General features: G+C 45.0%; 3 protein-coding genes across 3 annotated transcripts; all 3 read right to left on the reverse strand.

Annotated features, from left to right (window-relative positions):
- Positions 1-5,680: 5,680 nt before the first annotated feature.
- SNAPC1 (small nuclear RNA activating complex polypeptide 1) lies at positions 5,681-17,807 on the reverse strand. Its single transcript, XM_074149463.1, has 10 exons — positions 17,646-17,807; positions 16,739-16,898; positions 15,397-15,537; positions 14,829-14,933; positions 13,580-13,738; positions 11,990-12,064; positions 11,271-11,333; positions 10,159-10,300; positions 8,087-8,170; positions 5,681-6,184 (listed from the first exon to the last, which is right to left on the reverse strand). The coding sequence occupies exons 1-10, from the start codon at positions 17,771-17,773 to the stop codon at positions 6,150-6,152; spliced, it is 1,092 nt and encodes a 363-aa protein (XP_074005564.1). The 5' UTR covers positions 17,774-17,807; the 3' UTR covers positions 5,681-6,149.
- A 7,202-nt stretch (positions 17,808-25,009) lies between these two features.
- On the reverse strand, positions 25,010-56,439 carry HIF1A (hypoxia inducible factor 1 subunit alpha). The gene is made up of 15 exons (XM_074148790.1): positions 56,360-56,439; positions 41,281-41,471; positions 40,171-40,316; positions 39,976-40,060; positions 37,064-37,176; positions 35,760-35,962; positions 34,236-34,342; positions 33,904-34,051; positions 32,752-32,972; positions 32,284-32,564; positions 31,646-31,768; positions 31,025-31,419; positions 30,054-30,162; positions 26,581-26,707; positions 25,010-26,407 (listed from the first exon to the last, which is right to left on the reverse strand). The coding sequence occupies exons 1-15, from the start codon at positions 56,437-56,439 to the stop codon at positions 26,256-26,258; spliced, it is 2,481 nt and encodes an 826-aa protein (XP_074004891.1). The 3' UTR covers positions 25,010-26,255.
- Positions 56,440-105,014: 48,575 nt separating this feature from the next.
- Positions 105,015-229,162, reverse strand: PRKCH (protein kinase C eta). Its single transcript, XM_074149992.1, has 14 exons — positions 228,809-229,162; positions 199,378-199,441; positions 177,300-177,450; positions 176,436-176,470; positions 174,836-174,924; positions 173,056-173,185; positions 171,978-172,105; positions 169,867-170,010; positions 168,967-169,140; positions 152,948-153,102; positions 124,304-124,442; positions 123,196-123,384; positions 107,426-107,569; positions 105,015-106,012 (listed from the first exon to the last, which is right to left on the reverse strand). Exons 1-14 carry the CDS (start codon positions 229,154-229,156, stop codon positions 105,866-105,868), a joined length of 2,037 nt encoding a protein of 678 aa, XP_074006093.1. The 5' UTR covers positions 229,157-229,162; the 3' UTR covers positions 105,015-105,865.
- Between the last annotated feature and the right edge of the window lie 59,196 nt (positions 229,163-288,358).

The raw sequence follows: 288,358 nt of genomic DNA on the forward strand, positions 1-288,358 counted from the left end.
ACTTCTGCTGGTCACGCTATTTCTAATACAAGCCAGGATGCCGCTGGCTTTCTTGGCCACCTGGGCACACTGCTGGCTCATATTCAGCTGCTTGTCAATTAGAACCCCCGGGTCCTTTTCTTCCAGGCAGCTCCAGCCACACTTCCCCAAGCCTGTAGCGCTGCGTGGGGTTATTGTGGCCCAAGTGCAGAACCTGGCACTTGCCCTTGTTGAAACTCATGCCATTGATTTTGGCCCAATGATCCAATCTATCTAGGTCTCTCTGTAGAGCCTCCCTATCCTCCTGGGAATACTTCCTCCATTTCATACTTGTGCAGCAGGAACAGAAGTGAGACACCAACCCGCAATATTTTTATTAATTTGTAAAATGCTATAAAACATAAAGTAACGATAATTCAATTATGTACTGAGCACTGTCAGTGCCTTTGGATCTCTGTTTTGAGTATCTACCTAATAAAAGGACAGAATCCGCAACATAAAGGCATGCCCTTACTCTGAACAAACCAAGGCAGTTCCCTATTCTCCTACAGCCACCTAAAGCACTGGACGATGCCACATCAGCCTGGGCCTTTCCCGAGATGACCCTTCCTTAGGGACAGCACCTCCAAAGAAAGCAAGGAATAGCAAACACGAGCGAACACCACGAAACGACAAAAGGAAGAGAGAAATTAGACTCCCTGCTAAATCCAACCTTTTTGAAAAGCTCAAGACTAGGATTTTGTTCCTGAGAGTTTTTAAACTGGTACGTGCCATACTGACACCTCTTAAAGGCCCCCATAATTATTTTCCCCCAACCTGAAAAAACAGACAGCAAAACCAACCTAGCAATCTTCAGTAAGCTCTGATGTTGGTGTTTCTACAGTGATCAGGAGGAGATCACCAGGACTGTGGCTAACGGTAGCAATTCAGGTTTTAACTTGCCAGTGCTGGGATCTGAAATATTAAGAGAAACATCTGCCCTCCACGGCCAAGGCGGTCGGTGTCATCGGGCAACAACCTAATCAATCCAAAACCAGAAGGCAACCATCCCTGAAATCATTGTAACATGGCATGGTCAGAAAACCCAACAACTCCGAGTCTCCGCAAGTGAAGAACCGCACGGATAATGCCAAGCCTCCCGTAATTACAAGAGCACCTGTTCATTAGCAGCTGTAAAGCAGGCTCTCCTATCTCTTTATACTCCCTAAAATTGGTGTCCACCTGCAGATGCCCACCTGCTTGTCGCTTCCCGTGTGGAGGGCACGGGCAGCACACACCAGCACCACCATGACCACCACCACCATCATCAGCACCACCATCACCACCACGAGCACCACCATCACCACCACCACCCCCTGGTGAGACCCCGGCGGCGGGAAGAGGGAGCACCGCCCGCAGCCGGCCCGGGCGGCGCCGCCAGGCCTCATTAGGGAGGAGGAGGAGGAGGAGGACACCCCACACACCCCTTTTCCCGCCCAGCCAGGCCCGGCGGCCCCGGCTCAGGCTGCGGAGGGTCCCCTCAGGAGCAGCTCCGCCGGAGCGGGGCCCGGTTTCACCCCGCCGTGCCCGTCCCCCGCCGCTCCTCCTCAGCGCCGCGCTCCCCTCAGCCCGGGCCGGCAGAGGGAAAGCCCCTCATCCTCAGCGCCGGGCAGGGAAGGGCGCGGCCGCCGCCTTCAGCCCCCTTCCCGGGGAAGCCGCCCCCGCCCCGGGCGCCGCCCGCACTCACCCTCCGTCGCCATGGCCGCGGCGGCGGCTGCCCGGCCTCCCGCCCCTCGCTACCCGATGGCGGCGGAGCCCGGCGGGGAGGCGGCCCGGGCCGCCGCCAGCGAGGAGGGGGGCGCGCTGACCCGCCCGGCGCCTCCCCGCCTCGGAGTGGGGAGGGTCGGGGGGGAGCCGGGGCTGCGGGGAGGAGCGGCGCTGCCGTCTGCCCGCGGCGGGGCAGCGCCGGGAGCTGGGGAGGGAGCGCTGCCCGGGGGTTGGGGGCTCCTGCTGGAGAGCAGCTCCGAGGAGAAAGACCTGGGAGTCCTGGTGGACAACAGGATGACCATGAGCCAGCAATGTGCCCTTGTGGCCAAGGCGGCCAATGGCATCCTGGGGTGCATCAAGAAGAGTGTGACCAGCAGGTCGAGAGAGGTCATCCTCCCCCTCTGATCTGCCCTGGGGAGGCCCCATCTGGAGCACTGGGTCCAGTTCTGGGCTCCCCAGTTCAAGAAGGACAGGGAACTGCTGGAGAGGGTACAGCAGAGGGCTACAAAGATGATGAGGGGCCTGGAGCATCTCTCTTATGAGGAGAGGCTGAGGGACTTGGGGCTTTTAGTCTGGAGAAGAGAAGGCTGAGGGGGGATCTGATCAACACCTATAAATACTTAAAGGGAGGGCGTCAGGAGGATGGGGCCGGTCTTTTTTCAGAGGTGCCCAGTGACAGGACAAGAGGAAATGGGCACAAACTTGAATCTAAGAAGTTCCATCTAAACATGAGAAGGAATTTCTTTCCTGTGAGGGTGGCAGAGCCCTGGAAGAGGCTGCCCAGGGAGGTGGTGGAGTCTCCTTCTCTGGAGACATTCCAAACCCACCTGGACACGTTCCTGTGCAACCTGCTCTGGGTGGACCTGCTTTGGCAGGGGGTTGGACTAGATGATCTCCAGAGGTCCCTTCCAACCCCATATCATTCTGTGATTCTGTAAGGCATGAAAGGCAGCTGCACCCGCGGGCCCAGGGGAGGTTGTGCACGGCCCGGGTGGGAGCCCGAAATTTCGTGGAAAAATCCAACTCGGGGGATTAAGTGGCTTCATGCCACCTTCCAGTATGTTGTGCCGTCTCTTCTCCCAAGTCCTCAGGGCTGTTCTGAAATACTACCACTGCATACAGTCGGCAGTTCTAAGTCTATACTTAACTATTACTTCCATTTTACATCTACATAATTTATAAACAAATTAACACTTGTTTTCATAATATGGGAGGCATCACACTCACAGGCTCTCGTACTGTTGGAGAACTTCAACCACCCCCACATCTGCTGGAAAAGTAGCATGACGAGGTGTAGGCAATCCAGGAGATTCCTGGAGTGCATCAAAGATAACTTCTTAAGCCAGGTGCTAGACAGCCCCACCAGCGGGGACCTGATACTGGACCTGATGGTCACCAACGCATGACTGGAGGCAGCCTGGGCTGCAGTGATCACACACTGGCGGAGTTTACAGTCCTGAGAGATACGGTCAGGCAAAGAGTAAAGCCATGCTGATGTGCAAATCATTTTCAGAAGCGTGTTCAGGAAGACTCAGGTCACTGAATATCAAAAATCCTGAAAAGTTCTCCTACTTGGGTCTTGGGATAGTTCAAAGACACAAGGAGAGGCAAACAAGATGGTCATGTTATGAAAAGTGTCACTGCAGGGAACAGTATTAAAAGTATTCCTTAAACATATTAAAATAAACTCATTCCATATATATTGAATAATTATTTAGCTGAAAATAGCCTGTTAAGAAAATGAAAAATAAGTTTTTGCAGCTGTGTTTAATCTTTAGTTTCCTCAAGAAAGACACCTGCAAGTTGGAGGGGAATAGAAAAAAAGAAATAATTTTCAAGTTTCCTCTTCAAGGGAAGAGCCCAACACCATGCAGCTGGAAGACCTCGCTTAACCTCACTGCTTAGAAACAGAGGTGCTGTGAAGTTCATCGTTAAGCAACTTCCCAAGTGAAGAAACTCTTACTGTGTCTACAGCTTCACATTCTTCACGTATCTCCTACAAAGCACTCTCCCTCTTCATCTATTACCTTTCTTAGCCATCCAGGGGTTTACCAAGAAGAGAGTCAAGTAGTCCACTGCACCTTATCTCCAAATTTAGCCAAATTGCTCCCCTATTGCACCTACACTGCTGTCCATCCCCTCCAATGTGATGACACCAGAAAGCTGCTTTGTCAGCTGCGTGCCAACACCAGCAGCTGGCAGCGACCAACCTGACAGATGCAGCATTAGCAACAGGATCCTAACTGCATTGAGATGAGCAGACAATTTTTACCAAAAAAAGTCTGGTTTTCTTCAAGAGGTCTCTTTGTCTCTTGCATCTGCTCATCAAAAATTAGGAGTAGGAAGGCATAGAGTTTGTGCTGGTAACAGAATATTCAATTGTTCGGTTTACTACACAGTAAGGTTTTGGCTTTATTACAGGGTTTCCTCTTTTTCCATTACCAAGGTTCTGAGCACAATACTGGGACTTCCTAGTTTTTCCAGTGTCCAACCTGTTTATCATTCAGGCCCATTCCTTCTTACCATTCAGGTCCATTTTATATTCAGATCAGTTATCAGTTATCCATCAGTTAAATGGAATCACTATTCCATTTAGTGTTTCTTCTTCTAGATAAAGGCATTTCAATTCCTTTGGCCTTTGAGAGTCATTCTACCAAACAAATTCTCTCAGTTTAAGCCCCTTTTATAATCAAAATCTTTCCAATTTCTATTTTATATTTCTTCTTGTAAGAGAGGACACATCCTTTGGCCTTTCTTGATAGCACAGCTATGATCAACTGGAGAAAATACCAAGGAGAATAACTACCCACATTCTTCTTGAACTGTCGTGCTCAGAAGGGGGTATTTAAGGCTCTACCCTTGCAGGGCTGAATGGTGACACCAATTCTAGTGCTTGTTATTGTTTAGAGAAAATACCCCAGCTTAGGATTCTCAGTCTGTTGGCTTTTTCTGCCGTACTGTTGACTAGCAGTAATTTTCCCACTCCACACCTGTACTCAGTAATAAGCTTCACGTTTATTTCCACACCCACCTCTTCCACATCCCCTCTCCAATTTATAATCATAGAATCATAGAATGGTTGGGGTTGGAAGGGACCTTAAAGATCATCGAGTTCCAACCCCCTGCACTGGGCAGGGACACCTCCCACCAGGCCAGGTTGCTCAAAGCCCCATCCAGCCTGGTCTTGAACACTTCCAGTATTCCTGATTTTCCTCCCTGACATCCCCAGCACACTCAGATCCTGACTGAACACCAACACTCTTCACTCAGTTCCCACGAGGGCCTCAGTTTTGCCTTAAAATACACCACCACTCTGACACGAAGCGTCCCGCGAGCAGGCTGGGTGTTGCCGCTGGATGATCCCAGGCCCTTTTCTACTCCTGATTTATCAGGACACTTTAATAGGAAAACTTCCCAAGAGAGATTTGGTTAATCCTAGCCAGTTCTGCACATTAATTTCTCCGCGTGTTAATAGCTGCAGAACTTGTACCAAAAATAGTAAGCTCTGCACTGATAATTTTACAATAAAAGGGGGAAGAAAGAGCATTCAGAATTTAGCAATCCTCACAGCAGAGTTCAACACTAACACACCAACGCTAGGGATAACACCACTTTTCACACCCTGCTTTCAGCCTTCTACCTCCACTCTATTTTCTAAAGCATTTAGAAAGGAGATTTACTGAGACTAATAATAATTTACTGAGACTAATAATAATGAGACTAATAATGATCACTTTGAATTCTAGTCCTGTCCTTGTACAGCTTAGGGTCATCCGGTGAATTAATAAGTACACTTGATGCTTCTTCATTTGAATATCCACTGATACCAGATCTGCTGGAGACAGAGTACAGCACAAGTACTGTAAAAGGCTTATCGCCAAGTTCATTTCCCACACCTGTGGGATCAAACCATGATAAACATTGCTGAAATTGCACACTAGAAAACAGAGCAAGTAAACTGTGAGAAATAATTTATTGTACCCATTTTAAAGTCAGTAACCTTAATTTTATGTTCAAAGATAATTGATTCCAAACATGTCTCATACAGGCAAATATTTTGTGAGCTGCTCTTTCAACAGTCTCAGCTAAAAACATCGTTGCAGATCAACATGAGTTCCAAGTGATAACTCACATTGTACAAACTAAACACAACAAGCAAACATCATCTCTTTCTATCTCAAACAGGGCACAGCAACTTTGTCTCCCACAAGAAGCTTTCACTAGGTGAATAAAGGCATCAAGTGCTGTACCGTAAGACAGCTATGGTATACCAGTCACTACCAGTATTCCAGCATCACCTGTAGTTCTGGTCCCAGACACTTCTTCTTGTAGGTTCAAAGGCATCCAAAACAAGCACTTTGTGTTACCTCTGACATTTACATTTTGTCATTAAATTCATATTAGTGCTTCTCCGACTGAACCCTCTAACATCTTCTTTTCCTCTTGGGGAGAGATACTTCTGAAAGGAAATAAAGAGATTTTTCTGCCAAGCTTTTCAATCTATCTTCCCTTATGGGAATGATTAACGTAGAATTAATTCTGCCCAGCAAAAGAAATGAATTAGATGAGCTCATGAGATGCCCTCCCAATCCCTCTCCCCGTGGTTTTAAATATGAAAGAAAAAAAATAAAAAAATAAAATCTTTCCACACTCTATAGCACACTAGCATTCAATACCAACTAAAATTCTATTGATGAGCAAAATACTGTACTGCAAAACTTATTCAGTCTTGAGAGCTTTCTACTCCTCATGAACACCTTTAAGATTTCATTATGAATTTGAAAAATGGAATACTCAAAAAATTAAGCGCAGAATACCTGAAGAGATTGCTTATGGGTATTTTCAATGCTTCAGAATTTGCTGAACAATTCTGAGAAATGAAGAATGTTCCTGATTTAGAAAGAAACTTTTTGTCCACAACAACTCGAAGGGAAAATAAGTAAATAAAGTACAATATTAAATGCACCATTGGGCTTCCAATCTGATGATCTAAAAATTGAATGAATTCACATTGTCTACAACAAAGGTTATCAGAGAATGTAATCTCATTTCAGTACAAGATGCTCTTTTGCTTTTAAAAAGAGCAAATATGTGCTACCTCACTATAAATGTATTTTAATAGTTATTATGCTCCCTTGTATGAAATATCCTTCCATTACATACAGTTTTGAATAGTAAATTAACTCCAAAAGATATACTCCTCACACTCATCTATGTCATTAAAGCTTTCCAGAAGTTGTACTTAACCCCTTGCTATCCCTTTAAGCAATCTAATTACATCCTACTCTTTCAGGTTAAGAACCAGCACCTCTGGTCTATCAAGTCTGCCTTTTGCTACGTAAGCAAGGCCCATCAATCTTAGACCAGCTGGAACTGCCAGTGGAAATCACGCCTTTAGCTGGCCAATTCCTCTCCTGGGAACACTACCCCATGTTTGAGGGATGGCAGCAAAGCAGCACGCTGGACTCTTCCTAGAGTGCAGCTAAATAAGGTACCTCCACAGGATGCAATTTTCTTTGTACAGTGTCTGTTCCATGGTGCGTATGTTCTCCTCAAAGGATACAGAAAATAGACCCTAAAGCTTCTGAGTTGCAGAGCAGTTCAAAATCATCTAATATCTCAATTTGTACTATATGCATTTGATGCTTCTGTAGAGCAACTCCACCAATCAGCTTTGAGAAACCTGCTTTACCATTGCTTCCACCTAAAAATTACATTACTTCCAGTAACATGAGCGATAGCAAAGTCATCCACTCTTCTGCCGCGGTTCCCAGAATCCCACCCCAGCTATGTCAGACAACTTCTAATATAGCAGAGGATGCTGTTACTGGACCCCGATACTGGAACTTAATCCTTGATGCATTGCCCAGCTGAAACGAAGGCTAGGCGGAAAAATTCTATGTCCCTTCACTTCCACAAAGTTGAAGGCAGCAAGGGATATTCTAACCTCAAGCGCAAATTACTAAGTTCCCAGAGCTACTAGAACAGGTATCTTCTGTATGTGGGAGAATGACTGAAAAATCACTTTTCCCTACACGCTGGAACTCTTCAAGCCAGATTTGTGTTACAGAAGAGTGAGTCTCCTTTGAACTGGACCAATTTTAACTCTGAACACACTATAATGAAATCTACATAGAAAAACCACGACTCTCAGGATTTTGTCACACAGGAGTGTGCTCGTAACGAAGTCTCAGAGCAAAGCTTCAATTTTCATGTAACCATTTACAGGCTAAAAACTAACCTAGCTTCTGCAAGGCAGCAACACATGGTCCAAAACATCAGCTTTAGTTTCAAAAAAATACAGCATAGTAGAGAGCTATTAAAAAAATAAGTCACCAGTTTGTTAGAATTTCAATTCTACCTTCTTCATCTGGGTTCTCTTCTTCTGTGATTACAGGCATCCCAATATGCCGAGTAACAGTTTCCTTTTCCAGTTGCATTTCACCTGCAGATACATTTTTAGGAAAAACTGTCAGCTTTTGTAAGCTTACGTAAGCCTTTGCAACTTTGAAATTAAATCATTGCTTTCAAAGTAAAGTTTATTCAAAACTATTTTTCTGTTCAATTTCATTTAACCTTTAAATGAACTTAAATGGCAGAGCAATTTCTATCAGTTTAAAAGCTAGATATCAGAAAGATGATTTCCTTCAGGAAAGTTATTCCCCATGTTTTTAGAACTGGGATATAAAAAGATCTAAAGAGTGTCTTGGATGACAAAAAAAAAAAAGATGCATAAATAGGGATGTACAAATACCTGGAAAGTACGTGCAAAAAATTGCACCAATCCAGGTGACATAAATGCTATGAAAGTGAAACAACTAACTAACTAAATCACTGGTCAGTTCAGATACGCCAAAGATCAGTAACACCAGATAGGATCTCTCCAACAGAGACCTAAGATAGATAGCTGATCTGCCTTTCCCTCCTCACCTCCTCTTTTGATCTAACAAAGAACCCTCACACCAGGTCTTACATTAAACTCATGTCGAAACTAGTCAGACCTCAAGTTCTGAGACTTGATCCCTTTCAGAAGAGATATGGAAAAGATATTCATTTAGGAGCTTTGGATCAGGTAAGTAATTTTTTTTCCAAAACTCCTCCTCTGAGGCAGAAAGGAGCTCCCAGTCCAGTTTTCTTTTAAAAATGTTCACCGTATCCTCACTTGTTCATTCCTTCTTAAAAGCATTTTCATCCACATTCACCCAGTCATTCTTGTCACTCACAAAATTCTATTCCTCCCACAGGATTCAACGGGAGATTACAGGCACACGCATTTAATGTTCCATAATATTTCTTGTTAGAAGTTTGAAGTCTTTTTATGACTCCATTAAGCAAGGGCCTTCACTGAGTGCATACAGGGGCACCCCAATGCTTCTTATATCTTTATAAATAACCCAGAACTGTATGAAATACAAGCAGTAAAAACTATTTCCTTCCAGGGTGCATTTTCCAGTTAAGAAAAAAGATCCCAGAGACTGGACTTAAGAACTCTGTACCTGCTTTCAAAAAAAAAAAAAAAAAGGTTTGCTCCTTAAAATTGTTTTTATTCCTAGCTGAAATGTCCATTATCAGGAAAAATAAAATAGAATTACAGAACAGAACCAGAAAAAACAAGTCACAGGAGTAAAAAAAAAAATCTTGTCAAGAAAGTAAAAGTTAAGTCTAGCTATAAGCTAAACAAATCTTACCCTATCAGAATATAATAATTGCAATAGTGGGATTAAGAAAACAATTTGAAAAGAGGTCTGAAACTGCATCAGCTGTTGACAAAGTATTTGAATTCACATGAAAATAATAAAAATGTCAGTAATAAAAGAACGAAATAAGTAACAAGTATCAGATGGAGGAGAATGACTGATGGAGGTACCAGCCTTACAAAGCATTGTCATTAAGACATTGATAACATTTTCTTTTCAGAAATATTAGAGGATATTTCTTCAAGAGCCCAGGAATAGAACAGAAACAGGCAAGGTTTACTTTGGATTTCATGGAGATAGCTTCTATTTTTGAAGCTAACTTTTTGGTGGAAATCAGCCTATCTTGTAATTTTGATAGTTAATGCTATCTGACAAAAGACGAAAAAGTTAGACACACATCTTAATCTCTGGTATGTCTGTTATATGGCAATAGGAAAACCTAAGACACTGCCACACAGAACATGCTTTTCCAAGGGCATGATTTTCCAGAGTAAAATTCGCAGGACTGCGTATAAGACTTCAGATTAGCTATAAACTGCATGCTCTCATGTTGCCTTTTTACCTGACCAGACTGTGGAAAACAGAAAGGTTCAATTACGATACTGGTATTACAAAACATCTCTTTATTCTTTTACCTCCGCTAATCAAAACTGAGATTTAACCCAGCTGCCTCAGCTAGCAGAGCAAGGGATAAACTTTTGCAGTCTCCAGATTCACAAATACAATAGAGAAATACCTTTGATTTCCACAGCATCTCTTGTCCTTGCTGGCTGTGGTCTCCTACTGTTTTTTTTACTCTGGCTTGGGGATTTCCCGTAATTTGATCCTGATTCAGAAGATTCTAATTTTACTTGACGATGTCTTCTGGATTTGGAAGCCTAGACCCAAAACATACACAGGAATGATGCAAGAAAGCTAAAATGCTACAGCCACATATTACTGTACGTCACCCAGTACGTCACAAGTCAGCAAGGACCAGAGGCATCAACTTCCTCATACGTCAGGGTGGAGAAAGCAGGGAGAGAGAGAAGGAAGATTCCCACTAGCTACTTACTGTTCTTCAGTTTAACAGGACAATGCCCTTCTATGATTTAATGGATGTGTCGCTTAAAAACCAGGTAATGGAACATTCCTTTATTCTCAAACCACCCTCTGTTGGCATCAACCTGCCCCGCTGTGTGCGAGCAAAAGAACACTTTGAAAACCTGCGGCATCACAAAGCTTCTTTACTATCATATTTTGTTTAGATGCCCAGAAAACATTATCACTGCATACTGACAAGTCTGGAGTCTTGTACATTACAGAACTCTGTTTTATTTAATAATGCATTTTCCAATAAGATATTTTAATAAACAAGGAAAGACGTAACATTTATCATAGGCCTGCTATAAAAAAGAAAAACGAAAAATACTTTTAAGGTAGAAGTTAAGGAAATAATGTTTCCAAGAACTCCCATCTGACTCCCAAGCTCTACTTTTGCAAGCACCTTCAGAGATTCCAATATTTAAGCTTCAAGGAATTTGAGCAATTAAACTCACAAGTATTTTTATTCCATCTGTTTAAAATTCCATCTACTTAAAAAAAAAAAAAAAAGAGTGTAGACATTAAAAGATACCTTGTACATTGAACTCCCCAAGCATAGACCATATCTGCATTGTTCCCATAAATCTAACAAGAATAAGAACTTCAGGTTTCCCTAGTGTTAGGGAAACCAGAACATTGAAAGGCTGAATTGCAGAGTGCAATTTTAACCCATTCCTTCTGGAGCCATCGTTTACATTAAACTGGTATTTATTTTTAAATAAATATCCCTAACTAAATATCCCTATCAGCAAATCTTATACCTACCTCAACAACTGCAGAGTAAGACCTGTATTTGATTCTAGCCAACGCACTTGCTCTTTCAGAACCCTGCAAAGAACCAGAAGATCAGTAAGAAAATGTTTCCATGTTCTATTATAGCAATATTGAAATGTGAAATCAGACAATTACTTCAGCAATATCTCACTACAGCAGTAATTATATAATTAGAGCTATATTAGAATACTGCCAAACTGATACTTTAAAAAAAAAAAAAAAAAAAAGAAGTTTAATTACATTAAAAAGACAGAGCATAATTTTGGTTGCCTTCACTAAGCCCAGGACAAGAAAAATCAAATTTGAACTTTCACATCTTACTCAAATTTGAAATTGAAATGAGCAGGTAAATAAAACATGAGAGAATTTTGTAGCATTAAAAAAAAAAAATCACTATTGCATTTAGTTGAAACTCCAGGAGGAACCGTAAGGGAGTTTGGCCAAGAAAATACAGCTATTTCCCCTCCTTATGTGAAAGAGACCATGGCTTTTTATTGCAAACATCCAAGAGCTATCACGGCTTAACCAAAACCAATGCAATTTAAAACAAAAAAAAAATTCCTCAACCAACCCAACCCAACCAGCTATTCCAGGAACTTACTTTGACACTATTATCACGTTTTGACATACACTGTTTAGCCTGTAATCTGAAGTCAAAAAACTAACAGATTTTGCCTGCATAATGTAGCAAACTTGTTCGTTTTTCTTACCTCTGATTCTAGTAAAGCCTGTTCTTCCTTTTTGCTTGATACTTCATCAGTTTCTTTAGCATTTTGGAATAATTTCTGAAAAAAGACCCACAAAATATTTTTTAAGTGTCTGTCACACACAAGGCAGCTAAAATCCAAGAATTGTGAAAAACAAAACAAGTATTCACACATGTGCCCATTTTGTTTATCAGTCTTACACTATGGCCTTTCCTTGATCCAAGGATAAGCGTTACAGAGGTATTTCCTATGATCGTTCTAATACATAGAACCATAGAATAGTTTGGGTTGGAAGAGAGCTTTAAAGGCCATCTAGTCCAAACCCCCCTGCAGTGAGCAGGGACATCTTCAACTAGATCACGTTGCTCAGAGCCCTGTCCAGCCTGGCCTTGAATGCTTCCAAGTATGGGGCATCTACCACCTCTCTGGGCAACCTCTTCCAGTGTTTCACCACACACAGCGTAAAAAAATCCTTCCTTATATTTGGTCTGAATCTACCCTCCTTTAGTTTAAAACTATGACTCCTTGCTATCACAATGGGCCCTGCTAAAAAGTTTGCCCCCATCTTTCTTATAAGCCCCCTTTATGTACTGGATGGCTGCTATAAGGCATCCTTGAAGCCTTCTCTTCTCCAAGCTGAACAACCCCAACTCTCTCAGCCTGTTCTCATAGGAGAGGTGCTCCAGCCCTCTGAGCATTGTTGTGGCCTCCTCTGGACCTGCTCCAACAGGTCCATGTCTTTGCTGTGCTGAGGACTCCAGAGCTGGACACAGGACTCCAGGTGGGGTATCACCAGAGCAGAGTAGAGGGGCAGAATCACCTCCCTTGCCCTGCTGGCCATGCTTTTATTGATGCAGCCCAGGATGCGGTTGGCCTTCTGTGCTGTAAGCGCACATTGTTGGCTCATGTCCAGCTTTTCACCCACCAAGGAGGGTGGAAGACCCTCAAGTCCTTCTCCTCAAGGCTGCTCTCAATCCCTTCATCCCCCAGCCTGTATTGATACCAGGGGCTGCCCTGCCCCAGGTGCCAGACCCTGCACTTGGCCTTGTTGAACCTCATGAGGTTCACAAGTGCCCATTTCTTGAGCCTGTCCAGGTCCCTCTGAATGGCATCCTGTCCCTCAGGCATGTCAACCGCACCACTCAGCTTGGTGTCATCGGCAAACTTGCTGAGGGTGCACTCGATCCCACTGTCTATGTTACTGATGAAGACACTGAACAGTACTGGACCCAATACGGACTGCTGAGGGACACCACTCATCACTGATCTCCACCTGGACATTGAGCCGTTGACCACTACCCTCCATCTGGATATGCCCATGTGGATACTGCCCATAAATTACACCTTCCAGGGCTTACCTCCCAGCAATCACTTATGCTATCACAGAGGCAGTAAAACATACAAGTCCATGTCCTTCTGCCCATATCATATCTCTGCCTAGGGTTTTACTCATCCCATGTCTTCAGCGTTACAGTTCCTTCTACTTACGCCTGAGATTCATGAAGTATGCACAGAGGTAACTACACTAAGACAGTTCTTACACATTCACACAATCTGCTAAATTGCCACAGTGTAATGGCTGGTATTACCTACCATTCTATTCTGTTGCCATTCCTGATGTTCCAAAGTTATGTCTTTAAGAGTAATTACAAATTCATCTTTTATCAAGCTCAGGGCCTTGTCTGGCTGGGATTTGTCAGCTGAAATGACACACTTCATTTTCTGATAGTGATCATGAATATTCATCAGTTCCTAAAATAACAAAACAGACTCTTTTCAGCGAAAAAAAAGATTCCAGCCGTAAAGCAATATTAGTGCTCAGTGAGCAAAACCAGGGTTATACAAACCATTCCGAGGAGATCATTGAACTAGCAGGAGTGTTAGAAACAGATTCTGTTTGTTTCAGAACAGTTTTAGGGATCCTAGCAATACTGCTACCTAGCATTGTGCAACCAGTCCACCAAAAAGCAAAAGAAAAAAAAAAAAAGAAGAAAAAAAAAAAAAAAAGAAAAGAAAAAGCAAAAGAAGAAACAGTATCATTCATTCTTTAAACTGAGAAGGAAGTCCCAGTGATAATCAGGATCAGTGTTGAGGTTTCATTCTGATATGGTGGCCTATTTTCATCTCTTTGGAGGAAGAATTGTAATTCCTCCTTTAGGGGAAGGTCTTCTCACCCTGTCATTTCACAGATTGCTGATTTTTGTACCTTTGTAGACAACCTTACTGATGATGCATATTTGCTAGCAGCAACTAGAAAAACCTGTAAACAAAGATCTATTACTGAGTCATAATGAACAATGAAAGAACCTATACCTGGCTTCAATGATTCCAGTATTTTATAAAATGTATTACATATTAAACAAAACCAAGCTTTAGAAGGAGAAATAAGGGTTAGAGAAGGCTATAAACCTGCAGGTCAAGTCATATTACCACAAGTGCCAAGCCTCCAGCTGCAACCTGCAGACACATCAAAACTAACATGCTTCCCCCAACCTGCCATTTTCCATTTTTCTCTGCCTAAGTGACAATTAACCATTTATACCCTTCCCTTTTTACATCTTACTGAGGCAGAACCACAAAACATTAGAGCATATTTCAGTACTGAGAAAAGTACCACAATTCTTCCAAAATAAATGTTGTGTTTCAGAGTGTTCAATTAACTTGCTGGCACAGACTATTACCCTATTCTGGATCCCAGAAGAAGACTTACAAAGGACAAGACTGTGCTAATTAGAGAAGTTATAGCTCTTGGACAACAGAATAAGAAAAAAACCAACCAAACACCACAAAAAACCACAAAGCAAATCCCAGTAATTACTCTGTAGTTTAAAAGTTACTGTACCTCCAGTACATCATTAGTGATGAGGGTGTTTACTCTGTTACTTGGGTCCTTAAATTCTTCTTTAAATTCGTTTTCCTGAACCTTCTTCTTAGTTCTGTAGTTTAGCTAAAGCAAGAGACAATGTTTTGTAATCTAAAAGCAAACTTAAAATGGCACCTCCTCTTCAGAATTCTTACTGCATATCCAACAATCAAGAGATGCTGAAAGGCATAAAACCATCTCATCAACAAAAGCATGCAGCTTCACTGTCAAGTGCTTGGTCAGGATTTTTCAAAAATTATTCCCTAGTCAAAAATTTAATGCAGCACCCAGAGTCATTTCCACAAATGGTAAGACATCTCAAAGCTAATAAGAACATTAGATACCGAAAAAATATTTTCAGGTGATAAGCACACTACATTCAAACATCCTCTAAGCTTTACGTCACACACCTAGCTACATAAAGCAAGACACGTTGTATTTCAACACAGCCTCAAGGCTAAACTAAACATGAGTGCTTTTGAACTGTCAGCCACTGAAACCTGAAGAATATTTATTAAAAATGGTAGGTCACAATGTAGTAACTCACTAGCTTTGGCATTGCTGTGAAATGGAACGCTCTCGCAAGCCGCAGTGCCCTAAAGATGTACGCTGCGTCATAATGCTGGGAGTCTATCAAATCCTGTTGAAATTTCATGATTTCAGGCCAATCCTTGAGTGCGATTCTGATCTGCAACAAAACAGTTGTATATTGTCATATGGACCTGCGCTTCTCAGCAAATAAAAAATGGATTCAGCTGACTACTGTGATCATGTTATAGTACGTGCAGTACTCAAATGTCTAGGGTGTAACGTCACACAATCACAGAACTATAGAAAGGATCCTACTAAAACATTTGTCACTACTATCAAAATTTTATGCAGATAAGCTTATTATATTGTTGTGTTAAATATTCTCACTGCAGTTACTTTCTTTGACAGTGACATGGAACACAAACCCTCTTTGACATTTGAAAAAATTAAGCCTTCACATTCCAGGATGCCTGAAACAACACACACCTAGGAGACTTCCACTGACTAGATGATGACAAAATAATACTCATACCATGATTGGCTGGCAGTGAAATGTTAATGAAAGTACCCCTAACTTCATGCTTTCCTTCCTCTCCCATGTACTCTGCCCACTTCGTTTTCTCTCTACCTAAGTTAGCTGCTTTGATAATTCCTCCCTAACAGTTGCTATGCAGCAGGGGTTTTAAAATTCCTTAAATTCAGCTCCATAAAAGGTATTGACTCCTTTGAAGTTAAGATACGAGATGCAACATCATGGCTGCAGAATACTTGAAACTCACATTTCTTATTTAAAGAATTTGGACTCAACATACATCACATAGTTTCCAAGTAAACCACTTCTACTTGCACTGAGTTTCCAAGTCTTTTGTGCACTGGTCTCCCATCCTAAATGCAGCAAGGAGACTTGTCATTCACACATTCATCCTTTCAACATACTTTCAAATTCCACTTCTTCTGATTAACAGGAACTGGGAATAATTCAGCCAGTCTTCACTCTGTTGAAACCTAAGGACTAATTGGGGCTGTAATGGCATTCACCCTACAGCTGATGAGCACATTCTCTGTTCCCATTTTGAAAGCTAGGCATCTTCATTTTTGACAAGAGAAAAACTTCCTATCTGGCAAACAAGACTTCTGAGACCACAGCTACAATTTAGGAGGCATAAGCAATATTTTAGGCACTGCCATGTAAGTTCTCAAACCCTCAGGTGTTTGAAAGGCTGCCTTTCCCAAAGGGACCATCTGGTTCTAAGTATGTTTAAGAAAGCCCTACCCATTTATAATGGCAAAGTAGACAGAGGTACACCATGTATCTTACATCTAGTATCTCCTGAGAATAAAACCACAAAAACAATTACCTTTTGTTTTGGCTGGCAAAGCTGTGTACTGTAGAGCCCGTACAAAAGGTACAGAGCACCGACTCGAATCTGGAAAGCGTACGGGGGCAAGAAGTACTGCTGTGCCAGTTCTAAAGTCTTCTTTGTGAGCTTATTCCTCTCCAAAGCTCTTATTCTACCACTGAAGTAAACAAAAAGGAAGCACGTTGAAGCAAGTAAATATAAAAGTGCAGGCTTCAGAAAATCCACAATGCAGAAACAAGCTTTAGGTATTTTAAAACATATTATCATAGGGTTCAAGTTCTGCGAAGTCTTCCAAGACAGACAGACCTTAAGCTCTCACACAGTACTGCGTGAAAATCTATTTTAAATTAGACCCAAAGTGAAAAATGCAGTGTCCTACAATCATATTTTTTAATCTCATGAGAATTGCATCAAGCTCCTTGCTATGTCAGTGTTCAAATCACATGCCTTACTAATGCACAAAACGAACTAATAACTGCTTTTCAGTATTACACGGGGACCGATGCTTCACTGCCATTTAGAATCATAGAATCGTCCAGGTTGGTAGGGACCTTTAAGATCATCTAGTCCAACCATCAACCTAACTCTGATAACCATCAACCGAACTCTGAAAACTCTAACTCTGATAACCTAACTCTAGGTTTACCTACAGACCGGCCAGGCAAACCCTCCCCAAAAGCCAGCCTGAAGGGAAACACGGCTCACCGGCACCCCCCTTTTAAGGTCCCCTGTATAACCACGGGGCGGGCTCAGCAGCGGCTTCGGGAGGGGGAAGACGGGCTCCCCGAGGCTGGGCACGGCCAAAGGGGCGCGAACGGGTGGCCGAACTCCCTGCCTTTCCAGCGGGCCAGGCCCCTGAGGAGCCGCCCGGCGGCGGGCGGGCCGGCCAGGACCCCTCACTCACTAGTAGATGGTGTGGAACCGGCGCTCCCGCCACAGCTCAGCGAAGCGCTCGAAGCGGACAGTGTCGGCCTCCTGGAAGGCACCGAGCAGCTCCTCACAGTCCGCCTGCAGCCCCGCCACCGAGCTCATCCCGCCGCCGCCACACCGCGCGCATGCGCAGCCGCTCCACAGCGCCCCCGCGGCGCCTGCGCAGACCCCCGCGCATGCGCAGCCTCCCTTGCCCCGGAGACCCAGCTTGGGCTTCTGCCTGAGGGAGCGGGGTCGTCTCGGTCGTCATCGGCCCGTCGCTGACAGGAGTTCCCTCCGTCCGGCCCGGGGGCGGCTGTTCGCCCTGTTACCTTGGTGTCCCCTCGCCCTGGAGGGCCAGCTGGGTCTTTGGCCGGCCCCGGGTGGCCGTCGGGGAGCAGCCCGAGGGAGGAAAGGGTTTGGGCGGGGAAGAGCGGCCGGCGGGCTCCGCTGGGCAGCCGCCGCCGTACGGCAGCCCCAGGGAGGCTGGAGATGCCGGTGGGGCGTGGGGCTTCGGCGTTCCCCGCCCCTGTTCCCGCAGATGCACACACACACACGCCCCTCCGCTCCCCCCTCTCGGCCGAGCCATCTGGCAGGAGCGGGAGCGGCGGGGTCCGCTGAGAGAAGAGCGGGGCTCGGCAGCGCCGCGCTGCGCCCCCCACCGCGCTCCCCGCGGACGTGAGGCGCCGCCACTGTCCCGTCCACACGGGCCGGGCGAAGGGGGACGCTTGCAGGAGGCGGGGAGCGGGCCTCGCCGGCTGCGGGGAGTCCCGCTTCCGCCTGAGCGAGAGCGACGGGCAGGGGCTCATCCGGCGGCCGCGTCGTCCGTCCCCCCCCCTCTGAACTGCGGAGCGGCGCGCCGCCCGCTCCCCGCATGCAGGGCCACACGTAGGCGGCGGCCGGGGCGAAGCGGGCGGGCGGGCGGGCGGGGAGGGGGCCGCGGCTGCGGAGCCGCACGTAGGGAGGGTGGGCGCGGCCTCGCCGGCGGCGGGGGCTCTTCCCCCTCCCCCCCCCCCCGCGCGCACGTAGGGGCCCGGCGGCGAGCGAGGCGGCTGGGGAGAGAGGAGCGCCGGCGTCCGGGAGCCCCCGCGCCCCGAGTGAGTACGGACACTGCGGCGGCGGGGTCGGGGCTTGCTCGGTGGCAAGGTGTTTTCTCGGGGAGTCGTTTGTTGGGTTTTTTTTGTTTGTTTGTTTGTTTGTTTTGTTTTGTTTTTTTTCCGGCGCTGTCTTCCCCGGGAAGTGCCGCAGCCCCTGCGGTAAGTTCCCGGGAGGGTTTAGGGACGAGGGCCGGCTGATGGTTTCGGGGCGTCGTTGCTGTGATGGGCGGCCGCCGGCGGGATGGCCCCCGCGGCCGGGGCTTGGCCGGAGAGCGGCTGCGGGGCCGGGCGGCGGCAGCTGCGCTGGGGAGCGTGTCCCCAGGCTGGGCAGGAGAGCGCCCGAACGCTGCTGCTGCTGCTGCTGCTGCATCCCTGGGGGTGGAGGAGCGGGGGCTGTGACCGCAGGTTGTGCGTGAGCAGAGCCCGTGAGCCGCGCTGGGGGGGCCGGGGGGCGAGCCGCGGCAGTAGCCCTGGGACGGTGCGTGGCGTGCCGCCTTCAGGGTATTTTAAACCTGCAGGTGTTTTCGCGCCGTCCCCAGGTTAAAAATTCACTTTTCGCTTTCTCAAATAATCCATCGCTTCAAAATTTTAAATTCCGCTGGCTCCGGTGCTGCGATGCCCTCCAGTTCACCGTTAGTACCGACTGATTGATCCAAGGGTCGCTCCTTAAAAGCTAGGCACTTCAAACTGTCAGCTCCTACAATGACAGTAGCTTCCACAACCCATCAGGCACAAAAGCATCTTTTCCGTGTTTTATTATATTTCCCCAAAAGGTAGCTGGAATCCAACCTTTAGCAGCTTGTGTAGGTGAGTGGGAAATGAATGGCCAGCAGCTAAAGAGGTGCTGTCTGAAAGCACCACTGATTTCCACGGTCATTGATTGTAGGAGCAGAAGCAGCACGAGCTGCTAGCTATGAGCTGAGCAGGTTTTAGCAGCCACAGGGGGAGAGCTGCACCTGCTGGGGTTTGGGTTGGCTTTTTTTTTTTTATTATTTCACACACACACACACACGCAAAAGACATTTTCATCTCTCGTTTGAATTTTTTAATTTTCATCTCGTTCGAAGCTGGTGAAGGGCCTGGAAAACAAATCATATGAAGAGCGGTTGAAGGAGCTGGGACTGTTCAGTTTGAGGAAGAGGAGGCTGAGGGGAGACCTCATCACTCTCTACAACTACTTGAAAGGACACTGTAGAGAGGTTGGTGCTGGTCTCTTCACACAGGTAATTAATGACAGAACGAGAGGGAATGGCTTCAAGCTCCAACAGGGTAGGTTTAGACTGGACATTAGGAAAGAATTTTTCACAGAAAGAGTGGTTGGGCATTGGAATAGGCTGCCCAGGGAGGTGGCTGAGTCACCATCCCTGGATGTGTTTAAGAGCCGTTTAGATGTGGTGTTGGGGGATATGATATAGGGAAGAACTTTGTAGTGTAGGGTAGATGGTTGGACTCGATGATCCCAAGGGTCTCTTCCAACCTGGATGATTCTATGATTCTATGAATTGATGTTTAGAGCCATAGGGCAGCGAGCCCATTCACCCAGTATGCGACCCCGTCATCAACAGAGCGTACCGATTTTGAAACAGAATGCCAGCGCTGTTGGGAAAAGAGTTATAACATGCTCCCCCCGCAATGGACTTAAGGATGCAAAGCACAAGGAAGTTAATAATTGATCCGTCGTGGAGTGTATCAGTAGTCTGTATCTGTAGTTCCAGGTCAAGCCAAGCCCTGCTTAGTTACAGGAGTGATCCCATAATCTAAACAGAGCAGAGGAGCTTGGCTCTGGAGTGACGCCGAATTTGTGAAGCTTGAGTGTGTTTTCTGATTTCTGTATTTCGTTTGTATTTTTGAGTGTTGTGATTTCTGAGAGGTGGTGTTTCAAGAAACGCTAGATGGAAATTTCTGGGTTTTGGTGGATTTTTTTTTTCCTAAGACAAATGGGGCAGCACGTCATGACACTTTGTGTAATAGTGTAGCGTGCATTGTGTAAAATGTAATGAGGATGAGGATGATGTGCCCACACGTTAACATGTGCTAAGTCTTTCCTCGCAGAAAGTTTGACTGCAGTGTAAGGAATGAAAATGCAGAGAAATAATTTAAAAAAAAAAAAGCAGCAGGGTGTCTTTGTAGAATTTGCCTTCTGTGATGTATACGATGAAATACAGTGTCAATTTTTTAGGCTAATTAAGACTTCTTGATCAATTGTGGTTTTGTCTAGTGCTCCTTCAGATTTTTCATTAGTACATTTTAATTCTTAATAGGCTGCCTTCCAACCTAAAATAAAACAAAAATAAAAATTAGATGATATAAGGAAGAGTGTGCTGGTTGCTGTATCTTCTTCGTATTCTTATTTAACTCCAAAACAAATGGATTAAGTCCTGTTTGCCCTGTTAATTCCTAGCTTATATGTTGCAAGTTAAAAAGCCATTTATCCTGCATAGATATAAATAACGGGGGTTCTCCCATTGCACATGGCACAAGACAACTCCTTTTTTAAGAAAAAAAACCCACCCTTGTATTAGAACACATTTTCAAATTGAAAACATGGAAATCATGTTTTAATGGATTTTAATGAAAGTAAATCATGGCTGTATTTTATTAAGTAGTTATTATATTTATTATTAAATTTTTATTTACTATTTATTTATTACATTGTTATTATATTTTATTAAATAGTGTATTCATACTTGCGTATGTACAAACCCATCACTAATACCAAATAACAGGATCATACTCTGCTGTGACAGCACTTGCGTGTGCCTTCTGCTGTCAGACCTTCCAACCCAGCAAAAACGTTGCAGGTGTTTTTAATCTGTGCCGCAGGAAGCAGTACTGATTTAACAGAATGGCAAGAGTCAGAAGTTCTTGAGAAGTTATTTGCATGTACTGAGAGCACCTGAATTCACCTGAAGACGTCGCCTTGGATTCAAACTAGTTTGTTTTGTTCCAAAGGGCATTCTTGATGTGATTACTGGGAGGTTTCGTTTCCTGTCCCTGGTTAAATTGTACGCTTAACCTCTTTTGTTCGTGCGCGTAGCCTGCTTAATTCAGGCGGGATAACCGTTATGTCTAAGGTGAACGGGATCCAGCTGTAAGGGCACGAGAGAATTTATAAAGGCTTTTGGAAAACAGACCCTGTGTCTGCTTAGTGTCAAAGTTTCTGACTGCAGTGGTAGGTAAGTCAGACCTCAGACAAGGAAGGAGTTTTAGTTACGCTGCGTTAGTGGTTATTTCATTGACTTTAGAAAGCGGTTTTGCCATCTGCCACCTCCATCTTTTACAACAGGGATAACAGATGAACAGAAAGATCACAGATGTCGCAAATTAGAAACAAACCCTCTCTTTTATTGAATTTTATACCGTTAACACAATCAAAAAGAAAAATACAGTCACAAGTATGTCAAAAATGTTTCAAGAGAAATATCAATTGCAATACGTTGTACTTGGTTCCGAAAAAGAATTCCATTAAAATATACCACTTTTTCATGAGAGAATACTGCTATTATTCACAAAATACACCATACTGTGTAAGTCCAGTTGCAAACTCTCTAACTTTTTGGTAACGTGGCAAGCCTTGCTCAAGGTAAACAGGGAAGCAGAAGAACAATGACAACCTTTCTAGAATTTGGATCAAAAAATCACAGTTCTCCAGAATGGAGCTTTCCAGGGAATCAAGTACCTAAATTGCTAATGGTATTTTTAATGAAAGCCGGATACCCAAGTTCCATGACTTCCTATGAAATGGTGTTCCTACAAAGTATTCCTGGCCTGTGAAATGTTTATTTTCATGCTGGACAATTACAGTTTGAATAACACGCATAAGCACAGCGACATCTGAGTGAGATGTTGCATTGACCTCGGGCACATCCCAGCGGTCGGGTACTCGGCACCCTTTGAAGGAAACAGGTTCATTTGCAGTCTTGAAATTGCCAGCAGTACTAGGTGTAAAGTTTTTATCGTCCTTGCTGGCCTTAATTTGTGATTCTGCAATGCATAATTACTTGGAGAGAGTTTAATAGCAAATTGGTTCCGTTTCAGCCCAAGATTTTTCAAAGCTGAACATACAGCCCAAGCCTGTCTCACTGCACAGGAGGAAGGTATGTTAGAAAGGTGTATTTGGATTCCAGGCTACCTTAATTCACTCAGCACGTTACACCTAAGCTCAAATTACTGGACAGTAGACTTAAGTGATTTCTTGGGAGCTACAGCTCCCAAATTAACTACTTTCAGGTAAAGGAACGAATGATGTCATCATAAATACTGGTTTAATGCCTTTTACTTTTTAACAAAATCATCAGCGTTGTTGATAGAAACATCTATTAGAATCCATATGTAAAAATAATAATTGTTCTATGGCACGAAAAAGGCATGGCTTGACTACTGCTGGAGTCACACTAACCTTCTGGAAGCAAACTGTTATTCTCGGTTTATCATTTCTACATAATTGAACGTATTTCATAAAAAAACCTGTAGGTAAATATAATGTTTCCTTCTGTTTCTTTACTTCTGGGAAAGAATAAGTGCTCTGATGTGGTGCCTCGACATTTTAAAAAGTAGCAAGTCAGCTAAGAAATTATCCAGAATCACTAAAAAAAAAAAAAAAAAATTTAGAAAGTAATGTGTGCTAGAAGCTTGTCCATCAAAGTAGGTTTACAATCAGGCTGATTTAGAATCGGGCTGTGTGTTCCTAGAATCTAAGGAAAAAAACCAAACAGCAGCTAAAAAGTGTACTATGTTTTGTGAACTGTCATCTGCGTTTAGCAAAGCTCTTACAAGGCCGGAGCAATCAACTACTGTTACTTTTCCACGCTTTCTTGAGTGGCTCTAGGAGGTTAATTTGGTTTTGTTCTTGGTGGTTCCCCCCCCCCCCCTTTGTTTTTTTCCCACAGTAAACCAATAGGGCTGCTCCAGTTCATTCCAGTAATTGCTTGTTTCAGTCACTTTTACCAAGAGAATAACAAGGCATGGCATCTTGTTTACTACGTATAATAAAAAGTGTGAGGGTTGGGAATATTCTTAGATGAAACGGCTCATTTTAATAAACAGCTTCCATCCTTAAGACCAGAGATGATTCCAGGAGGCTCATAACCATAAATCCCGTGGGACACTTAAGTCTTCCTCCTCTTTTTAACACGGATTGTTCTCTATGAAAACGTACAGCCCTTTTAAGGTAGACTGAAGAGGAACTGACAGATCCAGACAGGCTCCTCCAAAATAAGGTCAAGAGAGTAGCAGAACAACATCAGGCAGGAAGGTATGAAGTTTCTCTTGGGAGAGAAAGACCCATAACTCACCAGGCCAGCTCAGAGCTCGCCAGGGCAGTAAGAAAAGCAGAACACGCTTTACTTAAAGGGTTCAACGGTGAAGTTGCTAAAGGCTTAACTGCTGACAAGAGAAAGAGATGCCAGGGGAAGAATGCCATCCCAGAGCCCTCACACAGCAGGCAGGTAGCAGCTCTGCTGCTTTTATCCGGAGAACTTTATAAGCTTCGTACACTTAAACGCTGCATTAAAAAAAAAATCTCTAATATTCTGAAGCAGCTGTAAATATTCAAAAGGGTCCCTGCATAAAGCTTCAGTTCTAACTTAGCGCACCTATGTGCTTTCTCCTCTCTTTGTGAAACTTCTACTCCAACTTTAAGTATGCAGCGGTATTCCGCTACCGGTGCCCCATCTTTCGTGAGTTGGCAGCTATAGTCTCCAGTTCGCGTAATACAGGTGTGCCAGTTTGAAAAGTGCAAACGACAGCAAAATAAGAAAAGTCACCTAGTTAAAGTCACTACATCAACAGCACAAGAACATAGAACAAGCTTTGTCACAAGTACGATCTTAATTTTTCAATCGTGCAGTTTTGTGATAAAAAGCCATGTTTTAATTGATCGCTCTTGCGAATTTTACTTTCTCCTGCTTTCCAGTGTTACCTTGAGAAAGCTTCCAGAGACAAGCCTTTAAGCTGTTCACAAGGAAGAATCTTTCCACCCTGAAGTAACACAAACGCGCTGTCTCCTCGCTTTCACGTTTGCCAACTGGCGTGAGAACAGATTTAAAGGTTTAACATCTTTGGCGAGCAGTAGTACAACGCTGTCGAGGAGATTTCAGTACTGAATAAGCTCAAATAATTAACGCGGAGATGTTACAATCAAAATAAGGGAGCGGCGAGTTCCAATCAACTCTAAGTTAAAAAGGGAGCACGGATGAACAAATAACCACTAACAAAAATATAAATTATCTCGTTTCTCTCAGATAACACACTCCCCAAGGGGGCCTGGTCCACATATAGTTTATTGATGTAAGAAAACAATACAGTTAGTGTTAGATCCAACCACATAGAGCAAAAGAATGAGTGAATGAAGGTTTTGTACAGTACATATAGGAAAATAAGATGTTTGTGACAACTATATATTTCTAAATAAAAAGGCTTCTAAATATACTCAAGTTACTGAAATCTACATGAAAATATACGGATGTTAATAGCAACAAGGTGCATAAAACCAAAACATCAAAATATTGAGCAACTCGATGTACTAGATAAAACTTTGCTAATAATGCAAGATGTTTTACAATCTGCTTGAAATATCACCTATACCACACAGGGTAAGCTGAACATTTAGATTTAAGATTCATACACAGTATTAGCATTAACTTCAACAACTACAGGCAGGGAATTTTATTTTATTTTTTTTTTTTTTAAGCTGGCAAAGTGACTACTTTAAGAACATCAAACTCTCTCTAAATTGAGAACGTATCCAAATAAAATGCTGCTAGCCCTTTCCAGATAAAGCCTTTCCTTTGCCTAACCACACTCATTGAAGTCAAAAGCATAAGACAGCATTTAAGAACAATTTATGTTACAACGTGACTAAAATAATGACATAATCCAGGTTTAAACATGATTTCATAGGCAAACAAAAGAAGATTCGTTTTAAAAACTAGTTTTTATAAATGCAGAATATATTGCATGAGGAACTGCTGGTATTTCTTAAGAAAATATATTGTGCGATTGTGGCTACAATGCACTGCTGCAAAGCATTGTTTCTTATAAAAATTATTAAAATAAAAAAAAACCACACTTATCTGAACATAAAGAGTAAGAGAGCACAAGTCTTCCAACTACCTATGAAGAGCAGGGTGGAAGTATTGCCAGTTTTTCTTGTGTTGACATTTTACTAATGATAAGTTTTGGTGACCGACTCCCCAGCCCAAAAAATAAATATTTTTTTTAAAGTCAGGTGCATATTTCAAAGCTGCTATTGCGAGTGTATTTTAAATGTAAGGACTTAAAAGTGTATGTACCAAAGAATTATAAAAATGCACTATAGTTTGAGTTATTGTTACATAAAGAACATAGTAAAAAGACTGTCAAAATAAGTAGAAAGGGGATCAAAACTGAACTAACTGAATTAGTGCAGTACTGTAGCCAGGCTTCTAAAATCAGATATAGAAAATATAAATAGACTGCTTTAGGTGATGATTCACCAGTGTCCAAAAAAGAACAAGTATTGGGAAAGCTCAGTTAACTTGATCCAGAGCTCTGAGCAGTTCTTCACCCTGTAGCAGGTTTCTGTTGCCTTGTATGGGAGCGTTTACTTCGCAGTCGTAACTGGTGAGCTGGGGAAGTCCACTTTCATCCATCGACTGCCCTAGGAGTTTACTGGCTATGTCTAAAGAGGGAGGGGAAGGAAAAAAAAAAAAAGCGCACTTTATTCATCATGCATAACCTTTCCCCTGAAATTGCTCGCAGAGGAGGTACGTTTGGATGGGTTTGTCACTCGGTTCTCTGTCACACGGTCCCTCTCCACACCCCACTGCGTGTTTCACAAAAGCCAGTACTAACCAGTTGATAGTAGAATGATTGTCTTTTGCTCCACTCCACTACGACCATTTGTTTTGCATCCCTTCACACGTTTCCAAGCAAGCGATGCGGTTCCTCCACGGTCACCTGGCTGCTGGAATAAAGACCCCTATAAAGAAATAAAACAAATCTTTATCAAATACTCTATCTTTCCAGCCCTCCACATCCCTCTTCCAAACTAACAGCTCCCGTCACCGATTACTAATGTAATTAGTAATGTAGACATTGCTAAAGTGGACTTTATTCGGAACTTGGGGAAAACATGTTTCCAAGTACACTGGCCTTGGAATTTAAAAGAAAACTCAATCAGATTTCAAGACCTTACCTCCCTTACAGAAAACAATCTCTAAAGCCTGGTTATCATCATTACCATGCTCGTGTACACACACACCCCCAGTTAATACCACTGCTCGGCTGTGAGTAAGCATCAGGTTTTCACTCAAGTCTCTTAATGGCTTTCTGCACTGGAATTAATAGCCTAGAGAGGAGATTCAGGAACCTCAGGAGGTCGACTCTATCGAAATTTAAGATGTAAATTCTGCTTGCGCTCCAGTTATTGTCACCAATCCATCTGATCTTACTGTGTCCAGTTCTGGGCTCCCCAGTTCCAGAAGGACAGGGAACTGCTGGAGAGGGTACAGCAGAGGGCTACAAAGATGATGAGGGGCCTGGAGCATCTCTCTTATAAGGAGAGGCTGAGGGACTTGGGTCTTTTTAGTCTGGAGAAGAGAAGGCTGAGGGGGGATCTGATCAACATCTATAAATACTTAAAGGGAGGGCATCAGGAGGACAGGGCCAGTCTTTTTTCAGAGGTGCCCAGTGACAGGACAAGAGGAAATGGGCACAAACTTGAATATGAGAAGTTCCACCTAAACATGAGGAGGAACTTCTTTCCTGTGAGGGTGGCAGAGCCCTGGAAGAGGCTGCCCAGGGAGGTGGTGGAGTCTCCTTCTCTGGAGACATTCCAAACCCACCTGGACACGTTCCTGTGCAGCCTGCTCTGGGTGGACCTGCTCTGGCAGGGGGGTTGGACTAGATGATCTCCAGAGGTCCCTTCCAACCCCATATCATTCTGTGATCCAAGTCTTGTGAGGAATGTAGTCCTAAGCCATTCTACTGCAGATACAGCTCCTTACCATATTTTTTTTGACATAGAAGCAGCATAGAAGATAAGGAGATTACAAAGGTTTTAAGGGCTCTGTATAATTAGGATAAGTAAGAAGCGGCTGCCACTGAAATAGATGTGATGGAAGGAATAAAGTGCCATCTTAGTATCAAGTTTGCTAGCAAAAGCAGTCAAATCTGCAAAGTTTTGTCTTGTTAGTAGTACCGACTGCTGCAAAAAGAGGAGGAAAAGGTATTTGAGAATGCTGCCATGATCCCGAACGCTTGGAATAGTAAAGAACCTATGCTTTCGGGCTATAAAACATCCCTGCAAGTCGAAAGGACAGTTGTATATTAGGAGCTATAGTTCAGCAACTTGGACGCTGCATTTCACAGTAACGTCAATCACCTACATTGGTGCTGGTTTGGTTGGGGTGTTTTTGTTTGTTTGTTTTGGGTGTTTTTTATTTGTTTTGGGGTTTTTTAAACTGTGAATGCAATACAGCCCTTCATATTAAAACAGGCCTAGCTCATCTTTTTCAATTTAATGGTTTGCATCACTGTTTCATAGCCTTACGATAACACATCTTGCCCTTGTCTAATACTCCTGCTTTCTAGAAAACTAAGGTAGTATTTTCTTTTTGTCTTCGCTTATTTTCACTCTTTGCAAAGTCCTGCTTTCTTACAGCTAAGAAGTTGTAGCAAGTTTTTTGCACAAATCTCAGAATATGATGTATTATCAGTCTGGATTTAACATGGTTTTTCTTCTGCGCCTGCGCAAGGTCTAGTTCATCCACTCAGAAATCTGTTGCGGCTAAAGAAGCCAAACAAAAGTTGCTTGAAGTAACATCAGTAAGGTCCAGCTACATGGAAGATTCAGCTTCTGACTGCGCAGAAGCCATCACAATCTCTATAACACTTTTGTCAGATACAGAAAAAAGAAAAAGGTTTAGCAAAGGATGAAGTTTGAACCTATAAGCATTGAAAAGGCACTAAGCAGAGAAGCCTGAAGATTATAGCAGCTAATACAGATCTGATTGTGTTCTGTGCATTTAATGACATCCATTCTTTAATTTAGATTAAATTAAATAATAGATTAAAATATTTTTAATATTTTATCCGCAGCACTGTGCCAGCTGCAGCACCATCACATGAGAAAGAGGCAATGAAAAGCAATAAAATCTCTGGCAGAGCTGTGAATTCTCACAGAGCTACTGGAAGCAACAGAACACCACACAAGGAAGCGTAAAGCATTTAGCAAATGAAAACAATAGCATAAGTATGCTTATTATTTTTTTTAAAAAATGAAGTCTGCTTGTCTCATAGTAAAAAGTGGAACATAAGAGCTTTCTCAGCTCTTCTAGAGGAGAGCAATGATAAAGATGGTGTACAGTGATTTGTGTCATGCCCAAACCAGAATCCTAATACAGGAATATTTCATAGTTCAGCACAAAAATAATCCTGCACTGTAAGACCTGACAGTTGACTACACCTAGGAGATGGACCACTAGAAAAAAAAACAATCTCAAAGGCTACATTGTACTAAGAATTAACTCTGCAAAAACCAAAGAGAAGTGGGAATTTACAACGAAGGCAAGAAGAGAGGTAACAGTATGTAATGGCAAAGCTCAAGATTTCAAAATATTAAGAACTGACAGTAAGAGACAAAGATTATGGAGACAAAAATACCCTTGCAGAAAATAACAAGCTGGATAGAGCCAATTAAGTGACACAAATCTAAGAGTATCTAAAAAGTTTATTTTGAATAGCTAGGACAGGTGATTAACAGCTACTTCAAGCCCACACACTAATACGGGAGAGAATGTGCATGAAGTGAAAGTGAAAGTGAAAGAACATACATTTGCTAGGTTATATGAATTCTATTCCCTTATGGTTCAGATGGTCTTGTTATCTGATCGAATAAAGCAGTCTCAGACTCGATGGAAAAATGAGAGCATAGAAAGAAGCATAAGAATACTATTTCCAGTATTGACAAACATGACAATTGCATTTGAATTTGGAAGTGAAATAAATATGGCAATTATAAATTTAAATGTGAAGTCTTATATTGGTGCACATCCTACTGAAGGACACGTATGTTCAACAAAAGAGTATCTTCTGCCTATTTAAGAAAGGTGCTTGGGTAAAGGGCACTTTTGAAACAGCTGACAGTAAGAGAACGAAAATCAGAGTATCTGCATAGGTGTAGGAATTTCATTATCGAACAATTCTCTCTGATCCCAAGATTTCACTGCTTACCAACAGCTAAACTCAGGAGTCTGCACCGATGCCTCATTTCAGAAATTGCAAGGTTAAGAGTGAATATTTTAAAACAGTAAAACAAAACTCACAATTCCAACTGCCTGAAAAAGTGAACCATCATGTTCCATTTTTCGTTTTCTCTGAGCATTATGCAAAGCTAGCATCTTTGGATTTAGTTCTTCATCCACTGCAGTAGATCTAAGAAAAATTGATTCAGGCTGTTAAGACGTTTCTACTATCCTCGAGCCATTCTTCTTTTGTGAACACTTATACACAATATCACAGAACTGAATTTATGAATTATACTACTTCTCTTATTATAATTGACTCAACAATTATTATCTATAAGCATAGCAAACGTTAGCTTTTAATCTTGCTGTGAAGCACAGAATGAGTTATAACAAACTTTTTTTTTTTTAAGTCTTGGCAGAAAAAACCCAAAACCTAAAGCATAAAAGTTCAGCAATTCACTTTCAACAGAAAGGAGGGAGGGAAGGGTGAGGAAAAGTCTGTTCTTAATATTTCCCTGTACAGATAAAGCTGCTATTTATCAAAGGTCTGATGTCTGACTTTGTAGACTTTTCTGTCATGATAAACATCTACTACAAATACCAGAGTCCATCATTAGGGAAATGCGGCTCGCTTTAAAAGCGATGCGTGTAGTGCACAGGCTGTAGCTGCCTCTTACCTCATAACAAAGCGGCCAAGAAAAGCACCAGAAATATTGTGTGGGTGTAAGTACTTGTGAATTGCCTACTGCATTCTTTTAAAAAAGGCTGCACATCAGATACAAGAGCAGAACAAAATCATAAACACAGTTTGCATACAGTAGCTGCCTATTACAGAAGATGTTTATGTAAAAGCTACTGCAAAATTAACTTTAGGGAAGCTTATTATCCAAAAACCCAAAAATTGTTTGAAATGTCCGAATTTAAATGTATGAATTTCTACTTGGAAGTAGAATGCCAAAGGCAACATAAAGCAGACAGTAGTCTTTTAAAATGTATTATATCTAATTCCTTGAACAGATACTAGGGTTTAAGCTTTGCTTTTAAAATACCTTTTATTCAGAGTGACTGTTAGCAAGCTAGGCACTCCTGGACAAGGTTTTTCCGTCTGATCCAACGTTCCTTTTCCTGCTCTGACTGGAGACGCAGTTCGACTCCTGTTCCCACTGTAAGGTGATGCTGGGGCACTACTCGTTTCATTGATTATGTGGACAGGAGATGAAGGAACAATTAGTGTCTTCACATCATCCACACGTTCTGTCACTGGTTTCATTTCATCAGCAGTACTTGATGGTGTCTGAGTCTGCTGAAATATGGTAACGGTGGCTGCATTTTGAGAGCCGGAAGAACTGCTTTCCAGCGGAGATAGCTGATCAAATGATCGCAGCTGGAAGTCATCATCCATTGGGATGTAAGGAGCCAACATCTCCAAATCTAAATCAGTTTCCTGGAAAAGACAAGAGGTAGAAACTATAAATATGTAAGAACATCCCAGCTATAACTACATTAAGGCTATTCCTTTTACCAAATCCTTACAATATTTTTTGCAAAATATTTTAATAAAAATGTTACATAAAAGGGGAAGGAGGTTCCTGAAGAGATTCTAAGAGAAAGAGAAGCACCGTGAGAATAAATACTAAGATGATACAGAATTTTAAGTTTATGTACGTTACCTGAGTAGAGAATGGATTTTTTGCTTCTGTATCTATCGCAAAGAGTTTCTCCACTAATTCCAGTTTGAATTCATTAGCCATATCATTATCCACATCAAAGCAGTAGTCATTGGGACTACTGGGCTGTGAAAACATTTTGAGCACAGTTTAAAGTTTCTGTCATTACAGCATTTTGTGTTGTATCTACAGATTCTTGGAAAAAAATGTTCTAATTCCAAGCTATAGTTGCACAAAATTAAAGCAGGAAAGGAAAACACGTTTATCGGTATGCGTTCACATTTACCCCACTTGGGGAGCACACATTAGTTGGCGCCTCTACAGTAACTGCAGGACAATTGTAACTCATTTGCTGTTTAGACAAGTTGTCTCTGAACTCTTCTAGAAAGACCAATCCAGGCCCTTCTTATTTCTATCAGGTGGTACTGCATGGATTTGCAAGACTCACTTTAATGAAAAGAAAATGCTCAGTAAGAAAATTTTGTCTTTTTTTCCCTCAGATCATGGCACGAGCTTAACTAAGTCCCAACTTAGAAATAATTTTCGATTCCCATCTTGGCTGCATCCTTAACCAGATTCGCTCCACCAGGCCCGACAGCACATACATTTTAATGACAGTGTATGCAAATTGCGCAACTAACCTCAGGTGAACTTTGGCTGGTACTTGCGTCAGAAGGACTGGTTGGTTGCTCTTGCACCTGAGGCATGGTAAAAGAAAGTTCGAGTGGCTCCGGGTTTGGCTCCAGCTTTGATACAACTTCTCTATTGAGTGCAGGATCAGCATTGCTACGAAGTGGCTTTGTAGTTTCAGAGGCAGGTAGTGGGGACATTGCCATATTTATATTCTGCAATTTCTCACTGGATGAGGGGAGCATTACATCGTTATACAAAGGAACTTCATCACATTGTTGTTCATCAGACTCTATAAAAATTAAAAGAAACCATCAACCTAAGTAACAATACCGTTCATGTCTACGGACCTCATTAAATTTAAACAGCGGCTGAAATACCTCCCTAGGTAAGTGATACTGGGAGGTTATTTTTCAAAATTTACTGTAAAATACTAACTTTACTAATTAGCATGCTCTCCAATTTAAACACACACCCACCATTACTGCTGAAATCCAGAGAGATAATTGTGTCTCCAGCTGCTGGGGCCAGCACAGTTAAAGCATCTGGTTCCTGTTTAAGTTTTTCAAATAGGCTGTTGGTATCATCCAGGTCATCTTTGCTGAATATTTTGGTCATTTTCATATCAGGAGACTCCACTGGTTTCAGCATACACTCGGTTTGTCCAAGGGAAAAAATCAAGTCCTTCTGAACAATTCCACTGTGAGACAGAGAGGAAGATGACTGTTAAAGAACAGCTTAAAAGGAATAAATTCCTTTTGCAAGTTGAAAAAAAAAAAAAACAAACCAAACAAACCCCAAACAAAACAAAAACAAAACCAAACCAACCACTACCACCTCCAAAAAAAACCCCTCAAACACCACACCACAAAATTACCAGGATAGGAACTTTAAAAATTCTTTTTTTCTTACTCATTCTTTCCTCAAATGTAATAGACAAAGCAAGTACTAATTATGCCATCCAAAAAAGTAACAAAAATAAACATGCTTTTCTGAGAGCATTGAGAAAGCAAGGAAAAAAGAAAAAAGTCAGATATTTCTTAAAACACTTTGTTTTAAATGACTGTGCAATATGTTGATAGGTTGACACTGGTACATTCACTAGAGTTTTGAAAAACTAATTTAGGGCTATTAACAATTGCAGAAAAACAGTCAACAAGTCTGCCTCCTGTTGAAGCTTTCAATTAAGAGAGGAATTCTAAGGAAGAAAAACATAAATGGGATTAAGAAAGACACCATTACTGATGCTCTGACTCCATGACGAAAAGTTATTAGTGAAATTAACTGCTCCAGACTGCAGACAAAGATTAGAGAGTTGTCTAGAACGCACACAAATTCTCAAATGCTTCCACTGCAGTAAGAGACTGACCCAAACTACACTCATTTGCCTGCAGAGATCTTCCCACTGACATCACTAGATCAAAAAATTGATTTGTTCTCAAATACAATTCCTAACCCAAGCACCAGCAGTATTCTAAGCAAAATTTAATCACTAGGAAATAATAACATCATAACATAGTCAACAGAGGGTCACATTCTCAGTGAGATGAAAAAAAAAACCCCGAGTGCTATCTGATGAATTGTCTTCAATAAAAATAATAAAAAAGAATAGCGGTGTCCACTCGACTTACCTCAACACATAGTTTACGCACACGATGCACTGGGGCTGAGAATTCTTAGTGTTGTATATAACAGTTGCTTGAGTTTCAACCCAGACATAGCCACCCTGTTTAGCAAGCATTCTGTACTGCCCTGTCGTCACCTGCCCTTTTGTGAACACTAAAAGCAGAAAGGAGACCAGCTTTAATTACAGATAGAAAAACCCCAAACCATTTAAAATAAGTATTCACTGCAGATCCGTATCTGCAATTAAAAGAAAGCCCCCCGTTCTGTTGCTGCTTTCCCCCGGTGCTGTATCTCATCTCTTGTAGCTGGAGGGCTTTAAATACATCTTTTCACTTACTGTCGTGGTGGGTTTTGGTCAAATGGTCAGAATCCAGCGCGTGATAGTACTCATAGATTGAGCGCCCCAGGAGCTCCTCTGGCTCGTACCCCATCAACTCTGTAATTCTTGAAAACAAGAGGGAAAACTGCTAAATAAAAGCAGGCATGGACTAGCACAACTACCAGAGCATTTGGATGCTTGCACATCTACAAAAATCCTAAGAGTCACTTCCATACACATTAGCTACAATTTCGGTTTACTGGCAGTTTTCATTTTGAAATAAATTGCTATTTTTTTTTTATGCTTATGAGAGCGTTTTATGCTTTATGGGAAATTTCAGCAGGCACAGGATTTTCCTTCTCATTGAATATTTATAAATCATATCCTGTGGTGGACAGGATTAAGTAAATCCCTGCTTTGTAGAGTTGAGGGGTTTTGGGTTTTTTTTGCTTAAAGGTAGACCAGCTACTTATGGACTAGAATATCCAGCTTACACAAATACGAGAATTTAATAAAATAAAAAGACATATTTCAACGGCTTTAAATCTGCAGCTAAAAGAAATTAGGAATCAGATTTATTCTGCATTCTTAAAGAAAATAGTTTCTTCAGCCCCTAGAGGGCAGTGCTAACCAGGGGAACGCTTTTACTTTGCCCCATTCTCTGTGCAGAATGACCAGGTAAGTACCTTCTATGTGACACCATCAGTCCTAGAAAGGTAAAGTTACTGCAGAGGACAGAAAGTTAACCTGCACTAACATCTCCGTGCATCTAACTGCAGCAACTAATTAGAAGTTCGTTTTTGTTGTAAAGAAAAGGAAACAGGCAGTAAGAAGTAACACCTAATTAAAAACACAAACAAAAAAACCCAAACAAAAAAAACCCTCCAAACAAAAAAGCCTCCGGCCAATTATTTCCTTCACTTCTGCCTTTCAGATTTGTCAAGCTAAGTTTCCAGAGGACCGTAAGAGCAGTCTTACGTATTTGACTACATCCATGATTCGTAGCAGAACACAAAAATCTCGTTTTCAACAGCAGATGTATTGCATTAAAAGTACAGCTGAATGTTCTGGGGGGTTTTTGGACTAGAGAAAGCAGACACTATCTCCTGAAGAAGGGAGAGGGGGGAAGTGGTAGCAATAAAACGCATCTGACAAGCATTACACCAAATTGCATCACCGTCTTTGACAAACCTAAAATCCTTCCTGTTTTTTCAGTCTCCAGAAGAATCTTCTCATTTCAATTTAATTGCTACCACTACACTAAAGACCAGTTTGAACTGGCAGTTAACTGCAGGCAAATGATTTATTCCAAAATAATAACTCTGCACCCTCCTTAGATCGAAAAAATCTGGCTTTTAAATAAGACATCCTGATCAGTTAGTAAAAGCCAAAGCATCCCAGTGACAATTCCATTGCGCAGACAACTCAAGCTAACAAGTAAGACTATGTAAATGTACAAGGCCAACATTAGCCAATATGTACCAACCATGCAAATCCTTCAAATGAATTCTTTTTTAAGTACTATATATATATATGTATTACCTTTCGTCACAATAGGAAAATTTCATATCAAGACTGTGACGGCTGAGGAACGTTTTACTGTCCAAGGGGACCTCGATGTTTGAGGGATGAGGAATAGGTTCACAGATCAACACCAGACACGTCATGGGGGGCTTTTTGTAGCCACAGTGAGTTTGGTTCCCGCACGTGTCGTATACACGAATGTGTCCAGTGCAGTGGAGTACCTATGGGAAAGTCGCATTTTAAAAAGAGAGCAAGTTCTCGTCTGTCAGCCGACACAACTACTATTTCCATTAGCACACCCAGAGCCAAGTCCTTCCTCTCCCCACCCCTCACCGCAAGGGCAACACCAGGAAGGCGGTGGCGCTTGCAGATGGCTGGCTGAAGGAGAGCAGCGGTTCTCACGCTGCAGGGGCTGCCACGAGCACACAGGCTGCCAGCGCTCTCCTGGCGGGTGCTGGCTGACACAAGGCTAGGCATTTCTGCATTTCCGTCAGCTGCTCTTTGAAAGTTACATCAGTGACAACACGGATAAGCAATTGCCTCAGCAAAAGGTATCTCGCTATTTAAATTTGAAAGTTACGGTAACACTATCAACCTCCGTTTTAGATCTTCTGCAGAAGGGATGTTACAGCTCAATATACAGTCTTCCAGAAACAAGAAGTTTTGCATTTTGTGTCTCTTTTTTTAACCCTTCTGAAGTAGAAATTGTTCAGACAACAGCAAAGAAGAAAGAAGTTGTTTGATCAAGAATAACTAAATTTAAGTTAGAAAGGAGAATTGTGAGCCATAATACCACTCAATACAGTAAAAAGTTACTTTTTGTCCAGGGGAGAAAGTGCATTCACTGCAGAAAGTTATGAGGCAGTGCTCTTTTTGTTCCAACTGTTACAAAAGTGATAGCCAGCAGCTTCAGAATGAATGGTACTGAAGTCCTTCAGAGATCTCAACTGTCACATTTACAGTGTCAAATCAAAAGAAAACAAGTATCAGCATAAGTGGTGTCAAGTTGGTGTTGTTTTTTTTTTCCAAAGGCGAAGGCTTTATGCAAACATTCAGCAATTACAATTTCTAATAAGTAAACAACCTCTAATTTTAAATGGAGACTTCATTAAGAGTTTTGAAAAACTAGTTTTCAAACATTGTTTGTTACCCTGTGATGCATTCAGCATTACAATTCAGCATATTGAAGCACAATCATTAAATTAGTTAAGTATTTAGTGAAACTCAAGTTCATTACATGAAGCAAAAACGTTGAAATACAGCGTTACGACATCTGAAGAGGAAGCTGCCAAACTATGTAAATATTCCTTTGCATTAGTTACCTTCCACGTAGCAGACTTTATATTCACTGTTCTTCCCCTGCTAGTCAACGTGCACTTCATTCTGAGAAAAAAGCTGCGCTCTGTGTTCTGCTCTTTACCTTTTTTCACAGGACCTAGCAAAAGCAAATAGTAAAACCAGTTCTTAAGCTCTTGGATCATCTTCCAAAGGCATTAAAAAAAAAAGTCCAAAACCCAAAAATGTTATAGAACTCTAACACTAGGGGAAGACCCCAAAAAAATAATTTTAAAAGATTGATAAACCTAACAGCACTTTTGATAGTAACTTTTTTCGGAATGAGTTTTACTGCGAGGTAAGCAAAAAACTGAAGCTTCACTTTTTTAAGATCAGTATTGTATTTGTACACTCCCAGATTTTGGGAGAAGGGGTGGGAAAAGGGAGAGAGACTGACTGAAAATTTAACAGATTTTAAAATTGTGACAGAGGGCAGGAAAAGCACGTGCAGAATGAGAAGTACTACTGAGTTGGTTTCCATTGAAATGCATCAGTAACTCACTGCATGGAGGTGCAAATCAAATACATTTTGGGGCCATAGCTTTTCAGGACTGCAGTATTTTAAGTTTTTAAATTCAGAATTCACAATTCTGCTGTTTATATGCATCCTAATATTTCCACAGTGATTTACACTCTGAGTTAACAGGGACCAAGTTTTTAAACACATTATTAGCATTCTTGGGGAAAAAAAAAAAAAACAACAAAGAAGTCAAGAAATTCTAATACAAATTAACATTAGCAGCACTAATTTTTTAGCCTTACTTGCCAACAGCAGGCTTTAAGACAACAGCAGGGAGAACCTTTCAGAGTCAATAACTAACTAGGCTATTCTGGGCAGAGAAAATGCAAACTGATCCTATCAAGAGAGCTGCGAGCAACTCCTTGTGTGTGGAAGGACGAAATAAAGCACCTAGGAATATAGAGCAGTGGAAGAGCGAGTTTGCCGAGGCATGCTAAGAAGTGAGGACCAAATCATAGCACGGGCTGGAAGTTTTGAACACGCGAGCTTACTTCTGATACAAGTTTATACAATAGCTCGCTCTCATCCTCCACAGACAATAGTAGCTTCACTGCACTGCAGCTACTAGTTTGACAAAATTAATTAGAAAAATATTAAAGCCCCTACACTACATTGTCTATTACTTCTAGCAGAGGCAAAGACTAACAGGGACAAGCCTACTTTATGCCACATCAAAATATCCTCAATAAATCAGAGGCAGGGGGTGGGGGGAGAACCCACAAAAAACAGAGTTCAGAGAAGCAGCCAGAATTCAGTATTTAAATTTAATTCAGTATGTTTTCAAAAGAATCAAAGCAATCTAGAAAATCATAGTTGAAGATCACACAACATTATTTTTACCAACTCCTGATGCTTAAGCCTCTGTTTTGAGAAGCAACTTTAAAAGATGGAACAGCTAGTCGCCAGCTTTGAAAGTTTAAAAAGCAACTTCATAAAATCAGAATGCAGTTCAGCTTCTGCCAGTCACATTTGTATTCGTTTGCACCTGTACAATCCCAAAGGGGAGTCTTTAATACTCAATTCAAAACCAAAATAATTCCACTGACGTAAGAACTGCAGCAGCAGAAAGCAACCTGGGAATACTAATAAATATAAAAATGTACCATTATTACTGTAATTTAGACTTTTGTCTGCCAACTTCATTTGCGAAACAGATTTTGTAATAATGCTTTCCAGACATCTTATTCCAGTCCAGTCAATTTAGACAGTTGGCTTGCATGAAACTCAGTAATACGACATCTTGAAGAATAAGCTTTTGCAACAATACCAGGACCAGCTTTTACACTGCCTTAGTGAAGTTGTTTCGCCACCTCTCCCGTGTGCATGACTGTATTCCAAAGGCGGAGTGGGCGGGGGGGAGTCTAACACAGCCTTAGATACGTACTTCAATATTAAGGGCAGACAAGTTTAGAAAAATGCTTACAAAATGAAAGTTGGGGCACTTTATGCTATGGTATCTTATCAGGTTTCCTTCCACTGAATTAAACTGAATAACAACATAAAAGACTTCTGATTTACAGTGCTCGACAAAAGCAGAGGTCAGGCTTGGTAATTTATCACTATCTAGATTCAGAGTCCATATAACCCTTATTTGATGAAACAGGAATTATTAGACATCTAACAACTGAGTAAAGCAGATTTGTTTGGAGGCATGCAGGCTGCCAAGTCTTTATAGTCATTAACAAACCTTTAGAAGACATAAAAGCAATAATTCATGGGCATTTGTTAAATTCAAAAGCATACAGAGTATGTGAACACAGTGTTCTTCCTCAGACGGAGAAAAGAAGAGTCAGAAATCTGTGAAAAGATACCAATTTCATGCACCAATTAAAAGGTGCAGAGAAGCATCAATCCCAAAGCCCTTTTGGGGGCTGTCCAAGTATTCTCCGATTAGTTTTTCGGTGTCCAAAATATAGTACCTTTGTTTTGTATCTTAGGTATACCACCACAGATTTCTAGAAGAAAGCATTTGCTTAAGTTAAGTTGTCCTGAAAAGACAAGCCCAGACCAAGACAAATGCACTGATATAACTTCTCCATATCCTTCTCTAGCAATCACTTAAAATAATTCTCAATCAATCTACCTCTAGTTTTATTCCTGTAGGCACGCTAATTCTTTTCACCCTCAATAACACCATTTTAATCATTAGTTTTGTTTTAGATTAGAGAGTACTAAGTCTCATCTTTCCTACAGTTAGGATATTGCCAAAACATTCCGGTTATTTCTGTTGTTAGTATCTCTGAACAAGGTTTATATTGAGATTTAAGCAGCAAAATATACTAGTTTGTTCTCTCAACACCTTTTTCTGGTGGATATCCAACTGTACTAAAGCCAACAGGAATTTTCCGTAAGTAAATGAAATAAATTTTGTCTTCTCACCATTTCTGTGTGTAAGCATTTCTCTCAGCTCTTCATGGTCGCACGGATGAGTGAAATCAAATACACTGTGCCCCGTCAATTCAAACTGGGGAGAAAAAAAAAAAAAAGAGGTATATGGGTGTCTAACTTTACATACACAAAACTGCAACAACTTTCACAGATTTGAAACAGTCTTAGGAAATGTCAGTATTTCACCTGAGTGAGTCCCATACACTTGTTCACATTTTCAGACATGTAAATCATGTCTCCATCTTCGGACAGAACCATGACAAATCCATCAAGAGCTTTCAAGTAGAAACAGTTCAGTTCCTTCTCCATTTTGGCTTCTGTCTCCAGCTCACCTACAAGCAGCCATACATTTTTGTTTAAGTAAATATCAGCCATTCTTCACTTGCCATCAGGAATGACTTCTGGCACCAGTCTGCAAGGAGTCAATCCTGCAGGACTGTTAAAAACCAGTATATTAATTAGATAAGTGATCTATTAAATTCTTCAAGCTCTAGTAATTGTATCACAAACCACAGAAAAGCAGAGGTTGAACGTCTGTGTTTTTACACATAAACCAATAAACTTCCACCTTAAGCAAAGTCTGTGTGGGAGAAATATTACCATTTATCCCAAAAAGGCATTACAGACTTTTCTCAGGGGCTTCCTAGGAGACATTTCAGAGTACAGCTACCAAAGTTACTCCTCCATACAGTATAGGTAGGCATGCACGAGAACAAATAACCAGTACAGCATCTCTGGCCTACTGTACAGATACTGGCTCATAAACTAGCTCAGATACTCCTGTAGTTGTGTGGGGAGGTGCACCTGCAGGCACAGAGACTCAGCTAACTTCACCTTCAGTGGAGAACAATTACCAAAAAAAAAAAAAATATATATATTCTTGCAGTTTATATTGACAAGAAACACCTACAGTTCGATAAACCAGCCTGGCACAAACCTACAGTTTGGTAAAGCACAGTCGGAGCCACCAGCTCTAGGGGGAGAAGGAGGATGAAATGAAAGAAATTAACTTTGGGACGAGGGTCAAATAACTGAGGCTGAAAGTGGCACTATGGCTGCGATGAGCCAATTGGGATCACCAGAACAGAAAGGGAAAAACAAAAGTCTCGTGAACAGTGGCCATTTTTCCTGTGCCATCACCAATAGCCTATTTCTACTGTAAGACCTTCCACCTTTCTGTAGAAAGGATGCAATTATAATTAATTAAATTTTTAACTGCTGATAGGATTTAGAAATAACTTCTTCCTCAATATACCTCCAGCCCCTTTTCCAGATTTTGTCGTGTTATTCCCTTACCAGCATCTAGGAGCTTTCTCATGCGCAAGTAGCTGATGGTCAGTCTCATAATGGATGCCTTGTCCAGGTGTGCGCTCACGGTATGGGGCAGAGGCAGCTGATGAGCAAGCTCGTAGAATACTTCCGACTCCTTGCTCCTTCGGCACCGGGCTGCATCTCTTGACTTCTCTTTTCTGCGTTCCGAGCTAATCCTATTTAAACAAAATTTGGGGTTAATGTAGGAAACAGAGTTCTCTGTGAAAGCTGAATTTGAAACTAAGCTGCCCAGTAACCAGTTAACCAGTTATCAAAGTTGAATAATTTAAAACTTCAATTTAAAAGTGTAAATTCTGTGTATAAAGTTCTGCTGGGGTTGGGCTCTGCCAGAACTAAATTCAAACACATAGAAACTTCCAACAAGATCAGTTCTTCAAACAGACTTCTACATACTCAGGACCACTCCTGAAATGCTTATCTCATACCTTGACTGCTGCCCCTCTAGCCTCCAATTCCTGTTTTCTTCTTCTTTCCTCACCCCGTAAGACCATTCAAAATACTAAAGCATAAGTTATTTCCAGCTTGATGCTCCAGTGCTAATGTGTACACTCTCCAAATTCTTCCCTTTCCACCATCCTTACAAAGCCCACCGAACAGGTCAGATAAGCAAGGATACACATGAAGCATCCTGCTTTTCAAGTGATCCAAAAAGTCCCTTTCCCAGCTCTCTTTCTCCAGTACAGTCCCTTCCATAGACTCCCCTATAGTGGAAAACAGCTGTAAAGAAAAAGCCACGTTCTCCTTCCATTGCCTCCCTTAGGCTCACCTCCCCCAGGGCACATGAAATAAAGCACAGCTCACAAAAAGCAAGCACCAAAGCAACCAGAACTCTGTCAGTTGGTACCGTGGATGATTCTCCTTTTGCCCAGTACCCACACTGGTTCATGTTTGTCTCACTCATCTGTCACAGAGTTTGGAACTAAGCATTTTGAGAGGGGCTCTCCCAATTTTTTCTTATATTTGAACAAGAACTCAATGCTGCTGTGGTCCCCGAGGAAGTTATGCCACTGCAGTTAAATGTTCTTTTATTTTTAAAGGGATGATACAGAAGTATACAGTACTATTGTCCACTTTTTTTTATATACATTTTTGCCTTCTGAGGGCACCCTATCTTCATTTTGCATATACCTGAGAAACAAAAGGCAGTTGCACTAATCTGTAAGATCACCTTTTTCCATTGACTTTCATGGAAGTTGTAAGACAAACATATGCCTACAAACATTGCTTTTGTAATTCGAAGTTGCATGCCTTTTAATGTTATCATAAAGAGATTAAGCATCATTACTTGCAAAAGACAGAAAATAAACCACTGCATTATTTACTACTACCAGTTTAGGAATTACTTTTTTCAAACTTTACCAGACTTAAAAGTGACATACTACCACTGCCAAATTCATGTTGCTAAGTCTGCAGATCTGTGCTAAAGCACTTTTTAATTAGCATCCATCTTGTGGGAGGTGCCACAGATGATAGAGGAAAGTGCTTCACAAGCTGATATTCCCTGAGAAATAATGAACCAGGTTTAATGTAAGCAGTCAAATACATACCCGTTTTCAGAGACGTTCAAAGAACACGTTCTCAGTCCTTTACTTGATGTGCTACCCACAATAGCCAAAATCCTGCTCAGTTTGTGCAGAAACATGCAAGTGACACTCTTAAGGCTGACACTGGAAGCATGAATGCTTTGAAACACCAAAGAAGTTTAATAAGCTCCGATAAAGACAGAGTAAGCCCTCAGAATTTCTTCTGTGATGCCCTTCGTTTTTTCCAACTTCATAAAGCTATACAATGTCTCCATCCCCCCCCAACCCCACCATCCTCTCCTCCTACCCCCTGCCACTGCCAGCAGAAAGAAGCGCTAGGACTTTGATTTTCAGAATCATAAGTTTTAAAGGCTCCTAAGAGCTAAGAATAGGATTATGTTTTCTCCTTTGGTGGCAAAATCAGGCTACTAGATCACAGAAATACTTATTTCTATGTAATGAGAAACATTAATAAATCAACATAATAGTAATGGAGATATTTGGAAAACTAACTTACTGGTCTTATAGCAGTAAAAAATTCTGGACATACAATAGCTCTGTCTGATTCTGTGAATATAAGCTTGAGTTCCTCAGAAAGGTAGCCTAAAATATCTGATTATGTTTCCCATCTTGCAGATTTCTTCACATTCAGTTTCCCTGTGACAACAGATGTTCCTGCTCCAGCCATGGATACTGTGGTCTGAGAAGCTTGAGGCTCCTGAGGTACACGTATATCTGGAAACAGCCATGACAAGAAGTCTGACTTTTAACAATACTGGACAAATATTTTAGCTATATAACCCGATTGATTAAACATCTCCTACTGAAGACAGGCCTCAAGTACCTCTTCTCTTGATGGAAAACCAAGTGCATAGGTAAAAGAAAAAAAAAAATTCCGTGTTCTTTTTGTCCTTTTGAGGACCACAGATTGCACTGACAAAGGTAAAACAAGTAATTACGCTGTCCTGGACAGATTCACCTTTATACCTCTGATTTTTCTTTGTTGGCTACTCATTCAAGATTCCTTCACCTGCGGAAAGTTCCTCCTACACTTTTAAATTTAAAAAAAAAAAAAAAAAACACACAACAAAAAAACAAAACCAAAAAAAACCCCCATGCTTTGGCAATAATGCTGTGCACTTCAAGTCTACGAGATTGTCAGGCCTGCGTGAATCACAAAGGACACGTAGAGAAAGACAACACAAGTGATGAAAATATATCCTAACCTCACAAGTTGTCATTTCAGCCCTTTCCCTTGTTTTTTCTTTCCGAAAGCCTAATGTTCTTGAAAATATTTTTGTCTAGTTTCCAGATTTTTGCCCGGTTTCAGCACACTTAGCAGCAGACTTCAACATAAACAGTCAAAACTTGAATTATTAATTATGAATTATTATTAAAACCACTGAATTATTCATTACCAACTGAAACACTCCTCAAATCAAGCTCGCGATGTTACAATTTAATCCCAGAGTAAGGGAATCAAGCGCTGCTTGACTTTACAATGGGCAAAACTCAAGTGCAACGTTGGTACCAACCGGTGCCGTCCGAGCAGCACAGGCTCCTCTCCCTCTTACTAAGTATTTCCTTTCTAGAAAGGCTCCTACTATAGATAGATATTTAAACTGTACAGCACAAGCGCTTCCTATTTTTAGCTGCTGTTTAAAACTAAGCTGTAACCAATCTGAGTAAAACCCAGCAATTTAAATAGGGAGATTAATTCCCAGCTTCAAAGAGTGTTTCTTTAATGGATCAAATTAATGGGGAAAAGGTCACAAATGAGGTTTAATTACCAAGTCAAGTCAGAGTTGCCTCAACATGGGATGCCATCAAATAATAATAATGAAAAAAAAAAAAGCCAAAAAGAAATCCTTTACTGTTGCAACTACTGTAAGCTTTGTTCCTTCCAGTTGCACAAAGTAGATGAAAAAGCACGCAGTCATTGTGTGGACCTGCCCACAAATTTCTTCATAGTCAAATAAAGGATACTGAATTCCTGTAAAGAAAATGTATTTCTTAAGTGAACTCTCTCTCAACGAGAGAAAAAAAAAAAAAAAAGAGGAGCTCAAGGAAAAGGACTTTTAACAAGTCATGTAATTTAAGAGAGATTTTTCAGAAATGCCTGTGTGTAACACTCATGGTCTTCACAACAGAAATACTGTTCTGTAGGAACAACAGGAACCCACACTCCATTTAAAACAAACCCCAAACTTAAGAGCAGTATTGCAACCTTCTGCCACCAGTCTTGCACAGAAGAAAAATACCTAAAGACTGAGAAGAAAATCTCAGCTGAAGAGTGGATTATACGTGCAATGAAAATATCAGAAATTCCAGTGCTAGACAGGAAATTGCACGCATTTTCAGGTCTGATGTTTCCTGCACAATTTCAGGGACAGACATTCTTTTCCATTATGTATTTCTGCCACCAGAACACAGCAGCGGAGAGCAATGCAAAGCAGATTATGTGCCACAGCTCACAGAAAGTGGTGTTTCAGTGACAGTTTTAAACCCACTACGAGGCCCTTTTTATATGTAAGAGATGTTTACATGCAATAGCTGAATAAACACCTGAGTTCCCAAAGATATCCAAGCTAGCAACCCACAGCAAAAAGGTATTTCACCACCAGGAATTCACTGCAGCTGAACCAAGCATTCAGCTAAAAGGTATTACCCAGGCTCCCACTCACTGCCTCAAATCAAAAAGGCTTTAAAATACAGCAAGGTGAATATAAACAAAGTTTTACGGCAGGCTTTTGCAGCAAGCCAGAATTGGCCCAACAGCTTCAGGCCAGCAGCAGTCCCATGTGGAACATTCACAGATGTTAACACAGCCTCTGCACTCGAACGTGCAATTCCTGTCATTACGGTCATATGAACCGTTTGGGCCACAGCATCTCAAACGATATACCGGTCTCCATACTATCCCAAAGACCCCTCCGCCCACCACTACATATTTCTCCAATGATTCCCCCATTGTCTAAACACAGCCCACAGTTCATCTCCTCAAATGTAAAACTAATCAATAGCCACATTTACACCTAACTTGTTCCAGCTTATTTACCACCAGTAACCAGGTCCAAAAAGAACCCTGGAAAATGCCATCAGTAACTGATAAATTTCAATTTAAAATTACTAACTAGATTAAAAATGGTCAATGGACAGATCTTAAAACATGCAGCAAGTCCACTTTGTCTCCTTCTAAATCATCATTCAGTGTCAAGGGAAATTTTACATTGTCTACACTATTATATTAATACAATTAATCAGCTGGAGGTTTTTTCCCCATGTATGTTGCTTTACTGCTGTGTTCTATTTTCTATCCTTTCTCTCCTTCTAACTTACTGTTTCTCTAATCAGGTAGATTTTTCTCTAGGTTTCAGTTCCTATGTGAAACAGCTATTGTGCATGTATTAATTAATCCAGACTCATCTTCCTTGATTCAGGTTTTGAGCACATTCTAAAAAAAAAAAAAAAAATTATAAGCATCCTGTTAGCAATTCACATTTTTCTCTTTGTAATTGTTTCCTACAATCGATTGGCTTTGTATTTATCATGGGATCTATTCTTAAACAGAAGTATACCATAATACACTTCAAATTCAGTAACGGTTCTGACATTAATTCCCAACATTTGCCAGCACGAGATCGCGTACACGATACTTCCATATTAGATACAACATCTCCTCAGACTGTAAAACTAGTACTAGAAATATCTGGCTCGGGAATGTAGTCACAAAGACCGTATCCACTGTAACGCTGCTTCAGTTTTTATTCATTACGCAAAAAAAAAAGATACAGGATGTAGCTATTGCCATACTATAATACATTAACAGTAGATGTCATCCTTGATGGTACTGAACTTAGAAAGCAGACCTGTAAGGGGCCTGGTATTTAGCTTTTAAGGTTGAATTCATTCCTGCAGTTGGTACAAAACTTGGTTTTCTTTTCCTGCCTAGCCTAAACCAGGTGCCTCTGCCAGCACAGCCGTATGGGACAGAGATGCGATTCCATAGCCCGTTAGAACACCCTGACACGGGTACCATTACACTAGTGTAACACGCGGACCATCTGAAGAGCTTAACCCTGGGCATGTCCACCTCAAACAATCGCCTACAGCACAACAGTACACCTCAGCCAACAGAATACCAACTGGATACAAACTCACTTAAAAGATGCGGATGCCAAAGAGGGTATTGCAACAGAGCTCCACTCTTTAGACTGCGCTGAACATGCAGTCATTGGTTTTCTCCACTGGTTGTTAGACCTTTATTTTGTACAGAGCTGCCAGCCACAATATTTACCAAATTCTTCTTCCACGGAAAGAAGCCCCATGCAAGCTCAGCACTTACCACAGAGAAACTAAAACAGTGTAAATCAAATTCCCTAAAGACAATTTCATACCAAAAATGGGTTTATAATGTAAGATAACTCCAAATCCAGTTATTTAAATATACGGTCAGCTAATGATGAAGGGATTCTTCCAAAGAAAAAGAAAACCAAAACAACCCACGCAAAACTCCCCAAAGAACCCCAACCAATACGCAGAAGCCCCTCATCTTCCACCTGGCATAGATGGAAAACATGCCAGTTAGCCCCCTTATCCCTTTAACAATACTTTTAAATTGACATTGATCAACTTTGGTTAGGGGCAACAGAGCTGCAGTGTTAACACCATCAAGTCCCGAGACAGACCCTCCCAAAACATGGCTCGGAGTCACACGCAGCTGAGACATGGCACCCCCCACCCAAGATGCAGCAGCAGGGACTGCTCCTCACTTAGCAGGCAGAGAAGAAAACAGGTTATGAGTAAGGGCAACTGGGTCCACTACAGTTAGTCTTGTGAAGGAGCCCCAATTTTTCCTATTTAAACCTGAGAAAATGCAGGGTGGGGAGGAAAGGGGCCAGAAGACCAGCTTCGCCGCATGTGCCAGCTTCCAGGGCTACTCGTTTCTATCCAACCGCTCCTCCCAACGGCTGGGGAAAAGACATTTCAGACTGTGCTCCCAAACACTTACTGCAAAGTCTGAATTTTCAGTTGGATAGGCAGGCTTTCTGGGAACTGTAATGTATTTGCAAATTCTCCATAAATTTTACTTTTTTTTTTTTTTGGGGGGGGGGGGGGTTAGGAGGTGTGCTCCTCCCTTCTCTAGCTGCCTTGCAGAATTAGTGCAATCTCTCAGCACCAGTTCATGATGAACTCCAGGTTACAGCTTTGCCTCTTCCTGCTCTCACGTCACATTCTTTTTAAGCATTATTGCTTTCGCCCTTACAGCCAATTTTATTTACCAATTCTCATTATTCTGTAGTCTGTGTAGAGAGTTCTTGTGAGGGAAATACCAAACAACAAAAAAAAACCCCACCACACCCGAATCTCACGTATAATCACAAGCATGTGATTTTCTAAAAGAAAGTCTTGCTCATTATGAATTAATGAGCATTACAGCCCAGTAATCCAACTCAGGAAAAGAAATCAGAAATTCCTTACGTATATTAAGAAAGACTTATTTAACTGCAGAAACGAGCATAATATCCCAGCAGAGACAACACCTCTGTATGTAAACTCTTAAAATTCATTGCTTTGTACGTTACCTTCTCACAAAGCAGTTTATTTTCTTTACATGAGGGTAGTTACAGGCATTTACCATAACTTGACTACCACAAAAAAAAAAAACCAACCAACCCTAACTGAAAAAAACACTAATGAATTAAGAGAGCAAGCAGGCAGTTCAGGCTGAATTAGCTACAACAGCACAAACTTTCCGAGCTAACACCAAAACCCACTGCCGTTTGCAAAATGATAGTGGGGAGAGGCAGCGAGAAGAGACTCCACTGAGCCACGCGTTAACTTACAAAATCTTTACTATCAAGACCACGAAATCTGTATAAACAGCCCTTATCCAGCCTGGTAAATTATGACATGTAAGAGCCAGCAGCAGAGCCTGAAACTCCTGAAGCCAGCACAGGACCACACTGCCAAGATTATCCATCACCTGGATTTGGCCTTGAACTGACCTGAAACCCCAACTATCACCCTGCTTAGAAAGTGTGAGTAAGAAGGTAAAAGCTTCCAAAATTAATATTTCTAATTCAGAATGTGAAGTGATACTGCTGTGTCCTACTACAGAATGTAACCCGCTCATATTTTACCTTTGCATAGTAATTTACTGTTTTAAAATAACCATATGGCATAGAGTGGTTGTACGAAAATTCTTAATTTTTTTTTCAAGTAGGCTACTTGGCTTTTTCCTAGAATACAGCATTATTTTTTTTTAATTAGCTGTGCTCTGCCCTTCGGGATGAAAGATACACGGTAATTAAATTGTATTTATTATTACAGAAAAGCCACAGCAATTCAAAAGAGCTATCTGGATACGGGCTTGACAGAACTAGCCACGAAGTGCTCCCCTTCCTTCAGCCCTTCTGCTTTTGCTTCTACCAGGCTCACAAAAAAGATGCAAAACATATCCACAAGACATCTGTCAGGCTACTGGTTAACAACCTTTTAGGTACAAACTGGTCTATCTTCAGACAGATGCAGACTCTTGATAAAGTGACTAATTGTAGTTTATATCATGGCTTTAACGTGTATCATTTATGTCACTGTATTCAGGTTTTCCAGACTGGAGGCTGGACATTTCCCCCTCACTGCTTCCATCTAAGATTCATCCCTTCACCTCGTGTTCCTCAACTGCTTTCAGTTAACAAGGTATTTCATGATCAAAGGTTTTAAGAACTAAAAAAACAATTAAAAATAAAACCCAAACCAACAAACCAGAAGAGAAGTAGGAGATATAAAATTTTATTCTTCTGTATGAATAAAGAACAAATCAATCCACGAAGCAGTCAAGAGTACCAGAGTAGAGCTTCTCATTTCTTTAGCTTGGCTAGTAGAGGCTGCAGCTTTTATATTTGATGTGGATTAGTTCAAGTCTTTTGTTCTTTGAAGCATATTCCCATGTGAGCAGGAGGCACACGTAAGGAGGTAGCTCTCTTTCTAGCGTAACAATCTATTTCCTATTCTCACTTGCGAGCAGCATGAAATAGTTTCCCAGAAAACGGGAGTCCTGGCCTCAAATTCTTCTTGAAATGCAAGAATTTTCATAAAGTAACACCAATCTGATTTTAGTTTAGGACTGACAGTGAAACAACTCATTCTGATAAATTAAATGGGTCATCTTTTTCAGGAAACACTTCCAGGATTATTACAAATTAAGCCAAAAACGTAATTTAATAAGTTACTTGGTAAAACCTCCCACTGTTGTAAATATAACAGCACGGTCAGTGCTGCTGATTCAGTTTCCCCAATCCTTCACCTGAAGTTCAGACTCCATTTAAATGAAGCGAGTTATAAGATATGTTGTAACATTTTTCCTCAAAATGCTTAACAAGCATTCACTGACACCACACCAAATTAAACAGAAGCTGCAGTGTCTCTCCTAACACACACAAAGTTTATTATGGATTAGATATCTTCAAGGAACTACTAATGGATCTTCTCAAAGCACCAGTTCTTCAGTGCCAGCAGAGCCATTTCAAATGTCTTAGTACTGAAATATCTCAACATTTTAAAAGGCTAGATTTTTGTACAAGCCCCAGTATTATCAGGCTTCAACAGAAAGAAATGACAGATTATGCTTACGATGAAACTCCTCTTTATCAATGCACTTACTCTGAGATCTTGGACCAAACCCCGAGGCTGGTATGAACAGGCGTAGCTTCAATGAACCTGTGCTAATTTACATCCACTGAGGCTATTATGGCTCCACATCAAAGAACCCTGAAGTGTTCATCACCTACATAAACTGTATTTAAAAAAATATACATATGCTGGCATGTATTCACTTGATTTCACGTTTGTGCTTCTAATAATTCCAGAACTTAATTTTCAGAGAAACTTTTACTCTAAGCTAAATAGCAGAAATCTCAGTAGAAGAAAACTTTAATAGCCTTCATATCCAAAGGTAATTTGGAAACCTGTATCTCTCCTGAAATTTCAGTCATTAGTTAAAGTAAAAAGGCTCACCTTCTCTCCTGGGACATTTTTGTAGTTCCTAATGCCATAAAAACCCCAACCATCTACCATTTCAGATCAGTACTCAGTGGAAACTCAGATTCTCCTGCACACTCTTCTGCCTGCTCTAATACAAAGGAGGTTTGCCAAGAAAGGCTCAAAATGCTCAAACTTTCTCAAATTCAAAAGAGAAAGGGCTGTTGTAACATGAAAAGATGATTAAGGTCCAAGTTCTTTTCATGCATTACCAAAGTGGTTTTTTTGAGGCATGTAAACACCTGCCTATATAACTGTATGTGAAGATAAAAGGAGCTGATGACTTGTAATCTGGAACATTCCTTCCTTTTGGACATCAGCGAGCTAGAAACAGGTTACTACATCTTCTTGCTAAGGTTCTTGTGAGATTTGTTTTTGTTTTGAAGCTGTTTGTTTTTTAAAGAACACATATTGTAATCGGATCAATATTTGCATCTCCTTGAAAGAGCAGTATCATCAGGAAAATCTAGATGCTCTTGTGTACCACCACTGAACGTCCCCTGGGGTTTACTTAACAGTGCACGCTCTACAATCATGTAGGAATTATTTTGTTGGCATATCATAACACCAAGCTCTTCAAGAATAAATTGAGATAATGCTGCCAAATTCTTTTCTGCAGTACAAAAAAAAACCCCACAAACCCAAAACCTCAAAAATCAGTAGTTTCTGTCATTCAATATCCCCTTTAATACCAAGAATTTCACACAAGGCAACTTGAAATCCAGCCTTTTAACATAAGTTGGTGCAATGTTACTATTGAACAACATGAACACATCCAAGAATTTAATCCACTGTGTTACATAGGCAAGACTCTTCAAGCCTTTTGGGTCAGAAGCACACCAAAGTGAACATGCACACTCTTAAGAACCTCAGAACGGTTTGGGCTTACACCACAACACTGCTGACATTTGCTAGTGTTATTAATATTTATTGACCTTTTTCCCCCCCAACACTTCACATCAGCAGAGTCCTGGAAAAAGCCTTACAAACACCACACGTTACAGTTCAAGGATAGAGAGGAACAAAGGTCTACACTGCTTTTATAACATGCGGAGCAGGAAGCAAGCAACCACAAGTAAATGCTGTTACAGCGCTGACTGAAGTCTTACACATGAGAGCAGGACGGTCTTCTCCAGCCTCTCCTCTGCTGGCAGTAGAAACAGTGCATGCAACTGTGCTTCTCAGCTTCTAGAGGCTTACAGAGGACATACTTTAACGTGATCTTTGCCTAACCTAAATAAGCCCTTGATGGACGTTTCTGAGAAGAGGGAAACCAACAAGAAAACGGGGATGGCAATTAAGTAAGGGAATAAAATGGATTATCCACTTCACGCTTCCAATTTTAAACCAATAGTTGACTTATTGCCAAACTTAAGTTGCTGATAGCAGTATGCAGCCACATTTGTTCCTCACCCTCCCAAAAATGTTCCAGGATGTGCCTTCAGAGACAGTAGAAAGGAAGAGCATTTATACAGAAGGCAGAGCTGCTAAAAAAGCTTGAAAGTACTTGAAATAAAAACCTTTTACCATCCCATCACACTGTTACAGACCGCCTGACAACCTGGACCACCTGATCACATCTACGCTAGACCCATCTGCTAAGTGTAGACCAGTTGGTGGTATTTCAGGCATGCTAACAAAGAGACCCTGACCGGGAACCGAAGACACTATGTTTTAAAAGGGCAAAGCAAGCATGACTGTAAACGAAAACCAGAAAACCCTCCCGCTGCTTTCATCAACACACTGCCAAATACTCGGACCTTCACTGATAAAAGGCAATCAACACACCAACAGTGCAAAATCATGGAAAAGACCTGTAGTAGGCAAATCCTCCACAGCTATTCTTCCCTGATTTTCAGTGCCTTGATAACAAGGAAGAAGGGGGTAGCAGTATGCTGTTGCCTTCATCTCTAGTAGGCACCGGTAAGTAATTTCTGATCACTTTTATTGAAGGAATTCAAAACTGTTTCATGATTGAGCAAATGGCAAAGAACTGACAATACAGGCAGTATTACCACCAGGTAAGCCGTATGGCAAGGCAAACAATCCAGAAAGCAGTAAAAACACTGTTCTGTAGGCCAGAAAACACCCTGCCCTCCCCGTCCCTATGGAGGGTGTCTACAGGAGATTTACTGAAAGATTTTTCTGAAAGATTTTTCCTCTTCTTTAAATGTGTAGAGAGGTACAGTTAGGGTATATACAAAAGGGTTTTGTATTCACTTTTGACTCTAGCAATGGTGGCTCAGTTCCACCAGTGTTGAAAGAAATTAAGAGATAAAAAGCAATGGCCCATACAATCCTAAAGACCTCACACAGGTTTAAGGCAAACCAGCAGTAGCCACTGCCCCTCACAGCCAGCAGGACAGGACCCAGGGATCTCAAGCACGTCTTGGAGGTGGACCTCAGGGGCAGAGATCTGGCAGCAAAATCCTAGTCTTTCAAATCATGCCCTTAAGACACTAGATGTTGAATTTCAAGCCCTAACTCCGAGAAACCGAAAAGCTGAAGTTTTTCTGCAAGACACTCAAGTTAGTATAAAACAGTGGAATTTAACATCCTATCTTAAGACTCAGACTGAGCACTCAAGAAATGACTTTTTTAAACCCTTCCGCTTCTCCTTTTTATTTAGCACTCATACCATTAAAAATACGTATTTTATACTACAAGTGAGGACTTCAAACAACCCAAGATTCATTTTTCTGGTTTATCAGTCAGCTGAAAGCCACTACCAAAGTATCCAGTAACCCTAAATGGCTCATTTACTTTAAACAGTGCAAGAATTACTCTGCTAATAGTGAGGTGTCACACCATAGACCTGGGGAAAAACTTTTCATAGCATCAGCCATCTGCACACTAGAGTTTGTTCAAAGAATATGAAGAAAAATCAGCATATGTCTCAACAAAAGCCTTAAATTTGAATCAAATTGAAGTCGATAAGCCAAGCTCCCAACAATGCCATTTTACTCACTCCATGCCCTGAAATAAACTCACGCCTAGTAGCACATGGGGGGGGAACCCAGAAGCACACCAAAGTCATGCAATTACTGATCAACAGCTAGACCCCAAATAACTCAACACCTAATCATGTTGCCAATACTTTGTTACTTATGGAATCCTGAGCCCTGTATGTATGTAAGTTTAGGACTACATCAAAGAATGGATTCAACAAATCAGTAACTGAATCCATACTTCCAGTTACTATTATGACTAAATTTCCATTATGCAAGACTGAGACACACACTTGGTCAAATTCCATAATTTCTGCATATCACAGCACATAATTAAGCAAACAACAAGCTTCACTTTAACTATCAAGAGTTAAACACTACTCAAATACAGGCACAGGGAGGGACAAAGAATAAAAGGATCTTAACACATGCCAAATTGAGGTGCACTATATATACAGTCAGCTTGAGTTTTATCATCGAAGAACACGACTAGAAGACCTTCTCCCTTAAAGGTATTCTGAACACGGACACTGTCAAACCTAAACCCTTCTAAAACAATGCAGGTTATTGAAAATATCAAGCGTTTCTCAAGAAGTTCTCTGGTGAGCTCACATCCTTCCTTTTTTGCTTAGCCATCTTTGCTCAACTGCACATTCACAGCCCACAGAATGAGCATACCACAGATACAGTTCTATGTTTTCTGTTAAAACGGACCCGACAACAGAAGTAATCCGAATATTTCTTACTGTTTTATAAGAAACATTCCCGACTTTGAATTCAGTGTACAGGAAACAGAAAACAAATTCTTAAGCCCTGCCTTTAGGAAGGAAGGATAAGCTTTGCATACCAATTCTTACATTCTGAAGAAAGCAGATTATATCCAGGATAAGGAAATTGCAAAAAAAAAAAGTACCCAAGTACCCAGAATGGTAAGTAAAAAATAACAAATGCTCAAGAGCAAAAAAAAAAACCAAAAAAAACCCCACACACCACAAAAAACCACAAACACCAAAACAAAAACCAGCAACAGAAAACAACTCAAGTCCAAGTCTCAAACCCCCTTTCTAGACCTGCCACTAAATTAGGGCAGCAGAGCAAAGCTTAGAATAATCATTTCTATTGCAATGTTTTCTCCCAGGCTTCTCAATAGCTATTAGCTTCGAGGAGAAAAAACAAAGGTTACAGAACTGGTGCCACCCCCAGGTACCTCACCGTACGGATTTCATCAGACTAAATAAAATCTGCTTCTCCCCACCACCACCGCTAACAACTCCAAATTATCGCCGAGATGATACTGTCCGGGGGGGAGAAGCTCTCCCAGTTCACAAGCCCAGCACCCTGCACTCCCAGCTCAGCACAAAGCTCACCATCCATTTTAAACGCCAGCCAGTGGCCCTTCCCAACACGACTTAGACGCTTTAATACTTATTGCGTTTAACCTACTTAGATAACCGTTTGAGAGGCGAGCAGGGGGAAAAAAAAAAATTTAAAAAAAAAAAGGTATCGATATTAACATAAACAAACCGTGTCTTCTGCAGATGGCGATTATGGCAATTAATCCCTTCACAAAGCAGGCAGTGGAGCACCAGGGCAGAAATCTGGTCACCCAAATACTCAAACTCCCTAACTTCACCGTCTAACAAAGGCTTTTAAAGCTTTTATTTCCCCCTCCTAATTTGAGCTAGCAATCCTCGGTGAATTATTCATACTCCTCAATTCACATTGCCCAGCCGCCATCCCTTCCCCCCCCCCCCCCATCCCCCGCGCCGGTTTTGGTGGGGATTTTTTTTAAGCTTAATATTTCCAGATTCCAAAACGGCTCTTTTCCGCACAAAACCTGAACATCACAGGCTCGCTGGCCGCCTGCAATAGAGCACAGTCAATTCCTACCCTCTCATTTTCAGAAGGGAAGGCGGCCCGCGGGTCGCACCCCGGCCGAAGCCCCCCCTCCCCCCACACACACACACACTTCCCCCCGCCCGGCTCCCCTCACTGCCGCCGCCGACACCCCTCGGCCCCTCCACCGGGCCCGCTTCTCCCGCTTTCGGCCCGCAGGCCAGGCCGCCCGGGCGCGACGGGCTGAGGGCGCGGGGCCCACGCAAGGCCCCACGGGGGGGAGAAAACACGACAGGTTCTCCCACCCGCCGACCCGAGCGCCACAGCGGGCCGGGCCGGGGCGGCGGGACAGCTCCCGCCGCGGGAGAGGCGTCGCACCACACGGAACTACCCCCCCCACACACACGCTTCCCCCGGCGTCGGGGCCCCGGCCCGCTCCCCCCGCCGACAAAATGGCGACGTGGACAGCGGGGAGGCGGAATGAAAGAGCGAAGCGCTCGGCGGGCTGAAGGAGCGCAGGGAGGGCACGGGGGGACGGAGAACGGGAAAGGGGCGGCGGTAACAAAGCGGAAGGTGCCCGGGGGACGGCGCCGGCAGCCCCCGGGAGCGGAGGGGGGGGGAAGGAGGGAGCAGGCCCCCCCGGCCGGGCGGCGAGCAGGGATCGAGCTGCCGGCACCGGCCGAGCCCCGGTACCGCGGGCGGACGATCTCGGGAAGCCGCGGTGTCGGCCAGCGGTACCTCTTCTTGTCGGTGACGCCGCCGGGGCTCTCCATGGCGGCGGGCTGGCTTCTCTCGGCTGCGAGGCGGGCGGCTCCCAACGGCCGCCACGGGGCGCGGGGGGGAGATGGCGGCGCGGCCGGGAAAGGGGCCGGGTCTGGGGCCGCGCGGGCTCAGAGCATCGGGGCAGGCTGCGGGGAGGTGCGGGCGGCGAAGGGCGCAGCGGCGGCGGCGGCGGTGGGCTGGGCGCGGAGGAGGAGGAGGCGGCGGGGGCGGGCCCGGCCGGGCCCAGTCCCCGCGCTGCGCCAGTGAGGAGCGGCGGCGCGGCCCGGCCCCTGGGCCGGCGGGGTCAGCTGAGCGCTCAGCTGGGCGGGGGCCGGCGCCTCACGTGCGGCGCTGTGTGCGGGGCGGGCCGGGCCGCACTGCCGACTCCCGGCCCCCGCGTCCCGGGAAGCGGGTAGCAGCGGGGAGGGGGGGACAGAATTCCCCCTCCCCCCCCAAGGCGTGGTCTCTGGTTTTCACGCCCAGCACCGCCGCCGGTGCGGATCGTGAAAGAAATCGCCCCCAAAAATGAGCCCGCCACCGGCGAGAGCGCGGCCGCACGTGTATGGGCGTATCGCCGGTTTTTATTATTTTATATTCTTTTTGAGGAACTCTTCTCATGGCTCCTCTCTCTTTCTCCAAAAGGCTTCGTAGTCCTAAAACCCGGATATTTCCAGTTAAAGAGTTCAAAACCCCGATTAAAGGGAATAGGCGGCTGCATGGCCGGGCGGGCCAGAGGGATAACACACAGATAATTTAGCGCCTTTCGAGCAAGTTTTACAACGGGGGCTGCGCGGAGCCCCTCGCTCCCGCTGCCTTCCCTCCCACCCCGGCAGGCCCCTGCCTCGCCGCCCCAGCAGCCGTTCGGGCTCTCCGCCCGCAGCACCGCAGTCCCTACCCAGGAGCCGGGGGGGGGGGGGGGGGAACGTCCCAGTCCCTGTCCCTTGCCGGTCCCCCGGGGAAGGAGGGCGGGCGGGCGGCGCTAGGACCGGCGCTGCCCCGCGGCGGCGTTGCCCCGCGCTGCCCCCGCGCCAGAGGCGGCCGCCAGGGGGTGGCAGAGAGCGGCCGCCCGGCGGGCCGGGTGGGCTGGGGCGGCGGGACCGCTCCCCTCACGGCGCGGCAGGGCCGCGGGCGACAGCCCCGAACAACCCCCTGCGAGGGCGGCGTGGGGCACCGCTCGCCCGAGGGCTCTGGGGTCTCCTGCAAAGCTTGGCCGGCGCTGGAGACTCGTCACCGGCGGCTGTGCAGGGGGCAGGAGAGGGTCTGTGCCGCCCCAGGCCTAAGCAGCAGGCCTGGCGTAGGCACGGCCGGTGCGAATGGCTCGGGAGTGGCCCTTCGGAGCAGGAGCCAGGCCGCAGCCGTGGGGGCCAGAGGGAGGAAAATTGCGGGCAGAGCCAACAGGTTTAAAATGAAAACCTCCATAATGGCCTTAGCTATGAACCCTGAGTGACACGTGTCCGGGGAGGCAGGAGAGGGCCAGCTCCAGGGGGAGGGACTCCACAGAGCTCAGAGTTTCCTTTACATCTTGTCGGCTTCCTCCAGCGAGGAGCTTAAGTGATCATACGAAGCTGAATCTTACCAGACTACTCCATGCGCAGCTCAGAGGTAACGATACCTTTAAAAAAAGCAGCTTTGACAGGCATAAGTAACATCCTTGTGCCTCTGTGTGCGCGTGTGATGTTGTAAGAAACACCTGCAGGGCAAAGTGATGTTGGTTCGGTACTGCACCTTCCTAACACTTCTGCGGTGGGTTCCCAACTTCCAGGTTTTTGCATACGACCATGGGTGTTTTGTGGGTTTGGTTTTTTTTAAATTTCTTTTGAAGAAAAAGCAATGACCGTGACATTTAGAAATCACAAGTAGTTTCTGTATGAAATGAATTGCTTCTGGCCACAGCAGCAGTCTGATAGAAGAGGTACGGGTGCTATAGACTCCTTTTATTCCTTTAAGGTTTCTCATCCAAATGCTGACAAAGGCCAGCTTTACTTAGCTTATGAGATGTGACAACACAATAGCCCATGGCAGTGTGGCTGTGGACTAATGGTATTTCTGTGGTTCTGCGCTCTCTGGAGCCTCAAGAAGAGAACCAAAGCAAGACTTAAGCTTAGGTCTCTCACATAAGTACCAAGAAGCCCTACATAAGAGCTCATGGACAACTTCATCTTTCAAGCTGAGGTACAGGCAGTTAAAACATAGGGACAAATCCACTCGTGCGTGGCAACCACACACTATTTTAGTCCAATCAGAGAGTCACCATAACAGCCCCTCAGGAATTTCCCTGGTGAAATGGGGGGGATCTCCTGGCAGGTGCAGAAATAACATACCCAGCTCAGTGCCACCTTCCCTATCAGAGTCCCTGCCACGGAGAACGCATCGGGGGAGTTTCGGAAGCGGTGCTACTAGAGGTACTTCCCATGCCTTGGAGGAAGCTGGTACAACCCGGAGCAACAGTCGCAGCTTCTGTAATTTGAGTGTGAAGTGGTTCCTGGTTGGCCAGCCAGACTCGGAAGTGAAAGCCTCTTTTGCACTTCGACTGCAATCTCAGTGCTGACACTCCCTTCAGAGAACAAGTAGCACTGATGCAAGCCAGACCGGGGACTGCCTCGCTGCAATGCTGCAGAACCCAGCTTATCCTATCCAGCAGGCTCTTATTTTCAATCCTACAGATGTCACTCCTTTGAATGACGATTTTGGTGCCCATAAGCATTGACGACTTAGGATCCACTTGTGCACCTTTATTACCATCATCCAAATTCAAATACTGTGCAATACATCCAAAGGGTTCCTTGTTGAGTATTTTCACGCTAGGTTCTGATCCTTTGAAATCATTCAGGCACAGAGGCTTCAGATGTGTTAGCAATCCCTGAGTGAAAAAAAAAAGACACTGCAGAAAAATCTCAGTATATAAATTACTAACACTGCTTAAGTTAATTGTTCAAAGATGTTAGACCTCTCAGCGTGAACTGGCTGAGGAGCTGTGAGTAAGTGTTGTGGGTTCCTTACTAGACACATTTCTTTCATGCCAAGCATGCTTACCCTAAGCTCATAATAAAGAATACTGCTTCAAAACCCAGCTGTGTTTCAGGAGGACGTTAGTGGAAACTTTTCTGCAATTAGGCAGTAGAGCAGCTCCAAAGAGATGTTAGGCAAACACTCTCTCACACATGCATCCCCCCCCCTCTTATTAAACCTTTCATAGAATCATAGAGACACTTGGGTTTGAAGGGACCTGAAAGATGATCTAGTTTTGCTTCACTCCACTAAAATTCTCTATGTAATTTATCTTTGCGAGTGGCTGATAACAGAAACTTATTACAGGATATAATGCCTTAGTCACTTTTCTTGACCTTTATTGCTGTGCTAAGTTCATACTCCAATTTACGTTAAGAGAACATAGTGTTTGTGTATGACTAATTAGGGCAAATGCACAAGCTGATGAGTCAGCAAAGAGCTTGGTGAGGACAGTGGCAGGGATTCAGCAACAGAACAAACCAGCATGAAGATGTGAGATATGCTCCTGCCTGTGGCTTCATATCTATCTGCTGATGGGTCAAATCTCACCATGGTGGGCTCTGTATTCATTAACTCTCAGCACCCAAACACATCCCCATCAGTAACAACTGGGAAAACTACTGACCTCAGTGGGAATAATATCAGGGGCTTAATTTTCTCAGGTATCTTCCCTTCAAAGAACACTTACGATTTCTGAGCATGGACCTCCAGGTGGAGAGTGCTAAAGAGAAGTAAGGAACTCCCTCCGTTTATCTCACTTGAGTGGGCAACTCACATCACATGGGATGTCACTGTAACAACCCATCCGCAGCACTGGCTTTCCTGAGCTTTTGCTTTGTAGTACGGCTCCTTACATTTAGGGAATTAATATTTGTTTATTTAATAAATAAGCATGGCACTGTAATGAAGGGCACATACTAGCTTATTGATATTTGACCACAAAACTTGGTCAAAAACCCCTGTGGAGGCATTTACTTGGAAGAGAAGTGCCACAGGGTCTCTAACGCTGTGCAGAGCTGTGGCTCTGCTCCACAGGCTGCCAGCGATCTAACGCTTGTTACTACGACTAGCTATGCTTGGCAATGCAAGAAGCTGAGATCTCTGGTATTCAATTCATTTCACAATAGAAAGGTGACTTGAAATTTGAATCAAGTTCAAATCAAAACGTCAGTAGTGAAAGCCTAATGCTGCCGTTTCTCAAATATGAAATATTGTTGGAAACAGGGTACGTGATGGGAGACACAATCTCTCTTTGGCAACTGTTCTTTTCTCTGGTCTTTTCTAACCTTAGCACTTCTCCTCTTCTTCTTGTGTCAGAATCTTACTTAATTTTCTTTCTTTGCGTTTGCACAATCCACATTTTTTAAACTATGACCATCTCTTAAAGCCTGCTTGACTCAGTGCACGTTTAGACATTTGGAAATACTCTCTTGACTGCGTTTTCTGCACAGAGGCGTACACCAATGTGGGTGACAAATTCTGCAGTGTAATAAAAGCACTCTGTCCGATTCATTTTAATTAGATTGGGGGGAAGGATTTTTCTACTCATGAAAGGAATTTACGGGATGAAAGCATAATGCAAGCAGGCACTCAGCAGGCTATGCCATACAGTTTCACCAGGAGGCTGTATCCTGCCAACCTCAGGCCGCTCCTGAGCAGATATTGCCAATTGTACGGTGGTTTTCCTCATGTGGACAAAAAGCAGGATGGAATTTTAAAATTGTCCTTACAGAAAAGATGGGTTTGTGGTTGAAGCCCTGAACGGGGACTAAGGCAGCTGAGGTTTGGTTCCAAGCTTCCTGTGGGACGTTACACAAATCACATAGAGGAAGGCTTTCGGATTTCAGTGCTGCAATCCTTTGCCACAGCACCGAGCAGTTGTTTGCTGCGTGTCGGGTGTGGAGTCCGGTTCCCCATGCGTTGCACCGGGAGATCTGGGACTTGAGCAGGAGCCTCAGAAACCAGCTGAGAAGAAAGTGACTGAGACAACCACGATGGGAACGTTGAAAAAAAAGGAACGCTGCTTGGACCCACCGCCAAGGGGAACCTGGAACCTGCCAAGGCCAGGTTCAGTTTTTGGCCTTCAAGATACTTCTCTATGCTCGGGATCCTCAGCTAGCAGCTCTGCCCTGCAGCTAGGCACAGCAACGGGACTTGGAAAGAGGAGCCAATGTCTGGGGGGTAAAGTACTCTCTTGGAGGTCAGAGATGCTTGTTCAATCTCTGAAGTGTCCAGCTCAGACCGGGGTTCGGTACACACATGGGCGAAGCCTTGCTTCTTCTCTCCTCTGGGAGCTCTTTCACTTTAGCTCCTAAACTACTGTTTACAGAGAGGCTCTTGGGGACATGGGGGAGCTGGGTCCTCCCTCCAAATCAGGCAAAACTGAGATTTGGCCACAAGTTTGCCTACTCGGCATTTGGAGGGTGCAGGGTAGCTTAAAAAGCAGGTTTGGTGCTCCTCAGCTGGGTCCTGAGTACCAAGTGCTGGTTTTGTGGCCATCGGTCTTACTGTCCGAGACAGAGACACAAACACTTCCTTTGCCCTCCCCTTGCCTCTGCTCACACACTCCAAGCACGACTTTCTCGTGAGGCTGCGGTGACCAGTGCAGCACGGTCTGTCGTCACACCAGTAACCAGGCCACTGGCTGGTTTTGCTGGTGACCAACAAAGTGTTTTTAACCTACATCTCTGGAGCCAGCAAGACACTCCCAGTATGCCAGTCAGCCCGTAACACCTCATACCTACCAGGCTCGTTTTACTTTCTTCTTTGCCCGGCTTCCCTTTTGAAGGTACTGTAAACAGAAGTGAAATGCTTTGAGGACAGGTAAGGGAAACCAGACGAGCAGTCGGCAGACGCAGTGTGAACTGCGCAACCGTCTTTGCATAACTTATAACCTAAAGCAGAGGGAAAATACGTTTCCCAGAAGGAGACGTGGTTTCAATTTCATGCAGATTTGTGACTCCTACAGCTAAGTATGATCCGCAGGAACGGTCTGAAAGAGGTTGCTTTTTCCTTTTTTTCATCCTTTTGGTCCCTCCTACCAAGCCCTTTGTTATTTTACAGCCCGGACCGCAAGTTTGTCTCATGGAGAAAGACAAAGTCTGTAATAAATCGAAAGATGAAATTAAATGGGCTTCACTTGTAACTAAAATGTAAAGGGGACCAAACTATTTCACCTGGCCCAAAATTGAGAACTGTTTAAAATTCTGTGGTTTTTTTGTTGTTGTGGCATTAAAACACACAGTCTCTCCAATGATACAATTTCTTAAGTGTTTCTACTTAACATTTTCCCAACTTGGATCTAACTAAAACACAAAGGGCTTGAGGTTTTATATATTTGTTTGTTTGTTTGTTTTCCCACAACACATTAGAAGATGCAGTGCAAGCTTTAATGACTATGTCTGTTTTAACATGCCTTTTGGAGGACTGTAGGCATTTATGGGGGAATGAGGTAATTAATATATTACTTAGGCGTGTGAAAACAAGTTAGAAACAGCTGTTTGTTTTCTCTTGATATGGCAACAAAGTCATTAAAACAATGGGTTCTTACATCTTTTTTTCCTCTCTATGTTCACAGACTGCTCAAGTTGCTTGTTTAAGTCAAAGTTTTAAGAGCTCACCTTGTATTCAGGACCGGTAATTTCGCTCTCAAACACATTATGCTCTCTTACTTATACGAAGTAGCCAAATAAAAATCAATATCGCAATCCCTTTAAGGAAATGTTGGTCTTCAAGTAAACTCAAGAGCTCCCCTGTTCTAATTTCAGCCTCTAAAAAATTATTTTTCTAGTACCTCCATTTCTCTTCCAGACTCAGTTTTTCCGCTTCTTAAGCTAGAACCACAGACTTCACAGCTGTGGTGACAAGATGTGAGTTTAGCTGATCCAGCCAGCTGTAAGAGGTGCCAGGTACCCTGGAGTCTGGGATCTACAAGCGGATGAAGGAAGGATCAGGTCACGTTGCTTCCTGCCTTGCAGAAAGCCAGGTGGGTAGGTGAGGGGGGATGCCTAACCCAGTGTTTCTAAATTGCAGGGTCAAGGAACTGATCATTGCTCTAGGCAGAAATAAGCACTTTGCCAGCTTGATAACAACGGAGCTGAGACACAGATTACAGTTCCTTTAATTTTCTTCCAGTTAATTAAATGATCAATTGCAGTATTGGCTCTCAGCCATGGCAATGCCAACCGAAATGAGCTCTCCAGTTTATGAGAGGCTAATCAACAGGCATCATTTGCCGCAGTGATATGGGTTTTTATTTTAAAGCCAAATATAAAAATGCAGAGACAAAGTACTGCTGTTATTCACAGCAAACTGAGATCTTCTCCTGCCCCCGAAAAATCCCAGTGAAGGGAAAAACGACACGAATAGTTACAGCTTTAGCTTGGGTTGTGTTTTCACGTCTCTGCTTACCGTAGACTTCCTGCATGACCACAGACAAAACACTTGGGGCCAGATATGCAAAAGTATTCAGGCAACTGAAATAAAAATCAGTTGGACCTAGATACATAAAAAGTTTGTGGATCTGGTCCTTTGGAAGGGAGACTGGATGCTCTATCTAGAATGGGTGCTTCCTAGCAGAACTGCAACAACTCCTGTCACGGAAGACAAAGGCCAAGTAAGAGGCGAGGAAAGACAACAACTGAACACCTCCAGGGCATTTGACCTCAAAGCAGCATCTGAACACTCTGCCCAGAGTCTTCTTAGTGCTACTCACCTTGGTCAGCAGTAACAGAGACCAATGTACCCTTTGATCACTTTCAGCTGTTTTTTGGTTTAAACTCTCAATTCCCAAGGATGTCAGCTAGAGAAACTGTGGAGTGCAGGAAGGGTGAAGTGTGGGGCAGTGAAGCAAGGACAACCAGCGCTGGGTTGTCAGGGCACTTTGGCACATGGGAAAAATAAAGAACTAGTTAAGGTATATAATGGATTGGGGCCATTCCTATGTTGTTGATGAAGAATTTGGCGATCTTGGCAGGTTATGGTAGCAGTTAATAAGCAGTGCACTCCAGAGACTGAGAAAACCCTGGGTTCGTATGTCAAAAGATGTCAACACATGATGGAAGGAGTTTGCCAAGGAACTGAGTAAGCAAAATTCAGAACCATAATGACAAAGTTGGTGCATCAAACCTCTCTTTGCTATCTGAGATCACATGCTAAGTAATGAAACTGTTTATCAATAAGAGGCAACTCGTGAGCGTGGGAAACAAAGATGTCGTAGGAACTGGATCTAGATAAGAATGACCACAGACCTCATCATTTTCAGAACCAAATGAAAATTTGTTTATGCTGCCAGCTTTTTGCTCACTGCAAGCTTTTAGTACATTCACACACCCAACAGAGAGAGACACACACAAGCTAACAAAGTTTTCTTTTTCCTATTGTATTGGAAAGGAGAAAAAAGTTAGTTCATGGATATGATTTCCATTTTTAGACAGCTGGGAAGCCCTCAGTTCTTCATGAAGAAAATAGATCCCCAGAAAAATAGACAGCAAGGACAGAAAACCAGTTAAATTTCATCACTGTTTCATGGCTGCTACCTTTATCAAAAAAAAATAATGCAAGAGGAGTATAGCAAGAGCATCTCTACTACTCATTTATACTACTAGAACGGTTGCACAAAACAGAGAAGATGGTACTGCCCGCAATCTCCCCAGGTAAAAGCAAGCGTAGGCCTGAGTACAGCAACTCATGGATTATTGATAGGACTAGCAGCTGAACATTAAGCCATCTTCTCCCAAAGAAGCAGCGAAAGAAATCTAATTGGCAGAGTAGAACATGGTTTCTGGAGAAGGAAGAATTCATTCTGGTGTAACAGGGACACTTTTGCAGGGTCTAAATTGATTTAAGCTTGGAAACAAAGAAACAAAAATCAACCCCTTAGGTACCAAGATTCATAGGAGACATCATCAGGGTGAACTGGGCCAGGAATTCACAAGCCAAAGAGTCTCAGTAGTTATTAGAGGCATATGTATCACTATAACTGATTTACTGGGCAGGAACGCATGCCCAGCTCACCTGGTACCCTCAGTCTGACATGTCCAGAGCACTGCACCCTCACCCATCTGCCAAGCATCCCTGAGGCTCAGGCAGAGAGAAAAAGGTCTGAAAATAGTAGATTTAGAGGGAAAGAAACACCCCATGATATCTCAGGCTCCTCTATAGCCAGCCTTGCTGTCTGAGCAATGCCTCTCACGTTGCATCTTGGCATCCTCTTCAATATATTCATCAATGACCTGGTTGAAGGGATGGAATGTACCCTCAGCAAGTTTGCTGATGATACAAAACTTGGAGGGGTGGCTGACACACCAGAAGGCTGTGCCGCCATCCAGGAAGACCTGGACAGGCTGGAGAGCTGGGGAGAGAGGAACCTGATGAACTTCAACAAAGGCAAGAGTAAGGTGCTGCACCTGGGGAGAAATAACCCCCTGCACCAGGACAGGTTGGGGGCTGACCTGCTGGAGAGCAGCTCTGAGGAGAAAGACCTGGGAGTCCTGGTGGACAACAGGATGACCATGAGCCAACAATGTGCCCTTGTGGCCAAGAAGGCCAATGGCATCCTGGGGTACATCAGAAAGAGTATGGCCAGCAGGTCGAGAGAGGTCATCCTCCCCCTCTACTCTGCCCTGGTGAGGCCCCACCTGGAGCACTGTGTCCAGTTCTGGGCTCTCCAGTTCAAGAAGGACAGGCAACTGCTGGAGAGGGGACAGCAGAGGGCTACAAAGACGATGAGGGGTCTGGAACATCTCTCTTAGGAGGAGAGGCTGAGGGACTTGGGTCTTTTTAGTCTGGAGAAGAGAAGGCTGAGGGGGGATCTGATCAATGCTTATAAATACTTAAATGGAGGGTGTCAAGAGGACGGGGCTGGTCTTTTTTCAGTGGTGCCCAGTGACAGGACAAGAGGAAATGGGCACAAACTCGAATATGAGAAGTTCCACCTAAACATGAGGAGGAACTTCTTTCCTGTGAGGGTGGCAGAGCCCTGGAAGAGGCTGCCCAGGGAGGTGGTGGAGTCTCCTTCTCTGGAGACATTCCAAACCCGCCTGGTCATGTTCCTGTGGGACCTGCTCTGGGTGGACCTGTTTTGGCAGGGGGGTTGGACTAGATGATCTCCAGAGGTCCCTTCCAACCCCATGTGATTCTGTGCTCTTGCTTCCCCACAGGTCAGCACAGAGGAGGGAGCAGAGGAGAGCCCGCACGAGATGCCCCAGTGCATCAGGCTGCAGGAAAGGCAGGGACAGACAGGCTGCTCCGACCGTGTGGCTTCTCAGTGGAAAACTGGAAAAATAGAAACATAGCCACAATAATAAAACCCAACAGCAAACACCCCCTCCTCCCTCAAAATACAGACAAGCAGGCTTGGCTCAATCCGAAAGGTTGCCAGTCCGTTGGCTTCTTCAAGATCACGTAGGCAACCAGTCAGCTTCTCAGGGATACATCCCAAGTTTCCAAATTCACAATTCTGCATGGTAACCACTAATCTTCCTGGCAGGGACTTTTTACAGACAAAAAAGTCCCTCATATGTTTTTACCCCATCAAGAAAAGACAAGTAGCTTGCATCATACAACTTTTATTATTTTTCCCTGCAAAGAAAACTCAACTTAAAAAATGGGCTGAAAATGACTTAAACGAGCTGAAAACTACCCAGAGGCAATTTTTATTTTGCAAAACATAGTTATCTCATGTCCAGGAGCCCTCATTAATTTGAAAAGTTTCCGCATGACCTCAGAGTTTCTGTAGCGTGTGTGAGCGTCCTGCAGCCTCTGCTGCATGGGATGGTGAAGAAATCGCTACCACAGCCCCGTGGAGAGAGTAATAAAATTCTGTCTATCATGTTTGAGACAGCACAACCAGTTCATTTTTTAAAATAAATTATAAAACTGCACATCTCAGCGTACATATTTAACAGGTGCATATGCATGCTCACCTGAAAAACGCTGCTAAGCGGAGGTAGCTGCTGGCAACAGGGTTACGGCCCGTGTGGGACACACTCATGCTTCCTGAGATTGGATGTGGCCAGCTTTGAAGAGCTGGGTGTCAGTGAAATCAGGCCAAGCTCTTGCAGGCTCATAGGAGGGGTATGAGGAAAATAGTTCCTGGAGTTAGCTAACACACCTGACCCGAGAAAGTCAATCATCTCATCGATTCGTATCTCTTCTTCTGTTGGCCCTCTCTAATCTCTCCTGCCTGGGCAACTCCTTCCAAGTGCCTCATTGCTAAATAGCTGTTAAAGCACAAATACATTAGCAACTCTGTATTATAAATTCACTCACAGGCCACACGGTGCTGCCAAGCCTGGCCATGACAGTGGGACTCTGCCTCATTGCTGGCTGCTTTCCCGTGCCAGGAGTATTGATCAGCCGCTCTGAAACAACATTGGAGTTTGCATCCCACAATAACATGTTTGTGACCTTTACGAAGCGACCGCAGCCTCTGCGGGGTGTGCACTCTTAAATGGACCGGCTTCAGGTGACCATCCCTGTTCCCTGCTTCCAGGCAGCTCCTGCCCCAGCAACTCCTTTCTTCTCTGCTTGACCGGGCCAGAAGTTGTCTTTTCTCCTTTCAGATGAGGGGAAGTGTTCGTGGTCCCTCATACGTGCAATGCCATGTTGCACCTTCTGGTACTGGTCTCTTCTCACAGGTAATTAATGACAGAACGAGAGGGAATGGCTTCAAGCTCCAACGGGGTAGGTTTAGACTGAAAATTAGGAAAGAATTTTTCACAGAAAGAGTGGTTGGGCATTGGAATAGGCTGCCCAGGGAGGTGGTTGAGTCACCGTCCTTGGATGTGTTTAAGAGCCGTTTAGATGTGGTGTTGGGGGATATGGTGTAGGGGAGAACTTTGTAGAGTAGGGTTGATGGTTGGACTCGATGATCCCAAGGGTCTCTTCCAACCTAGACGATTCTATGATTCTATGAACCCTCTGCTTAGCTCTCGCTGCAGCACCCATGCAGGCACTCAGTGTGCTGCTTTCCCCTCCAATATTCAGCCTATCTCCAGGAACAGAGGGGCCGGCTGTGGAAACCTGTGCCTCCGGTTACCTCCCTGGGTTTGGAGGTAAGCAGCAGTTTGGAGTGGGGTTTTTGTGAAGCTGAGGCAAAGGGATTTTGATGGGAAACCATCATCTGCAGTGCCCGGGGAGGGAACCAAGCATGATACCCGCTGCAAGAGCGGGGACTCTCTTGCTGCCGCATTGAGGGGGTGCCCATGGAAGAGGGGAACAAGGACGGGCAGCAAGAAGGTGCTGACTCTGTAGTCCCTCCCTCACACAAAACATCCCGGCTCTCCCAAGTCCTCTCTGTGACATTTCGCCATGGCAGCTCATAAGCAGCAGTCCCCCAGGTACCAAATGGGACACTTCTCCAAAACACGTGGAGTTTGAGTGAGTTTGCCAACGCCGCTGAGTGCACAAGCTTCCAGGCAAGCCGTTCCCCCTGTGATGCTCCGTTTCTTCTGCATACCAGCACAGCCAAGTTCACTTCCCTTGCGGTGAAACGAGGAGATATTTTAAAGTCTTGGAGACTTTTGTGTGAAGAGCAGGGTGAGGGCCTCCTCGCTTGTTTACACACTGTTTTGATGAAAAACCGAAGAGGTGAGTATAGGAAGAGGGAGGCTTTCCCGGAACGTCCTGCTGAGCTCTCCTTGAAGGTCCCTGATCTCTTAAACCACAAAAGGGATGGGTAGAAGGATGGAGGTGGCTGGAGAGCACGGGGATGGTAAACGCATGACTCGGGCATGACGTGGTTTCAGCAGAGGGCTGGTAATGTACAAGCGATAAAATGGGAGCTACCAGCACAACATTTCCTGTTAACCACATACCAGCCTTGCTCAGCTTCCCAAGGAGAAGATACTGGGGAGAGGAAGGAGGGAACTACCGGGGAGCCATGGCACAGCCCGTACCAAAGTGTTACCCTGGACGTAACAGATGAGAAACCCCCGTCACAACCCAGTGAGGTCTGGGTGCGCACGAGAGCTGCAGCAGGCAATGAAAAATAAATTGGGGGCAGAAATGGGGGCAGCGCTGGAGTGGAAAGCCTGCGGGCTGGCAGAGGGCTGGGGATGGGCAGCTGCCTGCTCAGGGTCTCTGCAGGACTGGTGGATGGGGCTTTCCTGGGTGGGCTCCGCTTGGTTTTCCTCTCCAGAAAAGAGAATTTGCACTGGAGCAGGTATTCGGAGCCCCTCGCTGTGCGCTGCTGGTTGTGGAGCAGAGCTGCTGTCGGTGCCATCAGGAAAGCTGGCCAGGTGGATCTTTAATAAACCCCCTCTGCAAGCAGCCTTTTAATGGGCTCTTTTGCCTCTGGAGGATGTGACGTGTGGTAACAGTCTGTCTGTAGAAACACTTGCCCGTCTGTCTGCAGAAATAGGCCAAACACAGAGTTTTCTCCTTATTCACACACAAAAAGGTGTTTTTTTAACTTAAAAACTCGCGTGCTTTCACAGAGTGCAGACACGGTGCCATCAGCCGCTGGGGGAAGGCTTTTCTCTCCGTCACACGCAGCGGGATCTGCTGCCAGGCTGCCGGATAGTGGCTGCTCTGAGTGCCTCTGCTTGTACTAGTGGAATATATTTTATGCTTCCCAATGCGTGGATTTACTGAAGGCCGGCACTTATGGAAAGCCACCGGATATTAAAAAAAAAGGTGCTGGGATTAAAACCGTAAAAATATACACTACTAATGACAGCACTGATTTTTAAAAGAGTTAACATAAGTAGAAAATATAGCTGACCGCTTTTCATAACTGTTTAAAAGATGAATGGTGTTTTGTGGCAAAATGCTGCTCTCCGTGACAGGTGGGGAGGGAGCATCTGGGGCAGAGGGACTCAATGACATAAATTTGTCTTCCTGTGTATTTTGGAACATGATTTCATTTGTGTTCATTGAAATGACAGCTTTTCTGGTCATTTCTTCCTTTCTCAGCAAAGAAGCCTTAATCTCCTTACTGGAAATTGTACTATTTATGCAGAAAATCCTGCCCTGAGATTGCTTGAGATCATGAGTTATATAACCCAAACAGATGGAGATGGGACTTTTTTTTTTTTCAATGTCAATTCATATTATAATCCCAACAGGCTGCAATCGTATATCAGCTCATTTGTAGCATAGAAAAAAAATGGACTGAGGATTTTAAATATGTATTTAATATACACATGCATAGGAACACTTTAGCCAGTGAAAAGGCTGTCGCTAAATACCAATAATAGTAATAATGCTTATTAAGGACTTTCCTCATTCTTATGAGCGGAAGGACTCTGTAAGATACACAGAAGAATATGTACATGATATTATGACCATCAGCCTGCAAAGGCATAGTTTTTTTAAATACATAGTTTTTTTAATACATAGTTGTATTTATACATTGGATAGATGTGGTTATCTGCAGTGCTGGTATGAAGTTAAATCTGAGAATGCCTGGGAGATCAAACCGGTGAATAAATGGGAAGGAGGAGCTAGAGGAGAACTGGAGAGAAGCAGGCCAGGGCAGGGCAGTCGGTGTGAAGAACCTGATTAACGCTGCCCCGTTCAACTCTTGAGCAATATTAAGTCTTGTAATGATGAATCATCCATCCAGCTTCCAGCTGATCACATGCACGCACTGTAGAAGCCAATATATAATATACAATGCCTAGATTTCAAATTCACATTAGCTTAGTAGTCAGTCTGCTAACACGATCAGGCAGCTAAAATCCTAAAAGGCTCAATTACACTTGCAGATATTTTATCCTTTTTTGTTACTAGTGTGTCTGTTATTATTTCATGTGAGTTTAAGCTGAAGCAAATTAAGACCGCAGGAAAAAAAAAGATGAAAAGGGATGGAAGGGAAAGGTAGCAAGCAAAGATTATTCCAAAGTAAAATGAATATAATTGGAATATCTAGGTGTTCTTAAAACTGAAGGGGGCTTGATCAGATGAATTTGGGAGGAGGAAGAGAAAGAAACAATAATTTGAACCCAAATCTAATTTTCTATCAAGCTGAAGTTCAACCAGGGCTAAAAAAAAAAAAAGCCACCAAGTTTAAATATGGTCTTAATCCAACCACATGATATGCTTTCATTTCATTCTGTGGGAATTTCCCATGTGACACACTTGCATATTTGGGCCCAAAGTGTAATCTAAGGCTTAAACCATGGCGAGGAGCTCTACCGGGGGGAGCTTTCAAGAAAATCTCAGGAAGCGAAAGCAGAGCTCCTGGTGTGACGCAGTACTTTCTGCAAAAGCAAAAGCAAAAGCAAAACAGGAGGTACAATGAGGCCACCAAAGCTGGATTCAGGGGGCTGTGCACAGAGATTGACTGTGGTGGACCTGGCTGTGTGCTGTCTTTAGCTGTTATTGCACAACCACCACTTCGTTCCAGCACACTGCCTTATCGTGCTGGGATTTGCCAGAAAGAGGTGTAAGGTAGCAGGAGCAGCCTCTGGTCCAGGGAACATTAATGGATTCAGATTGGATATTAGGAAAAATTTTTACACGGAAAGGGTTATTAAGCCTTGGAATGGGCTGCCCAGGGTTGTGGTTGAGGCACCATCCCTGGAGGTATTTAAAAGACGGGTTGACGTAGTGCTTAGAGACATGGTTTAGTGATGGGGGGGGGTGGGGGGTGGGTGTTGTGTTTATATGGTTTTCTTTTGTTTTGTTTTGTTTTGTTTTTAATCAGAGTTAGGTTGATGGTTGGACTAGATGATCTTAAAGGTCCCTTCCAACCTAGACGATTCTATGATTCTGTCATTCTATGGAGACCCCAATATCTTGTCTGTCTCCAGCGCCTTCTGCTACCCTTCCACACATTCATGGTGGCGGGTTTTTTCCTCTTTTTTTGGTACCATTGTAGTGCTTGCCTGCCGGGTTGTAATTCCCAAGGGCATGCCTGGCTGGGATGCTGCAAGCAAGAGCTCACTTCTGTGCTGGAACCACAGATGACAGCAACAGGCCAGGCCCCATCGCAAGACAAAGCCTCAGTTTTGATCCCACCTTTCATTTTGCTAAAACCTGAGGGGTGGCAGAGCCCTGGAACAGGCTGCCCAGGGAGGTGGTGGAGTCTCCTTCTCTGGAGACATTCCAAACCTGCCTGGACACGTTCCTGTGCAACCTCCTGTAGGTGGACCTGCTTTGGCAGGGGGTTGGACGAGATGATCTCCAGAGGTCCCTTCCAACCCCATGTGATTGATTCTGTGATTCTGTGAACACTTCCTCCGGTGAATGCTCTTAGGGGACCAACCAGGTGATGGAGGCTGTTAAAAGGTGATTTGACAGTAGAAGGAATTGCAACATTTCAGAGACAGCCCCAATTTTAGGCAGGGACTTGCCATTTCTCACACACAGTGCTATGCAACACCTTGACCCCCTTTCTTCTGGACTGAGGGCTTTACCTACATGGTACTACTGACTTGAGAAAAATGATAATGGGTTTTTAATTCAATCTGTATTTTGGCCAGTGATTTAGTCAGATGTTTTTCTGTTAGCCAGACCTTCAATGATCCCCCCCCTGCCCCCCCTTTTTTTTTTTTCACAAGGAAAGAAATGAGCTTCTACTCCTGCTTGTAAATATATGTAAATGTTTAACTGAGCAGGATTTTGCTCAGGCTTATAAAATGTGCTTTCTTTAGAATAGCTTTTCCCTGGGTGATGTAATTTACTTGACTGGGTATTTTCTACTCTTGCACAACTGTGTTAGTCGATCTAAGCAGATTAATCTAAGCACCACCGTGGCACTCACTTTGCCAAGCGGTTATTCAGTGCCCTGCAAAAGAGAATTGTTATTTTTGGGAGGCAAAAGGATCACTTCTCTGTGCCCGAGGTGACTTTCAGATGGATGTTAGTCTGTTTGTGTGTAAATAGGTCTAAAAGCCCCAAGGACTGACTGGCTGGATGAGCCAGATACTGTACTGACAATTATGTAACAGAAGCAGCACTAAAAGGAGAAAAAAAAATGCTGGGTTTTTTTTTTTTTCCCCATTGTTACAATGACAGTCCAGAGTCAGATGATTTTCAGGGCACAGAGATGACTCTAAAGGGACCATCCACAGCACAGCCTACATTGACAAGTCCTTTCCCAAATCCTCAGCCCCACAGAGCTCTTGATATTTCAGTGGGTTTGTCGGGGCTGGGGTAAAAAAGAGGGAGAGGAGAAACAAGGAAGTTTATTTTTAGTATAAAGGTTCTCAGACAGGGGAAAGGTGGTAGACTGCTAGCTTTCAGGAAACATTTTGTTTAAACCTAAAGCACAAACTGCGGGAAGGGGATTCAAGTCATCTCCGTAACGCGCTCCAAAATGCTTCAACATCACTGGGTCAGTCTGCCCTTAAGGGTGAGATAATTACAGCTGTGCTGTCTGAATAAGGGATTTTTTTTTTTTTGGTTCACTGATCAAAAATTTCTTTTAAATTAACTTGAAATGAAAATTTCACTCCTCATTTTATTAAGGTTTTGGGAAAGTCAACATTTTGACCCTTTTCACTCAATATTATTAATGTAATTCAGGCAATATTCAAGAAAACACAGTTTTTCATTAGGATTAAGGAGATTTTAGGGGGAAAAAAAAATCACAAATATTTTTGCCTTTGTAAAAGTACTTCCTAAATTCAGCTCAGGTACTTGGTCACTCCAAAATTGCAGGCTCCTGCAGGGAAATATGTTTCTGGGCTTCTACTGATCTCTGATTTAATATTAAATTCCTTGATATTTCTGCCTATTAAAGACATAGATTTGGTACCTCCAATCACATCTCCCTCTTGTGGCTACTTCCCAGGACTAAAACAAACCTGCTATTTATTTACTCGGCGTTATATGGAATTATATAGGTTGCTTCTTCCACTAGCACTTTGTTTTCAGCCTGCAGTCCTGCTGATGAGAGTTCAAGAGGCTACACCACCATTTCTTGCCTTGTGCTTCCCAACAAGATGCCAACTCTGGGCTTGGGGGTACCGATGTCAAACTGGACGGTCCTGCCAGCCCCACACCAACCAGCTCATCCTTTAGACAAGCCAAGAGAGATGTTAGCAAAGGAAAGCCCTCTTTATCTTCAGGATGGGCAGCTGAACAAATCCACTGACAATACAATCCTGATGAAACATGGGCTTTATAAGAAGTTTTGCCTTCCAGAGCTCTCGTCGGAGATTTCCCCCTAAATTACAGCATTTTGCTGCTCCCTTCTTGGGTTTTACAAATAGCTGCTTTTATAACTACATTTATCCTCCTGCTAACGGTTTCACGGCAAATGATATTTCAATTTGATGAGAAAGCTTTTGAGCAGAAGCCAAATTGCTCCAGGCAAAGCAGATTTTGTTTTCCTACAGTTTAATCAGTAGGAAATTAAGAAGCCAATATTGTGCTGCCACAGACACAGAGGCAAGCAGCTGCCTTTGCTCTGGTGCGTTTTTCCTCTCCCTCACTCCCTGGGACATAACCAGGAGTAAAAAGTCACAGTGTCTAATGTAAATCTGACAGTCCCAATCGTCAGCCCATGTAAATAAGCATAGCTCTATCAGGAGCAGGTTTAGAGCCTTTGTCGGTCGGCAGGTACACAGCAGCCATCACAGAACAGTCCTCGATCAGCTGACGTCTCTAATTTTTTTACTTTTAAGAGGAAATCAAGGACATAATTCAGATTCCTGTTTGTGTCCTTGCCTCAGGAGGAAGGCAGCTCGTTTCTGGCAGCTGGTCAGACAGTATGAAAAGCCACTGAAATTATATTTTTTTATTATTATTATTATTTTTTCATGCTGTCTGAAAGGGTCAAGGCTGGCTGCTCTGAGGAAAGGTGTTTGTAGGCAAACATTAATGTGACAGTCTGTCTGAAGGGGTGACTCAGCCACAGAAATATGTGTCTTTTATCACACATTTCAAACTCTGCGAAAAACAAGTTTAGGGGACTTCAGTCTGCTTATTCCATGGTATAATTCAGCTTAAATTCTCCATCCAAAACATGTTTATCTCACAGGTTTTAGCTAATATCAAACTGTATAGACTAAATACTTTCCAAGTACTTTGTTTACAAAATGCAATACCTATATTGCTTTAAAAGGGTCCCAGCATCACTATCTAGGTGACGGTTTTCCAGCACATGCCTGAATGATGATGAGGGACCTGCAAATCCTGCAAAGATTTTTCTCCATAAAGTCTCACTTTACAACAAAAAGGCTTATTATACATCCAGTGCCCCCATCCTCAGGTGTGAAAACTCCTCGCTGGGACCCTAGACTCTTTCCAGAGGAGTTTTATGCAGGTCGGATAGAAGGAATGCTGCCAAGAGCTGCTGGTCCCTGCAGCCACAGGGCTTTAACACTCAGACTTGTACATGGGGTCATATGAGGCTAAGAGCAAGGGGGGGGTCACGTTGGCTTAGGCTCCTCCTGCCCTCTTCTAATCAGGATCAAACCAAAACTCATTTCAGTGCTGTGCCTGGATCGTCCCCCTCCCCGGCTTCAGCTCCAGTGGAGTGGTGGTTGGGATTTCCCACCCTCTTCGCTGGGTTTTTAAGGAGAGACATCTGCAAACTCCAGCTCGTGCCCCAACTCTCCGTGTGGAGCGTGTTCGAGCAGGCTCAGTCTGCTGAGACCTGGCAGGCTGGAGCTGGGAGGGAGGGGGGGCAGCCTGGAGATGCCCACGCTGGCCAGGCATGGGCCGGATGCAAAGAAAACCTGTTGAGATGAAGGGGCTGGGCTGTGGCACTAAGCAAACCCAGCTGAGCTGCCTCCGTCCCCAAACAGGTCAGCCCTGTGCTGCCAATGGTCCCCTTTGCGGCATCCAGAGCCCACAGCGGGGAAGATCAGCGTGTTTGGTAGGGAAGGAGCATCTCTCAGCACTGCCTCGGCATTAGGCGGCTTTCCTGGGAAGGCAGCCGTAGGAGAGGGAAGGGAAGGGAGGTGGCATGGAAAGCCCTGTCACCTTTCTCCAGGTTTCCTCATCTCAAGAGTCAGCACTTTATCATATTGCTGGCGGAAACTATTTAAAGGCTCCTTAATTAGCCTGTGGTCTCGGGCAGTTCCTGTGCTGACTGCTAGATGGGTCTGGGTGATACCACAGGGCTCATTTTGTCAGCTAGACAAAAGTTTTCATGTAAGCCACAGTTAAACCTGTGTGTTTGCCTGACTACCAGGCAGGCTGCGGGGAGCAGCGAGTGGAGGTGAGAGGGGGCAGGCACACCAGATAGGATTTGTTTATGCAATGTCCTGAAAGGAAGCGTCAGGCTCTAGATGGGCTGAATTTCAGCAGGTCTCACCTCTGAAGCACTCCTCTGCTCCTGATTCCTGGTGCCTTGTGCCATGGCTGGTGGGAGGAGGATGGGAATCGCTTGTTGGAGAAAAGTTGCTCAGCACCTGAAACAGCCATTCCATGTTTTGTCCACCACTTCTTGCCACGTAGCTCTTGGACAGGGTAGCTGGGGTTTTCCTCTTTTTTTTTTTTTTTTTTTTTCTTGACCTGAAGTCTCACAAAAGCCTCCTTTTGTAGGACCTGTCCCCCTACCGTGAGACATGCCTCGGGTACTACCTCCATGGCAGATCCACATGACCCCGCTGCCTGCACTGGTGCTCCCGGCCACAGCACTGAGGGACCAAGGGTCTGAGAAGAACCTTTCATGACGATAGCAGAGACTGAGTTGAAGCTTTTAAATCGCTTGCTAAAATTGTCATTAAATTAGGTAGTTAACTCAATGTTTACTCAGCTGAGAAACTTGCTTTTCAGCTGGAATGCCTAGGTACTTGCCCCCATGTTTGGGCCAAACCCCAAGCAAAGCCAAGCTATGGTTCCCAAGTTAGAAGGGGATCCAAAATCACAGGCTCGGAGACTTTTCCTCTCTGCCCCACCCTGCCTCAGTGGTGTGCGCCCCATTCCTCATTCAGTTCCCCCACGATCTGTAGGGATGGCTCCCAGAGCTGGCTGATCCTGCCCGGAGCAGGGCTCCCACCACCTCCCTCTCCCAGCCCCCAGCACACCACCACCCTCCCAACCCCCCTCCAAATCCTTCAGCTGGCATGGATACGTACCGTGCAGCTTGGGGCTTTTCTTTATGCACAGGGGTGCCCCTGAATATACATCTGCATCTGCTGTTACGCATGAAAAAGCAGAGCTGTATACAAGTATGTGCACACGTGTGAATATAGTCATATATTACAGAGAAAAGTTTCTCCCACAAGTGTCCGGAAAAGAGCGATCTGGGACCGCCTCTTGTTGATTTTTGTCATCTTTACTCCCACACATGCAGCAGAGGCTTTCACAGGCAATAGCAACTGGAAATAGATTTCTGAATAAGTTTGAATTAGCAATATTTTCCTCTGCTTAGGCAGGCATTTGACAGTGTAATTCTTAAATATACTTTATTGCTATTGAAAGTAATACCCATGAAGGATTACATATCTGCTTCATTGCGAGTCTGGCAGGATTAGGAGCGTAGTGTCTGCTTAGTGTTTGTAAAACATCAAACACTAACAAAGCCCCAAGCAAGAAACCTTTTCTAAGGGCTGCAAAATGCCAAGGGTCTGAGGAATCGCGCTGTACCAGGAAATCTGACGGCATGCCTTTTGAGGAGCTCCACGGTTCAGCTGCTGAAGCACGTGGTGACAGAGATGCAGCCGCTGCAGAAATCCCGTCCGTACCCCAATACTCCAATTTCTGCTCCCTGGCAGCGTAAAACCACTGGCTTCAACCCCAGGAGCTGGCTGGGGCAGCAGGAGCTCACATCCCCTTCTCCACAGGCTGAAAAACTCTGGGATTTGTGATTTAACTAGTTGCAATGTTCACATCGCAAGTACTTCGTAGTTGCATTGGTCATAATCATCTCCCTCTTCCTCAGACATAAATATGGAAAGAAAGTCAGTTCCCCTAGTCCTGAAACTACAGGTTTGCAGCGGGGATGTTAAATCCCCATTAGTGCAGGAGGTGCAGCCTGGGATAGGATGAGCCAGGCTGGCTTGGAGCCTCCTGGCATGGCGAGGAGATTGGCACGAGGCTCTTTGAGGGATCTGTCTCTTTAAAATGATCCTCAGTTTCTCAAAAGAGGCTGAAAGTTAATATTGTTTGCTCTAATTAATGGCCTCTCCAGCTCAGGCATCAGCCTTAGGCAAATCCACCCCAAAAATCCCCTGGAATAAGCACCACCACTTTGATGATAACGTACGAGGTGACTTGCCTTGCGTTACAGTAAATTGGCATGTGGGAAGAGCAAACCAACCTCCCTGCTTCTCCGCTCCCTCCGGAAAGCTCCCGGGAAGCTCCCGCACAGGTGTGGGATCCTCTGCTCTCCATCTTCAAAGAAACTGGGACTGTGCCCTGCAAGTTGGAGCCAGTCATTGCCAGGGCTCTGAAGGCCCATAAGCACCGTATATAGGTACAATGCAGGGGCAGGGAAGCACATTTTTTGATTCAGCTGTTATTAGGGTGACTCTGGCATCTATAGAGATTAATCAGCTCTGAATATTTCCGGGAGTAAGGGCTTGGCACTGGAATCTGTAGAAAAGAAAAAAAAAAAAAAACCACTTGAGCTACAGCAATGGTGTGGGTTTTTTTTTCTTAATATTCTTGTTATTATTGTGTTTTCCTTTTTACAGGTGGTGAGTATTTGCCCCCAGGGAAGGGTGCATGTGTGGTAGGAAGGCTGAGGGCCCCAGAGGCAAGGCTGATCTGCAGATGGTGGATGACAGCAAAGCGTTGCCTCCTGATAGGCACTGGATGGACACGGAGAGGGTTCACCTACCTCCGGAAAGATGCAGTGCCCAGGAATCCCCAGAGAGATCATTTTCTGCTACAAAGGGGAAAGAAGAGATTAGAAAACAAAAATTACTCTAAGAATTGCCTTCAAAACTCTGGCAGCGGATTTAAATGTAGTCTCCAATTACTTCTTCACCTCCACAGCTCAGCTCAAATTTCTCATAACTGTTTCCTTTACATCAAAGAGACAGAAACTTGAAATAAAAATAATAATCAAAGCAGCAAACAAATCATGAAGCAAAAACAGCTTCTTAAAGCAGCGAGTGAGCCAGGTCTCTCTTCATTTGCCTAACGAGAACCCAAAGACAGAGCCTTACAGTTGCTTGCTAAAAGATGGGGTCACACGGGAAGGTTCTTGGCTAAATCCTCCACTTGAAAACCTACAGCTAGGCTCAAGAGAGCCTGATTTAAAGCCATGCCTCCAAATTAAGCTGCTTGGAGTGAAGAAGAGCTGGGGGCACGGGAGGAATGCCAGCCAGCCCTGGAGGCAGCCGGGCAGAGGGTTTGCCAGGAGCTGGGAAAGGGGTCAGACACCTTGCCCAGGGGCTCCCAGTGGCTGAACCTCACCTGCAATTACCCAGCCCTAATTAGCCTGATGGGAAACATGATTTTTCATTAACAGAGTCCAGAGTGAGGGGATGTCACCGTATCACAGCCTCACTGATACCGGTTTGAACCGTCATCTCAAAATGAGGTAGCCGCATCAGCCAAGAATAAATATTCCCAACCTCAACTCAGATCTATTGTCATCGGAGGCTGACGTGAGAGGGGAAGGACCCACGGGCATCTGATATGGGGCACAGCAGCTCTTTCACAGATGGTCTGGTGGGAAGCAGACCTCTGAGCTACACTCAAAGTTTGTGGGTAATTCATTATCCAGCCTGCAGTGGTAAATGCTCCAGAGTGTATACGCGGCCAACACAAGACTGATTGCTCTGGCAGTGAGTGGTGCACTCCTGGGGAGTTTCCTTTGCATTAAGTGCTTTTGACACTAATGTTGGTGCCTAAGCAAACACATTAGGATGACTGAAACACTCAGACTGTGAGGAACCACAGAGCACAGACGCTAGAAATGCAGAGGCAGACCCAGAGAAAGAGAAGAGCAACGTGCTTTTCTTTGTAAGGCTGGCCCTTGGTCTCTCCTGCCTTTGCACGGTTGTAAGTTTGGTTTGATGAGATGTTTATGGCTGAGGCAATACTTCCTCTGACATTTCAGCTCTGTTTATAAAGCAGACCTAAATATTCTGCTTTAAAAAGTCGCGTGCGTGGATTATGCTCGTGTCAAAAGTAATTGGATTTGATTGTGCTCTTTTACAGATATGGGAAGTAAACCCAGAGCCTGCACTTGGTAGAATTACAATGTTGTAAGGACAGCTGAAATGAGAAGAAATTCAGGTTTGTTGTCCATAGTACTTGGTGCCACCACACAGCGCTAAAGGTTTTGTTGCACAGATCTGCAGCCCAGATAGTCCCATTTGGAAAAACCTGAGATTCGGGGGATTATAAAGGATTCCTGGGAGTATTAGGCAGTTCTTCATACCGGAGATGAAAAAGACTCTCATAGAAATACTAAATGGCCTTTGAAACAAGAATAAAGCATGCAGGATATTTTTAGAAGCCCACCTGCACTTGCCAACACCCACATCTGCTGATGGCAGAGGCTCCTGAGTGTCGACACCCAGCACTTCTCATCGCCACATTGCTCCAGAGATTGATACAGGGTTATCTGCTGCAGCCATTAGAAAAGGGGGACCGTGAAATGCCCCGCTAAAGCATTCCTGAAGAGTCACCTCTGAAAATCTTCAAGGACCTCGGTTCCCCTTCTGCAAACTGAGAACATGTTTGTCCTTCGAAGATGCCCCCCTGGATCACTGGGGCTTGCATGGTGGGAATATCCCACAGTGCATGCGAAGGATGAAGGTGAGACTTGCTCGGCAAGGCTTTGACAGCTCCCTCCTTTGCTCATCTCTTGGTTAAGGACATGGTATCTCCAACTAGGTCATCTGTTTTGGACTTCTTTCTGGAAAGCCAAGTGGTGGCTGCCATCCAAAGACACTGGCACTAGTCAGTTATGGAAATGATGAAGTGATGCAAGTTAAAATTTCTTTGGAATTCACACTTCAAAGCAGCATAAAAATACAGAGTGGTTCAGTGTTTTGCATGTTTACCTACCACTCCAAAGAATGGTTAGAAGCAGGTTGATAAGTGAGGGTTTGTAATTATCCTGTGTGTTTTTCCTTTCACCCTGCTTGCCATTGGTTTCCTTAAAAATAGACACACACACTGGAATGAAGCATTTTCCCATGAAAGACTACCAATGCCAGATTGTGTAAGTTCTTAGGAAATTACTTGTTTGGTTTTTGATATTAAAAATTTGTAGTGTCTGAGTTTTCCAGCAAGAGAAACAACCTTATTGTATAAGAATTATTCCAGGCCAGTACTAACATTTCTGAAGGAACAAATCATGGAAAGCATGTTTCTCAGAACTGTTCTCAGGGCAAGAAATTTCATTGGAAAATCTAAAACTCAAAAAAAAAAGAGGAAAACTGAAACCAAGGGGCTCGGAATAGAGCTGGAACTGCCATACAAGAGCAGTGTGTGGGAATTTAACCTGTTGCTGCTGCTAATAAGAGGGGTTTTCTCCTTCACCAGGACAGATAACTGTTGTGCTTCAGATTCCAAAGGGCCATCTCACATGGGAATAACAGCAGTAAAACTACCGGTTTATAAGGGCTGTGCCATAGAAATCCACACACCCCTATCCATCACCTCTCAGACTCAGTGTAAAAGTCCAGAATGGTTTTTCTCTTCTTTGTATGGTCTCCTGTCCATTCCTGAGCAGGGCTTTGGAGAGGAAGCCACCTCTCCATCCTTCTGCGCCACCCGGGTGGGCAGAGGTGGCCTGGCCAGTGGGCCTGCGGTGCAGGCTACTCTCCAGAAAGCTAACAGGGCATGTCGTTATCAGCTTAGTCCTTAGGGGTACTCTGGTTTTAGGGGTACAGCCAGGCATCACCCTTGACATCCAGCCCCCACGCAGGCTGGCTGGCTGCTCCCAGCTGCAGGGTCATGAACCTGGGCTCCTGTCCCCAGGACCTCCTCTTGCTTGCTAAGCATAGCTGCAGGGACGGCCTCTTTTCCTACCCAGAGCCATACATGGAAAATATATTTTGCTGACAGCCTCATATCTGTCAATTCTTCTATTAAAAGAGGAGACATGAGTTTTGTGTCTGCTAAGGCTTGTATGTGTAGTAAAAGCCCTTCTATCAACAGAGGCACCAAGGAAACAAGCTGGATAAAAACCAACTGAACTGTACAAGATCCTATCTGCCATCTCGCAGGCTGTTGGATTATTGCCTGCTTGTACTGAGGATGTTCAGCTGGAGCAGGGTCTGGGACCGGAGGACAAGGAAGAAAGGAGCCACGCTACTCTCAAGCTCTATTCTAGGTTCTCCTTTGCATCTGCCACCTTGCTGTGCTTTGTACTCGCTGGGCTCCTTTCCACAGAGGGAGGCCATCCCTCTTTTCCATCAGGGCATCCTCACTCTGCACCCTGAAGATCCAGACAAAGTTTGGAAAAAGTTAGACAACGAAAAGAAAAAAACAAAACAAACCCTACCAAGGTCTGTAAAGAGCACCATCAACTTGATAAACGCTATTTGCTAGTAACAATAATGATTTATTTGGGAAACAGATGAATTTGGAGCCAGTCTGACATAGATCTTTCTATTCCCCTGTATTTATTATTACCGCTCAGAGTCTTTCACTGTGATCTAAGGGCATGTTGCAGAGCTGAGCATTGCAGTAAGCGTGGTAGTCTTGGATTATTTGCTTACCAAGGCAATGGAGAGGATCTTTGTAACAGGAGGCCAAGGGCAATTCCAGTCTCATTCTGAAAAGCCACATTTCATTCAGGCGTCCTTTGAGGATCAGAGTTTCTCCATCATTCTCTTGCCTTAATCTAAATTGTTGGTTCAATTGCTTTCCATGAATTTAGCACGTAAAGGGCACGATTAGGGCAAAAAGCTCTAATTTTCCTTCTGACCTTTTAACATCATCAAATGAAAGTTGGGACATCAGAAAAGGAATTTTAAGTCAGTAATTGCTTTGCAGTACTGTATGTTTGTGAGCCAAACGCTGCCCCTGCCCTCATCCTCACTCCATGTATGGAGCAATCTGTTGTAGTCTTCTGGGTTTGGCTTTACATCAACCTCCCCAACAGGACAGAACTTGCAAACAAGGCAAGAGAGCAGCCATCCAAATAAAATTCAGAGAGACGAGGCTGCTCTGCTTGAGCCCCAGCAAGTTCTCTGAATTGGCTGTTGCTGAAATCCTGACCTTGTTTGCTCTTGGGCTGCCTAAACTGCTGCCTACCCTGTAGCCAAGATTAATTAATTCTCGTATTGATGCGTCGAGCAACTGCCATGAAATCATAAAACAAGCAGAAAGCTGTCGGTATCCTGTAAAACTTGAGGAGGAGATAGGGAACCAACATGTAGGGATTTATAGTTCAGCATACAGAGCTGGCACAGCTGTAATCTCAGGTTGTGTTGCCTAAAAAGAGGCAGATCAGGGGCCTCATTCTGCTCTGTATTACCCTGGGCGGAAGTTAATGGACTTACATGGGTGTAAAGCACATGCAAGTGAAGGGAGAGCAACCAAGGAGGCCAGATCCTTATTTCTTTGACATTTCATCTCTTACACCAGATAAGAAGTTGAACTGTGAAGCCTGCTTTTTACAGACAGGTTTAGGTACAGTGATGAGTTGTAGGTTTAGATTTCCTTTTAGCCCTCAGAGCTCATCTTTGTCCCTTCCCTGGTCCTGTGTTGGCTCCTCTCAGTGTCACTTCATTCACTTGCAGTGACATTACTGAAACTAGAAAAGCTATTTTAGAGGTGTGGTTCATGCTTATGGAGGGGCTGGAGGGGAAAGCTAAGCAGTTGTGCAAGACCTTAGTGGTTGCAAGAAACAGCAAGGCTGGAAGGAGAGCTGGAAGGAGGCGTAGCCTGTGGCTGGAGCCTCTCATCACCATCCCCTTGAAACGAGAAGGTCCACAGGTCTCTTGGGTAGCCCCAGCACAGAGCACGTGGGGTCAGGGTAGATGGCTCGTAGCACAGTGGATCTGTGGAGCTGGAACAAAGACCCAGAGCCATGGCAGCATTGCTTTGCCACAGGCTGCCCACGAGGCCAACTCCACTTTCTTCTTTCTGCTTTCGCAGGTCTTTTCTCTTTAGATGTTAGTTCCTTGGGAGGGAACCATCTCTTGCAACATCTCTGTGCTTTCCAGCACAATAAGCCCCTGTTAAGAGGCTTCACTAACTCCAGTACCAAAGACCAGGGGAACCACAAACAAGAACTATAGTGTCGCAACACCATTCTGCTGTCACAAGCCATCTCAGCTAAAAATAAGCTGCTGGGATAGACTGGCAGCCCAAACAAGCATCAGACTTCCTTTCACCAGATGCTGTAAGGAAGACACCCACCAAGAGCACCAACTCAGACAGGGCATGAATAGTTTCAAATACTCCTGCTCCTCTATCCTGACCAGATAGCCTGGAGCCTGTGGGATTGCACCAGAAGCTCTTCAATTTAAAAGGATTTTTCCCCCCCACACCTTTCGTCACTTCAGGATTTGAAGGTAGCCCCTGGGAGGGTAAATCCTTGTGTGGGGACAGAAACAACCTTCCCCTTTACTTGAAATTGTGTTCAAGTGACCTGTGAGCTCTGGTTCTTAGCTCTCCCCTTCATGCTTTGCTGCGGTCTGAAAGTTTTGCACAGCTTTACGGGGCGGGGGGGCGGGGGGACCAGCCTTGCAAAAAACCCACCCGCAGGCAGACAAAGGCTGGCAACAAAGCCCAGCGAGTTGCTTTGTCTCAGCCAGGACTGCTCCAGCTCCGGCTTTTGCTGGGACTGGCAGCAGCGGAAAGCCAGGCTGGTTTTCTCTGCTGATCTTGCTTTAGTCTTAGCAGGTTATCTGAAGTTTAGCTCTCCCCCCGCCCCAGTCCCCAACCCCTGTGTGAGCTGAACATAGTGTGACGCCTGCCCTGAATCGCAGCTGTGACGGGCTGGCCACGGCACACTGTCCTGTTGCGTTTGAAGAGCCATGCTAGGCAGGTTCCTATCAGCCCCTCACCTTTCAAGATGAGCTGGAAAGAGTAAAGAGATGCTCCTGAGGACACTTTTGCAAAGCTGCCCAGTGTGATTGGACCCAGACCCACTGCAGCCAACAGCTTCTCATGAGACAGAGACAACAGTTCCCAGCTTGGGAGGCCATGCTTTGTGTGTCCCACTTATACAAGATTTTCCTTCCCTCTCCCCACACTTTCTTTTCGGTGTTTTCCAGCTCTGTGAGAGAGCCTGAGGCTGGAAAAGGAAAGCTGGGTGATTTTCCCTTCCTCTCCCTCAAATGCAATGGTGGGATGCAGCCTCATGAGACTGGATGGTTTCTCCGCAAAGCTGCTGCCAGGCTCAGCGGGAAGTTTGCCATCCACTTTGGTTCCTCCTTGGTCCTGCCATCCTACAGAGCTGTGTAAGACACTAGGATGTGACACAGAAAGTTTTGGGATTTCATCAATCCAAAGCTGGGGGGCTCAGCACAACCCCCATGACAGCCCCAGCTCCAGTGCATCGCCATGAATCCCATCGATAGCAGCAGAGACATCCCCAGAGCCCCTTGCTGGGCCCAGACATACTTGGCTATGTCATGGAAAGGAGCCCTCCCTTTACTATCACTCTGTCTGCTTTGTATCCTAAATTGCCACACTTGGGTGTGTGGCACTTGGGTGCTCAACCCACAGTGTCACTGAGCCATGCCCAGGAGGAAATCCCCCACCCTTTATCCTCCTGCTTTGCCTTTTGGCCTTTTAAAAAGGCTTGGACCAAGTAAGGGGACAGGTTGATGGCAATTGGAGAGAAGAGCAGGCTGCAGGTGGCAAGGGACAATTCTTTATTCCTCTAGCATCAAGCAGGCCCAGGAGCTGGCAGGGCAGGTCAGGTCAGGGTCTAGGGAGAAGTGATGTTCAGTCCCCAGCCAGGCCCCATGGCAGGCACTGTGGCTCAAGGCTGGCTGCAAAATTATGGGCTGGCTTGTGCTGATATGGCAAGTCAGAAAGCTGGAAGAGAAAATGCACACTGGCTCTTCATCTGCCCTCGTGCAGCATGTCTCCTTTACCAGTGCAGAGCAGCAGTGGGAGATGCAGCAGTGGGAGATGCAACAGTGGGAGATGCCCATGGCTCATTCTGGGCACCCAGTTCTTAGAAAAATTCACACAATGTGCCCAGTTTCAAGTGGGACCAAGTTCTGGAAAGGTTTTGATTCAAAAATGTCAAACCATTCCCAAGTTACAGAAAATGTATCTTTCATCTCTCATCCAAGGGTTAAATTTTTAGGTGGGCTCAGCATGGCACCTTACTCAGACACCACCAAGAGAGGGCAAAGTGGTTTCTGGTGGACAGATCTCTCCGCTGTAGGGCTTTGGATCTACAGGTGGGATCACTTGCAGCTTTGCTGAAACAGTTCATCACCCAAGTCGCTCTTGGGGCTGCTTGGCAGGAGGCAGCACCAGGACAGGGAGTTGGGGGGCATAGAGGATGGGGCCAGACCATCTCCGAAAACTGCTCCCACCCAAATCACAGTCACAGCAGGCACAGGCATGAGCTGAGCCAATGTTAACCAAATGAAAAATAGTTTTGACTGGGGCCTACAGCAAACAGCGAGCGAGGGATGTGTTTCAGCTCCTGTAACAAACCACTTCAGCTTCAACCCCGTGGAAAGGTTTGCTCTGGCAGAAATTGCTGAAAAGAAAAAAAAACAAAAACCAAGGCACAGAAATTCATGGGCAGGTCCATCTGTGACCAGCATGCTTTGAGTCCCATTTCTTCAAGTTATTAGCAGACATAATGAGAATATTGAAAATACCTCGGTCCTGGGGAGGGGGTGGGGGGCATTTGGGAGTGAAACCATGCCCTGGCTGGATGTCGTGGTTTTGACCAGATTGACCAATCAGAACAACAGATGGCCCCTCCTTCCCCCACCAAGGAAAAGAGAGGAGAGGAAGAGATAAAGAGATTTATGAGTTTAGGAAAAAAACTAAACTGCTTTAATGAAAATATTAATAAATAATGAAATAATAAATAATAATAAGAAAAGGAAAAAAAGGGGGAAAAAAGTATACAGTATATACAAAACCATATCAGGCTCCCAGGATGACAATCACGTCATCAGCAGGCACAGGGAAAAGTCCCAGGCTGGACTCAGTGATGGACAGGAGCTGGATTCCAGATCTGGAGTCAGGAATGCTCGGATCGGGATCAAAGGCAGACGAACAGAGTCCTCCTCGGATATTGGCCATTGAATGAAGAGAGCTGACCCTTTGATCCCTCAGCTTTTACACTGAGCATGGGGCAGATGGGATGGAACACCCTGTTGGTCAGGTTTGGGTCACCTCTCCTGTCCCCTCCTCCCCACAGGTGGGACCCCTCTACACTTTTCCGCTTCCGACCCTCTAATGGGGCAAATAAATTTACCTGACCTTGGTTGTTACAGCAATAAGTATAAGCAGGAGCCTCTCTGCCCACCATCCCTTGGTATAATCAGGTCTTACCACTGTGAGAGTGAGCAGTTTCTGAACAATATGCTGTTAATTTCAGAGTGTAGTTAGTTAGAAGAGGCCCAGCTAAAAAGGTAAAATTACTGAACAGAAAATTAGTTCTATTTTACCTCGAACCAGGACACTGGATCAGGTCCTGAGAAAGGCAGAGGCAGTGAGGGTGCAGGATCAGGCTCCTGTCTCCCATGTGGCTTTACAGGCTTCTGCTCTGCCTTTCGGGCTCTGCTGAAAGGCAGAACAGAAGACTATAAAGCCACATGCAGCCGAGTATGCCTTTCACTCGCCTTCATTTGCTGATTGCAAGGCCAGGAAGGAGGGAGGCAGAGAGCACAATTAGACAGCTGGAGGTTGTTGTCGGAGATGGAAAGCAGAGGTGCAGTTCCCCAACCTCCTGGCTGGCCCTCCGAGACCTCTGGGGACAGACTGAAAACCACAGCCTGACGATGCCGGGCAGCATTGGGTCCTCGGCCCCTGTGAGATAAGGGAGACCTGAGACCAGGAGGTGCCCTCTGCAATGATCCTGGAAGAAAACAAAGCAATAGCTGGTGCTGGAGCTGGTGCTACAGCCCCCTGCCAGCCAGCCACGTTATGCCTGGCTAGAGAGGGGCTGATGCTCACAGCCTGTTAATTCCCACTCGCTACCAGGAATCTGGCCCCATCTGTTTGAAGCCGCTGTACCCAATCCCTTCACCCAAGGGGTGAAGCAGGGTCCTGGCCTGGGGGCAAAGCTCCTTCAGCATCGGGGAGCACGACCGGCTCCGGTTCCAGCAGAGCTCTGCGCCTCCCAGGCTGCCGATAGAGACACCACAGTACTGCAAGCATTCCTTGGGGTTTTGTATTTTTTTCAGTCAGCAAGCAGCTCGGCCTGATTTTTCCCTGTTTCTGCATAAATGCTTAAAATTCTTCTGAAACGGCCTTAAAAATTTTTCCATTTAAAATACGATCTTAAGGGTAAAAGGAAAAAAAAAAAAAAAAAGAAAAGCTGCATGTAGCCGAGATGGACAATATTGTCTGGCTGTGGGATTTATGCTGCATCATTGTTATATTTGGCTCTTCCTAATGTCAGTAACTATTGCACTTTTAAGGCTGCATTAAAAAGATAAAAAAGGAACCAGACAAGGACATTTCAGGCCAAACTTTGGTACCGTTGAATTGGTCAAATATACAAAGCAGCTGCTTTAAAGTCCAGAATCAATATTTTCACATAAGAGCACTGCGCAAAACACAAACCAGAGAAATTGGGGAGGTTTTGACAGGATTTTTTTTGGCAAGTCCTGGCTGGGTTCAGACGGCCCTGGAGGTTGGGCTGGCAAGGAGTCAAGGCTCCAGGAAGCCTCTACAGGAGCTTTGTGCAGGGAAACATCCAAGTGTTTTACAGCTCCGCAGCTGTATGGGCCAAAGTGGAATTTGCTGGGCTACAACTATTTTCCACTGGGTCTACTGGGAGCTGTAGCTGTTACTCTGCGGGACAAATTGGGTCCTGTGATGACTTGAATTTCCTCACACGAAGAAAAACATTTCCCTTCTAGCTTATGTCTTCTAAAATATCCTGAGAAGAGGCAAGTCACGCCAGACAGCGCAGAGCAGGTAGTAGCCCAATCACCTGCAGCCGGTGTTATCCTCCCAGTTGACTGCGTTGCCGAATAAACGGCGCTGCAGGGGTGGCAAGTTGTTACACTGCTGCTTGAGGAGTAAATTACCGCTTTGTGAGCGAAAGCAGCAAGGTTAGTTCATCAGATATAACTTGTTTCTGTTAGGAAGGAAAAGCTCAAGCCCAGGAGCTCCTCTCCACAAAAGCAAAATTTGTACAGTAACTCATGCCAGCAAGTTATTACTTTTCTGATCAAAGCGCGTTTGAGATTAATAGAGAATCTCTCTGTATACAACATGTATAAGCACATGAATACTGTGTCTGAACTGCTCTTTAGCTCCAGGAGGTAGGAAGGTGTGGCAGCTGTAAGAAAAGCTGGATTCATCCAGATGGAAGCCAGCATGGCACAGGGACAGCTGACTTCTGAGGAGAAAAGAAAGAAAAATCCAAATAAAACCAAGATGCCCTGGTGCTGGGCTGGGTTCACTTTTCCTTCTTTGAGATTTTCTTTTATTAGTTCACTATTGCAATTTGAGAAAAAGTCCTTGAAAATAAAATCGGAGTGAAATCTTAGATTTTAAGAGCAAACTCCACTTGACTTGCTTTTGTCTGGACGCCTACAGAAGGAGGGCCAGGCTCTTTGGCAGCTTCAAGCATCCTTTCTGGGGAGGGAAGACACAGCTAAGTCAGGGACACAAAAAATCCCTTTGAGTCCTGACCACCATGAACCGCTACTGGAAATCACTGTCCCATGAAGGTGACCCAGTGGCTCAAGGCTGGGTATGAGGTGGTGTGAGGTGTGAGGAAGGAGAAGCAAGCCCTAGAATACACCCCTATACACTCTGCCAAGGTTGAGCATCTCCTCTCCCCAGCCTGCAACACCCCAGAACCTCCCAGGAGAAAAAGGGGCTGTCTAGGGTAGCTAACACTATGGTGTGGGGCAGGGGGGGAAGAGTTGCAATCCTCCCTGTCAGACCAAGACCTGATAGCAGCTCTTGGATGCTGCAGGGGTGCAACCATGGTCCTGGAAAGGTCTGCTCCATGCACCAGCCTTGCCATTGTACAGCAATGCTGTACCCGCTCCCTCCATCCCCCAGGGCGGATGGAAACTCCCTGTGCAGTTTCACCTGGGTTAGGGCCACATCCGAAATTTGGGCACACTCCTGCCAGGATGGGCTGGGAGCTGGCTGAGAACCTCTCTCCAAGGTGGGCAGCCATGAACTGTGCACCCGAGGACCCCATCCTTCATGGCCTGCAGAGTGGAGAAAAATGAGACAACTGGCATATCCACATGCATGGTGTTTGTGACCATTTTGAAGTGGGTTGAGCCTCTGGGATACTCTCACCTCACACCCCAGGCACATTTTGCTAGCAGAGCACATTGAACCATAGAATGATTCAGGTTATAAAAGACCCTTGGGATCACTGAGTCCAACCATCTACCCTACTCTACAAAGTTCTCCCCTACACCATATCCCCCAACACCACATCTAAGCGATTCTTAAACACATTCAGGGATGGTGACCCAACCACCTCCCTGGGCAGCCTATTCCAGTGTCTGACCACTCTTTCTGTGAAGAATTGTTTCCTAATGTCCAGTCTAAACCTACCCTGTTGCAGCTTGAAGCCATTCCCTCTTGTTCTGTCGCTGATGACCTGTGAGAAGAGACCAGCACCAACCTCTCTACAGTGTCCTTTCAAGTAGTTGTAGAGAGTGATGAGGTCTCCCCTCAGCCTCTTCTTTCTCAAACTGAACAGTCCCAGCTGCGGAGGGCAGAGATGTCCCAGGAGAGATTTACCTGGGGAAAACGTGTATATTCTGTAGTCTCCTGTCTGCACCCATCCTTGGCCTCTTGGGCTACTCCAGTTGCCTGATTTGCGCTATTCCCGTTCCAAGACGACAGGGGTTTTGCCAGTGCAGGCTGACGGGGGTGTTGGTGAGGCTGGGCTGAGTCAGCGGGTGCAGAGGGCTGTGACTCACATCGCAGGGTGGATTTTGCCCCAGCCCGTTCTGCCTCGCTGCCTGCCCCCCCGGCACTGCCAGCTCCGTGGTGGGCAGCCGCCGCTCGGCTGCCGGCCTCCCCATCGGCCATGAGATGCCATTGGGATGAATAGTGTTTTGCACTAATAATAACCTGAATCTGCAAAGCAGGGGCGAGAAGGGGCAGAGCACCACGGGGGAGCAGCGATGCCAACATGCAGGGTGGGTGGGCAGGGGTCAGGAACATGCTGTGGCTAAATACCCCTGGGATGGTGAGGCAGAGCCCTCCTTAGTCAGCCCTGGCATGTGCATCAGGAAGGCAGCAGGGATGCAGAGCCTGCCCAGCTAACAGGGCTGGGATGGAAAACCCAGCAGTTTGCAAACAGAGCTTGGAAAATGTCCGGCGAATCAAGACAGGAGCCATGGTGTGCCAGGAAGGGGGGAAAAGGAGAGGCGAAGTAGTGAAAGGCTCTGATAAGAAGGTCCTTGTAATCAGAGCAAATATTGAGTGATTCAGCAGCAGCCTGTCAAGGAAGGAATGAAGTATACCTCTCGCACTGTTTGACCTGCTGGCTGAAACACCTCAACAGCCTCGGACAAAGCGAAGCGGCAAATGCAGCGAGCAGGTGGCTTTCCCCATTGCCATGACACCTGCCCGTCTCCTGCAGCGGGGACTCCAAAAAAACACAGCCTCTGGGCTCCCTTCAGCTGAAAAGATGCCTCCTTCTGTGGCAAGCATGGGTCTCCATTCCCCAGGGATGGCAGCAGCACCCGGCACCAGCTGCTGGGCAGGAGGCCAGGACAAACAGCCGGGTTGTTTGCTGCGTGTCCCGGTAGACAACTACCACTGGCAACCCACGGTACCTCTCCGGGGGATGTTGCAAGAAATGCAATCCCCTCCTAGCCAAGCCTTGTAACAGGCGAATGGCCAAGTGGCAACTAAATGTCCCGACAGCCTGCGTTATTTGCTCACCGAGGGCAGGTCTGCCTCTAGCCCTCGTTTCACAGTGCCGGGGTGCGGTCCCCATGATGCTCATACCACCTCAGCTCCGGCCTTGGTGGCTGGGTCAGTGCCCAGCAGGGGTGTTGCCTTTTATTTCCCCCCCCACCAAATCCCCGCAGCAGGAATTTAGGAGAGGGCTTACTCGCTCTCTTCCCTGGGGAGGCGTCACGTAATGCTCCGCACAGGGTTTTGCTGGGCTCAGGCTTTGAAAAGCCGATGGTGCTTCAGGTCACAGGTGGGCTTTCTTTCCATTACCAGTGCCAGGAATAGAGCCTTGGACCCCACACTAAGAACCCCCCATCAGAAATTCAGACCTCTTGAATGAGACCTAGAGCTGCAATGGAAGAAAGCAAACAGGAAAAAATACCAACCCAACCCCAGAACCTTCCAAAACCATGACCCAAAGTTTACTTCTGAAAATCCAGGCTCTTACCCCATATATAAAACACACATGCGCTTACTGCTGGCTCCACCCTCTCGCTCATGGCACAGCCGTCATTTCACAATACCCAACTGGTGAAGAAATCTTCATCTTTGCTGGCAAAGACAGATGCCAGCTGGAAGTCTCTGATGTGCGGGTCCCCCACACCTTCTTCTCCTTTGTTCTTGGCTATCGCAGATGGGCCATGGCTTGGAGGAAGACTGGTAGGACCCCTCTGGTGCCTATGGAAAACCAGCAAAGTTGGGGGGAGGGGAGGGAACAGCCAAAACGGCGACAAAAAAATGGTGGTGGATCATATGGATGCCCACAGCATGACAAGGTGGAGGTTGAGGAGGTTCCTTCATTGCACAGGTCTTTCCATGTTCCCTCTGCCCTTCCCATCCATTGTGCCAGTGTGAGCCCAGCAGGGAGAGGGGCTGCAGCGGTGCTGGGCTGTGTGTTCAACGGGACCAAAAGCTGCTCTGATGGAGCAACATGGAGAAGAGTGGGAATAACTCCCTGTGCTGAGAGTGCCCATCTCCTTTCATGTGAAAAGGTGAGCATCTCTGGCCCCACTGTGGTGCTGGGCAAGGGGCAGCGCTCGCCCTCCCTGCCGGCGGCGAAGGGGGGTCCCGGCCATGCCATCACCAAAGCTGGCATTTCAAAACCACGGCAACACTCTGCTCATGCAAGGAGAACCCACAGCAGACACATCCCTACCCAGGCGGGCAGAGCCGTGCTTATTTATGGCAGCTTCCAGCGCTGGCTGAGTGCAGGAGTAGCTTGGCAAGCTGGATATATGACCAACAAACACACCCCCAAACAAAACACAGGCACAAATAGTGATAAAATCAACTTTTGTGAGATCACATTTGTCATTTTCCCCTTGGCACAACACTGCTTCTCCCCAGCCAGGAGCTGAAATGACACCAGAGGATCACAGGTAGACAAAAACACAAAAAGAGAGGGAGGAAGATAAACGAGACAATATGAACATCATGTAGGTACCGCGTGAGGCATGTCTGTGGGTTGGCACGACTTAATGTGGATTTGCAATGACTTGTCCAGTGATTGACCAACCTGCAAGTGCCAAGGCGCAGCTGAGCATGACCTGCTAACCAAACAAGTGAGAGATGGAAAGTCCTTCCAAGACCTATGATCACTGGCTAAGAGGTAGGGGGGGAAAAATCAAGCAGAGGATTTTGCCTCCCCGGAGAGCACAGTCCATGGGACAAAAATGCATGGCCCTGCCGTTGCCTGGCCGTTTGAGCTTCCCCACCAGTGTAAGTCAAATATCTTTGGGGTTAGGGCAGCTGCCACCGACTGCAGTTCCTGCAGCTGGTGATGCACCAGCGCTGCTTTGGGGCTGGGGTTCATCCCTGCTCCTCCATCCCCGCATCTCCCACCCCACCACACCTCCTCGACCACCTTCAGTGGCTTTGCCAGCAAAGAGGGAGAACAATAAGTGGGATGTGGTGTGAGCCTGGGAAGGTGCACTGGTCTGCATATGGGGAAAACATGGAAAGTTTTTCACGGACTTCTCGCCATGGGTGCTTGCTGTTAAATTGACTCGATTTTGTGCTCCATCTAGAGTCCCTTGCCCACAGGAAAACATGTAACGAAACAGCGGGGACCTGCCAAGAAAGCCAAAAGGTCTGGCAGGTCCCCAGAGCCCAGTGAAGAGCTGCTGCCATGCTGCACACCATCCCAAGACTGCCCAGTGCCTGCTCTGGCCACCATGGCCACTGTCTCTGCCCGTGCCTCGGCCCCAGCCAGCCGCCCAGGCTCCTCAGTGGTGCAAGAGCCATGGCCCATTGCATCATCCTTGCTCCACCTACCCCGGGGCAGGTCTCCATCAGCCCCAAAGCTGGCAGCTTCCCCTGGGGGATCTTCACCAGCCGGCCAAGAGGAGCTGGGGCAACACTTGCCCTGTGTCCTGCAAGACAGGACAGCGTTTCAAATTGTTTCCTGGTCGCAGGCCATGCCAAAGCCAGGACCTTTCCCAGCTTCTGGTGAGCAGCACCAGTTCCCGGTCTTCTCCTGAGACAGAGAACAAGCACCCTCCTTCAACACCTCTGTGCCAGCTCCTGCCTGCTTGCGAAGACTTGCCCCAGTGGGACAAGGCTGATGGGTTTTCAAGTGCCTGGAAAGGATTGTTATGGGCACATATTCAGCTTTACCTATTGCAAGCAAGACAATTTTACTCAGATTCCTCGGAGTCCAGAAATGAAGGCAGAAGTGGAGCAATTAGCCTCTGAGGAAAGGATGGAGAGGTGAAGGTTTAAGAGCAGGGCGTTTTTTTTTGTCAGCAAAGTGGGGCCTGCTGGGAACGCCTCAGTAATATTGTGAGACAGAAGCTGGTCCAAAAAAGTAGCTCCCCCCTTGGGCTGGAGAGCACCTAGAGACATTGCACCTCCTTCTCCATGTCCACCTGCTGCCTTTCTCCTGGGCTGGGAGGCATTGCAAAGCTATCCATTCTCCTGGCCACCTCCACTGGGGTGGCCCGTAGCTCTGCCACCAGCCTGAAACAGCAGAGTCTTCAAAGCAGATGCAAACCCCCTTCATATCAAAATAAAGTCATCAAGAGCTTTTGGCATGAGGGAGTCCCTGAACTCCTGTGGTGAAGGGGTCAGTTTCAGAGCCAGCTGAGGACCTTGGGATGCCCAGCCGTGTCTCAGGGGGTGCAGAGGGACGTAGCAAAGCTGTCACCGGGCATCGCGGCATTGCACCCACAATTTTTTAGGCCCTTCCTTTGTGGGCTTTTCTATTTTTGACCTTCCGCCTAATCGCATAAGCCGCTTTCCAGAGCAACCACAGCATTTGCAGCTTTCATCGACTCCCTCTGAAAATGAGAGCGAGGGTTGCCAGCAGGGAGATGCCGGAGCCGCGCTCGCTTTCACGTGATTTATTCACCTGGATGATCCACAGGCTTCAAGGCAGCCAAAGGCTAGCAGTGCCCGGCTGGCATCTGCCACTGCTTGTTTTGCTTATTGGCAGCTGAGAAACAAAATACCTGGTAAAGAAAGAGAGCTGTTTGTTTACAACACCCTCCACGCGGCAGAGGCTGAACTAGAAAGCCAAATCACGCTCCACTCCGCAATAAACAGTGGGTCTGGGATTTTAAAGAGCATCTTACCATGACCTCAATGGCCCACTTTATGCGTGGTGGCACGGAAGGGAGCCTAAAGGTGAAAAGGCTTAATTAATAATACTTCAAGCTGATTACTGCAGCCCATATATAGGGTGACCTGCATCTACTATCACTTAGCATGGTAATGACTAAGTGCTGCATATGGTTTAAGTATCTCCCTAATGCTAAAGCTAAATGCATCTATAGGCCTAACCCTCTAATTGACTGATTCTAAATATGATAGATTAGCTTTCCATCTCATTATATGTATCTAATCAGGGGATGAGGGTGTGTATACCCTTGGACACATGGTTTTTCATTTCTACTGCCCCAGAACAGCAATTAAGAGAAAATCACTTGTCTGCTCGGGGTTTTTTTGCAGGCTTATCTTGTACCCTATCTCAGAAAGCTGCCGGATTCACTTTATGATGGTGATAAAAATAAGCTGCAGAATCCTGCTTTTACGTGGACACCAAGATTTAGACACAGAGGTGTTGCCTGTGTGACCTTTGTCTGGTGACCCTCGATCGGCACGGGGCTCTTGCTGCCTGTGGCCACTGCCCCGTAGGCGACTGGCTGGCAGGCAGCAGCGGGAAAGGCCGGGAGCAAGAAGCTGGGGAGGGTCTTGGCACAAACAACAGCTTAGGCTTCAATTGTCCCTTTCTCAGCTAGGATGCTCATTTAGATACCATCTAAAAGAAGGTTCCTGATTCTAGCAACTAGCTGTACGGGGTGCCTTTCCCTGCAGTCATCAAGCCCAGCTGCAAGGTCCTGCACATCAGGGAGGCTCCACTCCCCTAGGAGCTGCTCGCCATGGCCCCAGCCTGAGGACACAGGTGGGTGGAGGACTAAGGCAAAGTCCCCGAGTGACCTCATGTGCATCTTCCAGCCCAGCTGAGCACTAATAACCTTGCTGCATTTAGGCTTTCACTCCAGGTCTGGGTAGCTCCAGGCACCTCCTTGCTCATGCCTCTGTGTAGGAACCATTCTCCGAAGAAGGATGCCATAGGCCAGCTACCTAGTGTTGAATTCCAGTTGCTACTGGGGGCTCCTAAGCCACTTGTTAGTGCACAGGAGTCCTTGGGATACACTCATGCTCCACTAGAACTGAGAGACACCTACATAAGGTCATCCTCAAAATTTAGCCATCACCAACAAGCTCCCTGGGGACCTGCCTCTGACCCAAGAGGCTTGTCCCTTCCTGCCGGGGGGGTGAAGCATCCACCTGTCTCTCCCAGCCCCTCTGCCTGGGCCTGGCTAAATGGGAGAAGGGGAGGCCAGCGGCGTTTTGCCCAAGACTCAGAGGAACCGGGGATCACGCACGTCTAACAAAACACCATTGTTAGCATGGCCATGGGTGCTTTGCTTCCTCTATGTTGAACCCAATATAGAGACTATGGAGCCAAAACCAGGGCCCAGACACCTTTATGGTCATGCTGGCTGGCCCTGACCAACGCCAATAAGTCTATATGTGGACACAGAGTAATTCACCATGGGGAGATGAACCATGTTGTAATTTTGTCATTTTTCCACTCAAGTGTCCCAGGCACTGATTGCAGTTTGCGGATTTTTCCATCTCAGACAAATTATGGGGCTCCACCAAAATAGCTGAAAGACAGCTCCATTTTGGGTTACAACATCTTCACCAGATCGGCACCAGCAGAGCTCGCCTACGCATGCGTGAGGCAGCTTTGCCTGCTGTGGGCAGCAGACTCGGGGCCGTGGTAAATTGTTAGAGTGCAAGGAAAATTAAAGGAGTCAGGGTAACAGATTAGAGAAGGCATTCCGAGCTGGCAGGGGAAATTCTTGTTCATTAGAAGCAAAAACAAAAGACAGACTTCAATTGCCAGGGTGTAATTTAGACCCAGGCTCTACGTGGCAATTTTCATGGGCGTGCAGGGAGCCCCAGTGGAACTCAGTGATGAAGGTTCCCACAAGTGGAAGGATTTTGCTAAAGTCCAGTCCTAGCTGAGCAGGCTTAAAGGTCACACTTGGCTTTTTTTTTTTTTTTTTTCCCCAGTTAAAATTGAGTTTTTAGCTCCTGAGATTAGCATTTGAAAGAGAACATTATCCTGTGACATTCGGCTCACTTGACCAGTTTCCTTAGAGCAGCGGGAGGCACGTTTTCCCCAGTGTCTGGGGAAGTAGCAGAAGCAGTGAGCTGAACAAAACCACCACCCAGCCTTCCCCTTGGAGAAAGGGTTAGTGATGAGCAAGAATAAAAGGCCCGAGAAGTGGCAAACAGAAAGGTTGCCCCAAGGAGAGCAACGAGTTCAGATATGTCTATCAGATAACAACACTTAAGCTCAAGCCCCAGAGTGTGTTCATAGAGCTTAAAAATAATGGTGACTCAGCTCTAGGTAAAAGACTTGCTCACCTGTAAGACTGCCCTCCTGCCTCAAGTCAGAAGGTTTGAGCTACTGATGGCCCTGCCTTCACAGCAAGTTTGGGAGACACCAACATCCCAGAAGCTAGAGGAGACATCGGCCAGAGTCTTGTTGGCATTTGCAAGCGCAACAACCCAGTTCTTGGGGTGAACATGACACTGTGTCTCAGTTCAGAAGAAATTCTGTGGCTAGCACCAAACTCTAATAAAGGTTCTTAATACCCTGTTTCTTCTAGACTGCATCTGGGAGAAGAACGCAAGACTTTTGTGCAGAAGGCATCTCTGGACAGTAGACAGGCCTGTAGCGACTAGGAGGCCTGGATCTGCTTCCCCATCTGAGCCTAGAGACAGATAAGATGAAGATACATAAAATTGCCTCTCACTCCCAGTCCAACAACAGCACACCTTGACTAGTCTCCAAAAATGGCATTATTAACAATTCCTGCAATGTTCTTCTATCTTGGCATATATGGTGGCTACAGTGGTGGTGTTGCTGTTGTTGCAGTGGTTTGAAGCAATCTTGAGACCTTGTTCCTGTAACCAAGACGAAGGTGAAACAGGTTTCATTAAAGAAGAAACACAGTTTTAGTTCTCACAGTTGTAGAATAAACGAGGCTCTGACCCCAGCCCACGTTAAATGTTTGGAAATCAAAAACCAGATGATGAATAAACCCCTCATATGAGGGAGCGGGGAAGGAAGCACTGGAAGAACTGAGTCACTGGTTTTGAGCAATCCTGAACTCGCTACTAAAATCTCTCACCTCCACTTTTATAAGACCTGTTGTCAACAACAGCCGTGGGAGCTCAGAGCTGGAGCAGGAGAGCTGGCACCACAGGCAAGTTAAAACTGTTTCAGGGCTAAAACCTTCATGCTGACATGTTACCAGCGGGAGCCCACGCAACAAAGACTCCGTCTCTGTCTGACCCAAGCTCATTTCAAGCTTCTTTCTTGGGATTAAAGATGGGGATTGGGGATGTTCCTCAGCAATTCTGCCCAGCAGCCTTTTGCCACGACAGCTTCTAACTCCCACTATCCCCAAGACCTGTGGTCCCCAAGTCTCCTTGATCAAACCGCTCTCATTGAGGCACAGGCATCTGCCTTCTCCAGTGTGGATGGGGGCAGTGATGAAAGGGCTCGCGTGTCTTCGCTAGTTGCCTACAAGTGTCCTTAGCCACTTCTGAAATATACTCCACCCTCTTGGTCAAAGTCTAGAATTGTGACCCCATTTCTTAGAGGACACCCTCCTGTCCCCTCTCTTTTCTAGCTTCTATTACAAGATGTGAGAGGGGAGATAGTCTGACCTTCTCCCACAACTTCCAGTCACATATGGGCATCACTGGGACACTGGCTATTATCAGGGTTCCCACCACCTCATTCAGGACCGGAAGACGCCCAGGTAGCCAACCACCAACACAACTTATGGTTCTTTCACGCTTTTTGACCTCCTGTTCTTCCTGCAGGCTTGGCTCCACCGGCAGGACGCTTCCAGTTGACAGCGGCCCGAGGGGCGATGCAGGGTGCTGTGCCCAGGGGACGGGCAGCGGGGCGGGTGGGAAGAGCAGCGTGGGCCACAGAAGGCAAAAGGTGACAGGCTTGTGCAAGGACTGATGCACAAGTTGAGAAATGCTGCTGAACGAGCCCCAGGCACAGCGACTACACAGCATGTGAATGCCTTCCCCAGCTTTCCTCTTCTCTTTTTTCACTCCTGCTGCGTGCCCTGTTGCGTGGGTTTTGGGACAGAGAGGCAAGGGACCGCACTGCGGTGACCATACATAAAGAATAGGAAGAGATGGAAAAATACATTAAACCAATGCCCTCTGTTTTTACAGTTTTATCACCTATCTCTTGGTGCTTGGCATTTTCCTCCAGGCTTCGATGCCTGGCTTCACATCAGTTCACGGACCCCGGCTTTCATTTAAAAAAATTATAATTACATGACATTCCAGCTACTATTGATGTGGAGAAGAATTGCAAGTCAGAATCTGAAATATTTATAATTCAGATGTTAAAAAACCCAAACCAAAAAAAAAAAAGGGAAGAAAAAGACTTTGACATTTATTATGTTGGAAAGCTCTTGATTTCTGAGCGAGTCATGATTTTCAGACACCCTGACTCATCATTTCTGAATGCTTCGGTTTGGCAGCCCTCTATATGTTTAGCAATGCAAACCCTGACTTGCAGCTTCCAATGAGAAGCCTAATGGCACGATAAGACAGATTTTCATCTCATTCACATAATTTCCAAGTATCAGGAAATTTACTTAACAGCCAGAGCCGTAAATGCTGTGAAATGGTCTCCCTGGGGAGGAGCAGAAACCTCCTGACTACATACTCGAGCAGCTGAGCAAACCAACAGAGAGCAGGCAGCAGCAAACGGCTCTTTACTTTCTGGCCAAAGGACAGAGCAGATGATCCCAGACACGTTTTCCTCATTTCTCCTGGCTCTGGGAATTGCTAAGCAAGTCCTCGTACCGCAGCAACTGGAGCCTCTCTCATACTCGACTGGAGAAACAGCAATTTCTGCAGGAGGAGCATGCAGCTTCAAGGGAAAATGCTGTTGCAAACCATTTAGGACTTCACAGGGAGCAAGGAACCCGTGCCAGTCTTTGAGAATGCATTCAAAGCATCTTCATCCAGCAGTTAGGGTTGCATTTTTTACATTAAAATCCCTTAGGCACTTGGAGTCTGTGAGATTTTTTTTCCATTGCCTATCAAACAGTGGTATTAAAAATTATGTCTTTGGCAGCACAGCCAGCCTGAGTAGATGCGAGACGATTTTCATCTATTCATTCTAGACCATCTGCTGCTTAACCTCAACTTTCAAAGGCCTTGAATGAGATGTAGGCCACTGAATTTTATAGCTAAATTTCATGAACCTCTTTGAAAATGAAAGGATTGCACAGAACACAAATTTAGAGACATCAAAGGGGCCTTCCCTTTTCATGCAAGCACTAAAAGCAGTGCAAAGGGAACTGATTACAATTTGCTCTATTGCCAGTTTTCACACTGGAGCAAATACGAGCATTATATGCATTAAACCTTATAACCCCGTGCCTGCCAGCTTAATATACTCCTAAAGCCAGGACCAAATTAATAGACTAAAACCATCTTGCATCCACTCAGGCAAGCAACGAAGCCAAAAGAGCTGGCAGGCTAGCTCCAAGGAAAGACTCTTTCTTTTTTTTGTAACCCTGCTTTGGTTTTGTGTTGTTTTGTTGTTTTTTTCAAAATCAATATTTCTTTACATATTCAATGGCAGCGTAAACACTAATTCAGCTTTTTCAAAAGCAAAGATATTGAACAGATACTTTTTAATGAGCTGATCTTCATCCATGCTGCCGGCAGAGTCTGGAGGTAACATGATCGAAATGGCAGCGCCTCCTAAAAAGTATGGTACAGTTCAGGGATCTTGGCCAAACGTGGCTGACTCAAGATCTGCTGACTCGAGTGGCTGAAGTCATTGTGTAGACACGTGTCTTCCAGGCAGGCAACGGATGGCAAGAACTGCCCTAAACTATGAAACAAGATCCAGGTGAAGTCGTGAAAATCAAGGAAATTATAGCAGAAAATTAGGTTTCTAGTCCAAACATGGGTCTACAAGTGCGCTTTCCAGCGAGGGTGATGGTAGGGTGGAGTGACCCTGACGCCACTTGAAATCAATGAGAAGTGAAGCTGAGGCAGAATCTCCCTTTGCTATTTGAATAGCCTAATCACCTTCTATGACAAAATGACCTGCTTGGTTGATGTGGGGCAAGCCGTGGACGACGTCTACCTGGATTTCTTCAAGGCTTTTGATACGTTTTCCCACAGCCTCCTCCAAGAGAAACTGATGCACCCAGACAAGTGGTCTCAGAAGTGGGTGGGGAACTGACTGACAGGCTGCACCCAGAGGGTGACGGTAAATACCTCCTTTTCAAACTGGCAGCTGTCACAAGTGCGGTCCCCCAGAGATCAATATTGGGTCCAACGCTGTTTAATATCTTCATAAGTGATCTGGACAATGGCATTGAGTGTACCCTGATGAAGTTTGCTGATGACACCAAACTGAGTGGGGAAGTAGACACTTCGGAAGGGAGAGCCACCCTGCAGGAAGACCTGGATAGTCTGGAAGAATGGGCTAAGAAGAACCTTATGAAGTCCAACAAGGACAAGTGGAAGGTCTTGCACCTGGGAAAACATAATTCAGGTGTGCAGCACAGGCCGGCACCTACCCATCTGGGGAGCAGCTCTGTGGGAAGGGACCTGGGGGTCCTGGTGGACCAAGCAGCTCATTATGAGCGAACAGTGTGCTGCTGCGGCAACGAAAGCCAACAGGATGCTGGGTTGCATCAACAAAGGCTACACCAGCAGAAATAGAGAAGTCTTTATCCCACTCTACTCGGCACTTGTCAGGCCACACCTGGAATACTGTGTTCAGTTTTGGTCCCTGCTATGAACACAAGATGCGGACAGGCTGGAGAGGGTCCAGAGAAGAGCCACAAAGATGATCAAAGGACTGGGAAGCCTGCCATATGAGGAAAGGCTGAGAGAATTGGGTTTGTTCAGCCTGGAGAAAAGAAGGCTTAGGGGAGACCTTGTCACCACGTTCCAGTATTTAAAGGGTGGCTATAGAAAAGATGGAGAGTCCCTTTTCACAAGATGTCATATGGAAAAGAGAAGGGGTAATGGGTACAAGTTACTCCTGGGGAGATTCCAATTGGACAACAAGAAGACAATTTTCCACAATGAGAACCACTGAGCCCTTGGAATAACCTCCCCAGAGAAATGGTGGATTCTCCAACATTGGGCACTTTTAAGATTCAGCCGGACAGAGTGCTGGGCCTTCTTGTCTAGACTGTGCTTTTGTGAAGAAAGAAAGGTTGGACTAGATGATCCTTGAGGTGCCTTCCAATCTGGTATTCTATGATTTGATTCTTGCTTCATCAAGCCAACAAGCCCTGGGCCAAAACAGGTACAGGCTGGCCAGGACAAGAGCTTTTCCTGCTCCCCAGGGTGGCTGTAGACACCATTTTATATTTTCCAGTGATCAACAAGCTTTCTGATTTACAGTTCATGAAAATCCTAACAGAGCACCTACAGAGGTGTCTAAGTTACCTCTCCCTAAGCTTTCAGGACACAGATTGGCCACACTGATAAAAGTCTCCAAAGATGACTATTGCACATTCTTCATACTGTCAGTGGTGTAAGCAAAACTGCTCAGATCCTGGAGCCATGAAGATGAGGTCACATTTTGATGCTGAAGGCAATACTATGGCACTAGCTTCTCCATTAGGAATCAGTCCAGGAGGTCTCCAGAGCCCAAGGAATAACACCACCAATGAAATCCTGTGATGATACCACATTAGCAACTAGCAAAAAAGTGTATCACTTACTGTTCTCCTGCACTGATCTCCAGGGGAGGAGACGTCGTTCATAATTCTCAATAACGGGAGAGTCAAAAAGCTGTCAACACAAAATTCATAGAAAGTTTCGGTGCTCTCAGTGGCCAGCTTAGCTGCACTTACCTTTTGCCAAGGAAGCACTGCTACAGTCATAATGCTGGGAAACTGAGTGGAGTTGCCTAGGGTCACGTCTGCACCAGACAGGTGAACACTACACTTAATTCACACGTGAATAAAACACCAGAGTGGCCCCCTCATGCAAATGCAATCATCCCTGTCCCATTTCTTCCTATATGGGAAAGCAATTCAAGCTAGCCTGCATGACTGGCTCTTGGATCACTGTTCTGTACATCTCCTCTTCCTTCTCTCACTTACAGTATACAACCTGTCTTTCCTCCTCTCTTGCCCCACTTTGAAGGAGCTGGGTATCTTATAGACCAGCAAAGACATGAGAGGATGGCTGGCTGTGATGTGGCCAAAAGATGCCAATGGAAGGGAGGGGAGACCAGAGGATGAAGCTATGCTTTCCTGAAAGAGGAGATGCAGGAAAGAAAGAGGGAGAACTGGTGTAACACCCAAACACAAAGGCAAGAGGAGTCCAAGGGTAACTGAACCTGATCCCCACCTGTCAAATAGCTCAGCAAGATGGTTTAGGGGTAGAAGTAAGAGGGACTCAGTCATGTAGAGAGGGCTTGGGTGGGAAGAGGTATCGCTTGTATGCAGCTTTGATTTCTTATTTCTACCTCGGTCTCATCGCAGGATCTGCACCGTAACAGGAGTTGTACCTGTGTAATTTACTTGACAAAGGCTTATGCTCCTCTATGTCACCTCCATAGTTGCAGTTGTGCAAGGTCTGTGCAGAAGTGTCCCTCTCTGCTGCACCTCACCCTTCTCTCAAGTTAAAGCATGTGACTAGCACTACATAAACACCATCCGTCGTGCAAAAGGTGAGAAATCCTTCTTCTCCAGTAATTCATAGCTGCTCAAGGAAGAGGCTATAATCCTGACATACAGTTTCAAGTTGAGCAAGGAGTGCAAAGGTGTTCCATGGAGCTACAGAAAAATCATCCAACTTCCAGAAGGACAGGGACAGCAGAGAGCCACCTCCTTGAGCGTCTGGTTTCTACAAACTGCAATGAAAAATTGTCTCAGTCTGCCTGTGGCAGAGGTTTGAGGCTGCAACTGATAAGAAGTGCCCTATGAGTAGTAATAGTCCTTAAATTTAAACCAAACCAAGTCACCCTGTTTCTTAGATAAGCTTTATCATTCTCGTGGGAGCAAGTTGTCCTTTGTGTTACCTGTTGGTCGACAACTCTGCAGTGTGCCAGCGCTGTGGCTCCTGCCGCAATAATGCTACAAATAATTTAAGCGCTACCACTTTGGATCAAAATTTTAATGAGGCACTAAACCCACAAAAGGGGCTCTGTATAGCATAATTAAATAGAATGGGCCTAAATAAACAGTAAGGTTTTACAAGTTACATTGTAGTTGAAAACAGCTGGGAAGCAAAGAAAGGAGCATTGAAGCTGCATGATGTAAAAAGGCATTTCACTGAATGCAAACGCTAAAATTTTTCATATCGCACGAACAGTAAAACACTACAAGCACATTACTTCCCTTCGATTTGGAAGAATATGTGTGGGGCACAGGGCATTTGTTTTTTTCCTTCTGCTAGTCAGCACAATGAAATATTTCACATGGAAACCCAAACAGTGGCAAAGAGAGCCATTTGTCCTTCAGAAAGAAATAAATACTGCAGAAACAGGTAAAGTCAGAAGGAACATCTGTTTCAGTCAGGCCATGGGATGATGGATCACAGCTCCAAAATGCTGGACAGTGCTGGGACTCCTCAAAATAGTCTTGCAAACAATCAGAATTGTAACATGTCTGTTTGGCTCAGAGCTGCAAGACACTTGTTTCACGCTCACGCCGACTCCTTAAATCTACTGCAAGCGGTGACATTCAGGCTGAGCCAACTAGCTCAGCATTCAATTCTCTGTCTGCATCAGATATTTACAATATCATGTTTGTTCCACCCCTGTCAATATTTGATCCAAGAGCTGCATAAATCCTACAAACACAGGAAGGTCTCAATTTCACATTAAGGAAACGTTGACAGTGGTGCTGCTGTATCTTGTAAAGTCAGTGCATTGTTACTCCTTAAGAATGATTAGTTTTCATTTCATTTCCCCCCAGTCCTCTTGGAAGCCCTTCCCCAGAGCCGTAACTATTGCTGCAGTTCTGGGCTTGTGAATGAAAAGTTTCTAAATTCATCTTGGTTTATCATCGGAAGAATTCCTTCTTCAATGGGAGTCAGAATGGGCTCCTCTTTTATAAAATCCGGGTCAAAGTTGCTTACATCATCTTTGGATTTCTGTCAAACAGAAAAGACAAAGGAAAGAGATGTCAAAAGTAGGTATCACCTGCTGATATTCACTCTACACCTTCAGTCTAGTCTTGAATACAATGAACTATCACCTCCAAAACCCAGGCTGAGCTTACTGAAAGCTTTTTCTGGAGGTGGACTGGGAGCTGTTGAGTACCCCCACATACCCTCTTACACTGTAAACCCTTGTAGAGCCTCTGCAGGCCTCTGGCAGGCAAACCCCCTCTCTGATTTAACTGACACCCGCTTTGAGGGGTTGCCTGCCTGGACACGGCAGGGCAGGACACGAAAATCAGTTCCTTTCCTCAAGTGTCAGTACAGACCCAGCCATTCAAAGCAGTTATCCCTCGTGTTTCCCATTAGCTGACTCCACGCAGTCCCTCCTTATCTGCAAAGTGCCTCAGCTGGGTTTCTGGCGGGATACGCTCCTCTATGTGTGAGCCATTAAACTTGCACAATAATGAATTACTGGGCCGTGGGAAGACAACTGGCTTGCCTCCAGGTGCTGGATTCCTTGCTGCCTGCCACAAAGTGGGACTGTTTACAACACACACACAAACGGGGTTTGTGGCACATTTTGACAAGGTGTTCTTCCTGCATTCAGAACAAGATGTTTTATTGACATTGAAGTTTCTAGTTCCGTGGCAGACTGAGGATGCCCCCGTTAGCCTTTGATTCAGGTCAAGAAACAACTCAAGAGCTTGATCTTGAGCTGCTACGGCTCCTCCGAGCGCCTGGTCCTGCACCCAGTGAGCTTCATGGAGCAGGACTGGGTTGACCACTGCCACTATGAGTTTGCAGAGTGACCACACCAGACAAAGCCACTCCAAGTGACAGTTTCAAAGGGAGGGAAGCTGTAGGGACAACCTTGGAAAGGCTCCCCACAGAGAGCATCTTTAGGGCTGTGAAGCAGCACTGGGAAAAGGGCAGCAGTGTCCTCTGCAGCCGATTTGCCATTTGAAGCACTCGGATGACAGTGGTCTGAGCAGGGAACACTGGGCTGGGTGCTGTTAAGACAGAAATAAAAGACAGCTCAGTTGTGAAGAGGCAGGTGGCGTGGTCAAAATGAAGATTACTTACACTGTTTTATATTTGGGGTGAGGCAAAGGGTAGTTAGGTGACTAATCTGCCGCAGTTGCTGTTACAAACCTGCACTTTTTGGCTGAGCTGCCTTTGAAAATCCACCATGGAGGGGAAAAGCAACCTGTACAACATCAGGTGGCCAACCACCAGCCAAACCAAGACCAGCGACCTCACCTCCTGACTCTTGGGCCAGGACTTTCATGTCAAGATTGCCCTTCCTCCACCTCCTTTCCTGTCTCACGGGAATAAACCTGCTTATAGAGCCCAGAAGATAAAAAAAAAAGTGATCCCTTTCCCCCACCCCTCCTTCTCACGTACAATTCGGGGCCTGAATGGTGGCTCCATCTGACGCTGGTTCAGCAGGTCCCAGTCCAGATCTTTGAAGTAGGGGTGCCGCAGAATCGCGCTCTCGCCGCCCAGCCCAGGGCTGCCCAGCCGCATATTGGGGTTCTTTGTCATGAACTGCAAAAGAAAAAGGGCTGTTTGTATCCTCCTGTCTGGCAGGGCCACAGGGGAGGGACCTATTAGCAGTCGCACAAAGCTTGTCCTCAGCTTTCCTGTTGAACCCAGTTGCTGGCCAGACTTCTCAATTTCACTGGAACCGCATGCAAGGAACTTGACTCACTCTATAGAGGAAGAAGTCGGGGTGTATTTCTCCTTGGCCCCTTTTATGGTCAAATCAATAAGGAAAGAAAGTTGAATTGCATAGTTTGCAACATTACATAAGTTGCCCAATGGCTTTGGCGGTTATTTATTTCTGTATTAATTTCTCAGGAATACAAGCTCACTCACAAATGCTGCTCACCATCCAGCCAGGCTTTGGACTGGAGTCAGTCCTGAGCTGTGTCTTTTTCCTAAACCTCAGCCTGCTGAAGTGCAGCCAGAAGCCTACGCTTTCCTTCCTGTCATCTCAGGAAAGAGAGGAAAATGAGCAAGGCACTGGCTTTTAGAGCCTCCCAAGCCCCGAGCAGACGCAAGCAGACAGGTGACCACCTCCTCTACTGATGGTGAAACTCTAAAAGAGGATTTATTTTTCTAACATTTTTACTCTGCTTCTGGTGAAATCTCAAACCTCGGCCAAAGTGCCCTGATTTGCCAGGGAGCAATGAGAAAAGCTGTACATCGTGCAAATAGTGTGAGAGGGCCCTGGCGGGTGCCCTTTAGGTCCCAACAGGAATGATGAAGTGTGAGCACTGCGGATATTTCTTAGGGGGAAGGGAAATATTGGAGGAGGAGGGGAATCCTTCTCCTAGGCAGGAAAAGAGCTAGGTGGTTTGTTAATTTAGGATTATAGTTCTTGAAAATTCAGTAAAAACCAATCTTTCCCCTCCCCTCAAGTACTTCTAATTCATTAGAGAAATCAGGTTATGTTTAAACTGGGAAAAAAGCAGCTTTTATTTGCCTATTGAAACAGCAGCATAAAGCAAGCTCCACTCCGGTGAAGGTGTCCAGACAACTTCCTCAAAGATGAAAGAGCATTATGTTTAGCAAATAGCTGAACCAGCCAAACCAGACAATTGGTCACTGTTTTGGGAATGACCAAGTCTGCAGCATCACGGCAATGGGGAAATGAAAAGAAGGGGAGGTGCAGCAAGAGACCAACTTCATTCTGACTGTAGGAACTTTTCAGAAAGTACAAATTTTCCTAGGACGAACGGAGAAAAGGTCTACTCATTCCCTACCTAGAGAGACGATGGGGAGAAGAAAGACTGCCAGATTTATTTTAGAAGTCTCTCCAATGCTAAGGGGGATTCAGAGCCAAAGTAGGTGTGGTATCTGCAGCTGAGAGACCTTGCAGGACCCCAGACTCTGCTGACCCAGCTCCAGCCTGACCTCCTGAGCCCTTTGAGGACTTGTGCTGCTACGGGATTCCCTATAGCATTCCACCCCAAAACATCAGGAGAAAGAGCTGCTGAGTACATCCAGATTTTTAAGAGCAGTCACCAGGACCGGAGCAAAACCACTGCGGCTTCCTGAAGCGAGGGTCTTCCCATGCTTCTCTGGACTCTTTACCTCTCAGTTATGCAGCATTTCCAGGTTCAGGCCCAAGGACAAGCACGACTTCTGTCTCCCCAACCCTTTCAACTTGTTTTTCTCCCTTTCTACCAGCAGAACCCAAACACAATTTGTTTCCCAAGAGACTGCCCCAAAGTTTCTGTGGGATACTGATCCCCAGACAACAGCATGGTTTCCAAATCAGAAATGGGTCAAGCCAAAAGCTCCCAGAGACCTGGTTCAGACAAGCCTTTGCAAGTCTTAAACTAAACTTCTTTGGTTTGCAAAACAGGCCAGAAATCTCCTGGCAACCCCATCTTCCTCTAATAATTCCCTGCCCAGCTTCTTTGTCCCCACAGATGGATATCTGCATCTCACTAGCTCTTACTTGCATTGCTGGAACTCCTAGAAAGCTCAAGAAAGATCAGAGCTCACTGGTGCTGGGAGCAGTATAGACCAAAAGAGTCCAAAAAGGCAAGGCAAAGAGGAGAGAAGGAGAGCTGGGAATCAGTCCATGTCTCCTGGCTCCTGACCTACCACCAGGAAGCTTCTGCTAAATGTGGAGAGGAAAAAAGAAATCATGGAAGCAAATAATCTCTGAAAAGGGCTGGTAACATGCTTTGCTTGGGTTCCCATTCATGCTCAACCATATAAGACCAAAACCTAAACTGGACTGCCTGTTCCCAGACCAGTTCAGAGCCCTGGGTTATAAAAGTGTGTTTACATTCCTACTTGCTTGTTTTATTCCACATGATGCCAAAATTGCACCAAGCAAAGGCATCTGATGCAAGAAGCTGAAAGCCAATGTAAATGCATTCCTGGCAACTTAAAATACCCTTTTTGTTAGGACAATGAGAATTAGCCAAGGGCCAACCCTTGAGGCGGGCTGTTTTGAGCTCTGAAAAAGCAAAATTCAAAACAAAATGACTGTTCAGATTCGACCAGCTAGGTCTGATTTGTGCATCGGACCCACAGATTGAGAAACCTCAGTTGAGTAACTCTAGGGACCACCTACCCCATGTCTGGTATCCAAAGGAGGCAGGAGGAGAGTAAAGGCTTCAAATCCACCCACCGCTGGAACACATCCCTCTGACTGGCTGCTTAGAGGGATGCCAGGCTGCCACAAAACCCCTCTGAATTAATCTTTGCCTTTGACAAGAGTGAGCTGACCTATGGGACACCTGATCAAACAGCACCTTCCCCAGCTGTCAGGCACGAGCTCAGTGCTGCTGCCTTTTCTGCTCTGTAAACCACAGAGCTTTGAAGGTCAATGGTACCAAGGGCTGGAGTGACCCACCAGACCATAAACCACTGCGGACAACTTTCTCTAAGCTGGTTTCCCAGATACTGCAACCCCCTAACGCAGGCTAGCAGGACCTTGAAAATGAATATAAAGTCACTCACTCTACAAAGACTACCAACGCAGTGTGAAGAGGCCTCCCTTTCATGGGGCAGTCAAAATCATACTGATCTGCTCCAACAGAAGGCTGCGATATAATTTCAAAGGATGGCAGGTCTCTTACTGTTAGTTTACATCCCTGATAAACCTACGCTGTGCTGAGACCTCTCAATTGTATCAGTGCATGGGAACAGGCACTGCAACTGTTTTCTTTAAACATCATCATGCAGTACATGAGATATGTTCCTCTATTCTGGGCAGCCACAGCATCCCTGCCTGTGGATGTACACACGCCTCTGCACTCAGTGGCTATGACAGAAAATGAGAGATTTGGCCATTGCTGCTCTTCCCTTACATAAAATCTCCTGGTGAATTTTGAAAACATCTGGTCCGTCACAGCCTGGTGAAGGTGGGGCGTTTTCTCTGGGAAGCAGCTCCAGTCTTTATTTGACAATTGGGCTGAAAAGCAGGTGTGCAAACTGTGACTCCAACAGAGACAGTACTGATGCTTTGCACTGGAACAGAGTTACCTGCCTTACTGTAAGAGATATAAAATTAAAGGATGACATTTCTGAAGCTGGTTTCTACTAAAATGAATAACTAACCCTCTCAAACGCTATTTGAATTCACCAGAAATTATTGTACTGACAAGGAAGCAGATGAAGTTTTGGTTTGTGTTGTCCAGTATGTCAGGAAAAAACAAAAGACTATAATGACCTCTTTCCTGGTTTGAGCCTCAAAAGCCCATGAATCCTTCTCTTTCTCTCTCTGCCTCAGGCAGTACTGATATTTCTCTGCTGACGGCCCATCTCATGTCGCCCCCACTATCTGATGGCACTTCTAGAAAGCAAACAAAGAACTGGGGATTTCTGAGGAACTTAATTACAAGCTCAGCCTTCATCTCTGAAATGAGTAGCTGGAGCCTATACCCATGTCTCTGACCACGTAAGAGGCACTTCTGCAGCAGGAGGTGCAAAGCTGAGTGCCCAGAGCACACATGCAGGCTGCACGGTGGAAAGCTTTTCAGAAGTTCAGCTCATCTTTCATCTGATCCCTTTGGCTGCATTCAGAAACAGCTGGAAAGTGTCTTACAGTGCTGGCTGCTCCCGGCAAGCACGGGAAGGCCAGAGTTGGACTCTTGCTTCACAGGCTGGATAGCCCTAAATCTCCTTCCAAGTACAACCCTCCAATGTTTTCGCAGGTGATGAGAGAAGATGTTCAGCAGAAAGATTTTCGTGGCAAAATGTCTTCTCCCAATGTTTATTGAGCATCTTGGACTTTGCATGAGAATACCGAATCCATCACGAATCTGAACCTCTGGCACACCGAGCTCAGAAACAGAGAGAAAAAAATTCAACAATAACAACATCAAGGCAAACCAGAGATGTTCCTGAGCAAAAAGGAACATGTCATCACCCTAATCCAAGATGCCTCCCAGCAAAACCAATAGCAAGACTACCAGTCTTAAACTTGAACCAAGCTATCGAGCCATTGCTACGTGATCACATCCAACCATGGGGAATTATCCCACTCCCAGTGTACAGAGCCACTTGGGATCACCTGCAGACTGGGTCTCTCTGGGCTACACCAGTTTGCTGAGCAACAAACTCAAGTGAGGCTCTCACTGGCCTCAGCTAACCCTCTCTGCAGCATCACAGCCAAAACCAGCAGCTGGAATGAGCCAAAAAACATGACTTCACAAAATCATTTGAAAACATTTACTGAAAGAAAATGCAGCAAGCCATGACAAGAAATTAAAAGCTGGAGATTAGTCCACGGAGGGCCTGTGAAGTTACAAGGAAAAAATGCAGACCTAGCAGTGCCAACCACTGGGAAAAATCTGCGTCAGCCCTGGGAGCTCAGCCCATAAGCAGGTGAAGGAGCGCTGGGGATCCATGCTGGTCCTCTCCTTGACCTGCTACATGGCTTGGACCATGCTGGGAAGGGGTCCAGGTCTCCCAGTCTGCTGGGCATGGCTGTACTGGACTTCTCTGGTGCTACTCACATGCAGCGTTGCAACTTCTGTCTCAAGAGGCTGAGTTTGCAGATCAGTCTAGTGGCCTGGAAGTCCGTGAAGAAATGTTTGCACAAAACAGATGTTTCCAAGCCTTAATTTCCTTGAATATACAAATTCCCTTTCTCAATACTGGAATCTCTGATAGGTTTTTACATAACTCATATATGTGCTATTTGCATCAGGATAATTACTTTCATGAGCAATATCACAGTGACTAGACTACGTGAAATTGCGTCACGTCCTAGGGAAACACTAACAAGCCCAGACCCCTTCACAGAAGCAATGCACTTCAGGAAGAGGAATACTTCTGCTCAGCCACTCCCTTCACATTGTCAGCCATCTGGAAGAGGAAGAAATCATTATTTCTTGTATTAAAGAAGGTCTTAGATGGGCCAGCTCCCACCAGGACTCTGTTGCCCTGGGCAGGACACATTTACCTTACAAGAGAAAGCCTATGCCCCCGAGAAGCTCATCTTTCAAATGCAAGTGCATGGCATAGATGGAGGCTCTCCCTTATCTTACAGGCGGGGAACAGAAGCCCAGAGAAATTCATCACTTTATTTTCCCCGGGAGCTCAAGCCCATCGCAGATACGATGACAGACCCTCAGTCCCACCTCCTCTCCATCCCAGCTTCCCCATGCCTCAACAAGCCCTTATTCAGGATTGTGCCAATGCAATAGTCAACCCCAAACCATTAAAGGAAAGAAAGATTTCCCTGTTCGTGATATTCACATTTCCTGCCTGTTGGTGTTTTTCCCATGTTGCTACCAAAGTGAAAAGCAGCAGCACAGGAGATTAATGCCCCAGAGTCTCCCCTCTAGTAATGAGGGAGAGTGGGGAGATCGGGAGATACCCGACATGCTTGTCTTCATTAAGATTCATGAGCTAAACTAACAGGGCAGAAATTAACTCAAAAGGAAATAAGATTTCTCAAAGATCTATTTGATCTCGGACAAAAGGGAATCGTTATATAAATAGAGCAATTACTCTAATTAAGGCTTCCCTCCATGAATCTCTGGACTGAATGCTGCAGTTGCCGAAAACAGTTTGGCCGCCTATTATGTAAGGCAAACAAACCTGCAGTCTGGGGTTTCATTAGCCTTCATCCACCCCTAAACAAAGAAGAAAGGTGGCTCTATGGCTCCATCTGTTAATGTCTGTATAATTTTTAACGATTGGAAGCCAGGAGGCATTAGCATAGCAGAGACACCATTTTTTTTTTTTTTAACTCAACTCTCTTATTTTTTAATTTTTTTTTTTAAATAAAAAGCTGTTCTTTTGAGCCAGTCTTGTCTTTTGCTAGTTTTGGGCAAGGCTCCCATCACCCGCCATCACGGTCTTGCTGGGGCAACACTCACAAGTGTGCCTCGCTTCCCCATACAAGAGCAATCCAGGGCTCAGACACAGAAGTGGGTTACAGGGACTGAGGGTGCCTGATTTCAGCTGAAGCTCCCTGGCCCTGGGAGTAGCACAGTCGCACAGTTCTGCCATGGAAGCCCTTATCCTTACGGCAGCTCAGGGGGTGCCTGGTAGCCTAAACTGCAGCGATTCGGCTGTGGGTGTGAGCCGGGCACTCGGGAGCCTGAGTCCTACTGACCTTCAGTGAGGACTGTGCTGCTGAGAATAGGACTTGGAGTCATTGGGACTCTCTCAAATGCTACCTCTGTCTTACACTGGGGATTTGCTCTGATTGCAGCCATTAGAGGCCGTGTGGCAATTTGGCTTTCTACCCTACACACAGCAGGATAGATCGTTAAAAGCCCCAGTTCCTACCGGTGCAATTCATGGTGGTGCTGAGCTAGAATATGACCCCTGCATGCACAGAGTGCCCATACCACCAAGCTGGGGTCCTGGCTGCAGACTGCTGTCAACAGGTGAAATCCTTCGGTGAAGAGAAGGTCCAGCGAGTGCAGTACTAGGGCTCAGAAGTACAAGACTGCCCTGAAAGCATTTTAAGGGGGGAAGAGAGAGAGAGTGTGAGATCTTGGTTATTTTCTATTCCAGATAAAAAAGGAATGGGAAAGGAGGTAAAAAAAAAAGAGTCTTCAGCCCAGCTCCTAAAAGCCAGAAGACTATAACACCAAGCATGACAGCAGTCATGCGTTTAATGCACCAGCCGCAGGCAAGAAGGACAAAATGTCAGTGCGGTGGATATTAAGCAGATAAATTTGATTTTGCTTTCCCCGAGTACAAAAATGGCTGCTCAATGCTGCCCAGTCAAAGCTTGAGGGAACAAGAAGGATTAACTGTATTGCAAGCAGTGCTGAGCAAGGCAAAAGAGACGAGCAGAATGATTCAAGGTAGATAGAGTGGGATGGACACATCTGGGTCCAAATCTCCTGGCACTGTAAACTGATGTAACTTTGCTGACTATCACCAGGAGAGAACTTGGCCCAAACATGGGAATTAAATGTTGTCTCAATAACTGCAAACTTCCTTGCTGTGCTGAAATCTACCCACTCCCTGCCTCTCCCCACTCATCAAGTAATAACTCATCAACACTAATGCAGAAGGTTTTTACAGGTACCAAATGCATATTGGCTCCCATGAGAGCTAGTGATTTTCAACACTTCTGCCTTCGGTACTCCCATAATAAACAACAATAACTATCAAAACCTAATTTTAGTTATAAGATATATGGAATATTTAACATAGGTTTTGGTCAAGACGTCACTCCAGAAGTCTGTGTTTTCAGAGCTGATGAGTCAACTCCAGTTCCCACCAGGGTCACCGGCTGCACTGGCTGCTCAGACAGTATCAAACTCCAGCTGCTGTTTTTAAATTATACCAGTTGGACTCTCGGTACAACATGGGGATATGCAGGTCGATTACTAAATCAATACATCAGAGTAACACACACACGAAGGAAGAATTAGCATCGCACTTATTAAGAGACTGGGGCGGGGCATGATCCCACTGTTGTTTTAAGCAGTGGTAAAATCTCCCTAGGGTTGCATGGGAAAACAATTAATCCTTTTCTGATAGTCTTGTCAAGAGGAACCGGGGGAATCTATATACACAACCCTGGGTGGCCTATTTACATAGGGTCAAACACAAAGGGGACTCAAGTGCCCCAGACAAACTTGTAAAGGCCAATTAAAAAAAAAAAAAATCACAGGAAAATACTTCAAAGGAACTTTTTTGTGGCCTTGGTTATATTTCTATTCTTTTAACTGTAAAGTTCCTGAAAAGACACAGCAGGTCAGAAAGGTGAAAGTTGGAAGGATGAGTAAGACCTACAGCCCTGAATAGCTTGGACAGTGCTGAGACCTCCCAGTTAGATGGACTGGCCCACTCCCCTGGGGGCTGTACAGCAACTGCTGGTCCCATCATTCAGCCATCATTCCCATCTCCAGGTCGGACCCATGTTCTCAAGGGAACCCTTGAGCCTTCCCCAAGATTAGAATTTAATGGACTTCACGAAAATGCTTTTGAGGGTCTATAATTGCACTGTTTCTCTGAGGCAGAGCTGAGAAGTGAGCCCAGGCCACAAGTCGTAGGCTTGGCCACAGGAATCACTTCTTCTGGAACACCTAGAAGCAAGCAGAAAAAGGAAGAGGGGGAAGAGAGTCAGAGCAATGAATGCTCCTTCGTTCCCCCTTCCTGCCCCCCCCATCTCTGGCAGGAAAGAGGAGGATGAGTCACACCTGACATTACAATAGGCAGGGTTAGGAGCTTTTGTTAGAAGCAAATCTGAGCCTGCACGCTGTGGACTTGAACAAGAAGCTAATTTCAGCCTATTGGAAAGTGAAAGGTAAAAGACCTAATGACTACTTCAAGATGAGTTTGCCCTTGGCAAGCTATAGAGATGGCTTTAGTTTTCTTTCACAGTGAATTATTCAGAAGCACGGGACTAGTACTGTGGGGAAGAGGAGCACTTCAGAAAGGGGTGATCAATCAACAGAAGAGATTAAAATCACTGGGGAAAGCTGTTTGCTGTTTGAGAACTAGGAGGTAGAGTAAGAGGCAGGATGTTACAGAAAGTGGTATGCAAGCTCAGGCAAAAGAGGCAAAGCGGCAGTCTGTGGCAGAGCACATCCTTGTCGCTTCAGCTCAGTGTATGTTAATAGCAAAAGTGGTCTAGACGAGAGATCATTTAAAATTGCAGAACTCCTTCCTCATTGGGAAATTACAGGCTCTGGAGTCCTGCTTTTGCTGTAGAGGCTCCGGAGCCAACCAGGAAACGCAAGATGAAGGCATTTCTAAAACACAAAATAAAGAAAAAAAAAGTTTACACAGATCCAGTATAGGGTTTCACAGAGAGATTCAAATATTGGCCTGACTGACAGCCAAAGCTTAATCAAACTGTGCAAGAGGATTTATGGAGCCTGCCAACTCTGAAGAGATGCCAAGGAGAATAATTTATTGGCATATTTGAAGGCATTTTTAATATCTGCCTTTGTGAGGCTAGTCAGCTCTGCGGAAAGCAGTGAGCTCATCTAGTTCCCTCTTTGATTTCAGTGGGTCACCATTGTGTTGTTCCTTTCCCTTTTAATCTTTGTCTAAAAAATACTCCTGGCATCTGGTTCATTCAGAAACGTTCAGTTCATTCTGGCTGTTCCAGCACTGCATGCGAAATAGATTCTCTGCCTTTTTCTGTCTGCTGGAACGAACGAACCGGCCCTGGATCTGTAGGATGTAAATGCAAAGGAGAGATTTATGCCTTGCACAGTGACGTACAGGAAACGTAGGCAACCTTGCACCATCAGGCTGTAAGTGTTCAGGAGAGGACAGGGGAGCACAAACAGGGGGGGTTTGGTCTAGCTCACACAGAGGCCAAACTGACTGCCCAGGACTCAGGGGAAAGGCAAGGCAAAAAGGCAGCAGGGAGCACATAACGTACTGTGCTTAGACGTGCCAAGCAAAGCACACCCCTGGGATTTTGACCCATGTGCTGCTTGCTGTAGCATGCGGGGAGGATGCAGACACCTACTGTGGTATCTCAGCTGATGACAGTCAGTTCTGACCTCCTCGGTACCCAGGGATGTTGGACCCCGAGCAAGTGCAGCGTATGAAGAGGACAAACTTCTCCAAAAACCAGTTCAGGAGACCTCACCCTCCATGATGATGTTCAGGGTGAGCAGCTGCAGAGAGTAGACAGCTTGGATCACCCACATCTCTCCTGAACTTAGATGTCCTTGCCAACAGTCTGAAACCAGCCTCTCCACTCCCCTGTCACTGCAGACTTTGCTTTGATTATGTTCAAAAAATCTGCCTCTAAGACTTTCTGCTGTGACAACCCTGGCATCTGCCTTCTCTCCTCATTAATGGCATTTTCAAGTTCCTTAGAGCAATTGGGCCAGCCTGGCTCAGCATGGAGCACTCACCGTCCAGAAAGCCCTTCTGAAATTAAATTACAGCACATGCAAAAGGGGTCCTCACCGAGGGTTTGGGCAATCATGGTGACATCCCCTTAGTTTGCTCCTCCTGCAGCACAGCACAGTGTTTGCTTTGCTTTTTCCTCCTTCAGCTGGGCCCGAGTGGAATGCCCTATGGAAATTTATTTTCTGTATCTCTACAATCTCGTTTCCTCTCAGCCCGTTATGGTAAGTACCTGCAGCACAGCCCAAGCCTCCAAGGGCTCTGCTGGAGCCGTTATCCTCCATCCAGCCAGACTGGACTGCCCTGTGCTCTGACCACACAGGATATTAGAAGTTTATCAGAATTTCTTTGAAATGTCAAGAAATAGCCACCCAGACCCTGTATTCTCCAGGGACTCCTGGATTTAACTCACACATACACACAGACATAATAATCAAATTTATCTCTCTTTAGGAGACATCACTTAGAATTCCTGAGAAACAATGAGAAACACTGCTTATTTCCACCAGAAGGAGGGGCAGAGGAAGGTACCCTTCAAATGTAGTTTTTCCTCATCTAGTATCACCTGCAGATTTAGAGAAGAAGAAAACCTTAATACACACACACACTTTCCCAACTGCTACCGAACTTACTTCTGTGTATGCATACAGATACACAAAGCATTTCTACAAGTCACCATCAATGCCCTCTAACTTAACGTCTTGTTCTAAGGTAGAATGGGGCCATATTTTGAAATAACGTCCACAGGCTTTCCCCCATCAGTTCAAGAGAAATTGCTGGTGGAGCAATAAGCTCCTATAATGAGCAGCATGTGGGGAAGTCTCTAGTGTCTGATGGTCACCCAAGTGACCAAGGGACTTAAGGCAGCCTCATATTCGCTCTTCTGGGCAGCAGAGGAATGACAAACTTCTGTAGAAAGTTCTGAGCAGCTCTTTCAATTAACAAGATGAGAATTGGCCAAGCTGTTATAGAAGGGCCCCCATACCTCTCTCCTGCTGAAGATGAAGTGGCTGGTTGCTGTCTACACTGCAATATTCTTGAGCCCTTTTCTTTCTCTCCACAAAAACCCACATGTGCTGCCTCCTAGCAAAGGGGAATAAGTTACACTGCTGGCAAGCCCTCAGTATTGAATATTGCTGTGTCTGCTAACTGTACAAACAAGCCAAAAAAACCTAAGGAACTAACTGAAAAGCCCTAGTTTATGGGTTTCAGTCTGTGACATGGGCTCACAGGAATAGAAGAGGCTTTTACTTTCTAGATCAGGGCTTTTTTGACTTCTTGATCAGGATTCAAGGCTGTCTAGAGGCAAAGGGGTTGGATTTAAACTGTGGCACACTTAACCATTCCCCCTCCCACTACATGCAAGCCCCCTCCTGGCTGCCGGCAGAAGCTGGGAGGGAAATCCCAAGTCCTTCACCTTGTGCTCTGACAGTCCAAAATGAGTCCATAAAGCACAGGTCATCAGAACAGGACCCAGCTCCTGCTGACCCACAGAGCATCATTATTGCAGTGGCTGAGTTTGAAGCACTAATTCCCCAGACAAAACAGCCCCTTGATGTTAACATGGCAGAGAAAATGGGATTTTAAGCAAATCTGCAAAAGCGGAGTCCAAAGGAGGATAGGGAGGTGGTGGTGCACGTGTGCGTTAGATATCAGTGGTTTTGTCAGAGTGCAGAGAGTGCCAGGGTATCCAGAGAGGGTAAGTGAACTCAGTGACACAAAGCAGCAGAGTTCACTAAACCCGAGTATTTGCCTTTCGAATCAGGGTCACTTCCGGGCTATTGCTCTCTAGAAAAATAGATCAAGTTTTTCTTTTGCATCCTTGGCACTGCATTGCTGACATCATTTTTCTCCGAGATACAGCTCGTGTTTGCTCCCAGCTGTTCCACCCGCACTGGGTGGGAGTGCAGGCTGCTAAAACCACAGCCAATTTCCTCTGCACCTTCCCCTTTTCTTGTCTGGTGTTTATTTTTCAAATGAAAACCACTTAGCGTGGGACATAACTTTTTGCCCACTCTCTTAACTCTGGCCATGTTTTCTTCAAAATACATGGTTTTAACCAGCTGGAGGGAGAACAGGCTTTAGTCTCATTTGTGTTCCCACAATAGCCAGCTACAAGCAAGGCTGCCCAAGCCTCACTTTTGGAAGGAGCATTTCAGCTAGGTGTTTCAGAGCTCACATTGAGATTGGAGGTTGGCACATCAGTGCCACGATACCCTCAGCTTCAGCAGGCTCAGCTGTGACAGTTCAGAAATCTGGGGTGCAGAAGGCACAGCAATGCTAACACTTCCCTAGGGAGATGCTGCTTTCTCGCCCCTGCTCTCAGAGTGAAAACAGCTAAACATCTAAATTGCAATTGCTCATCCAAATTTCCAAGCCTCTGGGCCAACCATTGCTACTTCAGATCATCAGTCCATGGAGAGACTCAATAGGCTTAGTCCTTCTCTCCTCATCTGAAACCAGACTTGGAAAGGAAAATCCCTGCAGCTTTCCCTGCGAGTTTGCTTCCCATTACACCATGGACTTTTGAGACCCGATTTTTACTGCGTCCCTTCGTTCTCCCCTCGAACTAAACCTGACTGCGAGCAAAACAGCATGATTGGATTGCATTTGAGAGAGTCATACATGAAGCAAGTGAAACATGCTGCCAAAATACCACTCCCCTTATGGGAAATGAGAGGATTGTATTCCATTTTGCAGTTCACTCAGCTGAATCCCAATGCCTCTGGCTTCCCAGAAAGCACCTCCCCTCTTTGCTCAAGCACTTTTTGCTAGTGACAATTTACAAATTCAGAGCATCGACATGCTGTAACAAAGCAAACTCCAGCTGCACTCTCACCGTAAAAGATACGGTGCAGCAGTCCCTGCTTGCTCATAAAGTTTCCCTTCCACAGTCTCTTCATCATCAGACACTGGTGACTACACTCTGTCAGCTGACGGCAAAGATATTTGAAAGAATTTCTTTTACAGACACAGAACCAATAGCTCCTCTGGCATAAACTCCTTGTGACTGTATTCAGGTAGGACTACACAGAAACCTTTTTTGGGCCGAATGAAAATCAAAGCAAGACTTACGTTTAGGATGAGCTGAAGTGATCTGAATCCATTCAGCAGCAATTCTCCTTTTCTACCCTTTTTTTTTCCTCCCACAAGCAAATCCATGCCCAGTTTGACTTGCTCAGACAAGCTGGGGAGACCTCAGTTCAAGTCCTCTCTGCCTGACTCGAACCATCAATACCTGAATTCCCTAGTGACACACTCAGACCAGGCAGGGTATACAAGTGAGGTTTTCTGCTCCCCTCCTCGGGGAATATTGACCCCAGAAAAATCCTGCTGATTTACACTGATTTAGCTCTGCTCTACTCTTTCCCCAGCTTTTGAGGGAAAATATCAAGGACCAAACAAAACATTAAAAAGGGAAATAGATAAAAACTTCTATACACGAATACTTTTGCTTTGAATTCTAAACAAGGTCCCAGGGCACTGAGGTTGGTTTTGTTTTCCTTGGTGCCAGCGTTCAAAAACACACCAGGAACACCCACTGACCTAAATGCGTCCAAAGTATTTATCTTGGTTATTATCAGTAAACTGCAAAGATGAACAGGATGCAACCTTCAGAAATCAGGTGGTTTCTGATGGGGGGGAAATTGGTGAAGCACAATTATAGTAAATGAAAGCAAACCAAAATAACAGCATCTGTGAAATGGATACTAAAACCTATTATCCTTGTTTACGATAAAGTTCTTCAGGAAGGCAAAGAGATCAAGTGCTTTCTAAACCTAGATGTATCCATTTGTAAAGCATCTCACCTAATTGCATCTTCCTGGCAGAAGAATTTGATTTTCGTTTCAGAGCTTCATACCACTCAAGACTAAAGCGAATTCTCACTAGTCCTGTTCAAGGTTAGAGGCCAAAACTTTTAGCAAGGGGATAATCCAGTTATTAAGGCTATTAAGGCCTTAGCCTGCAATATAAGAGACCCCATGTTGAATTGCCTGGTCTTTCTAGGCTTCCCACACCATGTCGTTACTTTCTTCTCCCAAGTCACAGGCGATGGGACAAGAGGAAACGGCCTCAAGTTGCCCCAGGGGAGGTTCAGATTGGATATTAGGGAAAATTTTTACACAGAAAGGGTTATTAAGCCTTGGAATGGGCTGCCCAGGGAAGTGGTTGAGGCACCATCCCTGGAGGGATTCAAAAGAGTGGTTGACATAGTGCTTAGAGACATGGTTTAGTGATGGGTTTTTTTATCAGAGTTAGGTTGATGGTTGGACTAGATGATCTTAAAGGTCTCTTCCAACCTAGGCAATTCTATGATTCTATAATCATTTATGTCACTGCAGTAGTCGAGTGTTTTGATTTTCCAGAGCTCTCAGTTTCTTTGGCTAGAAAGCACTGTCACAGCTGTAAACCAGGGAGCTCGAGTTCATTTTTTGTTGGAGGTAAACACAGTAGTGAGTAGAAGATGAACACATAGTAATAATGCTGTATCTAAGAAAAATAATATTAGCATAAGAGTCTGTGAGAAAAAAATCCACATATTCAGCAGCTAGAAAAATCCACTGTCTTCCTTCATAAAATAGCCATGTTAGGTCTCCTGATTTGCAGGTTAACACCCTTATCATTTAATCACCTTTTGATTCATTAGGGTAAAGCCAGACAGTTCCAGTGCACTAGCCACTGTTTCTAAATGCACAGCCTGAAATCTTAAAAACCTTCATTCCCACCTTATGGGGAAAGACATGAGGCACATGGATAAGGGAGTTCCTGGGAAAATTCAGGAATACATGGTAGAACAAGGACTAAGTGTAGGCAGCAACAGCTCTCCTCAAACTGCCGTACAGCCCCATTTTTTTTCCTCCCAAACACACAAGAATCAAAAACCTGTCTTTGTATGCAGGTAGACAACGATCTCTGGGAGATGGCTGGTATTACCAACAGTCAGAACGACGGATTATCATGAAGACTTCACTTCTGCACCACTCCGGTTGCATGGAAATCATATTGACACTACTGATTAAATTCTGTGTACACCTGCTGCTTCTGTTCTGGAAGATGACCACATGTTGTAAATCATTAAGTCAGCAGGAGAATGCCCAGACACACAGACATCCATATGCTTTGCCTGCAAGGTTGGCTACTGAACCATAAAAAGGGCATAACTATGCAAACACATGCAAGTGTGGCAGGATTGGGGTTTTATTGTTTACACTTCAATCCAAGATAAGAAAAGGCTCAGGGTCAGAGTAACTGCAATTTCTGAGTGCCTGTACATCCCAGCCCTGTTTTGTTTTGCTAGATTTAGGCTGAAGAAAGCCAGGGCAGAGAGCACGCAAATAGCCAAGGGAACTCACCGCTTTAAGGATTGCCACTGCGTCCTGCTGGAGCCACGTCGGGTAGACTACCTCATCGTTCAGAATGGCCTCAAAGAGGTCATCCTCGTTCTCCGCCTCAAAGGGTGCGTGGCCGCACAGCATCTCATACAGCAGCACGCCCATGGCCCACCAGTCTACGTCAGGTCCATACAGCATCTCTTGCAGGATCTGAAGGAGGGATGGCGAGAGAAATATCAACCCCAAAGCTTCTTAAACTGAGCAGAGGAGGAAAAGAGATTTGGAAACATTAATGCAGAAGTTTTCGCCACATCCTAACAGTGCTCTCTGCTAGGCTGGCTGGATGTCCAGGAACATACAGGTGGACCCCCAGACCTGCAGTAAGGTACATCAGATCCATTCAACAAGGGCTGAAGTAGCTTGGCTGCTCATGGAACCACCTGGGAAATATTGCTAGGGCTTAGCAGGAGAAGGGGCATTCCAGTGAAACTGGCTGAGCCACAGAAGTGGCAAAGCAGCCATGTGTGCAGGTTGACACCACTTTTTCCTTGTCTCTAGGAAAGAAATTCTTACCCAGCTCCCATGGCAAGGCTTTCAGCTGGAGAGGGAAAGGAGCGTGAGTGTGTGAGAAAGGCACAAACACCAACCACAGACAAAAATTCAATCGTGCTGAAGAAGGATCTGAAACCCTGTCAGAACATCTGGCATTGTCTGGAGGGCAGCTATTCCTTAAAGAGGTGTTTGTTAATTTTGTAGTGAGACTGCAGAATGACAGGGAAGGGGAGGAGATAGAAAATTAGGGAGAATGCAATCTCCTTTCAAATCAAACTGGGCCAGTATCTGTATGGGCCTCTCAAGATCTTTGCAGCTGTGCCTCCATTTTTCACCTCGCATTTCCTAAAGAAAAATATAGGCTTCTCTTGGTGCCTACAGCAGACCGAAGATTTACTCATGCTTTGCTTGCACAAGGGACTGATAATACAAGCACGCACCTAGGAGGCAAACTTGCACCCAGCAGTCAAATAAGGTGTAGCTAAAGATGCTAGAGAGTACACTTACTGCTCTAAAGCTAACCTACGCTTTTCATATTATAACCAAGTTTTCCTGGCCAAAGAAAAGTTTCTTATACCTCCGGAGCGATGTAGTCCGGTGTACCACAGAAGGTGGCTGTGGTAATGCCATTGTGAATGCCCTCTTTGCACATTCCAAAGTCTGCCAGCTTGCAGTGACCCTCGTAGTCCAACAGCACATTATCCAGCTTCAAGTCCCTGCAACGAGAATGGTTCACCAAGTTGCTACGTGCTTCAAGCAGCCCCAGCACAAACGGAGGCAGCGTCCCAGACCTCAGAAGCTTAACCTGTAAAGTGAACAAGCCTCATCATCATAAAAAAATAAACAGAAGTCATGCAGGAGGGGTTTTCTTTTGCTCCATCTCTCTTACAAAAGAGAGGGAGGAACAAACATCATTCTGTCGAACTGCATTTAATAGGGGCAGGTGCTATATGAGTTTGCCCACATGGCTTTCCAAACACACCACAAGCCTGGCTGGCAGAACTCCTGCTCATTTAGCTCTAGGACTCACTGGAACAGAGGTTGCCAGAGCTGTCAAATTGCGTAATGGTGTTATGATGCAGCAAAACGCACCGCACAGGACGTGCTCTGATTCAACAAAGCACCATGCTCGGAGCACGCCACCAAACCTGGGGAGGTGCAGGAAGCCTTTTCAGAGAGGGAGCAGATTCCTTCCTTCTCCTGAGGTGTGCTGGGTTAAGTCCCAGACTTCCCTGTATCGGGACAAGCCTGACTGATACACCCCTCTTGGAATGTTACCCAAGCTGAGAAGAAAAGAAACTCCCTGCTGACACCAAGCCAGGTGGGCAGGGGTAATCTTCAGCTGGCATGGGTTGCCTCCACCATAAGGCAAAGTCTTAAAGTCCTCCCAAACGTATTGATTCCAGCAAGACTGCACTAATGTAAGAAGTGAATGTCCCCTGTAGTGCTTATTGGGGTGGGGACCTCCTTGCCATGGTCACAAGAGACCTGCTGCCAAACACCATACTGTACAAGCTGCAGAAAGGCACGTTTTCCAATACGTCACCTCTAACAGCCTGGGAGCTCCTCATCAAAAGCAGAGCTGTCAAAATGAGAGAGCCCTAACAAAGCTTATCAGCTTGCCTGACCTTGAGATTGCCTGGGGCAAGAGCCCGCAGTCAGCAGTGCCAGTCAGGAACACAACCAGAAAGCACGGGGTCATCTGTAGACTTAGGCAATGCCTTCCTAAAAATACAAACCAGCTTGCAGCACCTCTGCTCTTCAGCTGCCAGACAAGCTCTAGTCACTCTCACAGATGGAGGAAAGGAGCTGTGACGGGAGCTCTGTACAGTACTACAGCTCTGTACAGGTTACAGTTCACTTCTTGAACCATCTCAGGTATTGGCCCAAGAGTCGCAGCTCTGAGGCAGGAAGTGTTGCTCCTTACAGGCCTAGACAAAGCCACTTTCAAAGTCATCCAGATGCCCAGATAAGCATCAAATAACCAAATACATCTAAGAGTCTCAGGACCCCTTTATGAAATCCACGCTGGAACTTGATCCATTTTGTCTTCTGGTTGGACATCTATTTCCCTGGGAAGGGGGAGCAATGGGGAGGGTGGTTAACATAGGTGGTGGCACATCCATATCAGTATGAACACCTACGGGAGAGCTGAAATCTGAATTCAGCTTGATCTTTTTCATTGTCCATCTATGATCTTAAAGTGAAAATCAGGTGGTCCATTGCTCTGTTTTGCATTAGCATTTCTACAGCCTATACCACCACCGGATGCCTCCCTGGAGCTCGAGACAGTTCTCCCTCAACTTCGTTGTTGCAGCGGAAAGATCAATGACACATTGTGCTAGACAATCAAAGCCACATCCTGTCCTAAAGAGATAAGAAAAAGTATTCTTAGCCTCTTTTGAACAGATGGAAAAGCGAGAGGTAGAGGTTAAGAAATTTGCCCATGTCCCCCAGAGCAAAGACTGAACACCAGCTTCCTGAATTCCAGCTCCGGATCTTCATCACAAGATCGTACATCTTCTCTCTCCAACTTTAACATGGCATAGCAACACAAGCCAGCAAAAACCCCTCTGTAATCATGCTCTCCTTCCCAGCAGGCCCAGTAGCTACCTGGTGGTCAGCGAAATTTGGATGCCAAGGACAGTGCCCGTGCCTGTCTTATGCTGCAGTGTTTGCTCTGGGTGGGATGCTCAGCAGAAGACATTTTTCCCCTTCTGAGAATCAAAAATGGCTGCTAAGGCATGTGGGCAAAGGCTCATCTTGGAAAGGCTTTAGGCGAGGACAGTGAGAGGTATTGTACATGCTCGCCCATGACAGTATGCCTTCAGCGGCAGTTTCCAGCCAAAGCTCCTGTTGCTTTTCCCTGTGGTTCCTGGCAGAGCAGGGAAGCCCTCGGAGCATGAAGGCAGGCCTTGTTTCCAGGAGTCTGCAATGATGTGGTTGAAACGCGCAGTTTATTCTTGGCTCAGTTTTAAATGCAGCAAACACCTTTTGGGTCCTGGGTAGGCCTGATTGTTTGGGGGGAGCCTAAGGGTGTGACTGGAAGGGGAATTTTGGTGAACCTGCTTGGAGATCCCCCTTCCAAGCCTCCCCTCACTCCCCAAAATACCTGCCATGTTCTAGCATGCTCTGGGAATACTTCAAAATACACCTTCCTTACATCCTAGCTAGCAGCAACAGTCACATACATTGAGTGAGCAGGTTCCAGTCCCTCACGGAGAGCCTGAGGAGCAGAGCCAAGAGGCAGCGATGAGGCAGGACCAGCCCTGCAGACCAAGGTCACCAGCCCCTCTGCCACTTCTCAGCCTCTGCCCCACAGCACATGCTGCAGAAAGCCCCAGATCCCTGCTGGTTGTATAATGCCAATGTTCATCATCGAGATGGCAGGAGCTTCTGCAGGTGTGTGAGCAGTCTGCACTTGCTGTGGCCTCCCAGAGCGCCTCTATATATGTAATTGCCATCAAATTTAAACCTCCTGCCGCTTGCTGACTGAGTATACTTTTAACCACACAAGGCAAATTTCCAGCCTTTTGGCTTCTCTACACTCCACATTAAACCTATTAAGAGCACCTGTTGTCTCCTCCTACAGTTGGGATACCGGCTCCTCCTGACTTCCGTCCAGCAACGTGAAATCCAAAACTCGCATTTTCTATTTTCACATAACCCGTAACATGACATTAATCTGCTCTTGCTTGCTCAGGCACTCTGGCTATGTGCAGATTATTTTCGAAGAGGACCTCCTGTGACCAAAGATGACTTCCCAATGTTCTTTGCTTGGCAAGGCCACAGAAGATGGCCCCACGCGTTCCTCTTGGAGAGGAACAGAACAGTGGCGGGCTCAGCCACGCAGCTCCTTTGGAGCCTGCTCTCTCCGGTTGCCCCGTAGGATAATTCTCTGGGAAAGCTGTGGTTTGGTCTCAGGTCTGAGCATGTCTCAAGTGATCCCAGAAGTTTTAAGCTCTGTACTCGCTGCTTGACATTGACAGGTCTCCCCGTGCGTTGAACCCCATGAACCAGCACAGCCACATGTGAGGAAAAAGCCTGACGGGTTTCTGAGATTTACAAGGAGCTCTTCATTTTCGCAGCAAGGATTCCGGGAAGCTGATGAAACTGGAAGCCATCCAGCTCAGAAAGCCCAAATCTACCTCATTTCCTTAATACTTGCATTTTCCATTCAATATTTTTAGCAGGTCAATGAAGCAATAGCGGTGGAGCGGTTTTCTGAGGGCTGCATTTCTAAGGCCCTGCTGAGGTTCTGCCTTTCACTGACAAACTTCCACTGGAAAGCAGGCTTCATCCTGACTCAGAAAGGCAGCTTTTGTCCTCACAGGCAGCTACAGCACGTCAGCTTAACGGCCTCAGTTTATTCTAGACCCAGAAGAAATGACAAAACAAGCTGCTTCAGCGTCAGTTGCTGGAAAAAGTGTTCTTTACCCGTCTGCCACTTGAGTTTAACGTTCGTAAAAAAAACCCCAAAATTACAACTGCAGATGATCCAGTCTTTTTCTGAAGCATCTGTCAAATACAATTTCCCTGCACCAGATAGTTTTTCCAGTGAATGGGTGTTATACACGTACCTGCCACTCACTCTACTCCAATCACCTCCATTCGCGATGTAGAAACTATATCTGAAAGGATGGAATACTGGTGGGTTTGTTTTTTTTTCCTCTTTTGGTTTTACCACTCTGTGCGTACATGCAGTAAGGATCTTCTTCACAGGAGTGACAGAAAGTGGCTTCCTGCCTCAGTTCTAGGTTGTCCCAGGTCTAGCAATCCCAAAGGTCCGGTTTAAAGCTCATGAAAGCCTGGTGTTCCTATCTCCATGCAAATCATTTGAGTCATGAAAGATGTAGGTTCAAAGTAATGGGAGCTAACCACAAATGTACATGCGATTAGTGCAATACTCCAGCCAAATGTTAAAAAAAAATAATTATATATGTATGTATTCACCCAATTAAAAATAAAATCCCCAAACGTGGAATTAGCTAAATGAATAATTTTAGCATTTCTGAAAGGTTTTTCAAGGTCTTTTTCAAGTCTTCAGCATGCAAGGCCACTTAGACACTCTTTTGGAAACACTTTTGGAGCGAGCAAATATGCATTCAAACTGCCTTTGCAAGAAGGGAGTAGATTTTTATTTTTCTCCACCTCTTCTGCTGAAGTCATTTTACTTCATAAGAAATACTGAAATCTCCATCACAATGGAGAAAAATGTGTTTCTATTGCCTCTTCTGGTAGTCAAAGCAATACACGCTTCCAACTCCTGCTCCAGTGAAATTGTAATTATTTTTTTGCAAAATGAAGCAACTTCAAAAGAGGAGAGTGAAAGACATACAATCTGTGGAATAGCACAGTTAGAAGATGCTTATCGAAGAGGTGGGATTTTTCAAGCTGGAAGCTTTGCTCCAAGTACAGCTGACAACAGATTTAAACCAATATTTTGATGAAATAAGGAGGAGAACAGACGGAGGTCTCAGTTTTATGTAAAGCCCTAAAAACTAATGTGAAGCTAATATCATTTCCTATTTTCCTTTGCATTCATTAATAACACCCAAACCAAAATATTTTATTTTACTTGAAACAAACACTCTCTTGAATTGCAAAAAAATATTGTTGCTTTAAAAAAATCCCAAACAATTATTTCGTGCTCACAAAATCTGAAGCAATTTTCTATCTCTCTTTCCACACCAAATTTTGGAGACTCGGGTTACCAAACTCAAGGCAAACAATTATTTTCACAATCCCATTCCCATCAGCTTTGGATTAGGGACCTCCACGTTTTGTTCCCAAGATTTCATACCGCTTAGGGGAAGTAAGGCTATCTCCAATCCCATATGCCTTGGGTTGCAGAACTCAATAATTCCTTCACAGAAAATGGTTCGCATCTCCCACATTTTTCTAATAACAATCAAACATTATTTATTTTTAAGGTCAAATAAGTTTTTACAACCAGAACCCCATATTCTCACAGCATCGAGAAGAGTTAAGCAAATTCCTAAGCTGTGGTAAAGCAGCAGGAACTAATAAATACAGGCTAAAAAAGACACCTGCAGTATATTGTACCAGAGCTAAGACATAAAACCCCAGGCTGAGCTGCTGATATTTGCTTACTTGCTACCACATCTTTAGGGTAGGGGAAAATATTGAAATCACAAATGAAAAACCAGGTTACCAGCCTTTGAGAAAGGAAGCCACAAAGCAGAGATCAGAAAAAAGATCGAGCTGCACTGAGCTGGAGAAAACCTGTTTGAAATCCTGAGTTTTGCTGCCAAATAAAAGAAGGAGCTGCTGCTCCCTTCCAGCCTCAAAGGCTTCCTCTAATTTGACTCCTGTCATACTTTAAAGGGGAAAATCAGACTAGGTGGAGCTTACAGAGGACACTTTTCTGGGCACAGAACCAAGCGAAGAACCAGAGGTAAGACTCAGCACTGTTATACAGCGTATAACCAGGGTGCAGCCACTTACACCACGACTTGGGGCTGACATGCTGAGATGGAAAGCGTTGCTTTCATCCTCACAACAGGACACAGTTTCACAATGCAATCCCTAAACCCTGTGGGATTTAGTCCATGTGCTCTGTCCTTCAAGGCACTGCACTGCTAGTGACATCGAAATGCAACGCAGGGGCTGCAAAACGTAACTTCAACTCCTCGTTTTCTCGAAAAACGTTCTCTTGGGTAAAGAAAACATTCCTCCTAGTTTCCAATTGATTTGCGAGGTCCAAACTCGTTCAGACCACCAGCATGCATGCAGACAGCCCAACTGTGACAAGTACACTGCAACTTGCAGTGCAACGTAATGGGACAGAAATGAAGGTAAGATCTCTCTAGATATTTGTAATTCATAATTACCAGAAAGTGGGAATGAAACCTAGCAAGATGCCCTCCTACACTGTCCTAACAACCAGAAGTTTTTTCCAAAAGCTGACCACACTTCAGTGCTTAGGGACCGTAAATACAGCCACAAAGGCTCCAGACTGAACTTCTGCGCTTCTCAGAAACAAAGCAAAAGCAGAAACGTGACATAATGATATAAGAATCCAACTCAGACCCAGGATAAGTGGTACGAGCGGAGGGAAACTCCATTGCAGATTAACACTCATTGCTGGGCCATACAACAGGACACAGCCTGACCTCGCTGGCTGCGTTGTACAGCCACGGGAGGCAGAGGACGCTTGTGGGGAAGATCAATCCCAGAGGCATCTCAGTACCCAAGCAGCTCTCCAGCCAGTAGCCCAGCACCATTCCTGGGGATTTTACAGTTTCTTTCCAGCACAGCACATCCTACAGACTCCACAGAGAGCTGCAGAAGGGGAACATAGCAGAATATAACAGAGCCCTCATGGCTTTTCCCTGCTTGACCTAACCCACCCACGCTGGCACACAAAGCACAAATCTTTTGAAACGCCCTGCACCCATGCGTTATGGTAAAGGCAGGATAGATTACAGCCACCCAGCCTCCAAAGCAGACTCCACCTCTCTTGCAGACACCAAGATGGTACAGAGTGATGCAATATGGATTCATGTCTGGGGTCAGACAGAATGATAGAACGCATGGCTGAACTCTGAAAACTCGCACCAGAGCACATGGCCAAGGACCGCTCTGGAGTGCAAGGTCACGGGTGTCTGAATCTGTGCAAGACAGAGGGAGATCCTCTCATACCCACCTGCATCTGTGCTCTTCAGTGTGTCCAAAGGCACTCTGTATCAGTCTCATGCACTCACAGGGATAAGTCTGATTAAGTTTTAAAATATGTTCTTGCTCTGTTCCTTGGGCTTCAGACTAAACTCTGATTGGCAAGCATTTGTATCCAGAAGCGCTCTGTTATTACATTTTAATCTTCAAGTGAAGCAGCCCTTCAAGCATAAGGACAAGTTTCTGCAAGCCCTCTGCCCGGGTTAAGGCATCACCATGGATTTTTTGGTGGATATGGGCTGGAACCCAAAGCTGCCAGCTCCCCATCTGCCTGACCCCTTCCTGCTGGTGGGGTCTCTCTGGAAGCGGGTTTCCCAGACCACATCAGAGCACTGGTCCCCTCCTGGCGCTCCCCAGCCTGCCCTTCTGGAGACTAAGCAGAGCCCAAGGCATTGACTTCTTTTACAGCAAAGGAGATGGCATTACCTGGCATCTAAGGCCTCTCTGATGGTTTCAAGTGCCAGCAGTCCCACCTCCCCTCCCTCCGGGCACTTTAGAAACGCGTCTGTGGAAGCTAACGCAATTACCGACATGATTTCACTGCTACTGAGATGAATGGGTGTGATTCATCCTCCAGTTAAATTAAGAGTGGTAGGCTAAAGCATACAGGCAGAGACTGAAAATCCCCTGGGCAGACCACAACAGATAGTCACAAGGCTTCCACCACGTTAGTGGGTCTGAACCTGAGTAGCACAGATCCAGTGGGACCCCATGGCTGCCCTGAGTCCCTTCAGGGTCAGGCATACCTATAAGCTTGCCCTTTATTATATGCATGGCAGCTGTAAGAAAGCTAATGATAGTTTCCAAAGGCAGCTTTGCAAGGGCAAAAAGACTCTTGTGAAATGGGGCAGCCGAGAACCGGAGCCATGACTGCTGGAAAACAGACGCTCTGGAGATTGCTACGTTGGAGTAATCCCAAAGATGGCGCAATCCATACATATGTCCACATTCGTGTGCATACATTTTTTTTTTATATATATGACATATATATTATTTGCTGCACTTTTATGAGGGACTCTAGTCAGGAAAGAGGAGCTACACTTGAAGTACTTCCCCAAATCCCAAAGCAAATGTCCTCCCATTTACTGTGTGAAGGGGAGAGGGGACAGGAAAAAGCTTTGCTTTGCTTTTTGCTTACTTGCTTTGCTTTTTTCTTTGCTTTTGGTGTGCATGCCCCTCCGGATGAGCTGCCAGACCAGTCCTGTGATAGACTCCTCAGTCCCACTGGGCAGCAACACTGGAATTTGCTGGCCCTGAGACATCACTTGCTGAGTTGCTCCCAACAGAGCTTCTATTTTACCCTTGCCAGAAAAAGAGGGAAAGAGGAAAAAAAAAAAAAAAACCCCAAACCACAATGCTTCTTTCTGAGTCCCCTTGCCTGAAGCCTTCAGAGGAGGTGTACAACAGACTTGAGACCCAAATGCAGGAACAAGAATCAGGTGTGGACTTATGACCGACAGTGCTAAGAGAGGTTAAAAAGCATAAGCCTGTTATGTCACCTTGACAAAAATAGGCCAACGTTGATTCAAAGCCTGATACAGAAATTAAAATTAAATCAGGCTTGTGCCTGCAGTACAACAAGGTCTCAATGCTTCAAGACAGAGGGAAAGAATTACCCAAGACTAACCATCACCAAGTGCCCACAGCCCACCATACTGCTGCTAAAAGGCCCTGCCCCAGCTCCAAGCTGTCCTGGTAAGATAAGTGTTGGACCGTGTTGCTGAAAAGGCTCCTCTTTCCACCCAGACAGAGTGACATGTCCCCATTTCACCCCTGTGTGCCACTAAGCCTGCCCTGGGGGAACTGGACAGTAGCTCGCACCAAAGAGACTCTCCTGCCCTCTCACTGCTAATCCCACAGCTGCTGTGAAACCCACCCTCCCCACACTCGGTGTCTTGGGAGGAATGTTACACTCCAGGAAACATCAAAGAAAGAAAAAAAAAACCAAAACAAAACAACCAGAAAACCCCAAAAGAAAAGGTGGCCCTACCCATCGTGACCATGGGCAGCAAACAAACCTGTGGTAGCACTGGTAATGCCAGCAGGGCTTTGTGGGGAAGACACTCCTGCACTGAACCTGTGCGTCTCGTCAGACAGACTTCTCCATATTCATCTGATAAGGGTAAGATTCACTTTACTCTGAGCCTGATCCTGAATCCGGGGAAACCGGTGGAAAAAAAGTCCCGTCAGGTTCAGTTGATTTTGGATTAGGCACTTAGAAAAAAAAAAAATATTACTGAACCTTATTAAGGCTCTGAATTACAGATCCAGATTTATAAAGCTGAGGCTACAGGTGCTAATCTCCTTTCTATAATGGAATGAACAAAGCTGAAGGAAGAAGTACTGTATTTTTAGATGGGATTTTTAAAAGCACTTTGCTGTGGCCTGTAGATTTCCACTGCCAAATTTACTATTAACTTTTGAAGGAGCAATACCGGGCTGGCACAGATGCCTTTAAAAATCTCACCACCCGCACTCAATTTTTATGCACACAGCAAAAGAGCAGCCTCTGTGCTAGTGACACGTTGTGGGCACAAAGCACACAGGCATCCCAGTCCTGCGCAGGAGGGCGTACTGCCTAGCCCCCCTGGGAACAAAATTTAAATATACTTCCTAGAAGAAGCTGTCTTGAGAGTTGTTTCTAAAAAAAAAAAAAAAAAAAACAAAAGACTATCACTGATATCATCCATTCTCTTTTTTCTAAGACTCCAGCAAACCCGTGGGCAAACAAAATGCTTTCCTGACTGCTCTGATCTCCCTGTTTTTCACCACAACAATCACTTAAATAGCGGCAGTAAAATCAGATGGAAGAGGTATTTGTAGGAGCCTAGCAAATGGGTCATTATCCCAAGATCTAGTTTCTCATTTCATGTGGATTACTGCTGCCATTAACTCATTACAGGTGATTCACCCAGGGCTGTGTGGAGCCCAAGTATCCTGGATAAGCAGGGCAGAGCCAGGTGAAATTCCTGGCTGGTCATGCCGAGATCTCTGCAACCCCGCTCCCACTTCTGGGGACTCCTCTCAAGCTGCCTGCACACAGGAACCAGCGACACTGTACCAGGCCAACAGGGACAGACTAGATCCCATGTGTCACCCCAAACGCCATAAGGGCAGCAAAAAGACCCCAAACTGCGCAAGAACAATGCTGGCTGGTATTGTCCCCACACAGGTACTTAACCCATGAGTTTCCTTGGTCGGGGCTTCATCTCCAGCTAGCACAGGCAGACAGTACTTTGCCAAGGCAGTTCAGCCCCTCTAAAATTTGACTCACCGGCTGACAAGGCTGATGAGTTCCCAAATTAGGTGCCTTAGCTGGTTGCCCGATTGCAAGCAAAGCAAAAGTAACTTAAAGCAGGAGTCAATCAGCGCTCCGCTGACATGGCTACCACGCACAATAAAGCTGCCAACTCCCTTGCTCCTGTAAAACATGAAACAAATGAATCAGAAAATGAAAAAAAGCAGTCTCAACTGACTCCATCTAGAAAAAGGATAGAAATGGGACCTGAATGAGGAAAGTCTGTCTTTACACTGCTCACCTCTTGATCTTTTAGCACCTAGATCTGTCGTGTCCCTCCAGGAGAGTCACTGCAACCCAACTGGCATCTCCTCAGTGCAGTAGGGCACTTTGGCCCCTACAACGTGCGACCATGCAGAAGGATACCCAGTAGTACTCTGTGTCTCTGGGAATATGCCTCCTGGCAGGACTCGGCTTTCTGTGGCACCACACTAAAAGGTTGCTTTCCAGACCAAGTATTACAGTCCTTCACCGGATAAACGAGCCAGCCCCTCCACGGGCATCTACAGTCACATCCTTGCAACATGAAGGGTCAGCGCCCCTTTCTTTTCATCACCCAATACACACAGCATCAACTCCAGGAGGGGAACTGGGAAGTTTGTGTAAGGGAAGCACAAGGGGCATTTTCAGGACAGGAATGGGAATAATGACTAACACTAGTATGCAGCAAGCTCCAGCTACGATGGAAATTTAGGGGTGTTACCCACGAGCAGCGTGTGCCTTTCAGTTGGCTGATGCAGAGCCAATTCATGCTGTGACTCTGGGTGTCCACTCTTCTTTCCAGGACCAGGATGCCTTGCTTACTGGAAGGTATCTGTGACAACTGTTCTTATCTCAGCCTTTTTCTGGCCAACATCAGACTACAGGACTCTTGGATTTTATTATTTTAACTGGGGAAGATCTGAAGCTGTCAGGTCCCTCTCGCTTACACAGGCCTTGATTATATGCTTGAGTGTCCCTTTCTGCAGGAAGAAGACACCTCAAATTCTCCCTGAAACTTATTTCTAACCTATGGAAACAAGAAACAACAGGCAGACCAGAGAGAAATCTTGGCTGAGAGGTGTGATGGCACCACACCAGATCAAAATTCAGAATTAAAGATTCTGCATCTGAACCTCCCATGTTTACATAGGCCAGAACTGCACAACAACACACATTTTCCACATGGTCCAGCGGAGGGCCACGAAGACAATCAGACGGATGGAGCACCTCTGCTACGAAGACAGGCTGAGAGAGCTGGGGTTGTTCAGCCTGGAGAAGAGAAGGCTCCGGGGAGACCTCATAGCAGCCTTCCAATATCTGAAGGGAGCCTACAGGAGAGCTGGAGAGGGACTCTTCGTCAGGAAAGGTAGTGACAGGACAAGGGGTAATGGTTTTAAATTGGAAGAGGGGAGATTTAGATCAGATATTAGGAGGAAATTCTTTACTGTGAGGGTGGTGAAGCACTGGAACAGGTTGCCCAGGGAAGCTGTGGATGCTCCATCCCTGGAAGCGTTTAAGGCCAGGCTGGATGGGGCTTTGAGCAACCTGCTCTAGTGGAGGTGTCCCTGTCCATGGCAGGGGGTGGAACTCGATGATCTTTAAGGTCCCTTCCAACTCTAACCATTCTATGATTCTATGATTTTCTATCACAAAAAAAAAAAAAATTAGTCAACTTGAAGGCAAGATGTTTTCCAAAAAACTCCTTTTCTGTGCTTGGTAAAGGTACACCCAGGTGACATCTAAAGTGCATTGGTTTTTAGCTCATGTCCTCATCAAAGTTTAGCACACTCCACCTACAAAGGCTATATTTTTATTTTGTGGCAGGAAAGCAGTTCTTAATGTTATTGACAATTCCAGTAGCTTCAGTCATCAAGCACTTCAAATTCATCTACACAGTCAAGTCTCAGACTGGACTGCTGTTTTCAGATACTCTCCCCATGAATAAATAATTGATTGAGGACTAATGGAAGCTCAGGGAAAGCAGAATGACTCTTTACTGGCCTGAGGAAAAGGAACAAAAATGGAATTATTTTAATTTTAACATGCTGAGATGCATCATACACAAAAGATACATTCAAACTAATGAATTCCTGGAACTGTTCTAGATAGGCTGTGCAGACAAGAAGCAATAGATGACCTGTATCCTCTCTGCATTTTGGGGACACCATACATGTGCGGTTTACGTGTCCCCCATTTCTGTTCTCAAGCAGACCCCTCACAGTGCTTTACAAATGGTTTGCAAACCTCTTCATGATTCTGCGTGAGAAATGATTTCACAGTAGGGTTGTGAGAACAGAGAATGCTGCGTGGGGGACGGCGGTGCAGGCGCTGCAGGGTACTGCAACCACGCCATGACATAGCAGCCACTTTCCCATCAAGATTACATCCCTGTGCACTGGGAATCAACTTTTAAACACAGGGTTACTTTTACTTCCTACCCCACATTGTACCTGTGGTGACTTGGGAAGCACCACAGCGATATGAATGCAAACCCAGCTCGTTTCCTCTGCAGCCAATTCCTTCATTTTGTACTACTGGCTTTGAATCTCTGTGTTTCCACTGTGCATGCCTGTGTCTCCACGGCCACCCCTGCTACCTGGAACTCAACCCTCCAGCATGGTTCTCTGCCCCCAAACCAAGTGCCGGCTGTCACTCCTGGCACTGCTGGCAACCTTCACCGTGGCTGGAATGACTCAAAACAGAAAACACCCAACAAGAAGACAAGCCTTATCAACAGCCTTTCATTCCCAAAGCATGATCCCAGAGTAGCTCTGCCTGGACACAGAGCTGGTGCAGCTGACACCCAGCACGATGTTTGGATGCAGCAGGCTCTGCCCCAGAGCTAATCCAAGCTTCAGGAATCAGCCTGAAACACCTTACACTGCACATCCCCAGACGAGCCTGCATGGCAGATCTCTTCGCCAAGTGCTTCTCCATCCCAGCTTTCTATCTCAAGGTGAAGAGCTTCACAGCCTGACAGCTCTGGTGCCCACATGGCACCTTCATTCCACAGAGGTCAGAGCTCTGGCACCGGTGATGCATTACTCAAACACGCAGTGACTTGCTGTTAAACCCAGCAGCCAAGAAAGCAGAGCTCCCCTTCGTCCTCACTTGCCCTGGGCAGCCGGAGCTTTTTCTGGCACCTGACTAGCAACCCTATGGCTTTTACCTCATGTGCAGAAATGGGACAGAACATGGATTCAGGCTTAGCTTCTTTCTGCATCTGTAAAGGAAAAGCGTTCGGGTTTAGCACTGGCCAGCCACTAAGGTGCCAGCTGGGCTGCTTTTTAATAAGCTAAAGACAGCAATGCCCCTTCCTGGTGATTTAAGCCTTCTCCTCCAGCAGCAAGGCCACATTGCTTTCATAGAATCATTCAGGTTGGAAAAGACCCTTGGGATCATGGAGTCCAACCATCAACCCCACTCTACAAAGTTCTCCCCTACACCATATCCCCCAGCACCACATCTAAGCGACTCTTAAACGCGTTCAAGGATGGTGACCCAACCACCTCCCTGGGCAGCCTATTCCAGTGTCTGACCACTCCTTCTGTGAAGACTTGTTTCCTAATGTCCAGTCTAAACCTACCCTGTTGCAGCTTGAAGCCATTCCCTCTTGTTCTATCGTTAATTACCTGTGAGAAGAGACCAGCACCAACCTCTCTACAGTGTCCTTTCAAGTAGTTGTAGAGAGTGATGAGGTCTCCCCTCAGCCTCCTCTTCCTCAAACTAAACAGTCCCAGCTCCTTCAATCGCTCTTCATATGATTTATTCTCCAGGCCCTTCACCAGCTTCGTTGCCCTCCTCTGCACCCGCTCCAGCACCTCGATATCTCTCTTGTATTGAGGTGCCCAAAACTGGACACGATACTCCAGGTGTGGCCTCATCAGTGCTGAGTACAGAGGGACAATCACCTCCCTACTTCTGCTGGTCACGCTATTTCTAATACAAGCCAGGATGCCATTGGCTTTCTTGGCCACCTGGGCACACTGCTGGCTCATATTCAGCCGCTTGTCAATTAGAACCCCCAGGTCCTTTTCTGCCAGGCAGCTCCAGCCACACTTCCCCAAGCCTGTAGTGATGCGTGGGGTTGGTGTGGCCCATCTTGCCCTTCCTTGCCCTTTTCTGGGCAGCACGGATGCTGCGTGCTGGGCAGGCACGGTGCCCTGTGGGAAGGTGCAGCGAGGCGGGGGGGAATCCGGTGCTTCCCCACATGCTACAGCCAAGCTCGGGACTGATTTCCCGGAATGCTCTGGTTGCGTGGTGTCTGTCTGCGGTGCTACCACAGGACTTCATCTGGCCCCTGTCCTCATTACTATCCTGCTTTTTGCCAAACTCCAACGCGTTTCCTCGCCTCACGCAGTCCCCTGCTCCGCAGCACTGTCCCCTTACACAGACTGAGCCATTCCCAGGATTCAAGTACCACTCAGATGAGCAAGACTGGAAAAATCTTCCCTTCTCTGTGCAAGTCCTTATATTACCCTGCTCTTGGTATAAACGACAGATTACTTCATGATTTTCTGGCACCCACAATCTACATCATCAGGCAGTGAGTGGGATGGGTCGCATACGCATGAGAGAGCCTGGGTGAAACCACAGAAGGGTTAACCCTGCAGTGGGCTGAGAGAAAACCCAACCATCCAGAGGCATGTCAGAGGAGCCAGAGGCTGTGACTCACCGGGAGGGGCTGCACAAAAACAGGGCTTTCAGTGAGGCCCACAGGAATTTCTTTACGCAGATTCTTCTCCCAGAGACAGGCAGGGGAAGGCACCTCACCTTTCCCATCACTGAGGGGATCTGGCGACCGCCCTGCCAGGAGGGGAATCGCTATTGTCCAGCAGATTGTTTCCAGTCTGGCTAAAAATGGGATGACAGGAGACTAATTGCTCCACTGAGGGAAAAAAAACACAACACAACAACAAACGCCAGTCTGGGAGTGACTGAATTATTTTGTAGACTGCTGTTGTTTGGGTTTGTTTCCATCCTGGCTTGGCATGCATTAATGACTTCAGTTGCAGGATAATGGGGGGAGGAAAGCCATTAGGGTGAGAACATGATCCACACAGACATCTCTCACCCAGCGTATGCTTCTGCCCCAGACAACCTCCACAGCCATACTGGCAACAGTGCCTTGCATCCGTCCGTCCATCCCTCCCTCCCTCCTCTGGCCCTTCAGAATGAGGAAACATTAAGTTTTCCTTTTTAATCTGTCTGACTGGCAGTGCCAGCCTTCCTGCAGCTCAAATACTTTAGCATGCTAGCTGTGCTCAGCAGTATCTCCAGAAAAACTGCTGTCCCTTCTCAGTGCCAAGGGAACAAAGGGAAAACGTCCTAAAAGAGCGGATGAACCAGGAGAAAGTAGTAGAACCCAAAGCCTGTAAAATAAAGTTTGTTTGTTTTGTTCGCAGAAGCCACACTGAAACTTCTGAGACTGCTCCTGGTGTCCAGAGAGACAGAATTAAACCTAAAGCCAAGACACATAATTAACGTTGAAATTCTTCCTTACATAACAGTGCCTGGGACGCAGCCAACGCTGTTACGGCCCTGCCAACATAAGCCAAGGAAAAGCCTGCGAGCCAGCGATGCCTGTGTTCTACTCAGTGGCTACAGGCATCCTTACATGCTCAGAGCGGGCTCCAGGGAATTAGGGATCAGGAGCCTATGGGAATTATGTGCTCCCATCTAGAAACCAACTCCACTGAGGGACAGCCATATAGTAACTGGACACAGCCCCCGGGGAACAGAACAGCTTGAACCACCCCAAACCTCAGCAAGGGGTCAAGGAAGACAGAAGCAAAGCAAAGACTTGGAAATATTAGGAACTTCCCAATGAAAGAGGTGAAGAATTTCAGCATAAGTCTGGTTGCAGAAAAGTGAAAAAAAAGTAGGGAAGGCTCTCAGTCAGCCAAACAATTACTTCAATTAACCTGTCCTAGACGTGACAGAATGTGGAGATACCTGATACTCCATGCCACATTTAACTCATGCAGAGGTAACAGCTAGGCCTCCAGAAACTGCCATTTGACATTCCCTCCCTTTCACACGTCCCAGGTCTAGCGTCAGCTTGCTGCTTCATGGCAATAGTTGGAATATGCTGTCTTGCTTCCTGGCCAGCAGGGATCCAGAGATGCCACCAGCTGATGCTGGGAAGCAGCACCCAAAAGTTCTGGCAGGAACTTCTCCTGACTGCCCTGTGGCTTGAGGAAAGCCGTCAGTCCTGAAGGACCCCAAAGGCAGCTGTGATTGGAGATGATGAGGTACAGTAAATAGGGCAGGCTGCAAGACAGTTTTTGATTAATTTTTATCACAAAATACCTGTCTTTCCCCCTAGTGCTATCCCTGTCAGGGTAGTCACAAATCTGAGCATCAGTGAGCAGGACAATTTCACTACATCAAAAGAGCGTAGGGGGACATGCAACACAGAGACTCTCCGCTCATGAATCAGACTTCAGCCCACTCAAGCCGCAGATGTCTTGAGGCTTTAGAGGTTCAAAGGCCGATCTCACTTTGCTCTGACTCCTTTCCAAAACATCATGTTTTCCAACAAGAAGCCCAGGTTAGCATTGCCTTTCTGGAAGCAGACAGGAAAGTATGTTTCAAGTGGCTCAGTCACAGATAAAAGCTATTTATTTATCAGATATGATGCAATAAAGGCTTATTTGGGCATCTTCTCTTTGTGCAGAGGTAGGGGGAAAAATAGTTAGTTCAGGTATGAGTTACTCTAGTCCCAGCTCAAACCTACCACCGAGCAGACTGGCTGCCATCAATCAGCCATCACAGCTTTGCAATTAATTCTGGAATTCAAGGTGTGAGTTGGACCAGCTGAAGCTTCGCTGGCCTGCTGCATCTCAAGCAGCACAAAGGAGATGGAGAGCTATAACCCTCCCAAGGAGGTTGGTCCTGGCCCCAAAGAGATGCCAGCAGGAGCAGGACTGGCAGGGGCAGCTCTTGCTCCGTGCTCCGGGCAGTGCTGTGCTCTAGCCCTCGCAGTGGGTGGGCTGTCTCTTTGGGAGCTTGGCCAGCTGGCATGAATCAGAGCAGCCCCTTGGCTTTCTCATTTATCAAGGCTGGGCAGAGGAGCAAGAAGCAGGAGCCAGCTGCCAAGATCTTTGCTCCCTTCTGTGCTCAACAGTGGCTGAAAGTAGAAATTCTGGCTGTAAAGCTGCTGTTTGGGCATCAGGTTTTGAATTAATGATATGACAAGTACTGAAATGGGGAGCTCCAGCTAGGAAGAAAGGTTATAAGAGGAAAAAATTAATAGAAGATGCATGCAATGGCAAAGGGTAAATTAAGTTGATAAGATTGTATCAAAATCCCCAAAACACAGATAAGCACGCAATTCCTCAACTTATGGTCAAGAGATACTGACAAACAGAAATACAAAGCACCCTAATTCAGCTTTTAGGCACAAGTCATCGAGGACATGGGACATTGCTACGTTTACGTACTCAGGTAAATGTCAAAAGGAATGTAACCAGATCCAGAAGAAGAAAGGAGAAAACCTGAAGCCTGCACGTTAAATGTCACACACCAGCTCGGACTCTAACACGGGTGCCACAGAGCCCGCATGCTGAAATACGCTGCAGCCGTGCTATGACAACTCACACAGGCTTATTTAAATGTCCACAAAGAGTTTGAAGGGATCACTTCCTACCGCCCTTTCTACAACACAGATTTGCACATGGAGTAATTTTCCCCTGTGACCTTGCACAGCTAACCCTGTTTTTCCCAATTTCCTTCCCCATCCCCCCCTCCAGTCACCCCGCTTTTCCAACAAAGTAGACAAAGAAGCCATGACCCACTTTGGCAAGGCACCGTGACACTGCTGCCCTCCCCAAAACGGTGGACATCAGAAAAGGTTCAGATGCAAACATCCACGTCCTTATTGGATGGACTTTGCCACGGCAGATGCCTGGATCAGAGATTTAGCTAGTAAATAACCTCTCCTAGCTGGAGGTAATTTTCCTGATTCAGGAGCACTTCTCTACTACGCTGCCAAGAGATTTGTGAAAGCGGCTCTAGCTGTTAATAATAAATCCTGCTTGTGAAACTTTAATTGATTCAGAAGATACCAGCTCAGAGAGCGGAGAATCTCTGTGGTTTTGAGTACATCACACCTTGTACGGCGTTGAGACTTGAAGGCCTGCTCCTGTTTCCATTGTTGTCAGCTGGAACGGTGCCACCTGCTTTAGTGGAATAATAATCGGGTAATACAATTTGGAGACTAAATCGTGCCTTTAGGCACAGCCTCGTAAAAGGGGAGGTTCTCAATCCCATTAACAGCAAAGGTGCTATGACTCAGGTGCCAAATGATGAGCCATGCTTTCCCCTTGCTCCATGGGAATAAGGCTTTTGCAATCCGCCTCCTGGCCCGCACCAGCAGCTAGGTAGCCCCAGCACCGGCTTGGCTGGCAGGCAGAGGGCAGGAGCAAAGCTGTGCCTGCTCTCCTGCCCAGAGTACGGCCAGCAGGAGACAGAGGCATCTTCTCCCACAGAAGTTTTGAACTGTAAACCAGACAACAATTCCTGCAGCATTACCATGTAATAGTTGAAATTTTCTACTGTGTTATTATCTTTAGTTTCTTTCTGCAATCATTGCAGGCAGCTGATGGCATTGAACTAGGATCTGAAGACAAGGTGTTTCAATTGCACCACAGGTATAATTGGTGAAGGACCTGGAGAATAAATCTTACGAAGAGCGATTGAAGGAGCTGGGACTGTTTAGTTTGAGGAAGAGGAGGCTGAGGGGAGACCTCATCACTCTCTACAACTACTTGAAAGGACATTGTAGAGAGGTTGGTGCTGGTCTCTTCTCACAGGTAATTAACGATAGAACAAGAGAGAATGGATTCAAGCTGCAACAGGGTAGGTTTAGACTGGGCATTAGAATCATAGAATCATAGAATCATAGAATCATCCAGGTTGGAAGAGACCCGTGGGATCATCGAGTCCAACCATCTACCCTACACTACAAAGTTCTCCCCTATATCATATCCCCCAACACCACATCTAAACTTCTCTTAAACACATCCAGGGATGGTGACTCAGCCACCTCCCTGGGCAGCCTATTCCAGTGTCTGACCACTCTTTCTGTGAAAAATTCTTTCCTAATGTTCAGTCTAAACCTACCCTGCTGGAGCTTGAAGCCATTCCCTCTTGTTCTGTCATTAATTACCTGTGTGAAGAGACCAGCACCAACCTCTACAGTGTCCTTTCAAGTAGTTGTAGAGAGTGATGAGAGTAGAGTGATGAGTTGTAGAGAGTGATTAGGAAACAATTCTTCACAGAAAGAGTGGTCAGACACTGGAATAGGCTGCCCAGGGAGGTGATTGAGTCACCATCCCTGAATGTGTTTAAGAGTCGCTTAGATGTGGTGTTGGGGGATATGGTGCAGGGGAGAACTTTGTAGAGTGGGGTTGATGGTTGGACTCCATGATCCCAAGGGTCTTTTCCAACCTGAATGATTCTAAGATTCTATGATTAAAAGTTGCTGAGTGACTTTACAAAATCCCTCTGCATAAACCAAAAAGTATCTACATGCTCACTGGCATAAAGAACAGAAACTAAACATTGGTATTATTGACCAAGGAAACATCAGGTGCTGATCTTGCCACAGCTAAAAAAAATAAGCCAAATTTTCCCTGGATAGCTATGGCAGTTGCTGCAGGCCAAGTATGTCAATAATACTGATTTTCTCATTGTCTCCCTTACATATATAGTAGCTTCACCCGCTGCAACATGTCATGTTGGAAGAAATCTTCCATTTCAGCAAGTCAGAGGGAGCCAACGCAACAGCATTTTGTTAGCATAATCTTTGTTTTAAAAAAAATTGTACAAAGTATTTATTAAGGTTGACAGAGACCTTTTCCTCAGCTATATATATCAGCCTCCCTAATGCAAACTCAGGGGCGATATTCTCTGACATTAATATTGACCGTTTCCTCGATTTGAGGTGGATACAAAGATCAACAAAATCTTGGATTAATGCTGGGCAATTCTGGAGATCTCAGAGCAAAAGTTTTCAAAATTGGGCCCTAAAAATCATAGGCCTGAATGCCCTTGATATGAGGGAACACATTAAAAGTCAGATGCGCAGTCCTGGCTAAAAAGGTAGGAGTAATACTTAGGGGCAGTTTTTAAAAATAAATTCTACGTAACATCTTAAAATTTATTTCAATTTGTATTTTTCCCCCCTTCTCATGACCTTCATGCCTTTAAGAAAGAATGAAGAGGGCAGAAAAGGCAGAAAAAGAGCCTTTCTGTAGAAAAGACTGTTTCTTAATTTCAGAAGTTCTAACCTAAATATTCCCAGGTGCTCTGGGACTTAAAAGACTGAGTCTAATTCTGGGCTCCTTTCTTTAAGAACTTGGCTGTAATTGTTATAGGTAGCTATTTCTTAAAGTTTTAAGCTATTTTTTAAAGTTTTATTTCTTCTGCATGCTTTTTAATTGTGAAATGCCTTCATAAGGATATATTAGTCACAAAAAGAATGACAGAATACAAGTCATGTCTAATCACTTATCCCCTCCACGCATGAGCAGTAGGACTTATTTTTATTGCACCAGCACCAGAATTCTCAACTAACACCAAGCTCTCATTTAAACATCTGGTAAATGAGAGTCCGTCCCCGTTAAGAGAGTAGTACACAAGTTATTACATGCAAATGTAACAACAACACCAAAGGAGAAGAGTGAAAGTATGAGGGACTTGCATTTAGGTAAAGGTTATCCAGCCTTGGGGCAGGTGGATGAACTAGACAAACTCTTGAGGCCCCTTCAAACTATGGTTTTTAATGATTTATACAAACTCGCTATGTGCAGGATTTGCGAGTTTCAAATCAATGCCTTTAAATAATCACAAAGGAAAAGTAGACACTAGCAGAGCCAATAACTTCTGTAGGCTATTCAGCAGTCCTTAGTCATGTGGAAAGTTGCATTAAAGTTCACAGACTATATACAGTGGAGTCAATGGGGCACAGAGATCTGATATGTGGACTGCTCTTCGTAAGCATAACTGTAAATCAGGACTAAACTGTCCTACACAGTGACTGATTAAACATGACATGGAAACGTGAGAGGCCGGGTTTTTTTCTCTACATTTTCCATTTGACCAAGTGCAGAGAAACACCACTTTAAACACTGCATGCCAGAGGCTGTAAAAGAGCCCAGCTTGCAAGCATGCAACAACCACGTTTGAGTGGAAAACAATGTGGAAGATGCACTGTCTAGAAGCACAAATCAGTCTACACGAGCTGTTGACTGTCAGATGAGACAGCACAGACATCACTACACTCCTGACCCTAAGAAACATTCCTTTATATTTTCTAAAGCTGAATGAAGCACTTCCAGAGATTCCACCAAGAAAATTTCTCTTCTGCACTCAGCAGTTGTTGTAGGGACAGGGATGTTGGTACATTATTCTGTGCCAATTTTCAGCTTTTAGCTGATTTGCTTCACTCATTCACCGTAAAAAAATCAGCTGATATTTCTTTCTTTTCGCTGTTCTTATAATATAGCACATCCTTCATTTCCTCCTACACACATATATCTACTCTTGTCTTCAGGGCTCCAATCCAGGAAAATTCTGAGTCTAAGAGCTCTCCTGAATCAAGGTCTTGAAGCGACAGGGACCAGATTCCACAGCTGAGGTTATGGTACTCCACAGAGCAGAGACTCACACTCATTTTGGGACTGGCTGAGCAGTTTCCCACCCTCTCCTCTTGGATGCAAACCTCAGCCTGTGTTCAGCCAAACCAGGGTGGGGAAGAGGGAGGCATCAAATACATCAAAGACTACCTACAGGTGCACCTACCGTAGCACAGTCAAGCAAGAACTTTCAGAAAAGCTTAAAACCACCTCATTAAACAAAAGATTTATCTTTATTTGCTAAGAAAACAAAGCACCTAAGAAAACCAGTGGTAATCCCTGGATAGTCCCTGGCCAGCCAGTTTGCCTTGCAAGGCACTGCTGGTATCAGTCACAGATCCAGTTCAACCACTAATTTACCTCCTTGGGGGAAGCACCTTGACTTCAGGGGAAACAAGATCTGGCTCCAGATATGAAAAAGGGCATGAGATGAAAATAAACGAAATCACCAGTTGCCAAGCCCCCCCTCCAAAACAATAGAGAGAGAACACGAGGGATCCCATGTCTACAACGTCTTGACCCATGGAAAAAGCAAACAGCAGACTAGTAAGAATTGCTCTGTTAACAGTGGCTGTATGTAATAAGGAAAGGCATTCAGCTTCTATTTTCAGTGTGTAATTCTAAATCGATTTCGCTGAAAGAAACTTTCGTGTTGTTTCAGTCAATGAGTCTTTCCAGCAAAACTGGTCTCCGTAAAAGGCTCGTGTAAAGTTTCCTTCAGGTGTCACAGGCTTACTGTTTGAATTGGCAGGGAATTGACCTGTTGCAAAAAAATCATTCTCTATAAAAGTCAACAGTCATGAGACACACAGCTGCAGACCTGACTGGTCTCCTACACTAAGAAAAGGTGATGATTTCAGAGACCTGGCCAGTATTCAGCAACCCTTCCAGATCCCACAGGAGATGAAGCTTTTCCCTGTCATAATGAGTACTACACACATGAAGGTGATGCTTTCAGGTAACACACAGAAAAGTAAACACTTCCTGTTAATGATGCTATCTTATTTTCCCCGAGAGCTAGTGTTCAGCCCCAAGGCAAGACCATGTTCTCATCTGGATAATTGTATAATTACCTTTTGCCTTCCAAAGGCACCACGCATCCTATCAAACACAATCAAGTCACGGGACCTGCTTAATGGTGGCTGGTGCCGCATCACAACATGGGGACTCTATGCACATCACCCCACATTCAGAGACGTGATGGAGCACACACAGATCCTAAGCACATCTAGAAGGTCCAGTTGCATTAGAAATACCAATACAGACACAAAGGCCGTAGAATAAGATGACTAGCATGAGCCTTCAAGATAAAAAGAAGGTTCTTCAACCAGCCAACAACTAGTACTTGTCCCAATCTCTCTAGCCCAGCCTTTTAGCTCCTCTGGCTCTTGGTCAGCTACATTACCTACATGCTATGCTACCTAAATCCTTAATGATATATCTGCCACTGTGCTGTGCCAAGCATGGAGGTGTCTCTACCATCCAACTCCATACCTAGGGCTGGCAAAATCAGCATTAAAATGCAGGGTGCAAAGGTGACGCTGCCTCTGCTTCCAGATACAGTTCAGGTATGTCACTATGTATGCTGTATCACCTCTGCAGGGAGCAGAGACATGTTCTGAAAAGTGACTGTCTCAGCCCCTGCATCCTACCAGTGAGACACATTTGGAGAGGGAGAGAAAGAAGGTTTGTCATAAAAATCAAGACCATGCCACTAGGTCGCCTGTGAAAAGGCTATTATCTTTCAAACAAAGTCTGCAGGGCAAACATTTAAGCCCCCTCCTCCAAAAAAACAACCAACCCACAACAACCAAGTTGAAGAAAACATTTGCGTTTGCCCTCAGTACACAGGTACGATGCCTCTACTGAGGCACCTCCCCATGTAGGTGACCTTGGCAAGTGGCCCTATCCACTAGAAAAGCTGTACATCCACCTACACAAAGATTCGAATTTGAGGGCAGCAGGGCAGACCAGCCATTCTTACAGTAATGCTAGATGGAAGGAAAAGTCCTGCTTTTAAAATAAACCTTTATAACCATTTATTATCTCTTTGCTTTTTAGAAGACTGAGCGGACTAGCTCACCCGCATCAAGTAAGCCATTAAGCAATCTAATACTGCTCAGATACAAATGCTGTTTTGTTTCGTTTCCAGTATGCAGAGAAGCCAAAACGTGCTTCCCCTGCACTGAGAACTGCTGAACTGGAAACAAAGTCGGGAAGAGCTACCTCAAGAAAAATAGCACATACAGTCTTCAGATAAAAATCACAAACCAACCTACCTACCTGCAACGGGACCCAGCATACTATTTTCCTTTAGAAGTAAGCTTAAAGAAAGCAGCAGTGCAAGAATACCGCCCCGTGAGCAAAGACTTTATCTACAATAGCCTTGATTATCGCCTAACCTTTTCCTGGCAATATCCAGCATGAGCTGATCCCAAATATGTCCTTGTCCTACTCCTCTGTGGTTAGGGGGTGCACAATATACTATGAATTGACACGCTGAAATGTTTGCTCTCATGGCTGGATGCATTCTAGTCCTACCCCCTGTGTGATGGGATAAGGAACCACACTGTACTTGTTGACATTTTTTTCAGGAAGCAACTATAAATAGGCACTGCTGAGTTAATAACTACACCTCAGCTTAGGGCAAGCCAGAGATGTTTCCTTGATAAAGGCAGAAAGACATCTCTCCTTTGCAGTGATGCAAATGAAAAAAAACCAACCACCAAACCAAACACAAAACCCCAACAGAAAACTGTGAAACTGAAAGCTCTCTCTCAAAAAAAAATGCCAAATAACCACACACATACGTTTATGGGACTTCTATTCTGGCCAGGGCTTAGTAAAAAAAAACAGTTTCCTTGAAGCGAGAAGCCAACTCATTGAACATGCACTTTCAGTTGCATCACAAAAACCATCCTATGAGAGCACCAATCCAGCAGCAAGCCTGCTTTTAATGTTAAAAAGTCACATATAACCAAAATACACCATCTGCCTCAGGAACCCCATTCTCACGGACTCACGGCAGCAAATTGCAGAAATATTGCACTATAGCTACTTCAAATTGCATATGTGTGGCTGGAAAAGGAATCAACAAATGCCTGATTTTAGCTGTTACCAGTACTGTCACCCCGTGCCAAAGTGACACATTTCAGCTACTTCTCAATGAACTTTCAGCGTTAGCTTTCAAGCCTCTCTGGCATTTCAAAGGAGAGAAGACGCAGCTTTTCACAGCACTTGTTGCAAAAGCAATTTGACTTACCCAGAGAACTATCATTGTGTTGGTAAATGCAGACTCTCTGCTGAACTGCTTAATCTTGAAGAGGGCAAGGAAAAATACAGTATTGTTATGTTTAATGTTAGCCCAGAAGAAAAACAAATGAGCCAGGGTATTCTAGGCCAGCAACTCTCTTACTCCATTGACTCTGGGAATACAGAAAGAAGAGGCTCATTGAGCAACTTGTGGCAAAACACTTTCTGGTCAGGCTTTCCCTGGTGTCTCTCCCCCCTGCTCCCAGCTTCCGAAGCAAGCCCTCGCATTCTGATCATAAAATCTCCAAACTCTCTTACACGAGTGCAGTGATTTCCTTCCGAGTATCTCCTTCCATTCTGTAAACTCACTCCTGGAGCTCAGTGTTCACGACCCGACTGAAGCAACTTCAGCTCAGTACAGCCACAGAGTTCCCCCCTTACATCTTCCAGAACAGTCACCCCAACTAATTTTAAAAAAAACAAGTCATCCTCCAGCATATCTGCCCCGTGCAGCTGAAGCTACCTGACTCCACGGTTCAACCAGTTTTCCAACAAGATCAAAGCCCATGCAGTTGTTCAAGAAGCTTTTCAATTACTCCTCCAGTTTCTATCATGAATTACAGCAGCACTTGAAGAGTGCCAAAACCCAGCGGGTTCGATTACTCCTGCCCTGTGACAGGCAGCAGGCTGGGAGGGGACAGGACAAGCTGTAAGCACAGTGGCATTACATTATGCACAGACACAGTTTTGCTGCTGAATGATTGACAATAACTACTGGATGTCACTATTTTAAGGATAATGTCATTTGTGTAATTATCTGGCAGGGTCTCTCTTCAGCAGCTGACATTATTCACAAGGGAAGAATTAGACTGAAATCCAGCTGCAGAGTAAGTAGATTTGCTATTCTATGAAGACAATCACAGTGCTTTAGAAGCTCAATACATATGGTATATATCACTAGTAATTTTCATACTGTCAGGACCCGGAGAATATTAAAATTACACGCCTCCTCTATTTCACTGTGCCACATATATCATATGATTTCATACTTAAAAATAATTTAATATTCTCTATCCTCACCTGATCATCTGGTTTCTTACTGGAGCTCAAGCTAGGAAGAGAAAGAGAAGTTGCTTTTGCTTGATCTATCCTATCACCTCACCATCAGATGGGAAAGTGTCCTCCCCACAGCCCCTGGCCCTTTGGCCACTTTAGCGCTCAGCTATTCTGGTTTTAGGGTGTTCAAACCAGGGTTTATCTGGTAAGAGAGGAAGCACTGCTAAAGACAGGACTGCATCAGGACTGTTTAACTGGGTTAAACTATGCAAAGCCCCAAACCAAACAGCATTTTGTCCAACCCACAGTCTGAAATGGTACTAAACAGTGGCTGACTGGGACTGGACCAGGTCCCATCCTGGACCCAGTTGTGGGTCCCAGCTGTACAACTGTAACCAAGCAGCAAAGAGAGAGAGCTGAAGTTATTCTTTGCAGTACTGGCAAATGACAAGTAGGACTGAGCTAGGGCGACAGCAGACCATACCCAAATACACACGCTTTGCTGCTGGAATTCAGGTGACAGTATTCCAAAGAAAACAACTGACTATACCTCTTTTCCATTACTCTGGGCAAAAGGATGCCAGGGGCGTACTGCAAAGCATGTCAGAAAGAAACCTTTCTGTGTAACCAGACCGTCTCAGTGCTGACATCTCCCTGCTCTGCATGTTCTGTTCCACCCAGAACACTCTGCCCCTGGTTTACACGGGAGGATGCTGCTCAAATTGCCGTCGTGGTTAGGGAGGACCCCGCACAGCAGACTGGCTTTCTGATACATGCTGGCTGGTCCATGCCTTGATGTTCCAGAATCATAGAATCATCTAGGTTGGAAGGGACCTTTAAGATCATCTAGTCCAACCATCAACCTAACTCTGATAAAAAAAAAAAAAAGAAAACCATACAACCTCCTCCCCCATCACTAAACCATGTCACTAAGCACTATGTCAACCTGTCTTTTGAAAACCTCCAGGGATGGTGCCTCAACCACTTCCCCGGGCAGCCCATTCCAATACTTGATAACTGTTTCAGTGAAGAAATTTTCCCTGATATCCAATCTGAGCCTCCCCTAGCGCAACTTGAGGCCATTTCCTCTTGTCCTATTGCCTGTGACTTGGGAGAAGAGACCGACCCCCCCTGGCTACACCCTCCTTTCAGGGAGTTGTAGAGAGCGAGAAGGTCTCCCCTCAACCTCCTTTTCTCCAGGCTGAACACCCCCAGCTCCCTCAGCTGCTCGTCATAAGAGCTCGTCACCAGCTCCGTTGCCCTTCTCTGGACCCACTCCAGCCCCTCAATGTCTTTTTTGTGGTGAGGGGCCCAAAACTGCACACAAAAGTCCAGTCAATAAGTGGAGTAAGTGGAGCACTTTGGCAGTACAGAAGGGAACAAATATAACCAAACTGCCCCCCTAAGTACAGAGGAATGAGCCCCCCAAAAAAGAGCACTGCATATGGGAAATGGCTTCCTGAGAACAGCCTTGAGACCTGGGAGCGGAGGCCGATGCAGAGAATCAATGATGCTCCGATCCTGTTGCAAACAAAAAGACGCCAGACATGGACAGGAAGGAAAAATTCCTGCTGTAGGATCATGGCAGGAATGAAAAGACTTTTAGTGGCTGAGCTGAGTGGCACTGGATAGGTATGTCAAATAGACAGGTTTTAAACACAGGCCCATAGCTAATAGAGGGAAACAAAGAGGCGTGGGTGTAACCAGCACACATTAGCCTTCAAATAACAAGGCACACAGTGGCAAAAGCAACAGCTCCTTGCATTTACCTCCCAGAAAACCTAGGAAGGTTTTGCTTAATGCCTCTCCCTTTGTCATCCATTTGACATGTCCTCTCCAGCAGCAGGTTGGCTCCAGAGCAGGACAGCAGAAGCTTCTGTTGGTCAGCAGCTAATGCCCAGCAGCCAGGCAGGCACCCGAGGGGCAGACAAGGGGCAGTTCTGGGGCTGATATAAACCAGCTAAGTCTGCAGAGAAACACGAATTGGCACCAACACAAAATCTAGCCCCTGTGCCTCGGAAGGAAAACCTGTTTTTCTACGTGCTTGCCCACACGTCATAGGAAGACCCTCCCTATAGTCCATACTGCAGCCAGAAATCTCACTCCTTCCTGGAAACTGGTGCACCTTGGATAATATGCAGGGGGAAAGTGGAGGTACCATTATCCCAGCTGACAACTTGTTCCTGGTGGGCAGCAAGTGACAGTTATTTATGGAAGTAGAGAACTCAAACTATCATGTCAGCCGTGGGGTTGAAAGAGAGTGAATGAATGAATGAATGAATGCAGAGCTCACCGATAAATGATGCCTCTTTCATGGAGAAACATAAGGGCTGAAATGATTTCTGCAGCATAGAACCGGGCCCGATCTTCATCGAAGCGACGTGACTTCTGAATGTGGAACATCAAGTCCCCGCCATTTACGAACTCCATCACAAAGAACAGGCGATCCTTCACACACGCAAACACAACAGATATGAAGAGCATTAATCATATCCTCTGGCAGGCTTAGAAAATTCTAAGTAAAACTATTATCTCCAAAACAAAAATAGATTAAGCACAAGAGGTTGGGGTGGAAAAAAAAAAAAATCCTGACTTTTTCAGGAAGGATTAAGTCAATACCAGGAAGATCTGCTAGATCCTTGCTGTGCACTCCCCCCCTGCAAATTTTGCCCCCAGTAATGAAATTAACTCCTGTTCAGATATGTATTATGCATATCAGTAGGTGTGTGCTCATCACTAACTGTCTCCTGGAGGGTTCCCCAAACTGTCCTTAGCCTGAATCAGCAGAGGATGATAAGCCTGAGTAAGCACGAGAGAAATCTGTCAGAAGTCAGTTGCTCCATACTAAACACAGCAGCCCTCTGGGGAAAGATGCTTCATAATATCATGTGCATCACCAGACTGCTCACAGACTGCAGCTTCACCACGACAGCACAAGGGCTCAGGAAGTGCAATGACAACGTTGTTTTGAGGGTATCCCAGTGCTATTTCTGGGGAATGTGTGTTGTCTTCCAGAATGGGGTTTCCTGCCTTACACTTGCATGGCAACTACCTTTTGGGCCCTCAGATTTCAGGTTTCCTCTGAGTAACCTGTGGAGACCTTTGGGTGAAGAAGGAACTGATAAGGAAAAAGTATAAACCAAAGTTTCTGCTGGGCAGAAAAGCAACCTGCCCGATAAAGTTCAGCTCATTAACCATAGCTGCTGGTCTCTGAGGTTTCTTTTTTGGCTTTGGTCTGTTTTTTGTAAAAGTTTACAGGTAGGGAGGCACTTGCTTAAGCTGCATCCTCAACAGTCTGGGAGCATGGGATTAATGCATGCAAAAGAAGTGCTCACTTAATTGTGAGAGGAAGGACTCAGTGATTTGTCACAAAACTAAACCCTTGAATTGTGGCAGTTTGATTCAAAAATTTCCCCTAATATCTTTTTCAGGACATTCAGTACCGATTGTTTCAGTTTTACTCTGAATATCAGACTAGAAAAAAAAAAGAGGCACACAATTCAACTGGGATCAGTCAGTCTTTTAATGGTACTATTTGCCCTTCTTTCCCCACATGCCCCTTCCCAGGTCTGATGTTAATCACCTACAAGCTAGTTTTAAACCCTCTCCAAATTTAAGAGGATAAGCATTGTTATGCTCCACTTTCTGGCAGCCAGCCAGCCAGCTTGAAATGACTACTGATATTAACATCGTAAGATGCACAGAGCAGAAGAAAAGCAACCAGGAATCCTTTAATTCCTCTCTGGACACGAGCAGGATAGCAAATGGCTTGTGACAGATGAGGACAGCTTGTTTCTCGTCACCATCCTGGGCTCTGCTCAACAGCTCCTTCTGGGCTCCTTCCAGAAGCCAAGGTATATGTGTTCCCAGCAGTCTCACAATACTACTGCATGTAATAGCGCCAAGGCTGTGTTAAGTGCTACCTCTAGATAACATAAATGTATATATAAACAACAATACTTCATTGTTTCTCTCTGCCTTTATTATAGGGCCGCTGAAAGGCACTCCAGCTGGCTCGTCTATGGCAGCAGCCTAAGCCAGAGCAGCCACCAACCATGCAAACCCACCGTAAACCTTGGCTCTTCAGCCCGCATCAGGTCTCTAATGCCACATCTTCACTACAGTTGGTTAAACTGGCTATGCTGTGTCTGCTACACACAACATGGCAACACTTCCTCCAGCCGCCGCACAGATGCCGCCTCTGCCTTGCCAGTGGGGCCAGCTTCTACATCTCCTTATTAGCCCTTCCCATCTCTTTCCTCACTGATCTCTCCACATGCCATATGCTTATCTAGCCCAGCTTGTCCAGGCATCTCTTCAAGCCCATACTTAAAAAAGAAATCCTTCTTGCCTGATCTACAAGAGGAAGTAACAGTTTACCAGGAACCTGACAAGGGATGAGTGTGTGCGTATTTACGTAAATAATAAATGTGCTTGTATAAACACGCATACAGTTAAGCGAACATGCATATATTTTCTACTCTTATTTCTATTCTTAAAGGTGAGCTTCAGGGGAACAAATTTAACTCTTCCTATTGTAAAACATACACATCCTGCTTCTCCAGCACTGGCGAAACTCCATGGCCCATACGGATGTACTTATCTGTACTATGATGCTTAAAGGAAGGTACTGCTAATTCTTTCTCAAATGTTCCAGTGAGCACAGAAACAGCCAGTTTTAAATACCACATCACTGCTGACATGAAATTAGCATCTTTTGGTTACAAACAGCTCTTGCTTCAGACTAACTGCAAACCTGAGCAAGTACCATTGCCTCTGTTACATGGTGCTCAGAAGTTTAACAGCTAACGCCTCACCTCCACCCATGGGCCCATTTCACAGGTCAAGCATAAATATGGATTATTTCATTACAGAACCTCTCCCATTTAGGCCTAACAAAGCTTCGGACTACTTACTTTTATTTTATTTTTTTTTTTAAAAGAGGTCCAGCTAACTGTCCCGTTCTCTAACACTTAGAAATCCCTTGAGGTTGCTGAAGAAAAGAGCAGGATCAGTATTGCAACCTGTTTATAATACAGCATTTGTGCATTGGCCTGCTACATACCTGGCAACAGTATTAGAAAAATCAGCACTAATGACCACCCTTTGGGGACCAGAATCTAAGAGCCAAGCAGGGTCTTCCATTTTTACTCTTAAGCAAGGCCATCAGCTTGCCAAATTGCAAAGATCAACTACTCTCCCAGGAATCACTGAGAAATAAAATAAACAAAATTCAAAAAACAAACGAAACAAAAAAAAGAAATGCAATTTGCAGCAGGCAGAGTAAGAGTAAATAAATCGCTTAAATAGTGGCCAGGAAATCTAAAAAAAGCAGATAGTTCAGATACTTGCAAATTTGAGGTGACAGAGTTATGTGCCTCCTTTCTTAGGCTCTACCAGCGGGAACTGGGAGGAGCTGAAAGCTGGAGTGTTATTTTTCACAGGGGCTTAATGCCAAAAATCCTCACACTTCTATTTTTCTATTTTGCATTGCTCAGAAGCCTTCCCTGATCTGCTATCTCTGTTTGACGTCGGCAAAAGTAAGAAAAGAGCATTTGAGTCAACAGGAAGCAGTGACGCCAGAGCCTTTGCAGCAGCGGCACCGCGTGAGGAAATCACATTGCACCATTTCTGGACCGGGCTTGAGGTGAATAAAGCACAGGGCAATTGTTACTGTAAATTAAAGAAACACTTGGAGTAAAACAAAATAAAGTCTGTGGGATCAGGTGGGCTCGTTTCAAGGCTGGCCTACATCTAGAGATTAGCCCTGCCAATTTCAGGGCAAGAGAGTTGTTTGGTTTTTTTTTTTTCACTTGTTTAAATTTCACTTTGCCATCTGTATTTGCTCACCTACTCACAGGGCAAAGGCTACTGAAAGCACATACTATGTCCTAAGGACAGTTATTTGACAGCAGTTACATATATCTACTGTATTTCTTTGTTGCCTTAGTGGGGTGCTGTTCGGGCTTGAAGAGAGTCCCTGACTGCAAAAGCCACTGGATGGGACAATCCACATACTGGTGACTGCCATTTAGAGCAATGGTCCAATTGTCCCCTCACCCCCCTAAAAAAAGAAAAAAAATATATATTTTTAATATATATAATATATATATTTTTATATATATATATAATATATATATCAGGAATTCCACTAAGTTTACATTTCATCTTTTTGGAAATAATCCATGCACACAACTCCTTCGAAAATCACCTTTGGGCTCAATCTGAGTTCACTGAAGCCAAAGGGTGTCCCCAAGGAAGTTAGTCATTTTTCACTGTTTTGGCAGTTAATGCTTTGCAGAGCAGAAGGCAGGCTTTCAATACAGAGACAGCCCTGTCACTGCTTCCCAGCAGAAGTTTACTGTTTCCAAAAAGAGTAGTAGGGCTTAGGAAGCTTGCAAGCAAATTATTCCAAGATAATTACAAGAGCTGGTAGGCTCCCTCAGCGCTCCCAGTGTTCCTGTTCTCCCTTCGTAGTCCACAACCTCCACACAAAGTAATCTACCTTAGGTCTTGCTGGGAGCATGCAAATAAACCATGCCATCTCAGTCCTGAGCTTCAGAAAGCCACGTGTCCAACTCGCCCAGCTGAGCAGGTAGCCATCCATATCTGCGTCAAGGCATTGCCAAGCACAGGACCCGGAGGAGGAATAATAAACAGGTTTGTTTCCCAGCACTTATCTTCATAGGAGTAACACTTATCTTACGATAAGTAAATCTTATGAAGAATGATTGAAGGAGCTGGGACTGTTCAGTTTGAGGAAAAGGAGGCTGAGAGGAGACTTCATCACTCTCTACAATTACTTGAAAGGACACTGTAGAGAGGTTGGTGCTGGTCTCTTCTCACAGGTCATTAGCGATAGAACAAGAAGGAATGGCTTCAAGCTGCAACAGGGTAGGTTTAGACTGGACATTAGGAAACAAGTCTCCACAGAAAGAGTGGTCAGACACTGGAAGAGGCTGCCCAGGGAGGTGGTTGGGTCACCATCCCTGAATGCGTTTAAGAGTCGTTTAGGTGTGGTGTTGGGGGATATGGTGTAGGGGAGAACTTTGTAGAGTGGGGTTGATGGTTGGACTCCATGATCCCAAGGGTCTTTTCCAACCTGAATGATTCTATGATTCTAACACAAGCATGAACCAGGCTCAGACGCTGCTGCTCTGTGCCGAGATGCCTTCCCTCCATACCCAGCCCTTCAACCAGGGCACCACCACATCCTCACGAGCTGCCTGCTGGCCCCAGCTGAGAGGCTTACAGGAGGGCAGGCTGCTCTGGGGGGGGTTATACGTGGCAGTGTTTCAGAACTAGAGAGGATCGCAGGTGTCATAACAACAGGCTTACCAAGAGGGAATTGCCAAAACCACCTTTGCACACCCACATGTGTGCACAAGCGCCGAAGAAGATCTAATGAACTCAGCCCCGAATTTCCAGATAGTGCCAAAGCCACGCTCACCTGACTGCAATGGAGCAAGATACTGATTTATGCTAGGTGCAGATTTGGTCCTTTGATTTCAAATCGGAATAACTACATCCAGCAGAGAAGAAACACCTCTGTGCTACACTTGCTCAGCTGGAAGTGTACTCTTCACTGGGTAAAAAACTGGCTGGATGGCCGTGCCCAGAGAGTTGTGATTAATGGGGTGAAATCTTGTTGGCGGCCGGTCAACAGTGGTGTCCCTCAGGGCTCAGTCTTTTGGGGCCAGTCTTGTTTAATATCTTTATCGATGAACTGGATGAGGGGATTGAGCGCACCTTCAGTAAGTTTGCAGATGACACCAAGCTAGGTGGGAGTGTTGATCTGCTTGAGGGTCGGAAGGCTCTACAGAGGGATCTGGACAGGTTGGATCAATGGGCCAAGGCCAACGGGATGAGGTTCAACAAGGCCAAATGCCGGGTCCTGCATTTTGGTCACAACAACCCCAGGCAACGCTACAGGCTTAGGGAAGAGTGGCTGGAAAGCTGCCCAGCAGAAAAGGACCTGGGGGTGCTGGTGGACAGCCGGCTTAACATGAGCCAGCAGTGTGCCCAGGTGGCCAAGAAGGCCAACGGCATCCCGGCCTGTGTCAGGAACAGCGTGGCCAGCAGGAGTAGGGCAGTGATGGTGCCTCTGTACTCGGCACTGGTGAGGCCTCACCTCAAGTGCTGTGTTCAGTTCTGGGCCCCTCACTACAGGAAGGACATTGAGCTGCTGGACCGTGTCCAGAGGAGAGCCACCAAGCTGGTGAGGGGTCTAGAGGACAAGTCATACGAGGAGAGGCTGAGGGAACTGGGCATGTTTAGTTTGGAGAAGAGGAGGCTGAGGGGGGACCTCATTGCCCTCTACAACTACCTGAAAGGAGGGTGTAGAGAGGTGGGTGTTGGCCTCTTCTCCCAAGGGAATAACAACAGGACCAGAGGAAATGGTCTGAAGTCGGGGCAGGGGAGGTTTAGAGTAGATATTAGGAAGAATTACTTTACTGAGAGGGTGGTCAGGCACTGGAACAGCCTGCCCAGGGAGGTGGTGGAGTCCCCATCCCTGGAGGTATTTAAGAAACGTGTAGACGTAGCACTTCAGGGCATGCTCTAGTGCCCGAGATTGTGGGGGTCTTTTGTGTGTGTGTATGGTTGGACTCTGTGATGTCAGAGGCCCTTTCCAACCATGAAGATTCTGTGATTCTGTGAATTACACGCACGCATTAGTGACACTTCTTAACCCCGGCCGCAGTGAAGACTGCCACGGCACCTGCCACTCCTCCGCTCATCGCCAAGGCCCACAACTCCCAGATGAACAAGGCGGCGGCAGCAGAAAGGCAGCAGGTTTTACAGCCATCTGCTAGCTGATTTTTGGTGCTCTGTTAGCCGTTTCACCCCTCTGCTTGAGTGACTGCAGAAGTACATGCCAGCCTCAGTAACCACCTCTGCCTAGGAGAAACCGACTCACGGCAAGGGACCGCATCACAGATGGCACATACTGCCCTGGGGCTACCAGGATGGGGGAGACAACTGTGCGCCAAGCCACATCTGAAAAGGCTGAGAAAGGGAAGGTTTCTTTCTTTCACTGGTTTTGGGGTGGCTTTTAGCCAGAAGAAGATGCAATGAAAATTGAGCCAACTCAGAAAGGGGGTGAGGCGCGTGTGGCATCTCCTCCAGGCTGGGCAGCCGGGGAGTACCCTTCTGAGAAGCGCAGGTCGCTTCCCCACACTGGGCTTGTTTTTTAGCTCCTTTAACAAAGAGCCACTAGCGTCATTGTCACAGCTAGGGGAACGGGGCAGGTATTACCAGCTATCACTTACAACCACACTTTGCTATCTGACGCTGCTGATCGTAGGCACAGCGCGGGCTTTCCTACGCTGCAGCAGCGAGGCACATAAACACCGCCTGGAGAATAACAAACTGGCTCTTGCTATTTGCATAAATAAACTCTGTGGGGTCCCTTAGGGTAAAAGTTGCCTCCCGCACACGTGTGCACAGCAGGGTATTAATGCTGAGCTCATTCCGGGAGAGCTGAAAAACGGCACCCACAACCCAAGGTGAGCTGATGGGAGTTGTGGGTTCCCACCTGCTCCAGAAAAAAAAATAAAAAAATAAAAATAATAATTAATCACAAATCTAACTACACTCTCCAAATTCCTGCCCCTGTTTTCTTAACCACACGGCTGAAATTTCAAGCTCACAGGCTGAAGAGTTTCCATAACACAAAAATTCAATCATTTCTCTGGAACAATGTGTCCTTTGGAACATGCAAGTACATCCTTCCTCCTCATCCCCTCAAGATAGTCTGATTCACAGCAGAGTTACATGATTAGCTCATCTTATGACAAGTAACTGATTCAACATACACGCAAAATGATGATTTTTATCACACTTGTTCATTTGTATCTGTTCCATTAGAAACAAAACAAAAATGCCAACTAGAAAAAAAAACCACCCAATCTCACATACTAGGTCAACCAATTAAATCATGTAGAAGAAAATGCCAATTTAAAAAAAAAAAAAGCCAGCTTGACCACCGTTAGAACAAAATATCCGAAAAACACAAAACAAATTGAAAAAAGAAATAAAATTTAATCTTCCCCTCCAAACCTTTCAAAATGGCACAGAAAACTACAGACACTCCTTTCCACCTGAAAGATCAAAAAACAAAGGGCTGGCTGAACTTAGATGGGAATAAATTGAGGAATAAGGAAATAGAATATATCAAGCTATACACATCACCCATTAATAAAAGATTTATAGGACATCTGCATCCCTCAGCTGGCTTCTGGTATCGTGGTGTCTCAGAAGACAGTAGCTCTGTAAAGACCATGCTCTTTTTTACAGCCCTAATTCAGAAAAAAGCTACTGGAATTGCTGTTTCCAGTTTGGAGTGACCAACTCGAGACAGCTCTGGCCTGCTTTTAAAAATACTGAACTCTGCAATATCTGCTGGCCTCAGACGGTGCCGGGGAAAGCTAGAGACCTCTACAAGCTCGGCCAAAGGTCTTCAGGAAAATTAAGAGTGCCCAAACACCCAATGGCCACTTGGAAATGGCTTGCTATGAGGGCTTTGTGGATCCATCCTCTCACCTTAAACATAATCTCGAAAGCAATATAGATTCAAAGAGACTGAAACCTAAATAACAGCTGGGTCCTACCTCAGCTAGTTACCTCTTTTCTGAGCTTTGATTAGCTTTTTTTTTTTCTCCCCCTCCTCCTCAATAATGGGACCTGCTCACTCAGGCTGTTCATGACTTGGTTCCACTTCCTTGATTTTAAGTCCAAAGAAAAATATTAGTTTCACGTATTGTGAAACTAATAAGCAACAACATCTCCTTCAGCTACCCTTGCACTAAGCTTGATAATTTTGTCTAATAGTTACAATCTCTCTCATAAGCCACCGCAGACGGAGACAGGCATTTTCTCAGCTTCATAAAAATGCAAGTATCCAAAGTCCCTCAACAACGGGGCGGGGGGGGAAGTTACACTCAGGGGCTTCAACCCAATGATGGCAGCTAACCCTTCGGTTCATATTTTCACTTCAGCTCATATCACCTCAACATGCAACTCAAGTGTGGACGGACACTCAGCAAAGTTCACAGATAAAATCAGAAATGTCAGTCTGATCTTGTTTCACCTTCTGCAAGCAAAGCCAGTCTGCCTGCAAAAAAAAAACCAACACCGCCACCACCCCCCCAAAAAAAAAAAAGAAAAAACAAAAAACAAAAAACAAACAAACAAAAAAAACCAACCCATGAGCAACCACAAAGCCTGACCCAGTATGTTCCTGCAACAAAGAGACCACTGCAAAGTGTTACTGTGCACGTCAGAGAAAGCCGAGCCTTTCAGACTGGGCTTTGGAGGCCTCACACATCTGGTTTACCGGCAACTTGGGCCAGTGTGACAGCAAAGATGTCACAGGGTTTTGGTGGATGTGAACGCTGTAAAACCATAGAAAGACAGTTTTGACCAGTCTGCCTTTATTTGGTGCTAGACAGGAGAGGAGCCAGAGAAAGGCAGAAACCGACTGCCCCTCTTGTGGTCGCAAAGCCAGCGTCGAGGGCACACATACGTGCAGAAGCCACACTGAAGAGCAAGGGTGGAGAGAGGAAATTCCCCCCTACCACCCTGTCCAACAGCCCTCCCAAAAACCTAACTTGCTGCCCCAGGTAAAGCAGAACTCAAACTCCTTCAATCCTGACTTCAGAAGAACTCTGCAGCAAGCCCCTGTGGGGTGCCTCCCTCTCTTGCCTGTATTTCACAGCCACAAGACATGCGAGGCTGTACCAAGCCTTTTGGAAAAAGCCAGGCCTATGGACAGGATGTCCCCATCACCATCTTCACTTGACCTTGGCTATCAGCAACATAACTGAAGCGTGTGCTGGTCCTCCAGCACAGTGGCTCGGGGCTAGCAACAGTCTCGGTGCCCAAGGGGCAACAGGGGCGAAAAAATCCCAATGCTTGCAGAAAAGCAAGAAGTGCACTTGGTTGTTGGGTGTATGCACATATTGAGTTGTGCCTTCCCAACATGCCAGAGATGGTAGGCTGGGGGTTTAGAGCCTGGGAGATGATCAAAGCTCTCCTCTCTGCTCCCAAAGGGCTCCCTCTCAGCGCCTTTCAAAGAGAACATCAGAGGCCTCACCACTTCCTTACCACCCACCCGCACGCTCCAAGGCCTGCGTCAGGATGCTTGTTCATCTAACCAGAGCCCTGAAAAGGCTGCTGCTGCCTTTCCAGTCTTCCTGACCTCCACCATGCCAAGCTCTGCCCCAGGGCTGCCCTCTGCTCTACCCACTTGGTGACAGTGGAGTGGTTGGTGGACAACCAGGCTGATGCTGGAGATCCCCTGGAGGGACCATGACTGAAGGACTCCCCTGGACATACAAGGGCACCTAGACCTCTCTTGTGGCATCTGGGAACCAATAAGTGGGTGAGCAGCCAGCCAGCTGCCATTGCTCAGTCCCACCATTTTGGCTGGTGGGCCCTCACTTGAAAATTATGCCGCCATCAAAGGCTCCAGGTTAGCGCTAACACTTCTGGGAGGCGAAATACAAGACACGATGCCCATGCTGATCCTGGGAGAACTGCTCCACTGCCCCAAGAACCAGCAGAGACATGGAGAAACCTTCCCCTTCCATGTCGAGAGCATGACATCAGCCCACAGCTTGTAAAGGGGGAGGAAAGCTGTGTGCCGGACAGCAGGCTGCCCTTGTAAAATGGGACCAGTTCAATGACTAGCCGCTCTGGAGTCCCTGGGCCAGTCCCTATCAGCCTCAGTAGCACCCCTGCTAGCTATTATCTCAGAGCAACGCTCGTTATAGAAAATCATGTCCCTCTGCCAAGTTCTCTGTCTCACTATTTTTGGAACAACAGGGGCAGGCTCTGTGCCTCAGCAACTGCCAGCAGAGCCACACGGAGAGCAAATCCATATAACGATCAGGCTAGTAGGGACAGTGCTGGAAACAGCATTGCCTTGGGGACAGTCCCTTGGAAGCACCCTTTGGTCATGAGAAAGGGGATAAGGGCAATAAACATAAAACCCAGCAGCTATTTGACACTATTTGCATGGAAAGCTGATCTCCCCCAGGCCTTTTCATTCTCATGCATACAAGTAGAGACAAAAGGATTTAAAAGCAAACCACCTGTGCAGGAAGGATGGTTCCTAAACCCCAAAGAAGACAGGACCTACTTACTGCAAACTCATTTTAATTAAAACATTCCAGGATCCACATTCCCCAGGATTAAATTACTGTCTTAGCTACTTATCCATGTAGCCTCTTTCACCCGTTCTAGGACAGTTGTTGTTGAGGTGTTGGGTGACACCAGTGTCAGGTAAATGGAAACAAGCATTTTTTGGTGCTTGTGATCCCTAACACAGGATCCACGATTATCCGCAGGTCAACCCCAGCGCCTGTCAGCAACTCACAGATTACTGCAGTGGGAGCGTAATCCTCTCTGGCAATAAAGGATGATTCTAAGGCCCTAGAAAAAGCAGAGGTAAATGGCTTAGGCGAGGTGGAAAGCTCCCAAGGCGAGGCTTTCATTTAAAAAATAACAATAATTAAAAAAACAGAGATGTGGTGAGCAAGGAAGACTTCACACAGATGCAGCTGGAGCAGGACTTACACTGCCTCCCCTGAAAAAGACCAGCAGGTTTCCTTCTTTGCCTTTCACAGGAAAGGAATCCAGAGGTGCAAGTCCAAAACTGTCCAGCCCAGTGCTGGGCACGCACAAGGCCACGTCCAGCTTCTGCCAGCCTGCTGTGCAGCTAATATTTCCTCTTTAGGCTCTGAAAACTGCGACCCATACCAGGCAGAGACAACCCTTGCAGCTTCTACCACCTAGTGGCTGCAGTATTCCTCTGTGCCAGAGCAAGGAGGCTGTGTGGAGGTCAGGCACCCTCTGCCAACCCTGGGCAAGTCAAGCAATCCTCCTCCCAGGTACCACTTACGCTGCAACTGAGACTAAGTTAGGACCACACAGCACAGAGAGGCTGCCCAAGAGCACAGAAACCCCTTCTGAAAGCCAGCAGCACCTAGTGTAAGCACAGAAAAACCTCAGCTAGCTCCAAAAGAGGCAAGCAAAAGTAGCAGCAATATAGATTAACTCACGGAATCACGGAATTGTCAGAGTTGGAAGGGACCTCTAGAGATCACCTAGTCCAACTCCCCTGCTAAAGCAGGGTTGCCCAGAGCACATCACTCAGGACTGCATCCAAGTGGGGCTTGAAGATCTCCAGAGAAGGGGACTCCACGACCTCCCTGGGCAGCCTGTTCCAGGGCTCTGGCACCCTCACCAGAGAGAAGTTCTTCCTCATGTTTGAATGGAACTTCCTATGTTGCAGCTTGTGCTCGTTGCCCCTCGTCCTGTCACTGGGAACCACTGAAAAGAGTCCGGCTCCATCCTCCTTCAACCCACCCTTTAGGTACTTGTAAACATCCCCTCAGCCTTCTCTTCTCCAGGCTAAAGAGCCCCAGCTCTCTCAGCCTTTCCTCATCAGGGAGATGCTCCAATCCCTCCATCATCTTAGTTGCCCTGCACTGGACTCTTTCCAGTAGTTCCCTGTCTCTCTTGAACTGGGGAGCCCAGAACTGGACGCAGTATTCCGGTTGTGGCCTCACCAGTGCAGAGTAGAGGGGGAGAATGACCTCCCTCCACCTACTGACCACACTCTTCCCTACGCAGCCCAGGATTCCATTGGCCCTCTTGGCCACAAGGGCACATTGCTGGCTCATGGATAGTTTACCATCCAACCAGGACTCCCCGATCCTTCTCCTCAGAAGTGCTTTCCAGCAGGTCCACCCCTAACCTCTATTGGTGCCTGGGGTTCTTCCTCCCCAGGTGCAGGACCCTACACTTGCCTTTGTTGAACCTCATTAGGTTCTTCTCTGCCCAGCTCTCCAGCCTGTCCAGGTCACGCTGGATGGCGGCACAGCCCTCTGGAGTGTCAGCCAGCCCTCCCAGTTTGGTATCATCAGCAAACTGCTGAGGTTATGCTCTGTCCCCTCATCCAGGTCATCGATGAATATGTTGAACAGGACTGGACCAAACATTGACCCCTGGGGGACACCGCTGGTTACAGGCCTCCAGCTCGACCCTGCTATCACAACTCGTGTAATGCATTGCTGTTTCTGGTACTTGTGCCAGCTCAGCTAATGCTAGATTACTGGCACTACACAACATCGTGCTGTGCAGCACAGACCTGCCCCAGGCTGTTTAAGTTACCCCTAGGCTCATTAACTCAGGGGAAGAGTTTGCTGGTTTGAGTGGAATATCGTACAAGAGTCTGAACTTAAATGACTCTAGATCCAGCCAAACCCTCAAACTGCTGCAGCATTCCAGGTGCTTCCGAGGTCCTTCTTTCCCAGTTTCCACAATTTCCTCTTGAACTGGGAGAAGGGGGGGACACAGCTTGACACCTGTTCTAGGTACAGCCTAAACAGTGCCAAGAAGAGAGGACAATGACTCCCCCCAAGCTCCTGAAGCAGCCCAGACATTTAACTTCCATGCAACAAGACCACTCTGCTGGCTCATACTGAATTTTTACCTACGATAAGGCCTAGGTCCCTTCCAGCTGGGCTACTACCGTGCCAGTCAGTCCCAGCCTGTCTTGATGCATCTTAGGAGATCAGGCTCTGACTTTCCTTTGACAAATGGTAAGAAGCCTCAAAATGGCCAGTTCTTGAAAATTTCCTAAAGGCAGGCCCAGTAGGTCATTATTTATCCAGGAACGTCCGCTGCAGACTTTGGTTTTTTAAAACAGGAACCGTTAATACCACATTTTCAGAGTTTGGGCTGTAAGAATGACACGTGATGTGGTTTCCATGTAATTACAAGTGAAAATAGGTACTGTTTTCTGTAATCCTGCCCCCAACTCCAAACATAAGTAACATTTTTAATTATGGAAATATGGCTGCAGGACAACATTTTGAATAAGTGGTTACTCTTTTATTTTTTTTTTTTTATACATATATATTGTCTTTTCTGCAAAGTTCAAGTTAATGGAGGTGATAACCCAATGCCACGTAAAGAATGAGCAGAAACCCTAAGTATTGTATCAGCCTGGTTATGTCCTCCTGGAAAAGCTCTGTCCAATGAATACTCTGCTGTTGCAATCATTTCTCTGCTACAGCAAAAGGATTTAATTATGCTTTTATAAGCAATTTAAATCTGGTTATTCTGGATTGAAGTGGGTGTCACTGAGTGCAGAACATGGGCAAAAGATGTGATGAACCACATTAGTCTGAAATCTACTTTTCTTCTTGTAAGGGCCTCCCTTTTTGGTTTTGTATATTATAGGAGGGAAGTGGTTTTCTGTTACTGACAACACAGCCAATGAAGCAAAAATGGGATTCAAGTAAAAGAGGAACCTAGGAAAGACTGGAAATAGCAGGGTCCTGCTATGACAAGTACCATTCCCCTGGCACCCCTTCAGAGACTGACCAGCTCTGCATTCAAGGCAACGAGGGCTGAGGGGTTCTTCCCTTCGCTCCTCTGACGACAAGCTGGTCCAGAAATTCCTGTTCCAGGCTGCTTTACTGTTTAGCAACCTCCTTTTCATTTCCAGTCTAACTGTATCCATGGCCAATCTAGACTCATTTAATCTTAGCCAGCATCTTGACAGCTTTGTTTCCCTCCTCAGTGTTCGACATCTGCAGACATCAATCAGATCCTCTTTTTGCATTCAATTTGCTAGTCTAAACAGGCTGAGTTCTCCCCTCTTTTCCCCCTTTGCAAAAGGCGCTGCAATTACTTCATCAGCCCAGAAGACCTTGTCTGCACCCATAGGAGATTGCATTCATTTTTTGAACATGACGGACGGCTCTAGCACAGTGACCTTAAATCTTCTCTAAAGTTCATGGGAAATACTCTACAAAGCCCAGGAGCACACTTGCTATTTTCACACCTACATTACAATTCAGTAAGCAAAGCCATAGCAAAGAGCACAGCAACAACTGGCAAAACCCACTGCTATCCTGCATCTGACCTCAAACAGCACACGTCAGCACTGGACACTTCTGATATTTTCCATGAGAACTTCAGAAAAGCCATTAAAATTTGGGCCCTGTGTCTTCATATTATGAAATAAAAAAGCAGTTTCCTTGGTTACTAGTGACAACAATGAGCTTTAAGTTATGTTTCTGCCATGCAACACAGATGCTCTGTGAACCACTTAAGCTATATATATAAAAAAAAAACCTCAAAAAAACCCCAAAACCAACAAGAAAACCACCTCATTTCTATTACGTGAGTTTACCCAAGGGCTCCACCCTAAGCAAGCCTAATTCTTAAACTCTGTATCTGGCTGTTGCATCACTCCAGTGAGAGGAGAAATGGGTGGGTGGCAGGATGCATTTGTCTGTCGCCTTTTTTTTTTTTTAGTATTTTGCGTTTATGTAGGAGTGAAGCCAGAATTAAAAGGGCAAGTTTCTCCTGCCTCTTCTAAATGAAAAACAAGCTCTATTACCATTTAACAATGGACAAAAGCAGCTGGAAAGGAGCCCAGGCAGTTTGGAAGAGCTACATTGCAGAAAATGCTTTGGCCCTAGTTAACAGCTTACCTCAGGGACTCCCAAACTTACCTTGCTGGGACAGGGTTGTGGCCACTGCCTGCACCACAGCCACTCCTCCCTCCACCACCCACATCAGCAAGAAGCTACCATCCACATGCACACACCAGAGGAGGCTCTAAGCTGGCCAGGCAGCACACAGGCAGCCCTCCGCTGAGGTATACGTACCACAAGTGACAGCAATGATATCATCTGTCTCTTCTACACAGGAAAAAATCCCAACTGTATACAGACCTGATTCAGTGTCCACCCATGTAAGTAAGATCCTTTCCAGTAACCCCAGATGGATCTTTCATTCAGTTCTGAGCAATATACGAAGGCTGGTAGATACAGGCAGCTAGCCCTGCTTCCAAGTACAATTCACTGAGCTTGCAGATAATCCAATGCAAAAGCAGTACTGTTAAAATTCAGGTTTCAGGACAGCAGGGCCTGAGATCCCACAGCAACCAGAGGACACTGCACATCTGTAGACATTTGAGCACACACGTTTGGAAACATTCAATGGCACAGAGGTGTTTCTAAGGAAGACACAAAGAAAGGCTTCCCTGCTATCACCATTTTGTTAGGGAGGCTAGGACAAGCCAGGATTTTTTTTGCCAAATGCCTAAATGCCCAGTAGATGTTAGAGGTGGAATATAGCAGTGTGCTCTGTTCACCCTTGAGCAGAGAAGTTTCTCCTGGGTCTAAGGTGGACATTTATAACAGGCTGGGGAGCAAACACACTGGAGAGTGCCTCTGTCCTGAATGTACCAGCCAGTGTCAGGAGGAAGGCTGCCCGGGCTATACTTACAGGAGTCTGGAAGCAACAGTAGAGCTTGGTGAGGAATGGGTGGTTCCTTGCTAACGAAAGGATGCGTTTCTCGGTCATGGTGCATTCAACATCATCATCTTGGAGAATGATGTCCTTCTTCAACACCTTCACTGCATAAAGCTGCCCACTCTCTTTCATCTTGGCAAGCATCACCTAAACCAAAGGGGAGGGTGAACTGCAAGGGCTGAGCTCTCAGTGTCTATGAGCAACATAGAACTTCTCGCACCTTTTTGCACTAGAAAGGTGAGTTATCTCATCACCAGGCTTGTGGATGAGTCAGCCTGTTAGTATGGGCATCAGTATACAACTGATGACACACATGCTACTGTCTGCAGCAGGCTTCTCCAGATACAAGTGCCCATACACATTGCTCCAACATCTGGCGTGGGGCTAGGTGGTCAAAGCTGTGCCAGGGCAACCCCCCTGAGTAGTGCCATCTATCCCACTTCCCTCCTCAGTTATCAAATTCAAATGTACCGTTTCACATTGGCTTTGGGGCAAAGCAGAGAAACGAAATCCCCTTCTTGCTAAATTTGAAACCACTGCCTTGTTTCTTTTAAAGGAAAAGTCTTTACATGCTCCAAGAAACGCTGCCCAAATGAGTGATAACGCACACACTTACAATTTCTGGTATGGGCCCTGGCATGCAGCTGTTCTTTTGGTTGCTAACATGGCAGGTGGGGGGGTTGTGATATCCAGTTCTTCACTTTGCTGTCAGCTTTCTTCCCTTTTCTCCCTGCTCTCTGTAAGCACCCTTGCTGCACAAAGCACACTCTACTGGACAGCCTGTGTGCTGCATTAAGAAATAACTTCATCTACCTTGGAGCTTCTTAAATAAGGAATGTGGTTTTCCCCCAAAGAGCCATGAATAACTCTCACCTTTCCAAAACTGCCCTTTCCCAATACACGAAGGAAGGTTAAATCTTTGATCCCAAGTTTGCTTGCTGAACTTTCACTAACGTTGTTGCCATCTTTCAGGCTTCCTTTTCTCTCATGTCTCAAAGTAGATCTTGAAACCAGTTTCTGTGGAGGAAAGTAAATAAGTATCAGTCTGCATAGAAATTGTACTTTTGCAAGTAGTCAACCTACCAAGCTGGGCACTTAGGGCCTGTTCAGATGCACTGTATGGCCACTGGAACAGAAAGCACCTTGATACCACCACCCCACATAGCTGTTTCGTGTGAACAGCCAACCTCAGCACTGTGCTGAGCTGTCAACAACACTGGCTCCTGACCTGGGCATTTTGAGTTGGAAATCCACTGCCCAGCAGATTCAAGAGGCAAGCCTGCCCCTCTCCATTCTCACTCCCCAGAAAAATAAGGCAATGAAAGTGAAAATCCAAGTCTCCTATCTAGCATCAGATCGAGGAGGACTGCGTAATTTCTGCAATATGTGAACGCTGATGAGATCTAGAACCTGGGCAGATTTCACCTGAATCTCTTAGGTTTCTATCTGATTTTAAGATTCTTACTCAAAACCCAGTTCAGTAGGACCCAAACTTCAAAATAGTTTTCTTTCCCACAGCTGGGCTACTGCTTCCTCCGCTGCGGTAAATTCAATGGAAGGCTGTTCATTCCCATGCCAGCAGTGAGGGATCTGCATTTTTAGGAACTGTACCAGCATTAGCACATGTCTCTACAGCTTGTTTTTGCAGTATATGAAGATCAGGTCAACCTCCAGCGTCCTCTGTTCACAGCTCTCCAGGTACGAGTACACATATAAACCACGAATTTCTCAGCCCAAAGTCACACGGACTTCTTGAGCTCCACCTTGTGACTACTTTGGAGTAAAGCAAAATTCTTCCTGCACAGAGGACTTGTCTCACTGCCACAGAAGTGGCGACACCAGCCACAGGGAAAGAACCAAGAGCGTTCAGGACAGCACCCAGCAAAACTCCCAACAGACTTAAGCTTACAGCACAGTTTGAACACTTACCTGGAGCCCTTAGCTCACAAATAACGAGAAGAGATTGTTAAAAACCAAGAACAGATTTTTATTTTCCTGGTTTCATTTCCTTTTGATGTGCAGATTATGCAAACAACAAATGCTAACAAGTGCTGATTTTTACAGAGCTGAGAAGGGAGTGTGGGACTTGTGTTTCCCTGTAACTCCCAGGATAACTGGGAGGTTTTGGTCAAATAAAAATAAATAGACCGACATTTTGTTATGGGTTATCGTGGTTTCAAGCAAACTCACTTTTCAAAACTGCTAGCAAAAGGAAACATGATGAAAACTTATTATCAAATGACAGCTCTGATTTCCATTACCCTTTATGGGCATTTTCACTCAAGCTCTTACAGTATGTTTTAAAGTCTCTGAATAGACTCAGATATACAACAGCTGGATTTTTAGGATGCCTTTAATACTGAGAAGCAGAAACTGTACACATAAGTCCCAATCCTGGCAACAACCTCACTGGGACTCTGTCTTGGACAGCAAAGATCAGAGCTGATGTTGTGTCGACAGGGACCACAGATTTTAGCCGGGGAAGTTGTAGTGAAGAGTGAAATGGTTTCCCCAAAATCCCTCAGAAAAACAATGACAAAGCTGTGAAGAGAACCTAGGCTTCTTTCTGAGCTCTTCTTTTGCTCTATCGCAAGCCACATATGTGGACAGAACATTTGTGCTTGCGGTAAAAGTAGAAAAAGTTATGGCATGAATTATATTGATCACTAATTAGTTAGGAGTCTTACTCTCCTCTCATTCATGCCAAGCAGCTAAAAGAGTGAACGAAGTCACACCACTGTGAAACATAAGCATCCAACAAAGCAACAGCTATAGATTAAAATCCCCAGGTTTACCCCGGTGGAGACGAAGCATCCGTTTTCCAGGTGAAGTCTTTGCCACAAGCCACAGACAGTAACAACCTGCTCATGCAGCCCACCACCATCTGTCATAACTTAAGTCTCTGACTTCTCCTGCACCCATATAGAGACTCAGCTGTAAATGTTTTAAATAGAAGGGGGTGGGGGGTAATGAAAGGGACTCACCGAATTTGGGGAAATGCTTCCTGGTTGCAGGCCCATGCACGCCAAGGTTTTAGCAAGCTCTGCTGAGTTCACCCCACAGTTTGGTGCAACGTTTGCTTGGCATCGGATGTGGACGTTCATTTTACAGACTGACAGGGGTGATGGTAAGGGATGGAAAGTAAAAGCAAAGGAACAATTAAAATAACTTGGAGGGATTTATTGCTGAGAAATAATTTAGCAGTTCTGGAGCAGAAAATATACCCATCTGGATCTACTCTGTGTCTTCAAACTAAAGAGATCTTTGCCACCGACCTCAGCAGAAACAAAACTAAGACTAAGACTAAAACTAAGACTAAAACTAAGAGAATAAACTCCTGAAAAATCAGCAATATACTCTCCAAGCAGGATGTCACATTGCCTGAAGCTATTCATAACTGCATGTTTGTCAGGTGTATAAATATCATTGCAGCTATGCCTGCAGGTAAAATTAGGATTTATAATTTCACAAAATTTGCAACAAATTTTCCCTGCATTTCCAGGTATCTAATTTTAAAGATATATTGTTCAGTGGGAAACTAAAAAAAAAAAATCTTTCTTTCTCCTACTCCTGGACACACATACACCCTCTTGTGGGAGAAGGCGGCAAATGGAAATCCCACGCGATTTTACAGTCTGGATGACTGAAACAAAAATGTAATGCCAGGACATGCTCTGTCGTCAATTAACAGTGTGACAGGTGGGGTTGTCAACCTAAAGCAATGGCCTTTTTTTCCCCTCAAATGCCTTTTCACTGCCTTATCTCAGAAACTGAGGAAAAGCCCTCAAAGTAAAGGGGAAAAATGAATGCAGGAAGCAGCAATACCCAAGAATATTTTCACTAATGCCAGTTTTAACTAACAAAGCTGTGCTGAGAGTGCCAAGTAGAGTGCTTCTGGAAGCCTAAGTTTAAAAAGTAGATTAGCATTTTTGTTAACTCTTGCAAAGGTGAATATTCATTGCTTGGCTTTCTCTTGAAGGTTGCACAAATCAAGCCCACACAGTGCATCAAGAGTCTAAAAATACATGTATTTTGTGAAAAGGCTCACAAGAAGCTGCTCACTTTTACACTGTAGGCCCTGTCGCATGATCCCCCAGAGCAAGGAACCACAGTGGTCACAGAAAGTTGGAACTTTGTAGTTGTGGACGCTGAACTTATGAGGAATGTTGATTCCAAACCTCTGTTCGGTCACCTGAGGAGCCCAAAAGAAAAGCACAAATTTAAAATTCAAATATATGTGTGTGTGTATATATATGCTGACGTTCATTTACATACAGGCATTTAAATGCAAAACTATGAAAATAATTCCAACTCAGAAAATGTCCCAATCCATCCCCTCACTGATGTAAGTGAACATTGAGTGACCAACCTCAGCTGCTGCTTTGGCTTCATTGCTGGGCAGGATGGACTACGTGACAAAGCAGACTTTAAAGAGCACTGCCTAGCCAATTTTAAATTCTTAAAGCCAAGTTAGAAGAGGGTTACCTCATGACAAATCTATCACTCTGAAGTGCCACATAGAAATAATGCTAGCTACAGCATTTTGTAACTAACCTGTTTTTAAATTATCAACTCGCACACTACATGCAAACATGTAACTTTAGGTCAAACTGTTGATTTTATTAAATTTAATATAGAATAGTTTTCCCAGCTCCTCCTAAAACTCTCATTCCTCTTCTCACCCTCCTTGTTATTAACAGTCTTTCGTTTCAGGCCCACATTTCGCTTTACCACTTGCTCTCATCCCCATTTTAACCCTGTTCTTTTCCAACTGCGAATCATTCAGATCTCAAAGACACCTTAGAAAATGCTACACCGGCTGAAGAGATGAACGCCCATTTAGCCTCTTCGTTTCTCAACATGCAGATCCTGGAAGACTGAGGGGGAACCCACAACTCCACAAAGAGTCGGGGGTGAGACTGAAACAATGAGTTTAAAGCGAGCAGTGCCTCCTCGTGCTTAAATGTGTCATAAACCCTTCATAATCCTAAGAGAGGGGTGAGGAGACTCACTATTTAACTTGCCTTTTATCCTTAGCCACGTTAACATATTTTCATCAGGCCTGGCAAGGGGTCATTTTAAGGACTTTTCAAGTCTAGCTCAGCAGTTTGGAGGCAAGAAATAATGAGCAAAGGCAATTGCTTATCTGCACGGGAAAGAAGGTTTCTGCATGGCAAACAACACAGAGCTACCTCCCGATTAAACGTATTTCAGTTGAATTTTCCTCAAACAGTTATTAAACAACTTGCAGTTACAGAAATGAGACATGCAATGTACAGGGCAGTTTTAGGTGGGGATGTTACTCCTGTCAAATACAGCCAAAACTAGAAAGAAAGAAAACCTTCAGAAACACAAGTTATGCAAGGGTTCCTTATTACAACATAAATAATTTAATAGAGTAAAGGTGTGGAGCAATGACTAAATGAACACTTTAAATTACCAAAAAAGAAAAATAGAGGCATAACAAAGACCAGTGGTTAGATTTTAAAGCGAGAGAAATCCACATTAAGAACTGGGCACCAAATTTTGATGACAACACAGTTAATCATGAAATAAAATTACCACGGAAAACAGTGGATATGCTATTTCTTGATGTCTTCCAATGCAGACACCATGCCTTCCTAAACTATGTGCTAGTCCAAGCAGTTACTGGAATTAAGAGAAGAACAACCAGATGATATTGCATGGCCATTAGGCACGTCCCTATCACTCTTCCTCACTTTAAAAAATCTACGAATAAAGATAACACAGAGTAAATTCTATTGTAGGATAACCCCCAGCAACCCAGAAAACCTCAGGATTCACTATTTGTGATGACCCAAAATAACCACCATGACTTTACCTTGAGATCGATCTTGTTAGTATTGTTTTGGCATGTGCAAGCCGTAACAATTAGATGATGGCAGCGCTTGTGTACAACGCAGGTGCATACTAGGAAATAAAAGAGGCATGCTGAAAAGAGCTGTTGAAAGACTCGGAACACATCAACCCATAAGCTGGGTTCTTTAAGGCTCAGCTAGATCATCAGGACACAATAAAATAATCACAGAAAAATAATCGGTGGCTTGGAATTTCCAAAATCTCAAGACATGCACCTCTAACCCATTGCAACAGAAATTCTGCACTGGATCATTCATACAGCCTAGAAAACAGCTGCCCATATAAAACAGGGGTGATGCCCACAGAAACAACAGTGTAACTTCACAAATGAACTAAAAAAAAAAATTACGTTGAGATTACCCAGTGGAGAATATTTCTCACAACATACAGAAACAATACACAGGTCTGAGATAACAAAAGCCATCCCTACATCTCCGTGGCATAGTGTCTCTTACACTGGATACCCTGCCCAGGTTAGTTTGTCATTAAGGCTCAGTGCAATGCTTGGATCCAGGGAGCCAGATAACTGCAGCAGAATGGTGCTGTGTCTGGAGTAATTAGCTAGCCCGCATCAAGAGGGCTAATCAGCCCTAAAGCACAGTTGGATTCTCTCCAGGTCTGAAGCCGTCTTGGCTGGAATGAACTGGGATTCCTCTGCTCCATAACCCAGCATGTACTGTAGACACCACCAAGAGCTGTAGCTACTGTCTACGGAAGGAGATTTTTGCAATGAAAACTGTACATTGCAGATGCGTTGCAGGGTCCCACACTATTCTCTCTGTTGCTGACTCAAGCTTGCACTCACAAAAGTCTATCAAGAACATTCACTTTCACCCAGAAATTTGATGCAGGATATCCATTTTGTTTACATGTAGCTTCCTTTCATGTGAGGACACTAGTGCCCTATTACATTGCACAAGGAACAGACTGTGTTAGAAGGCTATACTGAGTGACCGTATACCTGTGAGGCAAGTAATAAAATAATAAAAAAATAAAAAGAAAACTTTACTGTAGAAAATGGGAATGGAAGAACAATAATGAAGTGCAAACAAGCATCACATACATCTATAATACAGCCATTCAGCCAAAATATGCATTCAGGCAAAAGTGATGTCCCAGCCCACAAAGCTGCCCTTTGAAGTCACATCCCTCATTTCACTCTGTTGAATACTGGTGAAGAGAGAAAGAGGGTGGCCATTCCAGTAGGTTACTCTGTGACCCAGTACCAGCTGAACACTGTCCTGAAGGGACCCCAGATCCCTCAAGCCTAGCTGAGTGTTTCATATACTCAACAACTCAGAGGAGCTGCACAGGAGGAAAACTGTGGGTGAAACACAGCAACTGGACTCCTTGGTGTTTGTGTGAAGGTAGGTGGTTGCTCCTGTGTGTGTGCCAGCTGTCAGCCTGACAGCCGCTCACATGCACAGTTTTGGCTGGCTGGGGAGGAAGAGGAGTGGTGACTTCAGAGAAGCTTGTAACCACAGGATGTCCCAGCAGCACAGGGAACTGCTCCTGAGACAGCACATCCTACACACACGTCGTGCAGGAGCAGAGCGCCTTACCTTGGCACTGGTATCCCTGCTTCCCAAACACGCCCCTGTTCAAAACAAAATAGGAGCATAATTTAACATCAGAAAGCCAGTCTTCCTGCAGATCATTTACAGAAGAGAGAGCCAAAATGCAAGAGGATCCCAAATAACCAGATCCCCGGGGCAAAACTGCCCAGCAATAATGGTGCAATTCAGCACAGGGGTGTGAGAGCGTAACAAAGCACTACAAGGGCTGTAGCTTACAGGGCAGGCTGTCAACGTGCATGTTATTCCCCATATTCCTCCTCACTCTAGTTTCTGAAAGGCCTCACTTTATTACAACACGCACCACAGTTATTAGACAGATCCCAGTAGCCCACACCCTGCTATTATCTCTCCCACTCCGTGCTCTTGTGAGACATATTTAAGTTTTTCCTCCCTGTTCTGCCTACTCCCCCACACATATCACCCCACACCTCTGATGGTTTTCCTATTCTCAGGCATTTTCACTAGTCTTTCAATCAACTGTTTTTTGTCAGTTTAATCTCAAAGCTCCACTCCAGTTAATACCTAGGGTCTTTCTTCAAGTTGCCTGGGTTAGTTCCCCCCATCCCCAAAATAACACCTATGCTTACAAGTGAGGATCGTTGCCTCATCCCCACACCATCCCAGTTTGTTTCCAGCATCCAAGATGATACACATCACCTCTGGTCTTTCTGCAGCAGACTCCAGTTTGCAACTTAAGTCTACCCTGCTAAACCTGACCGCCATGGGGAATCACATCAGTGGCCCTTAGCAAACTGCTGGGTGACTGACTCAGGATGGAAGGTGGCGTGTCAGTCCCCAGAATGCCAAGGGATGGGAAGCACCACACCACTGCGTTCAAGCTGTTCTTACCAGATGAACTCCCTGCAGTGCGAGCAGTACGTTGGCTGTCGCAAGTAGGTAGCCATGAATTTGTGCCCGTTCACCTGATGCACTCGCCTTCGCATTGCCCGCTGGCGTTTCCGAGTGAGGTTCTTAAAAATTCGATCCCTTTGGAGGGTGCCTGTGCAGGGGATGGGAATAAAAAAAAGAAACAAAACATTAACATTTTCATGCACACTTATTACTCCTGATCTTGCTCTGGCACAAAATGCTTTCAAAGGCCACAATTACATCCCTGGTTTAGAAGTCAGGGGAACACGGTCTAGGACAAGGATAGCATCTGGGACAGGTGAGGAAGTTAATTGCAAAGGCCCCTTTAGCTCAAAATTACATTCTTCGTGTAGAAAAAAACGCCTCTTCCCATCTCCCTCTTGCTCCCCTCCCATGTTCAGACATGTGACTAAACCATTAATTCACACGCTGTAAACAGACCAGAAGCTCAAGGTTAATGAGCTGTTGTAACTCACAGCTTTTTGGGCAGCAACACCTGAAAACACGACTATGTGCAACCAACTGACCGGCACCCTGCTTGCCGAGCCAAAGCCGTGCCTGGCCCCGTGAATAGGGTTTATCCACCTTCCGTATTCTCACGCTACAGTTCCCTATCCACCTTTCATAGCAATTTTGTTTCCTGTGTTGGACACAAAGGCACAGCCTAATTTCTCAAAGCCCAACTTTTTTATTTTTTTGTAAGTTGGTAGACATGTGCCACTCACCTTTCTTTAAAGGGCTCGTCTTCCAAAAGGTAGATAATATTTTAAAAGTTCTGGGAAGCATGGACCCAGGAACTGCTAGCATTCAAATCTGAATTGTTTCAAAACTTAATTCAGGTTTTGTTTTTTTTTTAACTTGCTTAATTCAGCCATGTAACAATCTCCCAGTCATTCTTAAAGGCAGAACTGAGCTCTGGATCAAGCAAAGCCATCCCCACACAGCAGCAGCCATCTGACTTGCAAGGCACAGCCAGCTGGTCCCCGAGATCTTGCACACACCGGCTCAGACCCCGCTGAGCTTCACACATCAAAAGAGCCTCATCTGGGGCACACTCGCCTCCTAAGAAAGAAATTAAACGTCCAAGTTTTCAAGTTAGTAGGGCCTTTCCTTTGGAAAGCAACTAACAAGTGCATTTTAGGGACACACACTGGAGGCGAGTGTGCATCAGCCTATGTACTCAAGACTCCGGGTGTGAGCGCTGACTGGATGCCAGACAAACGCCAGCTATTCCAAGCCTGCACGGATGCCACCACACAGGAAGGAATAGGCAGCTCATAAACTTCCCACCCGTCTGATCATCCCGGAGCCGTGGATCAGCAGCAGTACCCAAACACAGCAGGCACCCCACCACTTCACCGGGGGCAAAGCATTCCCCTGCTTGCGACTAGCTCTGTTGATTAACGGCCGGGGGGAGGGCAGGAGGGAAAAAGCTGTCAATGACGTGATCAAGGCTTGAAATGTCAGAGTCCCACATCACAGGCGAATTTCCCAGTCCTCTTTGTAGAAGTGGAGATAAGGGAAGCCATCCTGTCAGTACTCAACCCAGCCACTTCAAAGGGCTGGGAGCCATGCAACGTATTCCCCTCGGTACTCTTGCCACACAGGTTTAGAAGCACAGCCAGCCACAAATCTCAAGGGTTTTTTTTTTTCTGTTGTGTTCTCCCAGCCATTTGTGCAATGTGTCCCCTCCACGGGCACGAATGGAAGCCTCCTATCCACTGGCGTAACTGCAACATGGAGCATGGCCTGACTTTAAGACAGCTTGCATTTGTTTTAAAATGGAAGCGCAAGCTATAAATTAGGATTTTCCCATTAAAACAGATAAAAAAATAAATAAAAAAAAAAAGGATATAAAGGTAGGGCTGATCCAAGCACTTAACAGAAACCTTTCTTCTTCACTGTAGAGCTTCAAGCAGCTGGACAGAGAGACTGGCACAGAAAAGCCTGCCTTTCTAGAGATGTGCTTGAATATTTGTTTAATTCTCACTGAAGCCAACAGGACTCGGAGGACCACAGGAACTGCCAGACTGAATCAGAACCCTGGTCCATCCAGTTCAGCATCCTGCCTCTGTCAGTAGGCAACCAGAAACACATGACAGCAAGATGGAGGAACCCTGCAGCTGGGAGATAATTTGCCTCTTTCCCAGACATGAGATGTGATTTTGATCTCCAGAAGTGAGAGCTGATGTGCGGAGGTTTAATATCCCTTCCAAACATTCAATCACCACTGCACAATTTCAATAGCCTCATTATCCACCATAGGAAACATGACCAAGAAGAACTTCAACCAGTTCATCCCTCTTCCCCAAAAGAAAGATCAAGAGCTAGTTGCTTCACTGAGCCCAAACCTCCTGCAATTTCACATGAGAATTATTAAAAAAAAAAAAAAAAAAATTAAAAAATTTCCTTACAGCATTATAGACCTTGCCCAGCTTTAAATTCAAGAGAACATCTCCTTCATCTAGGTTTAAGCATACACTGAAGTGTTTTCCTAAATCAGGGCCAAACAGCTTAACTGGCAAAGTATCCTGTCTTGGCATTCAGCGTGTAAAAGAGAACTTGCAAGGCATGGAAAGGGAAGGGCAGCATTTGTGAGTGAGTGGCGAGCACATAAGTAAATCCCCTAAAGAAGCAATCCAGTTACCAGCTTGCTTCACACCAGCTGCTCCATCAGACGCCCAGCAGCTGAAGCCCTTTAAGTTCATGCACTCACATTCACGCAGAGTTTAAGAGAATGTGTTCCCAATTTAGCTCATGTAGTTTCTGGTTTTGTTATGGTTCCCCTCAAGGACCAACATGGGGTAATAGCCTCCCTGGTGCTCTCCCACACAGCAAAGAGCAAACCAGTCTTCTGCACCAGGAATAGGGGACATCCAGGGGTGGCACCCAGAGCCACTGATGGGACACTGCTGTGCATCCCTGTCGTTTGCCTGGCTTCAGGGAGACTGCCATTTTGAAATGGTTCAGGAAGACTGAAAAATGACGGGTACTTGCTTTTTCATGGGAAGTAGAGGAAGCGTCCAGATTGCCTGCACTGATGGATCACATCCACGGCCAGCCTTGAGCCTCCTCTGAGCTATAGTTGGCCTCCATCTCCTGTTCTCCAGCCACTGACATCTCATGCAGCACAATGACTTCCATCTTACAGACCTACTTATTAAAATACAGGCCACAAGGTTTTTGTCTTTTTTTGTTTTTCCCCTAAAAGCATAATTCATATTTAAATGCTCCTCAAATTTCACATTTTCCCACACTACTTGGCTGCGTTACTCTGCTAACCTTCTCCAGGTGCTGCACATCTTCCAGCTCATCCTTATCCACACTTACGTTCACCACACATTACATTATAAATTATAACAAATCTAAGTATTACTAAGCAGGAGACTGACTTCAGCAAGGCCTACATTACTTTTCACACACAATCAGCTCTTTTTGGCGCTGCTCTTCCCATTTCCTAATGCTGTCTCGAGCAAAAAGGAGAGGGAGAGCACAACACAACTTCAGCTACAATTTGGGCCCAGGCATAGCTGCAGGAGACCGTCCACCATGTGCTCTAGTGCATTGACATATACAACCACATTCCACAAAATATACCCCTCTTTCAGAGGGCTTGGGCCCTCATCTATCCCACACACCACACCATGGATTGGGCAAGTTCAATGCTCCAACAAGGTGCAAGTGGTTTTGAAATGGTGGAACCATACCGCTACCAAAACCACTTTCCTCCTAACGACCAGCCTCTCCAGCCACCAACACAGCAGTTCCTCAGCTCACATCCATCACATCTGCCGAGCTCCCAGTGCTGCTGGGCAAGAGGTTGCCTGCAGAAACCATCAACCATCAGCACTGAAGTCTGCTAGTGGACAAGGTGGCCAATGCAGCAGCCCCTCGTGCCTCTCACCTTAGGTGTCACCGGGCGTAAAGTCATCACAGACATTGTCCCCACTCATGTTTTCCATTCTGACCAGTATTCCTACAGAACATAGATTTTTTTTCCTTCTGCATGCAGAAAGTATTTTACAAAACAAAGCAGATGTAGACCACTTTAGGATACCCAGATTTTTAAAACCCTCTAATCTCTGGTAAAGCAACAACCACCATGAATGGTTCAAATGTCCAAATACTGCTAGAAAAACAGGCAAGCAGTTGCTCAAAGGGAGTTGTCCACATCCATGGTTAAATTTGGACGTCTGTAACTATTGGGTTATTTACTGTGCCTGCCTATGTGCAAAAGCAACTACAAAGTTAAAACCTAAAAAGCCTCTTCCCCTTTCCTCCTCTCCATTCATGCCTAACACATGTTTGTGGCACTGGAAATTATGCACGTGGAGGGAGAGGAAATAACCCACCGAGTCATCTGAGGACATCTGCACGCACTAGCACACTGCTCACCCACTGCCCTACCTACCCCTTGAGCTTACCTGATCTTACCCTTCCTGGCCAGAGATCCCCTCTTTCTCTGCCCCCCCCCCCATTATTTATTCCAGGGGGTAATTTCATTGAAGGCCTCACAGTGGTGCCGTACGACACCTAAGACAAGAGGAAGAGCTGCAGGACGTGTTGAGGACGTGTTGCATGTGTAACTATTTGCCTCCAGTAGTTAAAGACTGTCAGGTCTCATCTATTGGAAATCAATGTCACTGTCGCACTATCAACCACTGCCGGAACGGCGGCACAACACAGGTCGTCTGGGTACATCCTCATACACTACAGCTTCTAGTGTTATACTCCCGTAGGCGTCAATAGGACTTTTCTTTAAAAGAAATGAAGGTATTCAAAAAAGCAATGTAAAAAGCCTTAAAGCAATAACGCTAATAGATTAAAACTTCGTTAAGCCTTTTTTTATTAGTAGCAGTAACAGTACACGCGTTATTCTATGCTCCCCTGGGAGCACCACAAGCAAGGTCCCGTTGTGCTGAGTAACACACGATGGTGCAGGGACCAACCATTGGATTCATCAGACTGTAAAAAGCCAGACAACAGATTGACAGACCCCCTCGCCTCTCACAAGCGCTGCAGCGTTGAACAACAATTTCAGATCAGGCTAAACACTCATCCAGCCCATGCCCTGACCGTGAGCAGGAGTGGGTGTTTTTAGTAGTGGGTGTTTCAGGAGAAGAATATATAAAATAAATCAAGTAAACAGGGGAGGGGGGAACGAATACACACCCTCCTCCGGTTATCAGTATGTAGGTATTCTCTCAATATTTACCCAACAGCAGGCTTCCTCGCATCTACTGAATATAAACAGAGGCTAAACCAAGATGAACCAAGGTGTTTATCTTCCAAGCTGGAAAACGTGTATCTTATGACAAAAATCCCTTACAAAGGCTTGGTAACTTTTAACCAGGAATTTTATCACCATAATTCCATGGATGGTCAAAACCACAGGAAGCCTCACTAATTAAAACATTGTAAAAACAACACGGTGCTGAAGAAGCAGCTGACAGCCTGACTCTGAAAAGGAAAAATAATTTAAAGACTACGGCCCAAAGTAGTTATTTCCATTGCTGACTGTTCCGCTTCCCCACTACTAGTGCTGCAGAGTAAAAGCCTTGCCTTTCCTAATTACCGCAAAGTTTTCTCTTCAGCTCCCCTCAAAAGTCACTTGGACGTGCGAATCAGCCAGCTGGAGAACAGCCACGTCTGTAGAGATCATGTTAACGACACGGGGCTTCTCTTCCACTTCATGTCCACCGAGGTCTCTGTCCTCCTGCCAGTCTGCGCATGGAATCAGATCGGTTCAAATTCCAGGAGAGGCTCATCACAAAGCAAACACGTGGCACATCAAACACTGGCTGGGCCTTATGTTTGATCCAGTTGCCCTTTTCCACTCTGGAACTGGGTAAAGTTTTGTATGAAGACCACAGAAGGAGCCAGCTAGTGCTGGCAGGACTAGGCCATCTTCTACTAGGACTTGACAGAAAACCTATCTAAACGGGCAGTTCATCTTTTAAGACGCCAACCTGTAAACATAACAGGAGCAACTCCAAGAAAAATCAGAGTTTTCCCACCCACTAGTATGAAACAGCATCATCAGCAGTCTTGGAAATGTAAAAACATGTAATCAACCCTGCATGGAAACACATAGAACTTTGCAGTCAAGGCAAGGTCTCCGTTTCTCATCCAAATGCTGAACTAGGGCAGATCCATCTTCCTTGTTTTCCTGCCAGGTCTAGGACATCACTTTATCTCAGCACGGCAGCAGCAAGAAAATATTGATGAAGTTCACACAACAGTATTAGTGAGCACAACAGTGCTCAGCTATTGCTACAAAAGCCCACCACAGGCTTATTTCCAGAATTACACAATGACACTAAAGCTCTGGTGGCACCAGTAGGTGAGATGATAGCAAAGCTGAGAGGACATGTCTCCATGTTTCCCGGGCTTACCAGCTACAGCTCTGCTCTCCCCATCGCTGCTAACCTCACTGTTCACCTCACCAAGTGTGGAACTGAGGTCCAGGACCCTTCCAGGGGAAGGGGTTCCAGTTCAGAGCTGGAATGACCAGCACGTGGCTGCTGGGGAGCCATCCACACCTGCAGGAGGGGAGAGGGCTGCAGAGCAGAGGGTAAAGCCTGATGCTGGGGCTGAAGGAGGAATAGCTGCTTTTTATCTGTTTGCATAAGGTCCGTGGGAACATGAGAGGAGGAAGGTGGCAGTTTGAGAAACTCTTAAAACAAGTATTCCGCTGCCACTTAAAGCCTACTGACCAGTTGTGAATACCACACAGGTTATTTTGCATGGAGTTTTAATCATGGTTGCCACACAGGGTTTCAGGCATGCACAGGGCAGCTCAAAAATATTATTCTCCACATCTGCTTTTACAAATTATTTCTGGGAAAATTTTTTTAGAACTTTGCTTGAGGTGCTGACAGCCATGAAGCAAGGCACTGGAGCGTCTTGCACAAGGCTCAAAAATCTGAATGGAAGAGCCTTTCCATTCATTTCTGTAGCGAGTAACAATGAACGGAACAAATGGAATACTGAGGATAGGAAAAGACTTCAGTGAACATGAGCAACCCCGTGCCGTGAGAGCCCAGGTTCTCAAATGAAGATCGTTGCATGCCTGCCCATTTGTGCTTCCCAGGCCACAGGCTGCAGAAAAGCTGCTGGCTGCCAGGGAGGAGGCGTTTGCAGGGGATAGCCGCTTCCCTGCACTTCCCTCTCCCTGCTCTTTCCAGCCACACCGCTGTGGGAGAAGGAAGGGGAAAGCCCCGTTTTTCACCCTGTGCTTGTTTCTCTGCCAAGAGAAAGAAAGGTTTTGCCCACGTTCCCCTTTATCACTCCATCTCTGCAAGTCTTCGCATTTGTTTGGAGATGGTAACCTCGTGATACTTCTGTTTGCAAGAGAGACTAGGCTGGGGTGTTAACAGCTGAGAACTGTCTCAGCTTGCACAAAGAGGAGATGCCAGGAGAGAAGGATTTCATTTCAGAGGAGGGACTTGAGGGAGACAGAAACCTGAGCGCTGAACTGAGCCCTTTGAGCCCCAGTCAGGCACTGTAACTGGAAGGCCAGTTTGCACCTGCCCCATACCAGCAGGAGGTACAGAGTACCCATGCGGTTTGGAAAAGCAAGATGAATGTCGGGTCACATCTAGCGAGATAGCAGACATGTATGTGCCTCCCTCTGGATGTCCTCACACGTGGTCTTCCAGCAGCAGTAGAGGTGGGTGAAGACACTCATACCCCAGCCCCACCGCTCCCTCCTCAGACCTGCCGGCATGACTCCATCTGCAGCCTCTCTGTAACCCGGTCCTGTCACTTTGATCCTAGGTAAGAGCAGGCAATGGAGGAAAAAAAAAAAAAAATCCCTATTTATTAAAGATTTGATCTATTTGACCTACACAAGCAGTGAGAAACGGGTAGTAATAACTGCTCCCACCCTCAGCTGCAGACAGAATGGCACATCTGCTTGCAGTCTCCATTTTATCATAAGATGGGGACAATCTTCCTCCTTATTTTAAGACGTGCCAATAATACTAGTACCTTGTACTTCTTACTGCATTGTTCATTAAAGCCTTAACAAACTGATTCCTCTCCCTCCTCCCTTGCCAATTATAATCATTATTATTTCCTTGTGCTTAGGCAAGTGAATTTCCATTGTAAAACCTCCTGTTAGTCCTTCCCACCTATTAAACTTGAGAAAAAAATGTTGAGATGTGATTTATTAGGGAAGGAAACCATTTAAACACATTATTCATTAAAAACAGGAAAATAAAACTAACAAAGCATCTTTGATCTTTTCCATGATGAATTCATGCACCAGAAATCCTCTGCACCGTAAGTTTTAGACCATTTCAAACTACTCTGGCTACAGGGCAGTAGTACTAACGCAGTGACAGCATTTACAGGTCAAAGCTCCCAGCACCTGTGCAGAATCCTTGAGAAGGGGAGAACGGGCAGGCTGGGCAAACGGCAGGGAGATCCTGAACCTTCCCCTACTCCCAGCACCTCGGGGCTCGTGCCTGGTGTAACCATCAGCAACTCCCATGCTTGTAGGTGGCTCCACAGTAGGCATCACAACATGCTCTTAGGAGGCCCTACCCACACAGGGAAGCACAAGCTCCAAGTTAAACCTATTTTTAACCAGATGCAGTTTGAAGCTATTTTTAAGGAGATTCTCTGGGGACATCCTTCTCTGGGGCTATGCGGCCAGCTTAAGAATTAAAATCGTCTGCTTTGGTATTAAAACAAGAGTGTCCATACAAGGTTTTGCAATCAGCTAAATCTGCTTAAAATTCATGCCTTGATATTTAAGCAGTGCAACTTTTCCAGAGACAGAGGCTTAACATCTGTCTCAAAGAAGGAGCACCAAGAAAATATTCTTTGTGTAACATGAGACAAAATGCACAAAGAAACCAGGATCAACAGAAAGCTGGTTGGAACGGGAGTACGAAGCAGCTTGTATCCAGAAGGACCTGAAAGTTTTGCAGCAATTCCGCAAATGGCAACCATGTTCCTCAACACAGCAGCCACCCCTAGGACAGAACCTCAAGCCTTCCTCACCAGATGCACTGCACCTTTCAGTCAGAAAGCAAATTGTAACCCAAAGCTGAACTGGAATCTAGACAGGAATAAGTTCCTTGGGAGAGCTAATTAAGTAGGACAAGTTAAGCACTCCCCTTTTTCTGCTATCAGGGCCTTCGACTGCTCTCGTGCAATGTCCTGGCCTTTCCCCGGTCCCTGCAGCTGCACCGACCTTGTGCTCACCCAGGAGGATGACCAACACCTGGATCACCTCCCTGCAACACCTGGATTCTCCTGGTCAACCGGTCACCCAGCAGCTGCGCAGACCCAGCCCTGATTACTCAGCCGATCCCGGGTACTCTTGAGATTTCCATGTGGCAGCTTGCTAATAAGTTCTCTAATTGCAACAGCCTTAAAAAGCAGGTTGTTTACCACGTCTCTCTCCCACACAGATTCTCACACACCATGGGCTGAGTAAGATGCTGCCACAGCAAAGCATCTGTCAAAAAAGAGAAATCCAGCCTCTTGTATTCCAAGCTTATTGCTACCATGAAGATACCTGCCAGAAGGCAGCACTCTTCACATCAGGACAGGCCCCATCTTGGCAATGCAGCAAGGAAACACTCTGCTCAGTGCCCAGGCTAGCAATTGCTCGTGGCTTCATTGCACAGCCCATCCTCAAACGCTTCCGTGGATGGCACAGACCATTACGGCTCTGCCACACACAACCACCTCCCAGTGCCAGCAGATTATTACTATTATTATTTCTCAGAGGGATTTCCCAAGGGCTGCAGGCCAGGAGGAGCAGTGCGTTCGGAAAAGACAGCTGTCCCTGACAGATTCCCATGCAGCTAACACAGCTAGACCTCATCTACCCCCTTCCCTGTCTCCTCCCCAACAGGGTTTTCACACTGAAATACATATTTCTCTCTTTCTGAGCTACATGTCTGAGATTTCAAAAGCAGATGTACCAAAGGCATACAAAAACAGTTTTAAAAGCACTGGGTGCCACATGGGGAGGGTGTTGCTTGCCTTGGCTCAGGATCTCTTTGTACACAGAGAGGGAAGGACCCTGCTGGTTTCACCAGCTCCATAATGGTCACCAGCTCCACCAACCAATTTTAATCTCACAAATGAGAATACACAGCAGGTATAAGAGCAGCAGTAATAAGTAAGTATTTTGCCTCCCCACGGGCTCTCTCATCTCACTCCTCTCAATTAGTAACAAGCAGAGATGGGTGAGCAGGAAGACAGTCAGTTTCTCCAACAGCTGGTGAGAGAGACCTAAACCTGTACCTCCTTTCATCTTTTTTTCCCAGTCCCTCAATGGAGAGGGAACACATGGGGAGGGAATTTGTTTAGGCTTAAACGACACCAGATGAAAGCCAACCTGTAGTTGTACAGTTGTACCCTGTCCTCCTTCCAGCACTCCCTTCCACATAGTCATTTTCCAGCCGGAGCCATTCCCAAATGTGATTTGCCATGCACCCCACAAACAGCTGTGTTGGCACTATGTGGGGCGTTATAGCAATCTCGGGTGAAAATCAGCCAGACTTCATTGTGCCTTCTGCAGGGTCTGTGTCACTAGCATCCAGGCTCTGCACTCCTCCTTGCAGCACAGCTCAAAGCCACGTATGCTGCTGGACCCAGCCCTACACGTCCACCGCAGGACCCGAGGATGCCTCCATAGCTAGGTGTGCGATGGCCCTGATGTGCAAGTTGCCATCAGCCCTTCTGGATGTCACACTGTCCTGTCTCTGAAGGACTTGTTTTTCCTCGCCTTACCCCACATACTCCTACAACCCCCCTGCATATGCCTGCACCCCTGTATGTGAAACACAGGGAGAGAGACAAGGCAGGTAAAATTACGTGCGTAGGACCAGACCGAGTCCCCAGATTCCTCACCCATCGCTTAAGTACTCCGAGCTGGACAGGCTGGGGAAGAAACATCTTTCTGCCATTGTTCCTGCTAATCTGCAAGTCTGGATTGTGAACACATAGGAAGGACAAATTTTAGATACAAAAATTCAGCATTTCCTCACTTCTGAGAGTTTGATTTTGTAACATTAGTGACATCCTTAAAATGAAGAGGTTTTTGTTTTTAAAGATGATTTCTTAAGTTTTCTAAACAAAACCTATCATTGGAAATAAGTTCATCCACTGGAACTGAAGCAGCCTCTCCCCTTCAGGGTCCTGGTTCTCCAGCACAGCAAACATGAGCACTAACAGGGGAATACCTCACAGAAAGGACTGTGCTCTGCTGTGCAGATCCGGTACTGGTGATGGACAGACACACTTGCTCAACAAGTTTGACAGCCAGACAGCAGAAAAGAGCTAAGATGCTGGGATTTAAAACTTGGTTCCAGATTCTAGCAAGAAGTGGGCTTTGCTGGTCACAACTCTTCTGCTGCAGCCTTTCCTCATCCTCTGCAGCTCTTCTACCATCCTTCAGTCCATACTCTCCCCTCCCCACCTTCTTTACCCCTTTGAAGCTTCTTTAAGCTCCTTCTTCCTTACAGCTCTTGCCCATACCCACCCATCACCACTCCCCAGACCAGTCTCCTGCTTCCTTCTATCTCTCCCTGTATTTCTTCTCTGTCCTTCTTCCAGACTCTTATGACTCTATTCCTTCTCCAAGTACTTTTCGCAGTGTTTCCATTGTTCACTGTCCTTGCCCTGTGTCCCCAGCAGCCACAGCAAGCAGGCCACATGCTCAGCCAGACCTCCTGCTTTCCTCCCTCCTCCGTGCCACCATCGGGGACCCCCCTGCTGCCCCACCACAGCACCCCGGGACCGCATTGAGCTCAACCAGAGGACTGACCTGGCTCAAAACAGACCCACATCACTGCTCCAGATTTCCTCAGCTCCCCAGCCCAGCCAGCTTGTGCAGAACTGTCCCCCATAACATCCTCATTGGGAAACTAAGGAAGTGTGGGCTGGATGAGGGGATAGTGAGGTGGATTGATAACTGGCTGTGTGACAGGACCCAAAGGGTAATGATTAATGGAGCAGGTTCAAGCTGGAGGCCTGTAACCAGCAGTGTCCCCCAGGGGTCAATACTTGGTCCAGTCTTGTTTAACATATTCATCACCTGGACGAGGGGACAGAGTGTATCCTCAGCAAGTTCGCCGATGATACCAAACTGGGAGGACTGGCTGACACTCCAGAGGGCTGTGCCGCCATCCAGCGTGACCTGGACAGGCTGGAGAGCTGGGCAGAGAAGAACCTAATGAGGTTCAACAAGGGCAAGTGTAGGGTCCTGCACCTGGGGAGGAAGAACCCCAGGCACCAATAAAGGTTAGGGGTGGACCTGCTGGAAAGCACTTCTGAGGAGAAGGATCGGGGAGTCCTGGTTGGATGGTAAACTATCCATGAGCCAGCAATGTGCCCTTGTGGCCAAGAGGGCCAATGGAATCCTGGGCTGCGTAGGGAAGAGTGTGGTCAGTAGGTGGAGGGACGTCATTCTCCCCCTCTACTCTGCACTGGTGAGGCCAGGGAAAAGTGTAGGGTCCTGCACCTGGGGAAGAAGAATGTCAGGTACCAATACAGGTTAGGTGTGGACCTGCTGGAGACAAGTTCTGAAGAGAAAGATCTGGGGGTCCTGGTAGACAGCAAAATGACAATGAGCAAGCAATGTGCTCTTGTGGCCAGGAAGGCCAACGGAATCCTGGGCTGCATAGGGAAGAGTGTGGTCAATAGGTCAAGGGAGGTCATCCTCCCCCTCTACTCTGCACTGGTGAGGCCACAACTGGAATACTGTGTCCAGTTCTGGGCTCCCCAGTTCAAGAGAGACAGGGAATTACTGGAAAGAGTCCAGCGAAGGGCAACGAAGATGATTCAAGGATTGGAGCATCTCCCTTATGAAGAAAGGCTGAGAGAGCTGGGACTCTTTAGTCTGGAGAAGAGAAGGCTGAGGGGAGACCTTATCAATGCTTATAAATATCTAAAGGGTGGGTTGAAGAAGGAGGGAGCCGGACTCTTTTCAGTGGTTGCCAGTGAGAGGACGAGGGGCAACGGGCACAAATTGGAACATAGGAGGTTCCACTCAAATATGAGACAAAACTTCTTCACGGTGAGTTGGTTTGGTTTGGTTTTTGTGTTTGGTTTTTTTTTTTGGTGTTTGGTTTGTTGTTTTCGGGTTTTTGGTGTTTTTTTTTTTTTTTTTTTTTTCTTTCTCTGGCTTCCGCTACAGATTTACAGGGTGACCCCAGGTAAACTACTGGGGCTTTTGGATAGCCGTTCACCTATTTCACCAGTCAGCTACCTCCCAAATTGTGGCCTGGGGGAATTCAGGTGCAGCCATGAGCTGTGCTGGTATATGGGGCATCCCCCCTTCATCCCGGTCCAGGGCATTATCCAGGTGCCCTTGACCGCAGTGACTGGGGAGGAGATGGTCACGAAACAGCATTGCCCAGTGCAGGGCACGGTGGCCAGCGAGAGGGGCTGTGCTCTGCTCCTTCCAGCCCGTATTTGCCATCCCGCTTCCCTGCGGACAAACACCCGCCCCAGCGCAGAGCTATCCTCCTTGGCCAAAGAGATAGATTTAAGCTCCTCCGAGAGCCACCGTCACTTATTCCAGGAATCACATTAAAAATAAAGCAAAAATATCTGTTCCTCATTACAGCCAGGAACACTGAAATCCCAGAGCAGATTGGAAGCTTGCATATTTATATCTAGCTTTCAGAGCCCAGACAAAACACAGCCCACTGAGGAAGTAAAGTTAACCCTGATATTGCTGTTTGTTGCATTTTTACAGCATCTGATCATCTAAGCAGTTGGCAGATTTTGGCAAGTCATGAATTACTGCCGAAAACCTCTCAGCATTAGACACACTGCAATAGCTGTGGAGCTCAAATGGATCATTTTCCAAGAAATAAAGGTGGTCTTGCGGATATGCAGCAGGCTGAGGTGCTATCCACCTCCTAGCTCCGCTTAGGGTCCCTCCGCAGCACAGAGCAAACCCTTCATTTCCCAGGGCCTAAATAATCTTCCAGCAATCAGGAATAAATAGGGTTTTCTGTTTGTTTTCCCCTCTTGACATCCTTTTCAGAATTTACCAAACTTGCCATTTCTTTCTTTTTTTTTTTTCCTTTTTTTTTTTCTTTTTTTTTTAATGGAAGAGAGGCATATGTGAGATGTAAGAGTGCCAGGGTGCAAAAATACTTGGGTTCTCTCTACAATGTTTAAATGTGAAATGCAGTATGTAAATTTTGAAGGCTTCACTTAAAAAAAAAAAAAAATTGCTCACATTATCCTCCTACCATAAACAGTAATAATTATTCATTATCCCCAAGTTCATCCACTTTGCTTGTCTTGCAAGGCTAGGCTGCCCCTCATTACAGTGACCCCTTCTCATGCCACTGTGAGCTTGAACAGAGCAAGTGAAAGGCAGAGCTCAGGAAGATGCAGTACAGCCCCCTTGTCGGAATGGCATCTCCTAGCCCAAAGGACATTTCTCAGAATGACCAAACGCTCCTCCCTGTGCAAAGGATCTCCAAGAGGTTCTTTGTGGTCTCTCTGACTTTGAAATTCTGTCCTGAGATCTTAAGCGTTGCTGATATCTTGCGCTTAACTCACAGGGGCTTGATGACAGGGATAGAGCCGTTCTTGCTCCCATAGGCTTGGCTGACACATCTCCCTTTGGGTGCAGGTTTGCAGAGTCTCACCCCCAGGAGAGCAACACCTGCTAAGGACTTCAAGATCAGCCTCTGGAATTGCCTTTTACTTTTCAACGCGACTGACATCTTCCAACAAGGCTTCCACTGAAGTTCACTTGCCTCCCAAGCAGAGATGAACAACAGCATCTGTGGATGACATTCCTGGTCTCTGGGTCTCTGCAAGGGCTCAGTCTTCTCCAGGGTTCATTTAGGGTGTATTTTCTCCCCCACGGGACTCGATATTGTTCTGACCTACTTCTGTCTGGAAATACGGAGTTGAACCAACATGGAGCACGTCTGGAACTCCCTTGCCTGCAGCATGCACAAATGTGACAAGTGTAAAGCACTGGTAAAAGCGCAGGCATTAGGAAAAAAAATACAGGGGTATAGAAAAACATGTCTGCTGCTGCTCTCTGCCACACAGGACTTTGTGCTAGACATTAAAGACTTCCATATTCTCAGACTGTGAACCAAAGATACCAAAACTTTCTTTATCCTATTCTGCACTGATATTGCCTATATAGATCAGGAGGTTCTCTGGACCGCATCTACTACATGCCTTAAAATTCTACTTGGGCTAACAACCCGAAACAGAAGAGTGCCCCAACTAGCCAGGGTTTGAGAACGGGCATTTTTCATTCCTGGTTCTAGTTTTCAATAATTATTCCCTTAACTACAGAAAACAGGCTGAAAACAGTTATTATTGCAGTTTACAGGGGACTGGTAAACATCTTTTTTCTCCCTTCTGTGCAAGAACCTAATAATGTATCTGTAAATAGAAGTTTTGTAGGGCTGAGGAGCTACATTACAGCAGAGAGCAAGGATCTTCTTAGCACAATGCCTATATATCATTTGAGACTTTAAGGCTGCAGGTCTTTACAGGTGCATGGCTGGGGAAATGCTATTTCTTAAGCTATAAATCACTTTGTGTCAGAAAAACATGCTAAGAAAAATGACAGTAAAAGTCAAAGAGTCATCACGCTTGAGAACAAGCCATCCCAAACACATGATGCGAAAGTCGCAAACCGAAGAAGCATTTCCTGCTCCAGAGGCAGGTTCAGGCTTTCTTGCTGCTGCAAAGCCTACCAACATTAAATATTTAGTAATGGGTGCTATATCTGCTCTACCAAGTCACTTGGCTTTTCAATATTCTCGTTGTTCTATTTCTTGCCCAGAACTCAAATTTGTCATTGTCTTTCCTGACACTGAAAGAAAAGAAACAACCATTACTCACCTCACAACGATGAAATTAAAACTGAACTTCAAGCTAGAATTATCACTTTGAGTGACAATGTAAAAAAAAAAAAAAAAACTAAAACAAGGCAAATTGCAAGAAGCACTAAAATAGAAGCACTTCATTTTCTACAGGGCTTATTTCATTCATTAATTCAGTCAAATAATTACATTGTATTAATTTAATTAGCTTTGCTCCAACCTAAAAAGAGTAAATAGCAAGAGAGGTGGCAAACTGAGGGCACAGCAACACACCTTGCAGGCAAAGCTGCGAGGGGACTCAGCTGGCTCTGGGACTCCAGTGTTCCAAGGGAGAGAGGTTCCTGCCATCCCTCGGGCACATACCTGCGGCCTGGCGGTGCCCAAGGTGCCCTTGCTGCAGTGAAACACCCCAAACCACGCATGGTTCATCTGCTCTTGAATATCTCTATTAACTTCTCACAGGTGTCCAGAAGCACCAACAATAGAATTAGTTCACCCACACTCATTGCAAGGCTTTTTGTTTCACAGAATCTTCATGGCTGGAAGGGACCTTTGAGATCATCGAGTCCAACCGTAGGGGGTTAGATTTCAAACCATTCACCCTGTGCCCAAGAGGAAAGTAATTCATGGCTTGCCCTTTCACCGCTGAAACCGGTATTCAGTAGCAAGGAGAGACAAGTAGTGGAGACCAGGTCTGAATTCGTGCCACTGACACCAATTGTGCAACACCCAATGGGACATGGCAGTAGCATCAGAGTCACTTGCTATGAACAACCCAAGCCCCAGAGACAGCGTCTTCTCAGAGGCACCATGTCAACTTCAACCAGAGCCAGAGGGACCTAGATGACACCCTGGGAAAGCCCAGAGAAACGGTACTTGGGTACACAGTGCTGGAGAACCACAATGGCCCCCAGCCAATGGTGTCTTCCTGACAGAGATTAGGGCCTGGAACATCTCTCTTACGAGGAGAGGCTGAGGGACTTGGGCCTTTTCAGTCTGGAGAAGAGAAGGCTGAGGGGGGATCTGATCAATGCTTATAAATACTTAAAGGGAGGGTGTCAAGAGGATGGGGGAGGTCTTTTTTCAGTGGTGCCCAGGGACAGGACAAGAGGAAACGGGCACAAACTTGAATCTAGGAAGTTCCACCTAAACATGAGGAGGAACTTCTTCACTTTGAGGGTGGCAGAGCCCTGGAAGAAGCTGCCCAGGGAGGTGGTGGAGTCTCCTTCTCTGGAGATATTCAAACCCCGCCTGGACACATTCCTGTGCAACCTGCTCTGGGTGGACCTGCTCTGGCAGGGGGGTTGGACTAGATGATCTCCAGAGGTCCCTTCCAACCCCATATCATTCTGTGATTCTGTGACATGGTGTTCCTAGGTGCTTTCCAGGAGCAGTGAGGAAGAAGACCCTACTCAGAAGCTGCATACTTGGAAACGGTTATGGCCAAAGTTAGGAGAAGAGGAACAATATTAGGGAACTTTACACCCTACATGGCACTAGCTGTTTTAGAGAGCAATAAAACAGAAATTTTCCTTTAAAAGAGTCTTAAAACAAAGTTGAGATCTTGTGGATTATCTCAGAAATCCTGGCTCACACATGGGTCATCACAGGGAAGGAAAGAGGCAGGACACTAACAGGTCAGCTAAACCACAGCTCCTGTGGTCCCCAGGGCTCGGCACTGCTGAACTGCCTACCACAGCTACAGCTTTGCTTGGTCCCACACTGTACGTCTCACACTATCCCAGTTCCTCAGCTGGAAATGTGCCTCTTTTTCTTGGATGAGGCACATCTACCACAAAGACAGATCTCTCAGAAAAGCCACATTTGGGTTTTTTGGGGGTTTTTTTGTTTGTTGTTGTTTTGTTTTGTTTTTTTTAAAAAGGAGAAAGGGGCAAGGAGACACAAAGACAGAGAGAGAGGGGTAAGAAATGCTAAAGACACCATCAGCAACAAAAACACAGTAATAACCTGATTAAAAAGAATACAGAAATTTGAAAAGAAATCATAAAAGCGATGACTTAAAAAACTAAATAATCCCATTATCAGACAGTGTTAAATAAAGAAAACCCAGGAAAGACTGAATAAAATCCTTTGAGGGAGGGAGGTGGTAGGGGAAAAGCAATGCCTGAAACCTGGCAGGCAGAAGTCAGTCCTCACCTTCTCTATGGAACAGCCCGGAGTGAAACATCTCTTGGGTCAACGAGGGAGATGACTGGAGGAGAAGGTGCTTCCCTGCACCCCAGCTGAGCGTGGGGCCACCAGGACCCAGAACCACCACCAGAGACACGGTTCTGCTTGAAAAGGTAATCTCCTCCCAAGGTAAGGAGATTTGCATTTCAATTTTGTACTGGTTCACTTTACACGGGAAATGTCAGCTGACTGAGGGGAGTTAATATAATCAGATATAGCTTAGCACAGGAACAAATGCATTCAGCAAAGAAAATAAAGATAGGCAGGGATAATTTTGCTAGACTTTCCTCGCTTCCTATTGCTCCATTCCTTTTTCTTCCTGAAAAATTACACGTATTTTTCACCCATGAAACAGGCACATTTCCCTGCCTCAAAACACTGCTGGACAGAACAGCCATATAGGATACTACAAAGGACTAACCTCCTTCCAGCTGTACATTTTCTGTACTTCCCTCATCCTAACAGTACACAAACGCTTCTGTCTGACACCTCACAGGAGTGCCACCCTCCTCCCCCATCCCCACCATGGGTAAGCAAAAACAAATTAAACTTTTGGTCAAAAGAACTATTGAGCAAACAAAAAAAAACCCCAACCACTCCTGAAGCCAAAACAAGTATACACTGATAACACCACCGGGACTATTTTGGGTAAGCTTCCTAGGACAACAAAATAATTCAGCCTCAGGTGGACCTAACATCTCCGTCTTTTTTATTTGCTTGGCTTTTGAGGGTTTTTTCCTTCTCCTCCCCCTTCTCCCTCTCTTTCGCCACTTTTTGGGCTTTTACTTTACTGGAGTTAGACAATGGTGGCCGAGACCCCGAATTTGGCTATTTCCATAAACAAAACAACTAGCTTGGCATAAAGCCTCTCTGAGATGGATCACACGTTGGCAGCGTGAGGACCAGCAGTAGGCGCTAACCCTCCAACCTTTGCTTAGTGCAACTCTCAGAGGCTTCTCAAGGGAAGATGCTCCCCACAGTTCAGACTGACTCCACTATGTCATCCTTTTGTCCCCACGGTCTACTGAAAGCAGTGAAGCAAGAGCTGCTAAAAAAGCTTGTGGGTGTCTTGAAGAGTTGGTCTACAGACATGGCCGCGTTGCTCTTTTTACCTGCTGGAGTCTAGCTTTTTTTGCAGCACCACGCCACCGTTGCTGGATCCTTCTTACAGCAGGAAATGCTCCAGACCTACATGCTTAACCATTCATAAGTCACAAGAAAATGACCAAAAGTCCTAAACATCATATTGCTTGAAGCTCCTCATGGCTCTATGTTCTACCCTGATGGGGTCTAATGCGAACTAATGTTTGGTTTTCTGTGTATCCACAGACACACACAGCCTTCAAGTGGTCCCTGCCATGTTAGCCATAACTAGCAGCAAGGATGTGGTGGTGGCTCCAGATTAGGGCAAACAAGTGGGAAGCCACATTTTATGTTTTCAAGTTGCGAGTTAATCTCAGATTTCTTTCTAAAAACTTCAATTCCACATACAATTCTCAGCCTCCAGGTTTCCAGCAGAGAGAGGAAAACAGAATAAAACAGGATGTTCTGAAAGAGATCTCACCATTTTTGAGATGGAAATCCCTCCCTGACGGATGCCTCCACTTCCCAACAATTAAGTGAAGTTAGTACCAGCACTCAGGCTTACCCTGGATTATGTCTATTCTTGGAAGCTTCAAATGTGACCACACATGGGGCTTTTCTTGACTGGTTACTCCCAAGAAGTGCCTTTGATCTTCCTGTTTCGTAAGTCCACACATCCTCAATAATGACAGAGGAAAGAGAAGTAACTATTTCCAACATCTCCCATTTTCCTTGGAAAGCAGTAGCAGTACAAGCATTTGAGTTCTCCATCTCTCATCTTTGAGACCTTGTTAGCAACATGCCTTAATGCTTAGCCACCAGCCTGAGTTTCAACCACACTTTGGATTTATGCTCAAGCCCACCATCCCTGCTCAACCCTGTTTTAAATGGCCAAGCGTGATATACTTGTGTATGGATACAATCTGGCATGCTGGTTTGTAAAAGCCCCTCTCTCCACCATCAGCTGTATCACAGGCAATTAAAGCCAACTTCTTATGTCCTTTTCACCTCTATTGCTGCATAAGAGCCATTGCCTTGGACCTGCAAAAAAAGTCTCCCACGTCTCCCTGTAGCATACCTTTCCACTCTTCCTGTTCTCTGCTTACAAATAGAAAGCTTTTCCCAAATTAACTTGAAAAAGAAATCTTCATGTCTCCCTGTCAAAGCACAGTTGCAGGGAACATCTGCCAAGAGTAGAAGGGGTAAATGCTCTGTTAACATTTTACACATGGATAAATGTGAGAGCAGTTCCTACACCCCATAGTTAACACCCAGGCAGAGAAAAACATGCCCTGCTATTTGACAGGTAGAGAACTGAAAGTTGTAGTGATGCTATATGGCCTGCCCAGCTTTACACAGAAAGTAAACTTCACTGGAAAAGGGAATTCTGGTCCTCTCTGCCCTGCTGCAGTGCCAGGGTGTGACACTCTGTGTCTTCTTCATCACTCCAAGACCATACATTTCTTTAGGAGTCAAAGCCAGCCAGGCTTTCTGTTCATGTTTCCCTCCTAACATACCTCCTGCCAGCAGGATTATGCCCTACACATGGTCCCTAGGGGGAAGAGCAGCCCCAGCTACACACGGGGAAGGATGTCCCCAAACCCTGCCACCATGCCACAGGGCTGGGGGTGCTGCTGCTGCCAAGGAAACCATCTCCCTGCACACCCTTGCTGAGCCCTCAAGTGTGGCTTAGCTGATTACAGAGTGGATTGGGCTCAAATGCTTTAAAAGGCCACAGCTATCCCAACAAGAGCAGAGCACTCCTGGGGTACAAACCACCCAAAGCAAACCAAAAGCTTCACCAGCTCCTCTGATGCAGCAGCTCCCCACCAAGCAGCTGCCCGGGTCCCAGCACACATCAGGCTGCTGGCCCAGCAAGAGCCAGACAGCTCCCAGAAGCATCCAAAGTAAAGCATGAGCTTGTACACAAACCTGAATTTGAAAAACAAAGGCGGGGGGGTAGGGGGGGATAGACATAGAGAGGGCTGGGCACCCAGCACAGGGTGTGAGCTAGGGAAACTGCTAGGCAGGAGACGGGAGCTCCCAGTAACCCTTGAAGCAAGCATCCCTCCAGCTTGCACCTCCTCGGCATCCAGCACAGAGCACAGCAGGGTGGGCTGTCTGTGCCGCAATCTTCCTGCCCAGCAATCCAGTTCTGGGGCAGAACAAGAGAAAACATTAAAAATCCAGCTCTGCTAGGCTGCAGGTAACAGCTGGTGGAGCAGATCCTGCCTTGACTCTCAACTTCTGTACAGAAAATTCCCCCCAACAAATGCAATTTGAGGCCACAGCTTAAACAAATACCCAGGCTGTGGGTCTGAAGAAAATAACCTTTTTCTGAGCACTGTCCCAAATTTCCTGGGTTCCTCTGGCAGAGCTCACATCCACGGTCATAGCTGGTATCACAATAAACAACAGCGAAATTAAAAACATCACACTATAAAAGATAGTTACAGAAAAAAAAAAAACCAACCACCTGGATGCTTTTACAGGCAGCTGTAGCACTAAAAAACTTTTAAGTTTCCTGCGCAAAATGAATTTGGGGAACAGAAATGCACATGAAGTAGACGGGCATCACCATGGAATACAAATCACCCAGATATTTCAAAGATGTTCTCTTTAAAACATGCTCTACATGCTCCTTAGCTTGCCCTTCAAGGAACCCAGGTGACAAGTACAAGTGGCAAAACCAATCTGTTTGAAGGACAACTTCATATAAATAAACCAGAGCAAGCACAAATCAGCTCCCTGGGTCCACGAGCAGAGGGCACGAACAGCCCCTTCCAGATTTCCCCCACCACCCAAGAAACCCCCAGTGCGCAACAGCCTGTGGCCCTCGTGACTCATCCCATTTGCTTGTATACTGCTTGTTGACCAAGGGCAAGAATGAACACCAGAGTCCAGCTGTTAATGGAAACAAGCCAAAATAATTCCCTTACCTTCCGTGAAGCTGCCTGTAAGAGTTATGACGACAAACACTTTGCCTTCGGGCTCCAAATCCACCTGAAAAAGTAAAAGGAAACATTAGAAGATTGTTTTTCAAGGCAAAGACTCTTCTCCAGATTTTGCATGGTAAATCTTGCTAACAGTTGATAATATTTGAAGCTCTACGGATATTCTCATGCACACTCTTAGTTTAAAAAAAAAAAATAAAAAAAAATTAAGCATCCATGGCTTAAATTGGCATTCAAGGCTCCATAAAAAATAAGGAACTTTATTCCTTCTTTTTCCTAGAAGCGCTGGACAAATCTCAACCTTGCTAGAGGAAATAGTGATTAGAGAAAAAAAAATAAAATATGGTTAATAGTGTTACAGTTTGTCAGGTAAATGAAGCGGGAGTAACATTACACACACGCAATTCTCTGCAAAGATCCATGCGTATCTGTTCGGTGAATGATACGGATATTTGCTCCATATTACATCTTAGGCTATTGAAATTGTTTCACTCTCTCAAAATCCCATCAGTGCTGGGGTAAATGCCGATTTCTTACATAAATCACCTTTTGGCCTTAAACCATAGAAAACAGGAAACTGTTAGTGCTGTTACCTAAGCACTTGTTGTCGTTTAATCTAAATTAGACAGCGATACATAATATAATTTTAGGGATCAGAGATTCAATCCCAATGTCGGTCAACCTGTCCTTGAAAGAAAGTATTTTTTGGTTAGTAGCTGTCTTATTTTTAGTTACATTTTAATTAAGGTCTCGCTTTTGGTTATTCTTTTTTTCTCACTAGCTACTTTTAGCACAAATCACAGCTAAGCATCCCTGAAGTTTGAGTCAGGCTGTCACACTGAAATCTCACTTTTAAAAAAAAAAAAAAAAAAAAAAAAAGGGGGTGACCCCCGTACACTCCCAAATGGTAAGGTTAAAGTTAGCAAAGAGGAGCTTCACACCTCGTGCGTACAGATAACCTGCACAGAACAAAAATTTCTGAAAATAGAGCTTTCTAGAGGAATGACTAAAAATGATTGTCACACTCTGTCTGCTCGCACACAGCCACCTTCCCTTGGTCCAGCAGAAATAGAAGCAAGTCTTCTAAGTCAGCAGCACCAGGTTTCATCGCGGGGGTGCCCAGAATTTAATACACCTCAGTATGTACTGCAGAGCAGAAAAATATTTCCCGGTCCTGCAAGGAAGGAGGACGAGCCCAGGCTCCTTCTTTTGTCTCAGGTAACACACGATATATCCTGCCAACACTGATTCCTCTCCAGCGTTAACGCATGACACATCATTCAAGTAAACCTCTAACCATAAGCCTAAACTCCAGAGCAACAGAGTAGGGATCACCACTAACCCGGCAACGTTTGGTTTGCCATGCACCAAACAGTCCTTTTAAAGGGAATAACATTAAGATACAGGCAAAAGAGAGAGCTGAACTCTACGTACCTAACGGAGAAACCAAACAGCCATACTACAAACGGACAGGGCTGCAAACAGGGAAAGAAGGTGTCCAAGCCAGACTGAATCTGCAGAGTTAAAGCATAGCAGCGTTTTCTGCTGGCATTTCCACTCCTAGGGGTGCTAACGGCAGCTTCACTAACAAGAGCCAAGAGAAAACAAACTTTTGGGATGATTGAGGGGGAAGCAGAGACAGCACACATCATCCCCCCCCACGTCTCCCTAGCCTGCTGTTCATTGCAGAAGCAGAGAAATGGTTTTAAAACTACTCAGAATTTGGTAGGATGAGCAGATCAAATATTTTTCAGAGAAAGGATGAGATAACATCTTACTCGCGTGACTCCAGCTACGGTCTCAGAGTGACAACTTCTCTATCAATGGGATACAAAACAGAGAAGCTAGAACTGCTTGGGAAAATCCTATCAAAAGGTTGATTTTATGGGCATTATATTTTCCATTAAAAAAAAAAACCAAAACCAAAAAACCCACAAAACCCCAAACAAACAAAAATACCCCACAAAATGAATCAATTTCACAGGGAGAATTTAAATTTAATATTTAGTTTCAACTCAATATTAATTTTTGTGTTTGCTTACGTTGCTTACTACTCTGTCTTAAGGAAGCTGTGTTTTAACAGCCCTCTGACTCCATTAATGTGGAAGACGTTCCCCAAAATAAACTTCAACTCCAGCAATACCTTTCACCATTTTTGCCTAAATTTCAGTTCACTGGGAAGACACGCAGCTTTGTAAAGAAATGGTTCTTTCAAAAATATATATCTATAATATATATACATATACAGTCACTCAAATTGATTTATGGGATATCAAGAATTCAGATTTTATAGGAAAATCCTTACTTACTCAGGTTTCCAAAAACCATTCTTCAGTTCTCATCATTTCTCCACCAGTCGCCATAGACAATGACACATTAGATTACTGCTTTCCCATTCACTAAGAGGATCTTTCCTCACTTCTTCTGACATATGTGGTCTTTTGTGATATGTTTAGTCTTAAAAACAAAGGTTTGTCAAGATACAAGCAGCTGGGCTGAGACCAGGAGATGCAAAAAAGGCATCACCGACCTTTGACATAGGGCACAAACAAAAATTGGTCCCAACTCTGTGACACACCTTATTTCTCTACCCTGCAAATGGGATCCCCCTGCCCAGGGCTGCTTAGTCTCACAAAACAGAAACAAAATAATTTTGAAAGCAACAGCAGAAGATGCAAGAGAGTTATAATACATCTCTCTCCCCTCCAGACTCCAAGATTAAAGATGAGATTGACGACCAGTAAAGACCCAACAACAACTAACCTGCCATGCTCATATTATACCACGGAACTCAATACAGAGGATCTAGCTACACTCAAGATCTTTCATGGCACACCTTAGTGCAATCTAATTAAACATTACAGCTGAAAGGTTCCAAAATGAGGACTGAAGCCCCAGCATGCCAGGAGCTGCAGAAGCAGAACATCTTGGTGGCCAAGAAGGCCAACGGCATCCCGGCCTGTCTCAGGAACAGCATGGTGAGTAGGACTCGGGAGTACTGGGCACTGGTGAGGCCCCACCTCGAGTGCTGTGTCCAGTTTTGGGCCCCTCACCACAAAAAAGACATTGAGGGGCTGGAGCGGGTCCAGAGAAGGGCAACGGAGCTGGTGAGGGGTCTGGAGAACAAGTCTTATGAGGAGAGGCTGAGGGAGCTGGGGGTGTTCAGCCTGGAGAAAAGGAGGCTGAGGGGAGACTTTCTCGCTCTCTACAGCTCCCTGAAAGGAGGGTGTAGCCAGGGGGGGTCGGTCTCTTCTCCCAAGTCACAGGCAATAGGACAAGAGGAAATGGCCTCAAGTTGCGCCAGGGGAGGCTCAGATTGGATATCAGGGAAAATTTCTTCACTGAAACGGTTATCAAGTATTGGAATGGGCTGCCCAGGGAAGTGGTTGAGGCACCATCCCAGGAGGGATTTAAAAGACGGGTTGACATAGTGCTTAGAGACACAGTTCAGTGATGGTTTTTTTACCAGAGCTAGGTTGATGGTTGGACTAGATGATGTTAAAAGGTCCCTTCCAACTTAGACAATTCTATGATTCTATGATCTCTGGCACACTTGCATCCCACTGGATGCGGGACCAACGGTGAAATCTTGTCTCATACCAGAAGTTAAACCAGATAGTCTTAATAGCCTCTCTGGTCTTAAATTGATAGCAACAGCAACAACAAAAGACAAGATACAATGAAATTAAATAATTAAAATTAAGAGACCACTGATAGAAGTCTGGCTTTTGGACCTGCTGTGATCTCCTTCAAAACATGAAATTTGACCAGCTAAGTAGCAGCCAATGCAATATCCGAGATCAACTCCCAGACACGTAGAAAGTGCCTGAAACAGAAAATCATCTCTGAGCTAGAAAACTGAAAGGAAAATGTCTGACCACAGACCTGCCCTCCCATGGGCCTGCCCGAGATCAGACGATCAAGCAGCTCCCAGGCAGCAGCACCCACCTTACAGGATGCGCATCCTCTCGCCATGGCGTGGACCCCCTTGTGCCACGGCCACACAGGGCGGAGGGGCCTCGTGCTGGCGGTGGCTAGCTCCTGCGAGCTCCTCACACTTACTGGACCACAACGCACGGTGCCCACGCAGCCAGAGGGATGTTCGCACGCCAAGCCGGCGCGCGCAGCAAGCGGCTGGCTAAGGGGCTAGCCTTAGGGCTAACCTCAGCCACCCTTGCAGCTCGGTTTCCCATGTCCCTGCCCCTGCTTCACGCATTCATTAGTGCCTTCACGCTCTGCATTGCACCGCGGCTGCGGCCACAGCACACGCTGCAGCCGCACATACAGAAATACGCCTGTAACAATCTGAAACCAGATACCCACAAATGGGGAGTGTGGTACCTTAATTCTCCTTCAAAAGGAGGAACTCCTAACATAAACCCTCCTCCAAGCTCTTCAGTCACTGAAGAGCTTCTATCACCAGCACCTACTTGCACAGAGCGGGAGTGCTTCTCACTATGCTCTGTTATTTAAGAGCGTTTGAGCGCTTCAAAAGGAAGGAGCTGCCAAAGGACTGTCCCTCCAGCCAGGGAAGGGGTAACCCTCTCTAGGGATGGCTGGCTGGCTGGCAGCCCAGGCCCTGACTGTGCGCCGGCAAGGCTCCCTCGACACTGGTACCTCCCAGCACCGGCAAACACCCCGGGGACCCAGCCCCACACCAGCAGTGCGGGTGTAACGCAAGTACCACCCATACGCCCAGCTTTGCTTCTCACTTTTCTTCCTTTTCTTCCCAGCGCTGACCACGGCTGCTTAAAGGCAAAAAACCCGATGTTTTTAGAGTATTATTCTTGACAGAATTACTAGAATCCAAAGCAGATAACGCATTCAGTTCAGGTCAACAATGCGGCTGATGCTGATCTTATTTCTCAAAGAAAGCAGGAGAGGCTCGGAGAACCTTAACAGCCTGGAGGTAGCACAAGACGATGCTAAGGGGGAACTCCTGTATCACACTTTAGAAGGTAAGTGATACAGGAATGCAACCATCTGTATGGATTTGTCAACTATATTCAAAGAGCAATAAGTAGAGTGACAAGTTTCCTAATGCCAGGATCTATTTGGCAAAGGGTAACTTTTTTTTTTTTTTTACGGAATCACAGAATTCTGCCTGGAAGGTTTAATATCAGAGCAGGAGACGCACCACTGTGGGAAAAGAAGCAAAGGAGAAGTCTGAATTTTTACGCGCGCACGATATCGCAAATGCTATGCGGTACACTGATCTCCAAATAAATCCCACTAGACTGGTGGTGCGCCGCACCACACCATCGGCGAGCATCGCTGGAAACAGCCATCACCCTCCCCTCTCTCCGGCGCTTTCATCCGTGGCCTGGTCTCCCACAGAACAACTGGGAGGAAAAACATACTCTTTCTGCCCGTTTTAGCTAAAACTTGAACAAGTTAGCTAACTGGGAGAGGAAAGTGTGCTTATCAGAATAGTAAAGCCTTTAATTGCTGCTCTCTTCTAGTTCAAGGAAATGGAAGACAGCACTTTCCTCCATAGCACAAAGGGTGGGTAAGATCAACTGTTGGAGCTCAGGAACCCTCTTGCATCTGTAAAAACAACACAGGATTTTGGCCCAGAGCTAAACATACACTTTAACTTCTGTTGAACCTCACCGCCGTACCTATGAGAACACAAGCGCTGGAGGATTTTGGCGAGCGAGCTGGAAACGAGCAGGTAAGGACTGCTGGAGTTCAGATGTGGTCTCATTACGTTTCCACTGTGAGACGCAACACTTTGGCAGGACCGAGGAGGAGGACTTTGCTCCTTAATCCAAACCACTCACACGGTGCCCCATGTCTGAACTTGCCGAGATGGCACAGCTCCACCTCTGACTTCAAAGGGAGCTGCCAGGGATCAGCTTCCCACAAGGAGGGGCCCCAGCCAACCATCTCACACACCTCCAGAAAAGGTCTGTACAACACCATTCCTGACAACTGTGCAGGTGTTATTTACTCCCCTTCTCTGCGTTACAACAAAAAAAAAAGCTGGTTCAGTAGTGAATAGATGCGGGGAGGCCGAAACAGGACTCCTTAATCACAGGTCTTCAGACATATAATGAAAACTGGTCGCGCGTGATTCATCAATGGAAGAGGTTTGGAAAACAAATTCAGAAGGAGGATAATCTCTCAGGCAACGTATCAACACCCAGCTGAAGCATCCACTGAACTCGAAGAGCAAGTATAGTCAGTCGGCCGCTGCGAGAGCCTGGCATGCCTCTCGGTGAAAAACTCGCCGTGGATGGGAGGAGGCAGATCCAAAGGTGGCTGCCCACCTGCGAGTCGCTCACTCTCCGAAATCGAGACAAGGCGGACCTCCAGGATGAAGAGACATCTCCAACATTGCATCCGGCACCAACATTAATTCTTGCAAGCACCAGATCAGAACATTTTGTTTTTCCTCCCTGCAACAGATAGCTTAGTCAGGGAAGACTGATCTGAGGTACACTGAAATCAGTGGGACCCCTTTTATTGTGTTTGGATCAGACATAAAAGACGACTGCATTTACCCTGGAGCCCAGAACATCCTTCCTCCCATTGCTGCTCCATCCTTTCTTCCCCACAGGCACAACTAGTAAGTATCCTAGAAGTAAAACCTTTATCTAAGCCATGTCAACACTGACATGGCTTCAAAAACAGAACAAGCCAGACACTTGCAGTGAATAAAGCAAATATAAAAGCTACCCGGGGACTTAATTAGCTTAATTAAACAGGTAGTTATATCTTTCGACTTCCTACACATTTTTTAAATTTAATTAACAAAACTGCATATATAATCAGTCATTTATAGAGGCAATTCCCAAGGCTCTGTTCAGGCAAAAGAGCTGAAAGTCTGGGTTAGGCTAAAGCCGGTTTTTCACATGCCTCTAGTTATTTCTTTTAATTTTTCTTGTTTAACAGATCATGCTTATGGAATGACAGATCTGTCTGTATTTTAATGAGGTGGCACCTCCACCTGAGCATGCCTTTGTTGGACAGGTCAAGTAGCAACTGCCTCAGCCAAATACACAGTGTCTGGATTAATCAGTCCCTCTTGTACGTTCAGAGGCCGACAGGTACCTGTCTATCAAGTCAAGCACATTTGAAAAATCCTTAGGGCTCTCTGGTACAAAGGGGATTTTGCATTTCCAGACCAACAAATTATTTTTCCTACAAACGCACAGCATGTAATTTTATGATTCAAATCAGTGGGCCTAAAAAAAAAAAAAAAAATACAGGATGCCAAGTATCTTCTCATTCCTGCAAAGGCTGGCAAGTGCTTAGGGCAGTAATTTCCACCACGGTTTCTCAACAACCCATGGCAAGCTCTGTGAAGGGGAGGCCCTAGGAGATGCCATTTGGCGAATGGCAGTGACCCCAGCTCTTGTTCCACCTGAGCTTTGAATCTGGTGCTGCCAAACAGCAGCATCTCCCTGCTCCCACCCAGATTTAATTTTGAGGCCAGGTCTCAGAACAAAGAGTGAGCACAGGGTGACACAGCGCTGTGGAAAGGCTACCGGTCCCACCTCGACCCACTGTGGTAGGTCTACGCACCGTGCTGAATTCACGTTGAAGCGTGAAGTGTTGAAGCCCTTGCAGCTCATGGATTCCAGCTGCAGCAGATGCACCATTAGACCTAGAGATGATACCCGATCCCTTGGGGGTCAGCCTGACCATCTCCTGGTAGGGGACAAAGCCACAAAACTTCTGCTTCCTGCAAGTGATGGTACCTGTTAAAGTTTCAGAGGGAAAAGGAAACCCTTCCAACAACTATTACTGACGTATATTTAACACTCTGGGGGTAAACCCACAAATGGGTGGAAAGTTAGTTTCTCTCATAACTCCTGTAAACTAGTTATTCCACCTATTACTCTAATATTGTCATTCTCATTTTTTCTTTCAGGACAGCTGTTTGAAATATTACTTTTGTTTTCAGTCAAGCTGCAGAATTATAAGCTGTGCGTCAGCCATGAACAATCCTGCATAACTAATAATTCTTAGCCAATCCTGGACTCTTCAACCAATTTTAATCTGATTTCATCCAAGACATTACACACCTGAACAGGAGATTTGCTCAGGTAGGAAAAGCAAGGGATGCAACAAGCTTTACCCATCCTGTGAAAATTCTTGCCAAGAAAACCTGCTTAAAGGGCTACAAATAAAATATAGATAGAAAAGGAGGTTTCAAATCTTCGATAAAATAAAATTTTAAAAACCATGAGCCAAAGCCTGCTCTTACTGAAGTTACACAAACCTATATTGCTTTTGAGAAATCCCACTTCTAAAACAATGAATGACTTACAAGTAACAGTTGCAGATGGCTGCTCTTTAGCACATTTGAAAAAAATTGTAGGGTTATAGAGTTAAAAGAGAGGGGGAAACAATTGGTTCAGGGACTACTATATTTTTGTTCTCCTTATATTTTTAAAGAAAAACAGCTACTCCACTCTGGAGGAATTTCTGATCTCTTCTTCCTGAGTTATGTGGCAGGGGGAGGGAATCCAATAGCCTGTTTATCAGTACCACAGTACTGAAGTTTCTTAAAGACTGGGCATTGACCCCAATAGTACCACCGCCAAGCAAGAACCCATTCCTTCCGAAATTTAAGTGAAACTCAAAATGAAATGGGGGGATGGGGGAGAGTCTAAGAGGCCCACGCACACACTGGAGTCTGCAACAGAGGAGGCTTTCACCCACGACCCCGAGAAAAGCACAGGGCTAGAAACGACTAGGGTGATAAACAGGCTGAGAAGGAAGCATTGAAGGTGACCAGACCCTAGCAGCAAGGGGACAATTTCTGAGGGCACAGAACATGCCAAGCGTGGGACAAGGCTGCAAAGTGCCCACAACCAGCAAAGCGGGGGCTCGAACTCCCGCCTTGGAGCCTTCCCCTCTCGATTCCACAGGGCAGTTTGCTGTCAGCCCTCCCCAGCTGGGTCCGTGGGTCAAGGGAGGAAGCTGGCCCAAGTCAAGGCCAGCTCCAAGTTGCTGGGCCGCAGCCATGCTAAGGCATGTGGTTCCTGCAGCGAGCCACCGCTGCCCCAGAGCTCCTGTGCTCTGGGGCAAGCTAGTTGAGCAGCTCCATGGGGATACAGAGTCCTGGAAGGCCAAGGTCTCCCCTTTTGGGCAAAGCCTCGGGGAACAAATAGGAGCAAGGCAGCAAAAAGCCTGCTCTGAAACCACCTTGCACCCGGGAGACATCAAGGTGCAGGCAGCTCTGCTCCACTTTCCCACCTGGCCAACAAATGAAATGGCATCTTATTTGCTCTAGTGGCTCTACGTGGTGGCCAGGGGAGATGGCAGGCAGAGAGGGTACCTCCCTGAACAGCCTCTGCAACCCGGCTGTCCGCAGAGAGCAAGAACTGGGGAGAGTAGTGGCAGGACATCACTTCCCGGGGGTCTCTCAGCACCTCCGTGAGCCTCCCCCCCACAGCCTGCACAACCGCAGCCCCTGTGAAACCAGAATCGCGTGGGCAGGATGCATTCTGCCTTTCCCTACCACACACACACGAGCAGAGCTCTAGCTTTGCTGCACACAAATTATTAAACGTACATCTTGCTTTGTAACACCGTGCCAAACACTGCTGCGTCCAGCCCATCACTGGATTTTCCTCCCAAATCCTCTTGCCTCCCTCCTACAGCTATTTTTTTTTTTTTTTTTTTAAGGGATGGGGAGGAAATCACAGATTACTTTCGTTTCCTAACAGGCAGATACTGACACCAACGCAGGACCACTAAGTTAAAGTTCGGCAAATGCAGGGCTTCGTTTTCAGCTGTTTGAATGCTTGATTACAGCAAATCCACTCATGCACATATCCTGTAGCTGGTATCAGGCTATTGGCTTTGCATGTGCAATGTATGGAAATCTGCCTGCAAACACCTATATGTGCAATTTTAGGCAAAAGAGGCTGAAAGTGGGACAGAGCCTCTGCTCTTGAGGCGCTTTGACAGGCAAACAAACCAACCAACTGAACAAAAATCTTCTATTTCCATTCTATGAAGAGTAACAACAGGTCAATAAACCTCAATAACCAGTTATTACCAACAAAACAAAAATCTTGCAACAGCTATAGAGCCCTGGGACACCACTTCAGCTAGTGTCCTAGACACGGGTTGTGTAGGCATGATGCCGACCGCTCACGTTTTAGGTCTCTCGCCGAGCACACAACACAGGAAATGCTGTTTTCTGCCTCTGAGTTCTGGAGATGATCAGCAAACGTATTTTCTGTCACATATATTAACTCGCTATAACTTGGCAGAGAAAAAACAGGAAGTTGTGCCAGTTTTGCTGTTTACAGTAAGAAATAAATAAATCACTGATGGGCATCAAGCCGGCAAGCTGGTTGCACTTCCCATTTGGAAACACTCCAAGAGCCACAGCAACGAGCTGGTGCACGGAGTTTCCCCAAAGTAAAACACTGACGTAGCTGAGCTTAGCACTGATACCGTGTCCCCCTACAAGCAAAAGGCTAGTGAGGGAGCGAGCCCAGGTAGCCCATGCAGTAGCCAGCACACACTAGAGACCTGGGGTTTGCCCGGAGAGGAACAGAACGGGCACCAGGCAGAAATACAGAAGGAGAAACAAAAAGATCGGGCAGAGAAGCAATAATGATGCTCTTGGTCTTGAGAAGTCTTCCAAGGCACAGCGTTCACCTGCAGTTTTAATTTACCTTATTAACAAATCTAGGCAGGCTTATGAATCATTCATGACTTTATATTAAGCAGAGAAGTCTGCATCATGGTCTGAGGTTCTGTGTTCAAGGCACTCGTTAGCTGCCCAAGAATCCTCACTGCACAGCTACAGCAGGAGAGGGCTGTGTAACTTAGGGGAAATCAATGTCAGACAGGGCCCTCAACGTCCAGTTCATGGATCCAACCCAAGGAATTGTGGACTCCTACACCAGCTGCAATACTCTGCAAAGAACCCCTCTGCACTTGTCTCCCCAGCACCTTGCTCATTTACATGCCTGTGTTGTTCTCCAGTATTCAGTACTGGAAAATATTTTCTTGTTTTATTGCATAATCTTAAACTTCTGTGAACTACTTCTTCTCATTCAAGTCTCCATTAGGTGTGTCACTATTTCTAAAATATCTTCCTGCTACTTATAATTCATTTGATATACTGCTACTTTTCCATTTCTGTCCAATGCCTCTTTCTTCTTTCTACAAACAGGCCACAGCTGATGAGATAACGAAGCATTAAAATCCCTTAGTCCTCCAGAAATAATCCATCAGATTTCTGAACACCCCAGGTGGAAAGGGGAAAGATCACAACTTTCTGCTATTCCAACCATTTCTGTCAGAGACTCGCTTTTGAAGAGTCATAGAATCATAGAATCATCTAGGTTGGAAGGGACCTTTAAGATCATCTAGTCCAACCATCAACCTAACTCTGATAAAAAAAACATCACTAAACCATGTCTCTAAGCACTATGTCAACCCGTCTTTTAAATCCCTCCAGGGATGGTGCCTCAACCACTTCCCTGGGAAGCCCATTCCAGTGCTTGATAACCCTTTCAGTGTAAAAATTCTTCAAATCCCATCAAATCCCATCTTTTTAATAACGGTTCAAAAGTGAAGTTCTGGTGGTATAGCAAAAGGCAATCTGCTGGAGAAGTCCAGCTACGTATAATGCTTGATCACTACTAGTGGGTGCTGTAAAATAAAAAAAGGATGATGGAGTGAGATTCAATAAGCATCTCAATGCCTGCAGCTTGGCAGCAGGAAGCTGGGGTTCCGCGATAAAGAGATTCAAACGCAAACCAAAAACCCTGCGGAGGGCTTGATTTGCAGGCATCTACCCTCTTCCCTTTGAGACTGTCAGAAAGATCTGTACATAAGAGGACCCAACGCTACACTGGTTGGCAAATGTTTTGTTTGCTGCACAAGGGGCCAACAGCTATTGGTCCTGACCATCGCTCACCTATCTCAGCCTGACTTCCAGAGCTGCTGTAGCACTACACTGGGGACAGATGGAACCCCAAAACACGGACGGTAAGCCTAAGGGCACCTCCATGCCAGGTAGGCCCACAGTGCTTGCCATCCCCTTGTTACAACCCTAGTATCACATTCCCACAGCCGTGTTGCTGCATCTCTCCTAAAGGCAACGCAACATGAAAAGAGCTGCATGTATGGATCAGACACATCTCCACCTTTTCAACCAAAAACTGCAAAGCCCCTTGGGGTGCTGAGGAACCCTTAAACCATCAATTTCATAGACAAGGAAAGCAACATATGGGGATGGCAGGAGCAGAGCTAGGAGCAGTGCTTGTGGTCTTCAAAAGCCCAACCTAGCACACTGCAAAGCAGGCACCCCACCTTGAAGAAGTGGAAGGAAGAGTCTGCAGTTCTCATGAAAGCAATGTGTGCCTGGATTGCACAGCGGTCCAGGTGTCAAGAAAAGTCAATTGCTACACAGCACCAGAATCCATAGTTCTTTTCAGTGACCATAAAGCCTGGCACTAAGTGCATTGGGGACGGGCTGGGGTGGGAGAGAGGGAAAGAAAGGACAGAGGGGGACAGACACAACACCACCACACCCCTGTCAATATGACAATAAAGTAATTTATGTGCAAAATCAAGTTATCAGCAATATTTCTGACAAGACATAAGATTTCAAATAACATGCCTCAATGGTATGCCAGTCTTTAGAACTACAGTTCCCATCATGGATATCCCCATTTAAAGTCTTCACTGCATTCATCATCCTTCGTGAGGATAGAAAAAGGAGGGATTACTTCCAGCAACTTTTGAAACTCAGGTCCTGGCATGGGCTGTAACACCATGTAGAAGCCTAAGTACCTATGCTCTGACCATTCTTTCCAGATCTTGAATTAATTACAGTGACTTCTTTCTTCCTCCTCTCACTTCCTCACCTGGCAGTTTCTTAACACTGAAAATAGTAAGGACTAACATTTATATCCAGCCAGTATTAATCCACCCCATCTCCTCTCACACTCCATGTTGCAAGATGATCTGTCAAATTATTTGAGACAGAAGGATGAAAAGTAAACTATCAAATATGGGTGGTGTCTCACAGGAGAGAATCTGCTTGAGACACAGGAAAAGATGGAGAAGAAGATTAAAAGTACTTTAGCCCACATGCTAACCCCTCTCCCATTCCCTGCCAACAATTTATAGGATGGTTTAACATCCCTGCTACACACTTCCCAGGATATCACGTACAAGCAGTAGCAGTTTCTGGCCACATAGCCAACTAGATGTTTCTAAAGGTACAAAAATTAAAAATAAAAAAACCCAAAAAACGAGTGCCATGGCATGTACTCCCCCAGCATTCCTGAAGGGATGCTTGCCCCTTGTGTCCAGATGTTACTGCTCACGTCTCCACTCCAATCCCATGAGGTCCAGCACTGGGACTCACAGTCAAGTCTTCACACAGCAAAAAGAATGTAGGTTGGGATCCAGTACACAGCTGACAACACCCAGAAAGGACATGCCATTGCCAACATTTGCTTTGCCAAGTTAGATCATGTACTAGTTGTATAGTGGATTTAGTTTGTGAGTTTGTTTTTCAGTTTGGACTTTGGGGGTTTTTTGGGGGAGGGAGGGGGAAAAAGTACAATAAAAATACTTGTGTAAAACAGCAGTTAAAATACAGTGCATAGATGAGGTTCTTTATAGTGAAAGACACTGGGTTGTATATTTGTACAGAAAGGATTAAGAAAAAAAAAAGTCTCAAAATTCTGAAGCCAAGCACAGCAATAAGAGACAGACTGTCCAAGACCCAGCCATTTTTAGTCCCATCAAGTCTGTGATCACAGTTTTCCTCATCTACCTCACAAGAGAGATGATCTCACTACCCACTTGTGACCATAAAGTCATAGCTGTGACTCCAGCAATTGAGTTGAGACGGGAAGGAGCTGAAAGGCACCAGCCTCCTCCAGGCCACCAGATGGGTGACGAGGTGCCGTGTCACTGGGAAATGCTGTTCAGCTGACCCAGCCGTCTGTCCCCATCTGAAGGAGGAGGCACTTCTGGGGCTTGCGTGCGACTGCAAGCTGGCAGGCAGCTTGCTGGCATCCACCAACAGCATGCTGTCACATATTTCCCCTTTTTAATATTTCTTTTTCTCTTTCCAAAGCGTGGTTTCAAGATGAGGAAGCACTTCTCAACCAATATGACCAAGATGTACCTTGGATTAAAAGAAAAGGGGATGGGGTGGGGTGGGAGGGGCGGGGGGTGGCGTGTGTGTGCAGAAAGGGCCTGCAGAGGAAGAGGTCAGGACATGGTTGGAGTGGTTTTGCTCACATGTCAATTGAGAACATAACCTGGTGCTGACCACATTTCCCATCCAAAGCTCAACGTCACCTGCAAAGCTGCAGAAAACAGGGCTTTTTCTGGGGTTACTGCAAGTTCAAGCACATGGCAATGCTAGGTAAGCCAGGAGCAGGACAGGCTCTGTTACAAGGCCATCCTATTTAGGACAACTGCTGTCATGTTCCTTCCTTGATAAGTATTTAGTTTCTTTGTGAATGGAAGGCCTGGCATTTCATCTGTGCCACAGCCAGTGTTGCATGTGCTTTATATTACAAACACATATGCTTTTAACTCCAGCCCACTAGCTAATATGTTTAAAAATACAGACTCGCTTCTGGAGAAAAGAACTTCCCTACCTGGGTGGCACTGCTAATGTGGACTTTATGGTCCTCTTCCCATTGACAGACAGCCCTTGCTGAGGGGGGGACACACTACCCTAATTCCCAAAGTAAGATTTTATTCACTCCAGGAAAAGTCACATCAATTTTAGTCTTATAACCTTAACCAGAGAGCTTTCATCAGCTGAGGACAGAAAACCCTTGGACAGCATTTATCTCCCTTCAAAATAAAATCAAGTAACTTCCCTTCTTTAGGGCTTACCAAGCCCTGTAATATAAAGTCAAGAAGCCAGTCAAACAGTTCCCTCCTCTGCACAAGCAGGATGCTCAGTAACAACCTTGGGGGGAAGAAAATGAAAGATACAGTCACTCTAATAACTGCCATGCATCCAGTGAAGTGAACCATTATAAACACAGCCCCCTAAGGAAGATAATAAAACACCCAACACTGATCAACTCCTAACATGCATAAAAATGAAAGAGCCCTAGATAAGGATACAGAAGTGAAGAGTTAGATCCTAAACTAGCTGCACTGGAGATGCCGACCAGATCCTTACCACCACTGCACCATCAGTTTCGGGTTCTTAGGAATCTATATCACACAATTGTCAGAGTTGGAAGGGACCTCTAGAGATCATCTAGTCCAACTCCCCTGCTAAAGCAGGGTTGCCCAGAGCACATTACTTAGGACTGCATCCAGGTGGGGCTTGAAGATCTCCAGAGAAGGGGACTCCACGACCTCCCTGGGCAGCCTGTTCCAGGGCTCTGGCACCCTCACCAGAGAGAAGTTTTTCCTCATCTTTGAATGGAACTTCCTATGTTCCAGCTTGTGCCCGTTGCCCCTCATCCTGTCACTGGGAACCACGGAAAAGAGTCTGGCTCCATCCTCCTTCAACCCACCCTTTAGGTACTTATAGGCATTAATAAGGTCTCCCCTCAGCCTTCTCTTCTCCAGACTAAAGAGCCCCAGCTCTCTCAGCCTTTCCTCATCAGGGAGATGCTCCAATCCCTCCATCATCTTAGTTGCCCTGCGCTGGACTCTTTCCAGTAGTTCCCTGTCTCTCTTGAACTGGGGAGCCCAGAACTGGACACAGTATTCCAGTTGTGGCCTCACCAGTGCAGAGTAGAGGGGGAGAATGACCTCCCTCAACCTACTGGCCACACTCTTCCCTACGCAGCCCAGGATTCCATTGGCCATCTTGGCCACAAGGGCACATTGCTGGCTCATGGATAGTTTGCTATCCATCAGGACCCTCAGATCCTTCTCCTCAGAAGTGCGTTCCAGCAGGTCCACCCCTAATCTATATTGGTGCCTGGGGTTCTTCCTCCCCAGGTGCAGGACCCTACACTAAAAGATTCCTCTTGCAGCCGAGCAGCACTTGAAAGGCTTCAGGGAGATTACCACATACAATAATATGAAGCACTGGGGTGGTTTCAGATACCGAGATCGAAAGTCTGAACAAGTAATGACCCACTGGAAAATTCACAGTGAGAGATGGAAAGATCTGGTGCTCTTCAAACACCTACATGTTCTGACTGTGGCTTTGAAGCAAACCACAACACTGTCTATTGTAAAGAGCACCGTTCCTGTGGAAACAGTTGCTTAATATTATTAGAGAAGGAGTTAGAAGAAATACTACAGGTATACAGAATTTTGGAACTACCCATTTACTGGCTAAAAAAATATTTAAAAGGAAAAAAAAAAAAGATCCTGTTCTTATCATTGACAGTGAAAAAAAACCCGATCAGACAGTGATAAAGAGCTGAAGTAGTTACAGAAGTTACAGTCACAGCTAAGTAATTACAAAAAACCAAACCCTCATTTCTCTGCAAATAAAATTTCATATGCCCAGACTATTAACATAAGGAGACTGTTTAGTCAACCTAGAAATGAGTGACAAAACCCATACTGGGAAAATATTGATGAGCTTTTTCGAAGGAAGATTCTTTCAGAACAGTCTTTCAGGAGCCACACACAGGGGCACTGAAGGCTGTTTAAAACCAGCAAGCCTCAGTTACTCTTTTCTCAGCCAACGTTCATGTTCAAAACAGGAACAGGCGCTTCCAAAATGTTACTAAAATAAGAAGCGGCATTGCTTAAAAATGACAAGTACTGCATATCCAGTGCTGAGGCAACCCTCTTTGCAGTAAGCTTATTTATATATAGAAATAAATTGACTGACCTCATATTAATCACAAACACTCCTTTCTCTATGACAAAGGGAAATGACAAACTTGCAAGAACACATCAGAAACCTTCTGAGATGGCATCCACATAAACCAAAACATGTGACAACTTGAATGATCATTGCTTCTCTTTGAAAACAATCCACCCAGACCCTACAATTTTATTGCTGACAAAATCAGAAGAGTGCAATTCTAAGATGATTTTGGATATAGTTTCAATTCTCCGTTCTAAAGTTCTTCTAAAATTCTGGAGTTCTAAAGTACTTAATTCTAAGAGTTTTAACCAACAAAGCAGTAACCAGAGGGAATACAACCAGTCAAAAGGGGTTTCTCCTCATTACACACAGTGCTAAGCGAGAAATGAGTGTGCATTGTGTCCTGTCTGTCCCACAACACGTACGTGTTCCCACGCGTTTCTACACCGTGAGCATTAACACCTTGCGCTCCTGCAGGTGTGCGGCCACACGCAGCAACTGTGCACCCAAGACAAGCTAAAAGACACAGCTTTCCATACCCCTTTGGTGGAGCCGAGGGAACACCAGCGTGGGGTTTTGTACATGGCCAACAGCGGTTGACATTAACTGCTGGGAAGAGCATAGGCTTGATTACGAACTGGTAAGTCATTAACCAAGTTCTTCAGTAGACTCAAAATGAAGGGGAAAATCCATCTTGGTATCAAGCTTTGATCAAAGAAGATTACTGTCCCCAGCCCCCCCCAAAGCTTCCTCCCCACTCTTCGTCCGGATGTCACCACTCCTCCGCAAAGGCAGCAGAATGGACGCTGCTTTCACACGCCTCCAAAACCACAGCTCACAGCCCACCGTGTTAACTCATTCGGCCTTTGACTGATGCTTTATTTAGCAAGCTCAGCTGTGAATCGGGGCAGGCGAGAAGCAGAGACACAAGCAGGAAGCAGCCTACCTCTCCTGCTGCACAGTGACTGCCCGTGGGGCAGAAGAAGACAAAAACCTGCTGGGTGTCCCCCCAGGTACAAACTGCCAGAGCTCACCAGCCACAAGCCTGCTGAAAAAGCGCTCCATCCTGGTTAAACACAAACCCCATTCCTAGCCTGGAAGACTTTGTAAGCATTCACCCAGATGAAAAGGGTTTCATCCATACTAGCACGTGAACATATTTTGTCTACAAGGGGCTGAAAACCATTCCGTGAGGATGTGCAGCATAGCCTGAAGTTTCGATGCTTTATTCCTGAGCCTCCAGAATCCAAGAGTTTGCTCTGCTTTTCAACACCGTCAGCCCAAGGTGATGACAAGCCCTAGTGCAGCTAGAACTTGTTCCTTTCTCGGACATGAGCACAATGAACTCGATGCTCTTCTAGACTCACACAAAAAAAAACATTCAGCAAGATTTTGCGAAGGAAAGTGACACACGTTCCTTCCTAGAATCAAGCAGATGCGGAAAAACTTTATCATCTTTTTTGGCAAGACAGGCTAAAAGTTACGCGAACTAATTATTCGAAAATGTGGTCAAAATGAGGTACTATCATTAAATACTGATGGGGTTATTATAATAGGGGCTAATTTTTGAGAGGAAGATAGGTTATCCTAGCACAGCTGGGTTTCTACTGAGTTTTGCTCCACCCCAAACCAGGAACAGCTTAGTTACTTGTAGACTAGCTACTACACCAACACAATTACATCCCACTACGTTAAGGAAGACTTAATAAAACAGCATTTTTTCTTGGCGTAGGTCTGTAAGCTGCCAGCCACATCACAAGTCCCTGGCAGAAACAAGAGGCTGAAACTTTTAAGAAAGGTCATTTCCAACAATCTCCAATAAGTCTCCCTCCTTCCCAAGCCACCCTTGTGAGCAGTTCTTGTGGGAGTACCCAAAGCTCTTACACTGGACTTTTTACTCTTATTAAATAAACAGATAATGAGGTCACAGGAGTGGGGCTCCATCTTGCAAGCTGATTATCAACAGCAACACTCCCACAAAGCCCTATTAGGAGGTGGAGGATCACCCTACACATTTGACACCACTGTAGCTTTTGTATTAACTAGTGTGTTTCAACTGAAGAGCTTTGACAAGAAATCCCACCATGGGCGTTTGGACCGCACAGGAACATTTGCCTCACATGGTTATATTTTCTTCCAGGCTCAGGAGTGAACTGCCTTACAGAATAAATTTTCATTGAATATATTAATGCTAGATGCTTCAGTCTGTGAATGACCTAGTTAATAAAATCATTGCACAGAAGCCAATTACTTTCCCTTTCTCAGAGCTCTATGAGCATTCACTGTGCTCGATAAATAATGTACAAGCCAGCCATCATTATAAATGCTTGTTGCATGCAAGAAGGAGGAAAGAAACATATCCAGCTCTTCTCCCAATTAGACTGGTGCAAAGCTGGCAGCGTAACTCCATTGATGCCACTGGGAATCCTTCGATGTAAACCCTGCAAGCAAAAGCAGAGGCAGGGTTTCGGCTCCTACTCTGCTGAAATCTCACAGAAGACACAGGCACACTTTTAGAGTGACATTTTACAACAAGCAAGAAAGGAGGAAGACAGCTTTTGTGTCGATATTAAAAATAGATGCCAGAAAGAAGTAAGGTATGGAGAGCATCTTCTCATGCAGTGTGCCAGAGTTTATATGCAAAGGAAGGATAAGAATGGGGCCCCACTGCATGAGAGGTGTCCCCCCCTATTCTTCAGATTTAAGGCATTTACATTTGAAAAGAATTAAAGGATATGAGATAGAAGAAAACGTTCTGTAAATCTATCCCCAGATTTCACCACTTTAGAACAATGTATTTTCCCTCTGTTCTTCAATCCAACAAGCTATACAGCTTGTTTACCAAGGAAAATAAACGCAGGACAAAGTAGGAATTCAAACAGGATAAGCTAGTCTTTCATTAGTTGCTCTTGATCTAGACAACCTTCATTATTCTGAAGGAACTTAGCCCAGAATTGAATACATTTAGAACAGGATGAGCACACTGACCGGTCTAGTTGGAGAAAACCACTCTAGAAACTAACTCGCACGTAGACAAGCCAACTCCAGTGCCATCAGAGACAGCGCTTATTTGCAACTATTTTGTCAGATAAAAGCACTTAGGACTACACACATCTCATGTGGATTTTCACTCTCATAGTAAAACTGACACTCTCTTTCCTATCCAGACTGTAGAGTCAGGCAGCTCCAGCCAACTGACTCCAATCCTCAATGATCTTTCCGGCAGTGCACGTCTCCCTCTGACTCATACCTACAGTACACGGCATAGTTATGACTGGTCCCTGCTTGAACCTACTACAGCATCTATAAAACTGTGAAGGGTAGCAAATATTTTCTATCCAAAACCAATAAAAGGATTCCCAAACTAAGATTAAGGTTTAAGATACTGAAGCAAGTGGAGATGTATATGAGGACTTAAATTTACAAGTGATGTCTTCGTTACATGACAGAGTAAAATTAAACTTACTTATGAGAAAAACACAAAATATGGTACTATGCTAAAATGGAGACTAATGACAAAGACCTAAGAAAGAAAAGTAAGAAACAAGCAAAGGCAAACAGAAACCACAGAGCAGGCCAGAGGGAGGGCTAGAAACCAGAAGTGCTGTAGGAAGGTTTGACCTGCTTTTTCAGACAGAATCAGACCAGCAGCAAAGTCAAAATCCTGCCTCTGAGGAAGGCTGATACTAAACATATGAGACAAAGGAAGGAAAACCACCTCAGTGTTCAGATATGGAACTACCATCTCAAACTTCTCCTCAGTCCCTAGATGCACATTGCCAGACTTATCTGTCAGTATAATTCTTAGTTAGGTGTTATGTCTTGGCACAGCGTAGATACACAGCCTGTTTCTCACATCCTCTCCCTCACTGGTCTCCATCTGAGAGGTTACAGAGCTCTGCTGAGCTGTCAAGTGATTTCACACTGCAAATGACTTTATCAATTATCTTTTTTAAATGCACACCAGCCATGTAATACTCATACACCACATGACGCATTCAGAAATGTCTTGCATGGACATATTTTCTTCCTCTCCTCCTTTTGACTGAAATATCTGTATTGCAATAAAAAGAAAAAAAAAAAAAAAAAAGTCAAAAAAATCCACTAAGGCCTACACAGCAGTGTCACGTTGGTTAAAAAAATAGAATAAATAATCTCTCATCTCACAAACTGAAGCCAGCTACCAAAGCTACCCAATTCTTGTTTCTGCACCACTATTTCATCTCCTGTCTGTTCAACAACAAGGAGACCTCTCCTGGAAGGAGTCTGGAGAGCTGCCACTGTATCACCGATACAAACATAATCAACTCACTCATGAAACTCAATACTTACAAAACTTGGCAGGTGATCACCAAGAAAAAGCCTTTACGTAATGTCATCTACAGGTTCACGCTCCCTCCTCCCCTGCCAACATTTTTTCGTGTTGACGAAGCTGGTGGGTAACTCCAGCCACAGCAGCACACTCTTACTTCGGCACCGGCTGTGCCAACCGACCCAAAGGGCAGGTCTACCCTCCATAATGGAGCACAGGAATTACAGAAAATTACACAGAATTGTCATGGTTGGAAAAGACCTCTGAGATCACCGAGTCCAACCATACACACACACAAAAGACCCCCACAATCTCGGGCACTAGAGCATGCCCTGAAGTGCCACGTCTACACGTTCCTTAAATTCCTCCAGGGATGGTGACTCCACCACCTCCCTGGGCAGGCTGTTCCAGTGCCTGACCACCCTCTCAGGAAAGTAATTCTTCCTAATATCTAATCTAAACCTCCCCTGCGACAACTTCAGACCATTTCCCCTCGTCCTGTTGTTATTCCCTTGGGAGAATTCCCATCCAGCGACAAGGAGGGCAAATGGACAACCTGAAATCTTCTCCCAGACCTGAAGCCCCAAACACCCTGTGTCTGTGCAGGCCGGGGCTGCCATCCTTCCCTGTCTGGGCTTCATTGCTTTGCAGGGTGGCACTCAAACTCAAAGGTGGTGGTGGTTATCTCGAGGAGATAACCCAGGATGTGACATCCATCTGTCACACAGACAAGACACAGGCATCCTCTCTGTCTGCACCAGATGCACCTCTCCATCTCGCGGGCTGCATCCCTCCATCAGCACACTGGTGGGCTAGAGAGCAGGAGGCTTTCTGGAGACGCAGGAGGTCTCACCAGGAAGCCCAGTGGCTGAAAACAAGCTGGCAGCTCTTCTGCCTGCAACCCCACATCTGAGGAGCCCCAGGAAAGAGCAAAGCAGGGAGCGGGCCATCAGCCGGTAAAACTGCTCTGGCAGTCCCGTGGGATAGATCTTGTCATCAATTAGATGCCTTTGGTCTAGTGTAACAAGGGCACACAAGGCCTTGCACAGGCAGTGAAAAAAGCAATTTTTTCCACCGCCTTGAGCCCAGCACAGACGCTGAGACTTCAGTGCTGAGTATCGGTGGTGCCAGAATGGCTGAGGAACAGCAACGGTTGCTCTCACACAGCATCACGCTAACGCAACAAAACCCGGCTCACATCTGTTCATGGTTCTGGTTTTTAAAATAAAGCAGGATGGTTTCCCCAGCGATTTACTTCCCTGAGCGACGAGAACATCTCATGATATCAAAGAATAAAGTAAAAAAAAAAAAAAAAAATCTCATTGGCATTGTAGAAATTTAAGTCATTCGTCTGGCTTACCCTAAGTGGCTTAGCAACATTAACTGGACAGTTCAGGATGCACTTTGGTTTAGACATACATTTGCTATCTTTCATATAATTATAAAGCAAGTCTTTCCCTCACAACCAGTCAGGGCTTCTGGCACCAGCACAACTGAGGGCACGGCTCGGGAGAGGAACAACTGCCCGCTGAGCTCCACCAGGACACAACGTCAGGTTCGTTATCCAGGGCTCCACAGCCCCACAAATAACGCGGGGCTGGAATAAGCCATCAAAACAGAGATTGTTCACTGTCTCCAGAAGACATTTAAGCCTGCAGCATGGTTTGACATACTGCTGGCCTAAATCGGCTGAGGTTTGGGAGGCAAGAAGGCACAATGCCCGATCCAGAATCCTTTCCAAAAGCTGCCAGCAGCTCGTCTTCTCACTTGGTAACTCTTCCGTTCATCTTTTTCTCCATGGTTACACAAAAGGTCCCCGGTTTCTTGATTGTATTAGCAAAGCACAATAGCTACAATCAAGCCTAAAACATCAAAGGAGCTTTAATAGTTTGCAAAGAAAGGGTGGGAGTCTTATTCACTTCAGTAAGGGATATGCTTTCATATTGAATTACACTGTAAATCAGTAGACTTTCTAATGGCATTTCAATAGCTTAAACGGCCCCCTTGACAATCTTCTCTGTGAGATTTATTGCCTATAAGCTCAGAATGGCCAGAAACCAAATCATTACACAGAAAATACTCCAAACAGAAGGCCTCGGACAGCCTGGATGGAACACATTTTTACAGAAAGACGTGCCTTAAAAGCTAAGTCTGAAACATGAACAGAGCGAGGCGAGGCCCACGGGGTGCAGAGAGCAGGGCTGGGGACACAGCTTCCTGGGGTGCTGGGCTCACTTCTGCTGCGGTCACCCTGCCGGCCCCCTCCTCCTCCTCCTCTTCCTCCTCCTCCTCCTCCACACGTCGCCACTCCACAAAGAGCAACCCCAGGGCTGAGGGCCCGGGTCTGCAAACGCCCTCAGGAGCTCCTTCTGCCACGGCTAATGGTGCTGAAGGAGCTATGGGCATCAGCCCCCGTCCCCTCTAACCAGAGCTCACAGGTAATTTGGTGGCAGCACCGCCAGCCGAGCAACAGGCAGCAGCAGGAACAGAGAGCTAACCCGGGCGAAGTCAGCCCTGCACCCCAGCAACCGCACTAGCACAGGCGTCAACAAACAAACCTGGTGTGACTGTGGGAGCTGGGGCCTCTCCCAGCCTCTTGTGCCACCCCAGGCCGGAGAGCCGGAGCACCCGTGCGGGCTGGAAAGCCAACTCCATAGGTGACGGACCGGGCTCCAGCTGAAAACCTACATGCCCGCCACGCCACGGAGTCAGAGGGCCCAGGTACCTCTCAGTGAGGTTTGGGTTGAGCTTTCGGCTCGGCAGCTACTCACGGGCAGAGAAAGCAACCTGGTGGTACCTGCACAGCTTGCCCCAGGCAAACTGCGCCGGGTGGAAAGGCATGCTCCTCTCCTGCACACCTCTCCAGTGCTCCCAGAACCCTTCCCAACCCCAACAGCATCATAGCAGCAGTTCTCAAGAGACAGATGTGGAAAAACAGACTAAGGAACACCCTAGAAGGCTGGTACCGCAGCAGGACCAGGCACCCAACTGCATGAAGGACAGCCAAACGCATCTCCTGCTGTACCCGGTTCAAAACCAGGGCATGAACTCCAGTCCCACACACACCTACTGGCATCCCAGTGGCTCCAACCACTGGAGAACAGCTCTACTCATGCTTTGACCAAATATTTCCAGCCTAACACACTCTCAAGCAAAATGCCTATGTTCTCCAAGGATGCTCACAGTTGACAGGCAATTTATTGGGGAGGAGCTCGTGGATGAGTGAAAAATAGGACTCCTATTTAGAATTGTCTAGGTTGGGAGGGACCTTTAAGATCATCTAGTCCAACCATCAACCTAACTCTGATAAAAAACCATTACTAAACCATGTCTCTAAGCACTACGTCAACCCATCTTTTAAACACCTCCAGGGATGGTGCCTCAACCCCTTCCCTGGGCAGCCCATTCCAATGCTTAATAACCCTTGCAGTGTAAAAATTTTTCCTAATAATTATTCATATTTAACTCAACTTCCGATGCTGAACCAGGGCAGTAAGCGTACAGCTCTTTGTGACACAGTCAAATCTACTGATTCTCATCTGCCTTGATCAGTAAACCTGTTACTAGCATCACACACCCCAGGATTATTTAATACTTGACAAATAGCAGCAATTTTTCCTTTACTTATCTATCACAACCTTTGTTTTAGGCTGCAGGGCACTCTGGGGTAGTCTTGGTGCACGGGACTCTGCTGGCATTTTGAAGGGTTTGTTCATGGGGCTAAAGGAAAGAAACAGAAGCCAAATTCTGGTAGCTTTCACAAACCATCTTCCCTTCTGCAGTAGGTGTTTCTCTCCACTATTCCCATTCAACAACATAACTACGTATCAGTAACAACAATTACAGAAAAGACTTAAAATTTATCAAGAAATAGGGAAGGAGCTTAGTTTGCTCAAGCCTATTTGCAATTAACAAGCAGCATGACTTTCACACAGCTCAGAGATCCACACTATGCACACGCTTGTCACGTGCATGGGAACAGAAATCATATGGTTTTCTGTCATATTCTCTACAGATCTGATCACCATATTCTCTACAGATTGCTATTGCTTGTTATCTCAGCCTCATACTGACCTATGAAAGGACACACCACTTACTCCCACTCTACAAGCTGCCGCCCATCTCTACCGGTGAGCCCAGGCTGATGCAGACACAAAATACTGCCTCACAAAATTCTCCGTCAACCGCTCTGAAGCATTTTTGGCTTCCCAATGCAAGTTTTGCCCACCTGGAGAACACTGCAGCAAAGCAGGAGTCAAAACAAGAAGCAACCGTATCGTATTTGACTTGACCTGCAGCACAGCCATGATGCTCTGGGGAAGATGGTGCATTCTCCTTTAACTCTTCAGTTTAGCGTTCAGTAAATACAATTGCATACAAACATGGGTAAAACACAGTTCTTCTTGCCTTAAAGAAAAAGTAGTAGGAAAGGACACAGGCAAAAGAGCACAAGTTAAGGAACGCATGAGTATTATTTGTCTTAATCTCTTCCTGCACACATGAGCACATAGTAACAAACTCATCAGGAAGCTGCAATTGGCTCATTAATCTTACAGTCCATCTGTTACCTAGTTTCCCTTGGTATACTTTGATGATTTGCTAGTTCAGGATCAAGGTTTAATTTTAACTCCTTGTTAAAGTCCTAGAAATTATGACATCCCTATCCAGGGACTAACAATTTTTACAATCGTAATCAAATCATTCCCTCGTAACAATGCAATTCAGTGCCTGTAAACAGTGTTTACCCAAGCTTAAAAATTACTTCAGCTAGTACATAAAACTCACAGGAATAATCCTACGTATTGTAAACATCTCCCCTTTCAGCTACAACTCAGTAACTCAAAATTATTCACGTTGTTTCACTGACACATGACTGCTTCCTGTACTGCGCTCAGAGACAGCTGAAGAGGAGATTCTACCTTTTAAGGATGCATGTGCCAAGCAAAAAGATCTTTGCGCTCGCTAGGGCAAAATTAAATGCTTTAAAAGACAAGTTTCGACCCTGATGTAAATCATAACAGCTTTCGGGTAGCAGCCGGCTTAATTCTCTACTGCGCTGCACCTGGCAGGGTCATGCGCACCTGTGTGAAATGCCACCATTCAGGTTTGCACAATTTCACACCCACACAGGAAAATGCCTACCAGAAAGAACGTGGTACCGGAGAGATGGCTCCCGGTTTTAACTACGTTAAAGCATGCTGAAGGCAAGATGGCATTTAATTGACAACATTAATAAAAACTACTGCTCTGCAACTTGACAAGTAAATATAAGAAACGGGAAACGGAGAGAAGGACCTTGAAGTTAATAAGCTCTTAGAGATTTGATCTGTGTAAAGTTAGTCAAATGTGTTTAACAACTAATACGCAAATTAAAAAATATCCAGACCATGCTAATGTGTTTACTCGAAAGACTTCAGAAAACAATCAAAAGGGTTAGAAGCAAAAGGGTGAGTTTTGAAGAGTCTCTGGAGCGTGGATTTTAGTGCAAACCAGAAACAGAGAACCCTGTCCCAGTACCCAGTGGGATGACTCAGGTGTATAAGCATTACTGATGAGACAGTTCATGTCCACACACTTACTCATCCGCATAAGTGTTTGGGGTCATAATTGCAGTGATGTACCTGCAAGTCACCTGGGAAGCACCAGTGCTTACACACCAACTGTTCCTACTCGCTGACGCTTCCTACAGTTCCCACAAGAGGCACTGACCAATGGTACAGCTAATCACTTTTTTTTTTTTCCCCAGCAGGAAAAAATCCACATTTATACACAGAGCAGCCTGAGAGCTCACACCAAAACCTTCAGGCCAGCACACGAGCTGAGGGACTGTCCCGGGTAATGCCGGCAGCTCAGCGCTCTGGAGAAGAGCTCAGGAGCAAAGGCAGCCGGCTGCCCTGCCCTGCCCTGCTTGGCCGCTACCAATCCAAAGAACATTTGGAGTTTACCAATATATTGTTGTCCTTGTCCCTGAAAAGTGAATGCAAGAAATTCTATTTCAAATCAAAATGAAAAACCGTACACAGCTAAATAACAGTAAGCCTGGTTAAACTCTGAGGATTCACCGATTTTCCCTTCATTCCATTCACTTGCCTATTATGTGCCTTTGCTTTGGGGATGGAAAAAGGGCAGTATAAAGGATTTCAGCACGGAGCTGTTGCATATGATCTACAAATCCCTTGTTGTGTCCTCTATCGTGCCAGCAGTTCACGGGCCTTGGGTTAGTACAAACCAGCACTTCCTATCTTTACAATTACAAAAAACCCCGTGACAGCCTTGCTGGATTTATCAAGACATATTAAATTATCAGGGCAAGATGCTGTTCCCTGTCATCATGTGATCCTGCCTGCACGCTATGTGAGATGCTAACGGAGCAAGTCAAAAGGGAGGGGAGAGGAGAAAGGGAACAGAAGATGAACGCTTGCTCATTCCCCACTAAACCCACCCCAGTTATAATTTTTAGACATTTACCGCAAAGAAGAGCAGCAGCTCTTAGCCCCTGTCTACATGTCCAGATATAACATCAGTTTACAACAGTCTAGTTAAAAAACTCGCTGGATTTCCTTCTCCACTGCACCCATAAACTCACAGGTACAGGAGTTCATAAGACATGTGCCTATCCTGCAAGGTTAAGAAAGCTTTCCCTCACCGCAGTCCAAACAAGCATTTCGGGCCACAGACTGCATCTGTCCTGAAAATCAGCACTGCAGGACGGATCAAGTGAAAGAAACAGCGGGCACCTGGACATGCATGCATCCACACCAGAGGCAATATCATTATAGATATTTTAGTAATGTAAATAAGGCCATCGCCTTTGCAACAGGGCAGTCTGGTCCCACGTGCAGCCAGACCCAGTGCCAGCAGGACTCCAGCCTCCCGAGAGGATAGGGCCTCTTTCAACAGCAAAGAGGAAACACCCCCAGCAGACCAAACACGAAGAAAACCCTCAAAACCACAGCTCTCTATCCCGAGCTCACTCCTTCGCCCTGGCCCACAGGGGTCCATTCTGTGTTTGAAACTGTTTTAGCACACAAGTCCCAGAAGCAGTTTCTCTCCCAGCAGCACAACTGGGCTGGGAAGCTGGGTACGCTTCCCACCACTCAGCAAAGCCCCGGGAGCAACACCTGAGCCTTTGAGGCCAACTTGGACCCCTTTGCTCAACACAAACACTGACTGCCCAAGAGACACCTCCTTTAGCGCATGAACCTCAAGCCTATCCATAGGGTACTTAAGTACACCACAAGAAGAAAACCAAGTAAAATAGTAGCAATATACACCTATTGATCAATCCTGCAACTGCTGTCTCCCTGCCATCACCCCAGAGGTGTAGCATCACACCCCAGCCACGGACACTGGCTGAGAACAGAAAGCACCAGCATTCTCCCCAGCGATACCATCAAGATGCCTATCTGTTCTTTACAGTGTCAGCTCTCTTTCCTCCACGTCTGATTTTATTGTGGTGGTTACCTGACCACGCGTGCTGAACTTCCTGGACTCAAACAGCTAATACCTATCTTAACCCCGGAAATTCTCAGCTCTTCTGCACCTTCTCTTCCCAGAAGAAATGCCTTTTTTTTTTTTTCCTATTTTCTTTTTTAACCTAACACTTACAAGCAAACTACTGCCTGGATTAATACAGTCGCTTCCTCCTCCTTTACGTACTGGAAGCAAAGGCACAACTTCAGAGCATGTACTCTTCCCTTCACTTACCATTAGGACTCAGACATAAATGAGGTTCTCGGAGCCAGATAAAAGTGACATCGACTTGGAAATGACCTAGAATTGGCTGTAAGTGAAACTGTCTTCAACCAGCTCAGCAGCGTACACAATGGACACAAGACTAGTGCTGCCATTCTATTAAGAAGTCAAAGGAATTCACACGCACACGCATCAAACACTGGTGCCAGCATGTGTAGATCTGAGCAGAAATACATCCAGCCCCAGGTACCCAAGAACGTCTCGGTGCGCTGAGGAACAGAAGGAAGGCACGTGACGGTGTGAGTCTGCAGGTTTGCTGGTTATGTATGACAAGATTTCTCTCTGCCAAGCAGTCTACAAAGAGGAGAGACTTCATAGCCTTTAGCTACAAGGTCCCGACCCTCAAAACTATGACAGCTACGGCTTTTTGATTTTGGGGTCCCCAAATCCAACAGCTGAAACAGCAGCCTAAGCAAATGCAAAGCACAGAGACGCAGGGGTGACTACCTGTGTAAGCGCAGACAAACACGCCGGGCTGCGTGCATCTGCAGCACGGGCGTGCAGGGACAAGCCCCAGCTCCACAAGTACCCTTCAAGGGCCTTCATTCATTCGGAGAGGAGCCCGGCTCCAGCTTCTCCTCGAGCCGGCTACTCACCCAGCCTTCAAAGCTGTCGTTGGGGCCCACGGAGCGCAAGAGGTCCTGGAAGTGCAAGGTGCAGTTGGCCACGAAGTCATCGTAGCCGATGGGGGTGTCGTGGAAGACGGACAGCTCGATCTGGTGGCCGTCGGTAACCGTGGCCGAGAACTCCTCGTTGTAGGTGGGTTTGTTGGTCTTCTGCTTGGTGCTGGTCTGCCCAACCCGCATCTGGTCCACGCTGACGGTGACATAAGGGTCCAAGAGCTGGTAGCCCTTGCGGAAGAGCGAGTGCCGGAGGGACCAGCGGGTGGGCTGCAGGCCCACCGCCTCCCCGATCCGCACCTTCAGGTACCCGTTGAACTTCATGGCTCCGGACACGGCCGACCCCCCGGGGCGCCCAGCAGCCCGGAGGAGAGCCAGACCCCTCTCCCGCGAAGCCGGGCCGGCAGCCAGCCCCGCCGCACCTCTTCAGGGGGCCGGGCGGCGGCGACGCGCCCGCCCCCGGGCCATGCCGGGGCCCCGGAACCGCCGCCCCCCCAACCCCCCCGCGCACCGCCCACCTCCCGCGGCAGCGGGCAGCCGCTCCGCCGCCCGGCCCGGGCCTCTCCTGCTAGCGGGGAGCGGCTCGGCTCGGCTCGGCTCGGAACACCTGGGGCGTGGGACGGCGCCGGGCGGGGAGGAGCCGCGATCCCGCGCCGCGAGGGCGGGCCCGGGGTGGGGAACGGGCGGGACGTCTCGGCCCGGTCCCGGCGGTGCCCCCCCCCCCCCCCCGCCGTTAGCACAGGTGCGGCCGGTGGCCCCCGAGCGAGGGGTGGCCGCCCTCCCCCGGCTCTCCCAAACACCCCCCCGGCTGCCGCTGCCTCTTCCCGCCCCGTTCCACACCTCCCGGGGAAGGGCTGAGGCCGCCCCCGATGGCACCCGCGCCCGGGGAGAGGAGTGGAGCGGCGCAGCCTTATCTCTGCCGCTTTGCACCGCGTGGTGCACAGCCTGCGTTTGGCAGCACCGTGAGGCTGGAGCAGCACCTTGGGATATAAAGAAGGATGGATTTTGCCATTGAACAGTTTATTGTTACAACTCTGCCGCTCGGGATTAATTGTATACGATTAACGCTCTTGGTGCCCGGTGCGCAGGGTTTGTTTTGGTTTTTCATGGCGCTTAAAGTCAGAATTTAAATACCTTTAATTGCTTTCCGAAGTTCACAGGGCAATGGCATGGGCTGGGAACAGGGGGAACAGGCCAACAGGGAACTCCCGCTCTCCTGGTGATACTGTTTGGCCAACATCATCTGAACTCGGTTGCCAGCCCCTGCAGCAGATGTGGTCATCAGAAGGTCCCTGCCACCACCGGATGGTGCCAAGGCTGGCTGAGAGCGTGCAGCCTCTCCTGGTGCGTGTGTGTTATGTGTGTGTGTGTTTCTTTCAGTGTGCTCTTTCCTTTTTACTTTTCCAGCCTATTCCTCTCCCTTCAGCCCTTCCTCGTTCGCATCCTACCCATTCCATAGCAGACCGCCTCTGGTTTCTCAGCCCTCTTGCTCCTGGTCCTCCTCCCCACACCCTTTTCTCCTTCTAGGTATACCACACTTTGCAGGAGCACCAAGCAAAGGCTCCTTCCAGCCTCAGACAGAGCCAGGCTCCTGTTGCTTCCTCAGGGGAGAGCAGGTGGAACAGGTTCAGTAATGTCATCATTCCTCACATGGAAGCAACAGCTCTGCCAGAAAAACTTGTAGACCCTTAAATCAGACTTTTGACAAGTCTCCTTGCAAGGCTTTTAAGTTTCTCAATTTATCACTATTAGCTGGCGATAAAAAGTGTTTAAGAATCCTTGAGCTTGGTTAGGACAGGTCATCCTGGGGGGGAACACAGGCTTAATCTCAGAAATTGCCGATGTTCCTTCTGAAATGCATTTTAGCATTAGCTATGATCATTCTGGGGAGTTTTCTTTTCCCTACAGATATCCTGGTTTTAATCTGCATACCTTCTTGGATTGCTCCATGCCACGGCAGTGAGTGGGTCAGAAATATTTCTTTTATCAGCTGTGTATCTGCTGTCACTGTAATTTCTTGATTCAACACTGCTCTTCTTTCGTGACGCCATAAAATAAAAAAGCCCCTCGTTTACCTTCTCAAGAGCACCATTATTTGTTATTTTGCGCTTTCATAGCTTCTATCCTTCCCAATCATGAGCTGTCCCTTGGAGTCCCTATGTCAGGACAGAAGCCGAACTGACCATCATGGGCAGCGCACAGGTCTTAGATTTCACCAGGACTCTCTGTAACGGCTTCAGACTAGACCTAAAGACAGCCTGAACTTTAAAGCAGCCAGCATGAATGTCCACAAGATGAGGCTGAACTTTGCTGCACCAGAGTTTCATATAGAATAGCAATAGGAAAGGGAACTTAAAGGAACTTTTTCTATACGGTGGTTCTTTGGATTCTCATGTGATAATGAGAATGAACCTAGGCCTTTAAAAAAACCAGCAAGTATTGTAAAACTTATGGAAAAAACAGGTGAGCTATAGTGATAAACATTCCCGATGAGCAGCAGTACCTGTTGCTAGCCAGTTTTCCACTGCAGAAAAAAAAATCAATCCTGTGGACTCGTATGATATGAATCTAATTAATTTTGTTTATCCACTTGAACCAGTCTGGAACAGATCATCTCAAACAGCATCTGAGCACACCCCTATTCTGAACTCCCAGCCAAAACCCAAATGTCCTGTTCTCAAAGAGAACTGACTAGTGATATAAAGTCAGAACATACCCTGCCTACTCTCCAGGCATCCAAGCAGCGGAAAAACATCCCCAGTTCAGTAGTTTCTTCCAAGAATGAAAACATCCCTGCACACGATGACCTCGCAAGGCTGAATACAGCAGCACCATCTGGTGATGGTTGCGTTGAACCTCCTTGCAGAACCTCCAGGCAGGTCTGCAGGAGCATGGCATCTCTTCCCCAGCCGTTGCTCCCCCCCCCCGATCAGGCTCCAGACATTGCGAGTTGATTCATTTTGTGCCCTCAAGTGTTCGGGGAGTCTGAGCTCTTCCTAGCGCTTCCTGCCAAGCTGCATGGTTTCCTCAGCTGTCAGCAGATGACACGCAGTTGTTCACAAAACCAACTGAGAAGAATGAACAGATCTCCTGATGTTGTGCCTGAGCAGCACCAAGGTAGATGGCAGGCTGTGGCAACAAATACAAAATAAAGCATGAGGCAATACAGTCAGAATAATAGGTCAATTACAGGATAAACAAACAGGTAATAGGCGATCCTACTAACCTTCTACCACTCTAGGAGAAGATTTTAGTGTAGTGGTGGAGGACCTCCTGGAAAAAACAGCTTAGTGCTCACCGACTATCAAAAAGACAAGTAGACTATTAGTAATTATTAGAACTGAGAGCAAAGTCGAAACCGTCACTCAGCCACTGTACCCATGATACACCCCCATTTATATTGTGTGCGAGTCTGCTTCTCCCTCCATCTCAAAAAAATGCAGAGTAGAACTAGAAAAGGCACAGAAAAAAATGACGAAGGTGATCAAAGGCATGAAACAGGGTTGTGAATGGGGAGAGAGAGACTGCCTAGCTTAAGATTTCTGGCTCTGGGAAAGAATGACTGAAGGGGAAAATGTGAGGGAGATCTGTACAATCATAAACCATATGAACCGGATGAATGGGAAAGGAAATTTTGTTCTTTTCCAGACAAGACCTAAGGGGCACTCACTGAAATTATGAGGTAGCAAGTTTAAAACATACAGAAGCAGACACCTTTTCACAGAATGCATAGTTATGATATAGAATTCATTGCCAAAAATGGAGGCCAGAAATATAAATAGGCTCATAAAGGGCTACTTGTGGAGGATGGACTTACTAGTGGCTACTGACCATGAGAGAAACTCTGGCCCAGGAACTTCTTAAACCACAACTTGCCAGCTGAGAGGACTCAACAGAGGAAGGGCCACTCTGCGTTTCTCTTACTTCTTATCCTTTTCTGCTTAAGCATCCTATTTCTTACTCTGAAGCCTCAGTTACTGGCCACTCTTTGGAACAACATGGCTGAGGTAAGATGAATCTAGGAGGGACCCAGTGTGCCTATTATGTTCCTCTGGGTTGTAATTTCTATATCTAAGTAAGAAAACTCAGGAGTGACACCTCTTTAGACTGGCTTAGGCACCATTCCCTGCAGGTGGGTGAATGGCCAAAGGCAGGAACAACCCTCTGATTTCACTCTCGCGTTCCTCCTTCAGGTCACAGTAACCTTAAGGATAAGTTTATGCAAGTTCTCTCTTGTGTTTTTGGGACTCTATCTGGAAAACTTGCAATTCGGCTCCACAAACAAAGATAAAGAGCTTGGCTAAGTTGTTGTAAGTTTATGATTTAAGCCTGGCCTCATCTCACACTATAGCTATACACAAATGAGAGTCCATTCATGCAACACATAAAAACCTCCACTTCTTTTTCCTACCAAAGTGTGCATTATTCTCTTTACCAGTAACCTATAATTCTGCAACAATTTAGTATCGTCCCCATTTGACAAGTTAAGGGCAAATGCTTAAATTGCTCCCCTTAAATTTTCTACCAAACACTGGTTACATTCAGAAGTGGGTCTGTAAAGCCATGGAAAAACTTTGGCTTTCACAACTACCATTGCAAAAATGCTACTGACATTTCTTGTAAATGGAACTGCAGTTAAATACACTTTAAAAATACAAAAATTAAAAGAGCTGTAGAGGCTAGTGAAGCAGAAACTACCTCTATTTGGTTCCTCTATTAATTTTAGTCTATTTATACAACTTCCCTTTTACAGTTCTTTCTATAAGAGTGCTTGTTAAAGTTCTAAATAATGACAGCTGCTAAAAACTGAATATCTCACGTGTGGAATCATTTGTGTTGGCGGGGGTGGGGGGTGGGGGGAAGAGGAGAAAAAAAAAGATCAAATTCCTCTCTAATGATAATAATTATGGGATCATTCCAAAACTCAAAAGCAAAGCTGCCACTGATCTAAGCTATTCACGAATCAGCCCTGGTTTGAATGTATGTCTGCTGTTGCTCCTGATTTATTCCAGTGCAAACTAGAAAAAGAGATTTAGCCTCGTATCAGCTTTTCTTAGTTAGCATGCATACTTATTTTCCATGGCTATATTGGAGCTCACTTGACCCTTATTATTTTTTATTTTTTGGAAAACACCAGGTCATTTTATAAAGTGCTGGTATTATAAACTGCAGAATATAGTTTATAAGAGCACTAACTCCTACAAGCCAACCATTAATACAACTAATGGCCTGTTTGTTGTATTAAACTGCTCTCATTTGTCTGGGTCCATTAACAAATGCAGTGGTCATTAACTGTTAACAGCAACTCAGTTATTAGATTTTATTACTTGTACAGGAAACACAGGAGAACAAACTGATTGTTTTGGTTTACTGGGGTTTATTTCTTTCCCAGCAGTCTTGCCCTATTATTTATAATTTAGCTCCTCGCTTATTCCCAAACACGACTGACACACTCAGAAATGGGTTCAAGCCATCCATGTTGACACTCAGTTCACATGCCAGGCCCTCCTGCCAGCCCCACCTAGCCCAACAAAGCTCTCCTTTAAAAAGAGAGCTCCAAGGTACCAGGCATCTGGTGTGGCCTCTGCTTTTCTGCTATTTCTGTATCTTTTTGTTGGGCAGCAGCTTCCACCCACATATATATCCCATATATAATAATGGGATTTAAGCAAAAGATATGTTAATGCGTATCTAGGAGGCTGTAAAATCTTCTGCTTCATTCATGGTTCTCTCACATTCACTGAAATCTAACATTCGAGTTCAGAAATACCTTTTACTTCCTCTTTGTTGGGACTGATGCATCAAGTAAGGGTGATCTCTTTCTGTCTTGCATAGACATTCAGTCCAAATAATTGCAGAGGTCTCTTTTGGCCTTGTGGTTTACAAATAAGCTTAGAGTCACGATCTTGCAAATGCTTGTATGTGAGGAATGTTACCCAGAAAGAGCTTCCACGTTCTGAATGCTGAAGACCCCTGATGCACACTTTACTTGCTCTGCTTTCTTCATGCTGATTCAGTTCAAAGCAATGGAAAAACAATACTGGTGACAAATTGTCATGAAGGACCATCAATGGCTTGTCACAAAGGTGGCTTTCATCAAGCAGTCTGAGCAGTTTTCTTCAACCTGCAGTGCCCTGATACACAAATGAAGGAGGAGACACCCAGAAATGTGTTGTTAGTCCTCTTTGGAAACAGGATCTTCTGGACTCCCACCAATCAGTGTTAGACCTGACTAGTGTTGCAAGACAACTATCAGTACTTCAGCGGTGGAGATATGTGAAGTGACTGTGGTTTACTCTCTGTGGGGATGGGTACATTTAACGAGATTGAAATAACGCAGTTTCTGAGCTATTTGCCTTTTTCTAGTGCACTGCAGTTTTTAACAGTACTTACAAGTTCTTCTCTCTTCCTATGAAGGCACAAGGGTACACCTAGTATAAATGATCCTACCTGTTCACTAAAGCTTGGGTCAATCTGAAAGCAACTTGGGTCAAACGGTGCATCAGTGGCACACATGATACCAACTGGTGTTTAACTGTCTGAAGAAAGGCCACACTCCTCCAAATAAAGTGATTCACAATGGGGTACCCGAACACATTGCATTGGAGATGCCCCACCAATCCTCTTCTCATCTGGCTTGTGAAATAGGGTCTTATGGTTTGCTTACACACAAAACGGTCAGAGCATGGCTGTGGAGGGCAAATTTGGCCAAATTACATCAGCCCAGTGCTATCTGCAAACCCATTTGGATGCTATGGCAGCCAACAGATCCAACACAGCATCGAGAGAAAAAGCGTGAGAGATTTTGCTAAGAACTGGTTCAAGACACTGCTAGTTTGTATGACCAGCACAGGTGATTAGAACGTGCTTCTGTTGTCCCTGGGGCAGAGGTTAAAGCCTGTTCTGTGTGCCCATACCTGTGTCTCACGTGGTATGTGCATGGGGATGTGTAGCGTTGCGGTGCCGGGGACTGAAAGACATGAATCAGCTTATCTGCTCCTCCCTATAAACAAGGCTCTTCTGGTATAACTTCCCTCACAGCAGCTTCTAATAACAACTTCCTTCCTACCCTCTTTCCCAAGCTAGCACGTGCTAACATATTGTGCAACAAAACCAGTTGGACAAGAAACGTAAAAGTATTTAAGAAGCCCAAGGACCTGCACATTGTGCCATTAAGCTAATGTCAGCTGAGACTTGCTAGGAATGGCCCCAGATCATTGGGCACGTATGCGTTCTCCTTACCTTGTGTTCTCCTTACCTTGCAGTAACAAGGTAGAATAAAAAGCATCTCTGCCTCTTCCAGCTCCTGGTACAGCTAGGAACGTAATAAATCCCAGGATTTTCCAAGAACAGCAGGACTGTTCAAACACAGAGGAGACTCCACAGTCCTTGCTTTACATACGGGAGGTAAGTCCTAGAGCTGTGATCTAGACCTTTGTTAGGAAAAGGCTGAGCACTTGGTTCCCTGCTCTTGCGTGAGATGCTGTGCCGGTGTACCAACCTCCCTCTCCTGTTTCCTCTCCTTCTCCCTTCAGCTCCTCTTGCAGAAATGGGTTTTTCTAATAAAGTCACTGTGCACTTTGTGCAGCATGTTATTCCTTCTTTTAGCTTCCACTGGATCATTTTTCTTCCTCCAAGGATCTGGATGTCAGCTCAGCAAAGGAAAAGATCTGGCCACGGCAACTGAAGAGGGCATTATGATTTGCCAGCGCACCCTGCCACAGCACACCGACAGGCGGGTCCTTCCATTCGTGAGATACCTTCGCTTATACTCTCCATACTGCTTTGGTCAGGAGCCGCTGCCTAAACCAGTGAGATGATCCCTAGATGCATGCATGAAGAGATTCCCATTCTGCTCATTTTAAAAGAAAGTGAATTAGGAAATTACGTTAAGATTCAGAGGGGAGAGTCAGGCCAGGGCTTGTCACTGCAGCAGTATGTAGCTTTATTTCAGATCAAGGAGACTTGGCCCCAGTGCTCCCAATCAGAGAATCACAGAATTACAGAACTGTAGGGGTTGGAAAGGACCTTCAGAGATCATCTAATCCAACCCCCCTGCCAAAGCAGGGTCACCCAGAGGAGGCTGAACAGGACCTGCATCTAGGCGGGTTTGGAATATCTCCAGAGAAGGAGACTCCACAGCCTCTCTGGGCAGCCTGTTCCAGGGCTCTGCCACCCTCAAAGTAAAGAAGTTCCTCCTCATGTTTAGATGGAATTTCCTGTGTTCCAGCTTGTGTCCGTTGCTCCTCGTCCTGTCACCAGGCTCCACAGAGAAGAGTTTGACCCCACTCCTCTTGACACTCGCCCTTTAGATATCGATAAGCATTGATAAGATCCCCTCTCAGTCTTCTCTTCTCCAGGCTGAACAGTCCCAGGTCTCTCAGCCTTTCCTCATCAGAGAGGTGCTCCATTCCCTCGATCATCTTTGTACCCTCCACTGAACTCTCTCCAGTAGTTCCCTGTCCTTCTTGAACTGGGGGGCCCAGAACTGGACACTCTAGATGTGGCCTCACCAGGGCAGAGTAGAGGGGGAGGATGACCTCCCTCCACCTGCTGGCCGTGCTCTTTTTAATGCACCCCAGGAGACCACTGGCCTTCTTGGCCACAAGGGCACATTGCTGGCTCATGGTCCACCAGGACTCCTAGGTCTCTCTCTACAGAGCTGCCTTCCAGCAGGTCAGCCCCCATCCTGTACTGGTGCATTCCTCCCCAGGTGAAGGACTCTACACCTGCCCTTGTTGAATTTCATGAGGTTCCTCTCCGCCCAACTCTCCAATCTGTCCAGGTCTCGCTGTATGGCAACACAGCTTTCTGGTGTGTCAGCCACCCCTCCCAGTTTTGTGTCATCAGCAAACTTGCTGAGGGTACACTCTGTCCTCGCATCCAGGTTGTTGATGAATATATTGAACAAGACTGGACGCAGTACTGACCCCTGGGGAACACCACTAGTTACAGGCCTCCAACTGGATTCTGTTGCTGATCACAACCCTCTGAGCTCTGCCATTCAGCCAGTTCTCAATCCACCTCACAGTCCATTCATCTAACCCACACTTCCTAAGCTTTCCTATGAGGGTGTTATGGGAGACAATGTCAAAAGCCTTGCTGAAGTCAAGGTAGACAACGTCCGCTGCTCTCCCCTCATCCACCCAGCCAGTCATGCCATCGTAGAAGGCCAACAGGTTGGTCAAGCATGATTTCCCCTTGGTAAATCCATGCTGACCACTCCCAATGACCTTCTTTTCTTCTACATGCTTAGAGATGACATCCAGGATGAGCTGTTCTATCACCTTTCCAGGGATGGAGGTGAGGCTGACCAGCCTGTAGTTTCTTGGGTCCTCCTCCTTGCCCTTTTTGAAGACCGGAGTGGTGTTGGCTTTCCTCCAGTCCTCAGGCACCTCTCCTGTTGTCCATGATCTTTCAAAGATGATGGAGAGTAGCTTTGCAATAACATCTGCCAGCTCCCTCAGCACTCACAGGTACCCATGGATTTGTGGGTGTCAAGTTTGCCTAAATGATCTCTAACCCAATCTTCCTCAATCAAGGGAGAGTCTTCCTTACTCCAGGCTCTCTCTCCTACCTCCAGGGCTGGGGTATCTGAGGGCTGGCCTTAGCAGTAAAGACTGAAGCAAAGAAGGTGTTCAGTAACTCCGCCTGCTCTGCATCCTCCGTCACCAGGGCACCCACCTTATTCAGCAGTGGGCCCACATTTTCCCTTGTCTTCCTTTTACTGCTGATGTATTTGAAGAAGCCCTTCTTATTGTCCTTGACATCCCTTGCCAGGTTTAATTCCAAGCAGACCTTAGCCTTCCTCCTTGCATCCCTGCATACTCTGACAATGCTCATATACTTCTCCCAAGTGGCCAGTCCCTTTTTCCACATTCTATAAACTTCCTTCTTCTTCCTGTGAGTTTTCCAGAAGTTCCCCACTCATCCATGCAGGTTTCCTGTCTCCTTTGCCTGATTTATTGCTCCTAGAAGCAAGATTTTAGTTTGGACGAGCACTCAGCTTTCAAACCTGTGATTCCCAATCAGGCACAGATGCGCATCTCTGAGGTGAAAGATGCCAAGTTATCCTGGAGACAGTTCCACAGTCAAATAAAGCTTGCACGATTCTGGATCAACAGGACAGACTGCAGGCTGTGCTAGACCTTGTGCAGGTGCTGACAGGATGTCTCCAGGAGAGGAACTCTGCTGGCTACAGAGAGTTGGGAGTTGCATTGCTGTGGAATTCAGATAAGTTTGACAGGCAGCTCCAAGAGCTGCCAAGCTCTGGTCCTGAGGAGACAAAGCAACACCCCTGTCTGCTGGCATTGAGTGAGGAATAATCTCTGTGAGAAACCAGCACGAACTGTGTCCACCTGCCTCATCTTCATGGGAGAGCCTGAAACTGAAATAGGTGAAACAGCAAATGATGGAGAGCTTGGTAAACAAAAGCACTGCAGTGGTTTCCAGATCTGTTTAAGAACTAGCACCCCAAACGTTCCCCAGAAATGTTCATCTAATATGAATAGAATTCCTTAAGAAGTAGGATGTTGTTCATTTTCTGAGTAATTTAACTTTGCATTTTATTTAAGTCCTCAAAAGACGGAACTATGACTTGAGCTAAAACAATAGTAGATATTGTTTAACAGTAAGTGGGCTAAAGAGGAGAGAAAAAGAAATATATTAGCATTATGGGACTATTATGACTACATGTTGCAGACTCATTATGTTAGCTAATTATACCTCACTGAGTTGACTCCTTTAACACTGACAAAGGATCAGCAAGCCCTCAAAGTTCTTTTTTTGGTCAAGACTTAGCCTGATCTTTCAGTTTCCTGCCATGTCTCTCACTACATTCCTTTTTCTCTTTAAAAAAAAAGTCCCATCTGCCAAGAACTGCACATTCTCGTCTTCATCTTAAGTGTTGAACTCTGTTCCACTGAAATGCAGGAGCTCACCAATAATTTCTGTGTACATTTTCTAGTAACCACAAGAGCTATCATTTTTAATACCTATAGACCAGATGGAAGTTGAAAAGACAGCACGAAAGAGTTAGAATGAAAGGAGTTAAAAGTATACTGAGGTGAGTGTACTATAGAGAATATAACGATGATGAAGAATGCTCAAAGGGAGAAGGAACAATTGGACTGGACCAAGGGCGCACCTTGACTAGGTGACTAGAAGAAAAAGAATCACATAGGAGGTATTGGGGATTATTAACCTTTAACTTCTACATAAGGAATATTGATTTTTATTCTTCAGTCTATTATAAAGAATTCTCCTCTTGGTTCAGAACCAAACCCCAAAACATCCGCAGCATCTGATTGCATTGCCGTGGCAGGCCTGCACTCTGGGATATGCTGTGCATCAGATGTATCTCTATGTTTCTGCTTTAATCACTACTGATAGGAAGAAAACATGCTATGTATCTTCAAAAATCTCAGTAAATCATAAGAACTCTGTGATACCAAGACGCCATGTCAAGTACTCATTGAGGCAAATGGTTAGATTCCTAATTACTTAAAATAACACCTCTGTTGATGCACACATATGAGTAAAATCTACCTGCATGTCTTCATCCCCGCTCCATTCCATGGCAGTTACCGCAGCGATACTCTCCCCTTCTTTTGAATTAGAATATAGGCCTACCCACTAAATACCAGTGTAGGCTCAAGTGCCGTCCTCTCTCACATATCGCACTGAGAAATTCAGAGATGTCATTCCCATTTCTGTTGGGAAGCCCCAAACTGTGCACACAGGCAAAAAAAAACGTACACATGTGAATGCTCTCGCTGAGCTGTAACTCAGTGTGAATAACAAGCAGGGAAAAAACGGGAATTTCTCAGGATTTCTCTAAAACTTCAAGGCCCTGATCCAAAATCTCAGAACTTATAAAACATTTAGAAACCAGAAGGTATAGCCACACTGCACAAGGGACAGCACCCTCACATACACAATGCTGCCTTAGACAGAAACACTTAAGTGCGGAGCTACGAAAACCGAGTTTTCTTCTCTTATCAAAGACCTCTAGGTGGAGCTACCCCTTTTGTTTTCAAATCAAGCAACAGCTAGAGAAGTGCTGCCACCCGTAAGGCAAGGCAGGAGGAGTATGATGCTATGTAAGGGAAGGAAGCTTGGGCATTTGCAGCACGGGAGCATCCTTTTGCATGCATGTTGTGCTGTTGGTTAGATATTCTAAACTTTTTCATAATCCTTCAAGAAACCAGCTGTGTTGCCAGTGCCCCTGTATTGCTTTAAAAAGTCAGTCCCTCCAGAAGAGTAAAGTTTGGAAGTAAAAAGAGAGTCAAACTAGACTGCAGACTGCTGAGCTCTGAATATAAACACCATGCCAGAGCCCCCGCTGGACAGCGAGCAGCCAGACTAATTTATCTCAGTGGTGTAGCACGGATGTACAGAAGCCTGAAAGCTGAGCTCAGTGCTGGACTAGGTCCCTTTGCAGAGGGAAAGACTGCAAAAATTGGGATACCAAAGAACTCCTTTGCCTCCCATGATGGGGAAAATTCATTTCTGGGAGGCCTACCCCTTTCTCAGACAACAGCAGCAATTTTCCCAGCAGGCCCAGCCAGCCTGAAGAGAACTGACCATGCCAGTGTCACGTTCAGCCTGCATGATCCCATCAGCCTGGAGAACAAGCCTTGAGGGTCCCACCACGCCAGCAGCACAGGCAGACAGGACGAAATACTAACGATGTTGTGTCCCTCTTCGCACTGCACTATTCCCACCAGGCCTGAGAACTGCAAAGCCCTTATTTTGGAAGGATTAAGGCAGCACACGTCTCCCTTTAGAAATCACCCCCAAACCCACCCTACCCACCCTGTCACTCTTGCACAGGATGACGAGCACAGATGGGCAGGGGCCAGAGTCAGCATTTCATTTCCCCTAATTTCTCATGGGCCCTAAAAAAGCCCCTGGGAAGGCAGGACTTCCCTGTCCTCCCTCGGCAGCTGCTGTCTTTCCCGGCTGTCGGTGTCTATTCCACTAGAGGGTACCCTGACCCCGCAGTGGTGCCATGCAGGGAGCTCTGCTAAGGGAATGCTGCTCCCCAGGAAACCTGAGGGCCAGGCCTAGGAAAGGAAAAAATCAAACTTTACAGAAAAGCATGCTGCAATTTTATGATGCGCTTTAATTTGATTCTCTTTCGTTAGAGCAGCCCCCCTGGGCAGGCTGGGACCGCACCGTGCAGCGTACGGCTGTGCTTTCAACTAATAGCTCTGGTCTCTTCCAAGGAAATAAATGTTAAAGCCTCCTGTGCAATCAAAGCCAAAAATGACTCTGGGTAGTCAATGAATAAAAAAACCAAAACCAAACCAAAACAGGAGACCCACAGGAGCTTACATTTAAAATACATATTCAATCTTATTAAAGGGATAAGAGCAAAAATGTTCAGCTCTCTAACACTATTTGCATTATAGCAGTGTCTGAGGGGAGTCAAACAAGCACAGGAGTGCCCCGTGCTGGGAACTGGACAAACACCTAGTAAGAAGAACACAGCTTGTCCCACATAACTTGCAATCAAAACAGTCAAGGCATAAGGGAAGAAGGAAAACAGACCAAAGAGGGAAAAAACAGTGGCCCAAGACTACTCTGCAGACGGGACAGAGCCAGGAGTGCGACTAGGTAACCCAGTTCCCCTGGGAACCAGGGTCCTCCTCCATGGCTCACGCTATCTCAAACGCTGCATGTTCACAGCATGCCCTGGTTTCGCTGTGGTTTGGTTTTTTCTGACTAGGTCACAAACATGGATGCGCAGCTCTTCTGAAAGCCAGGTCCCCTGCAGCTTCAGCTAAACTAAGGCAGGTCACAGGAAAGACGTAGCATGAGTAAACGTTAGCCTAAACTGTGACCTAGTGAAAAGAACCAAATCTTTGGCAATGCCACCTATTTTCATGCTGATGGAAGATCCACCAAGCACTTCAAGCTCTGCTTCCCGTATCCCTGGAGATTGTTGGCTACATCTGCATGTGCCATATTCTAAGGGAAGCTCAGAAGGAATTAGGAAGCAGCTTGGCTCGCACGACTGGCTATGCTAAGGGTCTATTTTTCACCCAGATTAGGGATGTTGTCCTGGAATTCACGCAACTCCATCTCATTTCCGTGGGAAATGACAACTCTTGGCTACTGTGTGCAAACTCCCTACCCTCGTTCTGCTCCATATCAGTGCAAGACCTGGTTTGCTTTTTACTAAACTGGGATCTGTTTCAACAGCCTCAAACCGATCAAAATGGTGATTTATGTGAATATTTGGACTTGCTGCAGGGGTGTCACTGATGTAAGGGGATCAAATTATGAAGGAAATGTTAAGATGAGTAACAGCCTGAAGCCCCTCACAGCAAACACAGTAGAAGAATCATTAACTGGTAGGACAGGAGAGAACTGTTGAGCAAAATGGATTGAAACGTTCCACTGAAACAAAGCCCTCTAATGAGAAAGGTGCTTGTTCCCACTCCGCTCCCAGAAGCAAAGTCAGCTCAGCCCAGGATGGGATTTTGGTCAGCGTTAGAGACAGGTCAGCAGACAAGGCATTCCCATGGGATGTGGCACACCCGGGGGTAAATCCTAGGTTTGTGAAAGGACTTGAACTTGGGTCTTCGACATCTCTAGGGATTGCCCTAACCACAGGGCTGTTTGCTATTTTGGTACCAGCTTTCTTACAAAGCATTTTGGTAGTAAAAGGAGAAAAGAAAAAAAAACCCTGAGTTAATAACAGAAAAAAGTTTTCTTCAGAGGGCTGAAAAATTATTTGCTTCCCCGTACTAATTACTGAGCATCTACCTTACACGCCTGAAAGCATCCCTGATATCTAAAGAGCAAGTTGGATGGAAGGGATTTTTGTGAGCTGAGCACTACTGGACTTGATTTGAGAGGCAGGAAAACCTGTATGCAAGTACTTATATCTGTCCTTACTGCAGAAATAATTGAAACCCCATTGACATTGCTGGGGAACTTTCCTGTCTGAAAAAAAGAATAGAAGCATCTCTCCTGCAACATTAAATGTGACTGTTATAAAACTTGTCCATATAGAATTGGTGGTTCATTTTTCATTCAAACCTTTTCGTTTTTTTTTCTTTTTTTTTTTGGGGGGGGGGAATAAACCATGATAGATTTCTCACATAAAATTATATGATGTGGTTTTGACTAATACGAACATTTCTGATCTATGTGTCTATAGAGCTCTGCCTGTAAAACGTTTTAGGAGCCTTGTGCACAAAATGTGTTCTGGTATAGGTAGATTATACACGAACAAGCAGTGCAATGAATGCACACTCTCACATGGTCCCCAAAACCTCTGTGAGTTGGTAAATATCAAAACCAGAACCTGAAATTCCCTTTTGGAAGCCTTACATACGTGCTTGGAGCTTTCTCTTTGCATTTGATCGACTGATTTACAAAATGAACAGCAGATGAATGGCTGTCATTTCCCTGCTGATTTTGACAGTGGCTGCACATTTGTGGCAATCCATGTTTTTTAATGGAAAACACCATATATTTCAACCGGATTGCTTAGCTATATTTTGGCAATCTGTTTATGACAGAGAATTATTTGTTATTGAATCCTTAGTGGTCCATAGCATCAACTTCATTCTACTTACCAAGGCAGCCAAGCAATAGTTTTCTCCATTTACAGATATTTGTAGGACTATAACCAGAAAGCAAGCCATGAGTGACTAGGCCAGTAAACAGTGCAGTTTGCTGACTAGTGTTTGTTTTATAACCCTTGGCACATCTTGATATGTACATAATAATAGTTCTTAACCCATAAATAATATTTTACAGAGGTCACACTATAGTTATTTAAGTTCAGGGGTTTATTTCCCAGAACACTAAGTAGCTGTGAATGAATTATGTTTAGTCTGATTTGCCACAGAAGAGTCATAAACTTATAAGTTGTAGCAAACCATGGAATATTACTCCTGTATGTCAGGCAAACTGTAAATGTAAAATAATGCTTGATAAGGGGAAAGTCTTTTTATTTTGTTAAAGTAATATACGTTCCTAGGGAAAGACTATAAAAATTCATGTTAACTTAAGTGACAATTTGGGCAATCTCTCCACATAGAGCTTGTGAATTCTGCTTGCTACAGGAGACTCTCTCTGTGTGTCTGAGAAGTTACAAAATCCATTCTGAGCAGGCAATCTTTTTCTTTCTTGGCTCCTTTTGGTTTACAGTGTCCCAGAATCCACAGGAGGTGATAAGAGAAACTTTTGTGCCTTTGCACAGAGCTCATAAAAAAAGGAGTCATTAAATGTTGCCGATAGCCTGTTCGACTACAAGAGGCATAGACAAAGAGAAGGCTACTACCTAATTTATTAAGGCTGATGAACATATAAGGGACAGGGAGGGAGGAGAACTAAGCTGCTGATCATCAGGTAGGGACTTTGATCACTTCAGAGGCTGCTCATTGTCTCCTGACAAGGAAGGGTGTAGCAGAAAGCAGTGGCGGGGAATTGAAAATGAAGAGACCAAAGGGACTGTACAATCTGGGAAAAGCGCCCTGTGCAGGAAACAGGAGATGGGGAATGCTTTTATAACAGAAGAATATTTCTTAATTTCAAGACCAGCTGAGATAAAGTAATCCAGCCAAAGAAGAGCGGAAAAGGCTCCCAAGTCCTGAAGAGAAGACATAGGTAGTAATGGTGAGAAAGAGCCAGACCTGCAAGAACTTTGCCTTGATCCCCAAGAGCACTCAAAAAAGAGGAAAGAAGGGAAGTGCATCTGAGTCCTTATGGTTTTTGGTGTTGATTATAGTAATGACTTGAAAGCAATAACTGAATTTAGAACCTGCTGCAAAACCTGAGTTTCTGTGTGCTTCCACCATCCCTTGTCCCCAAAGCTGCGAACTGCAAGGTTAGAGCCCTAGCAAAGGGCAGTTTCAGGCAAGGAGGAAGAAAAACACTGGTCCTGAGGCTGGCACCGCTGTGCCTGTAACTTCTCTTTCAAGGTAAGGGATCCTATGCCGGGGTTACACCCAGGGCAGAGCCCCCACTGAGGAAAGGATGCAGGAGAGCCAGCCCACCACGTACAGGCTCATGGCCCCAGCAGCAGCTGGCACTCTCCAGTCCATGCCACGCTTCCCATCCCCAGGGCCTGCCCTGTCTTGCCTGGGGTGAATTTATTACCAGGTGAATTGGAGAAAGCCGAGGGCCCTTGAAAATCTGAAAAATTCCACGGGTGACCTTTCATGGATGCCTTACTAAGGTAACAACAGTTTCCCAAAACAGAAATAAAGTATGAACTAAGAAGATCAATAATGAAAATCAGATCATTCTGGTTCTTCAAAATTTTCCAACTCCAACCAACTACTTTGCTCCCACCGTCTCCAGGGGGGTCTTGCTGTGAAATTCCAGCCAGCCTGGAGACTTTTAAGAGGAGATGAATAAAAATAAAGCAAAAAGTCACCAGCTGCATTTTTTAAGTTTGCACTCTTAGTGCTGGGTGCCTACTAAATCCAGGATTAGCTGTTGTAAGAGTGCTGTGGCGTGGTGAGACAGGACCTCATTCACCACCCAGCTGAGCCTTCTGTTATTTGCGAGTTGCGTTAATGTTCTGGCACTTCCTTCTACACAAAATCAGTCCTGCCTAAATGAATACTTGCATAACGGTGGGGGAGATTTTTAAAGTAAAAATATGACAGTGAATTGCTGAGTTCCCACTGAAAGCCAGCAGGAGATGCATGCCTAACTTGTTCACTTGCCTTGAAAGACTCCCATGAATATTATTTTGAAATTCACTAACTATTAAAAACAAAAGAAAATTTGGGTGATTTTTCTTGACTTCAAGAAATTTAAGAACAAATTATTTCTTCTGTGTGTAACCTTTGAGGGAACTGTGGAATTCATAAAAACTAGTCTTTAAAACAAAATAAAAACACTCTTAAGTGTTCTGAATGCAGTGCAAGCATTCCAATTCATAAGCATTTTCTTATGATACTGAATTCAAATTGAATTGCAATTTTGGGGGGTAAGGGTCTAAAATGAAGGGTTTCTGTGAGCTTTGTAACTTGTGAAACCTGGTTTCCTGTGGCTGTGTCTCATGCTTGGATCATCCTGCGTCTAATAGATCGTGAACTCCAGTAGAGGCTTCTCCTCTTCTTGGGGTCATCAATGTGACTCTTTCTCGTGTATTTTCCATTTCTATTAATACAGCAGAGGCTGTGCTGCAGCCTTTCTCTTGGCTGAGGGGGCAGGAGGGGGCATTCATTTGAATCTTTCCCTTTGACACAGACACCTGTTTTCATAAAACGCGTAGGAATCCTCTGTGAATTCTTACTTTGAATCTTCTTCCTGTTTGCCTGATTTGTTTGAAATTCCCTAAGAACTTCAAGACTTCACTTGGGTAAACGGAAGCCAAAAATACAGGTGTGGGAAAGATGTGACGTATTAGGTAATTTTGTTTGTTTCTTTACCCTTAACCATAAGGATAATTTCAGCTATATTTTATCACTGAGTTTATTTATTGTGAAATTTCAATTCAAAATAATGGGAAAACAAAATAAATTGTCTAACCATAACATCTTCTATGCCCAGAGAAGTTTAAGGAACAGAAACCTTGGGCTCCCTGGTGATCCAAACAAGTGACGTGTCACAAAGCTCCTGGCTGTGCTCTATGACAATCCATTTCAAAGATACCAGCATGAAGTCATGCTGTATTTTTTATTATCTGTATTTTAATTCAAGTATTTGAGATTACAGCAAATAACATCACTGTTATATAAAGCATAATAATCACTCAGTTCTTTACTCGCCACCCTCAGCCGCCAGACAACAGTGGGATATAAAAAGGTCTATAGATATTTCCTAGGTAGTGAAACCTCACAAAACAATGTAGTATAAAGATTATCGGTTTTCAAGGCCACTTTATACATACATGCCATTGCTCTTGACTGGACAGAAGATACATAGTGACATTCCTATATTGCTAGGGCTTATACAGCGAATAGGACTGTGATTTTAACGATGAAGGTCTTGAGCTTGATTTATGAGTGCAATACATTTTGTTTCATTCTGGTAAAGAGGACATTTACAAAACAAGGCATTTTAAAACCTGACATAATTATCTGATCAGAAGGAAACATCAGCTCATTACTTACTCAATACATTGTATTTATTCAATGCTTTGAATAAACAGATGATGCCCTCAAGGATGCTATTGTGCCAAGCAACATACAAGTAAAGAATGAAAAATGCTTGTCTTCTCCCAAGGGGTCTCACGCCCGTGCCTAGCTCTGTTAAACATACGGGAAGTCGGGTATCTGGGCCCATAGGCACGTTTGTGGCCATCAGTTCCCTGCTGCCTACACCTGCCTGTTATAAACACAGGAGACATCACTTTAAGCTGCAGTTTTCCATGCCTGTACTTTTTGGTGGAGCAAAAACCTCCACTGGTGTCACTGGAACTTCTAAGGGAACCTTGGTCAAGCGAGCAAACTCAATAGCTGTAGGTTGCGTAAATAAAGCTGGAAGTGTCATTTTGAAAATCCTAGCCCTGAAATTTTAAATGCACCAGAAATACAAAATGAGACTCTGCTGCTATTACAAAATACAATATATGACAATTCATTTAAGACTCTGTATTTATCCTTTCTAGACATGAATCATTTCCTAGCACCACAAAGCATCACTCAAGCACCATTCTTTGCTCCCTATAATTTACAGTGTAGTCAACCCTGACTAATCATCCTAATTATGTCCGGTACTTAGGACTGCAGTACCCCTCCTGCCCCCTCCCTCCAAATACACACACACAAGATTAGCACACTTTGAACATACCGTATTTTCTTCCAAGCTTTCAAAAGTGGCATTTCTAAATTACTGCGATCGTTATCTATTAATTTTAATAGTGCCTAAAATTTCCAAATGCTATTTTTCAAAGAGAACACAGATAGACAAGAGATGTAAAAGCCCTGCAGATGAAAGGCCCAGAGAAAAAAATCAAGTTACAGCAGTTTAAATTACCACAGGTCAACAAAACTGTAGCTACTGAGCATGCACATATTCTTCATCTGTTGCAGGCAAGACGTAAAATTCATTAACTCAAACCTCTCTTACTGAGATGAAAGGGAATGTATTTCACCTTGGTTTTGTTGCGTGGCCCCAGTGAAGTACTGCTTAGTGGTGGTGTTAAGCCAGGGCAACTCATTAGGGCACCTGAGCCCCATGGCACCCAGGCAAGGGTGCAACCATCCCTGCCAGACCGTAGGTTTATGGGGTATGGCAAAGCACAGGGCCCAACACACGTGCTTCCTACTATCCTCTGCAAAAAGGGCAGATTAATAGAGAATTAACATGTATTGACTTGTCTTGCGGTGCTTATAAAATGTGGTTTGCATTATGTTTTTGTAACAGTTGGCTAGCAAGCCTTGACCTGCAAGGGTTAGGATGAATACCTGCACAGCTGGAGCCCATGGTGGCCAGTCACAGTCCTGTTCTCATCATTTCCCGCTTTTATAAAGGTAAATATTGGAGGTCTTGTTTAAACCTTCAGAACCTAAACATGTCATCACTATGAATAACATATGTTATAAGACACCACATGCTGGCAAAATAATCTGCAGTAAATGACACCAAAAATACTGAAAAGCTTAGCGTAAAATTGAAACTGGTTAATGGTGCACTGTGCAGTTTGGCATACAACTAGAGGCAAGAATTCCACACAATGGGACTGTGTGGGTGCTAACGGCAGGCTCCCACAAGATAAAATAAACTTCTTTTATGGACATGAGGAATTTATTTTTAATGAGATTCTGCTCAGCCGTAACATCATCCTGGGAGGGTGAGCTGGTTTCCCCCTTGCCTCTGGCACAAAATTATAGTTTGCAGAATAAAGACACATTTTAAATTAGGCCTATGGATTTGCACCTTCATCATATTAAGGTATTATCCCAGGGCTGAGTATAAAATGGTTGTTAAAATGCCTACAAAGATCTTCTCTTCCCCACATTACCTATCTCTACCTTCTGGGATCAGGAAGTCAGCCTACAAACAGAACACATGCTCCTCGAGTTCTTTAAGAGATAAGTATCTTGTAAGCTTATTTCCTGAGGACAAAAGATTACTAAGAAAAAAGGGATAAATCTCTCTCTTTAGAGAAGCTGAGTACGGGCATTTGAAATTATATTTTCATGTCCAGGTCTCAACTGCCTCTTAAGAAAACCTTAAAATGTAAAGAGGTTATCAAACTTGCAGTTTGATGTCAAATCACTGACACATTCAGTCACAGCAAGAAAAGGCTGTCCTTTGCTGCCTGTTCACATTTGATTATCTTTCTTATTCATCCCATGAATCGAAACCAATACTAAACCTCCTCTTTTAACCCCAGAAAGAAAACCAGTCAAACAGATGGAAAGTGCCTTGTAACTAGGCAGCACTTAGGGAGAAACGCAATACAAAAGCAAGAACAACTCTCAAGCCTCTTCAGCTTTAAACTCAAAACATTTTCTTTACAAAGAAATCACAGTTTTGCTTCCCAAATCAATGTCACTTGGCTCTGAAGGAGCTGAGCTGCACAGTGTCGTTGCTTTTCTTTCCTCTCTGCTGTTATGGTTTGCACTGTTTGCATGCAATCATTGGCTTTTAATTGCCTTCTATTGCCTATTTCATTTGTCAATAAATAGAAAGTGCAGAACTATCACCAAAGGCCTTACATCTGTTTCTCATACATCTCAGCCACCCATGGTGCCTTAAGCTAGAGCTATCCCCTACTGCTAACCAGGCTACCAGTTTATTAGGGTTTTTTTCCCCTGCCCTTTTAAAAAGATGAAAGTTCCTAAAAGCTTTTTTTTGTGCAAGTGACGGTTGAAGTTAATGAAGTAAGCATCTGTTAGGTGAGAGAAGGTCACCCTGGGGTTGGGCACCTCCCAGTGGTGGAACTGGCATTAACCCAGCGATTAGTATGTGATGACAACACCTTAAAGATAATTAGTTGACAATGAGTTGAGAGCCTGTTAACCCCTTTAACACCTTATAGTTTATGATTACAATGAAACACTTTGGGACAAGACAAAATAGATCTAGTTTTCCTTGAGTGATTTACCATTTTTTTCAGTGTTTCGCTTATCATTTTTGTGACTTTCTTCCACAGAAAGAAACAACTGCCAACAACCTAGAGCATGTTTCTGTATCTTCATCAGCCAGTGCTGAAACGTAGCTTTCTGACCATTTTTCTCCACTAGCTATGAGGTTAAAGACTCTGGCCTGAGCTAGGAGCCGCTGCTGGGATAGACACACAAGAACAGATATATATAAATTAAGGGCATTTATCATGTGACTGAAGGCTGAAATGTCAAGCTAAATATTTTTCAGGTGGTTTTTCACACTGATGTGGACATACCCCTGCAATTTTAATGGAGGCCATTGGATTTGACTCACCTGAGTGTTACAGCCGGGCTCACTCAGGCTTTCCCAGAAACGGGGGCTACTTGGCAGAACAAGAGAGAGGATTTCACAAAACTAAGTGCTAAGAAAGGCAGGATGAGGCTACATCTCCATTAGAGTGAAGCAAACAGGAAACAGTGTTGATCATGGGTGTTGGGGGGACAACGAGGAGGAGGAAGCAAATGGAGAACAACTGGCAGTCTGCTGTGATTTGTATATACCGGCATTTCCATCTTCATTCATTCACTCAACGTGTTTAATCGTGACATGAGAGCTCAAATCAATATGACTGCCAGTAGCTCAAGAAATTTGGCAATAGCAATGTGAAACAAATCTGTGCACAACATTCAAGAAAAGCCTGTCTTTAAGATTATAAATAAAATTCTGTTTATTTTAAAAAGATACATTTCTTGCTTCCCTCTTCCTTTGCACTTTCTAGTTCAATGTGATAAAGGCAATCCTTCTGAGAAAATTTTATGGCAGCATGTCCTTGCACCATTTTTTGACATAGACCCAGAATGAGGACCGGTCTTGATTTCATTAGGTTTAGTATAGGACTTCTATGATTTCCGCAGGCTTTACGTTTGATACATACCCAAATACATGGCTATTCTGAAACGTGCCCATCATTAACAGTCACCAGGGCACTAGGATGCACAATAGTTCCACACAATTCTCATTTCTCCTGTGCCTCCCATTTCAGTTCTTTAAAGGTTTTTTAAAAAATCAGTAAATTAAGTTCCATTGACGCAAACCTTCCCTCGAGAGATTTTTATTCCCAGGTGACAGGTAAGGCAAGACTTGCAAAGGATCCCCACAGCAGTTACAATCCAGACCTCCTGGCTCCCAGTGAGGCCTCCTCCAGTAAAGCCTTGTGCTTTACTGCTAATTAAATACATCTAGGTTAATGCAGAAAATGTAGAGAGTTTTGTTATGCTTTTTAGAGTTAAAGACAATATATGGATTCAGCACTGCATCGAATGTCCCTAAACTAAAAAATAAAGTATTTCCAGCAATTTCTATGTCCCTTATTAACTAGCTTGTAATTCTGGGTAGTATCAAGCTTAAGGAAAACTTGCTATCATTTATCTTAATAGAATTCTAGGTATAGAAAGATTGTTCTTCTCCAAAAGTCAGGACTGTATCATCCAAAACTCATTCACCTCTCTGATGTTATGACTTCTAGCAGTGCAAAGAACTCCTAATAACTTCATCTTAGACACAGCAAACGTAATTTGTTATTGTAGGTAGACAGGTCATAGAATCAGAATTCCTTGATTCAAACAATCTTTGATTGTTTGAGTCTTGATTATTAAATGGTATTTAGGGTTAATTAATCAATCCACTCCATGATGATACAGCAGAAAAATATGCCTAAAATACCTTACAGATTAAGATTCTCTTGCCTGAGGGGTATTGCTCTCATATTGGTCTTTAGATTTACAGGTCCCTCTTCCTGCAAGCCTTAAATGCATGATTAGTTGCAATATTAAGTATAGAATTATTTGTCTGACTATGAATTTTAAAAATACGGCTCATGGAATTAAAAGGACAACTTTATGGGCTGAAACACAAGCTAGTATAAAAAGGCCTGGCTCTGCTGATCTCAGCAGAGCTACAGAAATTTATGCCAGCTGAGGATCTGTCCTCATCTCTACAAAATTTTTTTTAGGTAGTTATTTCCTTTATCCATTTTTGAACTACTTTAGAACATCACTCTGGGGAACCCACCTAAAATATCTGCTTATAATGGGATTCTGTGTCAAGCTGCACAATTCTGTTGAGTTCAGCTCCTACCTGCCTTTCTTGTTATCTCATCAAAAATGATGAAAACTCATGCTGATTTCAGCATACACGAATCCAGAAAACACGCAACTTGGACGGGTATGTTGGAAACTGGAGCTACACAAAAGGCTTGAGAACAGCTGGATGTGGAATAAGTGGAATTATCAAGGACATCAAGAAATGGTGCTCTTTTTTTGTACAAATCACAATTTCTTCCGAAGATGCTTACAGTGCTGTTGCTGCCACCCTGCTCTGTTGTGGGCTCCTGCCTCCTCGGGATGGGGCTGGGAGGGTGTCAATCCAGCTTACTTTCCAGCTGCATTTGCATTATCCCAGCAAAATGGGAACAGCTGGTTTCATTTTGTTGATCATAAAGTATTTCCTTAAGAATTTTCAAGCCGTATAGTAAGGTGTCCAGGCAATAAGGAAAATCTGTCAATAGACAAGGATTTGCATATTCGGTATTTCACCTTGCCATCTAATCTCAGAAACAGGCCAAACCAAAGCATGAAGGCTCTACAGGTTAGGTATTTTGATGCAGCAACGGTGTATTACCTATGTCTTATAACCAGGAAGGAACAATATGAACTGGACATTTTGACAGACATTATTATTACTACTTAGTTTCATAATGTTGTTCTACAGAGGTGTGACCACAGCCAAAATGCAAAGCCATGCAATGGCTAATCTCATCAGCAGCTTCTCCCACAGCATTCTTTCTAACCAGCAAAGCTCTCCCAGACTGGAGAGAAGCAGGAACAGGATGGACACGCACATCCTGTCTTCTGTCATGGAACCCACTCGACTGGCTGCTCAGCAAAACTGTCACTGCTTAAGCAAATGTCTTCAACTGAAGAGGTCACCAGCATTAAGTCATTTGAAAAAAGAAGATCTCTGATGAGCAGCACTGCAGATGGAGAAACTTTCCATTGGTATAGAACTAAATAAATATCCCTCTCTCAATGTCAGCAAAATGCCTCTTTCAGCACAGCCAAGAAAAAGAAGGAAACCAGCATGGGAGCCAGCACACAACCTTGTTTGGGGCTGCTTGAGACAGGAATGGAGTCTGATACGTTGCCATTTTCCATACACTGGCCATCACGGAAAAATAAAGTGACAGAAATAAACTTTGTGAGTCTTCAAAAAGATGAACAATGTTTTCCAGACCTCCTCATGATTTTACAGTGTTAAAAGTTATTGCTAGATCAACCAACAAATTTGCTCCCAAGACCTCTTCCTGAAGTTGACAGAGATCCTATCTATAGAACACAACCAGACCTAAATCCACTAAAACTTAGGGAAATGTTGAGACCATGTCAGGATCTTTTCAGTAACAGAGACTAGGAAAATGCCAGGAGAATTGCCATAGTTTGCTTTATCACCTTTATGTTTAGAGAAGTTTATACAAGTTGCAGGCCTGTGTCATTGGCTTTTGCTTTCAGATAGTGCTAAAGATTCAAGCAAGCTTCCTTCTAGCAGGGTAATCACATGCCCGCAAAGGTCACTTGTCCTTACGTTTATTTAATAGCAGCCAATGTTTGTCATGTTCTGTACCACATAGTTATCTGTGGCCTGTTTTTCAGGCCAGCAATGTCACTTCAGCTCCAAGATTTCTCATTAGTACTGCTGCTGGTCTGCCCATAAGCTCCAGCTTTGAGAGATTTCATTATTTATACAGCAGCTGGTATCTGTTCTGAAGGCTCTTCCAGTGTCCACAGCACACTCAGGACACTCAGCACACTCAGTGCTCACAGGCACACTCTGGAGCAAGTAACACCAATCCGGTCTTTTTATCTGAAGTTGTCTAATTTATTCTGAATTATAACGGTAAGTGACTTAAGACCTATAATAAAGAGGCATAAAACCTTAACAATCCTCTTTTCATATGAAAGTTTCCATGGATAAAGAGTCTCCTCCTGCCCAGGTCAGACTAACTTTTTATAGTTTGAATTTAAGGGCAGGAAGGGACTTAGGCAGCATGTTGCCTGATGGGGGACCTTGGCCATTTGACAGACCTGTCTAAGGGCCACCCAGCATGGGAGACTGGAAATTATAAAAAGAATCTCTTGACAGCTCTTTTAGGGAGGCACAGATACTGACTTCATTTTCTGGAGAAGACAAGGGGATTTATCGTAGAGTTAGAAGGCTTTGAGCAAAGAGCATGTGAGAGGGGTGAGGAAGCTTAAAAAAGCAAATATGCACAAATTGTTTATTTTTTTTTTTGTAGTTCTTTATATTTATCTCAGAAGCTGATGTAGATTAGTACCATTATTAATTATCAAAATTAGAAAACTTTATTCCTCAATTGTGTTTCAGCTCTTATTCACCTCTGAAAATATGACCTCTAAGACTAGAGAACATAAAAGCTTGGAGCTCTGCAGAGGATATTCGTACTAGCTGGAGTGTCTCTGAGACTTTGTGGAGGTTTCAAGTGGACAACAAGGTCCATTTTTGCAAAAGAGATCAGAGAAAAGGCACCTTAGGAAGCATGCCAGATAGAGGTGGACTGAGGTCATGTTATGCCCAATCCATATGAAGGGAAGACTAAGGATAAGCAGGCCTTGTCTGGTGAGACTCACACACAGGAACCAGTTGTGTATCCAGCCACCAGGAGAAACGCGACAGGGGCCACATGATACACAATGTTCAGTTTTTGTTAACATCTGTGTGGTCTAATTTTCTATTACTGTCAGCAAGTTATTTCTAGGAGTGCCAGGTTATTTTGTCCATAAACATTGTCCCCATCACACATTTCTAATTTTAACCCTATTTGTCTCCAGTTGATTTACATTTGGCCAGAAGCAAATTACCTATTGGAAACATTTATTGAAAATTAATTAGGTGGCTAAAATACCTCCAGCAGATTCTGTTAACAGTGTCTGTTCCTTGTGGCTCTCCAGAATTCAGCATTTTCCAGTTAAACCACCTAGCAATTAAAAAAAATCCATAAAGTAAATTATATAATTAGTTCCAGAATGGAACTTAGTCTCTTTGAAATCAGATGCTTTCTTCTAAGGCTACAGTGCCATACAATAGCAAGGGGTTTATAGTTCCAGGGGACTTTCGATAGAGTAGAGAGTAAGCACTTAGAATAGCTAAGTCACTGCATGAAGCAAAATGAAGGCGTCTTTGCTAGCTTAAAATCAGCCAGGCACACAGGATAACTCTGCAAATACCAAAGTGGGGAACAGGAGAGAAGAGAAGGTGTATGAAGCGAGATTAAAAGGAAAAATACAGGATCAAATCAGAGGCAATCACAGCACCCAAGAACATGGAAAAACACACTCCATCTCTCCAAAGAAAAGCCAGGATGTTAACATGATTTACTGCAAATAGTTCCACAACATTAAAATGAGTTTTTATTTTTTGTGTGCTGCTTCAAAGAACAACTCTGTGGGCTCATAAAAATGCAGAGAACAAATAGGGGCCTCTAAGACCAATTTATATGCCATGCCCACTGTGCACTGAGACACATATAATCTGTAAAATGTCAGCTTCAAAGTTCCACGGAGATTGGTGTTAACCCTGACCCCCGACCTTGCCGACTCTAGCTGGGCCCTCATGCTCTCTTAACCAGCTGTTTTAGATAAATGTGCTCCATTTTTAAAGAGATTGTCTCAGAGTTTTACGCGAATAGTAGTAATATTATTAACTCTTGCTGAAAAAACCACCTTAACCGAGAGTCTTTACAGATGGGCCAATCAAAGTCTTACCCCATGCAGAGAGTGGTGGGTTAATAAATATGTCATTGGACTGAAAATATTTAAACAACACCAGGAGAAAAGAGCAAGGCATACGACAAAAGGAAAGCATATTAGTACTGTTTCCTGTCAAAATACACAGAGGAAGCACTTTACTTTGACCATTTTCCTCATAAAGAGACACGGTAGGCCAAAACAAACAAAGCTAAGGAATCTGGTTTATCCCACTGTTGGATACCGAGGACTATCAACTTAAATGAAGTAAGGTTGAGTGACCAAAACCAGGTTTTCCTTGACAAGACTGTTAATTGAACATATCAGCAAAGGTAATCACACAAACTGTGGCCCCATTGATCAATGCTTCCATTTTATAAGGGCTTGTATATGTTTTTCATATTTACTTTATATATCTCTCCAAAGGTAGGAGGGGGATTAGCCACTCATGGTCTGTTGGGAGTCAAAAAGTATGATGTAGCCTGCTGGTTTGGCAAACCACAGACAAAGTCTAAATCATCCTCTTGGAAGGAAAATGTCAAAGTTCAAGGGCAGACAATATATTTTAGACAACAAAGAAGCAGCTGGTGTCCGCTCATAATAAATAAAAATAAGTTGGGGTCAGAAATACAAATCAACTGACTCCCCATTCACTGAACATGAGCCAAAGACAACTGGAGTCAAAGGGAAAGCTCAGAATGATTTCACGATGTTTTGACCCAGACCCACTGAATCCAGAGCTACTTTTCATGTAGATGGGGTGAGAATATATGCCCAGATTGGGTCTGGCTCTTCAGCATTGCATTCAGAAACCACCCACCCTTCTTTTTTTTGCTACTGATACGTTAAAAAACTTCCTGAATAGACAAAAGAATAAAATGTAACTCCTTAGAAGCCACAACAAACACAAAAATACTGCATGTAGGTTAAAAAAATAGAAGAGTTAGTTAGAAATATCCCTGTTCTTTTACAAACCAAAAAGTATTTCAATTCAAGCCACTCTTTAAAATATTGCAGCCAAATTGTTTTCACGCTATTTACTTTCGGGGACCACAGTACAAACCAATCTTCTCACTGTGCTTCTAAATCCTCATTACAGTCTTTCTGGGTTAGCAGATAACCATAGTGTTGAGAAATCAGATACACAACTGTCACAACATAGAAAGTTAGAACTGAAAGCTCAACTTTTGCTCTTCCCTTCAGTACCTCATGACTCAAAAAAAGAACTTCCATATCATTACCAGTTGTTTGGTTGTTACTGTAATAAAAACAAGAATCTTATTCACTCACAATCCCGGTACCCTGCCTGCAAAATTGACTCAGTTTTAAGCATCAAAATGAGATTGACAAGAAAGATTAATCTGAAGAATAATTCACGATCATCCAAGCTTTAGCATATTTAAACATTTGCTTTCTCAACTATCTTTACTTTGAAGTCTGAAATGTTCCAATTTCTTTGGCAATGCCAATAAATTAGGTCTGAGAGTTATTTTCCACATCATTGGATCCATGTTTTCTAAACAGAGCATAACCTCCCACTAGAACAGCAAAACACACACACACACAGGTGCAAGAAGTTGACAGGCACAACAAATGAAAAGGGAGCAAAACAAACAGATGCTTCAATAGATATAACAAATACCAAAAAAAATACAATGCGAACAATAAATACAATAAATGCCAACCTATAATTAATATTTACTATTGCATTTATATAATATATAATTCAATATGTAATATAAAAATCTAAAATATTTTCCAACAGAGGAAACATTAGGAAGTCTGAGGACAGGACATACAGAAATCCTCTACGTAGGTCTGATCTGTGGCTGCTTTGCCTTTGTCAGCCTCAGCCTTCTTTAATACATGAATTGGCTCCTTAGAAAATCTATTTGGTTTTGAAATGTAATCTCTTTAAATGGCATGGGAGAGAAAATGAGTTTAAATTACAGGCAAAACAAGTCTGTGAAGGTAAACATTTTGTTTCCTAAATCCTCAAAATAGGTTAATAGTTTGGAGGTCTGTGAACTTCAGGAGGTTTGCCTTTCCCCACATGAAATATTTACTTCCTGTTCCCACTTATGTCAACAGAAATTCTGTTGACTAACAGGGAAGCAAAAAAGGACATGAACACATCAAGCCACCTAAATAAGAAACATGTTTCCCAATGCTTGTTTATGGTAAAACTCTAATTATGGTTCCTCAGGATGGCTGAACAGTATGACAAAGCCCTTGGGAAGCAGTCGATGGTCTTGATTTCAATTAAAGCTCTTTCGAGGAATAAGCAACTGTTCATCCTTGAGCCTGATCTATTTTTTTAAACCAAATATTGTTTCTACTAGAACCACAAACCCGTCTTTGCCTCTCATTAGGATGCTATGAATTCTATGTGGAAATCCAACAGGAAGCACATCATGGAGCAGCAATAACACACCCCCCCACCCCCATATTTGCAAATCTAGCCTTACATTTCTTTCTGCACCACCTCTGTACTTTGCATATCCAGTGCAGGGCTTTGTCCTTTACCCCTTCGCACAACTTGCTTGTTGGTAGCACTCCCATGTTACTGGTTCCCTTTTAAAACTCCTTGTGGGCAAAAAAGCTTCTCTTGCTCACTTTTAATCTGGTCACTGCCTCTCTTGTGTTAATACAGACATCACAGCCTTGTGGTTAAGGTACTGTCCTCTTATTTGGCAAACTCAGCCTTACGTGCTGGCTCTACCAAATACCGCCTGTGTGGCCTTGGGCGAATCACGAAAGGCTTAATCGTAAAGCATCTTTTGGTGCCCAACTAACAAAGACAGATCTTCAGCACAGCAGCTGCAGCGCTACTTGAGCCTAAACATCTCAGTTACCACCCTCACAGCCTCTTGGTACTGAGCATGTATACAACCACTCCAATGCTGAGCATGTGTACAACTCCAACTGTTCAGGGGAACATTTACCAGATCCCACACAGCACAAAACATCAAGAAGAGAAATGTGTGGAAAGGTGTTGCCTTTATATACCCAGTATAGAGATGGTGGGAACTTTCCCCACAGATGTATTAAGCTTCACGGTTTTTTGCGCCCAGTTCAAGCCTCTCACCTTCCTAGAGATTTTCCAAATTACTCACTATACGACATTCAGAGGTAGGACTTTTTCAATCTCTCCTATTTGTACAAAATAAATAAATGCTTATTTGAGCAACTGCCATTGCCTGAGTGATTGTGCTAACCACCAAGCTAGAATAATTCACCTCTGACCCTTCACGCATCTAAGCATTTAGAAAAGTTACTTCTTGTAACATTACGGAGCTACAGTTTTCAACAGTTTTCAATTTACAACCCCCCTATTTTATTTTATTTTACTTTTTTTTTTTTTTCCAAAAGAGGTATGTATCCTTGTATAGAGAATTTAAACCAATGGACAATAAGCTTGCTTCTGTTACTTGTTTTTCATGGACCCCTTGAAGTATTCTACAGACTCCCAGAGGCAAGGAGACCACAGGCTGTAAAACACTGTTGTGAAGGAAAAAAGCACAGGTTTAATAACACTGGCTCATTCTCTTGCGGCTTTCAGGCCGCTGCCTTCATAATGCATGTTCTGCAGGCCTTGGCTCTCAGAAGATGGAATATGAGACACAATCTAGATGTTCACCTGCCAAGTGAGGAAAATCCTTTCCCAAAGAGACACAAGTATTGGCACAGGAGGTCACTAAAACCAAATGTTTGCTGCTGTGGTGATGTGGGTTCGAAAAAGACAGATGTGTGTGAAACAAGATCCTCCATTCCATAAGATCCCAGTGTACTATAAGAAAGTCATATGGAACTCTGACACAAGTGGAGACTGTAAAGTTTTCAGTTGCAAAAGACATGGTTTGCTCCCTTTCCCCCTCCCTGGAAACAAAAAGCAAGGCAAAGAGACATGGACCTACCTGATGCTGTTGAAAAGCACATTTCAGCTAACCTGGAGACGTCTCTGAGCTACAGCTTGTGGTAATCACGTCACAGCTGCAAAGCCTGATTGTTAGAATCACCCTAAGATATTCATGACCAGTAGGTGCTCAGCCTAAACAGGGTGAAAAAAAAGCAGTAACCAACAAAGTTGTAGACATTCTGACATCTTATTTCTCTAAGGAGTTAGAGTGTATTTTGCACTTCAAGGTCTGTTTTGGAATCACTTTATGCTCCCTTTAATCACTGGAGAGTATGAAGATGAACTAGACCCCTTCCACATTTAGCTCATCTGAGTTGCTTCAGGTGTATTTCAGTAAGATAAATCACACACTCCATGTGCCTCTCTCTTCATGGACTATAAAGAAATGCAGAATATTACCACAGCACAGAAGACTACACTGTAGGCACTTCAATTTGGACAAATGAATCCCACCCCCCATGTTTAACTAATGCTGGTTCAAACTTTCTGGTGGAATAGCAAAAATGCAAAGCCTTCAGCTAAGAAAACATCCATTTCTGTAATCAACTTTGGAGTCACATTTTTATTTTCCTTTTGGGAGCCTGGTATATTTACCATTGGTCAATATTCATTTCTGCACGCATGCCTCACCAAAATAGGGGCTGCAGGCCAGGTACCTCAAGGCCCTGTACATTGCGATGCATAGCTGGACTATGTTCCCTCTGATGGACTGTGGCAGTTTTGGCAACCGGGAGAGAAAAATCCAGCTACTACTTATCTGGAGCTGGAACAAACTCCTGTAATCTGGGCTTGCATATCAGGGGGATTGGGATGAAAATGCTGAAGAGCTGGAAGCCAGATGGCTGAGGAGCAGAGACTGAGCTAATTCAAAAAGAAAGCCTCCTGGAAGCAAGCAGGGAACTGAAGCAGCTCAAGAGTCCAGTGACTGTGGTATAATCGAAACAAAATCCTGCTTGAAATCAATTATTTAAGTCCTTTGCCTTGGGCAAAAAATATAGCCATTTTAAACAATTCCAGTGTATTTCTGGTGCACATAGACTACAGAAGAGTAATTAATATCGTAACCAAATTTTCAGTAAAAGGCTAAAGCAGGATATGAGGAATAATGTAGGTATTGCTGGCCATTGCATTTCTGTGTTTTTCCATTGCATTGGTTATGGTAGGTGTTTGCCAGTTGGCACTAAGCGGAACAGTGGTCACTTGTCAGATAGCTACCAACCACGACATTGTCAGGTTTTCTGAATTCTAACTCCAGAACAGCCTGCCCAACATCACAGTTATGCTGTCTATGGAAGGGGAAATCCGTGTGCTCATAGTTTGTCATTTTTCCCAGACACTCCCATATCCATAACAATGACATATAATCACCTATATTTCAGATGTCATTTCAATAATGCTATTTTGCCATTTTAAAAAGTGAGAAGGGTGCACAGACCTAATGAAAAGCAAGCTGGACATATAATAAAACTGTTCAAGTATTCATAGAAACACTACCTCTTCCATGGAACAATATTCAGGACCAAATTTAAAAGTCAAGTGATGGGTGCTTAAGCATCCTTAGGCAATGCTTTTGGTGTGGTTATCTCCTCAGGACAATTGTATTCTTCCCCGTGACTTCCCTGCTGCTATTTTTTACATGGTAATTTGAATTTTTTTTTAAAGTTCTCATGCCTGGCTCTCCATTTGAGAGCTTGATGTAGTTGCAAAGCCTCATTGCTCTGTCTGCCCCTTTGTTATTCTCACAAACAGAAGCATCTCTTTGTATAAGTTCGGGTTGCTGGAAAAACAAATCTTCATATTTTGACCACTGGCTTTATATTTATTTCTCCTTTGCTAGGTATCAAGCCCACCACTTTTTTAATAGATAATTTTAGCTTCCTTTCCTTTAGAAAGGAGGATTGTACTCTCATGGTGTCTGTGGCTGTAGCTCAGTGTGCATTTAAAGGAAGCGCTGACAGTGTAAAGAAAAAATACTTGTATCCTCTCACTCCACTTCTCCTGGGCACCCACTTTTGCCTCTGCAGGAAGTGTTTGTGCAGCCCTCCAGAAAAGCAGATGAGGGAATGGTGCTGGCTGAAAAAAAGACAAGCCATACAGTCTTATTAACCCCAGCCTAAAATCCAAACCAAATCATTCACACATTTTTAAGTGTGATCTGTTCACCATGCAGCCGTGTAAATGCCTGTGCTGAGAACACTCAGAGAGGAGCAATGGGCAGCCTACAGTGAACACAGAGCACGGGGGCACTGCATTTTTCAGTGGCTAGCTTAAAGGTTTGCCAAACTACTCCATGTGTACATGTGTGTGCGTGCACATGTTCATTACTCTTTGCTATTCCCCACCTCTCCCTGTATAGCGCTTAAATCTGTCTTGCAGTCTCAACCAAACCTGAGCTGAAGACTCAAATACATCAAGTTCCCACTTCTTACATAGACATTGGAAAAGGGGAGAGAGTGAAGTCAGAAAGTCCTCAGAGGAGAAAAACTACAGTCTGAGCTCACCTCTTATCAGCCATCAGAGAATCCATATGCGCAACCACTTCAGAGTTACTGATGTTATTAGACACCAAAGCATCCACACCGGAGAGGCACAGGAAGCCTGGCTTCACAAGTTCCACTGCTCACTGAGCAACTTGTTAGATTTACTAGCTTTTATTCAACTGTTTTGAGGTCTCCAAAGAATCCGCAGTGCTGACTGTACAAGAACAACTCTCTCTGGCACCGGCAAGTAATTAGAAGGAAAAGAACCAGAACAGCCATTAAAACAGTCAAGGCACCTTTTTGATCCAGGACCCTTATGAAAAAAAAAAAAGAGAAAGGAAAAAAGACTTAAACTAAGTTTCAGCATGCAGAAGGAAAAACACTTCCCAATCTGCCCCCCACGCACACCCTGTCCCCCATCTCAGGTTTGGTCCTAGGGGACTTGGAAAACCGTTAATACCCATTTCAGTGTTAGGCTGAGTTTCACCATCGTGTAACCTTTCAAATTCATAGCAAAGCATGGCCTGTCCTAGGGCTCGATAACCACTTTGTAAGGAGCTTTTCACCCTAAATAAAACTAGTAGCAAGAGTTTATTACCCTTCACAACCATTCTGTGCATCAGTGCAAATGCATTCTGTGCGTCAGAGCAAATGAAACCCTCCTTGAGGCGGGCTGGAGCTCACACAAAAATTTCACCTGCCCCTTTCTGTAAACATACAATATGAGTTAGACTCATGAAAATAGGGAAAGAGGAAAGTCTTTTTCCAAAAAAAGGGGAGAACACTTACTTTATATTGCCACTACTACAGGCCACAGTTTCATTAAGTCTAGTTTTCCTTAGACTTGTTTCACCTTGTCCTGCAGAGGTCGGTCTTGGCTGCAACAATCTGCAAAGTAGCAAGCCCTCTTGCTCTGCAAACAGCAGGTCTATTTCCACTCACCAAAACACTTCAGGAATTAGGAGAATTAGAATTTGGTAAGGTTTCATCCCTGAAAAAAGCTTTGCTGGAGTTTCTCTGTACAACAGAAATGCGTTGTTTTTACAAGGATTTATGTTTAAAAAAAAAGTGATGATGATCCTCTGAAATTTTATCATCTATCCCAAGAAAAGCAAAGAGCAAAGGATAAATCTTATTTCCCCCAAAACTCTGGTAACTGGAAAATAAACTAATCACAGTTGACGAGTTTTGATATAAATAAGGTCAGTCAAGGGGTTTTATTACCTTTTTCAGCCCAGCATTTGCGCTTGTGCTAACCACAGTCTCTGGACATAAGATATGAAGTAGAGCAAGCCCCTAATGCATCAGCTTTTCTTCCCTTGCAGTTGGTCAAGGGAGATGATTCTACCCCTCTACTCTGCTCTGGTGAAACCCCACCTGGAGTCCTGTGTCCTGCTCTGGAGTCCCCAGCACAGGAAGGACATGGACCTGTTGGAACAGGTCCAGAGGAGGGCCACGAAGATGATCAGGGGCTGGAACACCTCTCCTGTGAAGACAGGCTGAGAGAGTTGGGGTTGTTCAGCCTGGAGAAGAGAAGGCTCCAGGGAGACCTTATAGCAACCTTCCAGTACCTGAAGGGGGCTACAGGAGAGATGGGGAGGGACTCTTTATCATGGAGTGTAGCGATAGGTCGAGGGGTAATGGTTTTAAACTGAAAGAGGGGAGATTTAGATGAGATATTAGGAGGAAAATCTTTACTGTGAGGGTGGTGAGACACTGAAACAGCTTGTCCAGAGAAGCTGAGGATGTCCCATCCCTGGAGGTGTTCAAGACCAGGCTGGATGGGGCTTTGAGCAACCTGGTCCAGTGGGAGGTATCCCTGCCCAGGGCAGGGGGGCTGGAACTCAATGATCTTTAAGGTCCCTTCCAACCTGAATCATTCTATGATTCTCCATGTTGGGATGCAGCCTTGCTCCTGAAACTGTAACAGAACAGAATCTCAGAGACTACAGCATGCTTTAAATCCCACTCTAACTCAACAATTCTCAAATGTATGACTGTAGACATCTTTTCCTGACATTGCACCTCCTGGATATACTGCACAAAATGGACTGTCATTCTTCTGTAGGAGAAAAAAAACATCCCAGTTCCAAAACAATGACACACTGCAATTTTGCTTATTTACCCTAAACAAGATTTGATGTACCAAGTGCTAAAGCTCCTTGCCTCCACACTGTGAGGGGGGTTTCTTATCTCCCCTATGCTGCTGAAACATGAGCTGAGTGGCAGCTTTCTGCTAAGCTGGTTTCGAAGGCAGTTTTACTAACATTTTCCAAACCAGTTCAACTTTCCCACCATCTCCGGACCAATCCCCAGCTAGACGTATTTAATGTGGCAGCTGCTTCCTGAGACATTTGGCCTCCTGAATGCATTCCTTTGGGACTAGGAAAAGGATTTGAAGGAAGCCGGAGGTAGTTCACTTCTCAGCATTCTGTGGTCAGCCTCCTTTCCTCATCTACAGCTCTCGCAGTAAGGATCCTCTGATTAGAAGAGAAATCCCTGTCAGTTTAAGTAACCTGGAAAGAAGCAGGAGCTCAGAACAGACGGGTCTTCCGTTTGTGTTTGTGTGGAGGCCAATTAAGTCAGGAAACTTATTAAACAAGACCCAGTTGCTGTCAGAGAGGGGACAACATCTTTGCTTTTTAATTGGAAGATTAAGAATTCATTAATAAGAATGAAGGCAAAAGTTCACCTGAGGAAACAAGGAGTTTGTCTGGAAGGCAACAGGATCCTTTATTTAGACTTTATCCGGCCTTGTACATTCCTATCTATTGCTTCATATTGTCATGTGCTGGTTTGGATGAGTAGCTAATAGCAGCTGGCCTGATTTAACCAACAGCTTGAGATTACCTTCAAACCAAACAGTAGAAGTTTGTGCTACTGTAGATGTGGGTGTAAACAACCTGACTCCTACCTACGCCTTCTATTATCAGGCAGGATTTCCTTATAACATCTCAACACTTTCCAGTGAAATCACCGGATCCCTACTGGGGATCACATACAGGACGGATCACAGAGAAGTAGATTTTTGTCCATAGTTATTACATCTCATTATTCTTGTCTGGGAAATGTCTACTCTCGCCTTTATTTGTCACCTTTTCTACTCTTACACTTGTAAAGGCTCCCCACAAGTTAAAAATATTTCTAAAGTGACTAGTCAAATATATAAAACAGATGCACAATTGCATCTTGGGATGAATTAATTTTGTCTGTGTGTGAGCAAGAGAATAAATGTGTGGGTAGATCAGGGAATACACTGGACTAAGTGCAGCAGCTGATTTTTAAATCTCTAGATCTTGATCACTGTTTCTTTGTGTCTGTTTTTTCTCTCGTCTTATTTGGAGAGGGAATCAAACAGGGATGCTTTAAGAGGTAATCCCATTTCAAGTATCACATTTTAATTTCAATCAAACTACCTTAAGATAAGGCAAACATGCATCCAACACTTTTAATTTCTGTTATTCTGTCATTTGAAGTATAACTTAAAAACAGCCAAATTGGCAGGAATTTTCCTCTAAACTAGTAAGGCAAGGAGCCAGCTCTGTAGGCCTTCTTTTGGATCAGTTCCTGCAACCTTCCCTATCAGCAGGCAGTACAAATACTTACTGAGATTTGTAGGTGTAAATTAGGCTACCACATACACTGTGGCAGACATTCACATGCAGAGATGCAAGTTCCCTCAGTGTATTTTGAACAACTGTTCTTTGTCTGAGAGTTTGACAACCTGGTCCTATGTCTCAAGTGTCAGGGTTAGAGCAAGTTTTACGGCTGGGCTCAGATCTTCTCAATTACATATATCCTCCCGTATTGAGAGAGACAGTTGGACATTGCTCTTTTGAGAAGGCAAGCAACACTTGCGTAATTAAATCCTCACCTCTGAAAATCTGCATTATATATTCACATCCTCCGTAGACACTACTTCATGACAGAAATATTAACATAGTGGCCAACAAAGCTATAATTAATGGTAAAAGGTATGGCTAGTGAAGGAGGTTCTGCATAACCATGTGACCATCTAAGAATCTAGATGAGGCATCTGGATCACTAAATCTAATTTGGGGTACCATAAGCAAACCTCGCATCAACATTTCCAAAAATTAAAAGCCACATGCCAAGGACAACAGCCACTAGCCACTTTCATTAATTATGGAGCGTGGCTTGCTTTCACATCAGCTCTTTTATTACCTTCAGCAGGACAAGTGTTAAAATAAATGATGTGCACAGCATTGGTTTGGCTCTCAAGAGAACTCAATTCATTACTTGATACCTTCTTATACAGCCTTGGGTGTGGGAAGCCCAGATCCATCAGATACAGTTAGTTAGCCCATTTATGTCAATGGAAATTGTACACTGAACTATTTTGAGGTGATTCAGGTTTTCAGTTTTTGATGATTTCAACATAAAAAATTTCCTGTTTGTTTATTAACTATGATCTGTTTCATGGAAAGATTGTGCAGGTGTATGTATGTTTTGACATATTTTATGTATGTATGTTTTGCTCACATGTTACACTGATGGGGCCAGGACAGACAAACATCTAGAAAAGTAAAAATAGCCATACTGAACAGGCAAAATTTGGTCCTCTTCATTTATACTGTTTCTTCTGTGTTGTGTGTTAGAAAGCAGATGTGATGGGGCCAAATGCAGTTTATTTTCTCACACCCTTATTATATAGTTGTGTGTAGCAATCTAGACTTATGCAATCTAAAATAATGCATTAATTTCCCTGTAAAAATTCAGCCCTTCTATTTTTCTAAGGAGCCTGCTAAAAGAACTGGCTACAGAGTCAATCTCAGGTATAATAGATTTTTCTTTTAGGCTTCAACAATAAAATAGTTGGTGGTCTCTATTGCTACTGCCTTTAAAACATTCCTGAGTTTTATTAGGATAACCCATAAGTCTGGAAAGTCCCACCCTAAAAGCAACAGCAGCTTTTGTTCAGAGAACACAAGTTTCTTCTTGTACAATGTTGGACTCAAGGGTGTCTGAACTATGAATGGGTGGCTAAGGGCATAATAGGCAACAGGTTTCAGGCTTTTACGAGGCGGGGAGAAAGGCAGCCCTGCATTATGGTGCTAATGTATAACACTACCTGAAACATGAAAGGACTTCATCCAGCTCCTGTTATACATGGTCAGATCCTGACCATGGGTATAACATAATGAAGCTCCATTGATCTCCAGGGAACTGTGCTGATTTACATTCCCAGATCTGGCCATATATCTACACACCATATGTTGTCCTTAAGCAATCAGAGAATGCACAGATTTCTTCAGCAAACTTTTCTATGAAACCACATGCAAATGAATGTGGTTTCTGAAGCGCATGAAACATACCTGTGCAGAGCTAAAAGACAATTTCTGAGATACACAGTAATTTGTTCCCCTGCAAATGACTAACTTGTTCCTTTTCTTTCTAAAATGCCTGAAAAAAAAAAAGCCACACCTCACTGTTTTTATGAAATTGCTTTTCTTCTTGGTTTATTGTTGCTGACTGACCTCATAGGCTAACTTTTCAGAGGAGCGCATGTGAATTTATTTACATACATGCCAATTATATTAATAGACGTTGCAATGACTCATCACTGCACATTGCTGAAAATCCTCCTTCATCTCATTTTCACTGTGAGATTTCTGTTCCATGTGAATTTCCTCAGCTTACCTTGCTGGAAGTTCAGACATCCTTACTCTCTTGGGAAGAAAAGTTCACTTTTCTTTCTGAGATGGCCGGCACTCAGCCTGTCACCCCAGTGAGCAGACCTGCAGCACCTTGACTTTGTTGCAAGGGGCGCTGTAAACTATAATCCTATTTAGGATTCAAATCCCAGCTAGCTTCCTGGCAGAGAACAGCTGCTCACTCTGCTGTCTCTCGATCCTTGCTCAGTGATGCTTTAAGACCACACACGCATACAAGCACTAAGAACATATTCAAATTTGAAAGTCTTTTGCAGTGTCATAACATTTGTATAAGATCAGGTGTATCTCATAAGGCTGGAGTTGGCTGGACTGTTACATACTTCATATAGACAATATTTGTTAATTAATAGGTTTTCTCTATCCTCATTTTGCTCTTTCACATAGCTCCCACATCTTGTATTTTTCCCATCTTCCTTTTTGCATACATATAAGATTAAGCAAAATGCTCAGTATACGTTAACACCTGCAGGTAAGTCGGCAACACGACTCAAAGTACTCATGGCGGGCTTTACCAGACTGCTTTGCATTGGCCCAACACAGCTTCCAACACGGACTCTTGAAAATCCCACTGCAATATTTTAAACTCCTGATCTAAAGTTCAGAAATGACTCCTAAAGAATACTGTGTTCCTTGAAAAACCTAACTGATGGTGGTGGTTTATAGGCCAGAGTCCAGACAGGGATTTCTTCTTCATAAGGACTATGAACATGTTCACAATTTAGACAGCCAGTCTGTTTGAGTGAAAGACAGAACTGGAATAGCTGAGGTGTTTTGCATACAACTGTCTTTGGCAGTTGTATTCTGGATATGCACCATTGTGGGCAGCTATTTCAGTGCCCTTTTTTTAGTTAAGTATCTGCAGGTAATCTTTGAGGGTAAGAGCAGTATTTCTCAGGTGAGTTTTGGCAATAATTTCTTGATTAGAGCTAATAGATGTTAACTGTATGGTACCTCAATAATCAGATTTGTTGATGGCACTGCTGTTGACAGAACATTTCAGACTTTACTTTCTTGTAGAAAGGAATCAAGCAAGAAAGTGGTCCCAGCCCCAAAGAACTAGCATTCATGTTTGACCAAAATAATAATCGTTTCCGTTTTTGTAGTGATGGAAAGGGGCAGATAAACATATATATGACTTTTTAGCAGAAAACTGAATAAAAGAAAGAGTGTAAGTGTTGCAATCCAGGACCATTGAGAAGCACAGCCATGGAGCCTGAAAGACTGTAAGTAACTTTCCCCAAGAGCTCTCAGGTCACGTCACGGAGCTGAGCCGAGCTGAACTGAACAGAACCCAAGTCTGTCAAGTCCCAAGTCAGTGCTTTAACCATCTTTCCACTTAGGCGGCTTTACCCAGGTAGCCTCAGAGGTCCAAATTCTGCCCTGGGGTACGTGTTGGCCTCATTAACTTACTCTAAATAAGAGCTGTGAGCAGAACTTAGCCCACAGCAAGCAAGATTTATGGACTGAAAATGCCACATACTTTGCTTTTTATTCAGTGAGAAAAAAAAAAGCTTGAAACAAGCCGAACAAAGTAAATGAATCAAGACTGCATATTTTGCATTCTGCAAATAAGAAAATATGTACATGTGAACATAAAAAATACAGGTGCCCAAATACTGCAGTCATCTCCTAAATCTGCTATTAAGTGCCAATGACTATGTTATAGCTGTCTCCAGACAGATAGGTAAATTACTTTTTTATAAAAAATATAATCTTAAATAAGTTGGGGGGGGGGGTGTGGCATCTTTTCCTCTAAGGTTCTGTGGTCCTTTTACTTGAATTAAGTGTGTATAGGTGCCATGCTCTTTAAACATAAACTGCACAACAGTTTACTCTCAATAGGAAAAGGCACAGTTTTGGTTATGCTGCATGCCTAATATTTTCTGCAGTTTATGGAAAACTCCCATAAACAGACTACAACACAGTAAGCTTTCTCTGCTAATATGCTGTCTAGACTGTTTAAAATATGAGTTCTCCTTGCCTACCATGTATCATGGTTTAAACTTTTGACCTTGTTTCTCTGACCACTTCATAGGTTTTGACCCTACTCAAGTATTTAATATCCAAACAGCGTATCACCCAAGCTGTTGGGGATGTAAGAGCAAGAACTCTTAAAACCTCTCCTTTATTGTGAACTTGAAAAAACTGACTGCAATCTAACATAAAAAGTTAGAAAACGTCTTCCACCTTCACACAGCCTCAAACATACGGCACCTTCCCAGGCTAGGTGACATCGACATGTTATAGAAGTGACAGCGGACTATTCTGCAACACCATCACATACATGCTAGAAGGGGCAGAGGGTTTGTCGTGGAACCATACAAACACTGGGGCATTGCTAATGCATGCCTTTGATTTCTGTTTATGGCCCCCAAGTTGAGTGATCTGTCTTGTTGGCACCAACCTGACTATTTTTAAATGATGTAGCAGCTGGCTCAACACATAACTTCAAAGATTTATGTTCACGTCGCAAAGCCCTCTTACTGAAAGGGAAACTCTGGAGTAGCTTCTGCTAGCTTACCCCATACGCAGATACAGTCTACATACTTTATCCCAGGCCATCATAGCATGTATTTTAACTAAAAGCAAGCAGTGAGATATATATAAGGGAAGGCAAATATGGAACAACAAAGGCAACAATGAAACATTTGAGGGTTTACAAACCTTGAAGTTCCTGAATTACAAGGCATAATTCCAGAGTTCTCATGCTGCAGAGTCAGACAAATTCTTGATGGGTATTAAGTGCAAGAAATGGGCACTTCCTATGAAATGAAACACAGAAATAGAGTTAATTCCCACACTTGCAGAAGTACATGGATAGACACATACCCACATGAACTTAGATGCGCTCATATTTCAGTAACAGAGCAAAACAGCCATACTGGAGATCAGTGCCCTGATTATTATAATCAGGTATCAGTTTATGGAAGATATCTAGCAACACCCATGTCTGATGCAGACCCACAAAATATTTTATCTAAGCTTTTCACATGCTAGCACTAACAATTACTAAAACCACACTTTTGCATGGAAACGCTTAATATAATATTTGGCCTACAATGCCTCTCCATTACAAATAGTCTGAGCAAAATCCTGTGGTAAACGGTCATTCCAGAAGTGGCTGATCAGCCTTGCCTTCTGACCTGGGGGTGTTGGTCAACAGCCAGCTGACTATGAGCCAGCAGTGTGCCCAGGTGGCCACGAAGGCCAACAGCATCCTGGCTTGTATCCGAAATAGTGTGGCCAGTAGGACTAGGGAAACAATTGTCCCCCTGTACTAGGCACTGATGTGGCTGCACTTCAAATAGTGTGTCCAGTTTTGGGCCCCTCACTACAGGAAAGACATGGAGGTGCTGGAGCCCATCCAAAGAAAGGCAATGAAGCTGGTGAGGGATCTGGAGCACAAGTCTTATGAGGAGAGGCTGAGGGAGCTGGGATTGTTCAACCTGGGGAAAAGGAGGCTGAGGGGAGACCTTGCTCTCTACAACTCCCTGAAAGGAGGGTGTAGAGAGGTGGGGGTCTCTTCTCCCAAATAACAAGCAATAGGACAAGAGGAAATGGCCTCAAACCAGGGGAGGCTTAGATTAGGGGAAATTTCTTCACTGATGGGTTATCAAGCATTGAAACAGGCTGCACAGGGGAGTGGTGGAGTATAATTCAGATAAATATCCCTGGAGATATTTAAAAGGCATCTAGATGTGCCACTTAGGGTCATTGTTTAGTGGTACAGCTGGCAGTGTTAGGTTAATGGTCGGACTCTATGATCTTAAAGGTCTTTTCAAACTTAAATGATTCTACGAAACTGTTCTGAGTTTATTGCAGCTCTGACACTACAAGGGAGGACCTCCCTGCCCCACAAACCTGCAGGAAGAGGAACAACAATCCCATCTGACTTGGCTGTGGGTTAGCTTTGATTCAGCTGCGTCTGTTAAAAGTCAGTTTTACCATAAGGTAACAAAATGTGGCTACCTTTATTTGAAGAGCAAAAACTAACTGAATGAAATTGTGACAAACCAACCCCCTCCCCCATATTACCAAACAGCTGAACTTGTAACACTGATTTCAAGAAAGCTGCACATGAAGACCATGATGCAAATTTCTAAGCCCAAGCTAGACTGAAGCGTTATGTGCAGCCTCCCACCTTGCTTCTGAATGCTTCCAGAAGGCGTACACAAGGCAATAAGCTCCCCAGCCAGACTACTGAGAGATTTCAGCCCTTTGGAGCCTGGCATCACCCTGCCTCCTACCTCACCCCCCCAATCCATCTTTCATAGCATCATAGAATCATTCAGGTTGGAAAAGACCCTTGGGATCATCGAGTCCAACCATCAACCCCACTCTACAAAGTTCTCCCCTACACCATATCCCCCAACACCACATCTAAGCGACTCTTAAATACATTCAGGGATGGTGACTCAACCACCTCCCTGGGCAGCCTCTTCCAGTGTCTGACCACTCTTTCTGTGAGGAATTGCTTCCTAATGTCCAGTCTAAACCTACCTTGTTGCAGCTTGAAGCCATTCCTTCTTGTTCTGTTGCTAATAACCTGTGAGAAAAGACCAGCACCAACCTCTCTAGAGTGTCCTCTCAAGTAGTTGTAGAGAGTGATGAGGTCACCCCCTGGAGGCGGGCCTGTGTGTTGGACAGCCAATCAGGGGCGCTGTTCCTTGCTCCGCCCCTCTGCTTCCCCTCAGCACAGACGGGCTCTCCTCATGGCGGGCGCAGCTGTGCGGGCGGGAGCTCCCTCAGCGGCAGGGGCGGACAGCATGGCGGTGGGAGGCTGTGACTTCGTGCATGCCATTAAATCCGTGCCATGGCTGCAAAGGCCCCATTAGAAGAACTGGCAAGAGCCGCACACGCAGAGGAGAAGGAAGAAATCCCCGTGGAGGTAGCACTGTAACTGCATCTAATTTTGCGCCTTCAGCTGCTCTCTTAGTTGTTTCCTGTGGTGTCTGGTTCACCATCCTAAAATAAAGCACTTTTAAAAGAGATATTTCGTAAAAATATCCCAAATTAACTTCCTTGCTCCAAAAACATTTCAGTTTGCACACAGGAGGTTTCTGTTAGCAGGACTATCACTGAAAGGTTCCTACATATATTAGCCGAGCCCTCAGTCTGTCAGTCAACCATAGCTTTCTCTTCTTCATTAGTGCCTAATTAATATTTATTCTCCATACTGTTCAAATTCACAGTCTTAATGACAAATGTTTTAGCTTCTGATCTTTGACAACACAAGCAAATAAATCTTTAGTTTCTGCTCTTCCCTGGCCGTGGTTTGTGCCAGACTTTTCCTGTGGTAGAAAGGGAAATCCAGCGCCTCTCCTTTCTCATGAACTATTTTTCAGGGGTTTTATACCCTATACAGGGATATTTTTTTTTCTATTTTTTTTTTCTTTTACAGTTTAAGAGGTTCCACACCTGAGAAGCCAAACAAGCCACAGCTCCTTATTGTAGTACCACCAGTTCATGCAGCTTTCTTCCTCTCTGCCTAAATAGGTGTTTCGCTCCTTTACAGACTTGAGACCAGAAGCACACCAAGCCCATCACTCTTCCTTGGGGCTGGCCACTTGTGGACCTGGAGCACACTTCCTTCAGGCTTCATTTCTGAAATAGAGCCTCTGGTCACATAAAATTAGAGCTAGAAACTCAAGCAATGGCAGTTCATTGGTAGGGAAGGTGAGGTGATTGACAGAAAATGAATGTCACCCAAACTGGAAAAGCCAGAGAGTAACTCTATAAAACCTATGCTACACATACATATATAGAGAGATATATGCACGCACTTATGCATACACGCACATTTATCATCCGTATGTCTGTCTCTCAGCTTCATTCAGGCCTAAGCAAAAGTCCTTCTAATCTGTATCAGGCACTGTGGCTATCATCCCTGTGGTATTTCAGTGCCTCACTGCCTCTAATGTTTTTTTAGCTGATATTAGGAAATATTAGCCGAAAGCCTTTGAGAACAATAGAAATCTTTCCATCAGCCCCATTGGGTTTCAGATCAGGACCTGAATTCCTGGTCTAAGCCAAAATCTGTACACTTTCCTCTCTTTTCAGTCTAATTTTCCCATGTCTGCCACAATTCACCATCTTTCTTACAACATCTGGTAAAGTTTTTTTATGCATGTATATTTCAGGCCTGAATTAGACACATGACTTTTAAATTGCTTAAAATATTTTGACATCCTCCAACCTACTCCTAAATCCTACAGATGGGTCAAATTATCGGCTCAGATCTGCTCAGTGGGTCTCACCGTGCAGTGTTTTCTTGTCCCTAAATGCGCAAAACAATTACGTGAAAAGGAGTTTCTCCTATCTCAGCTGAAATTTATGGTGCTGAGCTGAGGAGATAGGTTTAGCTAAACATTTTGTCAGCATGCAGCAAACCAAATGTGAATAAAGAATTTATATTCTCCATATATCTTCTTGGTGTTCTTGTATGCATTTGTACTTGTACATCTCAAGAGCTAACATTATAGCGATACAGATTTCAGGCATGTTTTGAATATGCGCACACCATAGTATTGATACATTTATAATGGTCTTCATATGGAAAATTCTAGCAAGTTCAAATGATTCACTAAGATTTTGTTTAGGTATTCATGTCTGAACCAGAAATTCTCCAGAGGGCCATTTGCTTGTTTGATAAATCAGAAGAGAACACATTTTTATACAAGTATTTTAATACAGGAAATATGAGTCTAGTCAGTATCTTTCCAAATACATGTGTCTGAGTGGTTTTTGATGTGAAATGCTGCTTAATGTCTTTTAAAGTACTATTTAAACAACTTCACATGAGCAACTACCAATCAATATGTCTCCCATTTTCTAACACTAAAAGACCAATCCTAAATAAATGCTTTTTGGAGTCGCATATAATGAATAAAACAGGAAGAAAGCAGAAGAGGAGGAAAAGAAAACAGCAACAAGGCGTTACTTAGAATATGTATTACCCAAAAAATGTAAATGGTCACCTCTAGTTTGGCTCTCTAATGGAAAAGAAATAACATGAAATTGGGCAATTACAGACCTTTTGCTGAGGTATGACTCAGCCTGCTACATTTTGTGGGGGCTGGCAGGAATGGCACCGGGAGCACTGAGCAGTGTCCAGGCAGGTCAGAAGCTACTGATTTATGACATAAAGAAGGGTGTAGCCAGAGAATAACTTCTAACAAATGCATCTGAAAATGAGCTGTAAAGAAATGACGGATTGATAGCAAAGAGCAGGCCCCCAGGAAATGCTGGGGTTTGAAAGCTCCCATTTAACTCTGGTTTAATTCTGTTTTGAGTGGAACCAGCAGAGGGAGAGGAGGCTTTTCCCAGAAACGATATTTTTATATTGTAGAGAGCAGAGCAATTCAGACAAAAAGTCCCAAGCATCTCAACAGAGGAAATGGAAGACGAAGCTGCTTGCCAAACTTGCACTAGCTATGTTTGCAGAGCTTTCCTTTCAGAAAGATAAAATCTAAGCCTTTTGGTAGTATGGCTTATTGGGAGGATTTCTGAACAAGGGACTAATGCTGTCTTATGTGGGGTGGGGAAGTGTGGTCAGTAAGCCACATGAATCAGAGCTGTCACTCAGTGTTTTGGGTCACCAAAAATGCTGATCAAGGGCTGGAGAAAACGAGGGATAGACACTTAAACAGCTCAGGATGTTTTGCTCATCAAAAATAAACAAACAGAAGTCTGAGAAGTGACTTAATGACAGTATATCTCCATAAAAATGATAAGTACTGAAGGCTCTCGAACCCAGAAAGGAATGAACATATAGATAGTTGCAGGGACTCATGGCCAAGGAAAGTGAGAGGCTTTCTGTTTCTTTCTGTGTTCAGATCGGGACATGATGCCTTTCTGAAAAAGAGGTTTCAGCCAAACCCGGTTTAGTCTTGTGCCAAACTCAAATTACTGGTCTTAAAATAGAGTTACGCTTAGTAAGTGGATTACTGTTTGCTAAACTAGACTAGATACTCTAATGGTCCATTCTGACCCTAAATTATATCAGTCTTTAAGTCTTTATCTGCCCACTTGAATGAGTGTGGATACAATCGGTAATGTTAAATTAACATGCCTATTGAGATTTGTATTAGTGTATGATTTCTGGGTTGGAAAAGCCTCAGTCCAGTCTAAGGGCATATATTAAAGTTCCACTGAATCCATCAGGACCCACTCTGACCCCCTGATGTGCATTCCTGAAGAAGACTCTAGAAAAGAAAATAGCCGTGTAAAGTGAAATACGTAATGCTTGGTAACATAGCATCCATGTTTTTCCACTTTTCTTTTCACTGAATTTCACTGAATTTTTTTTTTTTTAGAGTTGGAAGGGACCATATAGATCATCTAGTCCAACTCCCCTGCTGAAGCAGGATTGCTTAGAGAATGCTACTCAGGACTGCATCCAGGCGGGTCTTGAAAATCTCCAAAGAAGGGGACTCCACAACCTCCCTGGGCAGCCTGTTCCAGGGCTCTGTCACTCTCACCGTGAAGAAATTCTTTCTCACATTTGAGTGGAACGTCCTATGTTCCAACTTGTGCCCGTTGCCCCTTGTCCTGTCACTGGGAACCACTGAAAAGAGTCTGGCTCCCTCCTCCTTCAACCCACCCTTGAGATACTTATAGGCATTAATAAGGTCTCCCCTCAGCCTTCTCTTCTCCAGACTAAAGAGTCCCAGCTCTCTCAGCCTTTCTTCATAAGGGAGATGCTCCAATCCCTTAATCATCTTTGTTGCCCTTCGCTGGACTCTTTCCAGTAGTTCCCTATCCCTCTTGAATTGGGGAGCCCAGAACTGGATGCAGTATTCCAGTTGTGGCCTCACCAGTGCAGAGTAGAGGGGGAGAATGACTTCCCTCGACCTACTAGCCACACTCTTCCCTATGCAGCCCAGGATTCCGTTGGCCTTCCTGGCCACAAGAGCACATTGCTTGCTCATTGTCATTTTCTGGTGTTCTTAGTGTATACACTTGTTATTTTAAAAATTTTCTCTTCCCAAGTACAGGTAGTTCCAAAATAGGAAAAAAAGTATTGCATAATGATGTTGATGTTAATCGCAGTACATGTGGGACCAATTGCACTGCCTTTTATTATAATTGATCATCATTTGCCATTTTAATGTCCTGATTTTGATTGCTTATAATTTGTGAAAATGCAATTACGTGCACTGAGATTTCTCATCTATTCCAGAAGCCTCAGTTTGAATGTTTTGGAATTTTTAAAAGATGCATTATTCAAAACAAAGGACTTCTCTCTTTCAAAAAAATAGGGTTGGGAGAAACATACTGTTTTATCTATGTTAAAACAATTCTAGTGCTTTTTCTACGAATAGCCAATGTGCTTCTTACCTTCTGAATGGAGAACTTGAGAGCTGGTAAGTTGTTGGAAGGTGACTTGCTGTGCGTATGAAAATCTCCCTGTACAGCACAAGCAAGAAGCCTCTGAAAAGCTCACAGTTCCCACATGCTCAGAAAAGCCTTTTTCTATGTCTGTTAAAAAAAAAAGAACAAAACAAAACCAAAAACAAACAACAAACCAATGAAAACCAAACAGAAAAAACACTGTTACTGAGCATGTTCAACTACCTTACAGTTCCTGTGCTGCTCAGACTGGAATGGGACCTCCCCACAGGGAAATTATGATGCCTCTTGGGGACTCAGAAGGACTGCCTCTGTAATTATTGCTCTGTTATTTGGGTTTGTGAACATGGACACTGAGAAGAGGTCGTTGTCTCTTCTGTGGCTTCTCCCCTGGTGTTCAACCAGCACAAAGTAGAGAGCAGCCTTATTCAAATGTAGAGGGAACAAAAGCTGCTCTGTGCAAGGGCAGAGGAAACAAGATGTGTGAGTTAGTTTTGTGAAAAGGATATACTTGAGTAATTAGACTGTGAAGAACAATAGGGCCAAATTAAGATTGCACAGGCAGCCCTGGTTTGCATAGTTTCTGAGTTTTGTGGACCCCATTTTGCATCTATGATGTTGGTCCTCCACTTTATTTTTATATGGGATGTGTAATGCTTCAGCACAACCAGTGTGCAGTAATGAACACAGTGTTCCTAAGTGGTATCATTCTGCTGTCCCCAGCATGTAGCTCTCTCTCCTTGGCAGATAAACAGCAGACCTTACTTCCCTGAGTATTTCTCCCCTCTCACTTTACTTTTTTTTTTATCTCCACCAGTTTCCAATCCTGTTGGTCCTCATTCCCACCTATATGTACCTTTGTGGCTTTCTCCCCTTTGTCTTCATATCTTCTTTGGTCTGTGTCCTTGTACTTTCCATGTGTATTTTACAACCCTGCTTATGCAGCTTGCAAGTATGAGTAGTCCCTTTCCAGATCAATTCTTCTGTCTCCCCAGTGTCTTCTCTCATTTCACTTGCCCTTTTCCTTTACTGTTCTCTTCCTCTCTAGATCTTTTTTCTAATTTTTCTAGTTTTTCTTTTGTCTGGCAGTATTTTCTCTAGTTCCTTTCTCCTAATTCTGTAATGTATTAATCTCTTCTAAGTTCTCATCCATTCTCCCCTTGAAACCACTAAACTTCTTGCATCCATAACATCCTCTGGTAGGGATTTGCACAGCTCCATTACCACCATGTGAAGAAACACTTCCCATTGTTTTTAACCTGTCTCTTACTAGGTCCAACATCATGCCCACTAGTTCTTGTATTGGAACTGAACTGTAGTTCAATTGATCCCTGCTCAACCTCTCCTTGTCATGAGTGGTGCTGTAGACCTCTGTCATACTCCCACCCGCAATCTGTCTCTTTTCCAGATTCAATCATTTCTCATATAGAAGTCATTCCAAACCTTTGATCATCCTTTTTGCCTTTTTTTGAACCGTTTCCAGCTTACTATATGCTCTTTTGTCAGATGAGAGGACAGAACAACACACATTATTTGAGGTGTGGATGGACCATGGGTATAGAGAGTGATTAAATTATTTTTGTTTTGCTTTCTATTCCTTTCCTAATTGTTCCTAACATAGGATTTGCTATTTTTTGTGATGGCTTCTGAGTCCTAAGCTGATGTTTTCATTCCAGGTTCACTTCTTGGTGGTAATAGTCAGCTCAGATCCCATCATTTTATAATGAGTCTAGGATTGTTTTTCCCCACATGCATCACTTTATGTTTATATACACTGAATTTCATCTGTCATTTTATTGCACAGTCACTCAGCCTCATAAGGACCTTCTGCAATTCTTCACCCTTCACAATCCACACTGTTAAAAACCAACAGGAAGCCTGTGGCTCCTTTCTTTTTTTCAGGAAAGGTTAGCAGCGTCTGTGCAATGCAGAGACACTCATCTTTGTGCAAAGTCGTCTGTATGAGCTGCTGTTACACTATTCTCAGGAAAAACTATGAGGGAGGATGGCAGGAGCCTGCAGGCAAACAGAAGACTACCTAGCATACCTCCACGAATGCACTGCAGTCTTCAACTAAACAGGGCCTGAAAGCATGGGTATATGAGCATGGGGAGGAGCAAGGCAGGCTTACCCTCTACAGCTGCACATGTTGCTTGGGAGTTAGACTGGCTATGCTACAGCCACACGTCTGCTAATGTCAGCTCATAAAAGAAAAAAAAAAAAAAACAGAAATTGCCTTTGGTTTAAAGTTTGCCCCCTCTGCGCCCCACCTTTTTTTCCCCCTCTCTGCTTCAAAAGAAAGACAGGTTTGAGTCTGACGCTGAAGCACTCTCTGCTACAGTATGTGCCATTTACTTTAGTAAGGCTGATTAAGTCATGCATTTACAAGTAGACCTTCCATCAGAGTTAATTTAAAGCAGATGTTCTGGGTTCCACAGCCAGGGAGGCATCAATCTGAGAACTGCAAGGGTCTCTGTAAGAGCACTGTTTTTACTGCACTTTATAGCGCACTGGGAGGAGGTTAATTGGTGTAAAAGTTTAATTTCAAATAAGGATCCCCTTTTAAAATTGCATATATGCATATACTTTTTATGGAGCGTTATATTACAAAGTCAAAGTGGGGGAGAAAAATAATCCAAAAACATTTCAGGATCAAAGACACCCAACCTGTCAAATGCTAAGATATTTTTATGAGGAAATAGGACTCACATTTTCTCCAGAAGACGCAGAGAGAAGTAAGGATTGGAAAAATATTTAACTAGATTCCATGGTATATTAGGAGAAGGAGGAAAAAAACACCCATGCCAATATGTTGGTTTCAGAACCTTCTGGCTTGGCTTCCGCTACTGAAAACATTGGCAAGAAAATGCTCTGTGCTGGGATTATTTCTTAGAAAAGCAATAGATTTGTACAGTTTAACAATAGAGGGAGGATTCAGAATAGTCCATTTGCTCCATGTTCTAACTTTCAACTACTTTTGTTTTTTATTTGTGAGCCAGAATAACTATACTTATCCTTTGAAATTATCAACACTGGCTTAGCATAATTTTATTATTTGATTAATTGTACTGCGTATAGAGGGGTTATGGCCTGTTTCTTACACTGAAAACTGCACAGGCTACTCTGATGGGAGACCAATTTTCTTATGAATCATAGGTCATATAGATTTACATTTCATATTTATCAGAAGTAATCGTATTTTTGCCTTTAGTAAACACAACAGCAAAAGAAACATAGGATGGCTTGGGTTGGAAGAGACCTTAAAGATCATTGAGTTCCAACCCCCCTGCCATGGGCAGGGACACCTCCACTAGAGCAGGTTGCTCAAAGCCCCATCCAGCCTGGCCTTGAACACCTCCAAGGATGGGACATCCACAACTTCTCTGGGCAACCTGTTTCAGTGTCTCACCACCCTCACAGTAAAGATTTTCTTCCTAATATCTCATCTAAATCTCCTCTCTTTCAGTTTAAAACCATTACCCCTCGACCTATCACTACACTCCATGATAAAAGAGTCCCTCCCCATCTCTCCTGTAGCCCCCTTCAGGTACTGGAAGGTTACTATAAGGTCTCCCTGGAGCCTTCTCTTCTCCAGGCTGAACAACCCCAACTCTCTCAGCCTGTCTTCACAGGAGAGGTGTTCCAGCCCCTGATCATCTTTGTGGCCCTCCTCTGGACCTGTTCCAACAGGTCCATGTCCTTCCTGTGCTGAAGGACTCCAAAGCTGGACACAGTGGGGTCTCACCAGAGTGGAGCAGATGGGCAGAATCACCTCCCTCGACCTGCTGGCCACGCTTCTTTTGATTCAGCCCAGGATGCAGTTGTCTTTCTGGGCTGTGAGCATGCATTGCCAGCTCATGTTGAGCTTCTTATCCACCAACACCCCCAAGTCCTTCTCCTCAGGGCTCCTCTCCAGCTATTCTCTGCCTGACCTGTATTTGTGCCTAGGATTGCCATGACCCAAGTGCAGGACTTCAACCACTTGAACCACTTCAACGACCAAGTGGTTCAACCACTTGGCTTGGTTGAACTTCATGAGGTTTGCACGGGTCCACCTCTCAAGCCTGTCCAGGTCCCTCTGGATGGCATCCCTTCCCTCCAGCGTGTCAGCTGCACCACACAGCTTAGTGTCATCAGCAAACTTGCTGAGGGTGCACTCGATCCCACTGTCCATGTCTCTGACAAAAAGAAACTGTATTTAGCTTGAACTTCAGTCTAGTTTTGCAGGTAATACAAACTATGGCAGTATTCAGCTCTAGAAAGGCTCTCCCTCCCTCCCTCTGGAGGAAGAATCTCATTAAATTTTGCTGCTCTTCCTGCCTTGTATTACAGGAGCGCTTATGGGCCTTGGTTAAACTTGCTTAGCGTTTTCCAAACCATGGCCTTGACAAAGCACCTTGGAGTCTACCAGGGTAAGAAAGAGAGATAAAGACAGGTCTACAATCCCTTTCTGCAAGTGATAAATTAGTGATTTTACTCAAGACTGAGGAAAACTATGCCTGGAGACTTTATACACCCTTCATACATCCCAGCCTAGAGCCCCAGTCACAGCAGGTTCAGTTTCTGTTCCTGGTGAAGACTTCTCATCAAACAGCAGCAAAACTCGACAGCAAAGCTCTTACCTCTTACTCCTCCTTTTCCACCTGCATAACGCAGAATCATTTCTGGCTTGTGTGAATGGGGGAGATTTTTGTGGAGTTCAGTGTAGAGGATAGTTTCAGACTGTCTGGGCCGAGGGTGATTTCTGTAACCTACAGATTGAGCTCAGTCAGGTCTTGTACCCTGAGTGTAAGACACACACACCCCTGGCCCTGTCTTGTGCTCCTCTTCTCCCCCGTGGCAAGGACCGTATCTCAGGCATCTGTAGTGTTGTGCTGCAGCAAGACCTCTGTGTTCAGACTCATGTTTGAATCTGCTACATGGGAACCACATCACATTAGCCAAAGTTCCCGTTGAGTTCCTCACCTCTGTCCATCTGTCCATAAGTGGCACTGTTGGCTGCTATGGGGAGGGCACTCTCTGAGCTCTATGCAGCTCAGGAACAAGGAATGGATAGCAGCTGGGAAAGGAGGAATTTACTTTGGAGAATTCCCAACAGGAGCTGAACACTGGGCAAGCCGGAGGTGCAGACATGCAGGACGTTTCCCAGCAGCATAACAGTGCAGGTGGTGTAACTACACTGGCCGAATGGGCACTTTTATCATGGGCAATGTGGTGAAGGGATTGGCAGGTTTGTATTGTTTATGAAAATTCCTTTCCCAAAATTAAGGGTAGCTGTGTAGAAGAACTCAATCCTCAGAGCTTTCATGACTGGGCTGGGCACACCAGGCCCGTCACTAAGTATGTTCTTTCAAAGGGCAACTCAAAAAGGTATTGATGTGATTAGTGAAGTTCCTGTGCAGGGTTTGCACCCATTCTTTATAGTGTAGTGTAGTGGTACTGTCCCGGTTTGAAGTAAAACTGAACCAATTTTCTGTTCTGTAACTTTACATCCTAGCTAGGCCTCCTCTAACTCTCTGAAATTAACGGCATATTGTGGAGAAAACTGCTCATTCTCAGAATGATAAGCCCAATGTTTGTGCTCCAAGGGATGGTATGCAGGGAGGCCCTTGCTTATACTTATTGCTACAACAACCAAGGTCAGGCAATTTCGTTATTTGCCCCCTTAGAGGGTCAGAAATGGAAAAAACGTAGAGGGGTCACATCAGTGGGGAGGAGGGGACAGGAGAGGTGACCCAAACCTGACCAACTGGGGTATTCCATCCCATCTGCCCCATGCTCAGTATAAAAGCTGAGGGATCAAAGAGTCAACCCCTTCCTGCGATGGCCGACGTCCAGAGAGGACTCTGTCTGTTCATCTGCCTTTGATCCTGATCCATGTGTTCCTGACTCCAGAGCTGGAATCCAGTTCCCATTCGTCACTGAGTCCAGTCTGGGACTTCCCCAGTGCCTGCCGGTGACATGACTGTCATCCTGGGAGCTTGATAGGGTTTTGTATATATTGTATCTATTTCATTATTTTCTTCTTTATTTTTATTTTAATATTAATTCTTCATTAAAGTAGTTTAGTTCATTCTAAACTTCTGAATCTCCTTATCTCTTTCTCCTCCTCTCTTCTCTTTTGGGAGGGGGGGAGAAAGGGAGGGAAGGGCCATCTGTCGGTCCGGTTTTGGTAAATTCGTCCGAAACCATGACAGGTACACAGAGACTTGAGTGCGCTTTGTGCCCAAGAAAGGATACAATCCTTCGGAGAATATGGAACTAACAATCTCGTAATGCATTGGAGCCAAAACAAGCAAAGCACGCGGGGCCAAAGGCACCCTGACTGGAAATCCTGTGATTTCAAAAGGCTACAACACAGATGAATCTGACCCAATGCATTTTGAATGCAGAATAGATGCCATGCAGTAACCGTTCCCATGTGAAAATAGCTAACATTATCTCTTGGAGATATGTTCCATGTTCCAATGAAGGGCATGAATTTAAGAATTTTTTTCTTTCCAGGTCAATAATGCAAGAGTAAATTAAAAGTAGGAAGTCCTGATAAGTGCTACAAGGATGTCCACACTACAAAAACATCAGTCCCTATCTTCTCTGGCTCTCTTGTTCAGTACCCTCTTTCTCATTAATCTTGCTTTCACAGTTGTGAAACAAGTTCTTGCCAAGCTTGGTATCTGGGGCCAGGAGAAGTTTTTATGCTACACCCATTTGGAATATGTTTTGCAACTTTATTAAAATAGAGGGAGACTGCCCCAAGAGCGATTACTACTGAGTTTGTACAAGACAACAGTGGCCTTCAGGTTCTTTACCTTTGTTTTGTCTTTGAAAAGATTGCTTCCAAATGCCATTCAGTAATTTTCAGCCCCAAAAACACAAACTGTGAGGCCTTCCAGTGAGCAAATACTGAAATCTGGAGTCAGCTTTTCTGAAAGGTCTTCCAGAGTGCATTGGAGTCCTTCTGACTTTAATAGGGCCTTTTGGTTTAGCCTTTATTGACATCAGTATGTCCCTAGTAACTTGGGATCTCTTCACCTTTTAAGCCCCAGACTTGCAGTTCTCTAAATTCCTCTTTTCCCAGATAAAATATGAACACTTGCCAAGACTTTGGAGAGATTTGGCTGTTGCATCTAAATCCAAACTTGAGATCCACAAACTCCTGTTTATAAACTTCAGACCCTGCAAGTACCTAGGATCCCTAGTGCCCAGCAGCAAAGTTCCCTGGATACCTAAATTCGTGCCTCAGATTAGGTGATGCCTCCTCCTTCCAGATGGTGTTAGACTTGACCAGCATCACACAGTCTGAACTCAGAATGGTAGACAGAAGAAGGTTTTTCCCTGAAACCAGGTTTAGGGGCCTAATTATCAAATCAGAGGAGAGATCACTGCTGCAGCCTCATCTCAGGTTCTCCTATTGACCAGTCTATGCAACTTCCAGCTTGATAAACTCTTTGCTTTGTACATCTCATTTGCAGGTGTTGTTAAGGAAAAAAAAGTTAGTAACTAACTTTGCTTTGTGGCTTTTTCCATGTGCTTTAAAATATTGCAAAGTCAACTTAAGCTTTACTGCTTATGAAATGGAGGAGAAAAACTGACAAATGTTGATCTGCCTTTCAAATATTAATACCATGTTGATAAAGGCCAAAGCCAGTAATTCCTCTATTAGATACCTTTGATATGGAATTATGCTGCAGAGGGTATAGATGAGGGTGAGCTAGTAACTGTGACTTTTATAAAAGCATGGAAAACTAAAGATGGGTGTAAGCCAGATGTTTATGCTGCAGTGAAGGCTCCAAGTTGCTAAGAGTTGGTCAAATTTGCCCATCTGGAAGATTTCTCCATTAGGGGTGAAAGATGATGTCCTGAGACAGCTTTCAGCCATGACATGCACTGCTCATTAGGGACAACTTGTGTTTTACCCTAATTTTCAGCTGCTCAAATGTCCATGGGGGACTGAAGACATCTGAACTGCTTGTGCCTAAGCCAAAACTTGTTAAGATCTGAATGCAAGAGTGGTGCTGATCCTGGAGGTCTAACATGATCATTTCCATCAGCTATATCTTTTTCCATTCCTCGTGTAGCTGTTACTTGTGTCTAACGTTAGTGGGGAACTGCTTGCCTAGAAATACCAGCATGGGTAGGACTTCACAGAGAGTGAGATGATTCTTAAATCACTGAACTTTTATAGTGAAACATGCTAAATAATCACTGTGCTACAGATGTATGTTTTCATTATTATTTTTCCTTCCTTTGTTTCTAAATACATATCTCTGTTTTGATGTTCGTAAAAGCAGGAGACAAAATGCAAGACTGTCCTTGGATCCTTCCTGGATCCTGGAGTCTGGCTGCTGGTGCCAAATGGACTCTGTGCACAGCAACCCATTGAGCTCTGCCAACACATTTCTTGCTCCCCACTAACTTATGATGTCACTTGGAGCAAAACTCATCTCAATATCTTACTTTTATTACGGTAACTGTGTTGCAAAGCTGAAAATAAAAGCAGCAGTACCCTGGCTTCCCAGCTGGTATAAAAAAAAAGAGCTGCATCAGTTTATGCCAGCTGAGGATGTGGTTCAAGCTGTTTGGGGAGTTTGTGTTTGGGTTTTTTTTCCCTGCAAGCTGTTTGCCGTAATCTCAAGGACATTAGAAAAATGTTAACATCAGCCAGTTGGGGGTAGGAGTAAAAAAACCCTGAAAATTTAATATAGTTGCAGAGCACTTCTTGTTTTTTCCATTAGCTGATATTCTCAGGTTACCAGAAAGGAATTCATTTTACTTCTCCACATTCATGGCTAGTGAAACGAGATTGAAAGATTTTAGAATAAATGGCCAGGCCAAAAACTAGCAGCGCTTGTGCTGAGGTTTGGGTTAGGGCCTTTACAGATTCAAGGCAGATAGATAGGCATCTATTTCCTGGTCCTCGGCAATAAGAGGAGGAAGTGCAGGAAATTCATTATCTTCAGCTTGCCACTGCTGGCTTGCTGCAATAGCTATACATCACACAAAGGACTGACAAGCTCAAAATCTCCATGCCAATCTGCAGCTGCTTTTAATCATATGCAGATTTATAAGACACCCCCCATATCCTCGGTGGAGATCTAGAAACTGTGCTTTGTCTTGACTTGACATACATTTTTCCATTTAAGATTAAGAAGTATGAGCCCTATTAGACTGCATTGCAGCTAGGAAGCAGAAGGGGTAAAGCTCTGTCTGAAATGGAGGAAATGATGATGTAATTTTGAACCGTTAAGGACTGAAGGGATTAAAAGATTTGGAGTAGGATTTGGAAAGTCTCTGGTGTTGCATACAGTAGGGCTATATTGCCTGCCTCACCATCTGGACAGAGAAGGCCTTTTTCCTATTTACTGGTTTGGGAGTTGTTGTTATAGCTGTGCAGCTAATGAGCGCCATTGCCCTTCATCATTTCCATTATAACCCCTTTTTTCCCTTGAGGGACTACAACGTCACAATAAATATTTGCTGCAGGGCAAAGCTTGCCACTAAGGTCTGGTCTCAGGCCTAACAGCAACAGAGGCATGAAGCCGGCTCAGGCTTGGAAGCTTTCCACCTTATAGTAACATTACACTTACCTCATTTTCTAAAATGAACAATTCTAGCCATTATCAACAACCATGAACCAAAGCCCGATGCTTCTTTTCCATGGGTTTGGACAGCTTGCTGTCCAGTCCACGCAAGGATTTATAACCTGACCGGTTTAGTGGTAGGACATGTGCCCTGGGTGATCCTGGCCAGCCACATCTTGCATGAGGGGGTATGTAAAGCCCCAGCGAGCTCAGCAGCACGCTGGCTGAGCTGCATGCTGGCTCAGCAGCGCTGGTGACTCAAGGCAGCTGGCCTTTCGATTCAGTTTTGTGCTTTCTGATGCACTGAGCAGGAGCTGTATGAAGAGCGAAGTGGCTGTTTTTCTTCAGCTTCCCCCTCAGCCATTCTGCTCTTATGAAAGAGGTCCAGGAGAACGGGGATGAAGTCATCCTATGCTATAGAAATTACACTATTGTTTTGTGCTGCTGAAGTCCTATAGCAGGTCATTGCAGTGTTATCTTCCAGCAGTTCGATTGCATTTGGGATCTCACTAGTTGTTTCCATTAAGAGAAGAAATTAACTTCATTTTTTTTTTAACTCCATAATAAAAACCTCTTTATGAACTCAAATCCCCTTTATTAACCAAATCTAGTTTCTCTGAGAAGAACAGGAAGCAAATAACATAC

The sequence above is a fragment of the Numenius arquata genome, chromosome 6, assembly GCF_964106895.1.
Source record: "Numenius arquata chromosome 6, bNumArq3.hap1.1, whole genome shotgun sequence".
Taxonomy (NCBI): Eukaryota; Metazoa; Chordata; class Aves; order Charadriiformes; family Scolopacidae; genus Numenius; species Numenius arquata.

Coding starts and splice junctions, on each gene's coding strand:
- SNAPC1 (XM_074149463.1), bottom strand. CDS start 17,773: ATGAGCTCGGTGGCGGGGCTGCAGGCGGACTGTGAGGAGCTGCTCGGT. Junction 14,934..15,396: donor TCACAGCAATGCCAAAGCTA/GTGAGTTACTAC, acceptor CTCTTGCTTTAG/CTAAACTACAGAACTAAGAA. Junction 11,334..11,989: donor AGGCTTTACTAGAATCAGAG/GTAAGAAAAACG, acceptor GGTTCTTTGCAG/GGTTCTGAAAGAGCAAGTGC.
- PRKCH (XM_074149992.1), bottom strand. CDS start 229,156: ATGAAGTTCAACGGGTACCTGAAGGTGCGGATCGGGGAGGCGGTGGGC. Junction 174,925..176,435: donor GCAGGGATACCAGTGCCAAG/GTAAGGCGCTCT, acceptor TTTATTTCCTAG/TATGCACCTGCGTTGTACAC. Junction 123,385..124,303: donor CGGACTACATCGCTCCGGAG/GTATAAGAAACT, acceptor TCCCTCCTTCAG/ATCCTGCAAGAGATGCTGTA.
- HIF1A (XM_074148790.1), bottom strand. CDS start 56,439: ATGGAGAGCCCCGGCGGCGTCACCGACAAGAAGAGGTACCGCTGGCCG. Junction 34,052..34,235: donor GACCAAAACCCACCACGACA/GTAAGTGAAAAG, acceptor TTCTGCTTTTAG/TGTTCACAAAAGGGCAGGTG. Junction 26,708..30,053: donor TTTTTCAGGCAGTTGGAATT/GTGAGTTTTGTT, acceptor ATTTCTTTATAG/GGGTCTTTATTCCAGCAGCC.